This window comes from Lepidochelys kempii, chromosome 3 (assembly GCF_965140265.1).
Source record: "Lepidochelys kempii isolate rLepKem1 chromosome 3, rLepKem1.hap2, whole genome shotgun sequence".
Classification (NCBI taxonomy): Eukaryota; Metazoa; Chordata; order Testudines; family Cheloniidae; genus Lepidochelys; species Lepidochelys kempii.
The window spans coordinates 114430850-114703322 of NC_133258.1; the positions used below are offsets into that span (position 1 = coordinate 114430850).

General features: G+C 42.5%; 4 protein-coding genes and 1 long non-coding RNA gene across 12 annotated transcripts; 2 read left to right on the forward strand and 3 right to left on the reverse strand.

The window, feature by feature from the left end:
- Positions 1-12670: 12670 nt before the first annotated feature.
- Positions 12671-14167, reverse strand: LOC140909120 (uncharacterized). The gene is made up of 2 exons (XR_012158089.1): positions 13903-14167; positions 12671-12810 (listed from the first exon to the last, which is right to left on the reverse strand). It is a non-coding gene; the product is annotated as an uncharacterized lncRNA (long non-coding RNA).
- Positions 13027-145910, forward strand: AKAP12 (A-kinase anchoring protein 12). The gene is made up of 4 exons (XM_073337656.1): positions 13027-13503; positions 90309-90426; positions 129890-136265; positions 142058-145910. Exons 1-3 carry the CDS (start codon positions 13135-13137, stop codon positions 136255-136257), a joined length of 6855 nt encoding a protein of 2284 aa, XP_073193757.1. The 5' UTR covers positions 13027-13134; the 3' UTR covers positions 136258-136265; positions 142058-145910.
- A 15783-nt stretch (positions 145911-161693) lies between these two features.
- On the reverse strand, positions 161694-171699 carry ZBTB2 (zinc finger and BTB domain containing 2). The gene is made up of 3 exons (XM_073337657.1): positions 171481-171699; positions 166794-166976; positions 161694-164645 (listed from the first exon to the last, which is right to left on the reverse strand). Exons 2-3 carry the CDS (start codon positions 166964-166966, stop codon positions 163283-163285), a joined length of 1536 nt encoding a protein of 511 aa, XP_073193758.1. The 5' UTR covers positions 166967-166976; positions 171481-171699; the 3' UTR covers positions 161694-163282.
- A 15569-nt stretch (positions 171700-187268) lies between these two features.
- On the reverse strand, positions 187269-239031 carry RMND1 (required for meiotic nuclear division 1 homolog). Of its 8 annotated transcripts, none has more exons than XM_073337659.1 (12): positions 238893-239031; positions 225595-226103; positions 215272-215380; positions 209514-209589; positions 208349-208388; positions 199301-199401; positions 197938-198044; positions 197332-197396; positions 196214-196290; positions 194927-195047; positions 187842-187958; positions 187269-187488 (listed from the first exon to the last, which is right to left on the reverse strand). In XM_073337659.1, exons 1-12 carry the CDS (start codon positions 239014-239016, stop codon positions 187456-187458), a joined length of 1479 nt encoding a protein of 492 aa, XP_073193760.1. In that variant the 5' UTR covers positions 239017-239031; the 3' UTR covers positions 187269-187455. The 8 variants fall into 8 exon arrangements, with proteins under 8 accessions (XP_073193760.1, XP_073193763.1, XP_073193762.1 ...); XM_073337662.1 differs by lacking the exon at positions 238893-239031 and adding an exon at positions 238768-238884; XM_073337661.1 differs by lacking the exon at positions 238893-239031 and adding an exon at positions 238761-238884.
- On the forward strand, positions 239020-254761 carry ARMT1 (acidic residue methyltransferase 1). Its single transcript, XM_073337667.1, has 5 exons — positions 239020-239096; positions 244445-244550; positions 245336-245577; positions 247191-247356; positions 249074-254761. Exons 1-5 carry the CDS (start codon positions 239056-239058, stop codon positions 249839-249841), a joined length of 1323 nt encoding a protein of 440 aa, XP_073193768.1. The 5' UTR covers positions 239020-239055; the 3' UTR covers positions 249842-254761.
- The last annotated feature ends 17712 nt before the right edge of the window (positions 254762-272473 follow it).

The window sequence follows — 272473 nt, forward strand, 5'->3', positions numbered from 1 at the left end:
ATGTCATCTGAAAACTCGCATAGCGTAGAGATGTTTACAAGATGGCACATCAGTTATTCAAATGTACAGCCTCTACCAAAGGAAACTTCCATTCAGGCCTGAAATTCAGCTAATACTTCTCTTTAAATTGCACACTTATAGTCAGAATGATTTATTCAGTAATATGTCTCTTCTCTTGAACACTTCAGAAGCTGAAATGAATTAAATTTTGTTTTTTAAAACCTCTGAAATTTGTCTGCGGTAGTTAGATACAATGAACTAATGGATGATTTTCTCACATCTTGTTCTCCAATTTTATTCCTTTCCAATCATATCCTTCACATGGTCTTGGAGAGTGTTGGCTACAATCAGATCTTTTATTTTTCTTCACTTTCTTCCATTTACGCATTTAAATTCTGCTTCTCAGCATTTTTTCTTCGATTGACAGACACCTTATCAACTTCCTAGGTGCATGTTTGTTTCTCACAGCACTGGGTGATTTCTTACCACAACTGGCAATGTCTGCATGCACCCAAAGCTAACGGATAGTTGGTTATGACAGCAGATGATCTCTATAGTCTGAATCCACATCCATGGTCTGCTCCATTGCAACTTCACCTTTCTAGGGGGCACTTATATGTTATAACTACATCAGACTTTTCTGCCAAAAATATTCCAGTGTCAATACCACCAGTGCAGGTTCACTGTGTATACCATCAGTGTAGATAGGGCTTCAGGCAGCTGCAGGAGCTTTAAGCACAGTGACCCTGATTCTCAAACGTATTTAGGCTTCTCACTTCCACTGATTTCAATGGGCGTTGAGAGCCTAAATACCTTTAAGGATCTGGGCCAGTGTCACCTAACCTTGCTCATAAACAGCCTAGATGACCTGGTGCTTCAAATGCAGTCAGTGGTTTGTCTTGTTTACAATAGTGCTATCACCATTGCTACTACTGGTGGAGTTGCACAGGTGAAACTCTTAGGAAAAAAAAGCTTGTGTGGATACGTCCCTGTCTGCAATACCCTAACTTTTAAACCAGGTTAAGAAAAATATCATGCTATAGAAGAGTTTATATCTACACTATAAGCTCTAAAAATTTGTTTTCAGTTGTGTGGCAGAGCTACGTGAACCCTTCCATGGGAGTCTTCTGACACATGGGTAATTTGAACATAATAGAGCTTACAGTGTGGATTGTACTTTAATTATTATTTCTCTGATCTTCTGTATTATAGTATTTGATACCCCTGCCTTTATTTATCTTTTTGACCATTTATTATACACCTCTACTCCAATTCCTGTATATCACTCAAAAATTTCATTATTCACAAAACTGAACATCTGCTTCCTCACCTAAAAGACTTTTATTAAGTAATTATGTTGTGTATAGTTTATTTCTCTCTGTTGGCACCTAAAGTGAGACTGCTCCACTTAAAATCTGCTTTGCCATATATATCAACACAGATATGAGGAGATTAGCGTTATTCAAGACAGAGAAGCCATATGTTGGAACAAAAATGCAAAGATCCAAGGCCTTTAAGAAAATCAAATAATGTGGAAAACGTATATGTCTACTTATGGCAAGATCCTCAGCTCCATTTAAGATATTTTAAATATTCAAGTAGCAAGGGGTGAGAAATAAATTAGGTAATTTGTAAGTAAACCTTGAATTATTTTATTTGGTTTAAACGACCTCACTAAGGGATTATAGCTGAAATAAGAAAGGCAGAAAGACTGGGGTTTTAGCCTTATTTTTATTCACAAAATTGTTTTTGTCCAGGGTGATGGAAGCTTTGGAGTGTTGTCTCACAGAGTGTCCTTTAGTAAAGAGAGTCATGGAAGAGCTTGCCAAGGGGATAGTACTTTCTGTTTTGTTAGGGCAGGGCAGACAGAACATAGAGTCCATTACATTTAGGATAAATTGTCCCATCTGAAATGTGGGGACAGACAGTAGTGTTTAGAGAAGGCAGGTCAAAGGTAGAGACATATAAGGATTTGAGCATCATGTGGTGTTATCTGGTTTTATGGAAAAGGAGCACAATCTGATCCACATTAAGGAGACTCCTCTTCCATACAATGGCCCAGTCCTGAAACTCTTACATGTATGAGTAAGAATTACTTCCTTGAATGATGACTGAAGGATCTGTTATGTCATGGCTTGTTATGTGAGCCGTCCGCAACATCGTCCATGGAAAAAGGTCATTACTAAGAGAAACAATCGGGAAAATTTACTGTTATTAATTTCAATGCAAAATAAATTGCATACAAATAATCTATGTTAAAAATTGTTGTTTAGATTGCAAAATCAGGAATTAAAAAGTTAGAAAATGCCATATTTACAATAGCCCATGCAATGTGAAAGCAACTCTTTCACTTCCAATTTCCCTGACAAGGTCTTGTGTAATGTCCCACCAATTAGAATGTAGCAGGTTAATGCATATAAAGCATCTCCCTTTAAAATATGCTGCTGACCTCTGGGGCCTGATCCTGCATCACTGAAATGAATGGGAGCTTTGTTATTGACTTCAGTGGTGCAGGAACTCCCAATGGACTGAGGGAGACCCTGCTGACATCGTGATGGGCCATCGTGGCAATCAGGCTGGAGAGCTCTCTGACAGCTGTAAAGAGCAGCAGAGGATGGAGAGAAAGCAGCAGCAGGTGGGGGAATAGCGTCTTCCAGCTCCTCCACCCCCAGTGGAGTTTGAGGACAGAGTGTGACCAACAGAAGCAGGCAGGGAAACAAGGTCTGCCAGCTCCACCGTCACTGGTGTCACAGCTGTTTGGGAGTAGGTAAGTGTTGTATTAATTGGATATTGATATGTTCTTAGACTTAATGAACTAACAGGTCTTTCTCCCCCGTCTAGCTTCTATGATCCTAAATTTGAACAGGAAGGTCTGATTTTCCATTACATTGCACCTACAGGAGTCATCACCTGCACAATTTGGATGTATGGCAGTGCCAGATTAGAATGGTGGTGTTTTACGCCCACCTTGCACCTTTACACCTTGTGTAAACAGCTGCACAAGGCATAGTGCAAGGGAGAACTTAGAGAATGAGATTCCCTGGTAAGAGGGGGAAGCAAAAAGTACCTTGGAAAACAGTGATTAAATCACAGAAGAAGGTAGTCTGTGCATTTTGTTAATAATAATTAAGGGCCCAATTCTGCCCCCACCCACGTACTCACATTTATTAGTACCTTCCTACAAGAACAGTGCCACTTATTTCAGAATTTTGTTTCAGACTTGTGCACTAAAGAACTCAGATTAGGCCCAGTCTACACTATTAATATCCATCATGTTGTGCAGTATCTACTTAGAATATCTTAGTGCCTGACAGTTAAAACAAGGATTCAGCATCTCTCTTATCAAAGGCTCTGGGTTCTTTGCAGTATATTAGAACTAAGTTATGTCACACATAGGCACCAACAACTCCTGGCGCCGGTTCTCGACCCCCTTCACCCCCAGCCCTGCCCCGACTCCACCCTGCCCCATTGGACTCCTTTCCCAAATCTCCGCCCCGGCCCCGCCTCTTCCCTGCCTCCTCCCCTGAGCGCACCCGTTCCTGCTTCTCCCCCCTCCCTCCCACAGCTTGTTATGTCATGAAACAACTGATTTGCAGCAGCAAGCGCTGGGAGGAGAAGCAGGGATGTGGCACACTCAGGGGAGGAGGCGGAGGTGAGGTGAGCTGGGGCGGGGCAGGGAGCTTGGCTGCCCACCAATTTTTCCCCGTGGGTGCTCCAGGGCTGGAGCACCCATGGAGTCAGCACCTATGATGTCACAGGGATTCAAGCATTCAATGGTTCAGACACCCTTCTCCAACCCCTCTCCCTGCCTAATGTTCCTGTGTGGTTTATTTTGATGCATGTTGTGTGTGCATTTGGGGAGTGAGTTGTGAGTCCCAGGGTTGGATGTGTGCTGACAAACATCTAGAAGGGGCTGCCCTCCTGTTTCTCCTTGCTGATTTGTCATTGGAAGCCATCTCCTGTCCTGTCAGCATGTTTCACTGGAAAGTGGCCTTTAAAGTTCAGCAGCACACTTCCCTCTATCATTGGCAGTGCACCTGATGCCATCAGCCTGCCCCATCAGACAGAGAATTGACACTCTTCTCCTCTCTAACTCCCACAACAGCTTCCTTGATCTGCAGTCTTGGAAGAAGAGAGGTTGATGGTAAAAGATTGTATGAGTCCAAACTGTTTCAGCAACAAAAGCTGCTACATCTAAATTACAACACCTATATCTACCATGGGAAGTGATTCTGGCCCCTGACATCACTGTTAGGATGACTGAAGGGCATACCCACCTAAAATCAGGAAGAAGAGGTTAGTTTGAAGGGGAAAAATGATTACAGTAAATTAAAACATGGAATCAAATAATTGTTGTTGTGGGGGGAAAAGACCGTGGTTTCACTCCAAATGATTTCTGAGGCAATAGTTATAGGATCAAAAGAGAGAGCAATTTGTATGTCAGCAAGGCATACAATCATGAATTTTGGAAGAAGGCTATAAAAGAAGGCTGACTGTGAATAGGGAAGTGGCGAGAAAGAAGAAAACGAGATGTTGGCTCAAAAACACTTTTAAGACCCGGATTCTGCAATCAGAACTGTAAAGGCAGACCATCAGTGACACACGGGCAGGGCTTTATCAACTTCAGTGAGGTTCTCCGTGGGTGCAGGGCTTCCAATTGCATGATCAGGGCCTTTATTCATAAAGCAGATACTGCAGTGCTCACTTTATTTCACAACAAACGTTCATCAAAGTGTGCATTTCTCATTCAGAACCATAGGGGTCAAATCTGAAATTTTAAAATGCAGTCCTTTTTTTCAGTTATCAAAGCATAAAAATATGACAGCTATTTTCTTAAACCATGCAAACCATCATTTGCTCATGCTCAGATAATTTTAAAAAATGAATGGATTTTCTCCACATTTTCTAAATTCGTCTTTGGAGTAAGAACACGCCTGACAAATTACAGCTGAAAAAGTAATTTTTTTAAAGTTTATATGTGATAGAGTAGAGGAAGTTAGAACAAAATGGCTCTCTTAGATATAACAATATTATAATAGGTTTCAGAGAGGTAGCCATGTTAGTCTGTATCAGTAAAAACAACGAGGAGTCCTTGTGGCACCTTAGAAACTAACACATTTATTGGTGCATAAGCTTTCATGGGATATAAGCCACTTCATCAGATGTATGGAGTGGAAAATACAGTAAGCAGGTATAAATATACAGCACATAAAAAGTTGGGAGTTGCCTTACCAAGTGGGGGGTCAGTGCTAATGAGGCCAATTCAGTTAGGGTGGATGAGGCCCATTCCCAACGGTTGACAAGAAGGGGTGAACATCAACAGAGGGAAAATTACTTTTTGTAGTGCTAATGAGGCCAATTCAATCAAGGTCGATGTGGCCCATTCCCAGCAGTTGACAAGAAGGTGTGAGTATCAACAAAGGGAAAATTATTTTTTGTAGTGACCCAGCCACTTGCATTCTTTATTCAGGCCTAATTTGATGGTGTCAAGTTTGCAAATTAATTCCAGTTCTGCAGTTTCTCATTGAAGTTTGTTTTTGAAGTCTTTTTGTTGAAGAATGATGACTTTTAAGTCTGTTATAGAGTGTCCAGGGAGATTGATTTCAGAGTAGCAGCCGTGTTAGTCTGTATCCGCAAAAAGAAAAGGAGTACTTGTGGCACCTTAGAGACTAACCAATTTATTTGAGCATAAGCTTTCGTGAGCTACAGCTCACTTCATCTTATGCTCAAATAAATTTGTTAGTCTCTAAGGTGCCACAAGTACTCCTTTAATTTTTTCAGGGAGATTGAAGTACTCTCCTACTGGTTTTTGAATGTTACAATTCTTAGTGTCTGATTTTTGTCCATTTATTCTTTTGCATAGAGACTGTCTGGTTTGGCCAATGTACATGGGAGAGGAGCATTGCTGGCACATGACAGTGTGACTGATGTGGTTGAGTCCTATGATGATTGTGACTGTGCCCCCCATAAGGCTTTATGGAAATATGCTTATGAATGTATATATATGAATTAACTGGAATATGTTTTATGCTACATAGGCCATGTAACATATCTCTGTAGAGGTTAGGATCTACTGAATCTATTAATCCTATTTGTATGCATGTATCATTTTTTGTATTCGAAGTTATGAATATTGGCTGTATACTTGTCTGATTCTACGTAGGTTTTAGTGAAGCAGTTGGTCAGCTTCCTGAGAAAAGACTATTCTCAATAAGTGCCCAGTCAAGAAGCCCTTAAGCCAACAAAGAACTTGGAGACACAATCCACATCTGAGCTTTCCCAGGAATGTGGCTTGTCTGGTAAGGAACTCAGTCATGCATGGACATGTGACTTGCCCAGGTGACTCCAAAACTCCATTTTTTAGCTGGACTTTGCATAGGAGAGAGGAGGGGGTCTTCACCCACAAGAGAAAGTCTATTTAAATCCCTGGGAGACCCCTCCATTTTGTCCTCAGCTGGCTGAAGAGAGAGCCTCTCCACCCCCAAGGATACCTGAAAGAAACCGGAACAAAGGACAGTAACTACAGGGAGTGTGAGTGATTTCTGGACCCAGACTAGAAGGAGACTAGTCTGTAAAAGGAAGCTTACTGGGTGAGGATTTTATCTGTATTCAGTTTTATTACTGTACTAGGCTTAGACTTGCGGGTTTTATTTTATTTTGTTTGGTAATTCACTTTGTTCTGTCTGTTACTACTTGGAACAACTTAAATAATACTTTCTGTATTTAATAAAATCACTTTTTACTTATTAATTAACCTAGAATATGTATTAATACTTGGGAGGGGGGCAAACAGCTGTGCATATCTCTCTATCAGTGTTATAGAGGGTGAACAATTTATGAGTTTATGCTTTATACAGGGTAAAACTGATTTATTTAGGGTTCGGACCCCATTGGGAGTTGGGCATCTGAGTGTTAAAGACAGGAACACTTCTGTAAGCTGCTTTCAGTCAAGTCTGCAGCTTTGGGGCAAGTGGTTCAGACCCTGGGTCTGTGTTGGAGCAGACTGGTGTGTCTGGCTCAGCAAGACAAGGTGCTGGAGTTCCAGGCTGGCAGGGCAGGAAAGCAGGGGCAGAAGTAGTCTTGACACATCAGGTGGCAGCCCAAGGAGGTTTCTGTGATCCAACCCATCACAATGGTGTCCCTTGAATAGATATGCAGACAGATTTGGCAATGGGGTTTGTTACAGAGGTTGGTTGCTGGGTTAGTGTATCTGTTGTGTGGCGTGTAGTTGCTGGTGAATATTTGCTTCAGGTTGGGGAGCTGTCTGTAAGCAAGGACTGCAACAAACCCCGTAGCCAACTCTGTCCGCATATCTATTCATAGGACTCAACCACATCAGCCACACCATCAAGGGCTCGTTCACCTGCACATCTACCAATGTGACATATGCCATCATGTGCCAGCAATGCCCCTCTGCCATGTACATTGAATTGGCCTCGTTAGCACTGACCCCCCACTTGGTAAGGTAACTCCCATGTTTTCATGTGCTGTATATTTATACCTGCTTACTGTATTTTCCACTCCATGCATCTGATGAAGTGGCTTATATCCCATGAAAGCTTATGCCCAAATAATAGGTGCCACAAGGACTCCTAGTTTTTTTTAATATATAATAATTCTTGTTGTACTAAATGTTGGTCTCCTGCCATTCTGTATAGTATTTCAAATACAGAAAGATGACAGGATAGGATAAAGAGCTTGAGAATGTATATGTTACATCTCCCATTTGTTCCGTCTGTTAACATGCACAGGTTCCCCCTCTACCCTGGGGGAACCCCACCTCCATCCACACACTGAAGGAAGTGCTGGGAGCAGGATTACAGGAGCCATCCTGTCAAGGACTGCCACAAAGTTCAGGTGGAAGTACAGCATCTTGGGAACTTCAGTGAGTTTTGGGGACTGGACTCCCAGTAACTACCTTGGGAACAAACCTTGAAGGAAACTCCGAGAGTGCTAGGTGGCTTGTTTCTTGCACATAGGAGCATTAAACCCATTAATTTTAATTCTGAAATGCTTTGGGATATGAGTTTAAATCCAAATCCCACACCAAGACTTGGACTCATCATCCCCAGTGCTGACACTTCTGGAGGGTTAGTGGGAGAAGGGTGGACCCTTCACAGTTATAGTATAGTACAGTAAGGGCTTGTTTCTTCTCTAGAAGATGGTCACATCACAGACTGTAGCTCTCTCAGTCTTTTTCACTCTGACTGGCACTGGAGGGTTTTGTATGGAGACAAACTTTTTCAGATGTTGGCCCCTTTAAAACTGGCCAACAGAATGTCGTCTCTTGAAGAGCTGAGGGTTCCAGTACAGTTGAGGCAGGTGGATCAGGGTGTGTCGGGGGGCGGGCTGTGGATCCCTGATCCCACCTTCCCCCAGGGGAAACCAGGCAGGCGGGGCAAGGCTTGGAGCAAATTTACAGTGAAAGGAACCAGAACAAAGGCAAAGTGTTAAAGAGAATCCTCAGAGGAGGAAAGACCAAGGAGACGATAGAAAAAGTGACCAAGAGACGGACGGAGAAAGGAAGGCAGGGAAGACAGGTGAAGTGAAAATGTAGATATTATTGCTAGACAAATCCTGTCCACTCTTCTCTAAATTATTAGTGTTTATATAATATAAAGTTGTGACCTTGATCATTGCTAAGTTCTGGTCCCTGCTCTGCCACTCACTCCTTGTGTAACTTTGAGGGGGATTAGCCTCCTTATAGTTCAGTTTCACCACCAGTAGAAATGGAAATAGCACCTGTCTGGCTCACAGAGTAGTTGTTAAGGCTGTTTGTAAAGTACTTTGAACTCTTCAAAGTAAAAGCACTGTAAGTTTTCACGGTATTATTATTATTGCTATTGCATCTGAATCCTTATGCAAACAAAAATTAGTATTTTTATTTACTAATCATGCATATTTTATTCTTAATCAACGGTAAATAGATAAACGAAAACTAACAGACCGGTTACTCATGTTTTAAAAATGGTATTTAGTATTAAGAGCAGTATTATAGTAATCAAATGTTACATATTTAATAGTTATTTTGAGTATGTCTGACTTCTAATGAAAAAGCTGTCTTTTTAGCCATTTTGTCTCATCCAATTGTCAAGATAGCAGATTCCTTTTTGTTAATTATTCTTTAGCATTATATTTAAGACATTTTTAAAGTAATAATTTAACAATTAGAATATATTACACTTGAGTTTCTCTTAACATCAAGGTTCATGTTGCCCATTTCTTGTTGCTGTGTACAAGTTAAAGACTCCTTGCATGACCCTTCCTGAAAATAGTAAAATAAATCATTGCTCTCAGATGAAACAGGTACTAATGTCTAAGGTTATATTGAAGGGCATGTAGTGGCTACTGTGTTTCCTTACACAGTCACTGCAGTGCTAGTGTTTAATTATGCAGTAAAGCACTTTGACGTACCTTGAATATGAAAGGCAACTCTGTAAAACCAAATTCTGTTCTGTTGAATCCAGATCAGATGAAGAGATTTTTTTTACTTTCCCTTCAGAACTTGTGAACACAGTTGAGATTAGTTTAATAAAATGTCCCCTTCCTCCTGCATTGTAAAACTAGGGCATATCATTCTGATGGGCTATTTAATCTGAGAAAAGTACTTAAAACAAAAGGAAAAATATATAGGTGCCCTGCCCTCCTCTCCCCAAAAAGCCTCTCATATTCTTGGGAAAATGACAATCCACTGTTACAGTGACACAGTCACTGTGGTGCTAATAATTAGGAACAAAGTGCTGTTAAAAAAATTAGAAGTAAATTTTAGGAGGTGTGGCCGATTTTTATGTCCTCTTACATGGCACATTTCACCACCAATGTTATTTCCCCTTGACAGTTGCTATTATATATGATAAATGATCCAATACTAATCTCCTGTTGGCCAGAAAAAAAAGGAGAATTAAAAAAAATACTTAATGGAATCAGTTGACGGCTCAGCAGCACAATGGACTCCTGCTACCATATACAAATGTGGAAATAAATGTTGGTATGAAGTGGAGAGATTTTAGTTTGAAAACAGGAGATGCTGATCCCTTTGTGATGATGTAAGACAATTATTTTATTCCATTAAACTCAAATGAAAAGACTGATGTAGATTTTAATCATTAACTAATGGGTGTTGATGCAGTAAAGTGACAGTTGCTCCAATTGCCATTAGAGATCCTGTACATAGTGGTTAAAAAAAAAGGACTGACTAATGGGCATATTAATTCAGAGACCAGCTTACTCATAAAAATAGCTTTAAAAATGTATGCCTTGTTTTTATGACTAAGCTAGGATTTAGCTGAAAGAAGATTGTTTTTAACTTTTTACACTGAATAACTTTATACTTTATTCAGTTTATCATTTGTGTGAGTTGGGCTGTAAACTCTTTAGGGGAGGGACCTTGTCTCATATGTTAAAACAGGGCATATACTTACTGTGTTCTATAAATAACATTAATAGTGAGTTTATCCAGCAGGCTATTTGGCAGATTCCATCTCGTATATTTTAATATAAGTATTCTTTCTCCTTTGATATTGATACTTTTTGAAAATACTGAAAGAAGGCATGCTTAAGTATTTAATATGCTGGTCTAGCTGCTGTTGCATGGGAAAGAAAGTTGTGTTTGTTTAGTATCAGGATGGAAAATCCCATGCTCCTTGTTTTGTTCACTGCTGCAATTTAACCTGGCATGAATTAATACAAGAGAACCTGTTCTGCACTGAAAAAAAAAATCTGTTTATATTTGTTCTGAAGTTGTATCTAAAGGTTTGGGACCTTGCTTTGTTGGATTTGTTACTAGCTTTCAAAGAAGCAGCAGTTTGTCAACATGATATCAGGAGAAATTTTACTGTTTTTTTAAAAAGCTGTGCTTTACCTTTCAGAAGCTCAGCAGAGGCAAGCAGAAAAAAATTGTCTTATTCAGTAGTTCTCAAACTTTTGTACTGGCAACCCCTTTCACATAGCAAGCCTCTGAGTGCGACCCCTCTTATAAATTAAAAACACTTTTTAATAAATTTAACACCATTATAAATGCTGGATGCAAAGCAGGGTTTGGGGTGGAGGCTGACAGCTTGTGACCCTCCATGTAATAACTTTGCGACCCCCTGAGGGATCCCGACCCCCATTTTGAGAACCACTGTCTTATTTCACTGAAAAATCTTAAAACCATGGTCTCAAAAAGATAAGCAAATCATGGCTATCTTTAAATGGAGTCCCTTTTCATTTACACTGCTTTATTCTGCGCAAAGCATGATCCGGCAAGCTGACCCACATGGGTAGATCTCTGCAAACACAGGGAGTCCCTCTGGCTTCAGTGGGGCTCCACATGGCTATAAAGGGCCTGTGCAGATCAGCATGCAGGATCAGAGGTTAACCTACTGTATACTCCCCCATTTGATAGCCTATGTTTAAGTTTATGTATTGAAACTCTCAAATGAGGATGTATAGAGTAGGTTAATTACTATCCAATAACTGTTAACTCACTTTGACACTTTAAAATCAGCAGAAGTTTGGAACTCCTGACCAAGCATGTAGCTTTTTAAAAATAACTGCTATAGCGCTGTCTCCTTAGATAATAAGAAACTGAATAATCCCCACTGCAGCCACTGGTTTCTATTGCTGTTATTCTACCACAGTTCCCCCACCCCTTCATTTTTCTAATGTGAAGGGCTTGGTTCAAACTAAAAGCAGCTTTCCCATGGTAGAGGGATCCACTGCCAATTAGATGCAAAGATCATGACTATGTGTCTTACTGAAAACATTATGAATGTGGGATTCCTTCCTTCCTTCAATGTCTGCAGCTTATTTCAAACCATGAGAATAAAGTTTTCCAAAACTACCTCGATGAAAGGTTTGTCTCCTTTGAACTTTACTCTCCAATTACCTGGAATTTATATTACTGTAACTCCTAGAAGCCCCAGGCATGGACCAGGACCCTATTGTGCTAGGGTCATCTCTACAAATTCCAACTGACACTTACTTACATGGTGTTTTTTCCCCCAAAGAGCTACCAAAATGGGTCACTGAACATTGTAGTAAGATCACTTCACTTTACCCACTGCTGAAATGAGGTGGAACACAGCAACCATTCTGTGCTAACAGCACAATGCTCCAGCATTGTACGTGGAGAAGTACTTTTTAAATTGAAAATGCAGCAGAAATTCAGAAAAATGTGTGTAGCTCACGAAAGCTCATGCTTAAATAAATTGTTTAGTCTCTAAGGTGCCACAAGTACTCCTTTTCTTTTTGCGAATACAGACTAACACCGCTGTTACTCTGAAACCTATATATATATAATTACTCTAATTGGAATTCAGTCAACACATCTCAAGTGTCAGTTCCTACATTATGAAAAGTACTAGGGGATCTTTTACATCTGCAAGTGAACAAGGTCTCCCTTTGAAGTCCCATCTGAAAGACAGCCTTACCAGCATCATATCAGTAGTGTCTGCTGAGCTAACAGTGCTACCACTGTGCAATTAATCTTCCAGCACCTACATTTTCTTTGGTAGTCTCTCAGCTATTTAATGAGCAGGCCTGATGCAGCATAGTTCAAGGGGCTCTTAGATTGTAAGCCCTTTGGGGCAGGAACCATGTCTTCATATGTGATTGCACACATCCTAGCTCAGCTGGGGCCCTGCTCCTGGATGGGTACATTGCAACACAAACATAAAAAAACAAATCATCTGCTAGGATCACAATTTATTAATGTCTCAGTGGGCTTGACTGCATCAAGCTGGTCCTGATCTTCTTGCACCATAAATTCAGTGCCCCGCTAGCTTATGCCTCCAAGAGAGCAGCCGCCTTTTCTTTGCCTTGTCCTTGCTGGAGGGAAGATAAGAAAGGCTTAGTCAGAGACTGGGGCGGGAAGGGGGAGCTCTATGCTTGTTTAGCTGAGAGCCGAAGGTCAGGCACAGTCCCCAGCCCCTTTCCTTCTGCTCTGGGGGATGGAATTAAGGCCCAGTACCGCAGTGCCATGGGGGAGGGGGGGATCTTGCATCCCCCACCTTCGCCGCTCACTGAAGAGATGGCCTAGGAGCCCTGGCTAACCTCGGCGCTGGGGAGCAGGGGCTCGGCCACGGCTGGGTCTTGTCCTCCTTATCAGCCAGAGTGGATGCTGCAAGGCGTGTCCGGGGCTCTGCTCATGTGATGGAGCCAGCGGGAGAGACGGGCGGGGGGACAAGGGAGGAGGTGATTTTTTTTAAAGGAGTTGGCAGGAAGCTGGGCTGGCTCCTTCATTCGCAGGCTGGAGTCACCCTGAGCAGGAGCGGCCGGAGCCCGCCGGGGACTGGCCGGGCGGACATCCCCATTGTTACCGGTGCTGAGCGGGCTCCCGCGGGGGCGAGCGGACAGAAGCGGGGCGCCGGGAGCGCCGCAGCCGCACGCACCGACATGGGCGCGGGCAGCTCGGCGGAGCAGCCGAGTCCGCAGGACGCGCCCACTGCAGCAGTGGAGTCCGAGCCCGCCAGTCCGGAGGCGGCGGCGGCGCCGCTTGAAGAGCCCGAGGACCCCGCCAAGGTACCAGCCTCGTCCCCTGCAAGGCGGCGCAGGGCTGAGCCCTCTGGGGGGGGGAAGGGAGAGGAGGAGGAGGCATTTCCCCCTTAGACCCACCCGCCGGGGCAAACTTCCCGCCCGCGGCTGAACACCTGCCTCCAGCACCTGCCCCTCCCGCGTGTCGGGGCGGCCAAGTGTAGTGCGCGGCGCGGCGCTTTGCCCGCAGCGCTCTTGGGCGGGGAACTGCGCAAGCGGTGGCCTCGGCCGCCGTCCTTAAACTTCCCCCGCCCCCCGGCGGACAGCCCCGCGCCTGCTGCGGGCCGCCAAGGGGGCCAGGGGCGGGAGTCCCCCTCCTCCCCGAGTCGGCTGGTAAACTCGGGCGGGGCCCTCTCCTGCACTGCCCCTGGCAAGCGCCTCGCTCACCTTCGGACGCTAGCTACATCCCATTGCATCTGCTGGCTCCGCTCAGCCCGCGGGGCAGCCTCTCGCGGGGAGGGGTTACCACAGACCCACCCTTCTTCAGCCCCTGCGTATGTGTGTGCTTGGGGGGAGACCCCACCCAGTACCCGGGGCTAGAGCCGCCTGACGGCGGTGCGCTCCTGCAGTCAGCTCGACGTGGTACCCCGTGCTCGTGCTGCTGCTCTCTGCAGTCTCCTCTCCTCCCCACAGAGGATGCAGGTGGGAGGCGCCTCTGGTCTGGGCGAAAGAAAACCAGTACATCTATGGCTTTTCCAGGCTCTCCTGCTTTGACAAGTTGCTCAAACTCGACAGCAGCTCTCCCTGCCTCCCCTATGTTATGACAGCATCGGTGCTGAGTAAACACCCCGTTGGGGATTCTCATATGGTGTCATACATGTGTGCAACATGTACAATTTTTAAACGAAAAACAAAGTTGGCCATAGTAGTTAGTCCCTAGGGGTAGTTTCCATAATCCTTAATGTATTCCCACAGGCAAAATGTAGTAATTAGCTAAGGGCGAACCAGCACAGATGAGAATTTAAGTGTCTTAATAGATGTGTTGGAGAACTGCAAGAAATTATTTTAATGTGTTTGCTGTTTACAATAAATTTTGAACGACTACATTTTCCCTGTGCTGGAACACTCTCTTGGTTGAAAGGATGTTGGGGGCAAGAGGGAAATTATGTGCATCAAGGATGTTTTCATAACATTAGCTTAGTTTTTAGATTGTTCCATATAACAGAGGGGAAACAGTACATATTTATGCAGAAGTTATCCAACTTTTCCCGTTCTTCAGAACTGGGGTCTTTAAAGTATGAGCATTCAAAAATTCTTTTAATCTAATGTGTGGGTGTGAAAGCTTGAGAACTGGTTGTGGCTTGGTTTCCTTGACCTTGCGATTCTGATTTTAACTTTCAGCTACAATTTTCCATAGTTCCTGGCCTCCAGGAGATCTTGTTTGCATGTTTTGACAGATTCACTAGTGCACATTAGTCTTTAATAGCTTTAAAATCAATGTTAGTTTGTAAGATATTGTGGTATTTAGCAACAGTAGTTTGGTATTCAGAAGCCAAAAATTTGCAGGCAAGATGATTGTTGTGAATCTTTTTGGTTGACATTAATGGCAGAAATCACTAAATATTTCTGAAATATCTGACAAAGGTGATTGAAGACAACATTACTTTACTCTGGAGAGGAAAAAAATCCTGAGAAGGTCAAGACAGTATCTTTTCAAATTATGTGAAAAATATGTTTCACAGTCAAGATAATGTTAATATCTAAGAAGGGACATAAAATTCATAATCATATAAATCCAATTATCAGAATAAAGACGGGATAAAATAATTTTAGGTAATCTAGGTAATGCCCTTTTTGTGGAGGGCCCAGGGCTACCGAAAAGTAACTTTACATATATTTTTAAAAATTGTTTTTATCCTTTTTTCTCCTTAAGAAAAAATTCTTTCTAATTAAAAGAATTAATCTTGTCGTCATCTAGAAAAAGCTGTGAAAAAGGAATCTTCCTTTATACTTTTAACTGTTTTTATTAATAATAGTTTTGTTTTATTGATAATAGTTTCATCTCTGTAAAATACTATTTTTTCAAAATTTAATTTGGGTATAATTTAACAGCTTTGTCTTGCTTTGTTTTCCATAGCCTGATGGAAGATTTTTTTTCATGAGGTTTATCTTTGTTCCCTTTTGTAACCTCACTCCACTAAAAATCTCACCTACAACATCTTGTTCTGTGCTTGTTACAATATAATAGTGTACACTTTTGTACAATATACAGAATACTACAGCAAAGTAGTATATAAATGCATAGAGCATTTTTTTCATATTCATTCCATTCAACCCTTTCAAACTGGGAAATTACCAGACTATTATGCTTGTATTTCCTTTTGGTTACAACCTCTTTTACTGTTTAAAAATTCATAACTACTAGAGAGCTAATTTGTTTACTGAAGAGCTGCTAATGTGACAACTTTAAAGGAACGATCTTTTTGAGTGTTTTTATTGAAACACATCAACTGAAGTTTTGCAAACTTTTAAAACTAATCCAAATTGAGTGAGACTTGGCAGGTCAATTACAGGGCAAAGCACTTGGACAGTCAACTCTGAGATCCTGGTTAGGGCACAATATTATTTCAAAATCTGACAGAGGTTTTATTTTAGTTCTTCCAACACTTAAAATGACCCAGAACATTAAGTCATACTTTGTCAGAATTTAGTCTGGTCCTGTACTAGATAAACATTTATCTTGCTCATTTCTAGAGAGTGCCACATTCATATTCTGGGTTGGGTGTATTGTTGCAGGCACCACAGGATATCAGTTTTCACAATATGCTAATATAATAATCTTCAGCAGTGCAATTCAGCCAGAACATGAGTACAAAACCATTATATTGTTTTCAAATGTTAGAATTATAATTGAAGAATTAATAATTAATGCAAATATAATCACTCAGGTCTTCAGTAAGATTTTTGTCCCGTCAAGTAAGTAGTAACATGATAGTGGATGCATTCATCAGCCAATAGATATTTATTTTGTGTCTTATCACATCCATGGTTTGCATATATTTGTTGATGAATGTAGGAATCTATGGGGACAATTTTGAAGTATTTTAAATGTAACTATAAAATATTAATCTGCCAAAGTCAATAGTTCCATTGTTACTGTGTTTATTTGATACAGTACATCTGCAGGATAGTATAGAGTTATAGTTGCAAAATGTTTGACAGCATAGACAATCAAAAACAAAACCTTTTATTGTCTGTAGCATCCAAAATTTTGCAACTATGACTACATACTAGCCTGTAGATGTATCAAATAAACATGCTACACTATGTGTATGAGGAAAGAGTTTTTAAAATTCCCAAAGACTTCCTTCCCTTTTTCCCTCCTCCTTTCCTTCCCCTCCACCTCCTTAGCAGTAGCGGGTTTTTAAAAAGAATCTGCTGCCAGTGGTATTGCTCATCTTAGTTTTTTGGCAGTAGTATGTTTTCTTGCTGTTTATTCTTTGAATCCCACTACTACTGCCAAGTGGCATAATGTGATCATCAACAGTGAGTTCTCTTTTGAAGTCCAACTATTATCCATTGTTCTGTTTTATAATTTCACTTACAGAACCACGTGCCCATGACTTATGCCTCGTTTAGATCACTAAATCACAATTAGGCAAAGTTAACGTCTTGTGTTAGTTTTGCCATTGACTTTAATAGGTTCAGAATTTTACCCTATGACACACTGGTACTGACAATCTTGTGATTGCCTTGGTTCCCCCACCCATATATTGCCTAGAATATGTCTACACTAAAATATGTATATTTAAAGGATACACCTAAAGGATATATATATATATTTAAAGGTGTATCCTTAACTCACATTAGCCATCTTGCATTAATATATTGGGGAAGACCTGTTAACTCAGCTTTTAACTCATGTTAGCAGTGCAAGTAAAAGCCTATAGAGGAAATCTGAGGTTGAACTCAAACTGCTCATCTGAGTTGAAAGCTGAGTTGCCACGTCTTCACTGCTATTTTAAACTATTAGCTAAACTGAGTTAAGAACACACCTGTCGTTGAAGTATTGATGTACCCCTAGTGTAGACAAGGTCAAAGTGAACCTTTGCACCTCACATTTAACAAAACTCTTGCTCTGTTGGACCAAGTTGGGAGGTGAATTCTAAAGTCAAAGACTTTCCACCATGAAAGATCAGCCTCTGGAACACTCATATCTAGGTGCTATTGGCAAGAATACCTTTGCTAGTTTCATGGTACATCTACACTATGGAGACTATACTGGTGTAGCTATGCTTGCATAATTGCTTAGTGTAGATGCAGCCTGCACTGACAAAAGTTTTTTTGTTGTTGGTGTAAGAACACCACCTCCACAAATGAAGTTAGCTGCTGGAGAGACAATATCTTTTATTGGACCACCTTCTGTTGGTGAAAACTTGTCTCTTGCACCAAGAGAAGTTAGTCCAATAAAAGATAGTATCTCACCCACCTTGTCTTTCTCATATTCTGGTACCAACACTGTAAACTGTGAAGCATTCTTCCACTGACATACTACATCTATACTGGAGGTTAGGTCAGCATAGTTGCATCACTCAGGGCTGTGATTTATTTACACCCCTGACCAATGTAGCTGTGTTGACCTAACTCTTAAGTCTAGACCAAACCTCAGTTGTGGCAGAGGTACAGAGCAATGTTTGTTAGAGTACTTGTGTAATGTGCTCTGTATGGTCAATCCCACTAACAAAATGAGCCATTTCACTTTTCACCAGTGGTCTTTATATGTAGTGCCTTGCAGAGTGCATTACTTAATCCAATTATCTGTTAGATGTGGGAGGGGGAGACACTCAAAGAGATTTTAAATTTCACACATTATAGTATTTGTTTTGATACCACTTCAAAATTAAAATTTAGAACTTACCATTTAAAATGTAACTATTGTTAAATAAATGCTTAATTAAAAATACCCAACTGTATGAACGTGTCATAGTGATTTGGCTGACTGTGGCTGTATAGTCCAAATGTACATTGGCTAGGAGAATTACATGGTTTTCAGGACCTTCATCAGCTAACCAGACAGTAGCATTCATGCAAACTGCTGTATAAATACCAATGAAGTAAAACCAATAGGATTATCTTTGGTTATTAGGAATCCTATTAAACAGATCAGTATAATATCAGAAGGTTTGAGTGAAGCCTGTTATAAATCTATTACATATATTGGCTTCTGTATTTGAACTGTGTTTTCTGACAATTTATGTAGTAAAGAGATAGAATGCATGTGAAAATATAGGTCTTGTTTAAAATTTAGTCTAGTAATCTCAACTAATCTTGGTGATATGGAGTGTAAAGAATGGGGATTGCAACAGTTTCCTTGGGCCTAAAAGGGTCACTGTGTTGCTCTTGAAATTCAAGCTACACTCTCTTTATATCTTCCATGTGAGTGCACAGTAATTTCTCTGCAAGGCAATTAAACTGTGTTTGAAAGAAAAGTGTATTTTCGTTTCTCTTCATTTTCTTAGTTATCAAACATCTACAGAATTTTTTTTTGATGAAGTAGGATTCTTTGTGGTATAGACTTATAAAACTATTGATTTATGTGAGGCACTCAAGTGGGAGAGGCCAAAAAGAGTAAGAATAGAATTATGTAAACAATTCTTCAGCCTGTTGAGTAGTAATGGAACTTTTTGGAAATTTTAAACTAAGAATATATTATCTGAAGATAAGATAATCATACCTATGTATATTTTCTATCTACAGAGTATATCTTATTTTTATGAACAGTATATTTTGATTCTTTCAAGAAGAAAGAAGGACAAAACTTAAGTGAACTTCATGGGGTGTTCTATTCCCTTCACTTCTGAAAAGTATGAAAATAAAGTTACTGAAAAGACTGGAAACTTAAGATGCTGTATGTACTGGAAAAGTATGCAAGTTTAACTATAAATAGATTTAAAAACTGATCTAGTTAAACTGATGCAAGCTCCTAACGTAGACTCACTTAAATGGTTTTAACCTTTGCTTATATCAATTTAGCTTAAGTGTGTCTGTGTTAGATTAGTTTTTTTAAAATTGATTTAGTTAAACAGGTGCACTTTTCTACTAAGGGCAAGCCCTAAAGGACCAGATCCTCAACAGATGTAAATCATTATGGTTTCACTGAAGTCAATGGAACTACACTGATTTATACCATCTGAGGAGATAGCTTATACGGGTCTGTTACCCAGAAGATACACAAAACTCCCCATTGATTCGGAGATTAAATTATTTTAAAAAAGGAATTTTAACACTACAGTGGCCTTAGAAAAAAAGTTGTACTCGTCTACTATTGCTCTGTATGCCACTGGTGTAAGTGAAGTGAAATTGTTTTGTATGTGAGATAAAGTCCTTAATCAAAACTTGTTGTTCTTGATTTTGCAGTGAAATAATGATTCTGTGTTTGACATTTAAATTATTGTGATGTCACTAACAGAGTTATGACTTATGAATGGATGTATTTTTATGCCAGAAATTGAAAGTTATTTTCCTCCACAGTGAACATTTCTTCTCGGCCTCTTCCCCGAGCATTGCAACACATAACTCTTAGTCTTCTAGAAAATCACTGGAACAACAATGGAATCTACAAAGCCTTAGTTAGGCACTTAGGCTCCCTATCCAATGCAGGGGAGAGAGCGAAGCACCTAAAATGCAATTTTGCAAAAGCCAGCACGCTAGCCACAGAAAACAGCAGGTGCAGGGGTTGGTGGTAGTGCCCACCTTATAACTTTCAGCTCAGTGATTAGAGCACTCACCTGGGACCACTTTCAATTCCCCCCTCTGCTGAAGGGGGAAAAAGAATTTGAAGGGGGTCTCCCACCTCTCAGGAGTTCTAATCACTGAGTTTTGTGATATTCTGATGCATTTCTCTTTCAGTCTCTCCTGTTGAAGCTCTTCCTGTTTGGATAAATAATTAAAGAGTGATTGGAGCAGGGGAACTGGATTCTGGGTCTCCCATTTCCCAGGTCATTGCCTTAATCACTGGGCTATAGAGTCATTCTCACTGCCTGAGCTACTGACTCTTTAATATTTATACATAGTAGACAGAGTGGTTTTTGGAGTGATATTTTTTCTATTTTGGAGAAAAGATGTGCTTGTCAAAGGCTCAGCATCCTGACCCTTCAAGGTTCTGGACCTCTGCCCCTTCAGCTAAGTTGTAAGAAATCCCGTAAACATTCCTGAGCTCCAGAGAGGTCCTCCAGCAAAATTCCTAGTGGTGAAAAACAAGGAAAATAATTATTAAGTAACAAAAATAAGGCCAGGTCCTCTCCTCCCCTAGGTCTTTGCTCTACATCATAAAAAAAAACAACCCCAAAACAAACAAAAACAAGCGGGAGCACAAATCTAACTTTAAAAAATTCTTTTTCAGTTTGTCTTTTAAGGTTCTGATCTGAAAAGTGATTAAGGAAAAATGGTATTATAGGTTCCATATTTATAGTCATCACTGATTCTGGAACAGGACCAGTCAGTTAACAAGGAAAGAGATTTGTTTCTGTAACCTCCAGCCCTGTAAACTCTACCTATCAACACCATTCCTTTGGCATCATTGCATTTGTGCTGGGCTTTCCATCAGCACACATTGGTAATGTACCCTCATCAGATGCCCTTACCCACTTGATAGGTAAGGAGGCTTATATCTCCAGCAGTCACTCCCTAAGGCTGTGTTTTTTAATTTCACAATATTGCTTTCTCATTTTGAGCCCTTGTTTTCTGGGTATATTATAGTAGTTGACTTCCTCATCCACCCTACCAAAAATAAATAAATAAATAAATAAATAAAATGAAGGCAAGAAAAAGTGACAGCCAATAGAGAAAAGAACAAAAAGAATACTGACTTGTACATAGTAAATAATTTGCCATTGCTGTTACAACTATGAAAATAACATGCACAAACCCCCTCCCATTTGGGCACCCGTAGCCACCTCCAAGGAAAGACATGGAAGAGAAAAGAGAGTGTCTGCTCTAGGAATTCCTCTTTTAGGGACCCTCAAGTATAATCTAAGCAGCCTTTGCTCTGAGTGATAGTTCTCAGCTTGAAGATCACTTTCTAAATCCCGCACAAATTGCCCTGTCCCTAATAATCTTTCTCTCTCTGTCTACTCATAAAAGGGAGATATAACCTTCATAGTTCCAAGTTCCTTCATTGGCTTTGCATTGATGTAAATAATAGGTCCTCCTTATGTGCGGGAAGAAACAGAATCTAGTTTACTACCCCTTGGCTATGTTGGCTAACCTGGAATTGTGGGTGGAGTTATGATACTGTGTCATTGCTATTTTTCCCCCCACTATGTCTTCTGTGCTAGGTAATAACTGTTTCTGCTGGTATTTTATAGAGATGTGTGAAACCAAAGCAATTTGAACAAGAGCTCTTCTCCCTCTGAAGGTGTTTGACAGAGGACTCCCCTTCACCCAGTGAAAGAATCCAGAGGCTGTGTTAAGAGGCCTCTGTCTTTACCAAGCCTATACACCGAGAATTACCATATATACTCATTCATTAGGCCGCTTGTTTGTAAGCCGACCCACCCAGATGGATAGGTTAAAATAGCAAAACCTGTATGACCCTTTCATATATTTCAGGGGTTAGCAAACTTTGGCTCCTGGCCCATTAGGGTAAGCTGCTAGCGGTCTGGACATTTTGTTTACCTGGAGCGTTCACAGGCATGGAGCCCCTCAGCTCCCAGTGGACGTGGTTTGCTGTTCAATAATTCCATAGAGTTTAAAATAATCAAATTTTGGTGTAGACCCGTTTATAAGCTGATCCCCGCTCTTTGATGCTTCACTTTTTTACCAAAAATATTCGGCTTATGAACAAGTATATACAGTAATCTTTTTTCTACCCTTCATTCTCACTACCTCTCTTGAGGCCTTCAAACCTACAATTCTTGCCCAGCACCCATCAGTGGATCTAAGAATGTCGTGTCCCCCTTTGGAAGGATGGGCTTTAAAGCGATATCTATATTAAGGAAGCTTTGCAAAAAAATTCCTTCCCATCCTAACACTGGTTCAACTTCACTACTATTAGCAACACTGGAAGCCCTAGTATGGATGGACCAGCAGCTGCTAAAATTATTTTCAGCAATGTGTCATCTAAAACTACTTGGAGCAAGTCAAATGGACATGATACTTAAAATGCTGGTGATTTATTCTAGGGCTCCCAATGTTCTTAACACTGGTGGGTTGAACTAATGCTAGCAATAGTGGAAGTTTTTTCAAGGCTTACCTAATAGATCCTTGTTTAAACTATATTTTTCTTGGACAGGGATTTTTCTGTTTGTTTTGAATATCTTTCTTTGAGAAGATGACACCTGAATTTACATCTAAAAACTCTCGTCGGAGCCAGGATATGGGACCATGTGGTGTCTTTACATATAGTAAATGGACACAGTGTAGTTACTTGTAAGCTGTATTTTGCTGAAATGAAGATGGGTGCTCATTGTAAACTTTAGTACATATGCACTTCTTGAATCAGAACGAAAGAGCCTTCTGTTCTATGTGGAGAATCACTGTTATTAGACAAAAGACCAGGATAATTTTCTTGAATCTGTGCTGAAAGTGTGGCTAGAGATTCCCAGCCATTTGTGTAGCTGTGCCTGATAAACAGACTTTCCATGATGGGGAGGAATGCAAGGAATGCTTAAGTGCTCTTGGATGTAGGTCATGGTTTAATAAAGCTTTGCTTTAGTGAATAAAAGTTCCTCAAAAAGTTCTTGTGATCCTTGAAGCCTGCTATTATCTCTAATCTATGAGACTAAACTATAAATCTAATTGGGGATTGAATAAACTTTATCAACCTCTAGGGATTTTTACCATGAAACAGGAAAATCTGTAATAGGTTACTCTGGTTTTATTCTGCTTTTGCTAAATAATAAATTAAGAGGAATGGTAATTCACTTCTTTCTATTATTTACAAAATAAAAGGATTGAGAACTCTTAGCCAGTATAGAAATGATTAATTTCTTTTGGTGTCTTTTTAAAAATAAAGTTACTACTATGCAAAAAAATAAATCTAGCATGTTCTATAGAATGGTACTCAACTGGGGAAAAAAGACACACTCTGTGTGTGTGTGTGTGTGTGTGAAAATACAGGACTGAAAAAAACTGAGTACATTGGATATGCAAGATCAGTTTGTCATCTCCATTGGAATTGCTATACAATCTTATATTTCCCAGAAGAAAGAAGCAATAATTAGGCCCCGGTTACAAATTACTAGTATCGAATTTACTTTTTAATTTCAACACTTTTTTATTATTTTTGTCTGATCTCTTCAGGAGATCTTCAGGAGTTTTAAGAAGATACTCAACAGAAGCATTCTCAAATGTTTGTAATGCTTATAACAGCGTAGCAAAGCTACTCCAAAAATATTTCACTTTTAATGTTTTCAATTAGTGATGTCTTGTCAGTGGAAGTTAACCAGTGTGGTTTTTATCTATTCTGGGGGATAAAGGGAGGCATGGAGGAAGTCAGGAAATCAGAAATGCAAGAACAAGATCTAATGATCTATAAAAGCAGTTTGTCACCACCTTTGCAGTCTTAATTTTTAGAGCTAAGCTGCTGAGCAAAACCTACTATATCCCTTCAGACTTTCACTATTTATAATCTTTACCATATTTACTGCAGCCAAAGACAATAGGACTACTGTGGAGTTAAATGCTGAAATTGATTTTACTCCCCAAACTCTTTCCAGATTCTGCTGTGAATACTAGTTGTATTGTAACTGTATCTGAACTCTAATAAAGAGCTGGGTCAGGTCAAATGGCATTTGCATGATCAGAGTTGAAAATTCTTCTTCAACCAAATATTAATGTCATCCATTAGTTTGGATTGTTTGGGGACTTTTTGTTTTTGTTTTGTAATGCTCATGAAGCATAGCAGCTTTGTGGTTGGATGTGATGAAGACACATTCCCTTCCTTAAATCAATGCAAGCGACCATGTCTCTGAATCTCTAATCACTATCTTTTCTGGTAATCAAGCTCATTGGGGTAGGGTTTTAAATTAACATTCCACTTTGTTGTACTAAAGTGCAACAAAATCTGGCAATAAAAGTGTGTGTTGCTTTGGGGAGGGGAAAGGATGGAGAACTTTGGAAGATATCCCGTTTTCTTTTAAAGTAAACTGTTAAACTTTATAAAACTTGACTCTTAGGGCTTGTCTACACTTACATTTTATAGCACTCTAACTTGCTAGCTCAGGGGGGTGAAAATCACCCTCCTGAGCGCAGCAAGTCTGAGGGCTTTAAAGCGCTAGTGTAAACAGGCTCTGAGCAGTAGGAGCCATACTCCCAGCTCTGGGTGCTAATCCCCTCGTGGAGGTGGATTACCAGGAGTGCTGGGAGAGCTCTCTCCCAGCCCTCACCACACTCGCACTTCAAAGTGCTGCCATGGGAGCGCTTTGAAGTTTCCAGTGTAGCCATGCCCTTAGAAAACCTATATCTTAAGCCTAAATTAACCTGCTCTGCACTGTATTTAACTGGTGGTATAAGGTAAATGTTGTATGTAATGAGATAGTTCTTTCCTTGAATGCCAGAAAATGGCTTTTCTTTTTCAGAAGCATTTGTAGGATTTCTAATGCTTGTAGTATGTAAATTCTTTCCATTTTTAAGGGGGCTGGAAGAGATCATCAGGTCTTGAAGGTTTTCGAATTTTGACAGGTACTACAGAATGATCAAACCACCTTGAGATTCAGGTTCCCATCTTGTCAGTGGCGAATGGCTTAAGCAGCTTTATTACCAATAGAGAGATTAACTACAATGCAATTGCTTTCTTTGTTCAAGTCCGTTTCAGTTCCTTTCAATCCCTGATGAAGAGTCAGCCTGTAAAGCTACAGGAGTTGTTCCCTTGCTTTTTGCCAGTCAGCCTCTGACTAAACACAAATGTTCATTATGACCAAAGCCATGGTGGCAAAAAGATGAGATTAAATGTTGCTCTCAATACTTCTGCATTTAATGCACATATATTGAAAATTAGGAGACATAATCAGGTATTAGAGAATAATAGGTGATTTGAACTACCTGAATGTAAACTGGTCAAATATCATAATGGTGCAAAGTTTAGAGAAGCAATTTCCCAACACCTTAAACAATTGTTTCTTGGAAGAGTTAGTGCTAGAGCAAACAAGAAGAGAGGTTATTCATTACTTAAGTAATATTCAGGAGTTGGCTCAAGGAGTAACAACAGTTGAGCCACTAAATAATAACAGCTGGCCAAACCCTTAGCTGAGCCTGAGTTCCTCTCTTTTTTGTAAAAAGAAAAGGAGTACTTGTGGCACCTTAGAGACTAACCAATTTATTTGAGCATGAGCTTTCGTGAGCTACAGCTCACTGTAACTCACGAAAGCTCATGCTCAAATAAATTGGTTAGTCTCTAAGGTGCCACAAGTACTCCTTTTCTTTTTGCGAATACAGACTAACACGGCTGTTACTCTGAAACCTCTCTTTTTTGTGTGTGTGGAGGGGAGGGGGACTGAGGAAGGATGTAATCATTCTTGGCTACTGCTGCCACCTGAGTATTCAATATCTAACAAGAACTCTAAAATGTGGATATGCTTTGCAGTGAGTGACATATACCATCCCAGTCTCTTGTTTCGGCATTTTACACAGAGCTCAAACTCCAGACAGGACAGACAAAATGGATGCTTTTACTGCTCATCAAAATAACTTTTGGCCTATGGAAACCTGTTGTGGTAAGAACCAGGTGACCATTAATTCTACACTTACTACTTCCATTGGCAGGTGTTAATTCTGTACTGCTTACAACCCTTATTACTAAACAAGGCCTTATATCCTTTGTTTCCATTAGGAAGAGAAATGGATGAGACGAATAAGGTATTTATTAGATGCAAATCTTGTTTATTTACAAAGAATGTACACAAAATCATGTATCACAGAACTACAGTAGAAACAAACAGTAGGCAGTTTCCTTGCTCAGAAATCCAAATGTGCCCCAAAAGAGCTCTGTCCCTCTGCTCTCTCTTTGGGATGCTCTGCTGCCTCTCTCATTGTCTTTTGGGCTCATACACACGTCTGCAGCAAATCAATCCACTCATCCCAATGTTTGCAACTAGTCCCAGGAAAATCTCTCAGGCAGCTCTTTTATAGAATAAATTAATTACATCCATGTTTACAGGCTGACAATTTCTTATTGGTTAAACTTGTGCACTTATAAAAAAAAAGTAATTTAGTTAGCAGATGCATATTTTATCTTGTCAGTTTCTTGATCAATCAAGATATTTTGGAATCCAGGAATGAGTTATTTTGTGTCTCAAGGAAATTAATAGATATACACAGTCTATGTTATTCTAGTCTAATTTATGTACATATTATGGCAAAAAAAATGTTAAAAGAATGTTAAAGTTTCAAAGTCTAACACAAGCAACAGAAGCCACTAATTTAATTTAAATTATCTGAGCTGTGAGTTGGGAGTTCTGGGTAAATTGTATATTGGCATTTCAAATGTTCACAGCTAAGTTTTAAAGTCAATGGCTGTTAAGCTGATTGAATCGGTGATATTTAGATCACTAATATTTTAATTGTAAGAGCTAGAAACATAGTTATTAGAAACCAAAGAGAGCCTGGACTTTGAGAACTTATGAAAAGCTGTCTAATTGCATTAAAACTGAAGAATTGGTATATTTATCATGCCAGTAGACTTAGATTTTTCCAGCCAAACATAACAAAAAATTTGAGTGACCTTGTCCTTACATTAGCACCGACAGATTATCAGTCATACTATTAAAAAAGTATGATGCAAGGCTAGTGTATTTCTTACTCCCCATTATGATTCCTTTTATAATAACCATCCTTCTAACAGCACCTCTTCTGAAGACTGACTGTCTGACTCCCACAGATGGTGTTATGTTTAGTATGCAGTTAAATGGCTGCGGTCAGATAAAGGTTTCGATTAAATGATGGAACTATTTTCATAAGAGCTGGAAATGAATACAGACTAAAGTGCTGTTGATTAGTGCCAATGAAGGTCACCTGTCCCATTTGTTCTAATGTTGGGATTAGTTTCAAAACAGTTCTGATAGCCGAGACTTACTTTTATAAGCATTTTAAAAAATTTACTGGCAACTACTGTTAATTAATTTTTTGTTGCCTAAATAAAGACATTAATTGGTATACAATTTGTTATATGCATGAACAGTGAAATTGTCCCACTACTGATTATATATGTGACAAAGAATTTTACACTGTTGTGCAAATCTGGTTATTAAAGCCGTACTAGGCACATCTCTATTTGCAAGTTAATAGTTCCTGAGACTAATTACAGTTCAAGGAACTGATATTGCACACTAGTTCACTAATTGTTTAATTTGAATATAGCACTCAATAACATTTGTTGCTTTTAAGAACTAAAAGTTACATAAGTTGGTCAACATGTTCTCTTCACTTCTCCGAACCCCTTTGAAATAAAGCTGTTGTCATGAAATCCTTTATCTGTTACAGGCAAATAGGTTCTAGGTACCAAGAACATAAGTGTACTTTCGGATGCTTTAGTTTGATGTTGTACTTTGTGTGCTCTAGCTAATCTGTATAGTAACTCTGTGAATCATCACTTAATAAAGGCCCATGATCAACTGTGTATTTAATTGCTTTTGAATATATGAAATAGAAAGATAATTTTTAGAGCTGAGTGAATTGCGTTTTCTTCTACTATTTCACATACTGTCCTAATTTATTCTCAATATGAACAAATATAGCTATTTTGTAGGGGAAATGTAACGGATAGTTGATAAATTATTGTTCAGTCTACACAGGCATTAAACTAAAAGAGGTACGGTGAGGAGTGGGAGAAGGAAAGCCTCTGGCTCATGGGATTGGCAATGACCTCTCAACTTTTAGTTTTTCCAATTAACCTGAGTCTGCAGTAGTTTCTAAAGCACGCTTGGGTTTTTTCCCCGTGTAGGGTATTACTGCTCAAGGGCAAGTTGAGCTTCTTATCTCTTCCCCAGTCTATCAGTGGTGTGTGAACCCCAGCATTGTGGAGACTAGCCCGCTGGCCTCACCCATTCCACCCAAGGCCCCGCCCCCTGCATGCCAGAGCCCCGAAACCCCACCCCCAAAAGGAGAAGCCCCCCTCTCCCTCCATGACCAGAGGAGCCCTGGCCCTTCCACCTGCCCACTCCAGCCACATGGGCCAAGGCACCACCCCCCCACACCAACCGCCAGCCCCCGAGCGCCAGGCTGAGCCACCAGGCCCCCCGAGCACTGGGCTAGCCCTAGCATCAGGCCAAGCTGCTGACCACCCCCCCTCCAGGTGAGTTGCCATCCCCCCCCCACCAGTGGCCCCCCAAGTGCCAGGCTGGCCCCAGGCCGAGCCACTAACCCCTCCCCCTCCCGAGCACAGGGCTGGCCCTAGCATCAGGCCAAGCCTCTGCCCCCACCACTGATGGTCTCCCCAGCCGAGCCGCCAACCCCCCGAGTGCCGGGCTGGCCCCAGTGCTGAGCCAAGCCTCCGCCGCCCCGGCCAAGCTGCTGGCCTCTACCGCCAGTGGGATGGGTGGTTAGCCCTACTTAGCTTTGCAACCTTAACCTTCTTTTAATGTGTGTAATGTAGTGCTTTTATAGGTCATCAGAGTATTATATAACTTTAAATCCTAACTGTACCCATGTAACATGGGTGAATAAAAATTATTCCTATTTTACACATGTGGGGTGAATCGACACTCAGAAAAGAGCATTGTCCAGTACAGTGGATTGGAAATCAAAGACCAGTATTCTGTTCTAGGTTCTGCCACTGATTTGCTGTGTAATCTTAGGCAAGTGGATGAATCACTGCCTCAGTTTCCCCATCTCTAAAATAGGATAATAATGTTGACCGATCTTGGTAAAGTGCTTTGAGATTTATGGAAGAAAAGGGCTGCATAGATAGTAAGTATTGTTAGTATGCAAATCCCATAACAAGTCCTTGCCAGATCTGGAAGTAGAATTTACAAGTTTCTATCTACCAATCTCTTGCTCAAACTACTATACTTGCTGCTTACCAGATTTCTGTTGAAAAAGATGATTAAGTTGCAACATTATTCTGACCCTGTGGTTTTGGAAATTAATTTATTACTACTGCTGAAAATCAAGTCTACTGATCAGAGGCTGCTGCTAACAATCAACTGTTTTTGAATTTTTCTGTAGACTGCAGTGAATTTTTACATTAAAAGGCAAAACTCTTGAATTGTAGTCTTGCAATGATCTTCTCCTTCCCTTCCCATCCTTCTCCTAAACCCACAAATGACTCATAATTAAGGCCCTGAGAAAATCACAGATTTTAGAAGCAGGCATCCCTGCTTCCATCTCCCTGCTGAGGGCACAATTGCTCTTGTGGGGGACAGGTAGAGGGCCATTCCCATACTGGAGAGGCAAGGGACAAGGAGGTGGTGGCTTGTCCTATTTTGCGGAGGGGGAGGGGCAACACTTCTGAAGGGGTGTGTCTGACCACATGGTGGACCACTGATCTAGTGCAGCCCAGGAAGGAAAACAGGGGCTTGTTCGGCTCTCAGCTCCAGCCCATGTCTCTGCTGCAGCTTCTTTTCCTGCGAGCCTGAAAAGGGCAGCACTGACAATGCAGCCATTAGGAGCCCTGTTCCAGCCTGCCCTACTCCACAGCAACCACTGGGAGGTCAGGGGGAGACACTGCAACGGGAGCTGATGAGGAGCTGAGAATGGGATCCACCCCCTGCCCCTCTCCCGACTCCTCACACACCTCCTCCTGATCCAAGACGCAGCAGCACCGGTTACTGTGCTGGCTGCGGTGCAAGGATGGATCCCAGTCTCAGCCCCTGTGGTATCTCCCCTGGGCTTGCAGGGGGCCACTGTTGAGCCAGCTGGGCCAAGGCTTCTATTTACCATGTTGTCAGCACTGCCCTCTCCCTGCTGGCTGGACAGGAAGGAGTAGCAATGGCCTGGGCTGGAGCTGAACACAGAGTGAGCTGTGACCTGATCCCTGCCCTACGCTGGCCAGCACCATGTGGTGAGATACTGCCATCGCCACCCACTTCCCCCTGGTACTCCCTGGAAAAGGACTGGCAACCACCGCCCTGACCCACTGTAGGATGAGACTGGCCTGCTAACCCCCAACCAGCAGCTGTGCCTTTAGTGGGGAGGCAGAAGTGGGAATGCCACTGTTGGAAAAATCATGGTCTGGGGCTATTTTCACAATTTCCATACAGTCCATGAAATTGTGATTTATACAGGGCCTTATAATACAGATGATTTTTTTTTCTTTTTAAAGAGCACTTTGAGCTCTCACCCTCTTTTTTTTTTTTTGTTTTGCTTTATTTTAAATGGCACTTAGAAGTCAGTGAAAAATGGAGTTAATGCCAATCCTCCATGATTGCTAGATTGTCTGGTGGAAATAATGTAGAGTTAAAGAATATATTGTAGTTCTTTCAGGAATGACACCACTTGGTTTCATATTGTCCTAACACACTTGGTTGTTGAATCATGTTCATGGTAATACTTCCCTTTCTTTCAGGTTTTTCTTAATAAGAAACTGATACACATGGGGAAATATTGTCTCCTGAAAGGCATGCATGCAACACCATGCATAGTGTACTGAATAACCAATGGGAAAACTATTAATGCTGATTGGAGAAGCAACCTAATGTTTTTGGTCAATCTGTATGGAAATTGAAACTGTGATGCAACTGTCCTCTTACCTTTTCTACTAATGACCTCAGAAAATAATATGAGTCAGTATTGTGATCTATTTAGTTGAGGCAGGCAGTAAAAAACAAACTGAAAGTAATGCATGTAAATACAGAATATGTAATATTCTGTATGAAACAGTACACACGCTGCAAGCTTGCGAAAAGTTTGCTTAGTCATACATTATGAAGTGTTCAAGTATTCAGCTTTTTGGAAAGTTTGAAGATTGGTTACAGATTATGCTATAGCCTCATACAATTCTGTTTGCTAAGGAAAAATAAAATTTCCAAAAAGGAGAAGAAATGTATTCAAATCAGTAAGACGATAGAAAAAGCCCAGCACATTCATTTCTCACTAAAGGGGAAGTAATTTGACAGTTTAAAAAAAAACCCAAAACAAAATAGCTTTGAAACCATTGGTGAGTGAGTTCTATTTTAATTAAACAGTTACTTTCATTTGCCCTATAAAACTGTTTTGAAAAATTCATTATCTAAAGATACCACTCCTGGGTCTCTGCTACCAAGCATGAGAGTGACAGAACTCATTAAGCACTTAGAAGTTGATCCAAAAGCCCACTGAAGTAAATGGGAGATTTTCCATTTATTTGGGTGTGCTCTAAATCAGGACCTTAAAGTTATTTTGGCCCCAAAGGGCAATGGTAGCAAGGTGGAGCTGTGAGCCAGGCAGTCTGGTCTGCTGGTGGTCATGTGCCACCTGCTTATCTTAACTGCTGCTCTGGGAACTTGTTAGTATGTCCCTTGTTGGCATCGGAGCCCTGTCTTTACCAGCTGCTGCTGTAGTTCTCCCTATAGAATTACAGAACTGTGAATTCTGTGTCTCTTGTGTTTTGCCATTGTACTGTGGTGCCTTATTTTGTTCTTTGCTGCAGAGCCAGTAACTTTGGCACTTCAGCAACAGTTTAATAGCAACTGTGAGTTGGTGCTTTGGTTCTGTTGCTTTGTATCCATGTCAGCACTTTGGCATTTGTTGTGGTTATAGGACTATACTAGATATTATGTTGCACTCCATGGGTAGTGCTATGTTTTAAGTGCCTCAGGTGCTGTGTCTTTTGTGCTCTAGCACTTCAGTTCAGTGCACCACCTCACTGTCTGGAGTTTTGATTATTTTTGTTTTTTCTTCTGGGTTTTTTTTTTTTTTTAGTTTTTTTCTGTTCCCCTTGTCATTCCTTCCTCAGAAGCAGGGAAGATCACTCACCAACTTCAAACCCTGTTGATAAACAGCCCAGTGTTTGTTGTCTCATTTGCTTCAGAGTAAATCACAATATTGTGAGATCCCAGATAAGTTTGCAGCTGTTTCCCACTCAGAATACTCCAATGAGTCTCCCGTAAGTCTGGTGCAAGGCTGGCCCAAAGAGTAAACTTCTTGAAGCTGGAGTCAGCCAATACTGCAAGTTGACTGTGGCAACACTGCTGTTGCCTACGTAAACCCATCTTTTTTCCCCATACTGTGCCATCTTTGGAACAGATGGCTCTGTCAACACTCTTGGAGCCCTGACACTCGAAGCTGGTGGTTCTGAGCTCTGGAATATTGGCCGCAGAGGCCAAGACACGGAGTATGAAGAGGGAGCCAGTAGGTCTCTGACACACCACTGTCATAGCCCTGAAATCCAAGTGCCTTTATTACAAAGCCACCTGATTTCTCCCTCTTTCATTTATGGCTTTGAGACGGTGATTCCCCGTACCAGTACATACATCCAAATTAGATATTCAATTAGGATGAGTATTTCACACTCATGGAACTTGTTCTCTCTGTGTGCAAAACTGATCGGGTCTGCTGGGAGCCTGGATGGGGGAGCTTTGCATTGCATTGAGAGGAGGAAGTGTGAGGAGAAAGGTTTGGTGAACATTGGACAGGCTGGCTGGGATCTATGTGAGCTTCCTGATTGTAGACTATCTAGCCAGCCCAACAGTTACAGAGCAGGGAATATGTAATAAACAGGTCTCCACCATGTAATTCTGTTTCTCCCATGCTTCCTGAATAGCCCTGCTGCCCTAGCCTGACTTAATGTCAGGGGTTGGCTGGGAACTGTGAAGAGAGGAGTTAGAAGGAGAGAGTTAGCATATGCTGTGCCGTAGGGCCAGGGAGACAGCATCAGAGAATGGAAATATGTCAAATTCTGTCTCATCCATTAGCTTCTCTTGGCATATGTAAAATTTGGTATGGCAATAAGACATGGCATTATGATATAATGGGGGAATAACTTTTGATCTATATAATTTTTAAATTCCAAAAATGGCTTACTTTTGAAATGTGGGACTATTGTAATAGCATTTGTACTTGGCACTCGTAGGGACTCTGCTTATATAGCAATAATGAGGCTAAGTTTCAAAACTGGATGATTTGTTTCATATGCTCTAGAAATGTTTTATCAAGAAAATATCTGAGAAAACTCAATTGCCCCTATTGTGAGAAATAGGAAGCCTTGGTTTAATCATTAAATATAGTGGCAGAGGGGATTTTGATCCTGTTTGAAGAGCCTGATCCAATATCCACTGAATTCAGTGGAAGATCTGTTGACTTAAATGTAAGTTAGATCAGGCCCTAAGTGAACAGCTCAGTGCAATCTTAACTACTGAATTTCCACTGATGTCTCCATACACACACACACACGCGCACACACACACAGACACAAATTGGGCAGTTTTCAAAATATTTTTGTTTTACTCTTCTTTTTTCTAACCCATTTTTCTGTCATTAAAAACTATTTACGCAATCCTGAAGAAACCACTATTTAAGATAGGAGGACTGAATAAATGTTTCCAGATGATTTAACCTTTATCTAGAAAAGGCTACTGTTGGAAGGATTTCCTTGTCATGACTGGAAAAATAATTTAAATTTATTAAATTAAAATTGATCTTATGGGATGTTAAATATGATCGTGTCAACTACATATATTATATTATACATTAGTTTTTAAGAGAGGTATGATTTGACACTTTTTTCTTGGTATTTTTGTGTGCAGTTGTTGCTCTGCGTAGGTTGGTAAACAACCACCACCCTGAGTTCTTAGCAATAAAGTCGATGATTTAGGCACCAATCCTGAAAATACACACGTGTTTAACTTTACACAGGTAAATAGTATCATTGAACTCTATGGAGCTACTCCTGTGCGTAAAGTTAAGAGCCAGCATATATGTTTGCAAGGTCAGGACTTTAAACTATAATCATGCATAGTGTCCAATTAGGAAATCTCTCAGATTACTGATTCTTAGCAAAAATAGGTTCCTGGTTTCTGGTCACTATGGGGGCAAGATTTTCAAACAAATTTAGATGCCTAACCATTTTTGAAAATCCCACTAGGTGCCTATTTGCATTTTTAGATGCCTAAATACCTTTAAAAAAAAGATGGGAGAGGATGAGATCCATGAATTCTAAAAACCTGAAGGACGGGGGGGGGTTGTCGATTTTCAGTCATAGATAGGAAGAGGAAAACATGCTTCCCTGCTTTTTCAACTCCCAGTTCATTTCTCAGCTTTGAACTAGTCCAAATAAAGAAAATATTCTTCCTGCACCTACTAGCTAAACTGAAACTGAAGTAATTAAGGCAAAAGCTTTTCTGTACAATGGAAACTGAAAGTACTTACATTTGAAACTGAAAATTAGTCACTTAATACAGTAAATGACATTGTGACATATTTATAAACCTTGAGTTGACCTCAGAAGTTAAATGTCTTCCTCCTATTTTGCATATAATTAAAAAAGCAACACCCCTTCAATTCATTAATTTGAGGAAGAAGCATTTTTAATTTATTTAGATTACTTTAACAGATTATGTATAATCTCAGGTTTTAACATAGGTTGTCATGATTTCATATTTAATTTTAAACAGGGTTATTTTTAAAAAGGAAAATGTATTTAAATAAAAAAAATCGGATTTATTTATTTTGTATTTTAGTTACTGATTTTTATGCACGATGGCTTGAAGAGCAGCTGAAATTTCTCTCTTTTGTTGAATGGCCACATGGAAACTAACTAAATATAATACCCTCTTGTCTGTAAGGTTTTTCTTTGTAAAAATGTCTAGGTTTCATTTTGTCAATATCATTATGAGTAATGTTGCCCTTGTCAGGATGAGAATTGTGATAGCATTAGCAAAGTTGAGTCTTCAAGGATTTTGGAGAAACTCCTGAATATATTTGTCTTGCTAAATCAAGTTAAAATCCATTGGCTAAGGGCTTGAGTCAGCCACTTTTTAAAAATACATATAATTTGAATTGTTACATCAAACTTAAATTGCAATGGTATTTACTTCTACATAAACATTCCTAGCTTTCCTGCAGTGACAGTGCTGCATATTTCTTTAGCTAGCCTCTCTCTTTATAGTTTGGATGATCATGTAGTATTTTTTAGCTGATCTGAGTAAAGGTGCATGATTACAGTGGTCTTAGTAAGCAGTTCCGATGAGGCTGAGGCAATGCAGTTCCACTGTGTCTACCTCTTCAGCACACCCTTGCAGTTATTCAGTGTAACTCCCTATTGTGTATAGTTTGTCCAGCATTACACAAAGAAAAAGGATAGTTTAACAAAATTGGGAGTGGCTGATTTTCAGTTACAAAATATGATGAACTGTCCAGGAGTCTTCAATTGAATATTTGTTGTTTGTTTTCCATTTTTTAAAAAATATATCTATATCTATCTATCTTTTTGGTTAGGGTCTCAGAAATTTTTCTAATAAAGATTTTCCCCCTAAATTTTATATATGTGCCAGAGGCTCATTTTTATGTAAAAATATTACATAACCATTTTCCTTTTTTTATTTTAAACAACATTTTAAGAATTTTTAAAAAGCAGAAGACATCCTTTCTTTGCTCCTCCCAGCCTCCCCCAAACACAAAATTTTATTCATAGTGTCATTTTTAATGCCTGTTCCTTTGGAAAAGTTAGAAAGAGGGAAGGACAGGGCTGGACACTGGGTGGATCTGTGGGAGTTTCAGTGACACCCACTTAGATTTTTTTAAAAACTTGCCTTGATTGTACACAGACTATAAAGTAACAAACTCTGAAAATAAAGAAGAAAATGGATCCTCCTTTTTGTAGTGGCAACTACTTCTGCAGCTGTTTAAAGGGGAGTTGGTTCCAAACATTTGAGACTCAGCGAGGACTGTTGTTTGCAGATTAAGCTGTAAAATATGGTTATTAATCTGTGACTTCAGGGAATTTGTCAGTATCCAGTTATATGCATATTGTGGCAAATTGCCAGTACGATTATGATGGGTCCCACGCTTCCACTTCTTGGGAGGGGGGGGTTTCAGGGTGCAGTTTCCTGCCCCTGAACTAGGGTATCTACTGTCCCACTAATAATCCAGAGAAGGGTAGTGCAGAGGGAGAAACCCAGGCCCACCCTCTACTCTGGGTCCCAGCTCAGGGGCTGTAGGGATAGTGGTAAACCATTTGAACTAGTGCTTCCTTCCCCTGGGCTACTTCCCTCTCCTGCTCTTCAGCTTGTGGGGCTTCCTGCCCTCTCTCTCCACACAAGCCGGGTGTCTCTTTACCTAGGGTCTTGGTCTTCTAGCCAGCCACAGCACTTCTCCAAACTCTCCTCTACTTCAACTCCTTCAAACTGCTGTCTGCTCCAACTCATTTTCTTGGCTGATTGAAGCAGGGATTTTTTATCAGGTGACTAGCTTCAGGTGCTCTAATTGGCTTCAGGTGCTTTTAATTAATCTATAGAAACCTTTCTTCCCTCTACAGGGAATAAGGCTTCTCCTCATCCTGGGACTTACATCTCTCTCCTATATCACTCTCCTGCTGCCTTCCTGCCATGCTGTATTACAATATGCAGAGGCGACAGTGCTTATTCATCAAACTCCCATGTACGTTTATATACAAAAGTGAGAATGGAATGTCCTCTTGCACTTGTAAAATAAAATTTATTTTCAGACAAGCACACACATGGGAGAAAGGGTGCAGTGGGGAAAAGGAGCAGAAACGTCTTTTGGGTGCCTGTTTGTTTTTGTTCTGTTTTCTGTATTAATTATATCTTTCTTGGTATTTATTTCAGAATTGTTCTAGGTGTGGGTGGGGGAAGCCATTTAAGTTAAGTCTGAAGTTTAACTCAGTGGGTAGGAGACCAAACTGACAGCCATTGGTAGAGGCAGGATTAGAATTCAAGTCTTCCTGGTTTGCATAAGTGACCTTGGTTGAGTCAGTTCACCCCTCTGTGCCTCTGTTTCCCCCACTTCTAAAATAGCCAATGATTAGGGCTCTACCAAATTCACAGTCCATTTTGATCAATTTCTCAGTCATAGGATTTTTAAAATAATAAATTTCATGATTTTTAGCTATTTAAATCTGAAATTTCATGGTGTAATTGTAGGGGTCCTGACCCAAAAGGGATTTGTGTGGGGGGGGGGGTGAGGGGGGTTGCATGGTTATTGTAGGGGGCATTGTGGTAATGCTGCCCTTATTTCTGCGCTGCAGCTGGCCATGACACTGCCTTCAGAGCTGGGTAGCTGTAGAGCCCAGCTGCTGGCTGGGAGCCCAGCTCTGAAGGCAGAGCCACTTCCAGCAGCAGCACAGAAGTAAGGATGGCATGGTATGGTATTGCCCCTCTTACTTCTGTGCTGCTGCCGGCAGAGCTGAGCCCTCAGTCAGCAGCCGTCGCTCTCCAGCCGCCCAGCTCTGAAGGCAGCTCACAGGTAAGGGTAGCAATACTGCAAGCCCCCTAAAATAACCTCATGACCCCCCCTGCAACTCCCTTTTGGATCAAGACCCACAATTTGAGAAAAGCTGGCCTCCCCTGTGAAATTTGTATAGTATAAGGTAAAAGCACACAAGAGACCAGTTTTCATGGGGCGAGATCAGATTTCACAGTTTGACATGTTTTTCATCACCGTGAATTTGGTAGGGCCCTACCAACGATACATCTTCAGGAGCTGTGACTGTATATTTCCATTTGAGGGAAATGCAGTAGATTTGTTAATTAATGTGTATCCCCAATAAAATCAGTCAAGACTGTAAATACATATTTTATTCACAAAAAGAAAAGGAGTACTTGTGACAATTTAGAGACTAACAAATTTATTTGAGCATAAGCTTTCGTGAGCTACAGCTCACTTCATCGGGCACCTTAGAGACTAACAAATTTATTTGAGCATAAGCTTTCATGAGCTACTGCTCACTTCATCAGATGTGATGAAGTGAGCTGTAGCTCACAGAAGCTTATGCTCAAATAAATTTGTTAGTCTCTAAGGTGCCACAAGTCCTCCTTTTCTTTTTGCGAATACAGACTAACACGGCTGCTACTCTGAAACCTGTCATAGTTTATTCAGTTTTTTTCTGAAATCACATATGAAGATGTGTGCGGGTGGGTGGGTGGGTGACATTCAGTAATTTAAAAATAATGCCCTACATTTTCCACAGGGCCTCCTTTCTTTACCAAATCTATGCAAGGCTTTTTGGTAGCACTTCAACATTTTATATTCCGTGTTTATTGCAGAAACACCCTCTACATTCAGAACATGGAGTGGTAGTTGAGCCTGGACAATACATGCTCAGATTAAAATTTAGTTAATAGTATTTTGATTTAATATTAAAATGCACATTTACAAATCAGGCCTTAATTTTTTATCTTCACTTAGTAAAATGGCAGGTACATTCCAAGTACAGTATTCACCAGATAGCCAGCATTCTATCATTTTTGTATTAATCAGAATGTTCTGTTTTAATTAAAATTTTGAGTGGGAAGGAGAAGTTCATGCTCAGCAGCAGCTCTGAAGATAATGCCCTGACAACTGTCAGTCTTCCCCAGGGTGATATATCCATTTGAATGATTGATTTTGAAGTTTGATGCTTCATGCTATCCATGCTAAATAGAAGTGAAGAGATTAAGAGTGTGTCTACACTTTGAGCTGCGGTGTAATTCCCAATTTGAGGAGACATACTGGTTCTAGCCAATGTTCCCTCTTAATTTTTGACGGGCCGTGTGCGCAAAAAATTTCTTCTGTGCAAATTGTTGTGCGCATGGTGTTTTGCCATGTACACGGGGTTTAGGATCTGTGGGCACGTGCACACGCGCACAGCTTAGAGGGAACAGCGGCGCTAGCTCTGATTGAGCTAGAGCACTAAAAATAGAATGTAGCTGTGACAGCGCAACTGGCGCAAGGGGCCAGGTGTCCTGAGTACATGCTCATGGTCTTGGACAGTACTTGGAAGGCGAGCCCCTCACACCAGTCACACGGCTGCAGCTATACTCTATTTTTAGTGCTCTAGGTTAATCAGAGCTAGCACAGGTATGTCTCCGCAGGCTGGGAATCTTAGCCAGGGGAGGTCGCACAGGTGCGTCTGATCTCTTCCCCCAGAATGGCTGTGCAGGGGAAGAAGTCCTATCCCGCCCCAGCCCAGCCTGGCCTACCCACTGGGAGCCTCCAGTGCTCCCAGCAGCATGCGGGAGGTCAGACCCAACTCCGGAAACCTCCCCCAGCTGCAGTAAGCTCCACTGCTCCTGCCTTCAGAACCCAGCTCTGCAGAAAGTGAAGACGTGAGGGTGGCAATCCAGCACCCCTTTACAACAGCTTTAGGACACACATACCCATTCCCTTTGGGATCAGGACCCCCATGGTTACAACATCTTGAAATTTCAGATGGAAATCGTGAAATTGACTAATTTTAAGACCATGTGGCCATGGAATTGACCAAAGTGAACCCTGAATTTGGTAGGGCCCTAGTAATGGGAAGCCATCAGAGGTGTTTGTCTGCTTTCCGTCCTATATGCAGGTCAACTCATACCTGAATTAATCCTCCCCTTGAAAGTCATATAAAAAGTAACACCATAACAAACAGACAATACTCATAAAATATTACAGGCAGCTTCCAATTCCTTCACAATGACCACAGTGAGAACTATGATGAAAGGTGCTATAACAGGTCTATAAAAATATACCAGATAACAATTTGCCTGAGGCTAATACAAAAATATGGTAAAGATCACTAGTAATGTCCAGGGGGACTGTCTGAAGAGGGAAACCCACTCTCCTGACCCCATCCTAGCTATTGGGAAGGTTGTAGGACTGGAGGGAAGGAAGGAAATGTGCTAGGCTTTCAAGTAGGGTGCTTTCCCTGGATCCTGCTTGGAGGATCTGAACAGCACTAATAAAATTGTTTTATTGTCAATTTTACTCTACTGCTGCTTGAGAAAACTATAGTTAGCCAGGCAACACTCTAGCCTCAGTTTTCCATGTTCAAAAAGATTAACACTACAGTTCTTCACATAAAGGCAATAAATGCTCTGTGTGTGAGAGAGAGAGAGGGTTTTCTTTTATGCTCTACGTTATAGAAATGCATATTATTACTCTAACAACTTCAGGTGGGGCATGTAACTATAAATATGCCTGAAAAAAAGCAAATATTAAGAGTGGAGCGGTATTTAGGGTATATAAAATGGACGAATGAGATGAAATGGAAAATTCATGCTAAGTATCTGGAAAAACTTTTAGTAAGGAGATCTGGTACCCTGTTTAATAATATTTTATGGGATCTCTGATGACACTGATGGAGAAGTATAAAATGATAGGTAAGATTGCTACAAACAGCAAAATCTGAGTGGAAAGCTTTCTACAATTACACTGGCACAGATGATTCACAACACCCTATTTTGCATTTTATCATGTGATCTGCTGTCAGCTACACCAGCATGAAATCTTTACCCCTTCGTTCATTTTCAAATGTCTAGTAGCAGCTATGGGTGAGTTACAAATAAAAAAATCAAGGGTGTGTGGTTGTGGTGAGTGCTTTTTTCAGTGTGATATCTGAAATGTGGCTGCATCCCTGATTTTTATGGTGGTTGTGGCTTGTGCTTTAGTTTAATTGCTCCATTGATATGTTTTCAGTTAAAATCTATAGAACTCCACACAAATCTCTTTTTTATTAATTTTTTTGTTTGGAAAATTGTTTACCTATTCCTCTATTTAAAACAAAACAAATAAGTCCTCCTTATTTCTCTCTGAATTTCTATCTAAACCTATAAGGTGGGTGAGGTAATATATTTTATTGGCTCAACTTCTGTTGGTGAAAGAGACAAACTTTTGCATTTACACAGGGCTCTTCTTCAGGTCTAAACAGATATCAGCTTTGCAGGTTTCAAGTGGAAGTAAAACATTTTGGATGAAACAGTTAGGTACTGTGATAGTTTTTTGGCAGTCCTTAGGCAGAAAGTTCTCTGGCTTATACAATACTTTCTGTATCTTTCCTTGCCCCTCCCATTTTCACTGATGCAATGCACGTCCCTAGTGAGCTAACCTTCACACTTTAGATCAGAGGTGGGCAAACTACGGCCCGAGGGCCACATCCGGCCTGTGGGACCCTCCTGCCCTAAAGTATTATGAGTTTAATACATTTATAGAAATTCAGAGGTTGAACAAAATAAAGCGGTTTGGGAGCAGGCTGAGATTTTAGGCCCATTAAATAACAGGTAAGCAATTGTTAAAGTGGCAATGGCAATTTTATTTTCAAAGAACAAACTTATTCCCAAAATATATAAAACTTCAGCTCTTAGTAAAAGCACATCTTCATATGTGTGACTCAAAGTTATAAATTGAAAACCCACATAGTAGATATTTATTTGTAATATTAAAAAATTGTGTTTTATGGTATAGACATTACTTTGGAGATGTATAGACTTCGTTTTCATACCCCTTGCTATTTCCAAGTTAATGGATCTGTGGTGGGAAAGAAAGGAAGTGTGTGTGAGGACCACAAAATTGCAGACCAGTCAAACAGTGTTATTTAAGTCAGAATCTCACATTTAGATGGAAATCTATATAAGAAAAAACAAATTGAAGCAGTAAAAATTGAATTCTCATCACATAGTAAATGCAGGTACTTACTGTCAAATGGACATTTGGTCCTGACTGAGACCAAAACTTGACACCCTTTTTTCCCTCCACTCCAACAACAAAACTTTTTATTACACTTCTTCTCTCCACATTCCCATCTAAAAACAAACAAATCCTGGAAACTATCCACATTGTAAAACAAGGGGCACAACAGTCTGTACATCCTAGCTGGTGATCATAAGACTTGTAAATTTTAATAAATTCTAGTACTCTCGCCCCTGCTGACATACAGGGAAGCAAAATAGTGAAGCAATATGAGTATATACTCCATGTCCATGATCGAATGGTATCCTGGATTAGCCCAGCTACTCACCTGGGTGCACGTCCCAATTTAGGAACTCAATAGGTGTTTCCCCACCACAGAGTTAGTATGGGTGAGTGTGAAGGAATTCACCCATCACGGGTATGCCTCCTCATGGCCATGTGCGACATACTGGCTCTCTCACCATATGGCACCCCCCTGGCAAGAGTCACTGTGTTGCTGTAGTCTCTCTTCCTATAACTTGGCCCTCTGGCCAGTTCACAATTTATTCCACTCCTTCTGGGGTTCTCTCACATTGGCAGTCATATTTCATGAGACAACTATAGTTACAGAGCAATGTACACGCACAAGAGGGAAAACATTTCTGGAAAGGAAATAGATTTAACTTTTTCTGTTTCAAATGCTTTACATGTTTATATGTTTAAATGTTTATAAGTAGGCAGTGTATTTTAGAATGTGTATGTGTGTTTTTTATATATTATGGGTAGGGCTGCTAGCACCGCCTGCTATTAAGTTTTCCAATACTTGCCATATAAGACTCTGTTGTCAGTTGCTTATAATTATACCTTAATAAGATACTATAGCAAAGGAAAGGCCATGGGGAAATTAATACGTCTGTCATCAAAGGAGGGTTTGAATAGAGTGCAGTAAATAAGGCTTGGGGCCACACCACGAACAATGAGAATAAAACAAAATATTGAATAGCTGCTTATTAAGTGAGCACTGTCCATCCCATACACTGATTGAGGAAGGAGTTTTATGGAAAAAATAGTACCTAATCATATAGTTAAATTCTGTATCATAATGCATATGCACAAAAGGGCTGAATTATTAATGTATTCATTAATGATCTGGAAAAGAGAGTGAACAGTGAAGTGACAAAATTTGCAGATTATACAAAATTATTCAAGATAGTTAAGTCCAAAGCTGACTGCTAAGAGTTATAGGGGGATCTCACAAAAGTGGGTGATTGGACAACAAAATAGCAGATGAAACACTGATATGTGCAAAGTAATGCAAATTTGAAAAAATAATCCCAGTTACACATATGTAATGATGGGTTCTAAATTAGCTATTACTAAGACTGCAGTTCTTTCAAGGAGGTTGCAGAAGTTACAGATTCTGTGACTTTCCGTGACTTCCGCAGCTGGCTCCAGGGACCGCGTGAGCAGCAACCGGTGCAGCTGATCTTGGGGACCACCCAAACAATGGTCCTCGGAGCAGCCCCAGGGAGTGTCTGAGCAGTGGTCCCAGTGCCTGCCCCGGGGCCAGATGCACTGGACGCTGCTCAGGAGGCCCCATATAGCTGGCTCCGGGGACCACGGGAATAGCAGCCAGTGTGGCTGGCTCCGGGGAGTGCCCAAGCAGTGGTCCTGGGGTGTCCTGGGGACCGCCCGAGCAGCAGCGGTCCCGGGGTAGCTGGAGAGCGGTCCCCAGGCACAGTAGCCGAGGGACAGTCAACCTCCAACACTAGAGGAAGCCCCCCGTGATGTTCCCATGGTGTTATCCGGACTGTTGATCTGCTAGGTCACTCCAATCCTTGACTCTGGGAGCCAGCCTTACCTTGCTGTGCTCTGAGAACCCCCCACTGCTGGGCTGTTCACGCACAGCCTCTGGCATGTAAACTGCTCCTTGGATTGTGCAACCAAATGACACTAGCCAATATCTCTGGTCCCAGACACAACTCTAGGAACTTCTGTCTTGCAGTGTCCAGTTGTGCCTGCTAGACGCTGCAAGCTTATATGAGTGTGTCAATTTAATAAAGAAATTGATATATACCAGACTTCTTGTCCCAAGAACCCCTGACATGCTTCAAACCAAATACACTGCTTTAGGTAGAATAAACAGATTTATTAACTACATTTATCATGTTCTTTCTTCCCTGTTTGCTTTGCGCCCCCCCATCTCATAGTAGTCACTAACTGACAAAGGGAAGAGGGGTGACTCACTGGAGAGTCCAACAGATTCTTTTGTTGCTGCCTAGGTCAGTGTCCTTTGTTTCTGTCAGGCTGGGCTGGGTTTGTCCCATACATTCCCTGATGAGGCGTGAACTGCCCTTCTACTCTTGGGGAGTTTTTGCCTGGTTTTGTTTTAAGCCATGAGGACACATTTTCAGCCTCATAACTATATACATGAAATTACAACCTATAACATCACTATAACAACAATGCTCAGTGCATCGTGAGCTTTTCAAAGACTCCCAACATGACTTTGCATTAGATACCACACAACCATATTATAAGGATAAACATGGGGGTGCTGGGTGTTCCCCCGAGGTACAGAACATCACACACCCCCAGCAGGGGTCTCCTGGAGCAGCAGGGGCCCAGAAGTAGTAGTAAAAATCATGGTCAGGTCACAGGCTGTGAACTTTTATTTATTGCCCCTGACCTGTCCATGACTTTTATTAAAAATACCCGTGACTAAATCTTAGCCTTAGCCATTACTACTCAAGAAAGAGATCTTGGAGTCATTGTGGATTGTTCTCTGAAAACTTCAGCTCAATCAAAAAAGCTAACAGGGTAGAATATTAGGAACTATTAGGTAAGGGATAGCTAATAAGACAGAAAACAGCATAATGCCACTATTTAAGTCCCTGGTACGCTCACACCTTTAGTACTGTGTTCAGTCCTGGTTGTCCCTTCTCAAAAAGATTCAGAGAAGGGCAACAAAGCTGGTGAGGATATGGAATGGCTGTTCAACTTGGAAAAGAAACTACTAAGGGCGGGGTATGATAGAGATCTATAAAATCATGATTGGTATGGAAAAAGTGAATAGAGAAGTGTTATTTACCCTTTCTCACAATACAAAAACCAGAGGGCACCCAATGAAATTAACAGGCAACAGGTTTAAGGCCTTGTCTACACTATACAGTTTTGTTGGCAAAAGACAGCTTTTGCCAACAAAACAGTGAAGTGTACACTCTACAAAGTTACTTTTGGCAGCAAAACTCTGCTGTTTTGCTGACAAAATAAAACTACCACTCTGAGAGGCATAAAGTTTGTGGAGAAGTTAAAGCGACAAAGCATCAGTGTAGACACTGCCGGTCATTATGTTGACATCATTGGCCTCCCCCAGTATCCCACCATGCCCACTGTGACCAGGGCCGGATTAACCTTTTGTGGGCCTGGCGCCAAACATATTTGTGGGCCCTCATGTGGGCAATGGAGCATGGTGCGGGGGGAGGAGGGGGAGAGGGTCGGTTCCCAGAGCAAGGGGCTGGCCAAGGGCATGGCATGGCAGGGGTGGCCCCGCTCCACCCACCCAGTGAGAGGGCACTATTTACCAACTGGCAGTTGCCAGACACATAGTGGCCTACCTGGCCCTGTGCTTCCAGCATGCCCCTTCCCCTCGGGGGGCAGGCCATGCCATGCCGCATCTCCCTCTCCCCCGTCCAACACTGGAATACTGCCCCCCCCGACCCGCTATGCCCAGTGTCCCCCCCACACCCTGCCACAAATGCACAGCGCCCTGCACACCACCACCCCTGTTCAACACTCCCCTGTCCACAGCCCCACCACAACTGCCCAGCACCCCCCACAGAACCCCACTCCTTAGTCCCCCAACATACAGAGATCTATCTTGCCCCCTCACAGCTTAGGACCCTTCTCCCCACCCCCAGAGACCTACTCCCCCACGCCCTGCCCCCCAGACGCACTCACCAGCCCTCTGGGAGGTGACTGTGTCTGCCAGGCTGAGCTGCCAGTGCAGCCAGGGCTGGTCCTGGTGCAAGGAATCGCTCAGGCCCCTCTGGAGTGGCTGTTGATGGTCAGAATAATCCTGCCTGCACTGTCGTGGAAGGCTGTTGTAGTTCACTGGAACCCTCCCTCCACCCCCAGCCCTGCCTCCCCCCTGTGCAGGGCTGGCATCTCCGCAGCCCCCCCCCAACATTTCTCCACACCGCACCCCACTTTTTGGACAAAAGTGGGCATTTGTCCTGTTTGCTCTTGCCAACTGATCAAGTCAGCAAGAGCAAACAGAACAAATGCCCACTTTTGCCAAAAAAGTCAAGACGGCTGGGACAGGGTTTAAAAAAGGGACTGTCCCGGCCAAAACAGGACAGACGTATGGTCACCCTACACAGAGCTGCTGAGGATGCCGCTCCCAGTAGGAGGCTGTGGGAGAACACTAATGTCAAATTGGCAGGCAGGCAGAGCGGGCTGTTGTTGGGACGAGGGACGGGGAGAGAGTGCTGTACAGAGCTAGGGGCTGATAGTGGGGGAGTGTCCCCGTCCCCCAGGGTTGGTTGCTCAGGCTGCTGTCCAAACTTACACAGCATGCCAACACATTCTCCCACAACTCACACACTTCACCAACACTCCCTCTGTCCCCCTCCCCCACACGCTCCCTCTCTCCCCCTTACACTTCAGTTGAAAAGCAGCTGGCAGTCTAGTAGGATGCCCATGGAACAATGGGATTGAGAAACCTGCCTCATGTGAAGCTGTGCCTGCCCCATAAGCCATTGAAAACCCTCCCCAAAGCACCCTGCGGCCAGTTGCACAGTGGGATAGATACCCATAGTGCACTGCTGTGTGTCAATGCAAGAGCTAATAGTGTGGATGTGCTCTGCCGACACATGCAACAGTGGTTTAATTAAAGTGGTTTAATTAAAGTGGGTGTAACTTTTGTTGATAAAACTCTGTAGTGTAGACATGGCCTAATACAAACAAAAGGAAGTACTTTTTCACACACTGTACAGTTAACCTATGGAAATCATTGCTGTGATAGCCAAAAGTGTAACTGGGTTCAAAAAAGAACTAGATAAATTCAAGGAGAATAGGTTTATCAATGGTTATCATCCAAGATGGACAGGGATGCAACTCCAGACCTGCAGTGACCTTAAACCTCTGATTGCCAGAAGTTGGGAGGGGGAAACAGGGTGGATTTCTTTAACTGCCTGGTTCTGTATACTCCCCCTGAAGCTCTGGTACTCCAATGATTTTATCTATACTGGGAATGCTCCACCATGGGGCTGCAGGGGCTGAATAGGACTGCCTCTGTCATTGGTACTCCTTGCATAAACCACTGTGGTGCTGAGTACCAGGAACTGAGAACAGGATGCTGTTGTTTAGGGGACCCCTGTCTTTTTGGTTGCAGAAGTTTAATAAATATTTTAAACTTGCTTGGCTTTGCCTTGCCAGCTGAACCTTTACACTCTTCTCCCCCCTCCCCCAAATTGACACTTTTGAAGGTTTGTTTGGGGTTTTTTTTGGAAATTGTAAGTTATGAGCAGATGACACATTTAAGTTGCTTACAATATTAAACTGCAATTTTTATTTTTATATTTAAGTTTTGAGTAACATTTTTTATAGGTGAGGTAATTTTCTTGATCTGGGATCTCATAATTGTATTTTATCAACATTTTCTTTTTCTGCTGTTTTTACTTTTTTATTTATTTGTATTTTAGCTGGTTGAGACTTTAGTAAGCTTAGTGTTATACTAAATTTTTTTTGACAGACAGGTTTAGCTGTTGTTTTAATTTCTCTTTTAAATTTAGTACAAAATTGTGTGTGTGTGTGTCTAGGTTACAGTTTTACTAGTACATTTGGAAGCAGTTAGGCCATATAGAAATTTTTATTTTTTCTAGTGATTTTAACTAAATTGTTTATAGTTAATTTAAATTACATTGGTTTTGTACCTGCAGCAACCAGCACATTTGATTATTTACAGACACATTTATTGGAAATGGCCCATTTCCTTCAGAATGACTGTAAAGGCTTTTTGGGGGGGGGGGGGGAAGCATAGTGGTGATAGTTGTTACAGCCTAACCTCCTCTTTGCATAATTTATTTGATTACTAAGGATTTTACTAGGCATGACTGCATTGAGTTATACTGTTATAATGGATTTCAGAGTAGCAGCTCACAAAAGCTTATGCTCAAATAAATTTAGCTGTAGCTCACGAAAGCTTATGCTAAAAAAAAAAGCTTATGCTCAGGCTGCTACTCTGCAACCTGTTTTCTTCCTGACCTTTTAGGATTTTTTTTCAATTTAGTTTGGTGTTTGTTTCCTATATTTGTGATTTACTTTTTATGATTTTTGCATTTATTTCTTAAGGTGGCACATTTTGTTTGTAAAGTTTTAGCCACCAGAAATAATTCTTGTAAAAGGACTGCTTTGATCTGGTCTTTCTTTGCCCTAGGATTAAAAAAAACCTAGACACTATTTTTTTCCAGGGCTGCCAGAGGGTCCTGTATTTTGAGCATTTTAGTGGCACTCAACAGACCTTTGCTGTGCTCTGCCAATAATTTATTTATTGATGACATTTAATGGAACTCTGCCATGCTTAGCCACAAATTTTATTATTATTATTTAATACCACTTTCTGGAGGTCATTTTTCACTTGATCCCAGTTTCCCTCTAATACTTCTCTGGGGAGTCCATAGGGTCCACCCTTAGATTATGCCCATTTCTCCAGCATGGTACTAACTCTCTTTTATATAAATCTTTAAACCCTTCCAGTGCCGTTTCTCTTACTTATAGGTAGTGACCCTCCCACAAAGGGATGTGTACTTACCCTACTCTCAACAAGGAGATCAGCATCATGGGGTTTTCTTCACACAAAGGGGTGTGTGTGTACTTATCCTACTCTCGACAAGGAGGTCAGCGTCATGGGGTTTTCTCCAAAATCTTTTCCACTCAGCTTATTCAGAACACCTCATCCAGTTCTGGGAGAACACTTTAGCTAGTTCTCTGGAATTCAAGAAATCAGTTCAAATCCATACTCATCGCTGAGGTTTCTTTATTGGCATACAATCTAACTACACTTGAGTTGATTAAGCTCAAATATAGGGGGGTGGGTACAGGGTATACCACACATCCGAAGTTATACAGCAAACATCTTCCTTATATACATTTACATATTACATGGTATTTGCTATACATTGCATCACACATATTGGGATTGGATTGGTCATTTTGTAGGAACCAATCCCTGTACAATATGCTCTTATCACGCTGCAGCTGCAGTGCTGTTGCACTGGTGAAGCGGTGTAGCTTTAGTACTTCAGTGAAAAGAAAAGGAGTACTTGTGGCACCTTAGAGACTAACAAATTTATTTGAGCATAAGTGAAGACACTACTAAGTTGACAGGAGAGCTTCTCCCGTTGCCCTAGTTAATCTACCTCTGCAAGAGGTGGTAGCTGGTAGCTATGTCGACGAGAAGCCTTCTTGTCAACATAATAGCACTGTCTCCACGGGGGTGGTGGCGGGGTTCGGTATAACTGCATCGCTGAGGGGTGTGGATTTTTGTCATTCAATTGCCAGTGTAGACATAGCCTTAGTGATGGCCAATTAATGCTGGAGGGAGTTGTCACCCTTCCCTGCTTAACTTGTGATGTAATGCAAGGCTCAATTGTATACCATTGCCCAATCACAGAACAGTCCAGGGAAAACCATCAAAGACAACTGCAAACAATTAAAACCACTTGGAGGTAAAAAAGGAACATTACAACCTGTGAATAGAGACAAAGACAGAGTTTGGATTGAGGAGTTTGTCACTGAGGGACAATAAGTATCTTAATTAGGTAGAGCTGAAAACCCCCTAGTTTCTGACTTTAAGATCGTTCTCTCTCTCTCTCTCTCTCTTTTTCAGCTCTAACCTAATTATATATACACCTCTACCATGATATAGATATAACCCGGTCCTCGGTAGTCAAAAAATCTCACTGCGTTATAGGTAAGACCACGTTATATCGACCTTGCTTTGGCCCCCCTGTTCCTTGTTCCCCGACCGCCCCCTCCAGAGACCCCCATCCCTAATCACCCCCAAGACACCACCCCCCGCCTTAACCCCCCTGCTCCCTGTCCCCTGACTGCTCTGGCCCCTATCCACACCCCTCGTCCCCTGTCAGGCACTCAGCGGTAGCGGCGGGAAGTAGAACAACGCGGCCCCAGCCTGCTCCACTCCGCCACCTCCCAGCCGTGGCACTCTGCTTCCCGCTGCTACCGGTGAGTGCGGGAAGGTTGGGGAAAGGACGCCCTCCGTACTCACCTGTGGCAGGAAGCAGAGCGACACGGCCCCAGCCCACTCTGCTTTCCTTGCCCCGGCCCCAGACATGTCGCTGGGGGAGTGGGGTTGGGGAAAGGTCCCGCACTCACCTGTGGTGGGAAGCGGAGCACCATGGCTGGGAGCTGGTGGAGTGGAGTGGGCTGGGGCCGGGCTGCTCCGCTTCCACCGCTGCTGGTGAGTGCAGGGGGAGGGAGGGATCCCTTCCCCCAAGCCCCCTCCCCTGAGCGACATGGCTGGGGCCGGGGCGAGGGAAGCAGAGCGGGCTGCTCCCAGCCCCCTGCTAATTCTCCGGGCCACTCTGGGACTGTGGGGACCCCAAAAGGGCCCCCCCCAACTCCTGCCTCCCAGACCAGCTATCTAAGTCACCTAAAGTTGACATGCTTAGTTGGATTCCTCTGATATTTTGTGTGCCTCAGGATGGGTGCAGTTTAGGTCTAGTGACCCAAATTTGGGGTAATTTGAACTAAGGTGTGCAGAGATAAAAGCCCAGAAAAATATAGCTAATTTTCAAAAGGTTTCTAGGTGAGTGTTTGGGGTTTTTTGTCTTTGTTTTTTGTGCAGAGCTAGGGATCGTACTATTGATGTAATGCAGGTCAAAATGGTCTTAATCTGTTGAGTTTTACCCAGTGTAGTGCATGGCACCCACTAAATCTTTGGAGGACCCAGCTTGAGAATGGTATTTTTAAAATGTACATTTGTACAGTCACATGCATCAAAAGAGGAAAATGGCTAAAGCGTTTCTATTTCCTCCTCCCACTTTGTATGTTTTAAAGCCTGACTCTTGTAAATGCTGTAAAATCTGCATTGTTACTTGGATTGCTTTGATATTGATAGTGGGGGCTGTCGAGTTGCCGGGGGATTCCCCATCACCTCCTGCAGCTGGAGAGCTGATAGGGAATTCCCCTGCCATACCCCACAGCTCCCAGCCACCGTGGGAGATGGGGGTGCCCTGCAGCTCCCAGTGGCTGCGAGCTGAAGTCATGGAGGTCTGTGTAAGTCACGGATTCCGTGACTTCTGCAACCTTTGTGACCAAATTGTAGCCGTAATGATTGGATGACCCCACACATCATTGAGACTAATGGCTGTGACCTCATTCTTCAATTAACATAGCTAAGGATAAGTTAATCACAAGACCCCACCTAAAACAAAAGGAGTTTTGGAGTGAGCCTTGGTCTACACTACAAACTTATGTCGGTATAATGACACACCTGAGCAACACAGTTATACTGACCACACTCCTGGTGTAGATAGAGCTATGTCAATGGGAGGGCTTCTACTGTCGGTTTAGCTACTGCCTCTCGGAGAAGTGGAGTGTTTTCACTAACCGCCACAGCAGCTCAGCTGAACTGGTGCAGCTGCGCCACTGCAGTGCTGTAAGTGTAGACAAGCCCTTAGTGGCTGGTGGTTGCTATAATTTGAATCATGGGTGGCAGTTTTATTTTGGGGAGAATGTAATCAAAGTATTTTGGTAATAAGATTAGGCATGTGAATGCTTCTTGGGAGCAGAAGGTATTAGGGGCAGAGGAATAGGGAGAGGGGTCTGGGGCTGCAGCAAGAGTTATGGAGAGACGGGGAAATGGGGATGCATGGTAGGGGTGGGGAGAAAGGTTTGGGTGCAGGCAAAAGAGGAGTGAGGGTTGGAGGAATGGAGGGATTGGAGAAAGGGAAGGGGGACGTAGGAGTGAGTGGCCTTCCCATGTGTGTGCCCACATCTGGGAGGCTCTTGCCTCTCTGTAGACATCTGAGCCCCTCTCACTGTGTCCTCTGTGTGTGTATGTGTGCCAAGATCTAAGGGTCCTGTGCCCTACAGGGGTTAGGCCCTAATCTACAGGGGTTAGACCCCCCCCTCCTTACCCCGGCTTCTTCATGTGAGCTGGGTTTAGGGACTTGCGCTTTTGGGAAGGTCTGAGGTCCTTCCCTATCTCCCCCCAAACCAGGATCTGGGGAAGTCCCACCCTTAGGTGGAGAGCTGAGAACAGGCCTAGTTCATGCATAGCACTGGCTCTAAAGCACATAGGAGGGGGATGGAAACACCCACTGAGGTGAATGGAGCTGTTCGCATGTCTCAGAGCTATTGTTCTGGGTTTTATTCATTCCCAGGAGGTGATCTCATTCAGCTGAGAAACATCACATTGAGCTCAACAGACCACTTCACACCTTTCAGAGCCACCTAAGGTGCAGATGGATGTGCAGAGGTGCCCTTTTCCTCCACCGCCCCTCTGTCCTTCCATTCTAAATGTGCTAAAATCCACATACTTTTATGGATTTTCTTGACATGTGCTATACCTGTGAGAGTACAGAATACTGTTTTGACAGTGAATGTGCCGTGTTATTGTAACCGTGTTGGTTCCAGGATATTATAGAGATAAGGTGGGTGAGGTATTATCTTTTATTGGAACAACTTCTGTTGGTGAAAGAGACAAGCTTTTGAGCTTGCACAGAAGAGCTCAAAAGCTTGTCTCTCTCACCAGTAGAAGCTGTTCCAATAAAAGATATTACCTCACCCACCTTGTCTCTCTTCAAGCAGTGAAAGCTGGATAGGAAGCCAATCTTAGGGAATGTTTACTCTACGAAATTAGGTCAAATTTATAGAAGTCGGTTTTGTAGAAAGTGTTTTTATATAGTCAATTGTGTGTGTCCCCACACAAATGCTCTAAGTGCATGTAGTCGGTGGAGTGTGTCAACAGTACCGAGGCAACCGTCGACTTCCGGAGCTTTATACAGTGGGTAGCTATCCCACAGTTCCTGCAGTCTCCGCCACCCATTTGAATTCTGGGTAGAAATCCCAGTGCGTGATCGGGCTAAAACATTGTCGCGGGTGGTTCTGGGTACATATCATCAGGCCCCCCTTCCCTCCCTCCTTCCGTGAAAGCAAGGGCAGACAATCGTTTTGTGCCTTTTTTCTTGAGTTACCTGTGCAGACGCCATACCACGGCAAGCATGGAGCCCGCTCAATGAACTGTCACCATATGTCTCCTGGGTGCTGGCAGACAAGGTACACAGCAGCAGTTTATTGCCTTTTGGCAGCAGACAGTGCAGTATGACTGGTAGCCATCGTCAGCGTAGTCCTGGGTGCTCTTTTAACTGACCTCAATGAGGTCAGGGGCACCTGGAAAAACATGGGAGTGACTCAGCCAGGTCATTTCCCTTTTAAGTTTAGTCTCCTAGCGATTGAGTCCTACCAGCAGTGCACTGTCTTTTAATCAGCAACCAGCAGAAGATGATGGCCAGCAGTCATACTGCGCTGTCTTCTGCCGAGCACCCAGGAGATGACGATGGCTAGCAGTCGTACTGCACAGTCTGCTGCCAGCGAGATGTATAAAGATAGATGAAGTGGCTCAAAACAGGAAATAGACCAGATTTGTTTTGTATTCATTTTCTCCTCCCTCCCTCCCTCCGTGAAGTCAACGGCCTGCTAAACCCAGTTTTGAGTTCTATCCTTGAGGGGGCCATTCAGTTTCTCGCAAAGCCACCCCCTTTGTTGATTTTAATTCCCTGTAAGCCAACCCTGTAAGCTATGTCGTCAGTCGCCCCTCCCTCCATCAGGGTAATGGCAGACAATCGTTCCGCGCCTTTTTTCTGTGCAGACGCCATACCACGGTAAGCATGGAGCCCGCTCAGATCACTTTGGGAATTAGGAGCACATTAAACACCACACACATTATCCAGCAGTATATGCAGCACCAGAACCTGGCAAAGCGATACTGGGCGAGTAGGTGACGTCAGCGCGGTGATGAGAGTGATGAGGACATGGACACAGACTTCTCTCAAAGCATGGGCCCTGGCCATGTGGGCATCATGGTGCTAATGGGGCAGGTTCATGTGGTGGAACGCCAATTCTGGGCTCGGAAAACAAGCACAGACTGGTGGGACCGCATAGTGTTGCAGGTCTGGGACGATTCCCAGTGGCTGCGAAACTTTTGCATGTGTAAGGGCACTTCCATAGAACTTTGTAAAGACTTGCTTTCCCCTGCCCTGAGGCACAAGAATACCAAGATGAGAGCAGCCCTCACAGTTGAGAAGCAAGTGGCAATAGCACTGTGGAAGCTTGCAATGCCAGATAGCTACCAGCCAGTCGGGAATCAATTTGGAGTGGGCAAATCTCCTGTGGGGGCTGCTGTGATGCAAGTAGCCAACGCAATCAAAGATCTGCTGATATCAAGGGTAGTGACCCTAGGAAATGTGCAGGTCATAGTGGATGGCTTTGCTGCAATGGGATTCCCTAACTGTGGTGGGGCCATAGACAGAACCCATATCCCTATCTTGGCACCGGAGTACCAAGCCGGCAAGTATATAAACCGCAAGGGGTACTTTTCAATAGTGCTGCAAGCACTGGTGGATCACAAGGGACGTTTCACCAACTTCAACGTGGGATGGCCAGGAAAGGTACATGACACTCGCATCTTCAGGAACTCTGGTCTGTTTCAAAAGCTGCAGGAAGGGACTTTATTCCCAGACCAGAAAATAACTGTTGGGGATGTTGAAATGCCTATAGTTATCCTTGGGGACCCAGCCTATCCCTTAATGCCATGGCTCATGAAGCCATACACAGGCAGCCTGGACAATAGTCAGAAGCTGTTCAACTACAGGCTGAACAAGTGCAGAATGGTGGTAGAATGTGCATTTGGACGTTTAAAAGCGCGCTGGCGCAGTTTACTGACTCGGTTAGACCTCAGCGAAACCAATATTCCCACTATTATAACTGCTTGCTGTGCGCTCCACAACATCTGTTAGAGTAAGGGGGAGACGTTTATGGTGGAGTGGGAGGTTGAGGCAAATCGCCTGGCTGCTGGTTACGCACAGCCAGACACCAGGGTGGTTAGAAGAGCACAGGAGGGCACGGTGCGCATCACAGAAGCTTTGAAAACCAGTTTCATGACTGTCCAGGCTACGGTGTGAAAGTTCTGTTTGTTTCTCCTTGATGAAACCCCCCGCCCCTTGGTTCACTCTACTTCCCTGTAAGCTAACCACCCTCTCCTCCTCCCTTTGATCACTGCTTGCAGAGGCAATAAAGTCATTGTTGCTTCACATTCATGCATTCTTTATTAATTCGTCACACAAATAGGGGGATAACTACCAAGGTAGCCCAGGAGGGGTGGTGGAGGAGGGAAGGACAAGGCCACACAGCACTTTAAAAGTTTAAAACTTTAAAACTTATTGAATGAGGGGGAAAGGAGTCCAGGAGAGCTGGTTGTATTTTAAAGAATCCTTATTGTGGTTACAGGGACAAACCATCCCGATGTGTAGAAAGAATAGCAAATATGGCAGGCGACCAGCTTGGCTTAACAGTGAAATCCTTGCTGATCCTAAACACAAAAAAGAGGCTTCCAAGAAGTGGAAGATTGGACAAATGCCCAGGGATGAGTATATAAATATTGCTCGGGCATGTAGGAATGAAATCAGGAAGGTTAAATCACACCTGGAGTTGCAGCTAGTGAGGGATGTTAAGAGTAACAAGAAGGGTTTCTTCAGGAATGTTGGCAACAAGAAAAAAGCCAAGGAAAGTGTGGGCCCCTTACTGGATGATGGAGGCAACCTAGTGACAGAGGATGTGGAAAAAGCTAATGTACTCAATGCTTTTTTTGCCTCTGTCTTCACGAACAAGGTCAGCTCCCAGACTACTGCACTGGACACACAGCATGGGGAGGAGGTGGCCAGCCCTCTGTGAAGGAAGAAGTGATTCGGGGCTATTTAGAAAAACTGGACATGCACAAGTCCATGGGGCCGGATGTGTTGCATCCGAGAGTGCTAAAGGAATTGGCGGCTGTGATTGCAGAGCCATTGGCATTATCTTTGAAAACTCATGGCGATCCGGGGAAGTCCCGGACGACTGGAAAAAGGCTAATGTAGTGCCAATCTTTAAAAAAGGGAAGCAGAAGGATCCTGGGAAATACAGGCCAGTCAGCCTCACCTCAGTCCCCGGAAAAATCATGGAGCAGGTCCTCAAGGAATCAATTCTGAAGCACTTAGATGAGAGGGAAGTGATCAGGAAGAGTCAGCATGGATTCACCAAGGGAAAGTCATGCCTGACTAACCTAATTGCCTTCTATGATGAGATAACTAGTTCTGTGGATGAAGGGAAAGCAGTGGACGTGTTATTCCTCGACTTTAGCAAAGCTTTTGACACGGTCTCCCACAGTATTCTTGTCAGCAAGTTAAAGAAGTATGGGCTGGATGGATGCACTACAAGGTGGGTAGAAAGTTGGCTAAATTGTCGGGCTCAACGGGTAGTGATCAATGGATCCATGTCTAGTTGGCAGCCGGTATCTAGTGGAGTGCCCCAAGGGTCGGTCCTGGGGCCGGTTTTGTTCAATATCTTCATTAATGATCTGGAGGATGATGTGGATTGCACCCTCAGCAAGTTTGTGGATGACACTAAACTGGGAGGAGTGGTAGATATGCTGGAGGGTAGGGATAGGATACAGAGGGACCTAGACAAATTGGAGGATTGGGCAAAAGATATCTGATGAGGTTCAACAAGGACAAGTGCAGAGTCCTGCACTTAGGACAGAAGAATCCAATGCACCGCTACAGACTAGGGACCGAATGACTAGGCAGCAGCTCTGCAGAGAAGGACCTAGGGGTGACAGTGGACGAGAAGCTGGATATGAGTCAACAGTGTGCCCTTGTTGCCAAGAAGGCCAATGGCATTTTGGGGTGTATAAGTAGGGGCATTGCCAGCAGATTGAGGGACGTGATCGTTCCCATCTATTCGACATTGGTGAGGCCTCATCGATAGCTCAGTGGTTTGAGCATTGGCCTGCTAAACCCAGGGTTGTGAGTTCAATCCTTGAGGGGGTCATTTATGGATCTGGGGCAAAAATTGGGGATTGGTCCTGCTTTGAGCAGGGGGTTGGACTAGATGATCTCCTGAGGTCCCTTCCAACCCTGATATGATTCTATGGAGTACTGTGTCCAGTTTTGGGCTCCACACTACAAGAAGGATGTGGAGAAATTGGAAAGAGTCCAGCAAAGGGCAACAAAAATGATTAGGGGTCTGGAACACATGACTTATGAGGAGAGGCTGAGGGAATTGGGATTGTTTAGTCTACGGAAGAGAAGAATGAGGGGGGATTTGATAGCTGCTTTTAACTACCTGAAAGGTAGATCCAAAGAGGATGGATCTAGACTATTCTCAGTGATAGCAGATGACAGGACAAGGGGTAATGGTTTCAAGTTGCAGTGGGGGAGATTTAGGTTGGATATTAGGAAAAACTTTTTCACTAGGAGGGTGGTGAAACACTGGAATGCGTTACCTAGGGAGGTGGTGGAATCCCCTTCCTTAGAAGTTTTTAAGGTCAGGCTTGACAAAGCCCTGGCTGGGATGATTTAGTTGGGATTGGTCCTGCTCTGGGCAGGGTGTTGGACTAGATGACCTCCAGAGGTCCCTTCCAACTCTGATATTCTATGATTCTATGAATGCCAGCGTTCTGTTGCTTGTGCAAGCCTCTGGGGTGGAGTGGCTGGGTGGCCGGAGGCCCCCCCACCGCATTCTTGGGCATCTGCGTGAGGAGGCTATGGAACTTGCGGAGGAGGGCGGTTGGTTGCACAGGGGCTGTAGCAGTGGTCTGTGCTCCTGCTGCCTTTCCTGTAGCTCAACCATACGCTGGAGCATATTAGTTTGATCCTCCAGCAGCCTCAGCATTGAATCCTGCCTCCTCTCATCACGCTGCCGCCACCTTTCAGCTTCAGCTCTCTCTTCAGCCCGCCACTTACTCTCTTCAGCCCGCCACCTCTCCTCCCGGTCATTTTGTGCTTTCCTGCACTCTAACATTGTCTGCCTCCATGCATTCGTCTGTGCTCTGTCAGTGTGGGAGGACAGCATGAGCTCAGAGAAAATTTCATCATGAGTGTGTTTTTTTTGCCTTCTAATCTTTGCTCGCCTCTGGGAAGGAGAAGATCCTGTGATCCTTGAAACACATGCAGCTGGTGGAGAAAAAAAAGGGACAGTGGTATTTAAAAAGATACATTTTATAGAACAATGGTACGCTCTTTCACGGTAAACCTTGATGTTAACATTACATACATAGCACATATGCTTTCATTCCATGGTCGCATTTTGCCTCCCCCCAGCGCGTGGCTAGCCCCTCCACCCTCCCCGTGGTGGCTAACAGCAGGGAACATTTCTGTTCAGCCACAGGCAAACAGCCCAGCAGGAATGGGCACCTCTGAATGTCCCCTTAAGAAAAGCACCCTGTTTCAACCAGGTGACCATGAATGATATCACTCTCCTGAGGATAATACAGAGAGATAAAGAACGGATGTTGTTTGAACGCCAGCAAACGTACACTGCAATGCTTTCTTCTACAATGATTCCCGAGTACGTGCTACTGGCCTGGAGTGGTAAAGTGTCCTACCATCGTGGATGGAATAAGGCTGCCCTCCCCAGAAACCTTTTGCAAAGGCTTTGGGAGTACATCCAGGATAGCTGCAAATGCCAGGGCAAATTAATCATTAAACATGCTTGCTTTTAAACCATGTATAGTACTTTAAAAGGTACACTCACCGGAGGTCCCTTCTCTGCCTGCCGGGTCCAGGAAGCAGCCTTGGGTGGGTTCAGGGGGTACTGGCTCCAGGTCCAGGGTGAGAAACAGTTCCTGGCTGTCGGGAAAACTGGTTTCTCCGCTTGCTTGCTGTGAGCTATCTACAACCTCATCATCATCATCTTCCTTGTCCCCAAAACCTGCTTCCATGTTGCCTCCATCTCCACTGAAGGATTCAAACAACACGGCTGGGGTAGTGGTGCCTAAACCCCCTAAAATGGCATGCAGCTCATCATGGAAGCGGCATGTTTTGGGCTCTGATCCGGAGCAGCCGTTCGCCTCTCTGGTTTTCTGGTAGGCTTGCCTCAGCTCCTTAAGTTTCACGCGGCAGTGCTTTGGCTCCCTGTTATGGCCTCTGTCCTTCATGCCCTGGGAGATTTTGACAAATGGTTTGGCATTTCAAAAACCGGAACGTAGTTCTGATAGCACGGATTCCTCTCCCCATACAGCGATCAGATCCCGTACCTCCCGTTCGGTCCATGCTGGAGCTCTTTTGCGATTCTGGGACTCCATCATGGTCACCTGTGCTGATGAGCTCTGCATGATCACCTGCAGCTTGCCACGCTGGCCAAACAGGAAATTGAAATTCAAAAGTTCATGGGCCTTTTACTGTCTACCTGGCCAGTGCATCTGAGTTGAGAGTGCTGTCCAGAGCAGTCACAATGGAGCACTCTGGGATAGCTCACGGAGGCCAATACCATCTAATTGTGTCCACAGTACCCCAAATTTGACCCAGCAAGGCCGATTTCAGCGCTAATCCCCTTGTCAGGGGTGGAGTAAGGAAATCGATTTTAAGAGCCCTTTAAATCGAAAAAAAAAGGGCTTCATCGTGTGGATGGGTGCAGGGTTAAATCGATTTAACGCTGCTAAATTAGACCTCAACTCCTAGTGTAGACCAGAGCTTAGAAATACAAAGGAAGACATGTCAGAGTGTGATGGTAAAGCCTGGATTTGTTAGTAAAGAAAAGAAAAGAGAAGTCAATGATAATGCCAGAGTTGCTAAGCTGTGTGACAGGGAGTTGCCAATGATGATTGAGAACAGGAAAGAGGAGAGGGTTTAAGAATCAAAATAGGATTTCAAATTTTGTAGGTGTTTGTCTTACATGTGTTTGGTCTTTAACTGGATTCTAATAAGTGTTCATATTCAAGCATTTTGTTCATCTCCTTCATTAAAGTTAAGAACGTACCACTGATCACTAGAAGGAACCATTAGCTTTTGTTATTGTTCACTTGTATAACGGAGCTCATATTGCCATTCTGAAAGTTGCTTTATTTGACAATAGCTGCAGTTATCAAGCACTCCTTGACAATGAGAGCTATGTCAATAAAGATGGAGGTCTTTCTGATACAGCTGAATGTACATCCCAAGGCTGGGATTATTCTTTAGGTGTCATGTTCAGTCAAATTCCATTAGGCATTACTTACACATAAGTATTTTCATAAATCTTCAAATTGGGCTGTATTTTTGGAAGACAAATATTTGTACAAATCCATCAATAAAAAAAAATCTGCATCTGTTTCCAAATATGCTATAAAATATTGCTGAATTCTAGAAATACCATAGCCTTGCTGTGCATTCTTTTGGATGTTGTTAATACCGGAGACAACTGACAAAATTAACATTTGAGCTTTATGCATGAGCCTTATATTGAATAGTGTCTGTAGCTTGTTTAAAGACCTACACAAACTGATGGAACTGACTGCAAAGATAAAACAATAAAACTGACTGCACACAAAATACTTTCAAATGCAAAAAGTAAACAGTGAAAAAAGAGAAATAAGTTATAATCACTTTAATTTATAGTAATCTTAAGTTCCCATTGTACCAACAGTAGGAAACAAATGTCTAAACAAAAGTGTGAATCTTTTTTTCAGATGAGGGCATCCTATTTTAATATTAGAGGAGTTACCAATCATGTAGCAATGATAAGATATTTGGCATTATGATATAAGTCATCATTTTATCAATTAATTGCTGCTATCAAGCATACAAAGTGTAAATAGGGTGTATAAAAGAACAGTTTAACAAGGTTCTATTATTGGAGTTGAATTTTTAATTATTTTTTTTTAATAATCCCACCATTTTGAGCATTATACACTGCTGTTTTATTTTTGTTCTTCATATAAGTCGGAGATACTGAAGTCGCTTGGTATCTCTTTATATATCTCTCTTGCTGACATCATCTTCTCTTGATACTGACTGTTTTTTTAGTGCCAAGGCTGGAATAGCATAGTATTATTTCACTGATCATCTTGGCATCCTCGCTGTTGCTTCATATGCAACAAAGCAGTTGAAGTTAAACGTGCAAGCCACGGTGAGGCATTTAATCAATCAGAAAAGCAATTTTCTGCACATACTCTACAAAACATAGTGATTATTATTGGACAACAGGCAATAATAGGTAAAGTTCCTTCCATCCCTTCCTCCCTTACTTTTAGGTTTTGAAAATGAAGGTATACTGCTGTTGCCATGAAAATCAGACAACAGTGCTAAATGCTGCCAAAGGTCTGGAAGAAGACTTAGCTGAAGAATGACCACTGACTGATTCTTGGTCCAGTTAATATCTCTCTCTCTCATCTAGCTATTCAGCAGTAACTATTCTATGCCACCTGTTCCGGGCTTTGTCCCTGTGTAGACAAGCCCTTAGTAACACTAAGAAGTTGTGCAAGCATTGACACTTATCACGGAGGAACTGAAGATGTTTGTGGTTTGTTTTAAATGTGTTCAGTGAGATTATTTTGATGAGACACTTGAAAACGTGGTGCTTAAAAAGAGTTAAAATACTAATGGTAAGAGAGAAGTTGTAGATGGCTTTCTATAAACATTATATGTTTGTGCTAAAATAATCTTCAGGATGTAAGGTTCACTTGCAGCTATTTGTTCTCTGCTCTGTTAGATTGATGTTGTCCTTTTGCCTCAATTCAACTTGTGTCATGACCTACCTACCTGATTTAGAGTACTGTCAGTTTTCATCTACATAAAATGAAATCTGTTTTCAGTAACCTCAAAAACAGCTAGCTGAAATAATTTGCCCAGTTGAAAGATCAAACAAAACTGTATTGGAAATCACTGAGGATGCTAAAAGGTGTTTTAAAACAAAGGATTATCTAATGAAATTTGCCCTTAATACAAATGTCACTGTCCTTTAGAAAAAGTTTGGGAATTTGGTCACTTGCTTTGATCTGACAGCTGAGAAGTTTTTATTACCCTTTCTTCTAAGTGGGGCTGCCAAAAGGCAGTGGAATAGCCAGATGCCTGTGATGTTGCAGCTATCCTCAGGATTGCTAATTAACAGTCCTTGAGCCCTGGCAGGAGAGTACCCAGGAAAGAAGAACACTGGGAAGTTGGAATTGTTCAGATGGGAGATGGATGGTCCATGGAGGTGATGATCCTTTTAGGTGCTCCTGTACTACAGTGATGAGATTGATAGTGTGGAGATCCGCATACCACATTAGAAAGCCTTGCTGTAAGGAAGGATTCACTATGAAGTATATTTCATATACCACATCACCCCCTTTATTGGAGAGTCTCCTACCACAATGTTTCTCAACTTCTTTGATACCAGGGACCGGCTTGCTGCCTTACTAAACTGTGTCAGGGATATCTCAGGGACTGGCGCCAGTCTCCGGACCGAACATTGAGAAATTCAGTAGCAGGAACCAGTGGAACAGGTGAGCTAGCAGATCAGGATGTCTAAGGACATGGCTACACTAGAAACTTCAAAGCGCTACTGTGGGACCACTCTCACAGCAGTGTTTTGAAGTGTGAGTGTGATCGCACGCGAGTGCTGGGAGAGAGCTCTCCAACACTCTTAGTGATCCATCTCCGTGAGAGGCTTAGTTCCGAGCACTGGAAGTGTGGCTCCCAGCACTCAGAGCCTGTCCACACTAGCACTTTAAAGCACTCAGGGGGGTGATCAGACTGACTTCCTTGTCTCTCTATTTCTTTCTTGTCCACTACACATAAAAATAACATTTTGGTACATTTCCCCAAATGATGGGTCTTACTGATACCAGTCCACAGCTTTACCAGAAGGCTGATGTCAGCTTCTGGCCAACTGGCAGTATGGGAGGAGGATTTCTTAGTCATAGAATTTAAGGCCAGAAGGGACCATCAGATCAGCTAGTCTGATCTCCTGTACATCACAAGCCTCCACCAGCACCTGCACACTAAACCCAACAACCAAAATTAGACAAAAGTATTACAGCCCACAGGAGACTAGTCTATTATATGCTACAGGCAGAGAATAAGAGGGACCGAGGTGTACCAATACCCAATGACCCCATAATAGCAGGGAAATGATTAAGTGAGCAGATAATCCTGGCAAGCTACCTGCACCCACACACTGCAGAGGAAGGCGAAAAATCCCCAGGGTCACTGCCTGTCTGACCTGGGGAAAAATTCCTTCCTGACCCCACATAGGTAAGATATGTGCATGTAGACTGTTTGTTTAGTTATGCTTTGATTCCTACTGTTGAGAATAAACAATTGAATATCTTGTTTTGAAAAGGCTATTTCATGGTGGGGAGTTCCTATTAAGCGCTTATAGGGCAGGGCCCCCATTGCTATAGTATCTGAGTGCCTCACCATCCTTAATGTATTTATCCTCACAAATCCCCTGTGAAGTAGAATCCCCCTTACATTTACAGGGAATTGAGGCACAGAGAGGCTAAGTGACTTGCCACACAGGAAGTCTGTGGTAAGCAGGGACCTGAAACCAGGACACCCAAGCCCTAGGCTAGTACCCTAACCGCTGGACCTTCCTTTCTCTTTCTTCCTATGTCATTGTGTTCACACTGGTCACAGATCCCAAATGGGAAATCATGCAGGGAAGCCAAACCCAGTCAAGTTTGCTGAGGAATCACAGTTGGTACACAGGTGAGCTGTCACCCTGGAGACCCAGTCTAAAGAGTGGGAGAATGACAGGATTCCACCCCAGAGAGGGCTTGTCACCAAGAGGAGGGGTTGCACTCAGAGGGGTCAAAGGTGCAGATAACCATGAACTGTGACCAGAAAAATCACAGCTTGACTTTCAGATCCAAGGCTGAGTTTGTCAAGGTTGACAGTTTAAAAAAACAAAACACATTTTCCCCTTATAAACTGAGTAAATTTGACCTGCAGGTCACTGAGACACAATAAATGTGGAACTCCACAATGCTACTTTACCAGATCATTTTTCATAATAGAAACACACTTCAGGGTGTTTCTTCCTTGCCTCGAACTTATTTAGAGCATCAAACTAACTACTAAGAACAACATAAAACTGGCAAACAAGCCTGGTGTACATTAGAAAACTGAACTGGTTTTGGAGGTTTATTTTGCAATTGGGCCTGCTAAGCTACTATTGAAATTGTTTAAGTGGTAATATATAGAATGAGTTTCAGAATGAGTGACTGACTTGGTTGCATTATCAAAAATCACTTTGATGAATGCCACATAATCAATGGGTATGGAATAAGTTGCACTCACGCACTGTGACAATGCCTATAGTGAGTGTCAGAGGAGTTAACTCAGTTGCACTCAGTGCTCCAGGCTCAGGGTAATTCTAGTGCCTGATGTTAGCAGAAAAACAGTAGAATCATTGGAATGATCTTATCTGAGGAAAGATGTGAGGCCTACCAATACTTCCTGCTGTCTTCAGAGATCACAGGAATGGTCTATTGTAGGGTGACCACCTGTCCCTAATTGGGCGTGACAGCCCTGAAATGTACATTTCAAGTCCTAGTCCCAGGCTGAATGACTCTGGGACATAATTTGTCCTGGATTCCCTGCAGCACCACTCTGCACCTGCCCAAGGCTCTGGGGCAGCACTAGCCTCTTCCCGGTGGATGGGGCTGAGGCGGGCCTTAGCTCTCCTCACCACGAGGCCCCGTCCCCTACTCCTCTTCCCCCTGAGGTCCCGCCCCTGGGCAGGCCAGAAATTTTTGTTTTGAAATTTCCTTTGGAAAAAAAAAAATTCCAAGCAGCTGTGCTGGAGAGGTGTCCATGAGCTGTGCTGGAACAGCCACATAAAGGGAAACTCTTTTATATGTGGCCGCCAGAAGGAAATGGCAGTAGTGAAATATAGGTGAGGCACAAGATACCCCACTACTGGAAACAATGGCTTTAAAACACTGAGCTTCGTGGGGCCCAGACCAAAGAATGGGGAACTATTTCAACTGTATCTTTGAAAAATTACAGTTTCTGAGTAGTAACTTGATTATCCTACCTGTGCTTTAAGACCAGCTCTGCTAGACAGTAAATATTTGGGAGCTATGTCTTTTCCAAAGAGGTTACAGCTGAGATGTCAGAATGTCTTACCATTTGAGTGCCTTGACAAATAACAGCTGTGACAGACTTATATCTGCTGTTTAAACAGCTGTGTTCTGGTGACAAAGCTGAATCAGTCTGAAAAAATGAGCATGCCTCCCATTACTGAATGGTAAAACCAAGCTTACTCAAGCACCAGAGGAAAATCCCTAGACTGTCTCTCTAAGGGCCCAAATACTTAAAAGATTAAACACAACTCAAGTTTGAGGCTATTTGGTGTGAATGGTGTGAGCAGGCTTTAAAAGGGGAGAAGTGCAAGACTGTCTGACTTTCATTTATAGGACTGAGTCTTCTGTTTAGCCAAGTGATAAATTTAAGAATCTTCTTGTGTAGTGATTTTTCTTAAGTAATCCACATTCTAACAGCAGAAACAGGCCTGCACCTCTGCCCAGGCAAAATGTTTTGGGGACTCTGCTATTTTGGGTGCTTCAAGATGATAAAATTCCTTTGCCACAAAGATCTCTCCCAGGGTTTGTTTGATCTTATAATTCTTATGCTGTATTTTAAAATTACAAATTTTGATATTGGGAATAGATAGTGATGAGTGGTCCCTTAAAAGGCAAATGAGGGCTAATTAGTAGGGCCCTTCCAAATTCACGGCCATGAAAAATGCATCACGGACCGTGAAATCTGGTCTCTCCCAGTGTGTGCTTTTACCTATACTATACAGATTTCACGGAGGAGACCAGCATTTCTCAAATTGGGAGTCCAGGCAGCAGCACAGAAGTAAGGGCAGCGATAGCATACCATGCCATCCTTGCAGCTCTGCCTTCAGAGCTGGGCTCCCAGCCAGCAGCCGCCGCTTTCTATGTGCCCAGCTGTGAAGGCAGCACCGCCACCAGCAGCTGCACAAAAGTAAATGGTAGCAGTACCACAACTCCCTCCTTCAATAACCTTGTGACCCCCTCTGCAACTCCTTTTTCGGTCAGGACCCCTACAGTTACAACACTGTGAAATTTCAGGTTTAAAAAGCTGAAATCATGAAATTTATATTTTTTTCCATTTAAAGTGTAAGATCTAATGTAGATCAGACAGAGGCATTTTTACCACCATAACATCTAAATCATAGTGGTAAAGGCAGTGTTGCCAACTCTCATGATTTGGTCATGAGTTCTATGATAATTGTTTTCCTTAAAGCCTCAGCTCCTGGAGTCAAGTGGATATGTGATGATTTCAGCCTTCATCCTTAAAGAAAAAGTAAGTTTCTAGCCCTCATGGCTCTGGACAAAGCTTCAAAATTTGACCCCAGTGATCCCTCCAGGCTCAAAAAAGCAGAAGGGAAACAAAAAGAACAGCAAATCTATTATTTTTATACAATCTCATAATTTTAAAGCCAATCATGATTTTTGGGGCCTCTGACTCATGATTTTTCAGCATTTGGGGTTGGCAGTACTATAAAGGTAACTGCACCCAGCCAACACTAGAGCTCGCACCATTACAGAAAAATGTTTGAGATCTGGCTGAATTTTTTCTATTAAAAAGTTAGTAAAAAATGACCTTTTCTCAAAAATTTCAAGAAAAAAATCAGTTTTCAATATTTTCAGAGCATTTTTTTATTTTATTAAATAAAAACACATTTTCAAGTTTTGTTTTTTCAATTACATAAAAGTGTTATCAATTTTTTTATTTCTCCCCCACGCAGCCAACTCTAAATCTTAACCATTTTTTTTTAAAGGAAGACAAGAGTTCTGTTGGCAGAAATATTAATACTAGCAATAAATTGTGGAGAAGAGGGAGATAGGAGAAGAAACATAGACTCCTGCCTTATGTGTGCACTTAAAAAGAGTCAGAAGCTTCATCAAAAGTACTATCAAGATGCTGGATTGGATTTTTACTTTTTTAGGCACTGATACTGCAAATTCTTACACACCTTAGGACTGCTCATTGAAATTAATGAGACTACTCATGGTAATAGAGTTAAGTACCTGCATATCTATTTGAAGGATCATTGCCTTATTTTAGCTCCACCAAGAATCTCTACTGCCTTGAGCACCTTTTGTGAATTATTTTATGCCAAGCCAGGCCGACTGCTAAGAGCACATAAAGTTTGGAAATGATCTAACTTAATTTTTTTAAATGTTGCTATTTAAGGAGGGTTTTTTTTTAATGTGACATTGTATGATAGAACTGCAAATTGAATAGCTCATCAACATGTGAGCTTTAAAAATCAAATTGTGGGGTGAAAATCGCAGTACATTCCTGTTACTTTGGTCAGTTGTTCAGACAGCTGGATCTGGCTATTTTAGCAATCTAATGTAGAATCAGTGTAGAAGGATTAAAAGAATGAGGCAAAATTAACTCTGGTGCTTTTGGGTCTGGTATGAGGAATCCTTGGAATGGGTCTAGGTCTGGACTGAGGAATGTTGGGAATGATGGTGATTAGTAATGGAGAAGGATGTGGTTGCATCCTGCTTCCCCACTGAGAATAATTAAGCTTGCTCTGTCACCCAATTCTAGGCAAAGAACCTTTTATTCAATCCTGTACTGTGACATATATACATTTTTTATTTCTGTGTGCGGTTTGTGAAAAAATGTAGTAAAGTCTAACGATTTGCATTACACATATTAGAAAATAGTGTGCTGATTGTAGTTGGCCGCATCAGGAACTTCAAGGGTTTGTGTGATATCCCGTGTGCATTTTAAGATTCTTAACTTGACATCTGTGCTTCACTTCACTTTCTGTAGTGGGGTGTAAGGAAAGGATTAAAAAAAACCTTGTTGCACATGGTGTATTATGGTGACATGGTAGAAGCAAAAACATTACATCAGTGAAAATCCTTTGTGTTGAGAATGAATAAATTGAAGGACCAATGAACTGAATAACCGGTTCTCTTTAGTTTCTTATATATGTGAGACACCACGTTCATGAACTGTTTCGTAATCCCAGAAGAGCCATGAATGGGTGCCTCAGAAACCTGACAGATGTAATAACAACTGCATGTGTTTGTCTCTGTACCTGCAGATATATGCAGAACTGAACTAATGAGATTCCCTCCAGTCCCCTTGTTCTTACCCTTACTTTTGTTTGGGAGGTTCTCACTCATCTCCCAAAACTTTGCCTTCATTTATGTCTAAACTAGATAACAATTCCCAGTGGAATTAGAAACACTGCTGACTAAATTAGACATAACTGGACGAAATTGCAGCTCAGATCCCCTCAGAGAAATGAGGCAGTTAATGTGACTGAAAATTGAAATTAGTTTCTCTGAAGTACTAATGCAGTGGGACAGATGGCACTGACCCACAAAGTAAGGACTGTGAGAGAATACATTCATAAAAGACCCTGGGCAACTTTCCCTGAAAAGAGGATCTGCTTTACAAAGTGCATGTGTCATTTTATGTCCTTCTTTTTGTCTTTGCTATAGTTATTAGAAAAATACCTATATTCTCACAAGACTCTTCCCCCCCCCCCGTTTGTGTGTGTGCTTTTGTTTTAATTATTTTTTACAGAAGGAATTTTTTCTTTCTTTTTTCTTTTGTTAAGCAAAGCATTTTATTTGAAAATCTTAAAATTCAGCTCTCCTGGTAGACAAGAAAATTAGTTAAGAATGATACATGTGACAACACTCTGAGTCAAAAAGGAGGGGTTGGGGAGAGAGAGATCTGACAAAGAGAGAGTAAGAGGATAAATATTGCACTTGAAGATGAGAGGAAAAGTAGGGGTACATTTAAAATCCAATCAACTTTAAAAATACCAAGTCCGTCCTGTACTGAGATTTCTTGTCAATTTCTAGTTGCTAGAATGATGCTCTGATTCTAAAGGCTTTGAATAGCGGAGATGTTAAGAATGAGAATTTCGCCTCAAGCAAAAGTTACTAATAATCTTTCATTTATTCAGTTCTTCTCATACTGGAGGATCTCAAAGTACTTTACAGATTTAAACTGATATATGCCGAGATCATTCAATGGCCAAAATTCAAAAGCATCTTTGGGGTGAACCATTGCAGCTCTTTATTAGTGTATGGTTACATTACCCAGCAGTTTAGGATGGAAATGGAAAAATATTTCCATTTGAAACTTCAGACTTTAAATTCAGGAAGTAAAATGTAATTACCAGAATATGATTTTGGTTGAAACATTGAATTAACACCATTACTCTTGCAGAGATTGCTGTGGATCATGAACAACCACATGAGGTCACCTCAGTTTTTTATTTTATCCAAAAGACAGCACTTTCAGCATCAGTTTTCCCTGTTATCACACAGTAATATTGGTTCTTCTTCGAGTGATTGTGCATGTCCATTCCAATAGGTATCTGCGCGCGCCATGTGCATGATCCTCGGAAGTTTTTACCCTAGTGGTACCTGTCGGGTCAGCTGTGGAGTCCCCTGGAATTGCACCTTTGTGGCAGTGAAAATAGGTCCCTGCTGCCTGCTCAGTTCCTTCTTACCGCCAGTGATGGTTGTTGGAGCAACTGGTCTCTTGCTTTAGCAAGTGCTTCCTAGTGGTTTTTCCTGTATATAGCTATTACCCTTCATCCTAGTTAGTCAGTTAGTTAGTTCATTAGTACGTTTAAGTTGGGGGTCCCCCCCAATATTTTTCCCTGTCCCTGGGGCATGCCGCAGCCCCAGGGGTTCAAGCCATGCAATAGTGTGGTAAGCCTATGCCCAGAAGGGATCTGCACCCTGCTTGTCTGAAGTGTCTGGGAGAGGGTCATTTGTAAGACCAGTGCACCATCTGCAGAGGCTTCAAGCCCAGAACTAAGAGGGAGAGAGACTATCGCCTCAAGTTCCTCTTGATGGAGCCCGCTGTCCAGCTCCAACTGGCTCAAGAGCCGGCACGTGGCAGCCTCAGAGCACAGCGCACTGGCCTTGGTGCGGGACATCTTGGCACTGAGGAAGGGCCCGCATGAGGCGGATCAGTGCCGTTCCCCTGCGCAGAAGGCCGGCTTGTCAGTGCAGCACCGATCACAATCCCCAGTGCCGCATAAGAAGAAGAAGGTGGAATGGGGCCGCTCCCCTGCCAAGAAGAGCAAACAGGACTCCAGCTGGTGCGTCCCATGTTGGGACACCGTGGTCTGTCAGTCCCAGCACCGTTGACTCCAGTCTTGAAGGGGGCATCCATCAAGTCCAGTGTCGGTGGACTCTCCATCCGGGAAGTGTTGGAGGAGAACTTGGACCTCCCCTCCACACCAGACACTTTTGAGGCTGCGCGGGACTTAATTGTGATGTCAGCACAGTCCCTGGCCTCCTATTCCCGTGCACTGGCTCAGGTGCAGGCGGCACAAGAACTGGCTGCTACACCACTTCAGGCACTGTCTGCGGCACCGATAGCGGCACCTCCTATCCAGCACCGGGGCAAGCCCACCATGATGCGGCACCATTCCCCATTGCTGCGGTACCACTCCCCGGCACCGTCGCCATCTGCACCTCTCTGGTCGGGCTCGGATTATTCATCAGAGTCAGAGGCGGAGTCGTACGTGTCCTGACACAGCCTGTACCGGCACCATAAGGTGGAGGACCACTCGACCGGTACAATCGCCCTTTTGGACACCTTCAGCCTACCACCAGAGGTAAGGGCATGGCTCCAAGGCAGCATTGGTGGTCTCTGTTGACCGTGCCCCTCCTTCTGTGACATCCGTTGCCCCTGATCAGTCCAGGGTTCCCGAGGACCAGTCTTGATTTGATAGATCTCTATCATATCCCCCACTTAGTTATCTCTTTTCCAAGCTGAAAAGTCCCAGTTTTCTTAATGACAGGTTTCAGAGTAACAGTCGTGTTAGTCTGTATTCGCAAAAAGAAAAGGAGTACGTGTGGCACCTTAGAGACCAACCAATTTATTTGAGCATAAGCTTTCGTGAGCTACAGCTCACTTCATCGGATGGAATGCAATCAGATCCGATGAAGTGAGCTGTAGCTCACAAAAGCTTATGCTCAAATAAATTGGTTAGTCTCTAAGGTGCCACAAGTCTTATTAATCTCTCCTAATATGGCAGCTGTTCCATACCCCTAATAATTTTTGTTGCCCTTTTCTGAACCTTTTCCAATTCTAATCTTTCTTTTTTGAGATGGGACGGTCACATCTGCACGCAGTATTCAAGATGTGAGCGTACCATGGATTTATATAGAGACAATATGGTATTTTCTGCCTTATTATCTATCCCTTTCTTAATTATTCCCAACATTCTGTTCGCTTTTTTGACAGCCGCTGCACATTGAGTGGATGTTTTCAGAGAACTATCCACAGTGACTCCAAGATCTCTCTTGAGTGGTAACAGCTAATTTAGACCCCATAATTTTATATGTATAGTTGGGATTATGTTTTCCAATATGCATTACTTTGCATTTATCAACATTGAATTTCATCTGCCAATTTGTTGCCCAGTGACCCAGTTTTGGGAGATCCTTTTGTAGTTTTTCCCAGTCTTCTTGGGACTTAACTATCTTGAGTAGTTTTGGATCATCTGCAATTTTTGCCACCTCACTGTTTACCCCTTTCCCCAGATCATGTATGAATATGTTGAATAGAACTGCTCCCAATCAATGTTCCCTCTAATTTTTGACAGGCCGTGTGCGCAAAAAATTTCTTTTGTGGAAATTGTCGTGCTTCTGTGCAAATTTTTGTGTGCGTGGGGTTTTGCCGTGTGTGCGAGGTTTAGGGTCTGTGTGCGCGCGCATATGCACACAGCTTAGAGGGAACAGTGGTCCCAATACAGACCCCTGAGGGACACCACCATTTACGTCTCTCCATTCTGAAAACTTGACCATTTATTCCTACCCCTTGTTTCCTATCTTTTAACCAGTTACCAATCCATGAGAGGACCTTCCCTCTTATCCCCTGACAGATTACTTTGCTTAGGAGCCTTTGGTGAGGGACCTTGTCAAAGGCTTTCTGAAAATCTAAGTACACTGTAGCCCCTGGAATGTTTTTGACATTTTTGACTTTTTATCACCATCTGGGGCAGAATTAGTATTTTTTAAAATCTTGAAAATTCTCATGAGATGGGAAAATCATTTCCTGCCCAGCTCTCTTCCTCTCCCCAAGGAGAAATTGTATGTGGGTTTTATTTCTATTTTTGAAAATATATCTACACTGTGCTATGTGTTTATATTAGCAAAAGCAAGATAAAGGAGTGTGCCTTGCACTTGCTACAAATGATTTGTGGTGGTTCTTAATTTTTGCGGGAGTTTGTTCCGTGGTGTTGGACTGAGTCCCAAGAGCGCTCTGTTTTCTACACAGGCAAGCTTTACTCTTGCTGTGGAGAGTTCCATTGTGCCAGAGCTGCTGACTGTGGACCTTGTCATGGAGTTTGAGGTGATCTTTTAGATATCCTGGGCCCAAACCATTGAGTGCCTTGAAGATGAGTACTTGGTACCTTGAATTTGGTATGGTGTTCTGTGGTAAGCCAGTATGGGGAGCGGATGACAGTTTTGATGTGCTCTGCTAGTTTGTGTTGCTGAGGAGACCAGCTGCAGCATCATGTATGAGTTTTTCATTAGGATTGATGTGGTTTCATGACCAGTCTCTGCTTTGAAATTTTTAGGATGAAGTCTTTCTAGGCATTCAGATAACCTGGTGATAGGTATGATAAAAAAGCCTAAATATGACAGAATTTTACAGCTGGAACACTTTTCTTACAACTTTGAATAATTTTAGTACTTAATAAGGTTAAAAGTTTAGTGTCTCCTCTTGGAAATGTTTACAAAGGATGTAATGTTTCTTCGTATCCCTCTGAAATTTCAGAATGAGTAACAGAGAAGTGACTTGTCAAAATTTACATAAGAAGTTTGTGGTAGAGCTGGGAGCAGAACCTAGATCTCTGAAATGGTACATCCATTGCATTGGCAAGTTGCCTCTAAGCAAGAGATATGAACCAGACCAACTGTAAAGAAGAGAGTAATGTTTAGCTATCTTTGTAAAGTGTTTTGAGAACTACAGATGAAAAATTACTAGGTAAGTACAAAAAGAAAAGGAGTACTTGTGGCACCTTAGAGACTAACAAATTTATTTGAGCATAAGCTTTCGTAAGCTACAGCTCACTTCATCGGTTGTATCCGATGAAGTGAGCTGTAGCTCACGAAAGCTTATGCTCAAATAAATTTGTTAGTCTCTAAGGTGCCACAAGTACTCCTTTTCTTTTTGCGAATACAGAGTAACACGGCTGTTACTCTGAAACCTGTCATTAGGTAAGTACAGAGCATTATTGCTATGCACATTTTTCATCTGGAGTAACTCAGGTACAAAGGCTCTGAAATTAAATATGCATTTCTTCATACTGACAGTATGTTCGTTTATTACATGGGCAGTGTAAAATTTATTATGCTGTTAACTAATAATTTTCTTAAGTGGGTTGGGTGTTGTAAATTACTATAGGTGGCAACAATGTTTTCATTTAGCAATCTTACCTTGGTTTTCAATTAAAGCTCTTTGGTTTTGGAATTGTGGAAATAATTGCATTACTTCTAGTAATCAGACATATCAGAGAAGTGGGAAGGGGAAATTCTTCGGTATTTCCTAAAGTGGGAAAACAAGATGAATTAAAAGCATATTTATCAAAAGCATATCTGAGTGTGACTTCAGTTGATGGAAGGAAAAATATCTTCTTCATAATAGAACTGTTTCTAAATATATGGCAGTTGAACATAGTTGATAGCTCATTCGAATGTAATGTAATCCTTTCACATTATAGGAGTATTAACAATGTGTGCCTGCCAATAACTTAGTTTTCAGCATTTTGGCTTTAGTAAATGACAGTAGTGTTAATTTGTTTTCCCAGCCCCCTCTCCAAACAGTCACAAACCAGAATGTGAGTGTTGTATGTAGTGTATCTTTAACTGATAGTAGTCTAGTTGTGTGAGTCAGGTAAAGAGAAAAATGCTTTCCCTTGTTTGGTGTGTTAATTAAAACCTTTAAAAAAATTACTTTAGTTCCACAAAAACAGACATGCCAAGATTTAGATTAACATCTTTGTAAAAGGTGTGTGTGTGGTTTGTGGTGGTCGTGGCTATGTTTTATTTTATTTTATTTTGCTGAATCATGGGAGGATAGCCTGTACGCAGAGAGCAGGCTAGTAGATCCATTCAGCTGATTGGTAATCGTAGGTTAGAGCAGTGGTTCTTGGGCTCAGGACCTGTTTGTTAACTTTGATCTGTTGCAACCCAGCAAATAGCTTCCATGCAAAAAACATCTACCGTACTAAATATTCTTAACTATAATATATAATACAGACTTTAACATAATAAATACACGGGGCATGTCAAGGCTGATTCCCTACTCTGGCACTTTGAGTGCAGAAGATGGGGGCCCGCAAGGATTCTAAAAAAAATTAATACTGGCCACTCCAGGCTGGTATTAAACTCCCAAGGTCACAGCTTCTCTCTCACCTTGGATGGGTAGATGCTGCCACCACCCAGGTGCAAAAAAACAACAACTGCTTTTTGAGAACCCAGGAAGAAACACGTGGGAATTCCTTCCTGTAGGGTACCCTCAAGCCCTTTCACCCCCCTTCCTGGAAATAGCTGAGGAAAAAAAACAAAGGAAATCAGCTGTTGCCACCAGCTAATTAAATACCATATCCACAAACCTCTTCAAACCTCTTAGGGACACAAAAATCCAATCCCATTCTTAAAAAAGTTAAATTTTATTAAACCCAAAAAATAAAGGAAATACATTTGGAACTTGGGCTTTTTGCTAGATCTTAAAAGAAACAATTAACAAAAATTAAGCATCAAGATAGCTCTCTTGAGGTTCAGTTTAAAGGTTACAAGCGAAACAAAAGCATCTCGGGTTAGCACAGAGGCGTCCACAAGCCATAAGAAACAAAAGAAATAACCCTAATTGCATCTTTCTAGAAATTTACTTACATATCTGAGGCTTCAGACAAGTAGGTTTGAGGTATGAATTGATGATCTGTGATCATATCTGGCTTAAAGCTGCTTACAGCATTGCTGCTCTGTGTCTCTGCTCTTTCCCGGAGAACCACAACACCGAGACAAAGGGAAGTTTTTTCCCAATTTTAAAAAGTTCTAGCCCTCCCATTGGCTCTTTTGGTCAGATGCCCACTTCTTTTCCTTTACCTGGGAGACTTGGTTAAGCCTTTACAGGTAAAGCAAGCAGAGAACAGCCACTAAGAGGGATTTTATAGCTAGCTGGCTGGCTGGGTGTCCATAAAAGGGAGCTACTCCCCTTCTGTCTTCATTTATCACGGGGTGTACTATAGCAGAGGCTCCTATCCAGCCATTGTTACTTACAGGGTTGCAGCATCACTCCGGTGTGGCCCGGCTTTCCTAACGGGGGGGCCAGCCTAACCTGATCTGTGTAAGTGACATTGCGACCTGGTGCATGGGGTCTCAACACCACTTCACTCTGCCTCTGTCATGATGACATGGAGACCAGCTAGGCCAAACAATGAGCAATGCTGCAACCCCAGGAATCAGATTGCAACACCCAGGGAGCCAAGCCCAGCGAGCCCTGCAGGAGCGGCTGCCGCAGAGCGGGCTCTGCAACACCAGCCCTTTCTCCCCTCCACCACTAGGCCCCCCACTCCACTGCAGGTAGGACCTGATCTCCTCCTCCCTCCCTGGGCCTACCACACAACACTTTGACACTTTGGGGCAACCCAATTTTGGGTCGCAATGCATGGGTTGATAAACTATGGGTTAGAAGTTGGCAGCTCAGATCTTTACTTGTGATGACAGTAGTTTGCAGATGACACTAAACTGGCAGGAGAGGTAGATACGCTGAGAGTAGGGATAGGATACAAAGGGACCTAGACGAATTAGAGGATTGGGCCAAAAGAAATCTGATGAGGTGCAACAAGGACAAGTGCAGAGTCTTGCACTTAGGACGGAAGAATCCCACGCACTGCTACAGACAAGGGACCAAGTGGCTAGACAGCAGTTCTGCAGAAAAGGACCTAGGGGTTACAGTGGATGAGAAGCTGTATATGAGTCAACAGTGTGCCCTTGTTGCCAAGAAGACTAACAGTATTTTGGGCTCTGTAAGTAGGAGCATTGCCAGCAGATCAAGGGACGTGATCATTCTCCTTTATTCGGCATTGGAGGCCTCATCTGGAGTACTGTGTCCAATTTTGGGCCTCACACTACAAGAAAGATGTGGAAAAATTGGAAGGAATCCAGCGGAGGGCAATAAAAATGATTAGGGGGCTGGAGCACATGATTTATGAGGAGAGGCTGAGGGAACTGGGATTATTTAGTCTGCAGAAGAGAAGAGTGAGGGGGGATTTGATAGCTGCTTTCAACTACCTGAAAGTGGGTTCCAAAGAGGATGGATCTAGACTGTTCTCAATAGTAGCAGATGACAGAACAAGGAGTAATGGTCTCAAGTTGCAGTGGGGGAGGTTTAGGTTGGATATTAGGAAAAACCTTTTCACTAGGAGCGTGGTGAAGCACTGGAATGGGTTACCTAGGGAGGTGGTGGAATCTCCTTCCTTAGAGGCTTTTAAGGTCAGGGTTGACAAGGCCCTGGCTGGGATGATTTAGTTGGGAATTGGTCCTGCTATGATGCAAGCTTCGTAGGGACAGCAGAAGAGCAGTCTAAGAAAGTGCACTATTTTTTTAAAAAATGGATGAATCAGTGTACTATTCAAATGAACCTTAAACTTTCACTGCAAATTAAATTGTACTTTTGTTTTTTTGCCATGTTTTCTTTTTTAGTATGCCATGAGTGATTGTCTGAGAAGAATGTAGAACAGTGTATAACGCTATCCTCTTCCAGGATTTTTGAAAATCCTTTTGCAGTGAGTTTTGTCTTTATATTAGTAAGCTGTTTGCTACAGTAAAATGACATCCACTGCAGGAACTGGATCAACTCAATTTAGTTAACTAAAAATCTTACTCTGTCAGACTTTCTGGTTTAAATGAGGGCAGAAGTGGATGGGGTTGAATTCTGTCTGAAGTAACTCAGGTTTGCTTCAGAGAACACTGCACACACTCGGAAGCTTTTGAGTGGAGATGTGCTTGATGAGGCTTAAGTTTGTGAGGGAAAGGAGTTGTATTGAGGCCCAAGTTTTTTGGTGAAGGGTTAGCTGCTGGTTTTGTTCTACATGTAATTTGTGGCAAAGGTACCTATGACATATGATAGGTGCTTTTGTATATATTTGTAGGAATGCAAATAAATAAATATTCCATAATACCTTTACAGGTGTCCTTCATGTAGGTGTCAAGAAATCTCCTCTTCTGAAAAAAATTCTTCTTTAATTTAATAGTTCAAAATAAACACTTACTAAGGCCAACTCTTGTAATTTTTTTGATCAGCGTATACCCTGGCTTATAGTTCATTCTGCTATAAACAGTGCTTGGATTGAAATTTTGCATTCCTTGGCCAGCCTTTGGAGGACTTGGAATGTGAGGACACAGCTACAGCTCAAATTTCAACCTCTAGCTGCGATATCTCATTTCCAGACAAAATGCTGCAGGAAAAAGAGGTCAGTGAGGACCTGTTATTTCTAATTCCAGCACAAAAAACATACTTTCCCTTGCACTTCCAATGTATAACCACAATGCATAATTTTAAGTCATCTAAATCACATTCAAATGCACAGCCATGTCTCCAACCTCATACATTTTTATCTACAAATAAACAAATGGTAGATTTTGAGTGCATGTGTGTCTATAGAGAATATATCTTAATTTAGCTGTGGTTGGAGTTAAGGTTGTGTGTTTGAGTGAGAAAATAAGTGGAAAAGGAAACAGAGTTTGTGGTGGAGGTGAGGAGTCTGCAATATTTAAGTGTTATAATACATGAATTATTATTGCCTTGTGGTTTCCTTGAAATGTAGAGATGGTGGTGATTGAATTTGACTTTAAGCAACCTCAACTCTGAGGGCTTGCAAATAAATGCATGTGCGCATGGGTGTAACTTTATGCATGAGTAGTCCTATTGTAGCCAATGAGTCAACTCATTTATGTAAAGTTAAACATGTATATTTGTTTGATAATTAGGTCCTTGGTTACCAATTTTATTTATTTGTTATTTAATTTCAATTCTGAATGAATGATCTGTATAAATGATATTTAGCAGAACAAATTTAAATTTATTCAAGCAAGCTTGGTACAAAGATAAATTTATGAAAACCCACCTTTTAAAAGTGTGTAATGTCCTTTGGTAGATTTTCACTGGCGAATCTCAAAGTACTTTACAAACATTAAGTCAATACTCTATCTTTATTACTGCCTGTAGTATGTTACAATGGAATTTAAAAGCTTAAATTAATTCTGTGTAGATTTGCAAAATGAACATATCAAAGTCTGCAGTTCCTCTTACTCAGGAGTACTACTAATTCTAAGTTTCAGAGTAACAGCCGTGTTAGTCTGTATTCGCAAAAAGAAAAGGAGTACTTGTGGCACCTTAGAGACTAACCAATTTATTTGAGCATAAGCTTTCGTGAGCTACAGCTCACTTCATCGGATGCATACAGTGGAAACTGCAGAAGACATTATATACACAGAGACCATGAAACAATACCTCCTCCCACCCCACTCTCCTGCTGGTAATAGCCCATCTAAAGTGACCACGCTCTCTACAATGTGTATGATAATCAAGGTGGGCCATTTCCAGCACAAATCCAGGTTTTCTCCCCCTCTCCCCCCCTTTTTCAAAAACCACACACACAAACTCACTCTCCTGCTGGTAATAGCTTATCCAAAGTGACCACTCTCCCTACAATGTGCATGATAATCAAGGTGGGCCATTTCCAGCACAAATCCAGGTTTTCTCACACCCCCCACCCCCACACACAAACTCACTCTCCTGCTGGTAATAGCTCATCCAAACTGACCACTCTCCTTACAATGTGTATGATAATCAAGGTGGGCCATTTCCAGCATAAATCCAAGTTTAACCAGAACGTCGGGGGGGGGGGGGGGGTAGGAAAAAAACAAGGGGAAATAGGCTACCTTGCATAATGACTTAACCACTCCCAGTCTCTATTTAAGCCTAAATTAATAGTATCCAATTTGCAAATGAATTCCAATTCAGCAGTTTCTCGCTGGAGTCTGGATTTGAAGTTTTTTGTTTTAAGATAGAGACCTTCATGTCTGTAATTGCGTGACCAGAGAGATTGAAGTGTTCTCTGACTGGTTTATGAATGTTATAATTCTTAACATCTGATTTGTGTCCATTTATTCTTTTACGTAGAGACTGTCCAGTTTGACCAATGTACATGGCAGAGGGGCATTGGTGGCACATGATGGCATATATCACGTTGGTGGATGTGCAGGTGAACGAGCCTCTGATAGTGTGGCTGATGTGATTCAGCCCTATGACGGTGTCCCCTGACTAGATATGTGGACACAGTTGGCAACGGGCTTTGTTGCAAGGATAGGTTCCTGGGTTAGTGGTTCTGTTGTGTGGTATGTGGTTGTTGGTGAGTATTTGCTTCAGGTTGGGGGGCTGTCTGTAGGCAAGGACTGGCCTGTCTCCCAAGATTTGTGAGAGTGTTGGGTCATCCTTCAGGATAGGTTGTAGATCCTTAATAATGCGTTGGAGGGGTTTTAGTTGGGGGCTGAAGGTGAGGGCTAAAGTGGCGTTCTGTTATTTTCTTTGTTAGGCCTGTCCTGTAGTAGGTGACTTCTGGGAACTCTTCTGGCTCTATCAATCTGTTTCTTCACTTCCGCAGGTGGATATTGTAGTTGTAAGAATGCTTGATAGAGATCTTGTAGGTGTTTGTCTCTGTCTGAGGGGTTGGAGCAAATGCGGTTGTATCGCAGAGGAGGTATTGTTTCATGGTCTCTGTGTATATAATGTCTTCTGCAGTTTCCACAGTATGCATCCGATGAAGTGAGCTGTAGCTCACGAAAGCTTATGCTCAAATAAATTGGTTAGCCTCTAAGGTGCCACAAGTACTCCTTTTCTTTTTACTAATTCTAAGGTTTCAGAGTAGCAGCCGTGTTAGTCTGTATCCGCAGAAAGAAAAGGAGGACTTGTGGCACCTTAGAGACTAACAAATTTATTTGAGCATAAGCTTTCATGAGGTACAGCTCACTTCGAAAGCTTATGGTCAAATAAATTTGTTAGTCTCTAAGGTGCCACAAGTCCTCCTTTTCTTTTTACTAATTCTAAGGGGCCCTGTGTTTTACATTTGCAAACAAGAAAATGTGAGAAGTAGGAATATAATCTGAGTGTTGAACCCTTGCCCATTTCCCCTCTTCTATTTAATATCTGGTCTCAGCAGGTAATGAAAACTGTGAAGCCAAATTATTCCATCTGTGGTATTACCATTATGCTACATTGGTATCAGATTTCATAAATCTTGTAGCTGTGAAGGGCAGTTTTGAGGACCCTAGGAACACCACCAGGTGGAATCAATTCGATTTAATTAAGGGCTTTTCAACAGACTACCATGAACCCTAATACACTTTTTTTTAGTGAGGAAGCCTGGAGAGTGTGGAGTTTTGTCAGAGACAAGGTGGGTGAAGTAATATCTTTTATTGGACCAACTTCTGTTGGTGAAAGAGACAAGCTTTTGAGCGACACAGAGCTCTTAGCTCAGAATCTTGTCTCTTTCACCAGCAGAAGTTGATCCAATAAAAGATATAATTTCACGCACCTGGTCTCTCTCATATCCTCAGACCAACACAGCTACAACAACACTGCAAACAACGGTGGAGCTTTCTCAGACAGAGGTTTGGCAAATAAGTGGGTCATTGAAATAAGAGGCAGACTTAACACCTTTGCCAAGTGCTTTGTATGCTGATTTGAGATTCCATTGCAACAGGATATTTGTTAATCCAAAGAAATAAACCTCTCAATTCAAAAGCTTGTTTTAACTGGTTTGGGAAGGATTTTTATAATCCAAAGTGCTGTTCCTTTCTCCACCCAGTTTGGTGCTTCACACATCCAGAGATGTGTGAAAGCTCATGCTCAAATAAATTGGTTAGTCTCTAAGGTGCCACAAGTACTCCTTTTCTTTTTGCGAATACAGACTAACACGGCTGTTCCTCTGAAACCAGAGATTATTTTGTTCTTTATTTTGTTTGAAAGGTGGCATTTAGCAAAGGACCCTTCATTTAATTAGCAGGTCTTCAATGTAGATGTCTCATGAGTGTGACTAGGTATTGAAGGAAATTATATGTGACTAGGAGTACTTGTGGCACCTTAGAGACTAACCAATTTATTTGAACATAAGCTTTCGTGAGCTACAGCTCACTTCTGTGCACTACAGCACACAGCTGTAGCTCACGAAAGCTCATGCTCAAATAAATGTGTTAGTCTCTAAGGTGCCACAAGTCCTCCTGTTCTTTCTGCGGATACAGACTAACACGGCTGCTACTCTGAAACATGGGAATATGTGACTAGGGGAATTTTAAACTTCTTTGGGTCTTGTCTATACTACAAACTGACAAAACAGGGGAGGCGTACACACTACAAAGCTACTTTTGGCAGCAAAACTCTGCTGTTACCTCACCCATTTTGTCTCTCTAATATCCTGGGATCTACGCGGCTACAACAACACTGCAAACAACTTTTAAAACAGGAGCAGTTTCCAGTCTCTAACCACATCTCAAAGCTCCATTTCTAAGGCCTTGTCTACACTACAAAGTTTTGTTGGCAAAAGTTATGCTCCCAAAGCAGCCTGCTCTGCCTGCCTGCTTATAGTTCTCTGATTCCCTCTGAGTTCTCCCACAGCCTCCTCAGCTGCCGGGAGCCACATCCTGAGCAGCTCTGTGAGCTCCCCATGCTGAGGAACGTCAAAGCAGCACAGCAGTACTCCTCTGCCCCCACACACACACACCTCCCTGCAGCACCAGTCTGCCTGCCCCTGTATTCCTAGTGCAGGGCGACAGGAGCATTCCATGTTAATGATTTAATCTTTGAGAGGGGAGGGACGGATGCCTGCTGGGCAGCAGAGATCAAAACAGTGAGCAGAGCAGTCAGGGCAGGAGCTGTGGGATACTGGGAGAGGCCAGTTATGTCGAGAAAACAAGCACAGTGTCTACACCAGGGATCGGCAACCTTTGACAAGCGGCCCGTCAGGGAAAGCCCCTGGCGGGCCTGGCTGGGCCAGTTTCTTTACCTGCAGGGTCTGCAGGTTCGGGCGATTGCAGCTCCCTCTTGCCGCAGTTTGCCAAGCCAGGCCAATTGGGGCTGGGCTGCAGGAAGTGCTGTGGGTCAGGCCACATCTTCCCGCAGCCCCCATTTGCCTGGGACAGCGAGCCATGGCCAATGGGAGCTGCGATCTGCCGAACCTGCAGACGCTGCAAGTAAACAAACTGGCCCAGCCCTCCAGGGGCTTTCCCTGACGGGCTGCATGCCAAAGGTTGCCAATCCCTGGTCTACACTGACCCTTTGTCACTTTAATTTTGCAGCAGAAAGGTTTATGCCTCTTGTTGAGGTGGCTTTATTTTATTTATTTTGGGCCAACTCCTGTTGGTGAGAGAGACCTCTTTGGTGTGCTCACCATACGGAAGATGGCAAGGACACTTAGATTATGTCTACTCTAGAGACCTTACAGTGGCAAAGCTGTACCAATGCAGCTGCGCCACTATAAGATCACTCTTGAAGCCACTCTGTGCTGACAGGACGGAGAGCGACATAGCACTGTGCACACTACTGCTTATGCCAGCAAAACATATGTTGTGTTTTTTCACACCCCTGAGCAACATAAATTGATTCCACCTGGTGGTATTCCCAGGCTCCTCAAAACTGCCCTTCACAGCTACAAGATTTTTATGAAGAAGCTCTTCCCTTCCCCTCACCCCAAAGAATCTCCCTTGGCTGAAGGGAACAACTCACAGACAAGGAAGGCCCTGAAAAAAACCAACAGAAGGCTGCCTTGAAGAGAATAGCCTCACTCTCCAAATGATAGACCTAAGGAAGAACCTCAACTAATTGCCTAGGGACATGCAAGGACACTGGCTTCCTGACATTGCTCCGCATCCCAGGAGCCCAGCCCAACCCTTCCATATCCTCGGGACCATCAATCCACAATAGGGATCCAGACAACCGGCAAATCTGCAATAAAAGAGCACCCTGGACAACCAGTTAGCTATAGCAAGACTATGAACTGCCAAATTTTGGGTTCTGATGTAGGCCAGGCCATGGGTAGATCCTCAGCCCCCCCAAAACTCTTTGTGTCGTTATGTACAGTAAAAAGGTGTGCGGTGCAAGTGGGCTCTTGGCAGTGAATATTGATTCCAGTAACCAAGATTCCATAGGCATCTGTTCTAGCACTGCCTTGGCTTCCTGTGCTCGTGCTCTGAATCTGTTGACCTGCAACTAAGGGTATGTCTGCACTGGCAAGTTTCTGTGCCACAAGTTATACCACTTTTATTAAAACGTTGGAAGTAAACCGCTGTTGCATGTCCACACGGTGCTCCTTGTGATGCTGCAGTGCATCCACAGTAGCAGCTCTTGAAATGGCAAAGACAGCAGTGCATCATGGTCGCTATCCCACTGTGCAACTGGCCGCAGGGTGCTTTGGGGAGGGTTTGCAGTGTCTCATGGGGCAGGCACAGCATCACGTGATGCAGGTTTCCTAATCCCATTGTTCCATGGGCATCCTGCTACATTGCCAGCTGCTTTTCAACTGAAGTGGAGGGCGGAAGCGGAGAGAGTGTGTGATAGGGAGTGTGTGTGTGTGTATGGAGGGGGGGAAGAGACAATGTGTACAGCAATCTCTCTCTCTCTCTCTCTCTCGCACAGACACACACACACACACGCGCGCGTGCGCACACACACCCCCTCTGTGTTCAACAGCAGGGGCATTCCACATTAATGGTTTGCTTTGTGTCCCAGAGCAGATCAGAACACCATGCAAAGGCTGTCAGAAATGTTGCTTTGAAAGGGGAGGGGCACATGTCTCCAAGACAGCCAAGTTCAAAACAATGAGCAGAGCGGTCACTTGAGGCATTATGGGACGGCTCCAGAGGCCAATTACAGCGCTGGAGCCTCTGTGCAAATAGCCTCATGACTCTCGTTGAGGTGTTTTTCTGCAGCGCTGCAGCTGAGGAGTTTCTGCGCACAAAGTGGCTTGGCAGTGTGTACACGTCTGCAGTTTGAGTGCAAAAAGCTGCTTTACTGCACAGAAATTTGCCAATGTAGACAAGCCCAGGCTATGCCATTGTTAAGCCCAGGCACATGCTTGGCAGTGAAATGAATATTGTATGAATGTTTCTGTTTGGTGGTGTTAATTGCTAAACATCTCTACACAGAAGAGAGAAAAGGAAAGGAGTACTTGTGGCACCTTAGAGACTAACAAATTTATTTGAGCATAAGCTTTCGTGAGCTAAAGTACTCCTTTTCTTTTTGGGAATACAGACTGACAAGGCTGCTACTCTGAAACCTGACAAAAGAGAGAGTGCTTTGAGAGCCTTAGTCACATTAAGGATTCCTTGCAGGTGGAGTCACTACTACCCCTCCCTATGAAGAGCTGCTGTGCCCCATGCTAGGAAGGCAAATCTCACACTTTCACAGGTGGTGGGGAAGACATGGGAGAAAATAAGCCCTGGAGTCCTGTCCTTAAATCCAGCAAGAGTGGTGTTATATGCATTCCAGCTGCTGTCAGGGAGTACAGAGGAGACAGGCTGAGACAAGCCTCTATTGAGACCACAATGTGCACATTTGACAAGCATTGACCATTTGGAGGAAGTAGGACTCCATCCTCAGGTGCTTCTGCTCATTCAGCACCTGGTCTGCACTCCCCATGCTCATTTGAGGGCACACAAGGAGAGAGTAGGAAAAAATTCCAAAGTTGAGCCATTTCTGCCATTTAGGTATCTGGTAATGAGTGTTCAGTTCATCTAGCAAATGACTGGTGCACTCACACTGTAGTCAGGTCCATGAAACACCCATCTGGCTGGAAGAATTCTTCACTGGCACTGACTGATGTGCTTGAGCAGGAATCGTATGCAAGGACAGATAGATATACTGAAAGCCAGTTAAGGCATAGTCTAATAATCCAGACATTGGCTACAGAAGAGGGGTTAAGCTTCCACCTACACTAATGCCTTTCCTTGAGGCTACAGTTAGAACATGGGGTTCAAATTCTCCCATTTAACAGACCAGACTGCAGGCCAGCAAAGCTGAAGGCTGCATCATGCTTTGGTGACACGCTGAGTCTCATGAGCACTGAGGGACAGAGGTACATCAGGGGCTACCACATTTATCCATATTCACAGAATGGCAGAGATTCTAATGTAGAGGCAGCTCCTAACTTGACAAGCAGAGTCACTTTGGCTCTATAAGCAAGGGTTCATTGGAGGGGGATGTCTCTGCTGAGACACTACCCAGCTAAGCTAACAATCAGATCAGTTCTGCAGAGTCTCACATACAAGCTCCTTCCGGCTACTGTTTGCTCAATGGATGATTATCACAGGGCTTTTAAAACATTTTTCACTAGATAATCTATTCATACCTCTATTGTCTTGGTTCCCATTGGACAGGGTGGGGCTCAGAAAGGTGAGGGAGTAGTCATTTGCCTTTCAATTGCAAATGATTGTCCTCCTCAGGCTTGTACATTAGAATTTAAAAGACTGCATTCTCCTGAACAAAGATTCTTGCACTTCTCGGGAAGGAGCAGAGATAATGAGTATGTTTAGGAGTGGAAATGTCCCATCTTTGGAGTGAGACACATGATACAGTCTTCACAGTCTAAGGTCCTAACTACAATAAGGAAGTTTGCCCTACAGTAATTATGTAAATGTGCAAGTCTGAAGCAGGGCTTTAATCCATTAAACTGCTGTAGGAAAGGACCTTGAGTCTATAATTGGAGTGAAAATGGACACTTCTGAATAAGTGTCTGATTAAAAGTCTTGTTGCCCACATCTCATCACCAGCAGCATCAACACCAGACATACTACTTATGGCCCATGATGGAAGGTTTCCATTTTCACATCCAAAGTTTCTGTGTTGTACTTATGTATAGGCTACAAGCATGACTAGTGTCTCACAGGAGATTAGGGAGAGACCACAAGCACAGAGAAATGCACAAATAGAAAGGGGATCTGTACCAGGAGCAAAAACCAAGCCAGGGAGCATCAGACCCAGATCAGGACAATCCCAGATCAGTCCCAGTCCCTGATCAGGATGATCACCAGCCACCACACTTCCCTGCTGGAGCAGTTATGAGCCCATGGTAAGAACCAACTAGATTAGCACAGTAAGACAGAGTTACCAGGTAAAATCCACCCCACAGGTAGGGGGCAGACTGGGCTCACTCACACATCCAACAGCTGCTGCCACCAACTCAAGTCCCGCAGCCCCTCATGGGCATGGCCTATAGCCCAAGGGAGCCAGGAATCTCCACCTGGGATCTGCCCAGGTCATGGGACTTAGCCCTGCTGTCCCTAGAAATTCCTAACCCCCCAGCCTCCCCGAGAGCTGGGAGCCCACAGGGGAGGGGAGGCATCCTTTATCTTGCCCCCAGACCTGGCCCCATAGCAGCTTCGCATGCGGCACCACAAAAGTGAATCACTCTGAGGTAAAGTGATACCTGCATACCTGCTGGCCCACCTGCAGTAGCAGAAGGCAGAGGGTCTAGGGAGGTTGCCACACTGAATCCCCATCTGGATGGGCACAGGAGGGAGGGTAGGGAAACCAGCAAACAGGAAGTGTTTCTGAGTACATGGCTCTGATCATGGCTCCAAATCTTGTGCCAAATCCCTTGAGATCTTATGGTTCCAAATCCTGTGCTGAATCCTGCAAGATATCAAGCCTACCCCAGAAGTCCTATGGAGGCTAGAAATCCCACAGGACCTGGCCCATCCTGTTTTTGTGCCCTCCCCGATTGTGGGAGCTACCAAAACACACTCCTTGCTTGGCAGAGGGGCTCTCTTTGAGCTTACACAGAGCTCTTCAAGAGACACAATCAGCTGGATATTTAGTCAATTTCTAAAAATGTGTTAAAAGTTTCAGGTACTGTCCTAAATCCCTCTGCCAATTTTTGTGCTTTTAATACATTCATTTAATATTTTGTAAAAAAACCTCTCTTACTGTGGAAGACCCACAAAAACAGGTTAAAATGCCTATATACAAAATACTGTAAAAATTAAAGAAGCTGAAATATGGAGATTTTTTTTCTTGGTGCCATTATAGTAATTTTAGGTGCTATTTATAACAAACAATATTGGGGAAAACATTTCATGTAGAAATATGACTGAGTGACCCTTTTACTTTTATATTCATTCACTTGTAATTTGTTCCTCGACAAAGGTAACATATGTTAATTGTCTTATGCTTAATTAAAAATCAAGCTGTAAATGTAGTTAGAAAGAATATACAGCTTTGGTCATACAGTACTCTATTCCTTGAACTGGTGGATATGCAGTTACATGCCGCTATTATGCATATCATCTGTGGCACCCTGCGTCCAACTCCACTCCCATGACTCCCAGTTCTGACCAACCTTTCTCCTCCTCATATCAGACGAGATATGTTACTGGCAAGTTGCTGGAGAAAGTGTGCGCCAACTTAAGCCTGCCGCTGCACAATGACCTTTTTAAACTACTAGCTGCACGTTTGCCATCACATCGCCCATTATGGTCTCAGCCGCCACGCCAGGACGTTAGGGCGGAAACACTTTGGCGAGAGGAATAGGACATCTGTTATAATCCCCAACCAGTCCCTCGTCGCTGACCCCACAATTTGCTCGCCTGGTTTTGACCTGCCCTGTCGGTCCTGGTCCCTGTTGAAGAGGTTCTGGACCAGGCAAGGTCTCTGTGCAGCCAACCAGTATCGCTGGGTCCTTCGTGACAGCACTTTGTGCAGCTGCGGCGCAACACAGTCGATGGCACACATTGTTGATGAATGCCGGCTGACTAGGCTCAGCGGTGGCCTAGAAGAACTGCATCATGCCACCAAAGATGCCATCGCTTGGCTAGACGACTATGCACGCTCTAAATCAATAAATTCCTTGAAGCAACATAAATATTTTTTTCAGAGCAGTATAGTCTATATACATGACTGGGAACCAAGCTCTTCTGTTCTAATCCTGGATTTGACACAAAGTCCCTCGTGGGACTTCCGTACAGTAGGAAATTGTGCCCCAATCTTGCAAATACGTAAGCACTTGCCTAATTTGACTATGAGTAGTCTCACTGATTTCAGTGGACTGGTTACAGTAGTAAAGTTAAGTACCTTAAACGTGTAGCAACAGTGAAAGTTGTTGTGTAGGCATGGGTATTCTTACTACCACGGCGTCATCTAGACTTTCTCTGAGTGTGATGAGATGAACATATGTGCAATGAATACTCTGCCAGCAGTGGAGCTGCCTGCCCGAGTTGCAGGGTAGTGGCTGAGATTTCCCAAAAAGCGCATTGTAGACTCCATTGACATCTTGCCTTGGGTTAGTTTTCCTCGTTTACTCAACTGCAAAATGGGGATGATAATCACGTACCCATGCATTGTGCAGCAAGCTGGGTCTAAATTCTGTAGTCAAGCACTTTTGTTTCTCTGGTACTTCAGTGCTAAATTCTACTACTAGTTGAAATTTCTGCAACAGCTTCAGGAAATTTAAAAGATGGAAGGTTTAGCTGACTGATTTAAATATGAAACTGAATAATACAAGTATATTGTATGTTATTTTATTTTATTTTACTCTGCCCCAAAATTTCAATGGTCAATATACCTCATGTATTTGAATTGACTAGTCAAATCTCCATTGTTGATGTTTAAGGCTACATTTTAGTCATGGGTATTTTTAGTAAAAGCCACGGACAAGTCATGGGCAGTAAACAAAAATTCATGGCCCATGACCTGTCCATGACTTGTACTATGTACCCCTAATTAAAACATGGGTGTTCTGGGGCAGGGAGGGGGCCCAGGGGCACTGCGGGTACTCTGGGGCAGGAGGCCGGGGGTGCTATGGGCACTTTGTGGGGAGGACCCATGGCACTCATGCAAGGAGACAGGTCTGGTGCTGGGGAAGAGGGGCGGGCAGCAGCGCACAGTCCAGGACCCCCGTTGCTGCTGGGTGGGGGTTGGTGGGGCTGGCAGGTTTCCTACCCAGCTCTGCACCTCCATGGAAGCAATGACACATCCCTTGGCTCCTCGGTGGAAGCGCGGCCAAGGGGCTACACATTCTGGCCGTACCCCAAGTGCCAGCTCCGCAGATCCCATTGGCCAGGAACTGCGGCCAATGGGATCTGAGGAGGCGGTGCCTGTGGGTGGAGGCAGCGCATAGAGCTAGGAGCTGAGGGAGGGCCATGTCACCGCTTCTGGGGAGTCCCCCTGAGGTAAGCGCTTCCCAGAGCCCATGCCCTGAGCCCCCTCCCACATCCAAACTCCTGTGGATGCTAGGGGGGAGTGGGACGAGAGAGGTGGTCAGTGCGACTGGCTGGAGGGGCCACCCGAGCTGGTCAGGCAGCCCTTCGGCCAGCCATACCAGCCGCTGCAGAAGTCCCAGAAAGTCATGGAATCTGTGACAGACTCACAGCCTTTTTGATGTTGTCTTGGAGATGGAGAACAGCTAGTTTTGGCATGTTGGCAAGGATCAGTTGGTGCTCTTTTGATCGTGGAAGGTGTGAGAGTGGTTTTCATTTTGGGTACATAGGGATTGGTTGGGGTGTAGGGTTTTTTGAGAGGGCTTTTTGCACTGGCGAGGAATGCACCACCTCCCTTCTGCTAATGAGGGTCATATGTGACAAAATCTTGAGGGAAGGGCTTGAACTCCTAGATCACCTCCCAAAAGTCCCTTCCCCAACAGCTGACATGGCAATAACATTGTTGACATTTTAAATTATCATTGATCTTCAGAGCTAACCCCCTACCTTCCCTGAACTAATGCTAAAAATCAATCTCTGAGCTCCTGTTTCAGGCTGTCTGTAGACCCAGGAAGATACCACTGCATCAGTCAGATTCAGTTCACATTCAGAAGTTTTTCTTCTCAATCATAAGTGCTAGAATCTTAAATTATTTCTTAAATGCAAAGTTAGATTCTCCTGCACAATTTTGTGGCAAGACTGTCGGTTCTTCAGTAAATCCTATGCAGCAGACTAACAAAATATATGATCCCAGATACCTGCTTCTCTCACAAAGGTGCTTTGGTGATGGAATGATTTATTAAAGTTAATATTAATATCTTTTAAAAAAGAACAGTGCTATGTAAGTGTCTAGTACTTATATTTCCCCAAATCCATATGTATATAAAAAGGAATTTGAATGTGAAACTATTTCTAGAAGAGGTGAATATTTTTTTATTATGTGAAAGAAGAGAAGGAATGATACTATGAGCTTGAAAATTATAATACATTTCATCCTTATCCTTCTCTTTTTTCCCCTCCACCCCACCCCTTGCCAATACAGCTTTTACAGAAGAATGGACAGATATCCAACATTAATGGTATAGTGGAAGAGCAAGTGGAGCTGAACCTCCAGCCAGGGGAGCTAAATGGACAGCAGAGAGAAGCAGTTGTAACAGATGGTAAGTAAAAGTCTACAGTGAATGGACTAGGTTACAGAGCATTGAGGATAGCTTGATGGACTGGGAAGTTGAAATAAGAATCTACTGGCCATTTCCTATGGAGCACTGCGTTCTGGTTTTGTATCACCAGTATTTTTAGGGCACACTGTCATGAGAGCTTTGCCTTCACCTGATAACAAATCCCATTACAAATGGAATCCGTGCAAATTTTCCAAGCATCATGTTTCAAGAGTGTTTTTTCTCCACTTCCACAAAGAGCATTCTAATCAATCCTTGCAGTTGCACTGCCTCTGACTGCCTGTCCCACAGTACCCGGAACAGTTCTTGACTCAGTGGATTGAGGTAAATGGAGCAAAATATTCTGGGAGATTAAGGGGTTCAACTTTCATAACCTGGTAAGAATCACAGCCATTTCTACAACCTACTCTCACAGATCGGACAATCTGGTAAAATGCAAGCTAGCACATCTGAAAGCATGTTTGCTTATTATGTTCATTAGCTGGCTAAGTTGTAGTCGAGGGGGGAGCTACAACATATATATCATATGTGTTCCTATGATTCTTAAGGGGGCTTTTCAGTCTTGTTCAGCCAGCACAATTGAAAAAACACACTTTTTGCCTGTCAAGACAGGCCTGAGAGAGTGCAGGTTCTAATTTCCAACATGGTATTATTTAATAACCCAAAGAGGCTCATAGGACACGGCTGTGTTTCCAAGTGCCCTGAGTTACTGCATTTACTGCATTTTATTAAAGTTGCAATGTTGATTTGCACATGACTGCATTACATTGAGGCCTGATACAACTGTGTCTGAAAGCCTGTACATGTAGGACTGGGCTTTTTCTCACAGGATTTCTGTCAGTTGCCACCTGGTTAGAAAGAAGGATGCAGTGCCAAAATATCTTGGGCTATGTCTACACTGCACTGCAGTGTGGACTACAGCGGTGTGAATTCCAGGGCGCACCAAAGTGCTGGGTGCTAACTGCCCCGTGTGGATGCGCTGGGGCAAACTAAATGGTATCCAGTTTGTGTTAACACAGGCATCATGTAAACAAGCCCTTAGTAGCTCTAAAGAAGTCCTCATATCAGGGCATAGTAGATCAGATTTTTTCCACTCAGCTGGAAGAAGCACTGTCAGTTTGCTTCTCTTGAAGCTAGAAGTTTTTGCTGCCTGGGCATACATGCTCCTTTCATGGGAGGGAAACTCCTGCATGCTTACCCATCAGTTCCATTAATAGCAAGAGGCTTTTCCAAAGTGAGGAGAGGCAAGAGTGTGACAGTCTGTTAGACCCCTTTTGACTCTAGGAATATTCTTCAGGCTGCAGGTAATAGTGGACACTCATCAGATTAATGATGTAGCCACAAAGGAGCTCTCTCTCAGTTAGGGCACCTCATCCCAATCTGTCCTGTTGCACTTCCTTCTGAACACCTGGTTACTGAGGAGTGTAAGCTCTAGAGGCAAGATTTCAGTATACAGTATCTGACTTGTGTCTGCTTGCATCTTGGAGGAAGTCTGCTTTGGGTATTTCAGCCATAAGGGGAAAGACTTTATGGTATGGTATACTCAAGGCCATGTATATTCCTTTAACCATATCTAGGCTTGGCAGAATTTTATTTTTATTTTTTCTAATTTTGATGATAAATATCAACTTTCATTGTTAAGATTTTTCACATTGTTTAACAATTTTTATTTTTAATGTTTGTTTCATTTTTAAACTTTATTTTTACCGTTGCTGGAAATTAAGGCGGGATAAGGTTGGGATTAGGGCTAGGGCAGCACTGAGAAGAGGGCTGGAGACAGCTTCTTGCACAGCCAAGGGGCCTGAGACACCAAGGTGCAAGGTGTGGGGAAGGCTGCGGTCCTGGACCAGCAGAGCAGAGACCACTTGCCAGGACTGCAGAGAGGAGGAAGAGTACTTTTTACAATATTCTTCTCATCCCCAATACACTCCTCCCAGCGATGTATTATCACCTAGGCCAACAAATTTATAATAGCAGCCAGAGGCGCCAACTTCCCCAGGCACCGGTGGGTGCTCGCGCGCCTCCCTGCCACCCCGCCCCCGCCCCAACTCTGCCCCCTCCCTGCCCCAATTGGTCCCCTTCCTCAAATCCCCACCCCAGCCCCACCTCCTCCCCTGAGCACGTGGCGACTCCCCTCTTCCCCCCTCCCTCCCAGCCACGTGAAGCTGTTTTACGCACAAGCACTGGCAGGGAGCAGGGAGAAGCAGGACCTGGCAGCACGCTCAGGGGAGGAGGCGGATTTGGAGCAGAGGTGAGCTGGGGCGGGTGGGGCGGGGAGCTGCCGGTGGGTGCTCTGCGCCCACCAATTTTTCTCCGTGGATGCTCCAGCTCCGGAGCACCCATGGAGTCGGCGTCTATGGACGCCATGATTCTACCAATCATAGCATGTAATGAAACCACCAATGACGGCGCAAATTTGTAAAAAAACTAAAAACAAGTTCATATGGGGGCAGCAATTATTTCAGGGCCTAGGGGCAGCAAAATCATTAATCCGCCACTGTCTCCTCCCACTTTTGCTTGACAAGGGGCTTGTCTACCCCTGGCACTTTACATACAGCTCTGCAACTTTCTGGCTCAGGCGTGTGAAAAAACACAGCCCTGAGCGCTGCAAGTTTCAGCGCTGTAAAGTGCCAGTGGAGACAGTTCACCAGCGCTGGGAGCCGTGCTCCCATGTAGCTGGTGGCTATTCCCCTCGTGGGGGTGGGAGAACTCTCTCCCAGCACTGGTGCTGACTCCACAGCAGCGCTTTAATGTTCCTAGTGAAGGCATACCCTAACATTTACCTGGGCCAGTCTCAATGTAATCTTTAAAACAAACAACCAAACAAAAAAAGGCCTTTGTTTGCTTAACATTTTGCTTTGTTTGCTTAACATGTGCACACATGAAGACTAACCCTGCTGGTAGTGACTTTGACACCCAAAGTGAGCGAGTTGATACTCAGTTGAATTCTCTCCAAAGGGGTCATCCACTTGATCTGGCTAGCCGTTTTCAAATTTCTGTCTCTTCAGCAGGTTGTCATGTCAATCACAGAAGCTCCCGAAGATTACACTCTGAAGTATACTAAACTTTTAGGAACTCTACCTTGTTGCTGTCCCTGGACACCAACTTTCAGGGCACTCGTGCCTCTGATACACCAACATCATAAGGAGATAACAAATGACTTTCTTTACTGTTATAATTAAGGCTATTGATTAATCGCAATTAACTCATGTGATTAACTCTAAAGAATTAATTGTGATTAAAAAAATTAATGGTGATTAATCGCAGTTTTAATTACACTGGTAAAAAATAGAATACTAACTGAAATTTATTAATTATTTTTGGAAGTTTTTCTACATTTTCAAATATATTAATTTAAATTACAACACAATACAAAGTGTACAGTGCTCAATTTATATTATAATTTTAATTACAAATATTTGCACTGTAAAAATAATAAACAAAAGAAACAGTATTTTTCAATTCACCTCATACAAATACCATAATGCAATATCTTTTTGTCGTGAAAGTGCAACTTACAAATGTAGATTTTTTTTATTACATAACTGCACTCAAAAACAAAAGAATGTAAAACAGTGGTAGGCAACCAGCGGCCAGCACGCGGCCCATCAGGGTAATCTGCTGGTGGGCCACGAGACAGTTTGTTTACATTAACCGTCTGCAGGCACGGCCACCCACAACTCCCAGTGGCTGCAGTTTGCCATTCCTGGTCAATCTACATGCAGCCACAGGCCATAATTTGCCCACCACTGATGTAAACTTTAGAGCCTACAAGTGCACTCAGTCCTACTTCTTATTCAGCCAATCACTAAGACAAACAAGTTTGTTTACATTTAGGGGAGATAATAGTGCCAGCTTCTTATTTACAATGTCACCTGAAAGTAAGAACAGGCATTCACACAGAACTTTTGTAGCAGGCATTGCAAGGTATTTACGTGTCAGATATGCTAAACAGTCGTACACCCCTTCATGCTTCGGCTGCCATTCCAGAGGACATGCTTCCATGCGGATGATGCTAGTTAAAAAAATAATGCATAGTTAAATTTTGACTGAGCTCCTTGGGGGAGAATGGTATGTCTCCTGCTCTGTTTTACCAGCATTCTGCCATGTATTTCATATTATAGCAATCTCGGATGATGACCCAGCACCTGTTGTTCGTTTTAAGAACACTTTCACTGCAGATTTGACAAAATGCAAAGAAGGTACCAATTTGAGATTTCTAAAGATAGCTACAGCAGTTGACCCAAGATTTAAGAATCTGAAGTGCCTTCCAAAATCTGAGCGAGACGAGGCATGGAGCATGTTTTCAGAAGTCTTAAAAGAGCAACATCCGATGCAGAAACTACAGAACCCGAACTATTGAAAAAGAAAATCAACCTTCTGCTGGTGGCATCTGACTCAGATGATGAAAGTGAACATGTGTCAGTCTGCACAGCTTTGGATAGTCATCAAGCAGGACCTGTCATCAGCGTGGATGCATGTCCTCCAGAATGGTGGTTGAAGATGAAGCCACATATGAATCTTTAGCACATCTGGCACATAAATATCTTACAACACCGGTTACAAGAGTGCCATGAGAATATCTGTTCTTACTTTCAGGTGACATTGTAAACAAGAAGAGGGCAGCATTATCTCCTGCAAATGTAAATAAAATTGTTTGTCCTAGTGACTGCTGAACAGGAAGTAGGACTGAGTGGACTTGTAGGTTCTAAAGTTTTACATTGTTTATTTAATGCAGTTATTTTTTGTACATAATTCTACATTTGTAAATTCAACTTTCATGATACAGAGATTGCAGTACTTGTATGAGGTGAATTCAAAAATACTATTGCTTTTGTTTTTTACAGCACAAATATTTGTAATCAAAAATAAATATAAAGTGAGTACTGTACACTTTGTATTCTGTGTTGTAATTGAAATCAATATATTTGAAATTGGAGAAAACACCCAAAATACTTAAATAAATGGTATTCTATTACTGTTTAACAGTGTGATTATTCATAATTGATTTTTTTAATTGTGATTAATTTTTTTAAACGCTTGACAGCCCTAGTAATAATCAGTGGGACCACAACTGAAGGTCTTATCATGGCTCTCATTCTGAAGTGGGATTAGTAAAGTTAGTAATCTCGAATCATAAATAGCTTCATTGTCTCTGCCTTGTGCTTTTACAAAGAGCTAATACTTGCTTTCAGTCTCTGAGCATGAGTCTGGGCCCATATATATGTGTTCTGTTACATGTTCTGGGACAAAAGTTCTAAACTCTCTCACCACTTAGCCTTTAGCTGTTGTTCACAGGGTGTCTTTACGTTAGAGGCTAAAATTGGAAAGTTTGTGTGTCTAGGCACAACCCTGGAGGCTTATTCAGTTCTGGGTTTATAGGAGGTACTGTCTTTCTCCTTCTGTCTGCATATAGAAAGAAGGATGTGTATTAAGGCAATACATTTGGAGACAAATAGTCATTGTTCGTAAGTAACCATTTCCTCCGTTCTACATAAAATTTATGAAAGCAAGGATGAATTGTTTAACAGTTTGTAGATTGAAGAGGTCTCAAACCTTGGTGCTGATTATATGTAACCAGACATGCACCAAAGGTCTGTTATGCCATTCTCAGTACCGGGCATGTTACCCTTATTAAAGGTAATCTACATACTTATTTTGGAAATGAAGGGAGTATGTCATGTAGTAGTTGTTGTCCAGGAGAATGGTGAGGTTTGAACCATGCTTAACATACTGTTTGCATTGCAAATTTGCTTTTGCATGGTGTTTGTGGATGGTTTCATGAGTTGCTAGTTACTGTATGTCTCAATGTATTTTGACGGATAATATACATTCATTTATGAGCAATGTTTCTCAAATGCTTATGTGTAAATACAATAGATTCTGAAGGTGACAATAATTAGGATATAGTATCCTGTAGGCCAGGGAATGCTAGGCTTTCATTTTCTGCTTAATGAATTTGATTTGAAGGTTAATAAATTCATTTTGTTTCCGTATCATTGCCAGTATGATTATGACTATCACTGTTCTTAATGTCATGTAACATCAGTTTGTCACATAACATCATGACAAAGAGATAGAAAAGCAACTTTATTTAACAACAAACAGGCAGCCTGGCTGCAATAACTATGTCTGGCAGCACTGGATCAAAACAAATGTAAACAAAAAAACAGTCAATCTACTGTCAGGCACTGTGAAGAGAGGAAATGCGCTGTATTTTGGTTTCTGTTCTCCTAGTCCTAGCTATAGTCTAACTGTAGAATGGGGAGGAAAAAATGAGACAATGTTGAGGCTGTTCTGTGATGTGCCACTGTAAGTGAATCTGCCTGTGTGTATGAGGAGCACCATACTGAGGTACTTGAGGATGGTACATCGTCTGCATGAGTTATCTCACAGAGCTCCTGTAATCTCATGGTCTCCCTACAAATATCTATTGCCTCATCTCTCTGTCATGATTCCCCTTATGGCTCAGAGATCTGTTCCCCTTATGGCTCGGAGATCTTATCTCTGTATCAGCCCTGAAGGCTTATAAGCAGCATTATCCTCTTTGAATTTGTCTCTTCAGCTCCATTTAATATGCTGATCAGTGTTCTCATTTCCTTTTGCAATTCCACTGAGATGTCATCCAAGTTTCTGTGCTGGTTCACCCTTATTTTGCCAAGTGCTCTTCCCCTTTAGATACTGGACTGCTGCTCACTTATCTGGCCTGTGATGGACCAACATTTCTGGGTTCCTTCTCCTAGTACTGGTGGGGTCTGAAAAGGAAAAAGAAAGCAAAAGATTGAAAGAAATATTAATGCGTGTTGCATTGCTTTTTCAGCAGTATACTTCTTTTTCCTTCCAAAGGAGTCTTAACGGTTGCAATTCTCAGTCTCTGAGGATACTCTATACAGCCCCTTTTTTGAAAAATGAAGCAGCAATATCAAAATGCTGTCTCTTAACCAATGTTTTTTGTTTTATTTTAGGTTGCAGAGTAGCAGCCATGTTAGTCTGTATCTGCAAAAAGAACAGGAGGACTTGTGGCACCTTGGAGACTAACACATTTATTTGAGCATTAGCTTTGTGGGCTACAGCCCACTTCATTGGATGCATAGAATGGAACATATAGTAAGAAGATAGATATATACATACAGAGAACATGAAAAAGTGGAGTAAGAGGCTAATTAATTAAGATGAGCTATTATCAGCAGGAGAAAAAGGTTTTTTTCCCTCATCTTAATTAATTAGCCTCTTACTCCACTTTTTCATGTTCTCTGTATGTATGTATATATCTTCTCACTATATGTTCCATTCAATGCATCCGATGAAGTGGGCTGTAGCCCACGAAAGCTTGTGCTCAAATAAATTTGTTAGTCTCTAAGGTCCCACAAGTCCTCCTGTTTTATTTTAGAAGTTTAGAATGGGCTGTGGGTCAGTGCAAATAGTCTGTGATAAGCTTACTTCTTGAAGGTATCAAGACCCACATAAACACCCAATAGAGGCCATCTGAAAAATGTTTCTTCTAAAGCTGTGTCTATGCTGCACACCTCTTGTGGCGTTGTGTAGGGTATGTGTAGCTACATGCCTTATTGAAAAGTAGGCTGCATCCTCACTGTTGTGTGTAGCTACGCATCCAGTGGCGGATTTAGAGTTAGTGGGGCCCTGTGCTCAACTTCATTTTTGGGGCCCCCCCTGGGGTCAAGAAAAAGAACATTCTTCTTTCCCCATCCCTGCTTTTCATTCTTTTTTCTCTTCATGCTCCTCCTATATTATAAGTAATAGGAAGTAAATGAAAATAAAGTGAAGCACCTTGATTGTTTCTGTAGTCTAACTTTTTTTTCACAGACCACTTGAATATTGCTAAGGGTCTCTTAATGATCTTTCCAAACATTGTTTGCACCATTAGCTAAGAATTGTAAAGTGCTTTGGATAAGAGCGCTTTATAAAAAAAACGTTAAAAAAACATTGGGGTGTGGGGTCTGGCCAGGAGTTAGGATGCGGGAGGAGACTCAGGGTTGGGGTCTGGGAGGACGTTAGGGTGCAGGAGTGGGTTGGGGGTTGGGGTGCAGGGTCTGGCCAGCAGGGGTCCTGGCAGCCAGCAGGAGCCCGGGGTGCTGGGCTGCCCAGCCCTGGGGCCGCCTGTAGTTGGGGGGCTCTGTGCCAGGGCAATGTGTGTTTCATTGTAAATCTGCCTCTGTACGCATCAGTGAAAGGCTCTGGTAGGTGGGAGGAAGAAGGTAAAGACTCCTGCAACAGGGAGCTTCTGGAGCCTTTCCTTGCCATAGGGAAGGACTCCTGCAGTCGGAAGTTGCTGGTTCTGGCAGGTCTCTGTTGCAAGAGTCTTTCCCTGCAGTGGAGAAAGACTCTGAAAGCTTCAAGTGGCAGGGAAATTCTCCAGCACCTGGGAGGCAGTGGACCACTAAACTGATAAAAATACCAACATAGGGCAGGGAGGCACTGCTTGGGCATGTAGAGAGTGCATACCCTCAGGGTTCAAGAGTGTCTTTACTCCCCTAAGCAGTGCCTCACTGTCTAAACTGCTATTTATACCTGTGCTAAGGGAGCCTAGCCATGTATGTATGCTACATACCACTGAAAGGAGCGTGCAGTGTAGACGTACACCAAGGGTTTCAGTGAGGGAAGGGAAGGCTCCAACAATTTAAATGGTGGTACATGCTGATTTCTCCTGGATGATGACCCAGGAGAACCTTGTTTGGATAGGTGCAGGGAGCTTAAATGGAGGTGAGGGAAAAGCAGTATTACACCTTTAATTTAATTGTAAAATTAAGGCTGGCTGATAAAGAGATAGTGGGAGTTGACTTTTGAAATCTGGGGGAATATTAGGGCTCAGATTATTATCAATGGCAGATTTCCAGCCCTGAATGTGTTGACTTGCAGTAGGTGCTATGGACAGATCCAAGCTTTCCCCCCTCTAACTGTCAAGTGAGCCATCACAATAAATATCACTCACTTTCATATGTGCAATAGAATGCAGTATGACAGTTTTTATGCCTGCTAAATAAGTGCTTTAGTCTGAGTGTCCAGCAGTAGTGGGTGGACAAATTAAAAGACAGAAATAGCAGTTTGATGCCTAACTCCTATGGAAAGCTTGATAGGAGTTAGGCATCTAATTGCCATTTCTGTCTTTCTTCCTCCCGCTCCCCCCTCCCCCACCATAATTTACAAGCTGCGGTCTGATGCTGATGTTGCTCAGTACAATAAATATCTGGCATTGCAATTTCCACTACCGTGTCTCTTTTTGTTTTTTGCTAACACACACCACACAACTGGAAGAAAAGATTTTTTTGTTAAAGATTCTGTACCCTGACCCTTGAATTAAAGTTCTCTGAATCCATTAGGTAGCCCTGCAGCAAAATCATGAAAGACAAAACTGGAATTTCTTTATATTTTTAAAGTGAAAAACAAGAAAAAAGATCTGCCAACATACAAACAAACAAGGCTTTGTACAGCAAAGAAAGGGAAAAGTTGGCACAAACACAAAGGGTTATAGGGCAGGGATGAATTTCTATTGTGGGTCTGCATCTGTGGCCTCTTCACTGTTAAAAAAGAGTAGGAGTACTTGTGGCACCTTAGAGACTAACCAATTTATTTGAGCATAAGCTCAAATAAAAAAGAGTGTATTTTTTAACCTTGGGGGTAATTAACCCATGTGAGTTATCCCAATGAAGACCAGACACTTTAGTTTTTCCAAGGATTGAGGTCAACCCCAGGTGTGAGGGCACAGTGCTGAACTTGCCTAGTTTACCTCACAGCCTTGTCTTCGCTATGTTTTTACCTCAGGATAGCTCTCATGCATTAGTTGCCCCAAGATAAAAAATACATATTTTTTAGCAGCAAAGACGAGGCCTGTGACAGCTACCTGAGGTTCTGTCCTTTTTTTGTTATATATTTTGGCAACACTTGCACAGTGTTCTGACTCTGAATGCAGAAGTCTCCAAGTGGTGTTTAGTCTGGGAAAAACTGTATCACCACTGCAAAAAAAAAAAAAAAAGTTTTAGTTTTAAGATAAACCTTTTAATTGACCTGACAAGATTTTGTTCATGGATGCTCAGTCATGACAAATTCATAGTTAACCCCATGTTTTTTAAAAAACAAACAAACATGCAGCACAATGGCATGTATTTAATATCAGTAATTGATTTTCTTTGGAATATGTATCATGCTGTGGAAGAAGGCTTATTCCAAATATTTAATAGGAATAAGTTAAACTTCAGAGTTTGGTACAAGACAGTAGTAACCACAAACTGCAAGAAATCCAATGTACACAACCTTATGGCAGGCACATCTGTGGACTCTAGGAGCCCTTCAGAGATGGCTTCATTTGGCTATATATTTTACTTTCCCAGAAATAGTGAGATTATTTTTTCTTTTTTAAAAAGTACAACATATTTAATACTCTGGACCTGTAAAACTTTTGTTTTTTAAATAGTTTTCCTTCCCCAAGCTACAATACTTTAATGTATTTCGGAGTGGGAATGTATAGGGAGAGGTTATGGTATTTTGGACAAGGATAATCTGCACAATTTATTCTATGAAGCTAAAACTATACCCACCTTTAAGCATAATTTGGCACAGAGCCAGGACTTGTTTTTAATGTTCTTTTAAAAGAGCTTGTAACCAAAGAATAATTTACAAAGTTGATGGGTGAGGAAGGCTAGCAAACATGCTGTGTTTTCGTTTGAAAGCTAAGGCCTTTCTGTTCCCTTCCTGTGCAAAGGAATGCAGAGGAAAACAAAGGAATGAAAATGAAAAACCTTTGTAGCTCCGTTAGTACAGTCCCAGTATCTGTGCAATATCTCCCTCTGGTATGCAGAACTAGCAGAGGTGGGAGTGGAGCCTATCCTGTTCCCCAGTGACTGGCATCTTTAGCAGCAACTGGAGTCAGTCTCTGTGTGTTCAGGCTCTGCCTCCAAGGAGGGATATTTGTGTGGGGGTGTTCAGCCTAGTTTACTTCTTTATCCATCTCCCCACCCCCACCCCCATTGATGTTCCACTAACAACAACTGCAATCTGTGTCTATAGCAAGCAAACTTTCTGGATCTATGTCTCTTTACAGGCCATTGAAAGGAGGTTGCAGTATTGCCAACTCCAAGCATTCAAAATTAATGATCTAGGCCCGGGGTGGCCAATCTGAGCCTGAGAAGGAGCCAGAATTTACCAATGTACCTTGCCAAAGAGCCACAGTAATACGTCGGCAGCCCCCAATCAGCTCACACCCCCACCCCCACCCCCCGCTCCCAGTGCCTCCTGCCCACCTGCAGCCTCCCCGCACCTCCCGCTGTTTTGTGGCATGCAGGAGGCTCGGAGGGGGAGGAGTGAGGGCACAGCAGGCTTGGGGAGGGGGCGGGAAGGGGTGGAGTGGGGGCAGGGCCTGTGGCAGAGCCAGGGGTTGAGCAGTGAGCACCTGCCGGCACATTGGAAAGCTGGCGCCTGTAGCTCCAGCCTCGGAGTCGGTGCCTAGACAAGGAGCCGCATATTAACTTCTGAAGAGCCGCATGTGGCTCCGGAGCCCGGATCTAGGCCCCAAAAGTCTTGACATTAGTTTAAAAATCGCAAGATTTTTAATAATCAGTTTGGGTGTTCTTTTTATTTGCCTTCTGGGTTTGGAGCCTTTAGGTTACATTTGAGCCATATTTTCAAGCTTATCTCTACAGCCACAAGGGCTAAAAACATACTTTTTATTTTTAAATGAAAGCTGAGATTCTCAGATAGTCAACATGACTTAAAAAGCTGGGGCTTTATAAAAAGCACTAAAAGCTTTATGAAAAGCACTTCATGGGAGTTGTCAAAAGCTGAGGTGTGGTAGAACCACAACTTTAATGGTAAAATATAGATAGATTATGGCTTGCTCTATATGGCCCTTTCAACAGAATTTAAGAACTGTTCTTAAAAATGGTCTAAGCATATTTGTAGGCAAACAGCACTCCAAGCCTGATTTGTCTAGCCAGTGTTGGTGGGAGGACAGACTGGGTCATCACAAGCTTACTTTAGCCAAGATCCTAGACTAGGCCACCACAGTTGTTCTAACACAACTGGCTCCTACTCACATTGCTTGGCCAAACTGTGCTGGTATCTATCCCCAGGCCTATCACTCTTCTGTCCAGGTCCGTGAATACTAATTTGGTCTCTATCCCTGCAAGTCCATGCAGGCAGATTTCTCCACTAACACAGAGACCCTGCAGCAGGGCAGCTTGCAAAATCAGGGCCTTGGATAGCAGATATTTATAGAACAATAAGGGAAGGACAAACAAATCTTAAGGCATCTAAATAAGAAAATTATAGTGAAGAGATGCAAAAATAATACCTGGAGGAAAAAATGGTCTCCAGTTAAACTGCTCACATGTAATACATTGTACTGATCATATAAAGCACAGGGTTTTGCTTGACACCATTTGCTTTTCTCAATTAAACAGTGTAATAACAAACTCAGACAAAATTGTAGTGTCAAATGTAAAGTAGGACTTGTCCGTATTTCCATATGTTTTAAATTTATCCTGTATAGCAGAGCTCTGAAGAAAGATATACAGAGTGAAATCCTGACCTCACTGAAGTCAATGGCAAAACTCCCGTTGGGTCCGAGATTTCGCCCAATGCATTTTATTTGCTGTATATGATGCCTACATACCTTACTAATTTAAATTTAAATTTTTACATATATAGATAAGCATTAATTTTAGTTGGACAGAATGTTTATAATCCCGTATATCCATGGAGCAAATTGCTCTTTATATTTTAATAAAAAAGATAATATTGGATAAAAAAGGGGTTTTAAAAGGACAGTGTTCTCTTTATAGATTAATGCTAGTACATTAAGAAAAACAATATCTTTTTGAGATCTTGTTACAAAAAAAAAGATACTTAGAATTCTTAAAGGTAGGGTTTAAAATTACCGTATCTTCCGTAAACTAATTATGAGAGATTTAAGTGCTGTGTTTCTGTCCTTTCTTGTAGTGAATGTATGAAAATTTCAGTCTGGTTTTCATTTTGTCAGCTGTCACCAACATAACATGTGCACGCATTTCTATCATAAACGGTATCATTGATAGCCCTGTAAAATAATTATCCCTAAATTTTAAGTGCCTTTACTTTTAAGGGTCAAATTTTCTGCTTCTGTGTGGTCTGGTGCTTGTCTTTCCTTGTTGTTCTGTTGGAATATATATAGAGAGAGCACCATATTTGCTTGCTATTCTATCAAAATTATGTTTAGGGAAAATGTATTTTTAATTTTTTTAACTTTATTCACTACTGGCTAAATGTCCATAACTTATTTTCTGAAGTTGTTCTAAAGGCAAATCTGTGTGCCATGTGCTTGTCTATTCTGGATTATGAAGGGAAAAAAAATGAAGCATCTCTTCCATTTTTCAGCCTCTCGGTTGGCTAAACTTCTCTTGTGTGTATATTTATCTCATTCTTCATAGTTCGAGTCAGTGGAGTTTGTATTGGGCAACTTGGCTACATATGGATATTTTTAGTATGTGTGAAGAATCTGTACAATGAATGGAATATTTCCATGGGTTCCCTGTATCTGAATGGTTCTGGAAGGTGACGTATTGGTTCAGCTCATATTTTTACAATACCATGCAATAATTTTCATCTATCAGTAAAATTATCCATCAGATTTTAAACAACAAAACTTGTTAAAGTAAACTCCTAACACAATATTTTTAGAGGAAACAAGGCACTATGTACATTAAGCCTTTTATGATCAAAACACTTACCATACGTTTACATAAACTATAAATTAATCTTAAAATATAGGGTTCACTTTCTTGTATTTCCAGCAATGGGGTCTCCTCAACAATACAAGTTGTATGAACATGTTACGTTGAAGAAAAGAGACTAAACGTGAAAGCCAGAAGGAATGTCCATAAATTCACCAAGGAAAGAGAAATAAAATACACCCATTAAGACTTGTTTACAATAAACTGCTACTGAAGTAATTAAGGACTTTAAAAAACAATTTTATTTAATTCTTAAATTGGTTTAAAACTAATTATATCATTTAGATCATTCCTGCAAATTTACCTGTACAAGTTAAACCAATGTAAATCAAGTTTAAACTGATATAAGTATCAAGCCACACAACTGAAAAGATTTAACTAAATGGTTTAAAAATCACACTTTTAGTTAAATCAGTACAATTTTGTGTCTAGACAAGACTCTTGGCTGAATGTCCATAACTAATTTTCTGAAGTTGTCCTAAAATGTCTGAAGTTTTCCTAAAGGCATATCTATGTTTCCACATGTGTTTACTGCGATTGTCTGTTTCACGTGGATCTGTGTTGTATTTGGCTCCCTCATTTTATAATCATCGTCATGTCATCGTCCGTAGATGGCAAAAACTCGGTGATTCAGTGAAGCCATTACCTACACTGACAAGATGGATTCTCCTGTCAATGTAAGTAATCCACATCCCTGAGAGGCAGTGGTAGGTTGATGGAAGAATTCTGCTGTTGACCTGCTGCTATCTACACTGGGGGGTTAGGTCGGTATAGCTACATTTCCAGAGGTATGGATTTTTCTCACCCGTGAGAGATGTAGTTGTACCGATGTAAATTACCTAGTGTAGGCGAGGCCACAGGATCATTTATTCCCAAACTAGAGGTTGTCTAGATATAACTATCAGGGAAAAAAAATCACATGACCTAACCAATATAATTATATCAATACAAAAACTGTGTATAGATCAGGCCTTAATCCAAAATAAATGTAATAGATTTTCACCAAAACAACAAAATTGTAAAATAAAACTGATTTAGTAATTTTGGTGACAGTTTGCGTGTAGAGACAAGTCCTTGGGAAACATTTTTCACACATTGTATTCCAGTGGCTTTCCAGACTACTCTACCCCTTTTAGGAGCCTGATTTGCCCCCAGATTTCACCTGACTTAAAAACTACTTGCTTATAAAATCAAATATAAAAATACAAAAGTGTCACAGTACACTATTACTAAAAATTGCTTATGTTTTCATTTTTACCATATGATTATAAAATAAATCAATTGGAATATAAATATTACACTTACATTTCACTATATTGTACTTACTATTTACTATAGAAAAATAGTATTATAAACAAGTCATTGTATGAAATTTTAGTTTGTATTGACTTCACTAGTGCTTTTTATGTAACCTGTTGTAAAACTAAGCAAATATCTAGATGGCTTGATATATCTCCTGGAAGACCTCTGCATACCCCCAGGAGTACATCTACCCCTGGTTGAGAACGACTGTTCTACTTAAACATTCCTTGATTTAAAAATATTTTAAAAATTGTACTCAGGAAGGCCTCAATGCTGTTTGTGTTTATGGTTTTAAAATCCTCTAAAGGCAATGATTTACCACAAATCTTGTTCAATTAATGTAATAGGGGGTCATCTGTATTGTATGCTGATGCTTTGTTTTTATTCTGGATCTTTTGGGGTTTTTTTATCTTGATTGATAGAGTCTCTTCATTGTAAACCCAGACACAGTAACTAATCAGATGAACTCCACAGCTTGTCCCTGATTACTTTTGAGAGAATAGATCAAAGTAGACTATCTCTAAATTGAGTTCTTTGACAGTCAGCCATGTTCTGTTTCCCATGGCTTTACAAACATAAAAACAAATTAAACAAGCTTTTAACCATTTTCATAAGGGCTACTTTACAACTATGTTTTTTTCCATTGTCTGACTACTAGTACATGTTCTATCCTCTTTACTCTACCTCTTCCTCCTTTATAAAAGAGTAATTATCAGCAAATCCCATCAACTGCCTTGCATTCCTTTAATTATTAAATGGATTGTAAAGAATGCAAAGTTGTGTGAGTTTGCCTAGCTCCATGATGAAGCACTAAGTATTTGGGGAGATTAATATTTTGCTCCCAAATACAGCAACTGTCCATTTCACATGGATCTATATTGTATTTGGCTCTTTCATTTTATAACTATCTGCCATAGACGGTAAGAACTGTATGTTTTTTGTTAGAGTTTACTTTAAATGGATAGGTTCATCCTGAGGTTGGGTAATCTCTACACCTCACGTGATGGAGGGAAAAATTACCTTAAACTTTAAAGTATGTCATAAAAATTAAAGGTTTCAGAGTAACAGCTGTGTTAGTCTGTATTCGCAAAAAGAAAAGGAGTACTTGTGGCACCTTAGAGACTAACCAATTTATTTGAGCATGAGCTTTCGTGAGCTACAGCTCACTTCATCGGATGCAGCATCCGATGAAGTGAGCTGTAGCTCACGAAAGCTCATGCTCAAATAAATTGGTTAGTCTCTAAGGTGCCACAAGTACTCTTTTTCTTTTTATAAAAATTAAAACTGAAGTAAGATGTAATGAAATCAGAGATCATATAACTGTTCAGGCACTAGAGCTCATGGTTCTAGAAGCAAAACATTTCTAAAGGCCTGTTTTTTTTTGTAGATACTAAGCACTAGCAACTTGCATTTATTTCATTTGGAGTTGTGGATGCACAGAAACTCTGAAAACCAGGCATTTAAAAGATATGAAATTTATGACACTAGAATGCATGATGAACAACAGACTGGAACTTCCTCTCAGAACCAAAATAGCTATAGGAGACCAAATTGGTCAGCCTTTTCCTTGCTGGAAACTGGCAGCATGAAAATTGTATTTGAGCAGTTTGGCTTATAAATCCTGCAAATTCCCGTATAATTTCTACTCTTCTGCTTGTGCTAGTGGTGTTCCATTATTTGGACCTAATTAGGCTCTTACTGAAGTCAACAGAAATAGGATTGGGCCTACTTGGTAATAAAATTTGTATTACAGGGGAAACAAACATAATCCAAAAATGTCCAGAGAATTGCTCTTTGGAAGGGAGGAAGAGGAGTGGGGTTATGAAAGGTACTGAGAGGAAATAAAAAAACCCTACACAAAGTGAAAACTATTGCTACTAATGGCAGCATCTTAAAAACAGCTGCATAGCCAACTATTAGGAAGCCAGTTTTGCAAGTAAAAAACTACATTTCTGAAATGTTGATCATCAGCATAGCATGCCTGCCCTCTCTCCACTATGTAGAGGGTTCTCTATGTGACCTGAGGCATATGTAAACAGAAGGGGTGGAGGCAGGGCCCTAGCAATACTTTCAAATGTCCCTCAATGTGAAGAACATCACTCATTTTCTTAAAGTTCCCTACATTCCACACAAATTTGATGTCCCCTTGCTTTCATTGTTGCAAATTATTTAAAATGAGAAATAAAGAACCATGAAACGGAGGTTATAGGTAGGAAAGTTCTTTCGAGTAAATGAATGAATCCCACGGGTGTTACAAGGTTCCTGCTGGATTATTTTTTCCTGTCCTTTATTTTTGGACCTTTTTTGCACAGGGAGTTTACATTTAGGTCATGGCATCTTGAGAGGTTTGGGCTCCAGGCTGTATTAATTTTTCTTATTGCCCCATGTATCTTCAGGGTTTTCCATGGCCAGCTGAGAGTTTCTGGAAGGGAGGACATAGAGGGTAGGGTGCAGTTAAGGGTAGAGGGTGTTTGGTGCTGGAGGTTAGAGCTACCGTGGCGACAGAAGGCCTCTGCATGGATGACCCTGGCTTCTCATGGATCACCAGGATCCATATAGATCCCAGGAAAATCATCAGGTTTGGGGGTGCAAAGATTTCTGCAGGTGGGAAGGGGAGTAAGGGCAATGCCCATCTACCCTTCTTGACAGGACAATTTGGGGTAAATTTTACATTTTGTGTAGAGATTTCCAAGTAAAAAGTCTCCTCTGTGCCTTTTAACCACATGAGAGGGGAGAAAACAGCTTCATAGATACTAGATATACAAAACTATTTTTCTAATATACTTAACAGTAAGATACACTTGGCTTTTAAAGAGGACTTGGGTGGACAGGGGGAAAGATCAGGGGTCTGACTGTTTTTGTGTTCAAGATACTTGAGAAAGGTTTTCTAAAATATATTTCTTCTGCTGAGAAAATGGGTAACAGACTTTATAGCAAATCTGTAGTAGATATGTCCTGTCTAGCAGTCTTTTTCCCAGATACCTAGGAAGGCAGGTTGTAGTGAGGAAACCAGCCTGAAAGTGAAGGGAGTGTTTTGGGGTTATTTTTTCCCTTTGCACCATTTTTCTTTAAATTGAGAAGTTATTCTTAAATAACCCAATTCAAAATAGTGTCCACATTTTAACTGCTGCCTTGATATTTGGGCTGGAGAGAGAGGACTAGAGGAAACACAATGTGTAGCAGACTTCTGGAACTCCCTCACACTTTTTTTAAAAAAGGGTTCTCTGACATAAAGATTTAAAAGTAGTAAAATATGGGAACAAAATAGTTAAGGTGTATCTCAGCAGCCTTTATTTAAACAATTCCCAGGTCTCCACATGAGGGGCCGGGCTGCTTGCCAACAACAGGAACTGGAGTGGGCAAGGGGAGGGGTTTTCCTTAAAATGAACCACATGGTCTGCCCACCCGAGTCAGTTGCTTCTAGTCCTAAAGCGAGCAGCTGAGAACCAAAAGGACCACAAAGGGCTGTCTGTCAAGTAAGAGGGACTGCTGCCACAACGCCACTTCAGTTTGCTTTTCCTCACAGGCAGGGGAGGAAGGATTCAGTGCGCTCTTGTTAGCCACAAGAGACTGTTTTGCTGTGTCACTCTTGATTATTATACTGACGCTTCACAGGACAGAAATAAGGGAGCATCATACTCTGAGGAGAAAATTTATTGTCATCAGAGTTGTTTTAAAAATGCTGGGGACCATAACGATTACAGGTAGGAAGAAGTGGTGTTGCTAAACTGTACGTGTTGACTATATTGGTGGTTGGCTTTCTTTGTGTTTGTGGCATCCAGGTCATTTTATGCTGCAGATTTGTTTTACTGCCTACAGGGATGACTCAGAGACTAGGATGTGGCAGAGAGTGTCCTGTGCACACAGGAGTGCTCCTTTAACTTTCACAAACATTGTTTTATTTCTTCAAACTTTCCTGGGGGAGGGGGTGCAGAAGGGGGACTCACTTTAAAGAAGTTGGCTTAAACATTTGATCCGAATAAGAACCGTTGCCAAGTTTAGAGTATGTATGTTGGAATTTCTTGTCACTTTTAATAGGACATGTGATACAGAATTTGTAATACAAGAACAATTAATAAGCTCCTGGGTTTCAGAGAAATAATGACTTTTTATTATGCTGGAGTAGCAGAAAATAAACCAGCTGCTGAATTAAGGGATAAGTAAGTGCAAAAGAAAAACTATGAATCAAGAGATAATGTAATACAAAATTATTATCCTTCAGACTCAAATTAGTTAAATGGAATTGAAACAGATGTATGGAAGGGGATGTAATGTAGACCCTACAAAAACATTAATGCATCTTTGTTGCTTGATAGTGTTTAATTTAAAAAAGTAAAATAAAAATTGGTGTTTGAGAGTAGCTTACAAAAAAGAAACATACATTAATTTCACTATAAATTTGCAAAAAGAAAAGGAGGACTTGTGGCACCTTAAAGACTAACCAATTTATTTGAGCATGAGCTTTCGTGAGCTACAGCTCACTTCATCGAATGCATTCCTGTACGAGTTTTTTCAGGAAGTTGATAGATTTCCACTCCATACAGCTAAATTCAGTGCCTTGCATAATGACAGGTTTCAGAGTAGCAGCCCTGTTAGTCTGTATGAGTACTTCATCGGACGCTGTCGCTCACGAAAGTTTATGCTCAAATAAATTGGTTAGTCTCTAAGGTGCCACAAGTCCTCCTTTTCTTTTTGCGAATACGGACTAACACGGCTGTTACTGTGAAAACTATAAATTTGAGTTCAATCACTAGAGGTTTTCCGTGTGTATGTAGCTTAGTACTTCATAGTAACATTAAGGGTTTCTTAGAAGGGCATTCTAATGTACTTCTTGCAACCTTGAACTCTTAAGGATTTAATGAACTTGTTAAAACTTTGTTTTACATTGAATTTTATTATGAATGACCAGTTTTGTTATATCAGCTGTTTTTCCATACATCATGTAGATTACACAGTTTTGAAAAAGTCTGTTGTGTTTGATGTGTTCCCTCAGGCATTTGTTTTCCAGAAAACATGGATGTTTAGATTTTATATGTTTTATGCAGTCTAGTATTTGTTCCACATTCATACAGTTAAGTGCAGTATAAAGACTTTTAAAAAATAAACTCTTTTAAAAACTCCATAATTTCATTTTTTTTTAACTTCTGGAGATCAAATGATCACCATGCATTTCACTTTGTTAATTAACAAAGTACATTCCTTGTTCAATTGTTTGTCTTTGTGAAATGAAGTGTTTGACTAAAAATAGTGTGAAGAATGGAACTGTTACTCCCTATCCCTTAAACAATTTGTATTTTAAACTAGGAGATCAACATTTTTGTGGGTGTGTCAGGAAAATACTACAAATTGTTTTGACTTTAATGAAAGGTACTACAGTTTAAAAACTCTGGGGATTTTGAAAACACCTCTTCACAGAGTTGTTTGTGCAGATAGTCCCATCTTCCTATGAAAATTAAAGTGATGAGAAGTTTAGCCAGAGTATGAACAAAACAAAATCTTATTACTTCCTGTAGACTTACTTGTTTGCTGTCTCTATGGATTTTACCTTCAGTTGATGATAAACATTTCTTTAGTAATCTGTTCAGCTTCATTTTTCCTATTTTAACTGTTGGAACAATTATTCATTCACCCTCATGGCATTTACTTGAGCTAGTAAATGGACATGACAAATACCTGAGTCCTGGCTTTTCATGTTTGAATTTTTATCAATGGTACAGCATTTCTACTGAGGATAAAACCTCCAAAAGTCTAGCTGTGGGAGAATTTGAGCCTGGGGGAGGATGGTATGTGGTCTGTAACAGCTGGCGGGGGTTGGAGGAAAGAAGGGGGGTTCTGTGGCCCAACCTTTACTTGACGTTGTTGTTTACAATGGGGTTTTCATTAAACTAGATGCTTAATGAGCTTATTGCATGCTGAGTCTATCCTCAAGGGCTCTTTTCTTTTATTGATAGTAATTAAAGGCTAATTTATATATTTATTTTTGAGGAAACCTTTTTATAGGGTCACAAGAATGATGAAAGAAAGAAAAAGATAATGAACTACCAAACTGACTTGGGTAAATTGTAGAATGATTGTATTTGAACTACATTTTGCAAGCATTTGAACTTGCTCATAGGCCCAGTTACCATCTGAATGTAGAGGTCTACACTTTTTTTTTTTATAAGCAGGAATATGAGCTAACATTTGTGTAAATTAATGTAGACCCGTGTGAATCTCTTGTGCAGTTTGCAAGTAATGCTAAAATTTATCCTTCATTAAGATGTCCTGAGAAGGAGAACTTTCAATCTGGTTCTCATTGTGAATTGTCATTATTCATTGTTACATTTCAGAAACATCCTGATTTACATTTATAACAACACTCTAAGTAAATACTATGATATATAACTTTAACTCTTGTTTGTCCTCAATGCATCAGGTTTGTTTGTTTTTTCAAATATCCGAGTAGAAGTGTTACAACTAAATGTCATATTGGGGAAACTAAGAATGTTTTAAAAACAAAACAAAAAAAACCTCTGAACATGACGAGAATAGCCAAGCTTAAAACCCAGATGTCATAATTATTTGTAGCATGTTGGTTTGGTTAACATGCATAGTAGCTGGGCTGACTTGAAAGCAGAATGGTTGTAAGAAATTCATTTAGCGAAGAATCTCTAAATTCACTAACAATTTTTCAGTTACTTACTGTGCTTAAAGAGCATCAGAACAACTTAAATACATGTTTTAGAAATATTTAGATAAAAATACAAATATGTTTAACAATTTAACATTTTTAAATCAAAGTACTGTACCCCATGGCAGGAATTTCATAAATCAGACCTCAATCTGGAGAAAACTTTTACAGCTATATCATAAATGTCTGAAAATAAGGTGTTTATGATGGAAGGCAATAGCATAACATTAGTAATGCTTGTGCTCTCTTTTAAGTTAGGTACATATAAGTTAAAATAAATTTAATTACCTTCATCAGGACCATGCTTGTTTTTTTCCACAGAGAAACAAAATGCATAAAAAATGGTAATTGACTTATGACCCTCCCCACCTTTATTTCCTTTATATAAATAAAAAAGTGTGGGATTACAACTTCAATTGCTTGACTACCAATTTGCTAAACACTACTAGGAGCATCCAAGGTGGAGTCAACTGTGAATTTATATTTAAATCTCTGAAATAAATCACTGGAAAGGTCATGGATTACAAGTATTCATTGTGAAATCCAGTGTGTAAATCTCCTTTAAATGCTAAATACTGCTATCTACAAAGAAACCCCTCCCCACAATTGGGCACAGTAAATCTGTGCTGAAAAATAGGTGAGTGTATAGAATAGTAAAATGGTGAAGGATGTAGTATAGACTTTAAAAGGAGGTATTTGTAATTTGAGGTGTAGATGTAAATATAGCCATTAGAAAGTCATGAAGGAGAGAAAAGACTTGCAAAATACCTTGTCAAGAATCAGAGTAACAGCCCTGTTAGTCTGTATTCGCAAAAAGAAAAGGAGTACTTGTGGCACCTTAGAGACTAAAACCAATTTATTTGAGCATAAGCTTTCTAGCTCACTTCATCGGATGCATCCGATGAAGTGAGCTGTAGCTCACAAAAGCTTATGCTCAAATAAATTGGTTAGTCTTTAAGGTGCCACAGGTACTCCATTTCTTTTTGTCAAGAATCGGCAGTGCTCCAGACTGCAGTACATATAAGCTCTTCAGTTTAAAATTTAATATAACTCTTGAAAAAGTCATGTCTAAAATGTTTCCTTTAAGTTATTTTATCAGTGAGGCTAACTGACCATCTGATTTATTATTAAAAGCGTTATGCCCTCAAATCTGAGGTCCAAAAAAACCAACAACCCTCACACCTGATGTTATAAAATAATGTCTAATTCTAATTTTCCATAATGAAAATTGAAATCCACAGCTTATCTTTTGCTTGCTAGAAAAAGTCAAATTGACTAATATCTCCAAATAGCTATCTATCATAAATAAATATTTGCAAGGTAAACATCTTTTTAAAGAATATTTTTGACACGATAGACCATCAAGAGTTATTGCTTTTACCAACTCTTATAAACTTTGGACTCCTTTCATAATTTTCTTTTCATGCTTTCTATTAATAATAAAAGCCAAACAAGTCCAACAAATACACGTAAATAATAAAAGGCATTAAACTATCAGAAGCAAGGAAATCTGTCCATCCAAATTCATTCTTAAAATTGCCCTGTTGTGTCTGGCTGTTGTGTGAGTATCAGAACAGTGGGTGCTTTTTACATGTCAAATGTGTTGCAACTCTAGACACAATGGAGGCAAAATACTGTTAATATATTTTATGCCTTGGGTTTAAGCCAGAGACTTTCATTTATACTCAAGTAATCACAATATATGACCAAGAGCAGAATTTGGCCCTTAATATTTAAACATTTAATAAACTTAAGACCAAAACCCGCTGTTTGGAGTCTTTCAATGACTAGTGGAGTTTGGAACAGGGGTGTTGGGTGTGTATGACATATATCTGATGGATTTAGAATGTAGGGAATTTATGGAAAAAATCCAGGGCTGTGCTACAAATCTAGAGGGAGAAAACTCAACCAGCTCCAGATGTTGACATGGTTGACTGCGAGAACATGAAATGCAGCAGATTTAACTGTTGCAGCCTGAGATTTTTTTTTCTCTCTTCCAAATACTATAAATGGAATACATTCTCACTCCTAAAGGGAAGGGAGATGGTAGGAGGAGTTAAGAAAAGCTGCCAACAGTATCTGCCAACTTAATAGAAGATAAATGCAAAAAAGGTTATTAATTCTCTATGTTGTTCATTGGATTTTAATGAGATAGGAAATGACTGAAATATGTATGAAAATCTTAATATTGTATCAATACTTTAGCAGCAAAATATAACTGAAAATAAATTCTTATCCTCCGGACTCCTAGCTACCATAAATGTTTGTAAAATCAAGCATTCTTGTCCTTAAAGCCCACATAAAATACTACAGTTTTATTAGACTACAGACTATATAAAATACTTGCAGTTTTATTAGACTACAGACTATACCATTCAATTAAAAACACTTACAAGCGGAACCATTTTGGGAAAGTACTGAGCTGATCCATTGTGTGAGATTACCCATGTTCTTGTCACTCCAGCAGCACATTGTACATGTGTGGCCTGTGGGGTGTTTGAGGTAAAGACAGTTTCAGCCCTCATCCTAAAGATTTTTTTTTTTTTTAAATCAAGTTATTTGAACATACACTTTTTGTACTCATCATTTCCTTCTAACTTTTATTTAATGAAGTATTGAAATGAGGGGTAGGTATGTAATCCAAATGGCCTTGAAAGCTCTATTATAAAATTACTTTAGCACTTTTAAAAAGCTTACTACACAGCCCACAAACTACATATAGTAAGAATTAATATTTCTGAATGTCTGTAGCTTTCATAATAAGTATACAGCTCTATTTTTATCTTCAAAGCATTTTACAGACGTTAACTAATTAATGGATTCTTTGTCTTAGCATGGTATGAACGATAATACTAAAAGATGAGACGTAAAAACACTTTGTAAGTGATTGCCATGCATATAAAGCAGGGGTGGCCAACCTGAGCCTGAGAAGGCGCCAGAATTTACCAATGTACATTGCCAAAGAGCCACAGTAATATGTCAGCAGCCCCGCAGCAGCCGCCCCTCCCCCCCCGCTCCTGTCCACCAGCAGCCCCGCCTATCAGCACCTCCCTCTCCCTCCCCACACTTCTGGATCAAAGGCATGCAGGAGGCTAGGGAGGGGAGGAGCGAGGGCATGGCAGACTCAGGGGAGGGGCGGGAAGGGGTGGAGTGGGGGCAGGGCCTGTGGAAGAGCCAGGGGTTGAGCAATGAGCAGCCACCGCACATTGGAAAATTGGCACCTGTAGCTCCAGCCCCAGAGTTGGTGCCTAGACAAGGAGCCGCATATTAACTTCTGAAGAGCCGCATGTGGCTCCGGAGCCACAGGTTGGCCACCCCCGATATAAAGCAATGCCTTTCGGAACAGCAGTCCTGCATCTGTCAGACTCAGCTCTTGATCTTTAAAACAGAAAAAGTAACTGATTAGTTCACATTCTGGTCCAGTTTCTTGTTAAACTGATTGAAATTAAACTAGGGTTACCATATGTCCGTATTTTCCCAGACATGTCCGGCTTTTTGGTTCTTAAGTCGGAGTCCGGGAGGAATTTTTAAATATCTAAAAGCGTCCAGGATTTTGCCATTATTATTTTTCCCCAAAGAAGAGTTGATCATTCAAGAAAGAAAGTGCCTGCTTTTTCTCCCTGGCTCCCAGCACTTACGCTGCAAAACAGCTGTTTCACATGGCAGGGAGGGAGGGGGGAGGAGGAGGAACGCGTGCACTCGGGGGGGGAGGAGGCGGGGCCAGGGCAGAGATTTGGGGAAGGGGTCAATGGGACAGGGAGGGGATGGAGTTGAGGCAGGGACTTTAGGGAAGGGGGTTGGAATGGGGGCGGGGAAGGGGTAGAGTTGGGGCAGGGCTGGGGGGGGGTGGGGCACGAGCAAATTCTCCCCCCACCACCACCACCCTCCTGGGGGTCTATTTGGGTTTTAAGAATACTAAAAAGGAACCCAAACTGGTAAACTTGTATATATTTTCTACACCTCTAGTTTTTGAAAACTAAAGAACCAATTTAACCCTTTGAGACAATGGTTAATTCTTAGGGATTCAACAGTTAGCAAGGGTTAAGGAGAGCCATTAGGAGGCCTTGTGCCTTGAGGGACAATTTCTAGCTGCTTAGGAGGTTGGTCTAAGTCAAGATTCTTGCCTAGAATGAGTCATCACTGTACTTATTATCTCTGTCCCTGCTGCCCTTCCTGCCTCTAGCACCTCCAGTACCAATGTGCATTCCCAACCTGCCCTCAGTCCTTTACTGATTCATCCTTCGATCTGCAAATCATGAAGGAGAGGCAGGGTTTCAGTCTGAGAAAGAACAAGCATGTTGCTTCAAGCATTGCAGATCGAGAAGGTTGATGAAGAGAGCATGAGGCTTTCTGACCTCTTTGGGTACATCTACACAGGAATAAAAGACCCGTAGCACAGCCGTGGTTGGCCCAGGTCAGCTGAGTTAGGCGTACAGGAATCAGGCTTCTAGGCTAAAAGCTGCTGTATAGATGTTTGGGCTCAGGCTAGCTCAGGCTCTAGCCTTGGAGGGTCCCAGAGCTCAGATGCCAGCCCAAGGCAGTATACATCTACCGAGCAAATTTCTCCACCTTCTCCCCCCAACCCCACAACCTGAGCTCCATGAATTTATTAGTCAGTTGACTAAGGGCCAGCTAGGTTTGCCAGAGGTCTGGTTTTTGACCAGAACACCTGGTCGAAAAGGGACCCTGGCAGCTCCAGTCAGCGCTGCTGGCTGGGCCATTAAAAGTCTGGTTGGCGGCGCAGCGGGGCTAAGGCAGGCTCCCTGCCTGCCCTGACTCTGCGCAGCTTCCTGGAAGCGGTGGGCATGTCCCTGCGGCCCCTAGGCACAGTGGCAATTAGGGAAGCTCCCTGTGCTGCCCCCACCCCAAGCGCCAGCTCTGCAGCTCCCATTGGCTGGAAACAGCGGCCAATGGGAGCTGCAGGAGCGGTGCCTGCAGGTGTGGGCAGTACACACCACACAGAGCCGCCTGGCCGTGCCTCCGCCTAGGTGCTGGACATGCTGGCCGCCTCCGGGAGCAGGGTGGAACAAGGGCAGTTGGGGAGCCTGCCTTACCCCCACTTCACCAGTGACCGGGAGCCACCTGAGGTAAGTGCCGTTCATCCAGAACCCGCACCCCAACCCTCTGCCCTAGGTCTGAACCCCCCTGCCGCACCCTAACTTCCACCCAGAGTCTGCACCGCTTCCCGCACCCCAACCCCCTGAGCCCACTCCAGACCCCTTAGCCCCAGCCCGGAGCCCCCTCCTGCACCCCAAACCCTGCACCCCCAGCCAGAGCCCTCACCTCCTCCCACACTCCAAACACCTTGGCCCCACCCCGAGCCCCCTCTCATGTACCCTGAACCCTTCGGTCCCAGCCCGGAGTCCCCTCTTACACTCCAAACTCTTTGTCCCTGGCCCGAGCCCAGAACCCCCAGCCAGAACCCTCACCCCCCTCCCGCACCCTAACCCCCTGCCCCAGCCCAGTTAAAGTGAGTAAGGTGCGGGAGAGCAAGCGATGGAAGGAGGGGGGGCCTTAGAGAAGGGTCAGGGCAAGGGTGTTCGGTTTTGTGCAATTATAAAGTTGGGAACCCCTAGGGCCAGCTGTGGGTTTTTTATCCCTGTGTAGACACACACTTTGGGCCCTGTCTACACTACAAAATGTTACCAGGATAGAAGAACATGGCTGTGAAGACTTAAGTGAGCTAACGCAATGCTGCATATAACTTAGTGGTCAGCTAACTTAAGTCTTCACAACCATGTTGTTCTGTCCTGGTAACATTTTGTAATGTAGGCACGGCCTTGGAGGGTAAGGAGGCGCTTTTGTAGGTGATTGGAGGAGACAGCTAAGCTATGGAGGCTGAAAGGTCTTATTAGGAAGAAGGAGGAAGAGCAGGAGGGGCTCCTGTGGAAAGGAGGGGAAAGACTGGCTCTCTCTGACTCCGCCCCCCACAATTTTGCAGCTTGCCTCCTGAAAGTGAGGTTTTATAATGGAAACACGTTAGAACTTATAATGATTTCTGTTGTCACAGGTTGGTTTCCCCTCATTTACTAATCATTTTTCAAATATCTGGTACATGCCTCATATTTGAAAAACCCAACCCTTTTCCCTTTGGGAAATTCCACTCATACTTTGTAACAAGCTTCCTATTAAACTGTATAGTTTTGTGGAAATGACTTAATTGTAGTATTCTTTCTAGGGCAAAGAATGAATGAAAGGAGTTTCATAGATTGGGTTTCTTTCTTGTTTCCTCTCCACATGTGAATCGTATGGCTTTAATTTTTAAGATTTAAAAAGCCAGAAAAAAATCAATAAATCACTTATTCATGATATTCATTTTCCATGGGAGGTTAGAGAGAGGTATACCTGTGTCTGGTAAAGTTAGTTGCACTCAGGCATTGCTAAGCCCTTCCTACCTGGGATTGTCAGATAAATATTTTTGCTTGTGGAATGCACTGAAGTCTACAAAAGGCATACATTCTCAAAGGGAGAGTAATCCCAGATTATTTTAGAAGTGTTTTATCCCAATTCCTGCCCTTGCAAATTACACAGTTTGAACTTTTAATGACTTAAAATGCCATGGGGGCAAGGGTGTTACTGGATGTTAGACTCTGAGTTAGATGAGGTTGTTCAGTCCTGTGTTAACAATTTTAGTTGTTCAGTCCTGTGTTAACAAGGAAGATTTTTACTTGTCAGATAAATACAATTACCATTAGAGATGCCAGTTGTTGAATAAGCAGTTGTCATTGGGCTAGTAAATGTGGATGTGAATACTAGGGATCTCGTAGATGTATTTTTAGGTTGGTTTGTTTGTGTTCCAATCATATCCACAGTGCACTTTCTAGGCACAAAGATATGTAGCCTCTTCCAGAGGGACTTAAAAGCTTAAGTCACTTTAGAAAGTGTGACTTAGGAGGCAGTTTTGAAAATTTTACCCTTTGTGCCCTGTGGGAGAATTACTGCATTTATCTAAATGTCTGGTGAAGAGCAATACTTGTCCCGAAGTTGTTGCCATTTGACTTTGATCTATTTTTCTTTGTGTACTCGTAGCATTCCAGTCAGATCTACAGAGCAAAGGAATGTACATTCTCATCCTTTCTCAGTTTTACCTCTTGCACAATATCAGGGGTCTGGTAGAATAATTGATTTCAAGTCTCATTGATTTAAATGGGGCCAGGATTTCACCCTTAATGTCTGCTTGTATACAATATCATTATCTGTCATTTCAGATTCATTGCTCAAGGATCTTCCCCGCACCCCAAAGAAACAAACCAGTGTATTAGCAACAAACAAGCCTAAGTATATTAACTTAAGTCTAATGTAATTTGACAAACCATTAATGACACTTCAAAATTTTTATATACCATGAACTTCAAGAGAGGCAGACCTGTGTGCCTGATAAACTATAGTGATATCTGTAAAAATGTTGCTGTACTGCCATCTGCTGTTCTTTTCAGTAATGTGGTAATTGTCTGTTGTTTCAATTTTGCAGTCTGAGGGAAATGACCTACCAGTCATGAAGCATGCTGGCAACGTTTTTAATGTGGAAATATGTATTTTGATACTTAGCTACTTTAAACAGTGTGGCATTTTTTGTATGCACACATAATTACTTTGCACCTGCTTTGGCAGGGAAGAGCTCAAATGTTAAGGTAGGAAGTAGCTGCTGAAAAATTACCAGCAGTCAGTGTCATTCCTGTTGAAGACACTTTTTCTCAATAAATAAATAAATAAATTAAATAAATGTTCTTGATTTCCTGCAGAGTTGCCTTCCACTCACAGATGGAAGAGCAGATACTTCCAAATATTTGGCATCTTTTCCATAGCTGCAGAGAATTCCAGCCATTTTCCTTTAAAATGTCATGAATAATCAAACTGGGCAAATATAATCTCAGGTTTGATGGATACTAACTGTCACGCTGTCTGGAGTTGGCTGACAACCCTGAGTGTCTACCTCAGGGCTGACTGTCAGAAAACAGGGCAGACACCCTAAGCTGGTCTAATGTTCTATAATTAGACTTCACCAAGCCAGTAACAAATGTGAACTCCTGGATCATTCTGGGTTGCTCACAGTCCCGAGAGACCAGTCCCTTACCCCAGATCAGGTGGTACTCTAACTTCTGCTTCTTACAGAAAACAAGCTGACAGTGTCACCACCTGTGGGCTTTTCCGTGGGCTTTTCTTTTGATGACGGAGAGTGAGGAATGCATTTTGAGTCTTTGACCTCTGATCATCACATGCACAGTGACCACTTGCTTTGAAATTAGCTCTTTTCCTTAAAATTCCTCATTTGCATTCCACAAGGCTTTTCTTATTTGATGGGTTATTTAGTTACAGGGGTATCCACAATATAAATGTTTACTACATTATAACAGGATACAGATAAGTGAAAACAATTACATTTAACAATCATTTTGATCTACAGTAGAGCCTCAGAGTTATGAACACCTCGGGAATGGAGGTTGTTCGTAACTCTGAACGAAACGTTATGGTGGTTCTTTCCAAAGTTTACAACTGAACATTGACTTAATACAGCTTTGACACTTTACTATAACGAAGAAAAATGCTGCTTTCCCTTTATTTTTTTAGTAGTTTATGTTTAACAGTACTGTACTACATTTGTATGTATGTATTTATGTATTTATTTTATTTTGTCCCTGCTGCTGCCTGATTGTGCACTTCAGGTTCCAAATGAGGTGTGTGGTTGACTAGTCAGTTCGTAACTCTGGTGTTCGTAACTCTTGAGTTTCTACTGTATACTAATACACAAGTGAATTGGCTTGGGGTTCTGGCATGAGCTGGCGCCTGGTCTGCAGTGTCACACTGACCATTCCTTCAAGACCTTGTGCTTCAGATACTCAGGGCTTGTCTACACTTGCAGCGCTACAGTGGCACAGCTACCACACCCATGGAGTTCTCCCATCAGCGTAGGTACTCCACCTTCCAGAGATGCAGTAGCTATGTCGACGCCCATCGACACATGGCACTGTCTACACCAGGGGTTAGGTGGGTATAAATAGCTACATCACTGAGGACTGTGGATTTTAGTTTTACCACCATAAGTTTGTAGACCAGGGCTCAGTGATGTATCAATTTCAGAAAGAAATAAAAACCATGAAGGAGAAATATCCAAGTCCAATCCAGACTATAAATATTGGACAAAGTCCCAGAATAATGAGGAAGGAGTAATTGTACACACGGATTTGGGAGGTCAATTTCTTTTGGCCAACAGTGTCCATTGGACACACCTATGCCCTAGGTATCCTCCTGTACCCCATTACACACATGCATAAATGGCAGAGTTGACCCAACTGTCTGTCAGTTCCTTACCACTGTAATGACAAGACAGAATTCTTGCAATGTCCACTTACTTTGCACACTTTACGTTTTTCTTAACCTAGTATATAATATTGAGTGTAGCTTTCTCTTTGTATCTGTTTTTATATGTAATTTCTGTTGTTCTAGATTCTGCTCCCCCACCCCTCGCTTACAGGGTTTCACTGGGATTTAATACCTGTCCTTCATGTGATGCTTTGATGCCCATTAATGATGGGCATACCTGGTGCTTGCTTTGTCTTGGAGATATCCTGGGGCAGTGTTCCATCTGTCTTTCTTTCTCTACATAGAGAGAGGGAAGCATATATGAAAATTCATCCTAGATTGATCAATGCAGGCCTCCTCAGGCTCTGAGAGCTACAATCAGTACTCGGATACTGAGGGCTTGTCTACACTGGCAAGTTTTGTCGCCAAAAACTGCGTACGCACTACACTGGGACTTTTGTCATGAAAAACTCCCAGTTTTGGCGACAAAAAACTTCCACCCCACCACTACAAGAGACTTTTGTCTTTTCCCTCTCCCTTTATTGTTGATGAAGAGCAAGTGTGGACACTGCTGACAGTATCCCACAATGCCTGCCGTGATTGCTCTGCTCAGTGTTTTGATCTCTGCTGCCCTGCAGGCATGCGTTTGGGGAACAAAGAGCAAATCATTGGAATGCTCCTGTCTGCCCTAAAAGAGGAACACAGCAGCTGCTGCAGGGGGAGGGGGACAGACTGCTGTGCTGCTTTGACATTCCTCCGCACAGAGAGTTCACAGAGCTACTCAGGATGCTGCTCGCTGCAGCTCAGGGTGCTGTGGGAGAACTCGGAGAGAATCCCAAGGTGCACAGCGATCAGCTCTTCCTTTCCACGACACTGTTTTCAGAGTCCCAGTGAATGTCTTCACTATGGATTGAATGTCTTAGAGATTTGGTCCACAGCTTCCACTGGAGGGGATTGTTTTCAGTGAGGAGTTTAGTCCAGGGTTCTTGGGATGCTGAATGTATTACCTGTCAGGTAAACATCTATCATGTCTGGTAAACACCTGTATTTTTGATGACTCAGTTTAATTTGTTGCTAGGCCAAGCTAGGCAAGAAGTGCAAATAATCGACCAGTCTGTGTAGGTGGCACTCAGCTTTTTTGTGCCCTCAAGAGACAACAGCAAAGGAAACTGGCTCCATCCTCAAAACAACATCATAGCAATTCTCTAGCTGCATCCAAACCAGGACTAGCACCGCCTAGTTGTCATCATTCAAGGTGGAGGGAGGGAAATGGAGGAATGGAGATGGGAGTCTGCCTTTACTGGGAGGGAAAGTGGGTTTAGGTGGTTTTGGTCTAACAGAGGGTTAGGCTCAGCTCTAGGGAGGCATATCTGTTGTGGCCTCTGCTTGTAGTGTAGGTTCTTGGCCTATGGTCCTGTCTATCCCTGTTAGCTCAAATTTGTGTGTTGGGGAGCAAGGTGAAGGAGAGAGATGCAAATAGGTAGTGCAGTGATCATAAGAAAGCAGACTGTCTAAACTCTTTTAAGTATGTGTTTGGGGGGGGGTGTTGTTTTTTTGTCTAGTTTTTTAAGAAAACTAGAATTTGCATTGATTTAACATAAGAACTAAGAATGGCCATACTGGGTCAGACCAATGGACCATCTGTCCCAGTAGTCTGTCTTCTGACAATGGCCAGTGCCAGATGCTTCAGGGGGAGTGAACAGAACAGGGCAATTTATTGAGTGATCCATCCCTTGTCATCCAGTCCCAGCTTCTAGCTGTCAGAGGTTTAGGGACACCCAGAGCATGGTGTTGCATCCCTGACCATCTTGGCTAATAGCCATTGATGGATCTATCTTCCATGAACTTACCTGATTCTTATTTAAACCCTGTTATACTTTTGGCCTTTACAGCATCCTCTGGCAATGAGTTCCACAGGTTGACTGTATGTTATGTGAAGAAGTACTTTTTTATGTTAGTTTTCAAGCTGATGCCTATTAATTTCATTGGGTGCTTATTTTTGTGCCGGGAATTGCTAGGGCTGAGCCTTGGCACCTCTAGGCTTGGCAGGTCATAGCCCCAGTACGTAATTGCTTGAGCCTGGCACCTCTTTCATTACAAATTAAGCACTGGGGTGACCCTTTCGTTTTAGTGAGTATTGCAAAACTTGCATATAAGTATAGGATTCTCTCTTCCTTTGTCAGTGCATGAGAGTTCATGCAGGTATGCAATTCTTGTAAGTGCTAATGAGAACACAAGTGTAATCCCCTCCTCCACTGATGGCATAATAAACCTTTAAGAAAATTACTTCCATTGATCATAGAAAGCATCATCTCAGAATAAAATTTATTGGCTTTCATATCTAGCCCAGTTTGGTGGTGACCAAATGCTGCTGCTGTTTGATAGCCTATGTGAAATGGGTGTGGCGATCTCAGTCTTACTTCTAGAGAATTGACTTCCGTATGATCACAATCACTGTAACATTTGGAGCTATTTGGCTCCTTGGTTGGCAACATCAAAGACAAAGGATTTAATGGATGGAAATGCTAAACAAACCTCTCACTGTGAGAAGTGGTTCCTGCATGTGTGGGTTATAGCACAGTAACAAGGCTAGTTTGCATTGTTATTGGTCATGCTTATTGTGCCTGACCTGTGAATAAATAAAGGACTTTCAGGGATGTCCAGTCATCACCTGACATCAGCACTGAATTCCCAAAACAAGATGTTGGGGAGAAAATGTCTCCTCTGCTCTCAATGTCAGATTTGTTATATAATCCAAAAGTATTCATCTAAATACATAAGATACCTAATATTAACTGAACAACATTCTGACAAATCTGGTAGAATTGCATGATCTTAATAAAGGATATTAAGTCATTTCTATTGCAAGTCACTTTACTCGCAAAGTTAATATATTGGAAGCCGTACAACTTTGAAATCACCAAGCTAGCTGGCAAGGTAAGGTGCTGCATTTCAGATGAGAGTGTAAATTAAGTAGTTTCTGAAGTCTGTGTATATATCAAATAGTTTATTCTGGGGCTGGCTGGAGATTAAAGACATGTGCATTGAGGGACTGGTAGCCATTGATTATCACTTTACTACAGGTTTTTCTGCTCAGGAAATGAGTTTAATGTAATGCAAAACAAAACTGCTGACACAGTTGTGGATGATACAGTTGTTAGATTCTAGATTATGAAGAGAGGGTTTTTTATATTGTGGCTTTAATTTTTTTCAAAATAAAAACAAGTTAGAGTATACTTTCTTTCTTCCCCAATAAAACCAATATATTTGCAGATATTCTACTTCCAGCCTAGCTGACATTTAAATTTGTTAGTCTGAGATTAGCAATAGTGTTCCCCGACTAGGACAATATATTTAATAGTGCAACCTGGCAGAGATAGGGGCAATATTTTAGTAATATTTAGGACCTCTATATCTATATCTATATAATTTTTACAGATCCATATATATATATATATGGTGGATCTGTAGAAATTAATGAGATTGCATACAGTAAATTGATATCTGATTGGTTGAATGTTACAACCACAACATTTATCTGTGAATTTAGTACAGTAGAAATTTAAAATGGGTAATTTAAGGATAATCTGGTTTCTGGTTGGAGGACACTAGATCTGTTCTTTAAGATAGTAAGAAGGAGCAGGTGTGGTAATGGTCTAGTGAAAATCCATTACTGTTGTGGTCCAACTTCCATCAGATAAAATCTTCATCTACTTAGGCCAGTTCTACACGATAAATGTGCATCATAACTACGTTGCTCAGGGGTGTGAAAAATCCACATCCTTGAGCAATGCAGTTATACAGACCTAACCCCCACTGTAGACAGCTACCGCCTCTTGCAGAGGTGGATTAACTCTGCAGATGGGAAAATAGGAGTATCTTCACTGAAGCACTACAGTGGCGCAGCTGCACCGTTGTCAGTGTAGACCTGCCCTTAGAATACTACTACTTAGACTAGAAGAAACAACACCATAAAACAGTCCAAACAACCTCCTCCCCTTCCCATTTAGACAAAAGGCTTGAAAAAGCCATTAACCTCTTGGAAGCTGAGGGTGTGAGTAAGGAGGCCTTCATGGTGGGGAGAGGGGTGTGTTTTTGTTTTTTTAAATGAAAGTTTAGTTGTGAAATGAGCATGGCAACTCCACTGTGACTCCTGTATGCCCCTCACTTAGCCATATCATCATACCAGGGAAGGGAGCGATAGAGTAATGACGCGCTTCCTCCTCCTGCACCTTCTGGTCACTTTCATACAAGCCAGGATAGTAGAGAGGGGAAGGGACAGAAAAATTTTCCCAGGAGCTAGGCAAAAGTGGATTTTCAAATTTTACAAGATCTTTTTTAGCCAAATGCAGATCTGAAATATGATAACGGTCTGGCAGGGATCAGAGACAATAGTCTAATAGAAATACCAGCCCCTTTCACTTCCCAATAGCAGTGTGCTGACTGCCTCGTATCTGATGCGGTGAAACTTCTCCCTTCCATTGTAGTTGAATTTATCATCTACCTCTCATTAATGGAGAGAGTTCTCAGAATAGTAGGTGTCTGGTAAATTTTTCAAACCCTAACAGCTCTTCAGCATGCAGCCTCTGGATCAGGAGTGATCTAACCAATTTTTGTTCCATTTGACACCAGTGCAGCATCATGCTAACCTCAAAAATTACTTTGACTTGGGGATTGATTTTTTTTTTTTTTTTTTGGTCAGCAATGGCAAACTTCTAATAACTTGCCTATCAACAACTTTTTTTTTTTTTTCCCCTGCTGCAGCAGGATTTTGGAGCTGATGATATAGAAGAGGGGAGAGGGAGTAGGCATTGGGATGATATCTGGGAGGAGCTGGAAGAGGTACGTGGTACTGACCATGCATCCAGGGTTTCAAGGCAGTCCGAGCTCTTCTGCTATATCTCCAAGCTTGAGTGATATATGGGACAACCATGAGACTTACCAGTTTTCCTCTTGACTCTGACAGTAGTGACAAGAGCCAGAACTACCCTTCCTACCAAGTCCAACAAACTGAAATTTGCTGTAAAGGTGGAGAAATTAAGCTATCTTCCGAATTTGAGTTTAATTTAGTTTTTAAAGTTGAGGAGGTGATTGGAAAAGATAATGTTTTAAAAGTTGGAAAATAAAAGCAAAATGAGGGGGAGGGTGATTACAGCTCTGAAGGGGAGATTGAGGGTAGGAAAAGAGAAACTTTTGAGTTACTTACAGTCCCAGTGGGTGGGAAGGAAAGCGGAGTCACTACTACCTTCCCTGTCTCCGGTTGAAGCACTGGTCTAATTGCATCTCTCATTTTGCTCCTTGGCATGCTTACAGCTTCAAGGTCATATTAAGTCACTCTGAGTAAGAGAAATGCCTGCTTCCTACGTAGGATATCTGCCTTACCCCACTAGGCTGATTTCTCTGCATTCTTTTCTGAAGCATTATTGCTTGAACTTATTCTCCTAGCAAGAAACCAAGTTTGACCCTTCTAAGTAAAGTTGGGAGTGCTCTAATTTATTCTGTCTGGTGATTTTGATGGATTTTGCGGGTCGGGGTGGAATTTTTGCAATTTATGCCAAAATTTTGAAGCTAGCATCATTTTGTGTACAATGTACACTTGTGTCCAACACCTTGAGTAATCATTTACCCCCGGGCAAAATGCTTACTCAAACACCATGGTTCTGTTTTATACCCACTTTACACTAGTATAAATGACTACACAAGGCCCATTTTTTCTAGTTAATCTCCACAAAATAACTTCTGGAAGTTTTGAGTTTCCAGGGGTCAGGAATCTATTCACATAAACTTACCTTCAGAGAACAAGAATTATAGATAAGTAATTTTCTCAGTTGCAGTTGTTAGTTGTGATGTGATAACTCAGCTCACCTTCTCCAGGGTCAGATTTTGTCATTTAGCATTTATATATCTTTTTTCATTTTATTTCTTTCACATTTATTTTAAGAAATTAATGAATATGGGTGTGGAAACAATGGAAGACTACAAGCAGATAAAACCTCCCTCTCAACATACTATGAAGAAAAAGAATGTCATCTGTATAACTACACTTCTAGGCAGTTAACAGTTTTAGAATTCCAGCTGGAAAAATTCCCAGTAGTCAAATGCTAGAAGCAATGACCTAGGAGTGAGGATTTATTATTATAATTTACCTGTAAATCTTCTCTAAAGGTAAAAAATTTTGTTCGTGTCCTGACACTTTCCCTAATCCCATGCCAAACTGGCTTCAGTTTGGGTCTCCCTAATAGTAGAGCATTATATTTGAGCCACCAGATTAACCATGATTTAACACTTACATATTTGACTTAATTAGTATGTTCTTCTAGGATTATGGGTTCATATGGTGGTTTTTATTTTTCTCTTTAGCCTAGTGCTATAATTACTGTAATACACTAAACTGCAGAGATAATATACCAGGTTTTGGATGTTTTTTCCCCCTGTAGTCTAGGGTTGCCAACCCTCCAGGATTGTCCTGTGTGATTGCGTTTCTTCAAAGCAAAATAGCTGCAAGTTGGTATTGTCCGCATTAGGCAACAGCCAGGTCAGCACAAGGTCTTATGGGATTATATGGAATTTAATAACTGTAACTGTCATAAATCAGTAATTGTGAGTGGAAGACAATGCATTCCTGCATTCATTTCTTCTGTGTGCGTTTTGGAGACACTGAGCTTTTCCTGTTACTTACATTCTCTCTTCTCTCCGACCCCCCACCCCCCAAAAGTTTCATTTTAGTTTTCCTGCTAAGTGCATTTGCCCATTAGGTAGCATTATAATCTTGTGGTCTAAACGTTAGAGTGCATACACTGCATTTAAGTCCACATTTGCTGTATCTCTTGGGTTGTTGCTAACCTACTGGAAATATACTAATAAGGACACAATCGATGGCACATTTTGCCTAAACAACTATAATGTACTATATAAATCAAGAACCCTGGCACTCCACTCAGAAAGACTGCAGCGGCTATTAGAATTCTGATTGTACACTATGTAAGGCATAAACTAAACTGTCTCCACCTAGAGGCCAAATGCTCTTAGCAGGAAAGCTTTAATGAGATTTGCCCCTTTTGACGATCCGTAGGAAAGCAGGAAGGGGGGTCAGAGACTGACATGCACAGAAGCAGGTGTCAGCATGTGGTGCAGAAAGGTGCATTGTAAGCAGAAACTAACCTAAAATGATAGATAAAAATCTTATAATTTATATAAAAAAAGTAAGGCTCTAGAAAATCTCTTGTGAAGGGGAAAAAAATAAATATCTTTATTCTGTATTTTTTTTTAGGGCTAAATTGTGATTGGTTTGTGTGGCAGTGCAGGGGAGTAAGAGGGTGGAAGGCACCACATTCAGTGTGCACTCTACCATACCTGCACAAGGAGGGAGATGGAGTGAGTAGCTTCCTTGGGGCTTGTACTCTTCTGCCCACCCCTCTGCACATGGACCTGAGAGTGGTAGGGAACAGGAAGTTCCTGGGCTATCCTCCACCCAATACTGTAACCAGCACTGCTGCACCAGAGGACATGCATTGCATCAAGTGCATAATATAGACCAGATGGAGTGTACTTGTTCTCTTTTTCCTTCCCTCCCCAGACTACTGTATTTTTTTAAAGCAGATGTCCTCTGCCTTCACTGGGGCACTGCTCTGTCTAATGCAGGCAAAAAGCCACCAGAGCAGCGCCCAGGGTGCAGCTAAGCAGAGATAAAGCTGCTAGGATCTGAGATTAAAACTGGGTTTTTGCCTTCTCGTGCATCATCACCAGCTTTGATTCTGCAAGCCAAACTATACTCTTTTTACACCGCTGCAACCTCACTGATTTTATAAGCTGTTGCACTGGTGAGTAGATAAGATCTAGCCGTCAGAACATTTCAATACTGGCGATGTGTGGAAAAGGAAAGAACCCAATTTGATTTTAAGATCTCAGAGTGAGTTTGCAGGATTGGTGCGTCATTCTTTGCAGGATTGGTGCTTTCATTCTTGATGCTATGTTCTTCTCCATACTGGGAAAGAGGTTGAGCATCTGCTTCAGAAAAAATTACTAATGTCCTGTGTATCTTCTGAGTAGAGGCATTTCTGAAGTGAACAGCTGATATCCACACAAAACCTGAGTACTGAACTTACTTCACTTGCCCAGAAAGAATGAGAGTGAGCCTAGAATGTTCTGAATGAGCCTCTGTCAAGCAACAAGACCAATCCAGACATGATTTTCTTCACTTACCAATGAGAGGGGAAACTAGGTTTATAATAAGAACTACTGATAAATCCTTAATTAGCAGACCTAAGAGGTGCCACCATAATACTGGAATATATATTTTACAAGATCACATTAAAATGTAAATTCATCTCTGTATTAAAAGTTGAAGTATGTATTATCTTTTGAGCGATTTTAATACATAATTAAGTGAATTAAGATTATCGTAAATCTAATTTGTTTCTATCTGATTTTTCCTTTTTTTATATATATACAGTTGGACAAAGAGAACCTGCGAATGTGATTGTAAAAGAAGAGCTAGCTGAAAACATGGAAGCCATGCCACCAGAATCAACTGATAAGGATGGTGTGGAAGATGGACAGAAAGATGTTCAAGAAGCTAATGAACAGTTGCCACCAGAGGAAGAAAAAGTAGAAGAGCTAGAACAGCCCAGTGAATCTCAGTCTAATGATGTCGGATTTAAAAAAGTCTTTAAATTTGTTGGTTTCAAGTTTACTGTTAAAAAAGATAAGACTGAAAAGTCTGAACCTGTTCAGCTACTGACTGTAAAAAAAGAGGAAGAAGAAGTGGCAGCAAATGGAGCTGGAGATCATAAAGAAGTCAAGATAGAAACAGTGGAGGAAGCAACAGAAAGTGAAGTGACGCACCCTGCAGAAAAAATTGAAGAACCAAAAAGTGAGGAAAGGAAAGATGAATCTCTTCCTGAAAAGGTAGCAGAAAGCCCAAGTGAGGAAGCTGAAGGAAACAAAGAGGCAGAAGGAAAAAAAGAACCTAGCAAGTCATCAGAGTCTCCAACAAATGGATTAGTTAATGAAACCGCATCACCACTAAGAAAATTCTTTACTCAGGGTTGGGCTGGGTTTAGGAAAAAGACAAGTTTTAGGAAACCTAAAGAGGATGAGCAGCAGGCTCCTGAGAAAGAAAAGGAAGAGCAAGAAAGGGAAGTGGCAGAGATCACAGTAGAAGCAAGTGAGAAGGAGAAAACTGAGAAAGAAAAGGAAGAGCAAGAAAGGGAAGTGGCAGAGATCCCAGTAGAAGCAAGTGAGAAGGAGAAAACTGAGAAAGAAAAGGAAGAGCAAGAAAGGGAAGTGGCAGAGATCCCAGTAGAAGCAAGTTTGAAGGAGGAAGTTGTTATTCCTTCTGAACAGTCACTTCCACAAGAGACCACTGAAAGTGTAAACAAGGAATCTGAACTGTCCTTTGAAGAAAAAGTAGACCTATCTCCTGAAGAAAAACCAAAACCAGTGAAAGAATGTAAAATATCCTTAGAAGAAAAAGTTGAAATACACTTTGAAGAGAAATCTGAACTACCAGCTCCCATGACCATGGAAATATTTGGTGAAAAATTAGAAAAATCTAAAGGCAGATCTAAAGAAGAATATGAACCTGTAGCTCCAAAGACAGCAGAAGTATTTGGTGAAAAAATTGAGAAATCTGAACCAAAAGCTCCACTGGCAACTGAAATCTTTGATGAAAAGTTAGAGACAGAGGAAGAAGTTCATGTTAGCACTACAGAAGAGAAAGAGGTAAAGATAGAACAGATGCCCTCCTCAGCTTCTGAACAATCAGTTGAAGGAGATGGTGAGCTACAAAAAATTCAACCCACTGAGGAACAAATACAAGCCAAAGAAACAGTATGCATAGTAGTAGACGACCACATCAAGCAAACAGAACCAAGCACTGAAGATGCAGCTGCATGTAAGCCTCTAGACGGCATCACAACTGAGGTTGAACTGTTGTCATCACAAGAAAGAGCCAAAGTGCAAGGCAGCCCCTTAAAGAAACTTTTTACAGGAACTGGCTTAAAGAAGCTTTCTGGAAAGAAACATAAAGGAAAGAGAGAAGAAACTAAGCCAGGGGAACAAGCAGAACAAATTCAACATTTAGCTGATTCCCCAGAAAGTCCAGAAGAACAAAAGGCAGAGAGCTCTGCCTCTTCACCTGAAGAATCAACAGAGCCTCCTTCTGTGGAGAAAGCCACAGATGCAACGCGGGTCACTGAAACTGAAGGAGTAATTTCAGATGTAGAGAGGAAAAGAGAGTGTGTAACTCCTTGGGCATCATTTAAAAAGATGGTGACTCCCAAGAAACGTGTCAGAAGGCCTTCTGAAAGTGACAAAGAAGAAGAAATTGATAAGGCAAAGAGTGCTACCTTGTCTTCTACTGAAAGTGCAGTCTCTGAAAATCAGGAAGAAACTAAAGTAAATGGTGAGGAGCAGAAGCTAGAAAAAAGCATAGAAGAGCCAAAACGAAAGGTTGATACTTCTGTATCATGGGAAGCCTTAATTTGTGTAGGCTCCTCTAAGAAAAGAGCTAGGAAATCGTCCTCTTCTGATGAGGAAGTAGGACAGAGGCTTGCTCAAGAAGGCCAAAAAATAGATGAAGTTGGCCAAAGCAAAGAAACTGCACCAGACATGATCCTAACTAGTTCCCAAGAAAGTGATCAAGGACAAGGAAGTTCCTCACCAGAACAAGCTGGGAGTCCATCTGAAGGAGAGGGTGTTTCAACCTGGGAATCATTTAAAAGGCTAGTCACTCCAAGAAGAAAATCCAAAACCAAAATGGAAGAAAGAACTGAAGAATCTGTGTTAGTTTCCAGCATAGAACATTCTACTTCAGATGGTGAACCTGGAAAAGAAGAAACATGGGTTTCATTAAAAAAATTAATACCTGGTCGTCGGAAGAAAAAGTCAGATGGGAAGCCAGAACAAGCTTGTGTTGAGGAAGCTGGAGAAGAGATGACAGAAACCAATGAAGAAGACTCTGATGTTCCAGCTGTTGTTCCTTTATCTGAGTACGAAGCAGCTGAACAAGAGAAAATTGAGGCCCAACAAGCAACACAAGCTGAGGCAATAAGGGTAGAAAGTTTAGATGAAAAGAGAGCTGAAAAATTAGAAGATACCTTAATTATTGAACAATCTAATGAAGGACTGGTTCATGCAGTTACTGTGACTGTTGTAGAGGGAGAGAGAGCAGTTACCAGTATTGAAGAAAGGTCACCATCTTGGATATCTGCTACTGTGACAGAGTCCATTGAACAGGAAAAAGATGATGAAGAACAAACTGAGCAGATATTTGAAACTGAAGTTGTTGTAGAAAAGACAGTGGTGGTTACTAAAACTTTGCCAGAGTTGAGAAAGGATATTAGTGATGATACTATAGTAAGTGAGCTGGAGTTAACCTCAGAAGCATTGACAGCACTGGAAGAGGCAACAGAAGTTTCCTGTGGTGAAGAAGCCACAGAAGTATCCCTTGCAGAGGAGACGACTGAAATGGTTTCTGCTGTGTCACAGTTAACTGAATCCCCAGATACTACAGAAGAAGTTACACCTGTGCAAGAGCTAGAAGGGACTGAGCAAAATTTAGAAGAATTAAATAAACAAACACAGGACATTCTAGAGGAAGTTGTAGAAAGAGTGAAGCTATCAGATGAAGTACAGATGATTAGTGAAAGAACTGTAACAGTCATTCAGTCAGTGCAGAAAATTGGATCTGAAATGAAAGATGAAGCTAATGAAGTTACAGTCATATGCAAAGAAACTGTGTTGGTTGAACAGTCCTTAAAGAAAGAAGAACCTAAAGAGGCTGACATTCAACATATGGAAAGTGCAGGAAGTGTTCAAGGTAGAAATGAAGCTGACGAAAGTGTTCTACAGGAAGTGTCAGAGATGAGTGAAAAGTGTGCAGTGATGAAGGAACACACAGAAGAAGCTAAAAGTCTGGATAGATTGGCAGATGAAAGTCAGTGGCAAGAAACTGAACAAGCATTTATAGAAAGACATGAAGAAACGTCTGAAGTAGAAAGGATTCTAGAGAAATGTAAATTGAAAGAGGAGGAATTTTACAATGGTGTCACAATAACTACCAATGCAGAACATGAAGTGAAAGCTGAGTATGTTACAGTAGTAAAACAACAAGAAATTTCAACTGAAGGGGCCAAAGTGAATTTAATAGAAATAATTCCAGGTGAAATCACAGATGAAGATGCTCCGGAAGTGGATGGATCTGAAAGTGAAACACATGAAGCAAAGCTTGAGCTGTCCCAGGAATTTAAACAAGTGGTGGACATGGTGCCTAACTTAGAATCAAAATGCATGAAAGTAACTGTAACAGAAGCCCCTTTGCAGAGTGAGGCAGAAGATGCCATGCTCACTTTGGAATCAAAACATTCAGAAGCAACTGCAGCTCAGTCCCCCATACCAAGTGAGGGGACTGACATCCCAGTGCAGAGTGAAAGGGAACATGCCAGGGAGGCCTTAGAACCAAGAAGCACAGAAGCACTTGTAGATGAGGCCCCTGTGCAGAGTGGGGTAACTGAGGCTCCTGTGAAGAAAGAGGTGCAAGATGCTGTGCTTATCTTAGAATCAGAATGCACTGAAGCAGTTGCAGCTGAAGCTCCAGTGCAGAGTGATGTGACTGAGGCTTCTGTGCAAAGTGAGGGGCAAGATGCTATGCTTAGCTTGGAATCAAAGGGCACTGAGGCCACTGTACAGAGGGAGGTGACTGAGGCCACCATGCAGAGTGAGGTGGAAGGAATTGCTACTGAGGGGGTGATGCAGAGTGAGGTAACTGAGGCTCCTGTGAAGAAAGAGATGGAAGATGCTGTGCTTATCTTAGAATCAGAATGCACTGAAACAGTTTCATCTGAGGCTCCAATGCAGAGGGATGTGACTGAGGCCGCTGTGCAGAGTGGGGTGGAAGATGCCGCGCATATTGTAGAAAAAGAATGCACAGAAGCACTGGCAAGTGAGGTGCAAGATGCCGTGCTTCTCTTGGAATCAGAATGCACAGAAACAATTGCTGCTGAGGCCACTGTGCAGAGTGAGGTAACTGAGGAGGCCACAGTGCAGAATGAGGTGGAAGAAATTGCCCCTGCGGCCACAGTGCAGAACGAGGTGCACGATTCCATGCTTACCTTAGAATCAAAATGCACAGAAATCACTGCTCTAGAGACCACCATGAAGAGCGAGGGAACTGAGATTCCTATGCAGAGTGAGATGGAAGATGCCCTGCTTTCCTTAGAATCAAAATGCACAGACGCAATTGTAACTGGGGCTGCCGTGCAGAGTGGGGTAACTGAGGCACCTGTGAAGAGAGAGGTAGAAGATGCTGCGCTTACCTTAGAATCAGAACACACTGAAGCAGTTGCAGCTGAGGCTCCCATGCAGAATGATGTAGAAGATGCCCCATCTAAATTAGAATCAGAATACCCGGGGGCAGTTGTAAATGGGGCCCCTCTACAGAGTCCTAAAGAACTGCCTGTATATGAAATGGGAGATAAAGAGGAGCCCATGGAAGCAAAACAAATACTTCTGCTGCCTGCTACAAGTTCAAATGACAATCAGCGAGAGGAAACCAAGTTTGAGCTAATGATGGAAATTGAAAAAGATTTGTTTGAATCTGGAAAATTGGAACTTGCAAGTGGGGATAAACTTTATTTGACTCCAGTGCAGCAAGAGATTTTAGCTGTGCAGCTGGAAGATACTGGCTCACCCATTCCTAGTGTTGAAAGCTCGGAGGCTCAGAAAGCATCTGTGCCTGTAACAGCTGCAGCAATTGAAGAACAAATCATTGCAGAAACTGTAACATCTATGGAAAGCTCAGCTGAAACTTTGAAGCCTTTAGCAGCAGTGCCTGAAAAACTGTTTTCTGATCTAGTCCAAGATGTTACCATTGCTCATTCAGGATTTGAGGCTGCGGGCGGTAGGAGTGAAGAAACTGCAACAATGTCAGTATCAGAGATGACCGCTGCAATCGTGAATGGAATAACTGAGGCAGCAACAAGCTGTACACAACCTGATTTGGTCAAAAAAGATTACGTGGATGATGCAACACAGTCAGAGTGTAGGGAAGAAGCTGAGAAAAAAATAGTTTCTCAAGATAAAAAAAGCCCATCTCTAACCCACGTAGAATTCGAAAAAGATATTGTTCAGTCTGTCACTGTAGAATCTCAGAGTACAAAAATTGTATTAAAGATCATTCAGACTGCTGTTGACAAACTTGAGAGAACAGAAGAGCCAGCTGCTGTGTGCATGGCATCTGAATCACAGCAGCAGATTGAATCAGCAGATGGAAGTCAAAAAGGTATAAATATATCTGAAGTTCAGGAAAGTGTACAGGCTCATCAGCAGCTTCTTGTAAAAGGTGAAAAGACAATAGAGGGTAAAGAACAAGAGTTCCAGCAACCAAGTACAGTCAAACATACTATTTTAACACAGTCTGCAGAGAAACAAGCTACTCTAGAACAAACTGAAGATGTGCCATTAATTTCTGATTTGTCAAAAGAAGGAGAAATTCAGGATTCAGGAAAGATTATAGCTGTCCCTGAAGGTGTTTCAAGTGAAAGTTTAGGGGCTCAAAAATCAGCGATAGATATGAGTGTTTCAGAAGACTTATCCAAAGAGACAAGAACAGACCAACCAAAGCTAAAGGAAAATGAAGCTGGGCAGACTGTGGCCACCCAAGAGAAATATATGATTCAGCAAACACATATAGAAAGGAAGGAAGACAAACATAGCCAACCAGTGGAAGACATGAAGAGACACACAGAGGAAGATGTAAATAATCAAGAATATGCATCTTGTGGGAGTCCACAATCAAAGTCAGAGCTCACCAAATCTTGAGGCCCAATGTAAGTAGCATTTTCATTACTTATTTTTGGTAGAATTATTCAGAATCTTTTCATTTTTTCATAGTTACTGATTTGATACTGTGTAGTGCCTTGTGTAGTGCCTTTTGCAAACGTCGAAGACCTCCTCAGGATTGCAAACCAGGGACCAGATTTTCAGATTATTTTGCCTAACTTGAGACACCTAGACCCATATTGGTTGAAACTATAGTAAAGAACAGAATTACCAGACACACAGATGACCACAATCTGTTGGGGAAGAGTCAACACCCCTTTTGTAAAGGGAAATCATGTCTCATCAATCTTTATTAGAATTCTTTGGACAAGGGTGATCCAGTGGATACAGTGTACTTGGACTCTCAGAAAGCCTTTGACACGGTGTCACAGGGCGGCACAAGTTTTCTTCCCCTTGTCCCTGCGCTCTGTGCTTGGGCTGGCAAAAGAAAGGGTCTCGGACACCTCTTGCAGGTGCTTCACCCGTGTTTTTATTTACAGGGGCTGTACAGTCCCAATTTCTCCCAACACCGGTCCCCGCTCCGACCCCTCACTGGGTCCCTTGGCCTTTGAGGCTTGTGTCAGCCAGCAGAGACAGAGCCTCAACCCTCCTATCCTGCCTGGCTAGCCTACCCCCTTGAGCTCTTCCCTGGGTTTATATTTCTTCCCAGTCAGCAGCCCAGCGGGTTCCACTTGTCTCAGCAGATTACACTGAGCCCGCCCTCATTAGGGCCTGCAGCTGGGCTCCCGGCTAAGGGACTTGGCCCACGTACCCGGCCACCCTACAGGGAAGCAGGGGGAAGCTGGCTCTTTAGCAGGGCATCCAAAGGTTTTATACCACTGCCCTGCAATACACGGTCTCTCACCAAAGGCTCTTAAGCAGAGTAAGCAGTCATGGGATAAGAGGGAAGGATCTCATGGATCAGTAACCGGTTAAAAGAAAACAAAGGGTAGAAATAAATGGTCAGTTTTCAGAATGGAGGGATCTAAACTGGATCCAGTGCTGTTCAACATATAAATGATCTGGGAAAAGGGATGAACAATGAGGTGGCAAAATTTGCAGAAGGTACAAAATTACTCAAGATAGTTAAATCCAAAGCAGACTGTAAAGAGTTACAAAGGGATCTCACAAAACTGGACAACCAATTGGCAGATGAAATTTAATGTTGATAAATGCAAAGTAATGCATATTGGAAAACAATCCCAACTATACCTACAAAATGATGGGATCTAAATCAGCTGTTAGTACTCAAGAAAGAGATCTTGGAGTCATTGTGGATAGTTCTCTGAAAACATCCACTCAGTGGGGCAGTGGCAGTGAAAAAAGCTAACCAAATCTTAGGAACCATTAGGAAAGGGATAGCTAATAAAGACACACAATATCATTGTGTCATTATATATTTCCATGGTACGCCCACACCTTGAATACTGTGGATAGTTCTGGTCACCACATCTCAAAAAAGTTTATTAGAATTTTAAAAGGTATAGAGAAGGGCAACAAAAATGATGAAAGGTATGGAACAGCTTCTGTATACAGAGAGATTAAAAAGACTGGGTCTTTTCAGTTTGGAAAAGAGATGACTAAGGGGGATATAATAGAGGTCTATACAATCGTGAATGATGTGGACGTGAATAAGGAAGCAGTATTTACTCCTTAATAATAATTAAAAAAACCAACCAGGGTCACCCAATGAAATTAATAGGCAGCAGGTTTAAAACAAAAGGAAGTACTTCTTCACACAATGGACAGTCAACCTGTGGAACTCATTTCCAGGTGATGTTGTGAAGGGCAAAACTATAATGGGGTTCCAAAAAGAAGTAGATTAGTTCATGGAGGATAGGTCCATCAATGGCTATTAGCCAAGATGGTCGGGGCAACCACATGGTCTGGGTGTCCCTTGTCTCGGATTGCCAGAAGCTGGGCGTGAACAACAGGGGATGGATTACTCATTGCTTGCCTGTTCTTTCATTCCCTCTGGGGAACCTGGCATTAGCCATGGTCAGAAGACAGGCAACTGGGCCAGCTGGAGCATCGGTCTGACACAGTATGGCCATTATGTTCCTATCTAGAAATGTAAATAAGGAGCCTTATTTTTCAAGGTTGTTGAGTAATCATGGGTTCCACTGTCAACAAGAGAACCTGCACCTCTGAAAATGAGGCCACTTTTATTCAGCAGAAGCAACAAATCTTTTTGGATGAGATGTAAAGCAGAGGTCTTGAACAGCTGTACTAGTCAACTTCCTGGGTAATTATTCTCCACTTGCCTACTGTATTATCCTTCACCTGCTGTCCCCCATCAGTGCCAACTGAAGCTGTGCACACTCAACACCTTGGAAAATCAGAACGCTTTTATTCAGGTGCAGCACAGCACTGTTTCTCTTCTAAACACAGTGAGAGAGCTATTCCTCCTCTTTCTGCCTTGGGGGAGCCGTGCTCTCCTACTTGGGTAGTACAGTGAGAGTTTGCTCCACTTCTTGTTTCAGTCTTCGCTCATCAGTGAATAGGGGGGAATTCCAGTAATAATCCTGGAGGTAATATGGGACATGCAGCTATATTACTGTCACCTTACAAGCTAAGCAAGTTGATCCGTATCTAGTCAGTACTTGGATGGGAGACTTCCAAGGAAAACCCAGTTGCTGCAGACAATGCTGATAATTCAGTAGTGGCTGTCTTTCCTCTGGCTCAGGACTAAACTGTTGATATGGAATGAGACAGAAAACAGAAGTTCTAAGCGTTTCTATTGCCATTGTCATTTTGCCTCTGAAAATTAGAGGCCAAATCATCAACTGGTGTAAATCAGTGTTAAGCTGTCCTAATTTATGTTAGGATGTGAACTGAGATTTCCAGAAAAATGTAACCAGGGAACTGGCTAATTTCCAAGCTTAAGAGGTAGCCACTTGAGTGTTGGACACCTGGGAGGAGGGCCGGTTTCTAGCCACTGGAAGATGGGTCTGCTTTCAGGACTCTTGAAAGGAAAAACTCACACCTACTCATCCTTTGCTGGGAGTTTCCTCCTTCTCAGCTTATGTTCCTAATGTGACCCTGCTTACCTTGCTACTGGTACCCAGCCGTCCTGTTTGGCTGGAAAGCAGCGGTGCAAAAGCCAGTACAAACTGTGAAGCAAACTGGGATAATGAGGCTGTGATGCCACCACCTTTCTGTTGTATTAGAGTTCTGTGGAAGTGAGAAAAGTATTCTCTTCAGAGCAAGAACAGAGCAAGAACTCCGAGTGAGGTGGGGATTCTTCTAGGAAATGAAAACAAGGGATGAAGTACTGAAAAAGAATCCCTTCAGTGTAGAAAAACTCTAAAAGCTCTACAAACACAGTAGGGAAATACAGCCACCTCTTATATAAAACTCCAGTCAGTGCTGGATAATTATGAGCCACCTGATAATAACAAATCAGTGCAGCCATGTCATTTAAGCTTCTGCGATGTGAGTGTTAAAAATAATTAACATGTCAAAATAGCTTTCAGAATTTAAACAGTATCTTTAACTAGAATAATCCAGCTATACAGACTTGTGTGTTGACTTGCCTTTGATAGCTCAGTGGTTTGAGCATTGGCCTGCTAAACCCAGGGTTGTGAGCTCAATTCTTGAGGGGGCCATGTAGGGATCTGGGGCAAAAATTGGGATTGGTGCTGCTTTGAGCAGGGGGTTGGACTAGATGACCTCCTGAGGTCCCTTCCAACCCTGATATTCTATGATTCTAAGAACTGAAACAAACTGGAGAAGGTGAAAGTTCAAGTTGAGCTGTTTATGCCCAGAAAATTTGCATGGATTCTACAATGGGTTAGCTCATGGTGAAGCATTTGAGTTTCCAGGGTAATTTGGAAGAGGGCCCATTTATCTGTCTTCCCCAAATATGAAGTTAGTTGGACAAAGAGTTACTGAATTATGGTATCTTAAATTGTGTTAATCACTTTTTGCCATTTTCATAAAAAACCATGGAACAGAAGAGAGAGAGATAGTTTAACTGATTTTTCAGGTCTCCTATTTCTGATGTAGAGTACAAGACAAAGTTTTGGTGGCTACATTCCAATTTTAAGTCTTCAGATTTAAATTAGTAATGTCAGAATGATACCTCAATCCAGAAGAGGTTACAATAGGCTGTCAAATGACCGCAGGAGTCTAAGGTCACTTATAATCCAATCACTAGGGTAACTTGAATGTAGAAAAGAGAATGTTTACCAGTACTGAGGTTAATCAGACACACGCTGTTGAAAACAATGAAAATGAAATGAAAATGTAGTGATCATCACCCTTGAAAATTCTTCTAACACTTTTTTTTTTCCAGATTTTAGATTTAGAACATCTGTTTAGGGTGTGCCTCCATGTTCTGCTGCTCCCTCATGTCTCCTGCTACCCTCCCCCTGGATTTCCTTAGGTGCACTATTTCTATGAATCTTAGGAGTTCTGCAGGAGGGGTGTGTGAGTGTGCATGTAATGAGGGTGTTGTGTTGTGTTGTGAGTGGGCTGACCAGGGTGTGGAGCTAAAGGAGGGCTGTGAAGAAGATGGTACAAATGTGGTCAGTGGGGTGTGGGGAGTGTTCACTGGAGAAAATGGGGCAACTGAGAGAATAGTGAAGAAGGTTTTGTGGAGGCAGCAGAATGGGGGGGCATGCAACAAGGGTAGAATGGGGGTCTACGAGGCTTGTCACTGTATTCCTATATCTCCCCCTCAATCTAAAGGCTCTCAGGGCTTTTAAAAGGTGAGCCTGGGAGCTTAAATTCCTAACTCTGTTAGTGGGTAAAAATCATGTACTGAAGAGAGACACTGGATTTATGGCTTTTTACCTATCTGTAACCCACTAACCTCCTCTTTTTGTCCTATGACTGCAGAGGTTAATGGGCCACTCTACCTTGAATGGTCTCTTACACTATGTGCTAACTACTTATGCTAAACAATCTGTTCCACCTTGCATTTGGCTCTGTTGCTCAGTACCTTTCACAGACCTGAAGATGAGCTCTTTGTAAGTTCGAAAGCTTGTCTCTCTCTCATCAACAGAAGTTGGTCCAATAAAAGATATTGCCTCACCCACCTTGTCTCTTTAAAATGGTTAAGGGAGCCCAACTCCTGTGTACTTCCTAAGGCCCCCCAGGAGTCCGGGCACCCTTCATTTTGGGCTTTGGGAGATGCACAGGAAGGGCAAAGGGAAAACTCCCATGCTGTGTTGCCCTATAATCCTTTTGCTTTCTCCATCTGGCTCCCCGTTCCAGCACATCCTAAGATGTTGCTCAGTACAGCCTTGTTCCAGCAGAAAGGTCTGACTTTTGATTCAGTGGAATCCCACTTAAACAATTGCCTGGTATAACAATTATCATTATTCCAAGATAATGATTTAGGGCAGTTGTTCTCAAACTTTTGGACTGGTGACCCCTTTCACACACCAAGCCTCTCAGTGCGATTCCCCTCCCCCCCCATACATTTAAAACACTTTTTAAAAATATTTAACACTATTATAAATGCTGGAGGCGAAGCGGGATTTGGGGATGGAGGCTGACAGCTCACAACCCCTCATGTGAGGAGGTGAAATTTTTCTAGGTGTTCGGATTTTCGAGTGAATTCTCTTTAAGGGGAGGTAATGGTCACAGGTCACCCTTACCGTCAGTTGTGTTTAGCTCAGCATTTTCTTTTTAAACTGGAGGATGTTAACTGGGTTGATGAGGTCTCTCTTCAATACCACTCCTGAAAAACAGCCTCACCACTTAAGGAAATTCTGAGGGAGAGTAGAAATTACTTGAAAGAGAAATTTGTGATTGATAAGGCTTTGTTAATATATTTGTTTTTTTATTTCAGCCATTCTGTTAAATGTGTGTGTTACATTTGGAGAGACCAGAATGTGAAGAAGGAAAGAGCAGAAAGTGGAACCTGCTGATTGGTCTGTAGACCAATGTTTCTGAATTGTGAGATTAGACCATCAATAGCTGATGTCATTCCTTGAGAGCAGCTGACAATCCTGAGGCAATATCAGGAGCTTTAGCCACCCTCTACTCCTGGATGTTAACACTTCCTCTTTTCAAGACTTCTGTATTTTTGTTCGATGAAATGATTGAAAAAAAGTGATGTCTTTGATTTAAATGATTTCCATAACCTATTGGCAATGCCCAGTTTCTATTGTTCCAGATTTCCCCCTTCTAACATGCTTCCAAAACTGGAGTGTAATTCTTGGTGTATTTATATGTATATCATAAACCCAGTTCTGATTTTAATGTATATTTTCTCTATCTTACGTTAAAAATACAAAATGATATACATTTGCATCACTATATGAGACTAAGTGTATGAGACTAAGTGCATGTGACCATGGTGAAGCACTGTGTGTGAGCTACAGCTGGCCACAAATGATCTTCATGAAATTTAGGCAGGTTTTCCACGCAGTGGAAGGGTGTAAGAACTGATATTTAAGGCATTATTCTAGTTGTTGTTACTGCTTCCATAAAAGAACATTCATGATCGAAAGGTACAATTACTATTTGGAAACCTACTGATGGAAATTATTAGGCAGAAGTTAATTTTGCATCACTTCCTCTATAGGAAGTGCACTATAATTTTATTGAAAACATTTAAAGTTCACTTTATTGCAGTTTGATTTTTCTGACAGCACCTGGTGGAAGCTGGAAGTCCTTAAGAGTTACACATTTATCCATTTCAAATTGTTGAGCAACCTTGAAATGGCGATTTCAAGAAATTATTGTGCTTAAATCTCTGAGACAAAGTATTTCAGCTTTATGAAGAAAAGGATTAACTGTTCTTATTTTTGCATTCTAATGTTACCCCTTGTCTCCTGGACCACACAAGTGCCATGAAATGAGACATGTTCTTTTTAAAAAAATATTTTGATAGATACTGGATTATGTCCGCTCCATATTTATGCCCACTTCTTTCAGAACAGTGTGTTTCATTATGCTCATGTACATTTGGCAGATTGTGATTTCTGAAAATGATTTAAATAAAATCTTTGCTTATACTTAGCTCTGTTGGTTTTAATTAAGACTTGGCAAACCTGGAACAAAATATTTCCCAATTTTGTCAGGTATAAAGTTACAAGTATAGATCAGTGCATTCGTAAAACTGGGCAGGCTTGAAATATTAAATAACTGGTAACTGAACAATTATTAAATGTCTAAAGTATTCTGTAATCGACCTTCTAGGCACAGAACAAGCATGGTGGGTCGTCAGTAGTTTTAGATCTGGTTTCTAAAATAAATGTTATACGTTGCACTTTGTGAACTTCACACCATTCTGGTTGAGCAAGATGTTGACCAATAACTTCATTATCCTATCTGTATAGTAATTTATTTTAAAATGAACTGTTTCTATTAGTGTACCAAATGTTCTTGATACAGCAGGTGCCTCCCACTGTCTGGGGCTGCACAGTGTGCAAGCAAAGAAATGTGATGGATTACACTGTTGTGATTGCACCATCTGGTGGTGGTTTTCTGCAACTTGCAGCTTGTTACTCAGAAAAAGTATGTTAGTCGACTAATTCACCTCTGGCAAGCAGATATGGGTTTCTCCTGAAATGTGTATAAAACAACACATCTTGCACAGCATCTACTAACAAAATATGGCCATGTCTACACTTGCAAGCTTACAATGGCACAGCTGTACCAATACAGCTGTGCTGCTATAAGATTGCTCGTGTAGCCGCATTGGGCCTATGAGGGAGAGCTCTCCCGTTGATCTAAAACCAGCTCAACGAGTGGCAGTAGCTATGTTGGCGGGACATAGTGCTGTGTACCCGAGCATTTATGCTGGCAAAACTTCTGTTGCTCAGAGGTCTGGGTTTTTTTCACACCCCTGAGCGTCAAAAGTTTTGCCGACGTAAGTGCCAGGGTAGACATGGCCTTAGTCTTGAGCTGAAAAGTGACCAGATCCTTGTGCTGTAATTGCTAAATGAGAATTCCAAATATCAGGTGGTTGGTTTATGCCAAGTACAGTGGGACTATGCTCAAAGGATTTCATGACAACGTATTGGAGCAGGGAGCTATTGGTCATCAGGAGTTAGTAACACAGAAAGTAATTTCTGCAGAAATATCTAGTTATGTGAAATGTTTATAGCTATCTTCTGGACATTTTAGGGTACATGAGAAAATGGAGGGTTGAATGGATTTTTGTTTAAAAGATTAGTTTTACTTTTCTTCATTTTTACCATCTTTCCCCTCACCCCCTTGCTACTCTCTGTAACAGCACTCAAAAGTGCTTAGCCCAGAACTCTGTTCAAAACAAACAAAAAAACAACACACATTTAATTATCTGCTAAAATTTCTCTGAAAGTCTGTCTTTTTTTTTTTTTTTCTTTTTCCCCTTGAAGGTTTTAACTGTAGTTGAATATCACTTCAATCCCAAAATTGGGAAACTATTCTGAGTTAAGAGCAGGTCTTTAGTAACTTGTAGTACAGGCAGATGATGCTGCAGTAAAAAAATTTAACCTAGGACACCTTAACCCTAAAGAACAACCTAATGCTCAGAACCTTTGAATCCCTTCTTTCAGCTCACTCATATTTTAACAGAAGTTAGTCATACATGTGAGACTCGAGGCTTCATATAAATGTTTCTCCAAGACACTTTGATACTGAACTTAAAATGAATTAGGATCTTCACTCTTTACCTGACATAATGCACATGCGTGCACACACACTGTGTATGTTTAACAGTGAAAGGAGAGGCTGGAATAATTAACAGATGTGACTCTGGGGATGCACAGAAAAAAGCAGTGTCTTTTAGCTGTCTAAAAAAAGTCAATATTCTCCTACAAAGAACATGGCAGGAAGGGCCTTATTTTTGCCCCAATTATAAATGACGCCAATCTGCATTGTCACCAGTGCAACTTGCCAGAGTACTCCCATGAGTGCAGAATATAAAGATTTTTCTTAACTCACAGAAAAATATATAAAAGTTTAAAGTTGAGAAATGTGATATCAAACAATCCAGTCTCTTTCCTCAGTGGCAGCTTTCCCCCTTGTCTTTGGGCATGAATTACAAAAGTAATTCTGACAATAGCTGTCAGTTCCCAGAGGTTATGTTGCTTGCTTTATTTGTGCTTTTTATAACACCATGCAAATGTGAAATCGGTTAAGTTTGTACAAAATTATATACCTATGTATGTTAAGCCATATTGCAATAACTGCAACAGGTAAAACAATAACAATAGCATGACCTGTGTAATCCTGAGTCTAACATTTGTAGTTCCAAAGCTGTTAATAATATGTAAAGTTATTTCTTGTCTAAACATCATTTAAAGAAAGCTAGCTTTTATCAAAATGTAAATTGTCTGTTGGTAGAAGCTGAGAAGCAAGTGCTTAAATCTTGCTTGTTTTTTATATTAATCCTGGGTCTAGCTAAGCAATGCAACAAATGTTAACTGTATAACCAATGTTTCTTCTTGTAACAGACATCTATAAAATATGGCACCATTAAGACCTTCCTAATGATGCAAGGAACATATCTCTACATCCAGATACTACTTTGTTCCAGCGTATTGCTTTGGCCCCTGAAATACTCAGGCTGCAACCTGTAGCTTGTGCTTAAACTCCAAGCTTGCAGCTTCCTCTAATCCAATGTAATGGGTTAAAAAAAATGTTGATTTTCTATTTTCTGTTTTTAAGGTAGATTTTCACTGACTAAATAAAGTACAACCACAAGTTCATTCTAGCGTGTGTACATGTTTTGTAGTTTCAACTTACTTCTTGCAAATGGTTTCCCTGTTTATTGATAAATCTCCAGACAAGAGAATGAGTTTTGCTTCTTGACAACTGCCAGTGTTGATTGACATCTTCTCATTCAGCTTTAGATCTGAATTAAAAAAAAGTAATTACATGATTACACTGAAGCTTCAATTGTGTGATTGTATGTATTAAGTTATTTGAGAGGATTTTCAAGAACAATTTCCAGATTGAATTCGGGATCGGTGACTGTATTCAGTGATCAGGAAAGGCTATGGAATGAATTGTACACTTTCCTTGTGTAGCTACTGAATTCAGGCAAAAGTAAGGCATCAATGTGACTAAAATACCAGCATAATACTGACATTGAATTGCCACAGCAAATATGCAAAGCTCTCTGCACTGGCCCTCTGCTCAGAATTTTCAAACCCTTTCCAATAGCAAAGGAGTAACTCAACTTCTTCCTTCAGAGGATACAAATAAAATATAAATAAAATAAAAATTACATAAAAGATTTAAACCCAAACATTAAAAATTGGGGCTATCAAATTATAGAAGAAAACTTGTTGGGGGAAAAATACTTTGACTCCTGTCTCTCCTTCAGCCTATCCTAGCAGCACTGATTTCAAAAGGAAATTATAATTACATCTGTAGGGAAGGCAGAATTGGGCCCTACATTGCAAGGGCCTCCCTTTTTATAGCACAGCAAGGTTTGCGTCCTCCCAGTAAGTCTTACGTTGACATTAGTTTGTAGCCTCTCCCTCTCAATTCAGTTTTGAAACCCAGAGTAAAACAACATTGCTATTGTGGAGTTTTACAGATTGGTTTGTGTGTTTTTCTTTTAAACTGAGATCATTTAATTTTAAAAAAATCAGTGTTGGCCAGGATGTGGTGGTTACTTGGTTAATAAACTCTGCCTTTGGCCCTGCTATTTCTGCTGGTTGTACATGTCCTTTTGTGGCCCTCATTACCACAGTGTCTGAGCCCCTGGCCAGGAAACAGTTATTACCTTATCAATAGCAAGCATCCTAATTATTAAACGGAAGTGCTCAATAAATGGGATGCTATTAGACTGGCTCCTTGCATCAATTTTTCTCAAAGGCCAATGTTGCCAGTTTCTAGCATAATAGGCCGTGAACAGACACCATGTTACCTTAATAAGATGTTGCTCTTTGATGATGGTGAGTGGAGCTACATCACTTCACACCAGCTGAGAATTTGAGCTAATGCTGTCTTTACCTTAGCTGATATATATACTATAAAACATCAATTCCTACTGCCCATATGAACTAATGTATAAAATAGACTATATAGATTAAAGATGTACTAAGCAAAAAGGCAAAGCTGGATTTAAATATAACCTGAACATAAGGAAAATCCTGCTCCTGTGGCTCTGAAGACTCCTTTGGGAACAGAACCACCACGGTGACACCTCATAGGGTGGGAGCAGGACTTTGGAGTGACAGAAATGGGATGGAATTCAATAGTACAAAGCACACGGTCATGCACTTAGAGTCCAATAATAGTTTCTTTGAGCTCCGGGGGTGTGTCAGTTGGAAGCAGTGGAGGAGGAGAGAAAGACCTTGGTCTGTTGGTCAATCACAGGATGCCAAGCCACCAGTGTGATGCAGCTGCAAAAAGGCAAATGTGCTTCTCGGCTTTATCAGGTGAGGCATTTCCTGCAGAGCTAGAGAAGTATAATGCCATTGTACAAGGCACTGGTGGTGCCAAATTCTGATTTGGAATACTATATACAATTCTGGTCACTTGTGTTAAGAAAAGATGAATTGCAGTAGGAATAGGTACAGAGAAGAGCTGCTGGGATGATCAAGGGAATGGAGGGCCTGTCTTAAGAAAATGGAATAGCTTGTCTTGTTTGGGTAGCAAAAAAGGCTGAGGAGATATGATTTCTCGCTATAAATACATCAGAATAGTAAATGGGTGGGGGGAGGGGGAGAGGTATTAACCTAAAGGCCAATGTTGACACACGAACAAATGGATATAAACTGGCCATGCCTGAAAAGAAGGTCTCTAACCATCAGAGTGAGGGTCTACAGTAGCCTCTACATAGGCGTTGTGGGGATGAACAACCTCGTTTTAAGAAAGAACAGGACAAATTTATAAGTGAAAGTGTATGATCGGTTGCTTTTAATGGAGGGGGTGCAGGGCTCACCAGTACTGGGGCTCACTTCCAGTTTATGCTTTATATTCCTAAAAGCTCATGCTTCAGAGCTTCAACCAGGCTTGTAGGGGTCAGGAAGGAATTCCCCCCCCCACCCAACCATGTATTCTGGAATTATTTTTTGTCTCCGTCTTCTGAAGCATCAGAGATGGCTATGGCTGTAGATGGGATACTGGAGTAGACCAGGGATTTGAGGTGGCACCAAACATTCTCTCTGAGGTGTGTAGCTCTCTGGTTCTTGCTCACATGCTCAGGGTCTAATTGATTCTTTAATGTGGGCATGGGAAGGAATTTCCCTCCAGGTCAGATTGACAGGCCCAAGTCTATGATAGTAAGTGGTGAGCAACTTAACTATAGGCCTCGCTACCTTTATGACCTATAACATTTATAGCAGCTTTCAGCTGAAGATCGCAAAGCCCCAGCTGATACTGGCAAGGAGGCTTCTGCTGTTGGTATTGTTGGAGTGTGCTGGACCTGATTCGCCATCCCACACTTGCACCTGCACCTTGCAGAGTTAGTCCCATCTGTGCAAAGTGAATACAAAACATGAGCAGATCTGTATGATAGTATTTCTTACCCCTATTCCCCAAGTCAAGGCAGTGGAGTATAGCCCACTCCCCACCTCCTCCCAAAGTCTGAAAGGTTGCTTTTAGCTGAGTTGGGCTTTAGACTTCACTACTTTTCAGTCCAGGAGAGCAAGAATCTAGTGATCTGCAGGACAAGATAAACGTACGTTTAGCATTTCATTAATTTTTTGTTTGTATTTTAATCCCTGGAATTAAAGTTATTACTGTCCATGGTTACAGGCACGGTAGAAATTAGCAAAATAACAGCTCTGAACCAGTTTATTAGAGTCGGTGCCATTATGCAGAAAGACACAGAGTACAGAGTATAATATTTATTTGTTGTTTGAATCCCTCTCTCCACCAGCATAGTATTTAGTCTTTAAGTGGATCAGCTTCTGTACCAAATGACTGAAGGATAGCTAATGTGACATCAATTTTTAAAAAGGGCTCCAGAGGTGATCCCAGCAACAACAGGCCAGGAAGCCAGACTTCAGTGCCAGGCAAACTGGTTGAAACTATAGTAAAGAACAAAATTGTCAGACACATCAATTAACATAATTTGCTGGGGAAGAGTTAACATGGTTTTTGTAAAGGGAAATCATGCCTCACCAATCCATTAGAATTATTTCGTGGCGGGGGGGATATAGTATACTTAGATTTTCAGAAAGCCTTGGACAAGGTCCCTCACCAAAGGCTCTTAAGCAAAGTAAGCTGTCATGGAATAAGAGGGAAGGTCCTTTCATGGATTGGTAATTGGTTAAAAGATAAGAAACAAAGAGTAGGAATAAATTTTCAGTTCTCAGAATGGAGAGAGGTAAATAGTGGTGTCCCCCAAAGGTCTGTACTGGGCCCAGTCCTATTCAACGTATTCATAAATGATCTGGAAAAAGGGGTAAACAGTGAAGTGGCAAAACTTGCAGATGATACAAAACTACTCAAGATAGTTAAGTCCCAGGCTGCGAAGAGCTACGAAAGGATCTCTCAAAACTGGGTGACTGGGCAACAAAATGGCAGATGAAATTCAATGTTGATAAATGCAAAGTAATGCACATTGGAAAACATAATCCTAACTATACGTATAAAATGATGGGTCTAAATTAGCTGTTACCACTCAAGAAAGAGATCTTGGAGTCATTGTGGATAGTTCTCTGAAAACATCCACTCAATGTGCAGCGGGAGTTAAAAAAGCGAACAAAATGTTGGGAAGCATTAAGAAAGGGATATATAATAAGACAGAAAATATATTGCCTCTAAATAAATCCATGGTACTCCCACACCTTGAATACTGCGTTCAGATGTGGTCACCCCATCTCAAAAAAGACATTGGAATTAGAAAAGGTTCAGAAAAGGGCAACAAAAATGATTAGGGGTATGGAATGGCTTCCATATGAGGCGACATTAATAAGACTAAGGCTTTTCATCTTGGAAAAGAGACTACTCAGAGGACTATAAAATCATGACGGGTGTGGAGAAAGTAAATAAGGAAGTGTTATTTATTCCTTCTCATAACACATGAACTAGGGGTCACCAAATGAAATTAATAGACAGCAGGTTTAAAACAAACAGAAGGAAGTATTTCTTCTCACAATGCACAGTCACCTGTGGAACTCTGCCAGCCGATGTTGTGAAGGCCAAGACTATAAGAGGGTTCAAAAAAGAACTGGATAAGTTCATGGAGGATAGGTTCATCTATGGCTATTAGCCAGGATGGGCAGGGATGGTGGCCCTAGCCTGTTTGGCAGAAGCTGGGAATTGGGTGACGGGATAGATCACTTGACGATTAGCTGTTCTTCAAGTGATTGCTCATGTGTATTCCACACTAGGTGTGCGTACTCGCCATATGCACCGGTGCCAGAAGTTTTTCCCCTAGCAGTACCTGTAGGGGGGGGGAGCACCCCCCGCAACCCCTGGAGTGGAGCCTGTCTGGCGCGGTATAAGAGGAGCTGTGCGCTCCCCCCACCTTCAGTTCCTTCTTGCCGCCAGTGAAGGTGCGTCAGAACTGCTCTGCTTCAGCTTTGCTGTAGCTTATCCCCAGAACTGTTCATTTGTTCAGCGTTAGTACCTGTAGTTAGTTAGCTGTTTAGTTACTCAGTGAGCCCAGGCCAGGGCATGCCCCGCGACACAGGGTTTAAGTCGTGCGGCTCTTGTAGGTGCTCTATGCCAAGAAGAGACCCATATCAGCAAAAGGTGCACGACTTGCAAGTCATTTAAGCCTTGGACCAAAAGAGAAAGGGACATTAGGCTCCGGGCCATCCTGATGGAGTTGGCGCTGACCCTGACTCCACCACGCTGCTCCGAACCAGTACCCAGCACCGCGGCATCGGTACGCAGCGACCCTCCAGTGCCATCGACCAGTCATAACTGGTCCCCATCCACAGGGCACACCAAGAGGGCCAGAAAGACTCCCTCTTCGCAGCGGCACCAAGGGAAGTCTGGGACAGAGGCTAGGTCCATGTTGGGCAGTCCTCAATCCCCACCAAGCCCCAGGCCTCCGACTCACGTTGAGCGGAGTAGCCCAGCCCCTTTGGAACAGGCCTCTCTGGATGTCCAGATGCTGTCCACGCCTGAAGCCCTCTAGGTGGCCTGGGACGTTATGTCCACGCCAGTGCCCAGAGCGCTGCTGATGTCAGCCCCAACTCCAGAGGCAAGCCACCGCTGGAATCTCCGCAGTCGCCTCTGGCCTGGTACCGGTCTCAAGGGAACATTCCCGATGCCAGTCTCAAGGGAACATTCTCAAGGGAACAATGTCAAGGGAACATTCCCGATGCCAGTCACCTCCCAGAGACTGTTTAGGGCAGAGTCCATGTGGATCACCTCAACGCCGACCAGACTGTCTGGCTGGGTTCCGTCTGACTGGGACTCTCGGCACTGCTCGTCCTCAAGGAGCGAATATTGACGGGACCACGGCAGGTATCGCCAACAGTCCTCATCTCGCATGGGGTACCGCAGTCAGTCATGGTACGGTCGTCGACACCATTCCTGCTTGGACTCCCACTCCAAGTCGCCGCCAAGACATCGCAGCCCCGGGCATCAATCGCTGGTGTCTCGCCATCACGGGTCCGCCCGCCGAGGCCGTTCACGGACCTGCTGTTACCATCAGTGCTGGTCCTCCACGTCAAGATTGCAGTCCTGTGGCCAACGTAGATCCCAGCACTGCTGCTTCTCCCGGTCCAGAGACAGCAGCAAATCTTATGCCAGCCCAGCCTTCATTCATAGCCATCCTTCGATGAGTCAGGCCACCCAACCCAAACAACCACTGCCACAGCAGCTGCAGTTGCACCGAATGTCATGGTTGGCCCAATGGTACCAGTGGGCACCGTGGCCTCTGGCGCAGCCCCCGGTGGGAGCTTGCTCAGTGGCTGGAGCTTCGGAGGCACCATCGGCCTCCCTCTCCAGACCCCTAAGAAAGTAGTCTCTGGGACATTCGTCCTCAGCACTGATACCCAGAGTACTACACCGGCCTCCTCACCCTGCCCGGAGGATGCGATTGCTTCTCCGCCCCCCCCCTACTTCTCCCTGCCCTGCAAGAGGCCTTCAGGGCCCATCAAGAACTCTTAAAAAGGGTGGCAGCAAGCTTCCACCTCCAGGAAGAGGAGATGGAGGAGCCTTCAGACCCTCAGACTCCCTGTTTAACGCGCTGTCCCCATCGGCACTGGTAGGGTGGCCTTGCCCCTCCATGAAGGGGTGGCTAAGATTTCAAATGCCCTGTGGCAAACACCGGCCTCGTTGGCCCCCATCTCTAAGAAGGTGGAACGCAAGTACTTTGTACCTACTAAGAGGCATGAGCACTTGTATACCCACCCAGTGCCCAACTCCCTGGTGGTTGAGTTAGTCAACCACAGGGAACGGCAGCCCCGACCCCAAAGAATAAAGACTCTCAGAGACTGGACTCTTTCGGAAGGAAAATTTATTCGTCTTCGAGCTTCCAGTTATGAGTGGCAAACCATCAGGCTCTCCTGGGCTGGTACGAATTTAATCTGTGGGGCTCCCTGCCCAAGTTTGAGGACTCCCTCCAGGAGCATGGTAGGAAGGAGTTCAAGGCACTAGTGGAGGAAGGGGCAGCGGCCGCTAGAGCGTCCCTGCAGGCAGCCTTCGATGCTGCGGACAAGGCCGCATGATCCATAGCCTCTGCAGTGTCCATGAGACGGGTGTCATGGCTCCTGCTCTCTGGGCTGTCCAGCGAGGCGCAGTCTTCCATGCAGGATCTCCCGTTTGACGGGAAAGCTCTGTTTGCGGCAGAAATAGATACAAGGCTGCATGGCATGAAAGACTCCCATACGACGCTCCAGACTCTGGGCCTCCAAGTCCCAGCTCCGACAAAACCTAAGTTGAAGACTCCTGCCCAGGCTGTCCTTTCGAAGTACGAGGCCATCCATAAGAAGCAGCGGGACTATAAGAGACGCCCTTGGAGGCAATCTCGGCCTGCCCCTCAGCCTGGGTCCTCCAAGGGCAAGCAGGCAGGGAAAAGGCGCTTTTGACGGGATGCTCGGGGGCACCCCACCAGTCTTCATCAGGGATCCACCCCCAATAAAGCTCCCCTTCTCCAACCAGTTGTGTGCTTTCCTCCTGGAATGGTCACAGCTAACTTCAGGCTGATGGGTCTTCAACACCATCTCCTGGGGTTACACCCTCCAGTTTACTTCCTCCCTGCCCAAACTCCCAGCACCCCTGTCCCTCTTGGGGGACCCCTTGCACAAAGCTCTGCTCGAGCAGGAAGTGGGGCGGCTCCTAGGACGAGGAGCGATAGAGGCGGTGCCCGAGGAGTTCATGGGCAAGGGGTATTACTCCCGTTATTTCCTTATCCAGAAGGCCAAAGGGGGGCTCAGGCCCATCCTGGACCTGCGAGGCCTGAACCACTACATGGTGAAACTCAAGTTCCGCATGGTTTCCCTGGCCTCCATCATCCCCTCCCTGGATCCCGGGGACTGGTGGAAGTATGCTGCCCTTGATCTACAGGACGCGTACTTCCACATCCACATATTTGAGGGGCACAGGCACTTCCGCCATTTCATGGTGGGTCAAAATCACTACCAATTCACGGTCCTCCCATTTGGCCTGTCCACTGCCCCCGGGGTGTTTACAAAATGCATGTCAGTGGTAGCAGCCTACCACAGACGGCAGGGGGGTCCAGATATTTCCCTATCTGGATGATTGGCTTGTCCAGGGCACCTCCTGGTCGCAGGTGAGGGATCATGTGGTGCTCCTCCTGTCCACGTGCACCGCCTTGGGCCTGTTGGTAAACAACACCAAGTTCATGTTAGTCCCAGCCCAATGCATAGAGTTTATCGGGGCGCTCCTGGATGCAATGTTGGCCAGGGCCTCTCTCCTGCCAGACAGATTCGAGACCCTGAAAGCCAGGGTTTGCCTGCAGCTCTTGGGTCACATGTTGGCGTGCACATACGTGGTCTGTCACGCCAAACTCAGGATGAGGCCCCTCCAGCTCTGGTTGGCCTCAAAGTTCTCCCAGACCACGGACAGGATGGACAAGGTCCTCACCATGCCAGACTCTGTGATCACCTCCCTATAGTGGTGGTCCACCCCAAACAGTATACCCCAATGGGTCCCGTTCAGGGACAGGGCCCCATCATTGGAGCTGGTGTCCGATGCAGCGGACCTGGGTTGGGGGCCCATGTGGAGAACTTTCAGACCCAAGGCCTGTGGTCAGCTCAAGACCTGACCCTACATATAAACATCAAGGAGCTCAGGGCGGTGCGGCTGGCGTGTATGGCCTTCCGCTCGCACCTGGAGGGCACGGTAGTCAGGATCCTCATGGACAACATGGCCTCGATGTTCTATATCAACAGGCAAGGCGGGGCCCAATCCTCTGCCCTCTGCCACAAAGCCCTCAGGCTGTGGGACTTCTGTATAGCCCATGATATCCACCTGAAGGCTTTCCAGCTACCGGGCGCCCGGAACAAGAGGGCAGATTGCTTGAGCAGGGACTTTTCCTCACAACACAAGTGGTCCCTCCACCTGGAAGTGGCCCACTGGCTCTGGGGAACTCCCCAGGTGGACCTATTTGCAACGCAGCAGAACTGGCAATGCCCCCAGCTCTGCTCCAGGCGGAGCCTGGGGAGGGGGTGCTATCTCCGATGCCTTTATCCTGTCCTGGTCAGGCCGGCTTCTCTACACCTTTCCCCCATTCCCTCTAGTCAGCAGGGTCCTGGAAAAGATACAGACAGACAAGGTCCACATCCTCCTGATTGCCCTAGCATGGCCCAGGCAGCATTGGCACAAGACCCTCACAGGCCTGGCAGTAGCTCCGCTGTGGCCATTGCCGCTCCGCCCAGACCTGCTCTCTCAGGACCAGGGCTGCCTCCTCCACCCCAACCTAGTGGCTCTTTGCCTCATGGCGTGGCTGCTCAGTGGTTAGGTGGAGAGGAAAGGACGTGCTCAGAACAGTTTCAGCGTGTCCTCCTCGAAAGTAAATGGCCCTCCACTCGCTGCGCTTATTTTGCGAAGTGGTCCTGGTTTTCTAGGTGGGCGGTGGTCCAGGGTGTCTTCCCTGTGGCTGGCCTGATCCAGCTTATCCTTGATTACCTCCTCCACCTGAGGGCCCAGGACCTGGTGCCCTCGTCAGTCAAGGTGCACCTGGCAGCCATATCGGCCTTCCATCCGCCAGTGCAAGGGCACAGGTTTAATAGGATCAGTAGAAGAAATAGCCAGAATCTCACATCTTCTTTATGAGAACCAGTTGCTTGTCATGCAGACAGAAGTGAACTGGTTAATTATAATTCAGCCCTTAATTTCAAAAAGGGTAAAAGAATTGGATGAGGAATTGGAGTGACAATCTGACAACCCAATGGAGGTAGATTGGAACTCCATAAAGCTTTACGTAGGCAAACCTTGCTGTCTTTTACTCTGCCCTCAGTAAAAGATCAGAAGAAACCCACTACAGCTAGAAAAAGAATTTAAGTGATTGAGAATAAGTAGAGCCTTAACTCAGAGCCAGAAAGAAGGAACCACGTATACTACTAGTGGTGGCTAGGGTAAAGCACAGAAGTTATTTAACCATATAAAAAATTCCAAGGGAAAGTGAACAAAGATGAAGTAAATAGAGACCAACTTCTGGATCTGCAGATGTTATTGCTTGAATGTGTTTATAGTTGAATTTAGGAATCCTGTACCAACCAGAAAGTTGACAGCTGGAAGAAATTCAACAAGCAGAGACTTTCAACGCCCAAAAGGAACTAATACGAGGTGCAAACCAAAGTGTGTGAGTAAAATTTTCCTTTGCACTTACCTGGGCAGGATTTACATAGTTTCCTATGCTCTTTTATTCTTTCATTTTGACAAATAAGTTACAGAATGTGGTTTTTGTCTTTTACATACAAGGCCTTACTGTGCAGGCTTTAGTCATCTGAGTAATACTAGCTCATGCCAGTAGCCCCACTGACTCCAGGGAGACTACTCCCCTCATGAAGACTTGCATGATCAGGCCTATAGTTAGTTCATGCTTCACAGTGATTGGTGGAATAATGGTAGTTGGGGGGGGGAGGAAATAATTCACCAAGTGTCTATGGAATCTTTTTTCATTGTCAGGATTTCATGTTCGGCTACAATAGGGTCCTCAAAATATTTCCAAAATATGCAGCAGCATAAACAATTTTTTTCACAAAGCAGGTCCACAAGGTGGGAACCCTGCTGGAGTTTTCTGCTTCCTTAGGCAGTAATTTTGCTCACATTTCCAGGGGATTGCACTGATTCAGAAAGATTTTCTCTTCTTGGCATTCTTCCATTTTTATAGCTTAGCCCCCCTTTTCTTTTGCTGGTTTGGTAGTAGAATTCGATTTCACCATCCCAGATTGGATCATTTGGTGCACCTGTGATTGACTGACTGAGACAACGGCTATACAGGGCAAATATTGGTACAAAAAAAACCCCTCCAAACCTTTATCGTCTGGGGAAAGCTAACTTCCTTGTGTAGCCTAAAGGGATCTTAAGGACAGCATAGGTCATAGGATTGTCAATAGGAGGAGAGAATAGAGGTCAAATCCACTTGTGAGTAAGCAAAACTAGGGGAGGCTAAGCTCATGTACCCTATGCATGAAAGGGCCAGAAGGAAAGGGTCCTAACATAGGACAGGGTATGGATTTGGAGGTTCAAGTACAGTCCTTTGTCTTCCATCCATTGGCAAATAATTCAATCATTTAAAATCCCCATAGTAGATCAGATTCAGAAGTGATGTATAGGGGGATATCAAATATACATCAATAAGCCTGTGTGAATCTAACGGATCTTAAGTGTAAATTACACACGGATGGAGCCAGATGGTGTAAATTGCCTGCGGGTTGGCTACACCAGGAAGTTATTCTGCAATAAGGTAGGATGTGATTTTAAAGCACTATAGATATTTTGGAATAATTCTTTGTATGGACATTTTTATTCCAGAATGTTCACACTATGAGCTATTTTGGAATAGCTATGCCAGACAATTCCCCCATGTAGACAAGACCTTAGATTTGTGTCAGATTTATCCCCTATGTCTAACCATAGAGGTGGAATGGTATGGCTTTAAAACAAACTGTTTCCACAGACCTTCCCGGTTCCATGCTGAAGGAAACCCCCACCAAGTAGCACACAGCCTCATCATCAGCTACCAGGGCAGCGTTTAATGTATTTTAGGGCGTGAATTGATTCTTGCTTCAATTAATTGCTTCTGCTTTTATTGAGAAAAAGTGTGGATTAAAAAAGAAAAAAATTCCTGAACAAGATAACTCTTCAAGGATAATAAAATTTTAATCACAGGATACCCAAGATCTCCTAGTGCTAAGAAGATGGACTGGGATCCTGTCACACCATGGATTCCCTGTCCAGTAAGTAGAGGGTCACTTACTATGTACTGTTTCAGAGTAACAGCCGTGTTAGTCTGTATTCGCAAAAAGAAAAGGAGGACTTGTGGCACCTTAGAGACTAACCAATTTATTTGAGCATGAGCTTTCGTGAGCTACAGCTCACTTCATCCGATGAAGTACTTCATCCGATGAAGTGAGCTGTAGCTCATGAAAGCTCATGCTCCAATAAATTGGTTAGTCTCTAAGGTGCCACAAGTACTCCTTTTCTTTTTACTGTGTACTTAGACCCATGCTAGCCCATCTTGTGCTTCTCTTCTCTCTCCCCATGGAGCACAGTTTGTGAACACTTTGTGATTATTAGGTCCTATTTATGCTGTAAAATCAACAGTGTCAAAGGTCTCTGTTACAACATGGGAGTTCCCCAGCGCTTAAGGTAGTTGGGACTGCAACATGGTACTGCCATGTCTCCAAACGTTACAGCCTTGGACATAGCATAGAGTTACAGAGCACTGTTAAGATATGTTTTGGTCCTGTCTAAATTGGAAATTTGAATGGTATATTAGCTGCATCTGGGGAACTTCTATGTTGCAAAAGCCCCTCTGATTCTTATGATTTTTCAGCAGAGGTGAGATGTTAGATGTGAACACAAACTATCTAAAAAATGTTCAAGGCTGTGATCATGTTTGAAAATGGCTTTAAATGCAGAGCTCTAGTGTGACATGGGATAGATGATCTAATAGGTCTCTTCCATCATTAATTTCTGTGACTGGGTCTTGGAGGAGATCCAGGCTGCCTTTCTCAAGAATGCAAAACAAACTAAATTGAGTAAATCTTGGCAACAGGTCTACAGGGGCTGGGGCGTACATAGACTTTGCCTTTGTCTTCTACCAAAGTCCACTAACAGGACACAGACTCTGAATGAGAAAGAGAGGATGGAAATGTAATGAATTGATTCACTGAGAATAAATTTTACCACAGCATATGTTTTTACTGTTAACCAAATATCCAGCAAACTGATACAATGCTAGATCACAATGCTGTAATCTTGTCTCCTGTAAACCTCCTAAACTTTTCACAGCCTCTGCAATATTAAATTAACTCAATTGTTCTCTGAATCCTTCTGTCCTGATCATGATCAGTTCATTCCCGCTTGCTCGTCCGCTCATGCCTATGGTTGATAAAGGAACAGATAAGGAAGCAAATGGATTGTTTGTGGTGAATGGAAAATAATAATGTACGCAAAATAGAAGCTACCAGTTCAAATACAGAAGAATGTCTAAGGAAAACATCCTGTCTCAAAAGAAAGAAACCAAAGAGACTGACTAGTACAATGTGTCTAGTGGTTACATTCAGCCCTTCAAATCTTTTTCATACTCCTTCCCCTGGCTCCCCCTATGCTTCCCTAGATGCTCCTACAAGGATCCTTCATCTCTCTTTTTCTAAAGAATGAAAATACCAGTATCTGCTGTTTTATTCTGATGCTCCTGCCTTTCAAGCTTGGCCAGCACCACACAAGGTGCTATGCCACTTCGGATTGCCCCTTATAGCTAAATGCGTCTAGGGACTGGCCCTGGTATCACTGAATGGTGTGCATCAAGCTTATAAGGCGGAAGGAATACGAGTGGAGAAATTAAGTAGATGAGATTGGGATGTTCATATTTAATTCCGAGTAAAGCATAGGGGAAAGGTACTCAGGGTGGTGGTCTAGAGTCTAGAGAAGAGCAATCTGGGTAGTGACATGAAAGGGGAAAGAGGGATTAACATAATGCCCTTGTGCCTGTTTGGAATTCTTGCTAGCTGCAGCAGGGCCACATTTTGGAACTGTAATGCTTTACTTTGTCTTGCAACAGAGCTGCACTTCAAAGAATTAAGTGACGTGAGTTGGGTGGCTTCCGTCTAGTTCCATAGAAAGCTGTTCACACAACCAGCCTCCCTTGCTGGAGATCTCAGCAAACACCAAAATTTAGCATGGATAGTGAATGACTCAGCTAGAGGTGCTCACTGCTGACCAGGCTAAACACGTTAGTGGGGAAGGATGCCAAAGATTCACTGCCCTTTGCCGGTGCTTTTCCTGTGTATGACTGGGATTTCGTTATCCAGGGTTGACAGTCAGGCACTTCTTACAAGCTTAGCTAGATTAAAAAAACCCCACATAAACATGGACAGACACCCATTGCCTTCGTAGGACAACAGCCCTACTAATATTTGGGCTCATTTTTTATACAAACTGACTGCTTTTATCAATAGCAGTCTTTAATAGATATAGTCCATCACTAAAATTGTGAAATTGTAAGTAATTTTGTTGTCTGGAGTACATTCCTGAGACCCAACTCTTCATACCCAACATCTCCCAATATCTTCTGGCTATGGACAAAAGTATATTGTGATCTGGGAATATCTTTTGATGTTCACAGACCAATAATTAAATTACATAATTCCAGTATCTTTACCAAGGTTAACTCCTTTTTAGCTACAACCTCATGTATTATATTAGAACAGGTGCCTAATGCTTGAACTATTAGTACATAAAGTGTTAGTAAAACTAGCTTTTTCCGATGAAGTCTCTTCCCTTGCACAATTAGAAAGGTTATTGGGAGGCTAGAAGACTATGGCCAAAAAGAGACTTAACAGAAAGGTGATAAAAATAAGCTCTTTACTTGTACTGTACACAATGGTCTTCACTTTCACAAGTGCTAATCATCCACTGCTTCCATTTGCAACTGGAGTTGTGGGTGCTCAGCACTTCTGAAGTCAGGCCATAGGTGTGTTTTATTTTTTAAACTCACACACCAGCCCCACTGGCAAGTTATCATTTTGGCTTGGTCTACACTTAAAATGTAGGTCAACGTAACTACAGTGCTCATAGGACTGAAAAATCCACATCCAAGTGCTGTAGCTATGCCAGCCTAACCCCCTGTGTGCCTGTAGTTAAGTTGACGGGAAGAATGCTTCCATCAACCTAGCTACTGTTGCTTGGGGAGGTGGTGTTCTACAACTGCTGAAAACCCCCTTCCATTGCGGAAGGCTCTGTCTCTGTTACAGGGTTATGCTGGCATAAGTATGGTGCCATGGCTATGCTGCTATAGTTCCTGTACTGTAGACCAGGCCTTTGGAAATGCATTGGAGAAAACTCCTATTGACTTCAATGGAGCCTGGATTCCACCCAACACACTTAAGATTTCCTGCAGCATTGTTTTCTCTAATTTGGTGATCTCTTCAATTTTACCACTTAGGTAGATTTAATAAACCAGTCATAGCCTTCCTTCTATGTAAGAGACTTATATAAAACCTTAAGTTTTATCTTTGTCTAAAAGGGTTAACTCGGATTGGATTTAATATACAAAATGATGAAGAAAAATGTATTTACACTGAAAACCAGTAGTACGTCAACAGAGTTTCATAGTGCATTTATAATAGCTTACAAACTATTTTTCAGCAATGACCCCATGTTTTAGTGACCCTGTAGACTGGAATGTTCCTGATCTGAGGTGAGGAAAAAAACAGACCAAGCAGTAGCTCTAGCGCACTGAGACAAAAAATTCAACGTCACTATCCCATTTCAGAAAATAACATCGGATTTAAAAATAACTGTTATAAAGGGTACACTCACACAAAACGTTCTTCCTCTCTCTGTCTCCTTTTAATGGCCAAGTTTTCCTCCCTCCTTAAAGAAGATAGCTCATCAGAATGGGTTTGAACACCCAAAGACATCTATATACACCACTTATTGGTGTGTAAGGAGATCTAATTTTCCTCCTTTGGGTGCACTTCAGATAGTGACCACCAGAACCAGTGAAGATCAAATTACATAAAAGTCATAATATCAGTTGAAGCCCCAAAATGAGACTTAAAACTGACAGCACTGAAAGTAGAGAATAAACAGTAAGACATAGCGTGACATTATTTTGATATAGTAAAGCAATTCATGGGGACACTCATCCTTGAAGGTTATACTGTGCAGTAAATTCTTAATTTATTTTAGTTCTGTCAGTCTATCACAGCAGTACTAAACTTAAGGTTCAGATGGTACTTTTGCTCTGAATCCACTATTTTTAGGCAGGTGTAATTTTCTTAAATAAGCCATTTGTTCACTTATATGAAAGAATTTTATTAACATCTCATGCTGCATGCTTCCCATAGCTTTTATACTGCTTCAAAAAGAGTCCTATTGAACAGATCACAAGCCAATAATCTTTGATCAGACTCAAAATAAATCACATTCCATTTAATTCAATTTTTATTCAATGAAATGATGTATAAAAACTTACAAATCTGAGAACTTAACTATACACAAAATAGGATGATACTCAATTTAAACAAATACACAGAGCAGAGCTATGGTTTGTGCCCCGCCCCCCCGCACCTCCATTTATGGTGGGGCACTTACTCTGCCTACATAAGCCTTCCTATTGGCCCAATGACTGATCAGTGGGCTTCCTTACTGCTGTCAGTTTTTAGGCTACTGGCAAAAAATCCAGGCATCTATAAAAAATTAAATATAAAAATCAGCAACTTGATTTTAAATACAAAGATGCAGTGCTATCCTGAGCAATAGCTAATGCTATGGTATTTGCCCTCCCAGCGTTTGCATACTTGCCTTGGAGTCTAAAGTGATGGGAATCCCTTAAACAGAATTCACTGGCCAGTACTGCAGCTTCACTTTTAAAACAACCATGATCCATAGCCACCTTTCCCTCTGTCTGCTGCTAGAAGGTGACAATATTAAACAAAGGGCCAAATCTTTTCCACCTTAACTCATGCAATTAGACCCACTGAAGTCTGAGACTACTTGTGTGAATAAGGTGATCAAGTCTCCCCCCTCCTCTCATATCAGGAATGACTTGGATCTATTGTTACAGCACGTGTGAATGCAGCACTGATAACTGCACAGTGCTCACTAGTATGCAATTTCTCTATTTTCTAGTTTCCTCCATGTCTTGGGTGACAGCACTAATTATATTAGTTTCCATTCAAACATGATAATAAAAATGCACACATCCTGGGGCAGTTTAAATTTAATTTAAAAATAAGTGTTGTGTAAAATGGCTAGTCTGTCAAATAACTAAAATGTATGGACCTTTTTGGTTGAACTTGAAAGCAGATGCCCAATTCTTTAGATAGGGTGTGTGCATTAATTTACCTGTATATACCAAACACACACACACACACACTTTCTATATATACATATAAAAAGATTGCCATCACATTATTATTACTGCTACTTTAGTCAAAGTTGACTAAGTAACTAAATTTTCTTGAATGGACATAATGTCAATGATGATACCTGAAATACATACCCCAGGGAATACTTGAGGAAAAACTAAAGACTAAAAACAAAGTTTCCTGGGTTCATGGTGAAAAAATTTAAGCCTTTTTTAGTTATCTTACAGAGTTTGTACATGTAGCTCTAAAAAGCACGCTGCATCATCTGCTATTTCTTCTCAAAAGGAAGACTTGTTACCAGAGAAAATAATTATAATTAAATATATATATATTCTTTGTTTACCAAAATGGTATTTTATTTCTCATTACACACTTCATTGCATCTAAGTATGCATTTAAATAATCTAAAATCTGTTTAAAATCTATTTAAATTTGAGTTTACTAGGACTATTGACAAAGTTAGCTTAATTACCTTTACACACTTTCCTTTGTATTAAAATCAATTATGTTGTGGCTTGAGGCAAAGGACTTTTATTTATTTGTGGGAGGGGCAAGATCCAATTTTTTACCATGCCAGCGTAGTTCTGGTTGCAGGGGGAGTATTAGTTTGATACAAATGAATAACTTTAAAAAATTGATAGGTTTCACCTTCAGTCTAACAACACTGCTTCCTGCTCCTTTTTGATGGAGGTTAACACTGAGTTATCAGTCTCTGTAGCTTCTGTGTCCTCACTACCAAGCAGAATGGATCTATCTTCTTCTAGAGAAAAGACAGAGTTTTGATTTTGGCACGAATGTTTGACCACTTCATTGGGAGTTGAAAATGTTTTGTCACACAAGTTACATTTGTAGGGCTTGTTGGTCTGTACTAACATGTTGTCCATTTGACTGCCTTCCTCAAAAGTACAGAGTTCCAGAGTCTGTTTGTCCACCATAGTATATGTGTCCATGCTCTGATTTAGGCACACATGTCTGGCTGCTTGGTTGGCCCTGCAGAAGCTTTTGTCGCAAGTGCTGCACTTGAAAGGTTTGCCAGTATGTATGTACATATGCTCCCTCCAGTGGCTTTTTTGAATAAATTTGCGTCCACAGATGGAACATTCATATTTCCGTCTTTTAACTTCTCTTTCTTGATCTGCCTGCTCCAAGTTGTCTATGTCTGCAATGTCTGATGGTGGTGGTGTTTCTGCCTGCTGCTGTCCATCAATTATTGGGGAATCTGAGATCTGTTGCAGCTCACTGTCACTAATCATTCCCGCTTCAGGCACTTCCATGGCATCTTTTTCAGCTGCATTATTACAAAGAGACAGGGAAATGCTACTTTCTCCCTGCTGGCTTGATGTGAAGGGTACTCCTGTGTGGATCTGGAGGTGCTCACGCAAACTGCTTCGCAGATTGAACCGACGACCACAGAGGTGGCAGGCATAGTATTTTGGGAAGCTTCCATTCCTTTTCATAATACTTGGCTTGACATGTGCTATTGTGAGTGAAGCAGGCTGTTCATCTGAAGAAGATGCTTCCATGTTGGCTTCCTCCTCTGGAGGAGAACTATTACCAGCAGTGGAAACCAATTCTGGAGACAGTGAAGACTGCAAAGGGTCAGAAGTGGTCATATTTGTCCGGGTCACTTGTGGCAGACTTGAAGCCAACCGTGAGAGCTGTGAGCCCTCAGACACGGGTTCTTGGCTCATCCTGGAAGGCTGTGGCCTTGGTTCTCGCCCAAGTTTGTCAGTTGCTGAGGTAACCTTAGTGGGATGTCTTGTCTGGTGATCTGCAATTTGAATGCCATATAAAGAAGAGGCTAATGGAAAAACTTGATCTGGATGAGAAAAGGTACCCTGACTGGCAAGGCTGGCCTCTTGAATCAGTGGATATGCATGCAGAAACTTTATTCCCTGTTCTAATCGAACTGGGTCAATGAGCTGAGGTGCCATCTTCCCAGTATACATCAAATGCAAGAGATAGCTGAAGATATCTGGTTGTATGTCAGTTGCTTTCAAACGGACACATTCACTAAAAGAAAAATAATTGTTTAGTAAACAATGAGATAAGGAAAAGTCTCTAGAATCTAATCTAGGTCACTCAAGTCTGAATAAAAAATAATTAGTGTTATATGTTTGAAATATAAACATAAAATTTATTACAAAATGTATTTGCTCTTAAAAATGACCTCCTCATTTTAACTGAATTTTAGGAAATACTAGCAGTCATCTGTCATCCTAACACATTAAAGAAAGAAAGCTCCAATCGATAGACTGTAAGGTCATATGTGCAGGAACCAATCCTTGCATTTATGCAGCATCATAGCTAAATATAACACTTCTACAAGTGCCATGCAGAAACATAGGGAGATTTTTGAAACATAGGGAGAATCACATTTGTTGTTGTTAAATTATAAATGTGTGAATGCTAAAAGTCCAAGTGTAAAACAATAACCAATAATCCCCATAGCTCATACCAACCTGCAATTCCAGCAATGATTAGTTTTGCTTGGAAAGACAGGGGGGAGCTTGTCATAAGAGATATGGTTTGTAGATGGGGCAAAAGGCATTAATTTATTTGGCCAGTTGAAAAATGGCAATCTTATTCTCAGTAAACCAATTGCTTTGAAACATAAATATGTTCTGACAGACCCTAAGATAATAATTCTTTTCTGCTGTTATGAATTTGCTGTCCCACACAATATATTCTGCAATTTACAAGGATTCCCTCCGTCGCCCACCCAACCAGTCTTATATTAAAATCTTGCTAATGGCTAAATTTAGGCCATAATCTTAAGAAGCTGTTTTCACATGTATACAGCGCAATATTACAATTGTTTATAGGATTACCTACTGCTGAATCAAGGCAGAGGTTGGGGAGGAGACAGTAGGGGGCATGATAAAGGGGCAACGGATGAGAAGGGGTAGGGCCTGAGGGCAAAGGACGTTGGCATAGAGCTATGCTATCTGGTCTTGGGATGAAGGGCTTTGGAGAAGGGAAGCAAGAGGTTAGGAGTAGGGGGGATGAAGGGACTGGAGGGACAGCGACAGGCAGAGACTCTTATTCATGGTAAACTTTAAATGCTTAATTTTCTAGATAGCAGACATTAACAATTTAATCAGGGGTATAGTCCTGTTTTTTTGGGGGGGGGGTTAAGTGCAGGTACTATGCCACTGCCATCAGGAAGCTTCTGTATAAAATGTGGCATGACCTCACCCATACCGTGAGTGAGGTCAACAGTGCTACAGAATATGGGAACACTGTTCCCACAGGCTCCTGCCCCACTACCTTCAATCTGAATAAGAGGCTTCCCTCTCTCCACAGTCCTCCACTCCCATTTTTTCCTCAGGTATAACTTTCTCCTCTCCAGCTCTTGTTAAAATGTGCAGGGAGGGAGCACCACCTTGATGGGTGTTAGAACTATCTGAGTTGGCTCTCTACCTGTGGACCTTATATATCAGATTCAAAATTTTAGTCCTAGTTCAAAAAATGTTTAAGAGTTAAGGTTGAACTTGTTCACTAGAGTCCAGCTAACACCCAATAACAATACCTGCTTTCCACGAATTCTACCCTTAAAAAAAAAGCCCCTCTGCCCCAATTTTTTTTTTTTACAATGTCTGGAAATAAACAGCTAAGGGATGCAGCTTGTGCTCCACTGCCATGTAATCCTTCATTGTTCACAATCACACCACCAAATCTTAACTTTGTAATGTTTTTGCAATTTTTATGGAGCAAAGATAAAAAACAAACGTCTAACAGATTTTACTCTCCTAGTAATTAATTACTGGCTCTTGGGTATTCTTTTGCAGAGTTGAGGAAATAAAGTTAAGTTTGGGTGGATGACAGTGACCAAGAACTACAGAGAAGTGTAGACAATGCTGGCTACCTTAACCATTCACTTCGAGATATTCTAATGAGTGTTTGTTTTTTGAAGGTGAAGAATTTTTGCTGAAGTATAATATTAGTTTTGGAAGTTAGCTGGACTCCAATGAAACACAATTTCAACCTTACCACTTCTTGAGGACTTTCCTTGTTTGCAAACAAGAATAGATTCCGGGTTCTCTACGAATATTAACAAAAAAATCAAATGATCGCTTTTTTAATGCTTCAGAATGCAGCTAGATTTTTTTAGCCAAGTTAAATGAATAACATTTTAACAGTCAACCTTTCTATAGTTACCTGGTCTGATGGACAAACAACATCTTAAAGTAGTTGGAGAAAGAAGCAAGGACAGATTTGTGTGCCTTGAAGTAGACATCACCAATAGCAACCGTGCAGTCACACAGGAAACCAAACTCCCTCTGAGCATTTAGCTGCTGTAGCAGTATAAGTCCGTGGTTGGCCAGATCCATTTTTTACACTCTGAAAAGCAAATGACATTTATGTAAAAGTATTTACTTAACAGTAGATGTACATGAAGATTCTTTTTCAATATACGTTGTGCTTCTACTGCACCTTTCATGCAAGAGTATCAAGGTGCTTTATAAACAGTGTCTTATAAGTAGGTAAATATCCTCATTTTATAGAGGGTTGACTGATTTGCTCAGGATCACATAACAATACAGTGGTAGAAATAGGGTATTAGAATAGGAGATACCTAAGAGATAAATATACACAATCCAAGAGAAGGGAAAGAGAGACAAAAGAAAGAAGATGAGTAAGAGACGAATGAATTTATTTTTAAGGGGAAATTGTATTGAAGGTTTTTGCTACTAATTTTTTATATAATTATAGTCTGGTCACTTGGTAGACCTTTACCTCCTCAGGATTTCAATCACCTCCATCAATACAATTCAGTGTGGGTAGAGGAGATCACTGACAAACACGTGTAAAAGTAAACACCTACCTGCAGGGCAACTGAAAATTCAAACAGGGCTTGGAAAACCTCACTTTCCCAGAGTGAGTAATAATTTGGAGCCGGCAACAGTAGCCAGGGGTGCTATACTTGCTGACTTTTTCCCCTGAGGGCAAACCTGTGAGCAGAAGCAGCTGAGAGGTTGATGCTGTATTAAGGAAGAGGCTGAACAGCAACAAAGCAGTCCAAGGGTGCCATTACTGATTTTGTTCAGGATTAAGGAGGTGAATGCACAAAACAGTGCAGTAGAGAAGCAGCTCAGGAGTTGTTACTACTTTCTCAAGAGTTGGAGGCAGAGTAGGGAGCGCAGCATCCTCTACGACCTGATATTTTTAACTTTTAGGACAGGGGGCCAAGAAAGCCTTTGAGTGGATGAGTGCGTGTGTGAGTGTAAGTGAGTGCGTGGGTAGGGCAAGGATGATAATGGGAAGAAGAAAATGAGGAGGGATAAAGTACAGAAGAGAGACTTTGGAAAGAAGCGAGAGATGAAAATAGAGTACAAAAGACAGTAGGAAAAGGAGGAATGGGTATAAAGCAGTGGAAGGTGTAGGCAGGAAAACAAACATCCACAACAATTAAGAAAAACATACATGCTCCATAATAGAAAAGAAAGATACAGTGAAGCCAGAAAGGGGGAAGTGTAACAAGACCCCAGGACATACAGAAAGTTGGTTTCCAAAGTTTAATAGAACATTTTAAACAATATTACAACAATGCAAAACTGTATTTTCCCTTTCAATTACAGGAGAGGGATGGTGGTGTAGGTATTTCACCTTAGGTAACAGGTTTAGTTATTGTAGTAGTAGGTATTAGAGGTTTTTCAAACCTGCTGAAGGACCAAGGTATTATTACACTTTGTGACTGCCATTAGGCACCAGGCTGCTTCAATACATTGCACTGACACAGACGTTCATATGAAATTATGAAATATGATCACCCCATAAACAAACTAGGGAAATATAACCTAGATGGAGCTAATATAAGGTGGGTGCATAACTAGTTGGAAAACTGTTCCCTGAGAGTAGTTATCAGTGGTTCATAGTCAAGATGGAAGGGCATATCAAGTGGGGTCCCACAGGGATCAGTTCTAGGTCTGGCTCAATATCTTCATCAAAGATTTAGGTAATGGCATAGAGCAGTGGTTCTCCAACTTTAGCAACCCAAGGACCCCCATTTTGATTTTAAAATGTTCACGGACCCCCAAACCTTCCCCAGCCCCAGGCCCTGTCCCCACTTCACCCCTTCCCCATAAGGCTCCACCCCACCTCTTCCCACACCCACTCAACTCCTTCCCCTCCTCTTTCCACCTCCTCCCCCAAGCATGCCCCCTTCCTGTCCTGTCCCACCCCCAGCGCCATCTGCACCCTGCTGAGTGCAGGAGATTGGACAAGAAGACCTCTCAAGGTCCCTTCCAGTCCTACAATTCTATGTGTAAAGTGAATCATGAGCGGGGAAGAAAGAATGCAGTGTACAAAAGCAGTATTTTGTTACAAAAACTACTGCTTAATAGGAAAAAATTACTTTCCAACATCATAAAGGCCATAAAGCACACAAGTTGGCATTTGATATTTGTGGCTCTGCAAATATTATGATAGATCAAATATTTACTTTTGAGAATTTATCAGCAACAAAAAAGCACATTCACAGTTCAGGTTCCAATCCTGTTAGGTGGGTGCTCCATTCAAGTAGACTCTGACAACATGGAAAATTTTGCAAGATCAAGCCTTCATTTTTATGCAATATTTTTGAGAACATCTCAGGATTTACAAACTAATCAGGGCTGGGTCCAGTTTGTACTTGGATAGAAGACCTTTAGGTGAAATAGGAGGTAGTAACGATCCAGGGGGTGGTAGCACGTATTAAGAGGCATTCTTTATTTACCTTCTACTACCTAAGCTTGTCCTGGATACAGTATTTTTCCTTTTCTAAACTGCAGAGTCAATGTGGCTACTGAACGGCAATTACATTCCATCCCGGAGCTGGCTTAATTACTATCCAGGATGACATGATCTCAGTATGTGCGTACACCTATCCCATTTATTGGTACTCAAAAATGATAAAGTCTTTGGAATCAAAGCACTAAAAACTAATTCCATCTTCACACACACCCTGGTGAAAGGGAAAAGAGTGAGGGAACCGCCTACCTTATTTTGTTTTAGAATATCTACGTAGTTTTCAGCCTAAGAAAATTCATGACTTTATTATATGATCATTAGGTTGAAGTATTAGCTAAATGAGGTTAGTATAATAAATCAGTCTCAATAATACAATTTTGTATTTAAAACAACTTTACCACATGGAAATATCTCTGTGCTTAGTATTATGGAGAAGATCCTATTGCTAAGTTGCTGGCAGCATAGCTTGGATGGGCTACTTTGTTCTGCTGGTGATCATTTCTAAAGATCAGTTTTTGAAGTCATGTAAACTGAGTAACAGATAAAAACCATAATTCACTGAATTGTCCCTTTGCAAACATTTAGAAGAAGTCTGTTATGGAGAACCAAAATATAAAAGTGAAAAATCAGGTCAATTTAATTATGAAGAGAAAATCATGACAAATAACCTTAAAGAAGTTAAAAGAAAAGGAGGACTTGTGGCACCTTACAGACTAACAAATTTATTTGAGCATGAGCTTTCGTGAGCTACAGTCCACTTCATCGGGACGGGGTACCATTGGAAGGGTTGGGAGACTGGAGACTTTCAAAAGGTGCCATGGCGTAGGGCTGGTTTGCTATATCAGCCAGACTACAGTAAACACCTTATTAAAACCTGGCCGCTACCTGAGCCCCAGCGCAGGCCGTGTGCCGAGCCGGGCCCCATGCCTGCCGAGCTGCAAGCGAGCGAGCCCCCGGGCTCACGCTAGCGGGGCGCGGCCTCCAGCGCCAGGTTGGTGCTGGGCGGGTAGGACACCAGCCGCTCCCAGAGCGAAGGCAGCGGGGCTCTGGCTGGCGGCTGCGCCCGCCCTGGACAATTGTCCGCGCCCGCCCGACCCACCCAGCCAGGTTCCTGTCACTGCCGCCCCCCGGACACTGCCGCTTGGGCTTGGGGACAGCGGCTTATTTCAGCCATGGGGGTTGCGCCGCCAGACCCCCTCGGGCAGAGCGGGCCGGGCTGGGCGCGGCCTGGGCCTGCAGGGCTAGGCCCAGTTGCCGTGATCTCAACGGCACACCACAGCACTCCCCTCCCCCAGCCCCGCGGGCAGCGGGCTCTGGCGCGCGGCGGGGGGGTGGAGTCTCGCGGCTGCTCCTTCACCCCCTCAGGAGTCACGCTCGGCCTGTGGCAGCAGGGACTAAGGACGCGCTCTGATTGGTCGCCGAGGCGGAAGGTTGAGTGGCCGCGCGCCGCTCTTACTGGCTGGGCTCCGCCCCCTAGCGCATGCGACGCGCCCTCCACGCGCGCACGGACGGGACGGAGCCGGCGCAAGCAAGACGCAGCGCGAGCGGAGCCGCCGCTGCCGCCAGGGCCGCCCAGCCTGCTGAGGAGAAGCAGACGGAGCCGCCCCCTCCCGCTTCGCGCGGCTCCCTCAGCCCTCGCCCCTCCCCCACGCCGGATGCCGCCGCAGGGGGCCGCTCCGCTTCGGGCGCGAGGGGCGGGGAGAGAGCGCGAGGGCAAGTGGGCCCCAACCGACCGAACCGAGCCCCGCGCGGGCCGGAGGAGGGGAGGGCGTGCGAGAAAGGGATCTGATTCTCCCCCCCTCCCTCCCCGCGCGGCCCCCATTCCCCTGGCCTCGCGCGGCCCGGATGGAGCCGCCCAGTCGGGAGGCGAGGGAACTCCGGCGCCGCCAGGCGCTGCTGCCGCCCCCTGTCCCCCGCCAGCCCGGCCGCCGCCGCCCGCTCCAGCGCCCGAGGCCCCCGCGGCCGGCCCGGGCCCGCTCCCCTCACACACAATAGCGGGGGCCGGGCCCAGCCGCTCCGCCGGAGCCCGCGTTCTCCCGGCTGGCTCGGTGCGGCGGGGATCGGGCACGTGGGAGCGGCCCCGGCCCCCCTGCGGGCCCGGGGGCAGGGCGCTCACCTGGGGGGCTCGGGCCGCTGTGGCGCCTGGTCCCGCTCGGGCCGCCGCCGTCTCCGCGCCCAGCAGCAGCAGCAACAACGGAGTCAGCGCGGCGGCGGCGGCGGCGGCTTTTCCTGTCCGGTTACGTTAGGGTCACATGACCGAGAGCGGAGCACAGAGGCTGCAGCGAGGAGCCCCCGCCGGGGGGGGGGGAGGGGAGGCGGCGAGCGCTGGTGGCGGCAGCAGCAGGAGCCACCCCGCCCCTCCCCTCTCTCTCGCTCTCTCTCTCGCGGTGCCGAGCACAGGCCGCACCGGGCCGGGGCTCCCCGTTCAGCCCCTGCTCCCAGCTACAGCTCCCCCTCCCCCGGCCGAATGGAGCCCCGGAGCCAGCCCTACCGCGCGTTATTGTTGGGGAGCTGCCCCTTTAAAAACCGTGGGGGAGGGGGGCGCAGGAGGTGAAGCCCGAGTGTAGCTTCCCCCAGCCCTAACCACATCCTGCTGCCGAGGGCGCAGCCTGCTCCTGGGGAGGGGGATCCGAGGCCTGGCTCATGTCGGGGCCTGTTTCAGACACAGCAGACCAGAGTGGCCTGGTTGGACTTGGGGTGGAGGAGTGCATAGCCGCCTCCCTGCGGTGCCCACACACCCACTGCATACTCCAAAACTCCCTGGACCTGCCTACTTTGGGTTTTGCTCTTTCTTTCTGCAGTGCTCAGCCAGTGAGAGCACCTCGCACTGCTCAGGAGTGCCCCTCTGCCAGGGTGGCATCTTCAAAATTATACTTGAAACTGGGTGTGGATACTAAACTAAGTTTAAAATGCAGTTTAAAACATCCACTTAAACCTTGTCTACATTATTAAAAATACCCATTGTCAGCACTGGGCAGAACTGATCCAGTGCTGGATGTGGCTTAATGGTAAGGGTAGCCAAGTACTGTCTGGTCAGCACCATTTCTGAATCCATGGTAAAGTCTTGGTCTGGTTCTGGTCATCAGCGACAGGCACCTTTTGTGATCAAACAAGGCTTTAAGATGTATCTAGGTGGTTTTATCTATTGCAAATGGTTGTGCCCTTGCTCAGGTCGCACTAGTTAATGTGGAAGTTGAAATAACATCTGTTGTAAAGGGGATGGTAAAGACCTGGCAAAGCAGAAACTGCAGAATATAGTAGGCTTTACTTTAGTACTGGGTTTTAACGGTACATCTACACAACGGTTAAATACCTGTGGCTAGCCTGTGTCAGCTGACTTTGGCTTGGGGCTGGAGTCCAAGCTTTGGGACCCTGCTAGGGGAAGGGTCCAAAAGCCGGGATTCCAGCCTGAGCCCAAATGTCTACACTGCAGTTTTATAGCTCTATAGCCTGAGCCCTGCAAGCCCAAGTCAGCTGACACAGGCCAGCCTTGGGTGTTTAACTGCTATGTAGACCTACCCTAAGAGGTTAATTTAGGTAAGACAGGTTTTACATTTTGCAGAACTGTGAAATATATAATACCTAAACTCTGCAGTCTAAAATATTAAGTTAAAACATTACTCAAGTATAAATGCAGTTGAAATGTCTTAGTTCTTCATACTCTTTGCCTGTAGTTTTAAAATACTTCTAGTTTTAAAAGTTTAGAAAATCTTTTATAAAAGTTTGCTCTGCAGCTTTCACACTTGTGACTATGCCCATTCCTTGTAGTGGAAGGAAAGGGAGGGGTAGTACTGGAGTGAGACCTCATCTTACAAAGATTTGATATATTGTGCAGAATACTTGTGTATTCTAAAGTAGCATAAATAAATTTGAACAAAATACATTGATGTTTGATGTGATCCTTGGTCTTTGAATTGTTTACCTATTTACAAATTTCAATACTTTGCAATTGGCCATTGACATTAATGTGAATTAAGGGTGGGCTTTCGCCTTTGGAGAGGGCAATGGGAAGTCATCTGATAAATGGAAGCATCCCACCTTCTCAGCGGTCTACATGTATTTTTCTTTGCTGCGCTTCTGTAGTCTCAAAGTCCAGACCTGAACTTTAACACTTGTGTGTGTATGTATATATGTTACAAATAGAGTTGGTCAGTAAATAGATTTTCTGCTGAAAATTTCAGGTTTTTTGACTGAAAAATCAAAAGTTTTAAGGCAGAAAGCAAACACTTTTCACCAAAAATTTCAATTAGTTGAAAAACCTAATTTTCCATCAAAACAATTTGGTGGAAAAATCTTTGACCAGCACTAGCTATAAAACTTTACCCTCTAGGGGGCTTGTCCTGGTATTATTAAAATCAGAGGAAGTTTTTCCATTTGACAGGAGCAGGATATAACACCATGTCAACTGTTTGAATTTGATCCATGTTATGGAGTAAAGAGAATTTTCTGATGGCTGTTAAATAGCATGGTGGGTGAACTTACTTGTCTCAGCCTAGTTCGTAGGGGACAGGTGTTCATGTGGTGCACAAATAACAGAGAATAAACAAACTTTTCACCTGTAGAGCCAGTCATGATTGAGACACAGTGGGCAACTGCAGTTTGCAGGGCTGTCTGTCATCACATTTTACGAGCACTAAATTGATGGAGGGCTTGATCCTACAAGCTTAGACACACATCTTGACAGATTCATTTGCAGGAAGTCCCATTAAAGTCAGTGGGTCTCTGCATGTATGCAGGGGTGCTCTCAGTTTGGGTTCATAGGGAGAATCTAGCCCATAAAAAATTAAATACTTTTAAAATCTGAATTATCAAACAAAATCTTAAATCAGACTTTACAGTTGATAAGTAAAAAAAAAAAAATTTATTTCAGTTGGTTTTGTGCTCACCAAACTCAAAGTTGGTAGTTTATAATGTGTACTAATGTTCTGGTATTGTGAATAAACAGTATCATATCCCTATGTGTGTGGTTGACTGCAACACCTTTGACTTGTTCAATTCCATGTGTGTGTGAATGTGTGATTTAAAGAAGTTTCTACAGCACTTATTTAATTAGTAAATGGGAACATTTCTGATCTACTTGCCAGAATGGTCTGTGCTCCTTTTGACAGTGGTTCATACTTGATTTGACTACTTGAAATATAAATTAACATAGCTGGTAAGCCAAATGTTTTAAGATATGGAGTTTACACAAAACACTGAGAGATGCTACTCTCACTGAGAACAGCAAAACCATAATTTTAAAGTGAAATAATTATAGATAATTCTCTGGGCTACTCAGAACAGGAAAACAAATACATTTCTGGCAAGCTTTCTATTTGATAATTGAAGGATAGGGCTTTGAGTGTCCTATTTAAACCGCTTTATTTTGGTGTAACTCCAGTGTCTTCCGTGGAGTTATTCATTCACATCAGCATAAGAGAAGGATAATCAGTCTCTAAAGTTGGAGGAAAATGTAAATACTTGTATTTAATAGTTAGATTTACATCAACAGTTTATAGACCTGTAAACTTCATAACATTTTCTAAATCAATGGTAATCTGATATCTTGATGTAAAAGGACCCTTGGTCTGATCAAAGCCCATCAGTCAAAGAAAAGATTCCTATTTGAATCTGAGCCACATCATATTTGTAAAAGCAGATTTCTTCCCCTTTGTCACTGAATACTAGATGAATGAAATGGTTTTACTTTCCTTGTACTACTTTTGACAGGCACAATCAAACTGACTAAAATACTGGATTGATCCTGCAAGCCTTACTTATTTGAATACAGGACTTGAGAACAGGAATGACTATTCATGTGACTATGGGCTACAGGCTCCAATCCTATCATAACAGTAGACCTTATTCTGTCCTGCCAAGTGTCCTGCACCCAGATAAAAAATATATTACTCACAAGTACCGCATACTATGATTTAGATCAGTGGACACCAATGATGGTACGGGTGCTGCGAGGATGATGAAGATGCATGTTAATCCCATTGTCAATGCATGCAAGTAAGAATTCAATTTAGCAGTGGGAGAAGCCTGGACTAAACACCCAAACCCCTCAAGTGATTTTTTTATTTTTGGTAAATGTAATAATTAGTACTAACCCTAAACTAAGAGACTACAGCACAGCTCTCAGTGCCAGTCTTGAATCTGCTGTGGGGTGTCTAGAATCAGATGGCCCTATTGACTTTAATCCAGTTCAGGCTGACTGATACTAATGATTGTTTCCAGGGGTGCCTTTAAGAGATGTTTGGTCCCTTTAAAGCTAGAGTAGAGTCCGTGCCCTGAATAACTACTTGCCTTCCTGCTCTTCACAATATTTCTTTTCCACTTAACAGGACAGTTGTATCTCTTTCAACGAAACCCCCTGGCCAGTTAGAAGCAGATGGATTTCTCCTAGGTGATAAGTGGTAGTAGTTCTGTACAGATTATAGCTCATGTATTTCCAGGTAATAATGAAAAGGTGTTGCATCTTTCCTCCTTCCCTTGAGAGTGTTACTGGAATGCACTAGCCTCAGTTGGGTGAACAGCCCATGTGGCTGTTGCGGCCAGAGCGTACATGAGTCTGAGAATACACCAAGTACAGAAGTAGCATAAATCATCTCTCCTATATCCTGTGTCAAGTGTAAAACTGGAAAATTGGAATGCAGGTCTCTATCTCCAGACTCAGCCTCCTTCCCAGTTCAGCTTCATACTTGAGCCCAACTTTAACTGTACTCAACCTCAGAATATGACTCTGTTCTCCTGACTAGAGTATGACATTTTTCAGAGAGCTACTCTATTATATATCAATGTGAATGATTGTATACTTCTTGTAAGAGAGGGCACAAATTAATATATTTAAAAAACAAAATACTACTGCTTTTACTGAGTGCTTCCATACTTGCATAGTTAAAAGCTTATGCAATTATTGAACTCTTCAGTGGAAAAAGTACAAAATCACACCTGCTTAACTGAATAGCATTGATAAGTATTTACAGTATTCCATAGTTTTCCCCCAAATTGTATCATACATTTAAAATTAATGGGATACTGTGTATGTACAAAATCAGTTTGAGTGCTTAACTGGTCAACATCCACTTGAAATCTAGTTAGTATTTAAAAACAGTTGTTTCAGGTATTATATTTGCCAATTTCTATAATTTTACAATCAATTTTTTTCCTACCCAGTTGCTCTTTGAAAGATCCACATAAACAACAGAGGAAACATTGAACATCTCTGGAAGAGAACTATAAAAAGCCTAAAGTAAACTGAAGAAACAAATTTTATTTTCTCTCATCTTTTATAAGCAATTTTCAGTTTCTTATAATAACAGGGTGAGGGGAAGTGACTTTTTAAAATTTGGTGGTGTCACTTCACCTTCTTAATTAGCTCTTGTAGGAGAACTTGCATGATGGAAACTTTCAACTTGTAAAGGTTATGCACTGGGGTTGTGTGCACAGTCTTAATTCTTACAGAAGAAAAGTGTGAAATACAAAAAAAAAAACCAACCAAACAAAAAAACCTCTCACTCCAGAGACCAGCAAAAATTAATTGCTTCCTAAACAATATTCTGGAGATTTCTGGAATAATTTTAGAGTGGTTGCTTATATATAGACGGTGTTTGTGTAGGTTGCACTGTAGGTCAAATAATCCTTATATTTAGCAGGTTTTTCTTCTGTTATGTGTATGTTTTCTTCAGAAGAGATCTTAGCATCCTTGCTGATTGTGTGGAAATCTCGTATTTTAAATTTTTTATAATTGAGTGTCTAGTTTAGTTTGTACTTCTCACATCACAATCTGCCATTCTTTAGTAATGAAGCTTGGGGGCTCCTGTGGTGCTGGGTATAGAAATTGAGGAAAGGGAGGCTGTATTTTCTGGGCTCTCAGTGCTATCCCTGCTGGTCCCCATGCAAGGTAGAGGGGCAGGAGCAACAGCCTGGCTTACAATGCATAGGGGGAGGGGAAAGATACAGGGCCGTGAACGGACAGGAGCAGAGGTGGGACAGAAGATGGGAGAGAGGCAGGAGCCTGGGGGAGAGGAGGGAATAGGAGCACAGAGGTGCTGGGGGAGAAGATTGACAGGAGGGGAGCAGGAGTTGGGGAAGGGAGAAGTGGGGAAAGATAAGGACAGGAGAAGAGGATGGGAGCAGGAAAAGGAAGGGCAGGTAGGATAGGAACAAGAGCTGATGGGGACAGCAGAGGCAGGAATGATCTGTAACCACTAGACACTTCCTTTCAGGGCCTGGAATTTCACCATTCCTGTGCTGTCTAGCAGCTAGCTGTGAAATTAACTGGCAAGGTGTGTCCCCTCCTTTCAAGTGGAAGAGCTATACAGAAGATAAGAGCTTTCTATTACTGTCATTTATTCCCTGAGCTCAAGTGTCAGAGGATGTGTTTATGCATTTAAAAATCCCAATCTTGCTGATGACCCATGTAAGAGTTTAATATGGTTCCATATAATATTTTTCTTCAATTTTTGTTTTTTAACAAAATATTACGCTAAAAAACTACATTAAACATTACAGCTGCAAAATCAAGTACTAAAAAGGTAGTAAATGACATATTTTAAGTTCATGCAACCTTTATTTGGCTGCCTTCTGCATATCCATTTATAAACCTTTAGTTATATGTAATTTGCTGTTTTTCCACAGGACACCTGCCTCATTCAGTGCAAAAGATGGATGATGCTTGGGGGATGAATCAGGGTTGTGTAAGAATAAGACTGTTGTCTCTAGGACCCTCCCTCGTTTGTTGCAGAAACTGGAAGGTGTGTAGTAAAGGAGGCAAAGAAGAGGCAGGATGGTCTCATGGCTGAAGGAGTCGAATGCTGCCCTACAGACCTAGATTCTATCCCTTCCTCTGCCCCAGAGTTCAGGCAAGTCAGCGTGGGGCACGGGTCACTTGCTGGAGGATTCTCTGCACCTAGAAGTCTTTAAACCACGATTTGAGGACTTCAGTAGCTCAGACATAGGTCAGGGGTTTGTTACAGGAGTGGATGGGTGAGATTCTGTGGCCTACATTGTGCAGGAGGTCAGACTAGACTATCATAATGGTCCCTTCTGACCTGAAAAGCCTATGATTTTATGATTCTAAACCAAAATTTTGGCTGATCCTAATTTTTTGGTGACCAAACTTGAGGCATTTGGTTTGAAGAAGTGCTGAATACTCGCAACTGAGGTCAAGGGGAGTTCTGTACATAAAATGTGCTATAAAATGCTAGGTTCTGTGAAAAATCAGGCCCAAGGTTTCTCAAGTTGGGTTTCAGCCACTTTTATTTCACATGCCTTGCATTCATCTCTGTGCCGTCAACCTCTGTGTAAAATGAAGATAATACTCTTCACCTCACAGGGGTTTTGAGAACATAAATTCATGAATGGTCTGTAAAGAAAGTGGATACTATTATGTGAGTACCATAACAAAGTCTATGTGGAAAATCTGTGTTCAGTGCAGCTTGGATGATATGTAAATAATGCATAGGGCCATACAAAGAATGATAATTAAAAAAAAAATGTAATAGCTACCCAGTTAGTATTGTGCATCCTGTGCACTGTGAGGAAAAAATAGCACACGGTCATGTAATAGACCACTATATAATGCATACGTTCACGCAAACGGGCTGCATTAAGATTGCACAAGTAACCTTAATTCTGGCATTTCCTAATTTTTAAATGCTTGACTTTGCAACTTTAATGTTTTCCTAATGTAATACAGTATAATCATAGGACAAATCACTGGAACTATTTAACAGTTAGGAAGAGGTGACCAAACTAGCCGTTGTTTGACACTGTGTGTCCTCCTTGCTTGTTTACATATTTCAGAAAGGTGGTTAAATCCACCAGGTGGAGAATTAGCAATTTAGCTGAAACATTAAAGTATACAGACTTAAAATGCATGAGAGGCTGGTAGGCTAATGGATTATTCCCAAGATGGATAAGAATTGAATTTAGGAATGGGAAAAAACAGGTTGTTGCTAAAAGAATGAGACCATTCAGTTTACAATAAAAACACATACTAAATTTAACTTCTAAAGTTAATAGTTTGTCCCTTACTGGAATCAAATGGTGTCTAGTTAAGTTTATTATTAATATAGGAACAAGTCTAGGCTAGGTTCTTCAGCCATATAGAAAGCAAGATCCCTGCACCAGAGCTGTTCTGGAAAATTTTATAGGCTGCCAGTGGAGCCCTCCAGTTGAGTAATTCATCTCTGTGAATGCTCCTGTGATCATTCAAACCTTTCCCCTATCAAAGGTCTTAGATAACTGTAGCTGAATTGTCCCAAAAGCAAAATCCTCAACTACTGCATATTCATTGTGAGTGGGTGACTTCTGTACTGGTGGAAAGGGGATAGGATAGAAAAACTGCCCGGAAGGCAGGGAGCCAGTGATTTATCTGGAACCATGGGAGGACATTCTTAGTAGGCGGAAGGGTGGATCTAATGTCATGCAGCTTTCCCTGTCCCTTGGACTAGTCTGGCACCTTCCCAGAGAAGCCCACACCCAGGTTAAGAAAAATGGCTTTAGAGGGGTAGCTGTGTTAGTTTGTGTCCACAAAAACTACGAGGTGTCCGGTGGCACCTTAAAGACTAACAGATTTATTTGGGCATGAGCTTTTGTGGGTAAAAAATCCACTTTTTCAGATGCATGGAGTGAAAATTACAGATACAGGCATAAATATGTACACTGGCACATGAAGAGAAGTGAGTTACCTTGCAAGTGGAGAACCAGTGTTGACAAGGCCAATTTAGTCTGGGTGGATAGGGTCCACTCCTAATAATTGATGAGGAGGTGTCAAATTGCAAATGGGTGCTTTTCACAGTAGCTTATCAGTTTGACTCCAGCCTAAATTTAGTCCTGCCCAAAAGCTTTTACTAGTTGATAGTAGTTGGATGGTTTACATTAAAAGAATTAATTTCAATCCAGTTCCCAGAAGACTTGTTTCACACCAGCATATGTATGGTAGCAAGAACTCAAGCGAAGGAATGAGTAAACAAGCATGGGTAAAGATTAAAAATGGGACAGGGATAATTCAGGAAATGAGGACAACTTTAGGTATAAAAATGCTGGTAAAACTGAGTTGATATGGTCCCACTATCTGGAATAGGATTATGCCTGTGGATTCTCAATACAGATTTAGATAGTAGGGCTTTAGGCAGACTAAATTAATGAAAAGACCCCATAAAAAAGGTTCAGGTGAGGCAAGATGAAGGAATCATAGCTGTATTTTGGAGATGGTGATTTGCAGATTGAAGATCCAGAAAGGAAAAGTGAAGGTTACTTATTTGTAACTGGAGTTCTTCAAGATGATTCTGCATATTCACACTTAAGGGATATGGCACAACCTTGTGGTAGAACCCTATTCTAGCAATGTCAACTAGTACCCCTGCTCCTCCCTTCAGCATCCCGTTGTACTGAGGGCAAGGCTAAATATGGAGTGATAGTGCCCTCCCACCTCCGTTTATTCCACCACCATGCCAGACTCAAGAACATGGACTAGAGGAGGAGCGTTGGGAAGTGTGATAATGCAGAGACAGCTTGAAGTTAAGTTACAGGACTTGTGGGAAAGATTGATAAGTAATGCTGAAATTAACTTATAGGAAGGAAGAGTCCTAGAACATAAAAATGGCCCTACTGGGTCAGACCAAAGGTCCATCTAGCTCAGAGGGAATGAACAGAACAGGTAATTATCAAGTGATCCATCCCCTGCCGCTCATTCCCAGCTTCTGGCAAACAGAGGCTAGGGACACAGTCCTAGTTGAATAAAGACTAAAGCACTACCTTCTGTCTCAAGGGAAAAGGAGGAAAGATGTACATCAGACTCTTCCCCCAGTGCAGCAGGAAAGCATCTGCTAGAGATAGATTGTCCAAGCCTGCTCTGGAACATAAACAATGACACTTTCTATTGAACTTCATTGTGAACAGTCCACAGTTGGTCAACCCCATCTGGAAAATATGGTCTGATCAACTGACCTTTCAGGGACCACCTGTGCATCTAGGCACTGTCTCTGCTGAGCCAAATTGCATACCCTGAAGCATGTTCTTCCTGCTTGACCACTAGTGTAGTGAGACTATAATGTTCTGAGGCATGGTGATCAATAACTGAAGACTGTCCCAACCTGGAGTGTAGACCTGGAACATCCATTGCTGCACAAGTCTCATGGTTAGCTGGGAAGTCAGATAGGTAGTGGCTGCCATGTACCCCATGAGATCCACAAGAAGACTCATAGCCTTGGTGTAGGGCAACTTTGCGTCTTTAATAGACATTGTCTCACATTGAGAAATCTCTCCTCTGGCAGAAAAGCTCTCCCTTTTACTGAGTTCAATATGGCACCTATAAAAGGAATCTTTTTGATTGACTTTGGAAGGTTGAGAAAAAAGGCTAGGTCTGAGAAAAGATTGATCATGGAGCACACGTGGCTCAATGGATCCTTGCACACAGCGGCCTGCAGCTGCCAATCAGCCAAATAAGTGTAAACAAAAATAGCCTGATTCCACAGATACATCGCTACCACAGAGATGCATTTTGTAAATACCCTGGGTGCTGGGGAAAGGCCAGAGGGGAGCACCTGGTACTAGAAATGGTGCCCAGCCACCATGAATCAAAGTTACTTTTGATGATTTTAGTAAATTGGGATATGGAAATACACATCCTTTAGATTGTCATGAACCAATCCAGGACCGACGACAAAGGGATTATGGAGGCCAGAGCAGTGTACAGAACCAAAACTTCTGGATGTACTTGTTAAATTCCCTCATGTGTAGCATCAGCCAAAATGCCCACCACCCCAGTCCTTCCTTTTTACCAGAAAGTATCAGGAGTAAAACCCCTGAGGTAAGCAGGAAGCTCTTTGACTGCTCCTATCAGAAGCAACTTCTCCACTTCTGCGAGAATCGCCTCATGAGAAGAGTCCCTGAACAGGACAGGTAAGGGCATTTTGGAGAAAGCCGTCTTTCAAATGGTACAGCATAGCTTTTTCCCATGATCTCTGAGACTTATTGGTTTGATATAATCTGTCTCTATGCGTTGATGAAGTAGGCTAGCCTGTCTTCAAATGCAGAGGCAGAACAGTGCTGGTTGATTGGCTCCTAACTCTTGAAAATCTTGTCAAACCGAGGCTTAATTTTCTGGGGTGAAGGAGCTGACAAGGAAGTGAGCTGGTTGGATTTGGAAACTTGTTTGAAAGGCCTTTTTCTACAATGGCTCTGAGAGACTACAGGCTATTGGTGGTGGTGGCATTTTTGACATGACAAAAAGTAGAAACACTAAAGATTGGGGGTACTCTGCATCTAGTATCAGAAAAAGGGGAGTGAAGGGCCTTCTTTGAGTAGAGGGAATCAATCCCAGAGATTGACAATTTATTAGAAAAACTAAAGGACACAAGATTGATAACTCAGTCTTTTCACTGCAAAAACCCCTCCCCTTCAAAAGGGGGATCCTCCATCTTACTTTCTAATGTCCATAGCTTGAGGAGGAGAATCTAAGCCAGGCATGCCTCTTAAAGGTCACAGCCAACAGCAATGCTCTAGCACAGGGGTGAGCAAACGTTTTGGACCGAGGGCCACATCTGGGTGGGGAAATTGCATGCAGGGCCATGAATGTAGGGTTGGGGTGTGGGGGGGAGTGCGGTGTGTAGGAAGGGGCTCAGGGTAAGGGATTGGGGCAGAGAAGGGGTGTAGGTTGTACAAGGGAGCTCAGGGAAGGGGGTTGGGCTGCAGGAGGGGGTGCACAGTGTGGGAGGGGCTCAGGGCAGTGGTGCAGGGAGGGGTGCAGGAGGGAGCTTGGCAGGGGTGCAGGAAGGGGTGCGGAATGCGCTCAGGGCAGGGGTTGGGGTGCAGCAGGGGTGCAGGGAGGGGGCTCAGGCAGGGAATTGGGGTATGGGGTGCAGGAGGGGCTCAGGGTGCAGGCTCTGGCCTGGTGCTGCTTACCTGGAGCGGCTCTGGGGTGGCAGCAGCATGCACTGGGGCCAGGGCAGGTCCCTGCGGCCCTGGCCCTGGTCCTGGCCCCGGTCCTGGCCCCGCACTGCTCTGGGAAGTGCCCGGCACAACATCCCTGTGGCCCCTGAGGGACGGGGGGGCAGAGGGCTGAGCACGCTGCCCTTGCCTGTGGGTATCTCCCCCGAAGCTCCCATTGGCCGCGGTTCCCCAGTTCCCCGTTCCTGGCCAATGGGAGCTTTGGGGGAGGTACCCATAGGCAAGTGCAGCACACTCCCTGCGGCCCATTGGGTAGGGGGGACATGGTCCTGGCCGCTTTCTGGAGCGGTGCGGGGCCCGGGGCGCAACCAGGATGGCAATCCCGCGGGCCAGATCCAAAGCCCTGAGGGGCCAGATCTGGCTCACGGGCCATAGTTTGTCCACCCCTGCTCTAGCAGCAGAGTCTAAAGCATTGAAGGAGGCCCTGAGGGCATGTTTGGACACAATCTGACCCTCCAATAAGACAGCATTTGCCAACCTTCTGTCATTAGGCAAGTCCTGGAGAAAAAATACTCCCCCCCCCATAGATAGAATTTGTAATAGGCCATGTCTGCCTGATAATTTGCCATCCTGATACCAATGGAGGAAGAGGAGAATGCCTTTCTCCCTAATGAGTCAATTCCCCCCCCCCTTTATTATTTGGATGTGATTGTTCAGACCCTGCCCTGTTGCTGGGTATTGAAATAAGAGAACCCTTCACAGAGTATCTGGTATAATTTGCCTTCTTACTGGCAGATGGACAAGGGGTGGGATTGGACCACACAGATTTGGCTGGCTGTAACAACCCATCTGACATTGGTGAGGCCTCATCTGGAGTACTGTGTCCAGTTTTGGGCCCCACACTACAAGAAGGATGTGGAGAAACTGGAGAGAGTCCATCGAAGTGCAACAAAAATGATTAGGGGACTGGAACACATGAGTTATGAGGAGAGGCTGAGGGAATTGGGATTGTTTAGTCTACGGAAGAGAAGAATGAGGGGGGATTTGATAGCTGCTTTTAACTACCTGAAAGGTGGATCCAAAGAGGATGGATCTAGACTATTCTCAGTGATAGCAGATGACAGGACAAGGAGTAATGGTCTCAAGTTGCAGTGGGGGAGGTTTAGGTTGGATATTAGGAAAAACTTTTTCACTGGAAATACTGAAACACTAGAATGCGTTACCTAGGGAGGTGGTGGAATCCTCTTTGTTAGGATATAGATATTCAGGCCTGTCTGCAAAGGCCTGTACTTTAAGAATTTAGGTGTATTCTTATCACTTGGCTAGTTCTAGAGGTATAAAAGAAAGAATCAAAATCAATGTCTGCTGGTGTAAGGGCCTTCTCTTACTGTGACAGTTTGTGGCCCTGTGCTTAGGCTAAGGCCTTTGGCTAAGCAGCAGAGGCAGCCATAAGCTAGGAAGCGACCGGTCACATACTCACACTCCAAACCAGTCACATTGAAATAAGGTGCTATTGGGCTGTTAGGCACTATCAGGACAGGATTGTATTCCTATCACCTCCAGAGAAAGGGAAGTGCCTAGAAAATGTAAAAGGAAACTTAGTTTGATAGCATCCTGTCTGGCAAGAACTCACTTATCAATAGCTGGGATGTGAAATCCTCACTTCTGTATTGTTTTGTCATTATAGTTCCCACTTTGCTATTGTTTATCTGTATAATCTCTCTGGTTCTGTGATTGTTCCTGTCTGCTGTATAATTAATTTTGCTGGGTGTAAACTAATTAAGGTGGTGGGATATAATTGGTTACAATATGTTAGGATTGGTTAGTTAAATTTCAGGAAAATGATTGGTTAAGGTATAGCAAAGCAGAACTCAATTTTTTCTATATAGTCTGCAGTCAATCTGGAAGTAAGGGGGTGGGGGTGGGCATGCGGGTGGGGGAGATGGGAACAGGGAATGGGGGTAAGGAAATTGGAATCATGTTTGGCTAAGGGCAGGAGTAGGAACAAGGACACAGGTGTAAGGCTCTGTGGTGTCAGAGCTGGGAAGGAGGATACTAAGGAAGGAAACTGGAATCATGCTTGCTGGAAGTTCACCCCAATAAACATCGAATTGTTTGCACCTTTGGACTTTGGGTATTGTTGCTCTCTGTTCATGCGAGAAGGACCAGGGAAGTAAGTGGGTGAAGGAATAAGTCCCGTAACACCCTTCCTTAGAAGTTTTTAAGGTCAGGCTTGACAAAGCCCTTGCTGGGATGATTTAGTTGGGATTGGTCCTGCTCTGGGCAGGGGGTTGGACTAGATGGCCTCCAGAGGTCCCTTCCAACTCTGTTATTCTATGATCCAGAATGGGGAGTGACATTCTACTCTTGACAGCATTGAGGATATCAAATACCATGTGTGAAGTCTCTTCCACCAGTACCAAAGGGAGATTCAAAATGGACACCATGTGATCCATCAAATTGTGGACCTACATAGCATCCTCAGGAGAAGAGGTTGAAGCTACTGCATGTTAGTTTGATGATACATCAGGCTCAAGGTCAGTTTCTAAATCAGCGTTTCTCACATGCGGCCACTTGGGGCTTTTCATGTGACCACAGCCTGCTTGGTGGTGATGGGAGGGAAGGAGAGGAAAGCAAAGCAGTGGCCCCTCCCAGGGATGCCACTTGGGGTTGGGCCCTGTCCTCCTCTGGAGCCACAAATGCTGGAGGAGCAGGCAGGTGGCGGGGCTCGGGCTTCAGATCTGGGGTGCCGGGCGGCAAGCTCCAGCCGTGTGGCTGCAGACTCCATCCCCTGGCGATGGGCTTTGAGCCCTGACCCTGACCCTAGGCTCACCCCCTTCCCCCACCCACAGGCTCTGGCTGTGTGCTCTGACCCCCACTGCAGGGTTTGGGGCTCTACCCATAGGACCACACAATCTAGCCATGTGGCAGTAACCAGACTGACAGAGAGACTGGATCAGGAAATGACAGCAGATCTGAAGGTTTGGACATCATCGGATCCAATGATATGTGGGCTCATCTTCTTCATTACTGAAGCTGGGGGTGATACATGTCTCCACTATGCAACTACAACTCCATCAGAATCATATGGATCTGATAACTCTGATGCACAGGAACCAACACTGCTAACATTGGCTGTCTTGCTTTATCCTCAGTGCCACAGCATCTGAAACCAAAGGCATTGAACTAGGGCTGTCAAAGGCACTGCTTACATCCATCTTCCAGGAACTGGAAGAGACAGTTGGAACTGACCCATGTCCTGCAGCTGCAGGGGTTCTATCAGGATCAGATTGCTGTGAGGCATGAGGTTTGGTACTAGCATGGGTGGCTGAACGGTTCATCGACCTTTCTTCCAGAACTGGGGCAGTGGGATCCAACCACACACCTCTTGGTTCAGCCTTGTATCATTCAGGGGCTTGACTGTGGGAGCCGCAGGAACCAAGTCTGGCCCAGATAGGGGCTGCAGCTTCTTGGATCCCTTTGGGATTGACAGAGACCACGGTGCTGAGGCTGACTCTTTAGACCTTTGAACCAAAGTCTGAATGGATCCAAAGGGTCTAGCCTCAAGGGCTTCCTTAAGCAGAAGTTGTTGCAGACAAATCTCTCTGTGCTGATGGGTTCTTGGGGTGAAGGTCTGACAGATTGAACACCGAGAAGGTGAATGGCCTTCTCCTAGACATTTCAAGCAACAAAAATGTGAAAGGAAGAGAAGCTTTCACCAAAAATGGAAAAGAGGGGGTAGGTATATCCGTATCTTTTCAGTGCTTAAAGGGAGCAGGCAGCAAACACTTCAGTACAGGGGGACAGGGGAGAGGAAGCAGGGGCAGCAGCGAGGACTTTGGTATCCATGGACCAGAACAGGCTGAGTGAGTCACCTCCATGATAACTGAGGCAAAACTGTCACATTGGAGACATTTATTGACACAGCATTTCCTACTCACTGCAGAAACTTCACTTAAAATGCATAAATTCTATAGTGTTATATCAAAAGATCAGTTGTCTAGTAGTGCTGAACCTAACTCATGATTTATTCATTAATTTCACAGTTTATTTGAACAGATGTACATTTATACATAACTATATTTATTTAGTAAGACAATTACAGCATTTTCCAGAAATGTACAGAAAATAAAGAGGTGGGAGTAGGAACTTTTTTTGGTTGTGAATATGGTCCGGTCATACTTTTTTCAGATGTTCTTAGCTTCTGCCATGGTCAGAAAACTACTCTGGCAAGTTCAAACATGACCTGCAGAGTAATGAATACAAGTATTAATAAGGATTTGCATAGTACAAGTTCTTTAATACTACAAAAAAGGTAGAGGGTAAACAAAATAATCTGAAAAGGTGGACTGTAGCTGCAAATCAAAAGAAAAGGCTCAGTGATGATACATGAAATAACCAAAACTGAAGACTTATTCCTACACACAGGCTACATAAGCATAAATTATTCCAGGATATTTCAAATCATGCCATGTAAAATATACAGCTGCTTATGTAACCCTGCAACAATGGGTGACTCCTGCATCATAATATTTTTATTATTTAATTTTCTTCTTCAGAGTGATGATTAAAAGCGTGGCAACTGAACACCAAACTCACCTCTATAGTGATGAGTATGACTATCATCCATTCCAAGCGCAGGGCACGTTTTTCATTCAGGTGATTTCGCATCAGGTCCGTCAGCTCCATGCAGTGCTGAAGTTTCTCATTCATTACCTGCAGCAAAAATATATGCTTTCAGTTGAAGAGTCTGCACTTGCAGAAAGCCTGAGTTAAACAAATTCTATTAAATCATTAAGGAAAGCTAACCAAATGCAGAAATTGTCTAACTTAAACATGACTGTTTGGTTCCCAGGCTGACAGAGATTTTTCCCTATGCAAAAGTGTACAGCACAGCCCCTCCCTTGGCTATATGAGGCAATGCCACCTTGACCCTCTCAGTTCATTCACACCGAATGCCCCGCGACTAGACTGATACAGAAGGGATGGGATGGGGGATTGTGGAATACATGTCTGTATCACATCTCGAGGAACCATTTACAGTAAGTAACCGTTTCTTCTTCAAGTAGATGCAGCTATGTATTCAACTTGTGTGACTCAAGCAGTGCGCACCTCAGGAGTTTATCTAAACCAGTGGTGCCCAATCTTATCACACAGAGTGCCACATAAATCTAAGCACAACCTTGTGTGGCTGAACAGATTTCTACATATTTTAATAAGATTTAAAGGCACCTATATTGATTTATATTTTAAGTTCAGCTTGTTTCGTATGTATTTAGATAGAAACAATGTAGGTACGATATTGTCTATTTAAAAACAAAGAAATCAGTGCATAAAACATGTATCAGATGAATTACAGTAAACAGGAAAAAAAACAGTAATGAATTGGCCATTAGTATATTGTGTTGAAGCAGTCCATGGACCTTATGAAATGCTCTGGTGGACCGTGTAAGGCCATGGGCCATAGGTTGGGAACCCCTGATCTAAACAAAGACTGCAGGACTGCCCAACATTTGCATCTGCTTTGGATGATGTGGTAATGGCAGAATGGTTCGAAAACATATGTATTGATGACCACGTCAGCCTCGCGAATGTCCAATATTGAGACATAGCTTGCGCTCTCGTAGAATGAGCTCGCACCCACTTGATCCTTTTATAGCACCTTTCATCCAAAATCCTCAGAGTCCTTTACAAACACTAATGATTTAAGACTCTCAACATCCCACCATTAGGCAGGTATAACTTCCTTTAGCTCCCCACCATCCCCAATACTATCAGGTCCATCATAGCCAGAAACTTTTAAACAGATTAATAGGTCAAAGATTAAGTAAGCAATAGGCAATGTCTGTGACACATCTTTGGGTTAGTCTACCTGCTGATGCAGTTCAGGGCAGTGCTGAGAACAGTGAAATGAGTGATTTACTGGAGCGAAGTGAGATGTTGCCTTCCAAAACAATTCTGGAGGAAGGGGACTTCTGTAACTTGAGTTTCCCTATCACCGACAATGTATGAATCTAGCCTATTCAGTATTCACACAGTGAAACCTGTCTTGACTTTGTCACTGTCTTTTTACTTAAGCAGCTGTGTAATACAGTTTTGGGTTAAGAAAAGATACCCAGCTCTTCTTCACAGGACTCGTAACACCCTTCTTACCCTGTGGTGTCCATTAAAACTCCTTTTATGTCACAACCAATGCTGTTGGGGGAAAAAAGGTTCCTCAAATGGAAGGTACTTTATATATCCCAAGAATTCAGAGACTTCTAATATTAAAAGACTCTGATTTAATTTTCTGTTGCATCTCATTCAAGGTTTTTTTTTCCTTCTGTGACAGTCAGTGATTGGGATTAAGAGCCTGTAACTTCCACTGAGATCAACAGTCGCTGACCTCTGGTTCAGGCCATTAAATAGGTAACTTACCCTAAGACCTTGTCTGCAATACAGAGTTTCGTCAACAAAACAGTGGAGGTGCACAAACTACAATGCTCCTTCTGCCAACAAAACACTCCTGCTTAGCCAACAAAATAAAACTACCTCAACGAGAGGTGTAGAGCTTTTTGTGCCAAAGTTCTATCAACAAAGTGTCAGTGTAGACACTGCGCTTGGTTATGTTGCTGTAAATAGCCTCCAAGAAGTGTCCCACAATGCCCATCCTGACTACTCTGGTCAGCGGTTCAAACTCCGCTGCCCTGCATCCAGGTACACAGGCATCTGTCACTCCCCCTTTAAAGGCACAGGAATTTTTGAAATGTTTGCTCGGCATGGACAGCTCGCATCGCATCTTCCCAGCTGACCATTGCAGCTCCAAGCAGCAAAGGCTCTCCTGTTTGGAGCACACCTGAGTTGTTGGATCTGCTGGCACTATGGGGAGAGGAGGCTGTGCAGTCCCAGCTCCGCTCCAGCTGTAGGAACTTCAATACTTATGGTCAGATTTCTCAGGGCATGTTGAATATGGGATACGAACAGGACAAGCATCAGTGCCGTTCGAAGATAAAGGAACTGAGAGAGGTGTACCAGAAGACAAGGAAGTCAAACCATCATGCTGGTGCTACACCGAAGACCTGCTGCTTCTATAAGGGGCTGGACGCCATCCTCGTTGGCGACCCCACCTCAACCACCAAGAGCCCCGTGGATACTTCGGCGGGGGGAGACAGCAGACGACCAGAAGGACAAAGTTGTGGATGAGGAGGTTAAACTGGAAGATGATGTGGAACACATGGCAGAGTCATCCAGTGGCAAGTCAGGACCTCTTTTCCACTCCGAAGGGGTCTAGCCAGTCTCAGTAGTTTGTCTCTGGCTCACATTATGCAGGAGACGAGAGCCCTGGTAAATGACCTATTTGACTTGATGCTGCTTGGTTATATGGAGTAGAGCTGTCCTTTGCTTTGTACATTCTAAAAGTGGGTGAAGGGATAGAAATGTAAAGACTAGCTGGGTTTGCATGTGCTTCCCATTCCCCTATGCAGCTAAGTGGTGTGGCGGAACAGTGTGTTAATGCATACCAAGATTTCACAGGAATCCTCCAGAGAGATCTCTAGGAAACACTCCTGGAGGTACTCGCTAATCCTCTGCCGAAGGTTCCTTGGCAGAGCTGCTTTGTTCCTCCCCACAATTATAGGAAACCTTCCTGCGCCAATTGGCAATCACTTGTGTAGGGATCAAAGCGGCACACAGGTAAGCAGCATAGGGACCAAGTCTGAAGTCGCACGCGTGCAGGAGTTGCACCCCTGTTACCCGCAGGAGGCCAAAAAACAAGAACGCAGGGCATGGAGAGAGACTTTAAAAGAAAATTATAAAACAAGACAGAAAAGAGAGCCAGGAGTGAACTCTAATGGGCCAGGAGGGGATGATGAAAGTGATGGAGGAGCAAACGAAGATGTTGAAGTCCCTAATCATGCTACAAGCAGAATTCATGCATGCTCGATACCCCTGCAGTCAATACAGAACTTCTTTCCATGCCCTCCCAAACTCCTCCCACATATTCCTTGCAACTTCCTAGACCATGTCGGTACCTTGTTCACTCCACCCCTTTGGACAGCTTCCAAAATGATAGCTGGGTTAACACACAGCTACAAGAGGCTACACTGCCCTTCATTGTTATCTCCTTTCCCACTAAGCCTTTTGTGTGTGTTGTTAATTGGTATTTAATAAAAACATACTCTCTGAAAGATAACCAATCTTTATTTGTCTCTTACACACAGTGGCTGCTGCTGGAATTAAGACACAGCTGCAACTTGATCATTTGCTGATTACAAATCACTATCAGGAATCATCAAAATGTTCATGAAAGATGGCAAGTTAGCAAAGCACGGCAGACAGTTGTATACAAGGACACATTACTGGTGCTCATTATCAAAACAGTGCCTCAAAGCCTCCTTGATTCAAATAGGCCCCCCGTTAGTGCCTCTAATAGTGCCTCTAATAGCCTTGGTAGCTGGCTGCTCAAGATCAGCCACAAGGCGATCCACCTTCGCACTCCACCTCGGGGAAAACTTTTCACCCTGAGCCTTACAAATATTATGGAGCACACAGCAGGTTGCTATGACCCTGGGAATATTTTCCTCACTGAGGTCTAACTTGCCATAAAGATAGCACCAGCATGCTTTTAATCTACCAAAGGCACATTGTATGGTCATTCTGCACCTGCTCAGCCTATTGTTGAAGTGCTCCTTGCTGATGTCCAGGTTTCCAGGGTAAGGCTTTGTGAGCCATGAGAGTAAGGGGTACGCTGCATCTCCCAGGATCACTATGGGCATTCCAACATTCCCCACTGGAATCTTCTGGTCTGGAAATAAAGTCCCTGCTTCCAGCTTTCTGTACAGGACAGTGTTTCTGAAGATGCGTGCGTCATGCACCTTCTCGGATCACCCCACACTGATGTCAGTGAAATGCCCACGGTGATCCACAAGCCCCTGCAATATCACAGAGAAGTACCCCTTCTATTGATGTACTGCATCACAAGATAGTCCAGGGCCAAAATTGAGATCTGTATGCCATCTATTGTTCCGCTGCAGCTAGGGAATCCCATTGCCGCAAAGTAACCACTCTTTCACGCACATTGCCAAATCACAGTCCTTTGTAGCAGGATGTGATTAATGGCCCCGCATGCTTGCGTTACTGCCACCTTAACAGTGGACTTACCGACTTCAAACTGATTCGCGACCATCTGGTAGCAGTCTGGCGTTACCAGCTTCCACACGGCAATTGCCGCGCCCTTCTCCACCAAGAGGGCAGCTCTCATTTTGGTGTCCTTGTGCCACAGTGCTGGGGCAAGCTCCACGTACAGTTCCAGGTAGGAGGCTTTCCAAATCCGAAAGTTCTGCAGCCACTGCTTGTCACCCCAGACCTGTATAATGATGCGATCTTAACACTCAGTGTTTGTTTCCCGAGCCCAAAAGCAATGGTTCACTGTGTGCAGCTGCTCTGTGAATGCCAAAAGTAGTCTGTTCTTTCCATGGCACGCAGCAGGTCAGGCACCTCTGATTCCTGTTCATGATACACTGAATGACCAGCCGCGATTTGTTCATAACAGTGCCCACAACAGTAGAGAGCAGTGCAGGATCCATCCTTTGAGACAGAGATAGCAGGCACACAGTAAACTGGGGCTGCTGAAAAATGCTGCGAAATGCAATTGGAAACCCATGGAATAATGGGACGGAAAAAAACTGCATCATGAGATGTTGAGCCCACACCCATGATACACTCTGCCTTTCCACAACTCCTAGATGAAGAAGGTGGCAAGTTGCACAGTGGGATAGCGACCCACAGTGCACCAACTATGGACATGCTCTGCCAATAGAAGGAGCATTGTCTGAATATGCACAAGCAATGTAATTATACCGGTTTTCAATCGTCAGCATAACTTGTGTCGACAAAACTCTGTAGTGTAGACAAGGCCTAAGCAGCATGTTCATTTTACTACAGTTCATTTTACCAATTGATTAAGGTGTCACAGGAACCTTCTTTGGTTTAGCTAAAAAGATTGCTTTGCACCTCAGTGGCCTTTTAACTCCTCTGTTTCTTTAAAACACTTTTACTTGATAAAAAAACCCCAAAAGCAGAAGAAAAAATTTTATTTGCTTCTTTACATACGGTTTGGTATTTTAGAACAAAAGAAAAGCTCTTCCTGTTTAAAACTTTATTTAAAGGCTTACAAAAAATACTCTTTACATGTAAGCCTGAATGATAAAAGTTAGCTGTTTGTCATGGCCAAAAATGGGGAAGTATCATGAATCTGTCACAGAAAAAATGCAAATAAAGAAAAACTTATAGAAGAAGATGCAACTTACAGGCCCCTATTATTTTCTACAAAATATCTTTGTGCAGTAAATAATATTGAACTTTTATTAATTAATAGTTTAAAACCATTAAAAAATCCAGGTTACTCTCTCAATCTCTGCTTCACTGGACAGAGTCAAATTTATAAAAACTCATGGAGTAGTCTTGCTCAGCAGAAGACTAACCAGAGTCTGTCATGGGATAAGAGAGAAGGTCCTCTCATGGATTGGTAACTGGTTAAAAGATAGGAAACAAAGGGTAGGAATAAATGGTCAGTTTTCAGAATGGAGAGACGTAAATAGTGGTGTTACCCAGAGGTCTGTACTGGGACCAGTCCTATTCAACATATTCATAAATGATCTGAAAAAGGGGGTGAACTGTGAGGTGGCAAAATTTGCAGATTATACAAAACTACTCAAGATAGTTAAGTCCCAAGCAGACTGAGAAGAGCTACAAAAGAATCTCTCTAATCTGGGTGACTGGGCAACAAAATGGCAGATGAAATTTAATGTTGATAAATGCCATGTAATGCACATTGGAAAACATAATCCCAACTATACATATAAAATGATAAGGTCTAAATGAGCTGTTACCACTCAAGAAAGATCTTGGAATCATTATGGATAGTTCTCTGAAAACATCCAGTCAATGTTAGGCATCATCAAGAAAGGGATAGATAATAAGACAGAAAAATATCATATTGCCTCTATATAAATCCCTGGTACACCCACATCTTGAATACTGTGTGCAGATGTAGTCACCCAATCTCAAAAACGATATATTGGAATTGGAAAATGTTCAGAAAGGGCAACAAAAATGATTAGGGGTATGGAACGGCTTCCGTATGAGGAGTGATTAATAAGACTAGGACTTTTGAGCCTGGAAAAGAGACGATTAAGGGGGGATATGATAGAGATCTATAAAGTCATGACGGGTGTGGAGAAAGTAAATAAGGAAGTGTTATTTACTCCTTCTCATAACACGTGAACTAGGGGTCACCAAATGAAATTAATAGGCAGCAGGTTTAAAACAAACAAAAGGAAGTATTTCTTCACAAAAAGCACAATCAACCTGTGGAACTCTTTGCCAGAGAATGTTGTGAATGCCAAGACTGTAACAGGCTTCAAAAAAGAACTAGATAAATTCATGGAGGATAGGTCCATCAATGGCTATTAGCCAGAATGGGCAGGGATGGTGTCCCTAGCATCCGTTTGCCAGCTAGGAATGGGCAACAGGGGATGGATCACTTGATGATTACCTGTTCTGTTCATTCCCTCTGGGGCATCTGGCATTGGTCACTGTCCGAAGACAGGATACTGGGCTAGATGGACCTTTGGTCTGACCCAATATGGCCGTTCTTATGTAGTTGTTATGGGTGAGGGAGAACCTCCTAAGTGTGAAAAACTTACTTTAACTCTGCGATTAATGCTGAGAAACTGACAGGTTTTGTCATAAAGCTCTTCAAGATTCTCTCTGTCCCAGTAGAAGTCAGGAGTTATCAGCAGGTCTGAACTCAGATTTATACAGTGCCTAAAGAAGGATGGTTATGGTAGTTAAAATTTTTTTTTAGGGAGTTAAAGGTTCAAATATTTATATTGCTATTTCAAAGCAATGATTAAAGTTTATTCAGTTTCCTACCAGTTTCTACAGTGTTTATTTTAAAAACATCAACTGTCACTGTATGAAGTATTTCCCCTTATTCCCTATAGAAAATACAAATCCGAGGACAGGAGATTAATACTAAACAGTAAGAATTGCTTAAATTGGTTGTTCTGAGAATATGGAAAGTCACTAGACCCTCATGAATGAATCACTTTTTGCTATACAGCAATCAGTACAGACAGATGGTTCTGAAATAAACAAACTTATTGTGACAGAATGCTTAGGCCTCAGGTGATGAGCACCAACAACAATAGACTTGAGTGTGAAGCACCTTCCCAGGCCTGTCACAACAGCATCAAAGTTACTTTGTAATATCTCCCACCTCCAGCACAAAACAGATATTGAATGCTGGGACGGTTATCAGGATCACTAACAATAGCTTCCCCCAGCCCACGGGCAACAGGCTCCTCTAGGTGAGGATATGAAATCCAGAGCCTTAGCAGGTAGTGTTCGTATCATAGCTGTGTGTCTTCATAGTCCTTTTTTCCCCTTCCACCTGTTAACTTACTGAATGTAAGTTGTATGGGACATATATAGGAATGTGTATTACAGTCAGACTTACGTGATTTGTGAGAGGGACACAACAAAGGAATCATTTTTATCACAGTAAAACTCCTCATATCTTGACTTAAAAATTGCCAGTTTTGGAGAATCCAACACAACCCCTGCTAAACTGTTCCAATGGCTAATTAGCCATACTGCTCAAAAAGTACACCTTATTTCCAGTCTGAATTTGTCTAGCTTCAACTTCCAGCCACTGGATTGTGTTATACCTTTCTCTGCTAGATTGAAGAGCCCATTATCAAATGTTTGTTCCCCATGTAGATACTTATAAATTGGGTTCAAATGATCCCTTAGCCTTTGCTTCGTTAAACTAAATAGATTGGGCTCCTTGAGATTATCACTATAAGGAATGTTTGCCAATCCTTTAATCATGGGCCACAGAAGTTCTTTCTTTCTGGTGTTGGGACTCTAAGAACCTATTAATATACTTTTTGAAATGATAGGGTGTGAGCCCTTAAAAAAAAGTTTACCGTAAGGCAAAGAGTTCCCCAATTTTCTGCATTACATCAGCATGAGAGAGTTTCACTTTTTTTCTTGATTTTAATATCTGCAGAGAAGTTAGTGATAAATCGTTAGCCAAAGACATTCCATAACTGCTTATTTTATTTAAGCTCGGTTAAAAAAAACCCATGAATCCTACAAACTGAGCATTGTACCAGTTGTTCAAACTATTCCTTCTAATGTGCACTACTGCACATTTATCAATACTGAATTTCATCTGCTACTCTACTGCCCATTTAGCTTGCATTGTTAGGTCGCTCTAGGGATCCTTAGTCTTCTATAGTCTTGATTTACCTAAATAATTTGGTAACCTGCTGTGTCACATACAACTGGTCAACCTTTTTCTAGATCATTGATCAATATATTAAACACCACCACTCCTAACACAGACCCTTGGAACACCCCTTGTTAAAACTTTTGTCAGGCTGAAAATGGACCACTTATTCCCTTTTATACTGTTTAGTCTCTATTCAGTTTCTAACATATGATAGAACTTTCTCTCTTATCCTGTAACTACTGAGCTTTCTTAATTTCTTCTTTTGAGAGGCTTAAAAAAAGTGAATAAATTGTTTTTAAAGAGACTGGCTAAGGCTTTCCACCCCTTTCCCCAGAGAAAGAAGTCACTGAGTTGTGCTTTCAATGCTGTGGTTTCTACATAAGTGATATGGGACATTGCAATCTTGATTTAATTAAAATATCAGGAAAACTCTTTACTTGAGTTATTCACATTTGAGATTTTAATCAAGTTCATGATGATTTAGATTTTGATTTAGATCAGGGATGCTGCACTATTCTCTGACCGAATTTTGAAAAGGTAGATACTTTATTGTACATGCACATGCATGTTCTAGCAAGTGCACCTGTGTGAAAACATTTTTGCATGCAGACAATCACCTCCCTTTAAAAAAGGTTTTAAACATCTTTCCTTATTCCACCCAGTGCAGATGCTCTGAGCTTCTATACCTGCTTTGGCTTTACAGTCAAATCTATTAGCCATTCAAATGCTTTCCCAATATCTCTTTCCTGATAAAATTAATTCTTTACAAAGAATTTAAAAAAAAACAACCCAAGTAAACAGAAATTTCACCTCAGGAATTGACTGGATAGATTCCACAAAATTATCCAAGGATGATTCCCAAATGGCCAGTTTTACTGCAACAAAAAATTAACAAAATAGCACATTACATCTCATGTGTTGTCTCAGATTTCAAGTAACCATAAAATACAGTGCCTATCTGCCAATGTTTCAAGATTCCATTAAACTCTATGTGCGCCAAGCACAAACTGCTGCTATCTTCTAGTTCATCTAATACTAGAAGAGTATTTAGGGCTGGGGAAGGGAAAAGATGTAAACTAAAAAAAAAAAATGTTTCCTCAAGCATGTTGTTTTAAAAGATTTACCTGTGATTGAAGTAGGGCTCCAATTTACAAAACACAAGTTAAAAACTATGAGAGTAATCCTCCCATTTAGCCTCTAGCAACTTATGTGCATACCTCACTTTCATGAATGAGAGTAACCCATGTGAAAACAGCAGGTACCCACATGGAAAACAGACATTCACCATTTGATACATATATAAAGTTTGCTTAAGGTCATCTTCTCCCTCCATCCCTGTTATTGTATATGTCCAAATTTGTGATGGCATTTCACAATCTTAAGTAAAATTGGAAACTACATAAAGTATTAGCTTACCAGAAAGGCAAAGAGCATTTGAAAAGGCAAATTTCTGCAGAATTACTTCATCAATATCCAGGTCAGAATTTAACAAGATTTCTCCTCTGTGGAGCTTTGACTGGCCTCTGTAAAAATAGGATTGAGACATATTCATTGACTAAGTCACCTCTAAAATGAAGAGTCAGGGTAGAATCCTTTACACAAGGAAATTCCTCATGCATCTTTTTAAAATTTAAAAACATGGAGCAGTGTATATGACTGCTCCATCTTACTTCCTTGCATTTTGCTCTCAGTCACGATTAAAGCGAGAGAAAACCCACCAGGAGCCCTTTCTTCAACCTCTACACCAGCAACTCCTCTGCAAAAACCTAATATTAGTATCTTCTACAACAACTGCAACACTACTGAGAAAATTCAGAGAAACAGCAGGACTATGGACTTCTCTTTCCCACTCACTTCTCTTCCCCTCTTGTGCTCTCTCTTTCTACTTCACTGTTCTTGTTTTATCTCTCCTACTCTGTTCTGTCACTCTATTTCCGCTCCTTTCCCTTCTTGAATTGTGATACTCCTCCCCAACAGCTCTCTTCAGTGTGTCAGCAGCAAAGTAGAAGTCATAAGTCCTGCAAGTTTCAAGGTGCCTTGCATAAGTCCCACCTCAGAGTCTGCGAAGCATCCGAAATGTAAAGTACAAATGCTGGTGAAGGAGAAGCTAAAAACAATGGAGCAATTCAATAGTTACAGATTCCATAATTTACAATACATTCAGTTTTCCATTGGCTATGAAACTGACCATCTTATGTAGCAGCATTGTACTACAAATGACTAAATACAATGTATTCTATGAAATAGCAATGATTTGCAATGAAAAATCTTTCTGAACAAGAACTTTAGCTTATCATGATCTCAAGATATGATTTAACAAGCAACCAAGTCAAGAAAGGTCACACATCTTCTTCCATAATATGCCACTTTTACCCCTATTAGAAACTGTTATGTTTTCAGTGTACTTCAATGTAGCTAAGAAGGCAAGGTACTCCTTGTGATGACCATTCTGTATCAGAGCTGTCTCAATATGCACCTTTCCTTTATATCTGCCCTCATGAGGTGTGAGTTTTTCCATTTGAGACTGCTGAAGAGCGCTTACAATTATGAAGCCATGGAGATTACTCTGCTACTTTAGTGAGATCAGTAAATAATCAAGATCACAAGTAATGCTGCAAAGCCATATTTTTCAAGAAAACATTAATGCATACTCCATTAAGACCGATGTATTTAGTGTTTGTAGCCCATATTACTGACCCCTCAAAACACTTATCTTACTCCTTTGGAGGAGAGGTAGGGAAGGAATGTTTTTGGGTAAAGGATGCATAAAAATTCTTACTCTCCTCTCCTGTAGTTAATTTCTTCATTCTCCCAGTGAACCAGTGCAACTTCATAAGGCTGAATTTCATGCCGCTCCAGCACTTGCATTATTTTCTTCATCTAGAAAAAAAGACAATTGCACATTATTAAAATGGTTAGCAAATACTACACAACTGCCCCACATAAGTCTTCAAATATCTAATACATAAAATTAAAGCTGTACGCTGATGCTTATTTAAATAATGTTAAAGGTGTGGTGAAAATACCTTCTTGCATTAGGATAAAGTAACCATTTTAATTTTATTCTACATCCCATTCAGAAAAACTTCCATAGTACAAGACTTTCTGACACTGTACATTTTAGAACAGAAATTCTAAACTAATTTGGCCAAAAGATTGTGCCATCTAGGCACTTATACTATACTCACTGCTAGGGTACCCATGTTTTAAACACTTATCTCTTCAACATAAGGAGAATAGTGGATCTTTCAATGCAAAATTTTAGCTTAATCAATTTCTAATAAAGCAGTTTCCAAAGACAGGTACTTTAAAATCAGTTCGATCCCACACAAGACTATAATTTTCTCTGCGGTGTTAGCTTTCTTAGTTGCTTTCATAATATTTATTGACAATATACATGATGCTATAAGAGTCATTGCCATATGTTTTTATGAAGGGCTGCAATTTCTGAAATATTGCCGTATCATTTTGAATTAAATACTGACGTGTATAAGGCAGCGGTTCCCAAACTTGATCCGCTGCTAGTGCAGGGAAAAGCCCCTGGCGGGCTGGGCTGGTTTGTTTAACTGCTGCCTCCGCATGTTTGGCCGATCGTGGCTCCCAGTGGCTGCGGTTCACTGCTTCTGGCCAATGGGAGCTGCTGGAAGCGGTGCAGGCCGAGGGACGTACTGGCTGCCACTTCCAGCAGCTCCCATTGGCCTGGAGCAGTGAACCGCGGCCACTGGGAGCCACGATCGGCCGAACCTGCGGATGTGGCAGGTAAACAAACCGGACCAGCCCACTAGGGGCTTTCCTTGCACAAGCAGTGGAACAAGTTTGGGAACCACTGGTCTAAGGTTTGCCAAGTATACCAAGAATTACTGCTAAAAAGGTAGAGAAATTCTGATTTGTATTGCTGAGATAAAGTATTTTTCATTTTTATAGCAGTCATAATATCTACGGCTGTGATCTCACAAGATCCTGTAGGCCAAGCAGGATCAGGCCTGATCAGCATTTGTATAGACCTGTGAGGAGAATCCACAGTCCTATAGGACTTTGAATATTAGTGATTCAGTAGGCAGCACACCTTCCCCTTAGAAACTACTGAATACTTGGGCCATGAAACACTCTGCTGCTGAACTTAACAGCCTTTATTTGTTTAGCTAGGAAATCATAGGCTTGTTATTTGCTGAAGCTACTGTCATTTACATGAGAACAAAAATCCAGGTTCTAGCTGAAACAATCATTAAACTTTCATAGCACTATACTCAAAAAGTAGGGCTGCTAGCCTTCAATGGCATTTTGGGATGTATAAGTAGGGGCATAGCGAGCAGATCGAGGGACGTGATCGTCCCCCTCTATTCGACATTGGTGAGGCCTCATCTGGAGTACTGTGTCCAGTTTTGGGCCCCACACTACAAGAAGGATGTGGATAAATTGGAGAGAGTCCAGCGAAGGGCAACAAAAATGATTAGGGGTCTGGAACACATGACTTATGAGGAGAGGCTGAGGGAACTGGGATTGTTTAGTCTGCAGAAGAGAAGAATGAGGGGGGATTTGATAGCTGTTTTCAACTACCTGAGAGGTGGTTCAAGAGAGGATGGTTCTAGACTATTCTCAGTGGTAGAAGAGGACAGGACAAGGAGTAATGGTCTCAAGTTGCAGTGGGGGAGGTTTAGGTTGGATATTAAGAAAAACTTTTTCACTAGGAGGGTGGTGAAACACTGGAATGCGTTACCTAGGGAGGTGGTAGAATCTCCTTCCTTAGAAGTTTTTAAGGTCAGGCTTGACAAAGCCCTGGCTGGGATGATTTAATTGGGGATTGGTCCTGCTTTGAGCAGGGGGTTGAACCAGATGACCTCCTGAGGTCCCTTCCAACCCTGATATTCTATGATTCATTCTCTGGCCATTCCTATTTGGGTAATTCCTGTCTGCCTAGCTAAATGCCACGTGCAGTTTACAAATTAATGCAGTTTTCCTTTTCATTTCCTTCATTGATGCAGTTTTCCTCTTAATTTTCTTCATTTCATTTCCAGCTGTCATGCATCATTGCTGTATGCCAGGGGTTGGCAACCTATGGCACGTGTGCCAAAGATAGCATGCTGCTGTCTGCCGGGTCCCAGCCGCTGGCCCCAATCAGCCCACTGCCGAACCCAGGACGGCAGTGGGCTGAGCGGGGCCAGTGGCCGGGACCCCGGCAGGCAGCAGCGTGCCATTAAAAATCCTGCCCGCCCCAGCCCGCTCTTCTCTGGCCCACCCCCATCACGCGGGGGCAGGGTGAAGAAGCTTGGTCCTGGCAGCTGCTGCTGCAGGGCAGGCAAGCTCCCCCCTCCCCTGCCATGCTGGGTTCCTGCCCCTCCTCCTCTCTCTCCCTGCTGCCGATCAGCTGATCGCCCTTGAGAGGAGGGGAAGAAGCAACAGGGGAGGAGGTGGAGAAGAGGTGGGGACAGGGCCTTTGGGAAGGGGGAGTGGAATCAGGGCATATCCCCTCCAGCCCCCTGCTGTGAGCCGCTCTGGGCAGGGGGTTGGGAGCACCCCCACGACCCTAGCCCACACCCTCTGCCCTGACCCCTACACCCCCCCGTACCCCAGCCCCCTGTCCTGACCCCTGCACCCCCCACACACTCCCAGCCCTCTGCACTGACCCCTGTACCCCGCCACAACCCAAGCCCTGACTCCAGCACCACCCTCACATGCCCCCAGCCCTCTGCCCTGACTCCTGCAACCTCCCCCATGCCCAGCCCACCCATGCCCTGATTTTTGCACCCCCCACATTCCCACCCCCACCCTGAGCACCAAACGGGAGCTCCTGCACCCCCCCTCCCACATTCCCACCTGCACCCCTCACACCAAATGGGAGCTGCCCAAGTAAGCACTCTACACCCAAACCTCCTGCCCCAACCCTGAGCTCCCTCCCTCATTCTAACTCCTGGCCAAACCCTGTGCTCAGTGCACTCCCACCCTCAGCCTGCTCCTTCAGCCCCAGCCCTATGCTCAGTGCACTCCCACTCTCAGCTCAGTGCAGAGAGAGAGGAAGAGAATGGGCTAGAACCAGCGAGAAGGAGGTACCCACTCTATGTGGGCAGGGCTGGAATCCCAGACCGGCAGCGGGCTGAGCGGGGTCCTGGCTGGCAGGGGCCGGGGGACGAAACCCCACACCGGCAGTGGGCTGAGCTGCTGGGGTCCCAGCTGCCAGCCCTGCTCAGCCCGCTGCTGGTCTGGGGTTCTGGCTGCCGGCCCCTTGCCAGCTGGAGTCCCGGCCGCAGGCCCCGCTCAGCCTGCTGCCGGCCTAGGTGAACAGACCCCAGGCTGGCAACGGGCTGAGCGGGCCGGTAGCATAAGATCAGCATTTTAATTTAATTTTAAATTAAATTGAAAGCTTCTTAAACATTTCGAAAACCTTATTTACTTTACATTCGACAATAGTTTAGTTATATAATATATAGACTTATAGAGGGAGACCTTCTAAAAAACGTTAAAACGTATTACTGGCACATGAAACCTTAAATTAAAATGAATAAATGAAGACTCGGCACACCGCTTCTGAAAGGTTGCCGACCCCTGCTCTATGCTGTTGTGTTCCATCCCAGAAGTGGCTACACTTCACTGGCAGATTGCTTGTATCTATTTGGGGTCTGATCCAAAGCCCACTGAAGTCAACAGAAAGATTCCCATTGACTTAAAGGGTATGTCCACATTGCAGCTGGGAGTGAGCTTTCTAGAATGCTAGCACAGCTTCAGTTAGCATGCTAAAAATAGAGCGAACATTGCAGCTCAGGCCAGAGCTTGGGCTCGCAAAGTTTGGCTCAGGCCCATAATGATTTCACACAAGTACTGTAACTACAAACTACTCTGTACATACATGGAAGAAACTTTGTTGGGATCTTTGTTTACCCTCTGGATAAAAGGCATTACATAAATGTAAGACTCTGTAGGCTTGGACACAAAACATTCCAAGTACACTCAGAGAACATTTCCTCTGGATACTTTCAGCACACGACACTCCTGAAAGATTTGTTGCTGTCACTTGTATGTTGGGATCTGCAGATGTATTTTCTTTTGTTTCTTCTGAAGAATAACTGAATAATGCTTCTTATTATTTTTATGGTAGACTCGCACTTCCACCACAAACACTTGATACGCATCAAATACAGAGACAAAAGAATGGTTTGATCATGTTTTCTCTAACTCGTCCTCCCTGCTTCAGGAAGACATAATTTAGTGTGTTCTTTTAGCTACCCTCATAGGTTAGGTGTAAACATGGGACTTAGCTACAATTTGCATTTTCTATGCTGCTCCTTGAATAAGTACAGTTAGGAGGATATTTATTTTTCTTCTGTCAGTCTCACATGATAAAGGTTTCAGATTCTGGATCCAAAGCAAGACTTTGTACACTGTGCTCATTATAACATTTATTCATGACAAGCTAAATTGATATTTCTATTCATCGCCCTTTTAATTTTTGATAACTTTTTGATAAATGTTACTTTGGGGTTGCGCCTGTCATAAAACAGTAACGCCATCTTTACACTGAGATTGAATAGAAAATCTGAGCTAACCTGGCTCACCACCTGTTACAGGCTGGCTGGCCCTTTAAATCAAGCTGGGCTTAGCCTCACTTGTGACCTACCAGTTTACCCTCAACTGACAGTGATAACAACTTAATGATAATTAGTGATCTCAGCTGCAGAGAATTATATGGGACTTCTTAAATAGAGCTGGGAATTCAGCCTAGAGGGAGAGATTGCAGAGGAGGAAGGACAATTCCACAGGAAAAGCCCAGCAAGTTGGGACTAGCTGTGGCTTGTGAGCTGAGCCACAGAGTAAGCAAACTCCTGTGGTGAGCCTCTGGAACAAGGAGCCAGTCCTGGGGCTGGTGTTCTAGAAGAGATCCACAGGAACAGAGTAGGCACCCCTGCGGGAGCCCTGAGATAGGGATCTCCCAGCTACTTGTAGCCCCTAAGTGAAGCTGCCAGTGTCCCTCGGGAAGGGAAGCAGTGGGGGAAATCTGGCTGGGGAGGAACTAAGACAAAAGAGATGTTTTGCAGGGGCTAGGAGTAGGGACCAAGAAACAGAGGACTTCAGTGGAGCCTGAGAGGGGCAGAAGAACTGTAAGTTTGGGTATTTGTTGTGGACTTTCAGTTGGACTTCTTGTTACCTCAGAAGGGGAGTGAACTTCTATAACCTGGCCATTCGGCTAAATCACATAAAAGACCCAGACGGACAAGCCATCAGGAGGAAGTAACCAGAAGAAGGGGTGCCTGAAACTAGGGCCCCAACAATGCTGCAAGAACACACAAGGTGGAGCTATTTCAAGGTGAGGACATGCTATAACATCACGTCCCAAGCTGAATGGGAAAAAAAACTACACTTTTCCCCTCATAAGAATATTTTCCTGTCTCTTTTATGTTTTTAACTCAAATGACTGAAAGAGTGAACTTTAAACTTGGCATGATGGAAATCCTTCTTGAGGAAGAACAATCAAACTAAGTTTGGGGGGGATAGGATAACTTTTAAAGTTAAAAGATTTACTCCTAATCTAAGGGTGTGTTTTTGTTGTTGCACAACAAAGATACTGCATGCACTCTGGAACACATCATTGCTAAAGTGCAGTCATTGTTTTGCAATGGCATTTCTGTAAAGTGCAACAGTATGAGTGTTTAGAGAAACAAAAGGATTTAAACTTGTGGCAGGCAAAGTGATATGAACTGTGTTCTGCACCAAATCAGTTACAGCTCATGCAATCTCCCCAAATCCATAGCTAATGTATATCTATCTTGGGCTCTGGCTACACTAGAGACATTACAGTGGCACAGCTGTACTGATGCAGCTGCGCTGCAGTAAGATTTCTCTTGTAGCCACTGTATGCTGATGGGAGAGACTTCTCCCATCGACATATTTAAACCACCTCCAATGAGTGGTGGTAGCTATGTCAGCGGGAGCAGCTCTCCCATCGACATAGTGATGTGCACACTATCACTTATGCCAGTGAAACTTATGTCACTTGGGATGGGGGAGGTGTGGTTTTTTTTTTTACACCCTGAGTGATATAAGTTTTGCTGATGTAAGTGATCGTGTACACATGGTCTTAGTAATTACTAACTTTATTCTGCTTCACTTGTGCATTTCTTTTGAGCAACGTGTTTTGTCTCCGAGTCATGTGGTGCAGAAATGGGGCAACTATCATTTTCTTTTTATGGTACCCCAGCCATCTACTGCTGCAGTGGACACTAATGTGAAGATCATATTTTTAACCTTTAAAAATGAAGCAGATTCAGCCAACGAATCTTCATGTTGAGTACTGTCTTTAAGTCTGCAACCTTGATTTAACTATTTTCTTGACTTACAAAAACAAACTGCTATTTTAAGTCTGGCTTCTTCAAAAGCTAATGCTTTTGGGTTAAGTTTATAGACCCCAACTCAAGGGAAAACTGAGCAACTGTCTCAACCTCTTCCCTCATTTGCCAGCCTAGTAGTTCTACTAGATCAACTAGCAGTTCAAGTTCCAGATGGCATACAGATCATTAGGTATGCTACCAATTTGATACTGTTTGTTGAGAGACTTAGAACTTAAGATCAAGAGAGAATTTTAGCTTGTACCTGAAATCTCAGAAAGATTCTGTACTAGAATACTGGAATGTGAAAACAGATTCTTTAATCAGAATGTTTATTACCTACTGAAGCTATATAATTTGATTGTGGAGAGCAGTTTAAATGTTGGCTAATCAGGAAACTAAACCACAACAAACAAAAACCAAACCACCCAGTCTTTTAGTACGAAGCTGCATCTGGAGTGAAATCTGTGACAGGTCTTTTGAAGTCTATATGGTCTTCTATTGCTTTCAGCAGAAGATGTTGCAGTGAACTGAAGAGCAACGATCCTTTTTGTCAGATCTTTGAAAATGTAGTGTGCAATCTGGAATAAGTAGAACTAGAATTGATCAGTACCAGTACCTTGATTGCAGATAAAGTAAATAATCCATACCATTATCCTCACTCTTTGACATGAAAGCTTGTCTGTTTATAGTTAAGAATTTTGAGGACATGGACCTTATTTACAATGGCCTTAAAATTGAGGATTTTTTTAAAAACAAAAATCCTCAAACATGCTTTTAATTTGACTGTGGCCAAATGGGAATCTAAACACTGTTTGGGTGGATGCTATATTTGAGCCAAATCATCTTAAAGTAGTTCTAAAAGTGTTTAACTTATGTCTTTACCTTTATTAGAACATCATGGTTTTAACCCTGTTTGGCCCTATCAGTACTGGCCAGTCAAAGTGTGTTAGAATTCTGTTTGGCAAGAGTTTAAATCTATGCCTATCCCAAGCTGTGAACTGTGGGTAGCTGGAGCCCAGAAAGTCTAAAAACATTGATTCACTCAAAGAAGAACATTGATTTTAGTTTTAAGCTTGTGCAATGACTTGTACACCAAAACAAGTTTCTTTCCCCCTTCTACTGGCAGCCCTATTAAAAACACAAATAACACATAGAAATTTAGCAACAGACAGCTTATATATTCGCATCTGAGCAAAGGTTTACAGCAATACCATGCTAGATGCAGTGCTTCTACTTTCTTCAAGGTTTTCTCAGCTTTGAAACCACTACAATAGTCTCTGATTTGGCTAAATATGGCAGTCAGTGAAATGTCTTCTGTTTTATTCAAGTGTATCCACCACTAGTGAAGCAAGTGTTGAGCAGAGGGAACACTGTTCAAAGCCTCAATTGAATGTAACAGCCTAGATGTAAAATCTTCCTTGTAGACTTTTCAAGAGAAATCAAGAGGCAGGTGCTGAATCATTCGTGGAAAATTAAAGACCGTACAAGGGACTAAGCAAAACTTCCAACAACCTCCAAGGACCCTGTGTAATATTTAAGGTGCCCTTCAGTTATACTGGTATAAAGGCACTTCTACTGGTGTAGATTATTCCAGTAGAATAAGGGAAATAAAATACATGAGTAGGTGGCACCTAGTGTAACTGCATTTCATACTAGGGGTTGTGCAAGTATAACTAGTTTGGTTTAACTAAACAAAACAAAAAACCCCAAACCCCTAACCGAGTTACACCAATACAAAAAGTGTGTGCAGACCAGACGTTATATCTGCTTCTCTATTATCCTGACCCTTGTGTAGTTTTAAAAAAAAAAAACTAGTGAAAAGTGAATTAGAAATAGGTATAAAATGCTCCCATTCTGCTCTGTTGATATTTTACATCCACTTTGTACTGGTGTAAATAACTACAAGGTGCACAGCAACAAAGAATCAGTTCCACTGTACCCAATTCCGGCTGCAGGGGAAGCTTCAGTTAGTACATGGCCAGGATATGGGATCTGCAGTGATTGCAAGAGATGAGGGACCTCTGGTCTAAGATGACACATCCAACAGCACAGTGCCCCAAAATATCATCCAGGTGCAGTTCAGTATTGAAAGAGGGAAAAGTATCACATGCTGAATAATCATCTAGAGGTTCCTTGTTGTTACACTGCTATACTGACCTGACTTGACTCCAGTTAATTCATGAGACTTGACTGGCTTTCAGCACTAGGTGGCATGGTCTGCATGGCATCTTAGAGCTTCTACTTTGCTATAACTGGGATATTATTTTCTAACAGTAGCACTGTGGAAGACCTGTCCACCTTATGCAAGCAGGCAGGATATGAAGATTACACAAGAGCAATCCACACTTGTCTGATACAGCCCCAAGTGGCTGCCTTCACTGAGGAGAATAATTTAATTCTGCCCTCACCTCCACAGGTCACCTATGCAAAACCCATCTGCTCAGGCTTTGCAGGAATTTCACCTTAATCAGCTTTGATATTTAAATAATACAGCTTCTTTTTCTACTTACAGTTTTCTCTTCCACATTCCAAAACACAACAGACCCTTCCCTGTGTTAACAGAACATAAGGATGCATTAGGCTTGAGGGTCAGATTACATTGTTTTGTACCTAAAAGTGCTTTAATGCTACAGTCACATTGTCAGGAATTGCCTCTGCACAAAGTGAATCAAGAAAATTTACAATGCTTATTCTTCATATGAGCCCCATAAAAATATGCTGTTAATCATGCTTTAATTTTAATACAAAAAATACCCAAATATAGTTTTAAAGTCAGAATTATTTAATTATTTAACATGTAAGTGGTTGCATCGTGTTTCCTGGATCTCCAGAAGGAAACACTCTCTTGTTTTTGTTTTTTTTTTAACATAATTAAAATAAAATACATGTGAGATATGGCAATTTCCTGCAATAGCCTGGACTCACTTTAATTCAAAGAAGTTTAACTTATTTAAGTTTCAGTATCTTACATGTTCATTGTATTAAAAATAAAAATGTGTAGCATTATTGGGGGATTGTTTGTAATGCCCTAGGGGGGAGACATGATTAACATAAACCGTGGGAAGTTTTATTTGCGTCAAAGGACTATTTGAACCAACAGGCTGGACAAGAATGAATTTTAAAATTGTGGGTTTCCCAGGAAATCTCTAGGGGAAGGTGTATGCAAATGTACCTCTCCAGTTGTGCAACAACTCAGCCTTTTGAAGCTTCACCCTGAGAAGGGGACTTTTGTCTGCTCATTACCTGTTACATGAGGACAAGATCAGAGGCCTAACAATGAGGAACTCAGATTCACGGGGTGCTTGTTCTGCACTAACAGCTGTTATTAACTTGTAACCACAGAAAACCCCTTGGTGGGGATGAGAGGGCTGCCAGTCACCTGCCAGAGCCCCTGTTGGAGTTGGGAGGATCTCTGGTAAACTAATTAGCATGTGTACACATTTATAGCCTCTGAGGAGAAGCAAAGCTTGTCTGCTAAGCCAGTCTGACTTTCACACTGTAGAAAAACATGGGGCTCTACCCAAGTGAGGTGACTGCTTGAGGAGCCTGAAGCCTAGAAAGGGTACCCTTGCCAGACTACGAGAAGAAAATTCAGGTGCAGTTGCCCTGAACTCTGACAAAGTAGCTTGCTACATCCCCATGTATCATATGTGCCAGGCTTGGTTTGCAACTTACCTGAAGAAAAAAATCATACCAAGATCATATTCTTTTGCAGCATTTTCTGTGCCAATCACCAAAACATTTGCTGCATCTAGTTTAAAAATAAGAGGAAGGGAATAACACTTTAGGAGGCACAACAGTTTCAGTATTTTATATTTGTTAAACATTTATAACTAACTCCAGTTTTATCTGGGAACAGTACTTCCAAAATAAAAGTACTACATATTTTTTTAAAAATAGAAATGCTTTCAAGGAGGGAGTATAAGAAGCAATTACAATACATAGAATTGCATGGCTTCTCAAAAATGCACATTCATTCCCGATTTTGATTTTTGCATTCCACTAGCCCAGTTCCCTTAAATTTTTAGTGAAATATAGTACTCATGAAGAATATAGGACACAGGATGGAATTGATGGCAGCGGACAACAAATGAAAAATAGGAATGGGAGTGAGGTCATAGGTGTAAACAAGGGAATCGGACAGGGGATATCAAGCAGAGAACCCTGGAAAGTAAACACTGCTCTATGAAGGAGACCCAGGAGTCAGTAGATACCACCCAGAGGAATTCTGACTGATGTGTGAGGAACAATGGTGTGCCCCACAGTTGCAGACAACCTCCCTGTTGCGCTTGCCAGCCAGGAGACTGAAATCCTCTTTGTCCATACAGCAAAATCCAGGTCTACACTAAGTTTTGCCAGCATAGTTATGTTGGTTAGGAGTGTGAAAAATCATACCCCATAACAGACATAGCCATGCTGCCAAAAGCCCTAGTGTTGATGCAGTTTTACCAGCAAAAAGAGCGTTTTTGCTGCTATGGTTTATTTCATTTGGGGAATTGGGATAAGCTGTGAGGGGTTGCTGGTGTAACTATACCAGCAAACCCTTTTTAGTGCAGACAAGGCTTAAGATAGCAGTCAAATGTGCATCAACCCCAATGTGACCAAATCACTTCTAGGGCTGGGGTGAAGTGTTAAATTCAGGGTCTGTGCCCATTCAGTCCTTTGCCTTATTGCAAACTTACTTGGCAAACAAGTATCTATTAAGGCTACTTGAGGTGGTGACTGTGATGTGGATTCATTTCCAGTGGAAACTGAATTGACACCGGCCACTTAAAAGCCATGACTTTTATCCACTAAGGCAGTACAGAATTGGGAAAGTTGATGAAGTGAACTGTAGCTCACAAAGGCTTATGCTCAAATAAATTGGTTAGTCTCTAAGGTGCCACAAGTACTCCTTTTCTTTTTGTTGTAGTGGTTGATCAAATGATCAAAAGTCTCAAATGCTATGCAAAACTATTACAATATCATCAGTGTTCTCTGATGGAAGAGAGCACTTGTCAGCATATCCCTTCATTTTCCCATGTTAAAATATCACAGCCCAGTTATTTCATCTGTATTTGTTATACTTTCCATCATGGTTAAAATACATTTGACATAGAATGAATTACATAACATGTAATATCATGGTATAAAGTGGGCACAAATCCCATTACATTTAATGGGAGTTTTGTCCACTTATAGCATGCCAGAATTGTGTCCACTGTGGTTACCAGAGAACTGCATGAACAGAATGAGAGAGAAAAGTTGAAGAATCATTTAGTAATAAATTACTAATTAGGCAGGCATTTCAAAAGTTTATACCTAATTAGGATAAGCCACAACTTCCCATCTCCATATCCCACCAAATACTACTTTTCCTCATGTCTGTGGCCTTCTAGGAAAATCTGTGGTACTCTGTTACTTACCACCTTAGAAATACTATAGTGACAATCAGCATGGATTTGTCAAGAACAAATCATGTCAAACCAACCTAATAGCTTTCTTTGAAAGGGTAACAAGCTTTGAGAATGGGGGGAAACAGTAGGTGTGGTATATCTTGACTTTAGTAAGACTTTTGATATGGTCTTGCATGACCCTCTCATAAACAAACAAAGAAAATACAACCTAGACGAAGCTACTATAAGGTGGGTGCATAACTGGTTGCAAAACTGTTCCCAGAGTAGTTATCAGTGGTACACAGTCAAGCTGGAAGGGCATATTGAGTGGGGTCCCACAGGGATCGTCCTGGGTCTGGTTCTGTTCCATGTCTTTGTCAACTATTTCAATAATGGCATAGACAATATGCTTATAAAGTTTGCAGATGATACCAAGCTAGGTGGGGTTGTAAGTGCATTGAAGGGCAGGATTAAAATTCAAAATGATTTGGAAAAACTGAATAGTCTGAAGTAAATAGGCTGAAATTTTTAATAAGAACAAATGCAAAGTACTCCACTTAAGAAGGATCAATCAATTGCACATACAAAATGGGAAATGACTGCCTTGGAAGGAGTACTGCAGAAAGAGATCTGGAGGTCACAGTGGATCACAAGCTAAACAGGAGTCAACAGTGTAACACTATTGCAAAACATCATTCTGGGATATATTAGCAGGAGTGTTGTAAGCAAGACACAAACAGTAATTTTTCCACTCTACTCCAGCTGAGGTCTTATCAGCACAGAGTATTGTGTCCAGTTCTGGGAGTCACATTTCAGGAAAGGTGTGACAAATTGGAGAAAGTCCAGAGGAGAACAACAAAAATGATTAAAGGTCTCGAAAACATGACTGATGAGGAAAGACTGACAAAACTGGTTTTGTTTGATCTGGAGAAGAGAAGACTGAGGGGAGACACCATAAGTTTTCCAGTACATAAAAGGTTGGTACAAGGAGGAGGGAGAAAAATTTTTCTCCTTAACCTGTGAGGACAGGACAAGAAGCAATATGCTTAAATTGCAGCATGGGAGGTCTAGGTTGGACATTAGGAAAAAATTCCTGTCAGGGTACTTAAGTACTGGAACAAATTGCCGAGGGAGATTGTGGAATCTCCTTAGTCATTGGAGGTTTTTAAAAGCAGGTTAGACAAACACTTGTCAGGGGTGATCTAGACAATACTTAGTCCTGCCTTGAGTGCAGACGACTGGATTAGAAGTCCCTTCCAAACCTATGATTCTATAGCTGCCAAATGAAACAACAATGCAACCAGTGCACTTTAGTAGGCAGGGATTAGGGACATAATTCCCAAGTTTGTTACTTTGTGCTTATATATGCTCAACATTTTACTCTCCAGTGTACAGGATTGAGCGAGTTGTTATCCAACCATTGCCATGTCAGCATGCCATCTGACACTACATTCAGCATGAGGATATGACTACCCACAAAACATCCTAGCTGCTAGCACAATCACATTTTGAAAAGAACAAGTGTTTTAAATCTCCCTCCAACCCAGTAGAAAACTTGCATCTATGAGAGAAGAGAAGTCAGAGCAAGCAGTGAGGAAATAGAGATGGCAGCTACAATTGGGGGGATGGCACCACCACCACCAATAATAATTATCTTATGGTAAAGGCCCCAACTGGGTTAGGACCCCCATTGTGCTGTATAAAACAGAAAAGACAAAATTACTGCCTCGAAGTAAAAAGCCAGTGCTCATATGGAAGCATTGCCTCCCTTGTTCTAATACACATAGACCTGTTGTACAGTGTTTCATTCTTCCACATTAATCTTTCCAAGCAAAATATGTCCAAAAGTATTTTGTGTTTGAAGCCAAAGGGCTAGATTCTGTTCTCGTTTACAGTAGTGTAAGTTGTCTCTGCATCCTCATCTGTAATACGAGTTAATATCACTTTCTTTCATTACTGGGGTTTGGCCAGGCTTAATTCATTAACGTTTGTGAAACACCCTGATACTATGCTGAGCACTGCTGAAATGCCTATTAACAGTATCTTTCATCCCTCTTACCTTCACATACATTGTTAGTTTAACTAATGTACTCTCCACTTCTTCCAAGATAGTAAACTGTTCAAGAGCCAACATTTGTGGAAGCCCACTTGTGGTCTTCCAGACCAACAACGATTCCAAGAATTATTCTCTGGTTAGTACCCTTCAGCTAATTCAGCATTCATCACACAATATTCATATCCAAGCCACAGCTTCCCAGATTTTTCTGAGAAATCTCAGGTTGAATCATTGCCAAATATTTTGTTGAAGGCTTGCCGTAGTGGACTCTTCAACAGTTACACCAGTGATTAAATTTGGCCCACTATATCCACTGTATTTTCTTGATCAGAAAGGTATCCTTTCACTTTGGTGTGTAATTTTTGTTTTAAAGGGTAAATATTCAGCAAGCTTCTCTCTCCTCCTCCTAATGGCCAGCTTGCAGTATTCAGGGGACACATCTTAAATTCATAATACAGATCAGGGCTGGAGAAGTTTATCAGACATGCAAGGGACAATAAAGATCAGGAAAAGAGCATCAATGATTAGGGAAAGTGCCCTGATGAGAAGTCCAGCCAGCTGCAAGGAAAGGGGAGATTGTTGGAATTCTAACCAGGCTGCTCTCCCAGGATCTTGTTCTGGGCTTTTAAGATCACCCTCACACTAGAATGCCCAATAAATATGAAACCTCTAAACTTTCTGGCTGCAGGAAAGAAACCGCATCCCCTCCCTCCCTCCTTTCCACCCCAAAGACCCCTGCAGTGGATGGGTGGGTTGAGGATATCACCACTGCTCTATTCAGCTTCCCACAAAAGATGTCTTCACTATTCTATTCCCATCCCAAGCTTCCTCCCCAATAAAAAGCAACAATGCCTCTTAGCTTTTCCAAGCAAGAGCAGAGTGAAAGATGTGTTTTTACTTTTATCTGCAGGGCTCTGATTAACAGCTGTGAAACTGCCAAGACTGGTCAGCTTTCATTTTGCTGCAGATTGGTAAAGTTATGAGCAACTATAGAGGAATTAGAACTGTCTGGAGACTAAAGATGACAATCTGCATGTAAACTACTGCTGTGCTATATTCATAACTATAATATCTAGAAACTTTCAGATGAAAGCTTAATTCTGCCGAATTTGATGGCAAAGGACTACTTACTAGAAAAAGCTTCGTATTTCCCAGTAACAAGTAGGCTGCAGAACAGATGGTATATTACTGCATTCTAGTTTAGACCTTTTGTAGTCAATATATAGGTTACAACTTATTGGTTATGTTATCATCTTAAGTTACCAGCTACCTTCTTATATTAGCACTTACTATACGTGACAGCTGGTCAAAAAATGTTCAGACTAAAAAATTTTGTAGTTGGAAAGGAGGGTTTTTGTCAAAAGATTTGAGAAATTTTTATTTGACAATTTATTTTTTTCCGACATTTTTCAAAATGAAGAATTTTGGTTATCAAAAATCCCACCATTTTTTATTTTGTTTAAAAGTTGTGAGACAACAGCTAGAATCTGTTGCGGAGGAAAAGGACGTCTGGTCCTTCTTACACTCCATGCTGCCGCTGCAACCCTCACCAGGAAAAGTGGCATAAAGGAAGAAAAAATACGAAAAACTTCATTTTTGTTTTGAAATGTTGATTAGAAACAGAACAACCTTCCATTTGAAACTTCTTGCAAAAATAGAAATTCTTTTATCAAACTTTCAAAATGATTTTTTTCGGGGCAATTTATTTTTGGTGGGGAGGAGGGATCCTATTTTCCAACCAGCTCTGTCATTTCTGGAAAATCATAAGTTATTTGCAAGTGCGGAGAATGTTGCTCTGCCAAAGGTTTGTTTTGTCTTCAGTTTTTGTTTTCTTAAGAAAATTGTGAGAAGGCAATTTTGTTCGAAGGTATCAAAATATTCCGATACTATGTCAAAGTACATATGAGAGTGTAGAAAATTACTACTACTTTTCTATATAACTCACCCATATTTTGTTCCCAAAATAAGATAAAGCTGCTCAAAATAGGTTTTAAAAATCTACCTCTAGGCAAACTTGTTATTTCAACATATCCATATGAAGTCAGGTCATGACACAGATTACCAAGATGATATTCATCTGCTGTTGCGAAGGCTGTGCACTGCATCAGATCCTGTGCCAAAGGAATACAAGCTTGGGTTAAAAAAATGCTGAAGTGACATGTTTACAGGATATATGTCTGGCTCTGTGGCCAAGTTTGTTATATGATTTGACATTCATTTAATTATTAGTTTCTCTATGGTGGTCATCACCATAATATCAGAGCACCACACAAACACTAATGAATTTATCCTGTCCCTAAGAGATAGTGGAGTATAATTATCCCTATTTTACAGATAGGGGACTGGAGCAACAGATAAAGTGATGTGCCTTAAGTCGCCTTATGACAAAGCCAGGAACGGAACTCAGGTCTCCTGAATGCCAGTCCAGTGCCTTAACAGAAAGACCATCCTTCCACTCTTACTGCTACTTAATTTTGTACATGACTTAGGACTTGCTCCCAAGTGAAAACAATGGCAAGGCTCCCATTGAGGATCAGGCCCTTAAGAAACTAAGGTAATAGGGCCAGTTCCCGCCCACCCCATGTCTCCTGAGCAAGGGCTAGTCACAACGGCAGGCCCAATATTCTTGTGAGTGCAGAGCCTACTCCCCATTTGCAATCCCTGGGATGTAAACTACCTCAAAAAGGGCTGGAGTGCAGAATGGGCCATAGCCCTTCCGTGCTTTGCACCAATCAATAGAAATGGACAACTGTAGGGGATACATTTCACGCTGCAGAGAGCTAGCACGGTATTCATGAAAGAACAGTGTGCTCTCCACTGCTCCTAATGCAGAACAGCAGATAACTGCCATAATCTTTCAATATTCAAAGAACATATGTTAAATACCTAAAACACCACACTGAAACAAACTGTAGGCACAATGTAATCGATGAAAAAAGTGTATTGTCACACAGTTGCAAATGAGACACACTGGCAATCTGCAGCTGATTATAATACTACTGGAAAAGGCTTTTTACTTCTGGGGGTGCATTTCATGTTGTATGCGAGAGTCACTCCTGATACTTATCAAACCCCATGTAACTTGATGAGAACCTACTTTCTCACAGAGATGCCTATACCCAGTTATGTGAATCAGTGCCCATACAGCAAAACTTTGTTTCCTTTTAATGTAAGCCTTTTTCTTATCCCTGCCCTAATCTTATTATCTCATCAATTCAATGATTGTTACAATTCTACGTTTAACACAGCCTAGAAAAATTCTACTTCATCACTCATCTGGGGTAAGGAGTTTAATTTGAGAAGCAAATAAAATATTCATGTTTAAGATCACCCTTATATTAAGAATGAGTGAATGGTTTTGTATCTGGTAAATGTTCATGACCATTTTGGAAGGCTAACTTAACAAGGGAAGGTATTTGTTGCCAGTTCACTTGCTAGAATTGTTTAAATAAAGTTCTGGTTTTAAGAGTATTTCTTGTACAACTATACACTCTCACGCTGATAAAATCCATGTCTTTACCCTAAGTTTCTAGAAAGCTTAGGTTATTGGAATTGCAAAAATGGTCCCTCATGGTCCCAAACATTTGGGCCCAAGGTTACAGAGAGAGCAGCAGCTCTATCCCTCAGTTCCTTCCAGCTAGCTGTACACAGTCAGAAACCCTCAACCTTCCTCTAGTTCAGTGGTGGGCAAACTTTTTGGCCTGAGGACCACTTTGGAGTTCTGAAACTATATGGAGGGCTGGGTAGGGAAGGCTGTGCCTCCCCAAACAGCCTAGCCCCTGCCCCCTATCTGCCCCCTGACTGTCCCCCCGAACCCTTGACCCATCCAATCCCCCCCTGCTCTTTGTCCCCTGACTGTCCCCTCCCACCCCCAGGACCCCACCACCAATCCACACCCCTGCCCCCTGACAGGCCCCACACCTATCCAACTGTCCCCTAACTGGCCCCACACTTATCCAACTGTCCCCTAACTGGCCCTTACCCAACCCCCCTGCTCCCTACCCCCTTACCATGCCGCTCAGAGCACCAGGACTGGCAGCCATACTGCCCGGCTGGAGCCAGTCGTGCTGCCCAGCAGGAGCTCACAGCCCCACCACCCAGAGTGCTGGCGGCACGGCGAGCTGAGGCTGCGGGGAAAGGGGGATAGCCTACCCGGCTGTGAGTTCAAGGGCCGGGCAGGATGGTCCCATGGGCCGGATGTGACCCATGGGCCGTAGTTTGCCCATCTCTGCTCTAGTTGCTTTCCATCTTACGCAGTTCTTTGTCACTTGTTTTAGACTAGAAGCCCCATAACATGGTTTTCAGTTTTTCAATTTAAATTTGTTGTTTTACTCTCTTAGTGCTATGGATGCCTCCAGTTGGCACTGAAGGATGGCTGGTAAGGTAACCAGCTTGACATGTGCCCTCTTTGTGTAATGCAGAGAGGTCAATGCATGCACAATGGCTCATCTTCCTCAAAGACTCACTTGCTGGAAACGTGTTCTCCTGTACTACCTTTACCTCGTCCTCCCTGATTGTGCAGGCTCTCTGAGAAGCTCAGACTGAGCACCAGGACCCTCTTCGTTGGCAAAAGCCAAGCAGAGGTGTGGATCCATTAAGACCTTGGACTGAAGGGGAAGAAGGAATCAGTCAGTCTAAAGCACCAGGGTGAATGAACTGCTGTTCATCATATTATCCCTATGGAACTAGCAGAATGGTTTGGACAGCCTTGAATATCAACACCTAGAAAAAGGCCCTGTAACAAAGCTGGGGACTCTGGTTCTTAAATGTAGTTCTCCAGTTTCCATTGAAGACCGCATCCTCTGCCCCACTAGCTGAAAGATTTGAATCTTTAAAACAGGAAACCTGGAAGAAGAACCTATTCCTTAGCATCCCTATAGGGATTCAGTCTTCATGGGCTCTTAGGAATGTAAGAACCACCTCACCTACTGTGTCTGCACTTAAAATTCAAGTTCTTACTAGCCTGCATAGCTACCACTTTAGACAGCTGAACAGGAGGTTGTTTCATACTTTGTGGCCACAGCAGCTAGACAGAATAGTGATACCACTAATCACTGAGGACTTGTTTGGTCAATCCAAGGACTTGCAAGTAACCCATCCACTCATCCTAGTTTCTTCCACAAAAGCTGACAGACTACCACAGACAAATCTGCACTGCCATGGCTGGGATATTTCTACCAGCACCCCGCAGCAAGTATTCGGTAGTCGCTGAAGAAATACTAAAATCCTCTCCTGATGACAGAGTATAAGGAAACTGAATCTCCTTGATAAGAAGGCTTATTCCTCATCTATTCTGTGAATGAGGATGACTGTCTAACTCTTTTGGCCAGACTACTTCCAGATGAGACTACTTCCAAAAGAACAAGCTGAAATCCCTCATGGATCACCTGCCAGAAGACCTAAAGAGGGAACCTAAAGCCATCATTCCAAAAGGCAGGATGTAGTCAAACACTCTCTAAAGGCTACTTATGATTCAGATACAGCAGCATGCTCTTTTACAACTGCAGTGATAATCATATAGCCTGCATGTTTGAAGAGTTCTGGGTTTATTCAAGATATGCAAAGGAAGAGTAGATTGTGCTTTTCAAGGACCAGAGGTGGTGATGGTGGGTAGAGAAAAGCATTTTCAGGAGTTTGCAGTCACAGCACAGTCTCCACTGGTGAAAGGTACACATTCAAAATTGGTCAATTTGAAGTTCATAGTTTAGGAGTATTCTTGGATTCCTCATTGATGCTAAACTGTTCCACAGAAGCATTCATGAGTAATGCTTTCTATCACCTCCAGTAGGCTAAGAGATTCTGTCCCACCTTGGCAGATGATGGCCTGACCTCATTTATACAAGCCTTAGTCACTTCTCAGCTGGAGTACAACAATGTAATATACCTGCGCATAAAACCTTCAGCACTCAGGAAACCCCAACTAGTACAGAATGTTACAGTATCTCTCTTCAACCACACAGGCTGTGAGCACACAAAAGTTGTCCCCTGCTCTCTACACTGATTTCCCATAGAACTGAATCATATTCAAGGTGCTCCATGGCGTGGGGGCCAGGATATCTAAGACTGCCTAAAGCTCTGGGATGAAGACCATGGTTGACAACCACATTCCTCTGGCACACTCTACTCTATTGAACTCTCTACAATAAGGGTAAAGCTCATCTGTGCAGGAGACAGAACTTTCTCAGGGGACAGTCTGAGACCGTGGAATGAACTCCCACAGGAACTAAGGACCATTACAAACATTACCACTTTCTGTTACAAGTGCAAGACACATTTCCTTTGCATTGCCTTCTCTAAGGAACATATAGCAACATGTGTATAAATTTTTTTTTTAAAACAGTTTTAAAAAAACCCTACACTATATATGCTCCTCCCTCTGGGGAGATTGAGAGAACAAACAACACAAGATAGAGGTATAGTCACACTGTTCAATACACTACTGAAAGGCACTCAGATACCACGGTGTAAGGGCCTATGCAGAATAAAAGTTAGTGAGGAAAACAAATGACACCTTGGAAAAATACCTCAAAGATTTTCCATTTCAGGGTGGATAAAAACAGAGTTAAGAACTCCACAAAAAACAGATTTTTTTTTCATTTAAATAGGTTTATATTTAAAAAGAAATGTATGGGAAATTAAATTTGAAATTATGATAACCTATATTAAGGCCTAAACTTATCTTAATTTATTGAAATAATATAAATAAAAATATTCAAGCAGTACATGTTTGCTGCCAAAGTTTTAAAGAAAGTCAACCTACTGGCTAAGCACCTGGAACCAGACTTTGCTGAAGTGCTAAACCAGCTTTTAACAAGAGTAGCCTCTTCTGCAGGTAAAAAGAAAATATTTTCTTCCTTTCAGTTTATTTATCTGGTCAGTTCAACGACTAGCTCATTCTAAGTTGAGAAACTCATTGGGAGTTAAGATCAGTAAAGCTCATTTTCCTCTTCCAAACTATGACGGTGTAAGGATGAGATCTGCTAGTTCTAAAACCTTGCAAGACACGGTGATCAGAAAAGGTTCAATCCCTAGCCATGGATACTTTGTTTAATAAATCAGTTTTAAATGCAAAACATCTTTTGATAAATTTTTCTTCTGTGTCCAGCACATTTAAGGTAGATTTATTTAACTAATGAACAGCAATCTTAAAATGCTGCTGTTGTGTATTTTAATTGATTTCCAGTTTTCAACCAAAGGCAGCTTGACATGAATCACAAGAATAAAAAAAAAAATCTAGTGAATCAAAAATGATTGACACATTTCTTAACATAATTAAGAATCTGAATAAATGTATGTTAAGCTATGTAACTGCCTAAATGTGTGTAGGTATAATTTATCTCCATGGTTAGCAAAAAGAAATACCAAATTTAGTGTAAAAAAAAAAACAAAAACAATCCACTATATTATGTTGCAAATCAACATGTTTCAATGATTAACTAACCAATGAGAATCAAACTTTTAGAAAAATAACTAAAGAACAGAAACGCAAAACAAGATTAAAATCAATTATTTAAATCAAGGTTTCCTGCTTGCCTATTTAAATCAATTGATTGAGCTGAATCAATTCACTCTGCTCCATTCATTGGGACTACATCAGTCATCTTGCAGAAGTCATAAGAATGGCCATACTGAGTCAGATCAAAGGTCCATCCAGCCCAGTATCCTGTCTGCCGACAGTGGCCAATGCCAGGTTCACTCCCTCTGGGGCACCTAACAGGTAACGATCTAGTGATCTCTCTCCTGCCATCAATCTCCACCCTCTGACAAATAGAAGCTAGGGACACCATTCCTTACCCATCCTGGCTAATAGCTATTAATGGACTTAACCTCCATGAATTTATCTAGTTCTCTTTTAAACCCTGTTATAGTCCTAGCCTTCATAACCTCCTCAGGCAAGGAGTTCCACAGGTTGACTGTGCACTGAGTGAAGAACTTCCTTTTATTTGTTTTAAACCTGCTGCCCATTAATTTCATTTTGTGGCCCCTAGTTCTTATATTATGGGAACAAGTAAATAACTTTTCCTTATTCACTTTCTCCACCCCACTCATGATTTTATAGACCTCTATCATATCCCCCCTTAGTCTTCTCTTTTCCAAGCTGAAAAGTCCTAGTCTTTTCAATCTCTCCTCAAATGGGACCCATTCCAAACCCCTAATCATTTTAGTTGCCCTTTTCTGAACCTTTTCTAATGCCAGTATCTTTTTTGAGATGAGGGGACCACATCTATACACAGTATTCAAGATGTGAGCATACCATGGATTTATATAAGAGCAATAAGATACTCTCCGTCTTATTCTCTATCCCATTTTTAATGATTCCTAACATCCTGTTAGGTTTTTTAGACTGCTGCTGTACACTGTATGAATGTCTTCAGAGAACTATCCATGATGACTCCAAGATCTCTTTCCTGATTAGTTGTAGCTAAATTAGCCCCCATCATATTGTATGTATAGTTGGGGTTATTTTTTCCAATGTGCATTACTTTACATTTATCCACATTAAATTTCATTTGCCATTTTGTTGCCCAATCATTTAGTTTTGTGAGATTTTTTTTGAAGTTTTTCACAGTCTGCTTTGGTCTTAACTATCTTGAGCAGTTTAGAATCATCTGCAAACTTTGCCACCTCACTGTTTACCCCTTTCTCCAGATCATTTATGAATAAGTTGAATACGATTGGTCCTAGGACCAACCCTTGGGGAACACCTCTAGTTACCCCTCTCCATTCTGAAAATTTACCATTTATTCCTACCTTTTGTTCCCTGTCTTTTAATGTGTTCTCAATCCATGAAAGGATCTTCCCTCTTATTCCACGAAACTTAATTTATGTAAGAGCCTTTGGTAAGAGACCTTGTCAAAGCCTTTCTGGAAATCTAAGTTCACTATGTCCACTGGATCCCCCTTGTCCACATGTTTGTTGACCCCTTTAAAGAACTCTAATAGATTAGTAAGACATGATTTTCCTTCACGGAAACCATGTTGACTTTTGCACAACAATTTATGTTCTTCTATGGGTCTGACAATTTTATTCTTTACTATTGTTTCAACTAATTTGCCCGGTACTGATGTTAAACTTACCAGTCTGTAACTGCCAGGATCACCTCTAGAGCCCTTTTTAAATATTGGCGTTACATTAGCTATCTTCCAGTCATTGGGTACAGTAGCTGATTTAAAGAGCAGGTTATAAACCATAGTTAATAGTTCCGCAATTTCACACTTGAGTTCTTTGAGAACTCTCTGAATGCCATCTGGTCCCGGTGACTTGTTACTGTTGAGTTTCTCAATTAATTCCAAAACCTCCTCTAATGACACTTCGATCTGTGACAATTCCTCAGATTCGTCACCTACAAAAGACGGCTCAGGTTTGGGAATCTCCCTAACATCCTCAGCCGTGAAGACTGAAGCAAAGAATTAATTTAGTTTCTCCGCAATGACTTTGTCGTCTTAAGTGCTCCTTTTGTATCTCTATTGTCCAGGGGCCCCACTGCTTGTTTAGCAGGCTTCCTGCTTCTGAAGTACTTAAAAAACATTTTGTTATTACCTTTTGAGTTTTTTGCTAGCTGTTCTTCAAACTCCTTTTTGGCTTTTCTTATTACATTTTTACACTTAATTTGGCAGTGTGTTTGCTCCTTTCTATTTACCCCACTAGGATTTGACTTCCACTTTTTAAAAGATGCCTTTTTATCTCTCACTGCTTTCTTTTACATGGTTGTTAAGCCATGCTGGTTCTTTTTTAGTGCTTTTACTGTGGTTTTTTAATTTGGGGTATACATTTAAGTTGGGCCTCTATTATGGTGTCTTTGAAGTGTCCATGCAGCTTCCAGGGATTCTACTCTAGTCACTGTACCTTTTAATTTCTGTTTAACTAACCTCCTCATTTTTGCATAGTTCCCCTTTCTGAAATTAAATGCCACAGTGTTGGGCTGCTGAGGTGTTCTTCCCACCACAGGAATGTTAAATGTTATTATATTTTGGTCACTATTTCCAAGCGGTCCTGTTAGTTACTTCTTGGACCAGATCCTGAACTCCACTCAGGACTAGATCAAGAATTGCCTTTCCCCTTGTGGGTTCCTGTAAGTGACTGCTTCTTGGAGCAGCTGGTAAAGTATCGAGAAATTTTGTCTCTGCATTTCGTCCTGAGGTGACATTTACCCAGTCAATATGGGGATAACTGAATCATAGAATATCAGGGTTGGAAGGGACCCCAGAAGGTCATCTAGTCCAACCCCCAGAAATCCCCCACTATTATTGAGTTCTTTATTTTGATAACCTCTCTAATCCCCCTTAGCATTTCATAGTCACCATCACTGTCCTGGTCGGGTGATTGATAATATTTCCCTACTGTGTTATTCTTATTAGAGCATGGAATTACTATCCATAGAGATTCAGACACGCCTTTTAGAGACTTTTTGTACAATGTAAGGAAAGTTTTTTTTAATGTCAACATATATTCTTGTTGCAGCGTGTTCTGTGTCAGCTTTTTGCTGGGTTACAAAATGTCAGCATTCCAGTAGGTGGAGCTGTACGTTAAGAAAAAGCACAGAAGTCATTTCTGAAATAACAAATGTTTTTATTAGGCCTGAGTTTGTGTGACCTCTGGCATAATGTTTTGAAATATGAAAGCTTCCTCTGAAAGAAGTACTATTTCAGTACTTCAGACAGTTTGCTCTGCCTTTTGACAATGGAAAAATCACAGCTGCACCTCATATTTTTACATGCATATTCTGCTTATGGAAGTGTCAAAAAATTAAGCAATTTGTTAGTTTTGTATAGTGCTTTTCACAAGCCTCAAAAGATATGCCCAGAGTTTGTGGGACTCAAGTCAGCCGAACTGTGTTAGGGAACCCTAAGCTTGAGCATCTATATTGTACTTTAACCCTACATTAAGACTTTTCTAACCTGTGCTTGAACTTAGGGCTCTGGCGTCCACATGGCAATGTGCAGACCCGAAAAAGTAACCATATTCCAGGCTCAAGCATGGGCTTACACTGTAGGGTAGACATATGCTTCAGCCTCAGCTCAATGATAACCCCCTCTTGGTCATCATTTAGCAAAATGTTAAGTATGGTCTAGTATTCGCTGCGAAATGGGTAGCAAAGATATCTATAGACTATTGACAGTTGTTGTTAAATGGATTTCTTGATTGATTTGTTCCGATTGAATCCCACAAACATACACTACACTGGCATACTACTCATCTTTACCCCAATGCCAGATGGTTTCTTAAGAGCATACAAGTTTTTCCTTTTGAATGATTCAGTCCTCCTGCTCTGTTGATGCAGTTTCTATCCTCTGCCATCATTTGGGAGTTATTTAACCAACAGGTCTGCAGAGCTTTGTGACAAACACTACCTTCATTTATAAATGTCAGACCAAATCTTCCTCACCCAACTTATTCAAGTAGTTCTACTGATTTCAATGGAACTTCCCACATGAATCAGGGAAGCAAGATTTGTCCTGTCATTGATTATATCACAAACACTAAGTGCAATGATGTGCTTATTCTCAGACCCAGAAACTAGCTATACAAAATGTATAGCTGTCCTTCTCCAACCCCTAGGGAAATGTATATGCAACAACTATGCACTAATTCAGGACTGATTATAGGAAAATATTGTGAGCTTCCAATGAAAGGAACATTTTTGCATAATTTATTTCTCTTTAGCTTGACGTGTAACTATCCCTTTAAAGATAAGAATAGCAAAATCAGACTCAAAAAAGAAAAAATGTTATACTTCTGTTGTCTAGCTAAACAAACTTCCTAAGTATTTTTGCTTATTTCTTCCCTGAACTGAAATTTTTTTAAACCGATTTGGAAATTTATTCTGTATACCTTCATATTACTTTCTTAACAGCAGAAAAATGGAGAAGAATAAAAGCCTTTTAAATGGTGACAGTTAATCACTGAGGCAGAAAGAGAAGAGTGTTCAAGGATTAAATGATTCTGAAGAGCAGATTTTCTCTTTCAACACCTCCAGAGAGGGACACAAGCTAAATCCATTAAAAAAAACTTTTATAGCTTATTCTGTTCTAATAATATGGTTTTCTTCTCACCATTTGTGCAGTCTGCTTGCTGCATCTGCTTCATTTTAGACAATAACATTCTTATTTCTAGTGAATTTCACTTTGTTTTTCTTCTATCAGCATAGTCCTACTGTTCGTGTTCACAATCACGTATGTGAATGTTTAAATCCTCCTCCTTCCACCAAAAAAAGAGTTCACTTAATTTTATGAAAAGTGTTTGTTAAAAAAATTGGAACCTAAACTAAATTGACAGTGTTCCTTTAACATTCCACATAACAGACAACATAAGTTTTATACTTTACCTCAGTTTCTGACACTAGTGGCTGGTTAGCTCTGGATGGCTGTTTGGTCCTAGGTGCCTTCGGTGGTCTCTTAGTTGGCAGAATACTTTGTTTTGGCAGTATTTTACTAGTTGATACAACTGAGTAAGGTCTTGTTGGTATTTTCATAAACTTTCTAGCACTACGTAGTCCATGCTTGTAGTTCACGGTCCTTAGAGTATCAAAATGGTCCCTGAATGGAGGATAAACTTCTCCGATCTGGTAATTCACAATTTTTGCTTCTGACATTTGCCAATTCTTGAGTCGCACACACAGATTTGTCAAGCAACAGGTAGCAGTTTCAGGAGTGCACAAGTTCAAGTCTTTGTTTGGTGCTAGAATTCTGAATGATGCCCTGACAACATCATTGCTTAGTTTCAACACTGGATGCCTAAGTTTATGACGGCCTTGGCATTCACATATTTTCATTAAAACATGGGAACATCTAGCCAGGAATCCCAACAGTTTTACTGTCATCGCTTCTCTCTGAACTGCATAAAAAAAAAAATTTAAAAGATCAACTCTTGGAAAGAAATCACATTATGTTCAGTTGTATTTAAAGAGAAGAGTCTATCAATACTCCTCTTGCATTCTACATAAAAAAATATTGATGGTTCTGAATACTGTTCCCTAACATTTGATATTCTTCCTGAATGAGGTCAAAATGCATTTCTTGCCCAGCATCCTCAAAAGACAGGGAAAGATAATGCAGTGGTTCTTATGCTAGCTGATAGGCAGGCACTTTCAGTTAGATTCTCACACCCTTACTCACACCAAGTAGCATCTTATTATGGAGTAAGCCCCATTAGCTTCAACTCATGGATTAAGATGCTCACATTGACTAGGACATCAAACTATACAGACCTTATAGTCTGAATACTGATCTCTAACATTTATATTAGTTAGTGAACACTTCTTAAAGAAAGTCACCTACAATACATGCATGTTGTCTGACAATACCAATTACCATGCCTCACAAACAGCCCAACACAGATACAAGTGTTGTGGTTATTAATCTATCATACAGAATCCCATAAGAAACTGATACCAATTAGGTCAGTAAGGCCTCGATCCTGCAAGTTATTGCAGAAGAACTGCTTGAATTCCACCCCAATGATTTTGACAGGAGTTTGACATTGTCCAGTAACTAGCACTAACCAAAATAAAATCAGTTATGCTACAATGAGAGAGTTCCTGAAGATTTTGGACCACATTATGTGTGCCAATATAAATAAGCTGCCAGAGTTGTTCCAAAGGTGGTAAATTTAACATGCTACTAACACCTCATGAAGCACATTCCATTTATAAACAGTTACGCAACTCTAAGTCTTTCCCCACCTGCTTTTCATTATGTGGAACATTTGCCTGAAAACACAGGAGCTGTTTTCAGGCAAATAACCCTTGTAATAAGAGGCAGACAGAAACACAGCAAGTGTTTTCTTATGGAAAAAATTGCCTTTTTGGAGAACATTTTTTTGGAAAAACCTCCTGCATAGAGGCATCTTCAGGGGGTCTTTAGGCTTCTTATTAGGAGAAGGTATGCTTTTCCCTCATAGGGACATAATGCACAATGAAATTAAAACTGCACTTGCTTAGGGGTTTTTGTTTTGTTTTTTGGAATGTGCTAAGTTTTTCAAGGATGGGAGCATTCCTAATGAAATATGCAAATTAAAATTACAGTATACCCAACAAGAACCCAATTCCCAATCCTCCAACATGTATTCGAAATAATACTTCAAATTGTCATGTTCTTGTGGATGAAGAATAATGTACAAAAACACACATTGTAACAAGACCTCAATTCTGAATGGAGCATCTAGATACTAACATAATACAAATAATAATTAAACAAACAAAAACATGACTACAAAGTTAAATCCATCCGGAGGGGCAGGTAGGGTAACTCCACTAACTTAATTAATCATACCAAGAATGATTTTTTACTCAATAGTTTTAAATAAAAAACTTGCCATGACCCAGTTTAAGATTCACCAAAAAGGTCAGAGCTGATGTCAAATTTATAACAGCAAATAAAATGTAATATAAAATCATGTTCTCATTCCTCCTTTAAGAAATAATCAGCATAGTTAGTGCACTACATCTTACATAACAACTAACTGGGATAAATGTCCATCGGTTGTTTTCTGATGTCTCTACAGATTCCAGAATGCTGCTGGCACTATGTAAGTAATAAATACAAACAATAAGTAGGTTTCAGAGTAGCAGCCATGTTAGTCTGTATCCGCAAAGAGAGAAGGAGGACTTGTGGTACCTTAGAGACTAACAAATTTATTTGAGCATAAGCTTTCATGAGCTACAGCTCACTTCATCAGATGCATTCAGTGGAAAATACAGTGGGGAGATTTATATACACAGAGAACATGAAACAATGGGTGTTATACCATACACACTGTAAGGAGAGTAATCAGATAAGGTGAGCTATTACCAGCAGGAGAGCGGGGGGCGAGGGGAGAGGGAACGGACCTTTTGTAGTGATAATCAAGGTGGGCCATTTCCAGCAGTTGACAAGAACGTCTGAGGAACAGCGGGTGGGGGAGGGGGGAGGGTAGTGGGGGGAATAAACATGGGGAAATAGTTTTACTTTGTGTGATGACCCATCCACTCCCAGTCTTTATTCAAGCCTAAGTTAATTGTATCCAGTTTGCAAATTAATTCCAATTCAGCAGTCTCTCCTTGGGAGTCTGGTTTATTCCCCCCAACTGTTCCTCAGATGTTCTTGTCAACTGCTGGAAATGGCCCACCTTGATTATCACTACAAAAGGTGTCTCCCCCCCGCCCCAATGGTAATAGCTCTCCTTACCTGATCACTCTCATTAGTGTGTACGGTAACACCCACTGTTTCAAGTTCTCTGTGTATATAAATCTCCCCACTGTATTTTCCACTGAACACATCCAATTAAGTGAGCTGTAGGTCACGAAAGCTTATGCTCAAATAAATTTGTTAGTCTCAAATTGTTAGCCACAAGTCCTCCTTTTCTTTTTGCAAATAATAAGTAGTTAGTCAATCGCATTTTCAGCTGGAAATGCAACAGGAGGAGACCATGTGGTATGTAGGATTATCAAAATCTGTGAATGGATCATGGGTTCCAGTTTCTTCCACACAAGCCCTTTAAATACTATGTACTAATCATAACCCATTCTTGCACCAGCGTTCTGCATTTAGGCCTTATCTCCACTAAGCATTTTCAGAAACTCTTCCACCATTTGTCTATGACCACTGCTGCTCTACTAGTACTCACAATGGTGGGAACGTTAATGTAGACTGGATGCAGGGCAGCAGAGGTTAAAATGCACTTGTGTTCTTCCATTACCAGCACTGCTGAAGTTGCAGTGACCACTTGTGCAAGAATTTCTAAAAATATTAAGTGTATGCACAGCCTGTAGCCCAGTCCTGTAAAAACATATACAAGTTCAATAGGACTACTCCCAAAGTTAAACATGTTTTTCGATATTTGCAGACTTGTCGGATGAGGGGCTTTACACATTCAGAAGAAGAGAATCAGTGGACCAGTTGTGTGTAGTTTAATTGTACTATAGGCAGGAAGGATATAATTAGGGGCAGAGACCTATATGAACTGAGTGGGAGAGAAGAAGTTTCAAATCAGTTCTTAGGTTCTGACTAATGGAAGAAGACACAGTAATCACTTCCTCCCCAAAGGACAGAGCTCTTGTCTCAAGACAGAGAGACTCAGCGTATACCTACCCAAGTACTGCAGTGCAGACTCTTGCTACAGCAACAGAAAGGGTTTTTCTGTCTACAAAGGCAATCCACCTCTCCAAGAAGCAACAGCTAGGCTGATGGAAGAATTCTTCCACTGATCTACCCGTATCCACAGTGGGGGTTAGGTTGACTCTTCCACACCATAGAGGACTTGAAATTTTTCACAGCCCTGAGCAACGTAGGTAGCTCAACCTACATTTGAGGTGCAGACCACGCCTCACTGATCCAACTTGATTCCTGAGGCCCTGTCTACACTAGCAAGTTTCTGCGCTGTAACTCCCAAGGTGTACACACGGCCAAACCACTTAGTACACAGGAACCGCGCAGTTGTAGTGCTTTGGAAAAACCACCCCAACAAGAGGCATAGAGCTTTCTGTGCCGAGGCTACAGCGCCGCGGTGTCAGCGTAGACACCGTGGTCGATTACAGTGCTGTGATTGGCCTCCGGGAGGTGGCCCACAATGCCTGTTCTCACCTCTATGGTCATCAGTTTGAACTCTACTGCCCTGCCCTCAGGTGACCAACCGTCATCCCCACCCCGTAAATTCCTTTGGAATTTTGAAAGTCCCCTTCCTGTTTGCTCAGTGACACGTGCAGGGGTCTCAGTGCATCTTTCCAGGTGGCCTAAGGTGACGAGATGTCCCGATTTTCTAGGGACAGTCCTGGTATTTGGGGCTTTTTCTTATATAAGTGCCTATTACACCCCCACCCCTTGTCCTGATTTTTCACACTTTCTATCTGGTCACCTTAAGGTGGCCATGCCTGCTCTACACACCAGGCAATCCCCCATTTGGAGAAATGCTGAGCTGCGGGAGCTCATCAACATTTGGGAAAGAGGAGGCCGTCCAGTCACAGCTGTGCTCCAGCTGTAGGAATTATGATACCTACGGACAAATTTCACGATGCAGGACAGAAAGGGGCCATGACCGGGACACACTGCAGTGCAGGCTCAAAGTGAAGGAGCTGCGGAATGCCTACCACAAGGCATGGGAGACAAACAGCTGCTCTGGTGCTGCGCCCACGAGCTGCGGGGTCTACAAAGAGCTGGATGCAATACTCAGCTGTGACCCCACCTTCACTATGAAAACCATATGAAGACCACCGTGGATACTTCGGTGGCTCACGTGCCAGTTGAGAGTGAACTGAGCCAGGAGGAGGAAATCTTGGACAAGGATGGGGTGGCAGAGGATAACTCAGAGGCTAGCTAGTCACAGCTGTTGGATGTTGGCAAAGCACAAACAGGAGAGGCAGCCCTCGGTAAGTGGATTTGATTTTGGGAATTGCTGAAGCAAGGAGTTGGGGGCAGGAGGTTTGCAGAAAGCAGGTTTGTCTCCCACCACATGCCTAGTCTGAGTGGCGGAACAGGATGTTGATTGATTCCTTCACTTCATGGGAATCTCCCTCAGAGATCTCCAGGAAACTCTTGTGGAGATACTGGGCAATCTGCTGCCGCAGGTTCTTCAGCAGAGCTGCTTTGTTTCTTGCCCCATTAATGGTAACTTTCCTGCTCCACTATGTCACGGGGAGGGTGGGAAGAGGAGGTACCATTGCTGCACACAGGCGAGCCGCATAGGGGCCAGGGTGGAAGCAGCAGTCTTGGAGAAGACCCTCCCTCGATTCCTTGCTCACCCTCAGCAGCAAAAAGAAAAGGAGTACTTGTGGCACCTTAGAGACTAACCAATTTATTTGAGCATAAGCTTTCGTGAGCTACAGCTCACTTCATCAGATGCATATCGTGGAAACTGCAGCAGACTTTATATATACACAGAGAATATGAAACAATACCTCCTCCCACCCCACTGTCCTGCTGGTAATAGCTTATCTAAAGTGATCATCAGGTGGGCCATTTCCAGCACAAATCCAGGTTTTCTCACCCTCCACCCCCCCACACAAATTCACTCTCCTGCTGGTGATAGCCCATCCAAAGTGACAACTCTTTACACAATGTGCATGACAATCAAGTTGGGCTATTTCCTGCACAAATCCAGGTTTTCTCACATCCCCCCCACCCCCATACACACACAAACTCACTTTCCTGCTGGTAATAGCTCATCCAAACTGACCACTCTTCAAGTTTAAATCCAAGTTAAACCAGAACATCTGGGGGGGGGGTAGGAAAAAACAAGAGGAAACAGGCTACCTTGCATAATGACTTAGCCACTCCCAGTCTCTATTTAAGCCTAAATTAATAGTATCCAATTTGCAAATGAATTCCAATTCAGCAGTTTCTCGCTGGAGTCTGGATTTGAAGTTTTTTTGTTTTAAGATAGCGACCATCATGTCTGTGATTGCGTGACCAGAGAGATTGAAGTGTTCTCCGACTGGTTTATGAATGTTATAATTCTTGACATCTGATTTGTGTCCATTTATTCTTTTACGTAGAGACTGTCCAGTTTGACCAATGTACATGGCAGAGGGGCATTGCTGGCACATGATGGCATATATCACATTGGTGGATGTGCAGGTGAACGAGCCTCTGATAGTGTGACTGATGTTATTAGGCCCTGTGATGGTGTCCCCTGAATAGATATGTGGGCACAATTGGCAACGGGCTTTGTTGCAAGGATAAGTTCCTGGGTTAGTGGTTCTGTTGTGTGGTATGTGGTTGTTGGTGAGTATTTGCTTCAGGTTGCGGGGCTGTTTGTAAGCAAGGACTGGCCTGTCTCCCAAGATTTGTGAGAGTGTTGGGTCATCCTTTAGGATAGGTTGTAGATCCTTAATAATGCGTTGGAGGGGTTTTAGTTGGGGGCTGAAGGTGACGGCTAGTGGCGTTCTGTTATTTTCTTTGTTAGGCCTGTCCTGTAGTAGGTGACTTCTGGGAACTCTTCTGGCTCTATCAATCTGTTTCTTTACTTCTGCAGGTGGGTATTGTAGTTGTAAGAAAGCTTGACAGAGATCTTGTAGGTGTTTGTCTCTGTCTGAGGGGTTGGAGCAAATGCGGTTGTATCGCAGAGCTTGGCTGTAGACGATGAATCGTGTGGTGTGGTCAGGGTGAAAGCTGGAGGCATGCAGGTAGGAATAGCGGTCAGTAGGTTTCCGGTATAGGGTGGTGTTTGTGTGACCATTGTTTATTAGCACTGTAGTGTCCAGGAAGTGGATCTCTTGTGTGGACTGGACCAGGCTGAGGTTGGTGGTGGGATGGAAATTGTTGAAATCATGGTGGATATCTTTCATAATTATCACATCCTGTAGAAAGTGTGGGGACAAGAATGATTATCAGGCCCCCCCATAGTGCTGGCTCTCCCCAAGAGCCACGTGCCCAGTGTACAGCAGGGTCCGGGAAGAGTGATTTACCCTGCCCCTGCAGCTACTCACCATTTTGGGGGTCTTGTGGCTCATGTGTGCTTGCCTGGCATCAGCCAGTTAGTGACAGGTGTGAGAGTACTGGCTGTGTTTTAAATCACTGAATCAGTATTGTCTGTGTTGCATTGTACTCCAAAGGAGAAGGTTGGGTATGATCCCTGGCCATACACAAATCTTTAGCCAGCCCCGGGTCCCTCTTCTTCCTCCTCCTCTTGGGACCTTCCCTTCCCCTATCCCCCTCACTACTTTTTTTATTTGACTCTCTCCTACAGTTGTTGTCTTTTAATAAAAGAATTGCGTTGGCTTGAAAGCAATCTTTATTCTATTAACTGAAAGCAAAATGAGCCCTGCAAAGCAACACACAATTATGTTAAACCCGCATATTGCATCATGTGCACCAATACCTCTTAGCATTACAAGCACCGCACTCCCGAGCATAGCAACGAATATTAGTGGTGCTTAGCTTCAAGTTGCTGCCTCAAGGCATCCCTGATCCTTATGGTTCCGTGCTGTGTCCTGCTAATAGCCCTGGTCTCTGTCTGTTCAAACTCAGCCTCCAGGCACTGAGCTTCAGCGGTCCAGCTCTGAGTGAAGCTTTCACCCTTCCACTCACAAATATTATGGAGTGTACAGCACAAAGCTAATAAGCATAGGAATATTGAATAAGGTCCAGCTTCCCATAGAGGCAGCGCCAGCGGGCCTTTAAACTGCCAAAAGCACACTCAACAGTCATTCTGCACTTGTACAGCCTGTTGTTGAACTGCTCCTTGCTGCTGTCAAGTTGCCCAGTGTATGACTTCATAAGTCCTGACATTAAGGGGTAGGCAGGATCTCCCAGGATCACAATGGGCATTTCGACTTCCCCTCTGGTGATCTTCTGGTCCGGGAAGAAAGTCCCTGTTTACAGTTTCCTGAACAGGCCAGAGTCCTGAAAGATGCATGTGTCATGCACCTTTCTGGACCAGCCTGCATCATTTGTAAAATGCCCATGGTGATTCATAAGTGCCTGGAGAACCACTGAGAAATACCCCTTGTGATTAATGTACTTGGTGGCTAGGTGGTCTGGTGACAGAATCGGAATATGCATGCCATGTATTGCCCCTCCGCAGTTAGGGAAGCCCATTTGTGCAAAACCAGCTACAATGTCACGCACATTGCCCAGAATCACGGTCTTTCGGAGCAGGATGCAATTAATGGCCCTGTACACTTCCATCAACATGAGTCCAATGGTAGACTTTCCCACTCCAAACTGATTAGTGACCGATCAGTAGCAGTCTGGAATAGCCAGCTTCCATAGTGCAATCGCCACGCGCTTCTCCAATGGCAGGGTAGCTCCCATTCTTGTGTCCTTGCGGTGCAGGGCTGGGGTGAGTTCATCTCACAGTCCCATGAATGTGGCTTTCCTCATACAAAATTTCTGAAGCCATGGTGGATAAAAATCAATGATATTAAAAAAAAAAATCAGATTTTTCATTTAAATCGGATATTTTTTATAAAATGCTTTTTGAGGAAAAGAGTTTTAATTAAGATACATTATAGCTCAAAGATATCTCATCATAATATAGAATAGAGATTATAAATTCTAATTCTATAGTATGAGACAATATATTCAAGTAATGTTTAAAAAAGTCTTGTAAATGTGTTCCAATAGTTCATGGATTAAGGACCCAAATCTTATGGGGTTCCAGGAGCTTCTGTATAGATTATTTAGGTTAATCTATCTACCCAATGGGACTCGGTATCTTCTAGACTGAGCATCAGAGATGCTTAGTTTTGCAGTTCTCCAATGGTAGATTTGTCTCCAGAGATAACATGCTTGTTAACAGCAAAAATGTTATAAATAAAATATATAGAGGTGAGAAATAACAGACCTCAACCTTACTGTCCCTCTGCAAATTTGTGTACACAGAGTCACTCTCTTACCTCTCTCTAAAAGTGCAAAGTTTCAAAAAGTTCAATGAATAGAAGATTGTTGAGGACGGAATAGATCTGGACAAGGAGAAGAAGTCTGGAGATAAATGTGAGAAGGGAGGGACAGGCAGCAGAAACAAAAGTGAAACTGTTTGAGCAGCATATTCCAGAAGTCTTGAGGTCTTTCTGAGTTTAGCCATCATTGATTTGAGATCTACCATACTATTCTCTCACTAGAAGGGAAAATCTATAATAGCAGCAGGCCGTAAAAGAGACCCAGCTTGGGAATATTTTAATGAAGTTCCTCTACCTGTGGGTAAGACAGGCATGTGTGCAAAATGCAAACAGTGCAACAAAGAAATGCAAGGCCTGGGTTGCCTGATAGAAACATCATCATGAGAAGTGTTTCTTCTCAGGAGGAAGCTGCACTGAAGATGATGAAAGGAACATGTCTGAACTAGCAGGATCTTCAGGTTGGTAAACTTTTTTATTTCATACTTTTCTTAAGGACTGCCTATCTTCCTTCTAGACTATTCTTAAATTCTCATGTTTGAGTAAAAAATATAGTTGTTACTCTCTGGTACTATCATTTTAGGTGCAGTTGTGATAAAAAATAAATAGCTGAAATAGACAGATCTTCCTTTTACAATTTCACCTTTAAAGCAGTACTGAGTATCAGTGAATGCAATGAGTAATACTAAATGAGCAGTATAGTAATAACAAACAAAATAAGTCAATGCAATTATTTAATTAGGAGAATCCATCCTCAACATACAGGATTCTGAAGACTATCCACCTTCAAGATCACCATAATTTTCTATAGTTTCAGAGTTATCTGCTAATGATAGTGTTTCAGTCACATAAGGTATGTCACATAGCCACAGTATATCACCTGTAGCAAAAACTAAAAAACAACTCCATCATCATTCAGAAACCACCATAGACAAGTTTGTGATAAGAACCAGCAGATTACAAAAAGTAGTAATTGATTAAAAGATTGCCCGGTTTGTTTATGCAAAAAAACTCCCCTTTCCATATGATTGAGAACCCACACTTCATTAACATGGTTCAGTCATTAAGACCAGGATACAATCCACCCAACAGAGCAGATATTGCAGGCAAATTGCTGGGTAAAGTGTATGAAAGAGAAATTGAGCGGTGTGCAAAAGGTCTAGAGGGTGAAATTATTAACCTAAGTCTTGGGTGGAGCAATGTCCACAATGATCCTGTTGTATGTGCTTCTGTGACAACAGAAGAAGGGAGTGTCTTCCTTACAGAAACAATTGATACATCAGGAAATGCACACACAGCAGAATACTTACAAGTAGTAGCAGCAGTAAAAGCTATAACAAACTGAAAAAAAAATTCAAATGTCTAGTAAGCAGCTTGGTCACAGACAATGCTGCAAATGTATCCAAGATGAGAAGAAATAATTTAGGAGTGTGTGAAAAGAGTCCCAAGCTAACATATAGTTGCAGTGCTCATTTGATCCACTTCTTAGCCAGACTTCAGTGTTCCAGAAATAAAGGATAATGTTGTGGAAATTGCAAAATACTTCTGTAACAACCACTTTGCAGCAGCTGCTCTGAAAAAAGTGGGAGGAACCAAGCTAACTCTCCCACAAGACGTGCAATGGAACTCAGTAGTGGACTGTTTTGAGCACTATATCAAGAAGTGGCCTAATCTTAGGACAGTTTGTGAACAAAATAGTGAAAAAAATAGATTGCACTGTCAGAGCCAAAGTTCTCAACATTGGACTTAAGAGAAATGTTGAACACATGCAGAGTACCCCAAAGCACATTTCTGTAGCCTTGAACAAAATGCAGGGAAATAGCTGTTTTATTGCTGACGCTGTTGAAATCTCGAAGGAATTGAGTGAGATCTTAAAAAGAGAAATATACAATGACAGAGTTAAATTACAAGCATTAAAAAAAAGAAATGGGACAAGCACCATCTCCAGCTCATTTTCTTGCAAATATTCCTAATACTCGTCAAACCTTAACTGCTGAAGAAGAGGAGTTGGCTATGACATGGACATCCAGCAATCATCCCTCCATAATGCCAACTATAATAAGTGTGAACCATTCAAGAAATATATGTTTGCTGATGATGTTTTAAAGAAAGTCACACCAGTGAACTGGTTGGAAGTCACTTAAATACTTGGATTCAGAGACTGCTGAAGTGATAATCTCACTTTTACCAGCAGTTGCTTCCTCTGCTGGTGTAGAAAGAATATTTTCTTCCTTTGGACCAATTCATTCCAAATTGAGAAACTGTTTGGGACCTTTCCCAGATTATGAACAAAGAGGAAAATGAAGGTGAAGACGACTGAATTAGCTGCAGAAGCCAATATTTTAAGTTTCTCATGTTGACCTGGCTGCCATAGTTGATTTAATTTTTTTAAAATATTTCATTTAACTATTTTAAACAATTTTAACAAAAACAAACCTGATTTTAAAAAACTTGAATGTTTAACTAAATTCAAAAATTCATATGCTTGTTTTGTTAAAACATTATGTTTGCTGTTGAAGGAAAAAAATCCAGAATACATAACGTTGTTTTAGTTAAATAAAACAATTTAAATGTCTGCTGATGTACTCCTCCTAATACAGCATAGCAAGAAACTCCTCCAAATATTAATGATTAACCTGTTGAATTGGAGATAGCTCACCTCCCAATAACTTCATAAATATATGCTTTAATTACTTTTGGTAAATGAATTAACCAATCATTCATTTTCTGATATAGCTGTAAAACTAACCTGAAAAGTTTTCAAAATAATTCACTTTAAAAATGTATAGTGTGCACCTTCTAACAATGAAACCTACATTTATCGGAGTTGTGAAGAATATGTATTAAGGTTATCAACAAGAATGCACTTTTATGTAGAAAACCATGATTGAATTGAGTCTTCCACTAATTTGATTTAAATCACATCCACCAACCGTAGCCACTATTTGTCATCCCAGACATACATCACGATGTGATCGCACCACTCAGTGCTCGTTTCCTGAGCCCAAAAGCAGCATTTCACTATGGTCAGCACCTCCATGAATGCCACAAGTAATTTTGTGTCGTAGCTACTATGCGTAGCGAGATCAATGTCACACTCCTCTTGCCTTTATAGTTTAAGGAATAACTCCACTGTCACTTGTGACGTGTTGGTCAGAGCGAGCAGCATACTAGTCAACAGTTCGGGATCCACTCCTGCAGCCTGAAGAGGCAGGGTGCGCAGTACAGAAACCATTGAAAGATGGCGCCAAATACAGACAGAAGCACAGCAATTGCTGGGATGCAAAGCAATGCATCACAGGACATTGGGACAGGACCCAGGATGCCCTGCAACCCCCTTCACCTTCCCACAAGTCTTAGCAGCAGAAGAGAAAGAGGTGCTCTGTGGGATAGCTGCCCAGAGTGCACCGCTCCAAATACCGCTGCAAGTGCCGCAAGTATGAACACGCTATTGCACTGGCAGCTGACAGTGAGACCACACAACAGCGGTTTCCCTTCAGCACTCTCTGATGGCACTGTAACTCTGCCAGTGTAGACATGCCCTGAATTGCAGCTTGGGGCGCTGGTGGTTGTATCTGAGCACTGCTGTGATGTAGGAGCAGCTGCAGAATCCTGACCTACCTCAGGGTCCTGAAACGGGAAGAGCCCTGTTGGGCAGGGCACCTGGAAAGGTTGTACTAAGAGACCCCCTCCCCCTCCATACATCAGTCAGGAGCTGGGGCCTCTGCTTCCGACCAGCCTGCTGAACTGGCACAGGCCAGGGCAGCCAAGGCCTAGAACAGAAACGCATGTGGTTTCGCCCACTCCCTCCAGACATCAGTTTCGCCATCTATAAAATGGGGCGATGACACCGACTCCTCGGTAGGCCGCCCTGGGAGCTGCCGGGGAGGCGCGCGGCTGCGGGCGGCAGCAGGGCAGCAGCCGGGAGCCCGAGCCGGGGGGAGGCCGGCGCCGCCTCCAGCCTCCCCTTCATAAGGCCCAGCCCTCGGCGCTCAGAGCCCCGACCCAGCGCCTCCCCCCAGGCGGCCGTTGGCAGCCAGCGGGGGCCGATTCTCAGCGGCAGCCGTTCCGGGGGCCCGCGGACCCCTCGCGCGCACGGGGGGGGCTCGCGCCCCGACACACTCGGAAGGCCTGACAGCCGCGCGCGGCTCTGTTCACAAGGGGTGGGGGTCGCACCCTACCAGTGACCTGAGCTTCCGGGGGTGGGGGGAGGGGCGGCTCCTTTCCTGTCGCGCGGGGAATGGCAGCGCCCAACTGCCTGTCCCCGTACCCGGCTCCCGACCTTCAATCCCCGCCACACCGCGCGCTCTTACCATGTAACCACGCCCCCTCGGCCACCAATTGCGCTCCCGTGCGGCCCCGCCCCGCGCGTTTGTTCCTCCTCCCTGCGGCGCTAATGCTGCGTATTGAGGACGCAACAAGGCGTGCTTGCGTCATTTCCGGAGCGGTGCCGCAGTACTACTCTGCGGGGGGAAGATGGCGGGGGTACCGGCTTCGTTGGCGGGCAGCTTCAAGGGGTCCGTCACGGCTCGGCGGGGGTTCGCAAGCGGGGTAGCGCTGAAGCGGGGCGAGTCGCGGCGCATCTCAGCCCATCCAGGCGCCGCTCTGGCACCAGCTTCCCTGAGAGCGCCCGACACCGGGGCGCTGGCACCGGGCTCTCGTGGGGCGAACCTGTCCGGGGGGGGGGCTGCGTCTAGCAGCGACCTCCGCAGGGCGCCGCGGCTGGAGAGGGCGGCGGAACGTCGAGCCCTGCCCCGGCTCCTGACTCCCCGCCGGTCACGGCTCGGCAGCGTGCGCGGGCGGCCGCTGGGCCGGTGCGCTAACGGGGCTCCCTGACTCGGGGGCGGCCAAGGCGCGGAGGGGTGGGTAGCCCGAGAGCCGGCTGTGGAGCTCCGCTGTCGCCTGAGCTCCGCTTCTGTGCGCGGGGACGCAGCGCGGTCAGACAGCGTCGCTCCCTGTGCGGTGCCGACCAGGCTGTCATGGGCCCTTCTTACCCCCGCTCAGCTGGGGCGGCTGTCCTGGGTGATTCGCCTTTATCGCTGGTCTCCCTTCTACACAAGCCCTGCGGGCATCCTTGTCAACCCGCACTCCCTGCATCCTCGGGGGCACCGCAAACGCTGTTTTGGTAGTAAGGCAGAGAGGTACAGACGTGCCACTGGAAGTGAAACTGCTCCTCTGGCCAGACCTTCAGCTCTCGCTCCCCAGTCGGTGCAGTTGTGCTGGGGGCTTCAGCGCCGGTATATCTGCATGTATTCTGTACCCATGGAGGTGTTCCTCCAGCTGGATGAAGATGGGTTTTAGTCTCTATATAAAAATTGTAGGTATCTATTAAAATTGTAGTTTAAGGTTATTAATGACAGGTTTCAGAGTAACAGCTGGGTTAGTCTGTATTTGCAAAAAGAAAAGGAGTACTTGTGGCACTGGTTAGTCTCTAAAGTTATTAATGTAGTTTTTGTGACCAGTAACTCAGTGTTAATGTAAATTGATGCACTGTGGTAGATACCAGCCACCTTTGTCAGCCTGTCATCTCTCTGTATTATTACTGACATTTAGTAAATGGAGGTGACTAGTAATGACTAAAATTGACTTAAAATATTGCTTGAATTCCTATTTTTCTCTAAAGGTAGGTGGCTTATTGAGGTGAAATTTCACACAGGATTAATTCTTATGCCCTTTGTGGTTTTCCCTGGTAGCTTTTGTTTGGTTTGGTTTTAAACAGGAAGTCTCTGAAATTGGGTTCTGGCAAAAAATTTTTTTTGAGAGTTTTACCTTTTTGTTATTGACCAATATCTCTTCAAAACATTGTCTGTCTACAAAAAAAATTGGTAGAGAGGTGTGTATTCTGAGTAGAGCTGGTGTAATGAGAGGTTTTAAAAAAAGATTGGATTTAGGGTTATACACTGCATATGGTGGCCTAATGGTTCATTGGAATCCGGGACATATGAAATCTTCCCCACCAGGAGCTACACTTTCTCTGCTGCTGTAGAATAAAATCTGACAGAAGAGACTTATGCAGTACAACAAAGACCATACATGACAACCTTAATTTTGTCCTTTCATGACAGAAGGCTGGGCAGTCTTCCTTTAGCAATCCTTCTGCATCTATCCCTTTACCTTATACCTGATATCCATAACTAATAGTATTGGGGGAAGAAGTGAAGGAGGAGAAATCTGGCAAAGGGGTATGTGCAGAAACAAAACAGGGGAAACAGAGTTGAGGTTGCAGTGCATGGTCTGTGTTTGATATTTGTGGTGATGATGAAGTGTGAGTGGAGGAACAGAGTCTATGTACTTTAACATACCATAACTTCTCCCTGATATTGTGAGTTTGGATCAGGTATGCTGTGGGGTTAGCAGTCCTGATTGCTTCACAGTGAATTTTTTGTGTGTATTAAAGTAATCATATGTATAGGATTGTATATCACCTTATCAGTGTACATACATTGTAGCACTAGCTTGACAGTATTATATTATCATCTGAAAAGGTGACGCAAGTGATGCCTGTCAACTTGCGTCCTTGATGAATCTTCTTTACCAGAGTTGGAAAAACACTTCATGAGATGAGGACCAGAGCTATGGGAAAATGGCAGTGTTATTGTGTAGCAACTCTTAAGGTTTTGAAATTTGTTTTTGTTCCATATTGGAACAACACCACCAAAAATATTCCTTTTGAATTTGTTTAGAAAAACAGACTGGTAAAGGGGAGTGTGCCTGCATGTCAGGTTGCTTTACAACAGGGGTCGGCAACCTTTCAGAAGTGGTGTGCCGAGTCTTCATTTATTCACTTTTTAAATTAAGGTTTTGTGTGCCAGTAAAACATTTTAACATTTTTAGAGGGTCTCTCTCTATAAGTGTATATATTATATAATAATAAGTATAAGTATATATATTATATAACTAAACTATTGTCGTATGTAAACAAGGTTTTCAAAATGTTCAAGAACCTTCATTTAAAATTAAATTAAAATGCTGATCTTACGCTGCTGGCCTGCTCAGCCTGTTGCTGGCCTGGGGTTCCATTCACCTAGGCCGGCAGCGGGTTGAGCAGGGCCTGCAGCCAGGACCCCGGCTGGTAAGGGGCAGGCAGCCAGAACCCCGGACTGGCAGTGGGCTGAGTGCCACTCGGCCTGCTGTTGGTCTGGGGTTCCGTCCACCGGCTCCTGCCAGCCAGGGTCCCGGCTGCCGGCCCCACTCAGCCCGCTGCCGGTCTGGAGTCCCGGCCCTGTCCACGTAGAGTAGGTACCTACCTTCTCCCTGGTTCTAGCCATTCTCTTCCTCTCTCTGCACTGAGATGAGGGTGGGTGTGTGCTGAGAACAGGGCTGGGGGAGAAGGAGCAGGCTGGGGGTTAGGGTGCAGGCTCTGGCCAGGAGCTAGAATGTGGGAGGGGGGCTCAGGGTTGGGGCAGGAGGTTTGGGTGTGGAGCGCTTACCTGGGCAGCTCCCATTTGGTGCGAGGGATGCAGGTGGGAATGTGGGGGTGTGTGTGCAGGAGCTCCCATTTGGTGCGAGGGGTGGGAGTGGGGATGTGGGGGGTGCAAGAGTCAGGGCATGGGGTGTGGGTGTGTGTGGGGGGGCTGCAGGGGTCAGGGCAGAGGGCTGGGGGTGCTCCCAGCCCACTGCCCTGAGCAGCTCAGGGCAGGGGGCTGGAGGGGATATGCCCTGATTCCACCCCCTTCCCCAAGGTCCCCGGAGCGTGCTGCAGTTCCGTTTTTCCCTCTCCCCCTCTGTAGCAAGGGAGGGAGAGAAGGAGGGGCAGGAACCCAGCATGCTCGGGGAAGAGGCTGGGGGAGGGGGAAGCTTGCCTGCCCTGCAACGGGAGGGTGGGGAGCGGAAAAGAGTGGGCTGGGCCGGGCAGGATTTTTAGTGGCACGCTGCTGTCTGCCCGGGTCCAGCAAACAGCAACGTGCCATTAAAAATTGGGCTCGCATGCTGTTTTTGGCACACGTGCCATAGGTTTCCAATCCGTACTCTACAACTTGGTAGTTAGGACACTGGTCTGGAATGTGGGAGACTCAGGTTCAAGTCCCTGCTCTGCCTGATTCAGAGCCAAGGCTTTTCATCCCTCATCCTGGACCCCAAAACCTTCCCAACAAAAGTTTAGTGAAAACAATATGTCTTCCTGAAACGTTTTAATTTTGACAAAACATAGTTTGCTGAATTGAAATTTAAATGAAAATGTTCTGACTAGTTATAGTGAGCGCTTTAATGCATGTCATTTTCTTTTACTTATTGCCAGAGATGAAAGTAAGCCGGTACGGTGTACCAGTAAGAGCCGGTGTGCTGTATCAGGACCGGCTTTCAGAGAGGGCAATTTAAAGCCCTGGGATGGCCGCGGCGGAGATTTAAAGGGCCCTGGAGCTCCAGCCGCTGCTATCGTCCCGGGCCCTTTAAATCCCGGCCTGAGCCCTGCTGCCTGAGCCCTGGGGTAGTGGCGGCGGGGCTCTGGCGGGGATTTAAAGGGCCCTGGCGCTCCAGCCGCTGCTACTTCCCTGGGGCTCCTTAAATCCCCATCTGAGCCCTGCTGCCCGAGCCCTGGGGTAGCGGCAGTGGCGGGGATTTAAAGGGCCCCGGAGCTCCAGCCGCCGCCACCGTCCCGGGGTCCTTTAAATCCCCACCAGAGCCTCGCCGCCGCTACCCCAGGGCTCAGGCAGCAGGGCTCAGGCCGGGATTTAAAGGGCCCTGGAGCTCCAGCCACCGATACTGCCCTGGGGCCCTTTTAATCCCCACCTGAGCCCTGCTGCCGAAGCCCTGGGGTAGCAGTGGCGGGGTTCCGGAAGGGATTTAAAGGGCTGGAGCAGTAGCGGCGGCTGAAGCCCTGGGGTCCTTTAAATCTGTGATGGAGCCCAGCCACCGCTACCCCAGAGCTCGGGCAGCAGGGCTCAGGCGGGGATTTAAAGGGCCCCGGGGCAGTAGCGGCAGCTGGAGCTCCGGGGCCCTTTAAATCCCCGCCAGAGCCCTGCTGCCACTATCCCAGGGCTCAGGCGGGGATTTAAAGGGCTCAGGGCTCCGGCAGCTGCTACCACAGTGGAGCCCCAGGCCCTTTAAAGCTCTGCCAGAGCCCCAGGGTAGCGGTGGCAGCTGGGAGCCCCAGGGCTCCTCAGTGATTTAAAGGGCAGAGGGCTCCACTGCGGTAGTGGCAGCTGGAGCCCTGGGCCCTTTAAATTGCCTCCGGGGCTCCCAGCTGCCTCTGCAGCTGGTAGCTTGGGGGTGATTTAAAGGGCCCCGGGCTCCCAGCCGCCACTACTGCAGCTGGAGCCCTGCCCTTTAAATCAAGATTTAAAGGGCCCAGGGATTTAAGGCCCTGCCTCTTCCGGTTGAGGCCACGCCCCCTGCTCAGGACTCCGACTACCGGTAAGTCCTCTAACTTACTTTCACCCCTGCTTATTGCCCTTCTTCAAATCTGGTATTGATTCATCCAGGTAAATTATTTTAGGAACTGGGTAAGTGTAAGGTTACTTTGCTTTTATTAGCCGGGGTCAATAAGATACAAGGTTAAAACAGTGTATGTTTCTTCTGATGAGTCATTTGGGCACTTGGGCCTACCTCCTTTGATTTCAACATCTGATAACTGAGCATTCTCCATGAAAGGGTGTTTTACACTGGAATTCACTGGTCTGCCAGGGCCAAAGTATTTCTTTAGTCCATTAGGATATGGTGAAATGAAAAATAATTTTTCACATTTGCTAACTCCTCCCTCTAACTTCAAAAGCAGCTAGCAAAACAGAAATTACTGCATTTTATATGCTATCCTTAAATGTGATAGATTGCACTTGAAAATAAAGTAATGAATAAATAGGGAAAAGATATTAAATCTGTTCGTGTTAGTTGAGTAATTAATGTAATGCTTTGATTCTTTTCTTGTTAGATCTTTTGCATATTTTACAATTAAGGACAGGCTGCCTCAAATCCTAACTAGGGTTATTGATACTTTGCACCGACATAAAAATGAATTCTTTGAAGAACATGGAGAGGTAAGAGTACTGTTGTTTCATACTATTTTTCTCATTCTGAAACTTATTAGAGATCTTTTCTCTGTTTTATTTTTATTCCTGTTTTCCTCGTGTTGTCTTCTCTCATAATTTTTCTCATGTCGTCCCTCTTTTCTCTCAACCCCTGACTTGTCTTTTTCCTCTGCTTTCCTGGTTATTTATGTTATGTCTCACTTTTATTAATTTTTTTTTTCTTTTCTTTCTGGCTCCTGAAACTTCCTCAGTTTTCTCTGTTCTTTGGCTACATGGTGTTTTGTGGCATATCCATCTTAGCCCTTGTGGGGATGGCAAGGTTTCAGGCTGCTGTTCTCATAGATTTGTAGACTTTAATGTCGGAAGAGAGAATCATGATCATCTAGTCTAATCTCCTGAAATTGCAATCCACAGAACCTCATCTGCCTACTACTGTAACAGACCCCTAACAGTTCTCCCCAGGGAACCAGGCATTTTGTTGAACAGAATGGATTATGAGCAAAAGGTCCTGCCTCAACACAGAATCAGATAACTTTCATGGCATAAGGGGATTCTTCTAGCTTGGAAGGTTTGAAACTGCAGTAAATGTCAGATGTAGAACAAAAGCTTCACTGAGCGTCATTTAGACTTTTGTCTTTGTTCAAGTGCAAGATCCTGAGAGTCTGATATTTTTGTTCGATTTTTAAGATTCAAAACTTAAATTTTACTGCAAAAGAAAATATCTACCATAGAGTATGTGGCTATCCAGGAACGTATTTTTGGACTAGGGACACTTATTTTCCATTTTATTTCAGAAAGGCATTGAGGCAGAGAAGAATACTATATCTATCCTCTCTAAGTTAAGGAATGAGCTGCAAACAGACAAACCATTGGTTCCCTTGGATGATAAACTCCCTGATGTTCCACTGTGGAATCAATACCTAGAATATCAACAAAATTTATTAGATGGAAATGAACAACCAAGCTGGTTTCAGTCCCCTTGGTTATATGTGGAGTGTTACATGTATCGCCGCATTCATGAAGCACTAGTTCATAAGTAAGTATATACTCTAACATGAAATGTTACCCTGTGTATAGTTCTTCTGATTTTGTGCATCTGAGAGGGGGAAGAAAGGGAGTAAGCTTAAAATGAAGCAATTGGTTTAAAATGCAGACCTTTCTTACAAATGTAGAGCAGTAGTCTTTTTCGATTTTCTACTAACTCCACTGCTAGAAGACTTAGCAACAATTTCCCTGGTTAAGGTACTAATGAGGCTTTGCTTCCTTTGCAACATAGCATAATTCAAACTCTGATATCCTTCCCTTAATTAAGTAATATACAAGGTTGAGCTAACGTTTTCTGTGTGCCCCCTCTAAAAAAGGTTAAACTGGCTGGTGTTTTTCATTTGAAAACAAAGGGCCAATCCCAGCTCTCATTTGAAGTTAATGGCAAAACTCCCATTAATTTCAACAGGAGTAGTAGCAGGCACTAAAAGATGAAAATGTGGTGACAGTAGGGTTAGTTGTAATTATACATACTAATATACTTCTTACCACTGATATTTTTGGGTAAAATTTTCAAAAGAGCCTAATTGATACTTAAACACTTCCAAAAATTGTACGTTTTTGTGTCGATAAATATTGAGTGATTTATGTAAGCCACAATGTTAAGAATTCAGTTCTCCAAAAAAGCTTCACCCCACACACGAAACAAATAATGAAAAGATCATAGTGTGAAAGAAGGCTTCTAAAATTTTCATTAGTTCTGTGTCGCACAAAGATCTTTGTAAACTAAATGAGTAAATTGTTTTTAGTTTCCAAATTGGGGTGGTGGAAAATAACATTTTTCCAAACCAGAAAATGTCAGTTTCTGTGTCAGTTGCACTTTTGGGAATCCATTCATTGTATTTCCTGTTATTTTGGAATTGTGTTCTCTAAATCTCCCTCTACACCAAAAGTGAAGAATTCTTTTGTAATCTTAGAGAGTCAACAACATGAAGGGCTTTTTTGTTCAGCAATTCAAAATACTAGAGGATCTTTGACTAAAACTTTTATTTGTGTGGTGTATTGAGTCATTTGTTAAAAAAAATTGTATTTATCTTTTCCAGTACATTATAAATGTAAAGTTTTTTTTTTTTTTAAAGTTTAACAGAAGAATTATCATGCTAATTTTTAGAATGGCCCAGATGAAAATTTCCACAAGACGAATCCCTTCCTTTCAAAAAAGGGTTTAGGTATGTCCATATGAAAAGTTGCCACACAACCATAAATACAAATGTACTGAAAAAAAACTGGATCAAGTATTTAACCTCAGTTGGCTTGTCACCCTTCATCAATTTGTCTCTCATAGATTGAAAACCCTCAAGGGCAGCCAAAGTGCATATACAGTGCCCCATATAATGGGAGGAGAAGGGGCCCATCGTGATTGAGACATTTGGCCACAACCATAATATATATGGTTATTAAAATAAATGAGACCAAATACCAGGCAAAGTAAGTATTACTGGAGCCATGTAGGAGTCTGGCATGCCACATTACTGTGAAAGTTCAGATTAGGACCCCGAGTTTAACATTCATCTAAATAAAGTTGTGTTTAACACTTTTGCTGCTGCTGCTGTGAGAGAAAATGGAAATCATATTAATAATTGTATCTTTTCCCTTCTATTTTAGTCCTCCTATTGATGACTATGATGTATTTAAAGAAGCAAAGGTTCAGAGCTTCTTTGAATCCCAACAAGCTATTATTGCCTTATGCACTTACTTGCAGGAACTTCTTAAAAACATTGAGGACCTAGATGAAAAACAACTTCAGGAAGAATTTTTTAAGCTGCTGCAGGTAAACTTGGCATTTCTTATTCACAGTTCCTGCCTGTGGCAAGTTACAAAATTTGAGTTCTGCAAAACTTAAACTTTAAACTTAAAAAAAATTCTGTGGCCTTGTGTTTGCAATTACACCTCTACCCCGATATAAAGCTACCCGATATAACACTAGTTCGGATATAACATGGTAAAGCTGCGCTCTGGTGGATCAGCTTGTCTGGCTCTGATATGCTGCTCTGAGCGGTGTGTTAAGGGTGCTGGGCCGGGGCCAAGGGGTTGGATAAGGGCCGGAGGGTCTCGGGTGGTGGTCAGGAGACAGGGAGCGGGGGGGTTGGTGGTTCAGAGGTTCTGGGGGCAGTCGGGCATGGGGAATGGGGGTGTTGAATAGGGCGTGGGAGTCCCGGAGGGCCTGTAAGCGTGCAGGAGTGTGGATAGGGCTCGAGGCAGTCAGGGGACAGGGAGCAGGGGGGTTGGGTGGGGTCTTGGGAAGGGTGGTTAGGGGCTGGGGGGTCTCTGGAGGGGGCAGTCAGGGGACAAGGAGCAGGGGGGCTTAGATGGGGTGGGGTCTTGGGAAGTGTGGTTGGGGTGGGGCATCTCTGGAGGGAGTAGTCAGGACAAGGAGCAGGGCGGGTTGGATGGGTCGGGGTTCTGAGGGGTCAGTTGGGACGGGAAGTGACTATTAATAACAGAAATGCTCGAGGCCAAAGCAAGTTCGATATAATGCAGTAAGATATATATATACACACTTTTTTTTTTTTTTTTTTGGCTCCTGAGGACAGTGTTCTGTCAGGGTAGAGGTGTATCCTATCATATGTTGACTGATGCAGTTTATTGCTGAGTCTGCAAACATTTCTTGTGCCTCTGCTGCTAATTAAAGATCTGAGCAGCAGAGTGAAACTAACAAGACTGTGGTTAGATATTAGGGTTTTTGAATAAGACCAATGAGTAGCCATGTAATTGACAAGAATCATGTCAATTCCATGCTGCTGGTGGTCTATTACATGTTCCAAGCCCTGCTTATTCTTTTTCATGTAAATCCAGTGTTGCCATCCCTGAGCATTCAAAAGTCATGAGATTTGCTTTAAATCACGATTTAAAAGAATTGTTTTGGTGTTATCGTTTACAACTTCAAGCTTTTCTCTGTAACCATTAGGGATAGAAACTTATTTATTTAACTGAAAGTTGAAGTTCTCACAATCTCCTTGCCCTAGGAGCTGAAGCTTTAGGAAAACACCAGTTACCATGAGGCTTAATAAAATCATAAGTTGGCAACACTGCATACCTAGCTGTTTGTTGAGACTTCATAAAAGAGCACATTTTCATAGTCTTGCAATATAGACCAACTTATCAAACTCCAGGTAATCAAAACTCACTTATCCTCCCATTATTAGTCCTATGTGTACTCCTGCCAAGGCTTTTTGGAGTTGTGTATATAATATAAATTTCTTTAGCTCTGTCAGTGTGTTTATACCAAACCTAATCTGTCACGAGTCCAGGATAAAGATGGGAAAGAGGCTTGTATTTCCTCCTTCCAACTCATTTTTTGTGTCTCTTTGGAAGGGAAGAGTATTGTTTTGGTTTCTCTCCCAGAAATCATTCTGAACTCTTTATGTACCAAATGTTGAGCTTTAATAGGGAGTATGTATGTGGAGTCAGGTCCCACTGTCTCTAGAACAATACAAAAGACTATAGAATAATGAGATTTTAGCAAAATGGACTTTTTTTCTCTTCAGGTTTCATTGTGGGGGAATAAGTGCGACCTCTCCATTTCAGCTGGTGAAGACAACTCTCAGAAAGCCAGTCCTGTAAAATCACTGGACAACTTGAAAACTTCCATCTTAGTGGATGATATGGAAAGCATTTGGTCACTGCTTATTAACAGCAAGAAAAGAAGAACTTCAAAAGAAGTTACTAGAGTTGACATAGTCCTGGATAATGCTGGATATGAACTTATTACTGATCTAGTACTGGCTGATTTTCTGTTATCATCAAAGTTAGTTTCTGAAATCCATTTCCATGGAAAGTGTATTCCATGGTATGTATCAGATACTACAAAGCAAGATTTTAATTGGACTATTAAACAGCTGCTGTCAGCTAATAATAGGTGGATGTCTAGGTGTGGGATAAACTGGGAGGGCAGTATTAAAAAAGGAGTTTTGGTTTACCATGATCACATGTTTTGGACTCTGCCACATGAATTTTGTAGTATGGCTCAGGTTGCTACTGACTTGTACACTGAGCTGCAGAAGTCACATTTAATTATTTTTAAAGGTGATCTGAACTACAGGAAACTAACTGGAGATAGAAAATGGGAGTTTACTGTTCCATTTCATCAAGCCTTAAACAAATTTCATCCTGCACCCCTTTGCAGCTTGAGAACACTAAAATCTGATGTTCAGGTTGGTCTGAAACCTGGACAGGGTGAGCAGTTTGTGAATTCTGAACCTGACTGGATGATATGTGGGAAATATGGAGTAGTTCAGTTTGATGCATCTTTGTGATTCAGCTGTGAGGTTGATAGTTTACCTAGGGATAGGTTTAATTTGCACAGAGAGCTGTGCTTTTGCTGTTAAATATTGGGCTCTTCGTTTACTTGTTTCCTATTTCTGGCAAGTGGCTTGTTACAACTGATTTACAAAATATAAAGATGTTGTGCAACAGTTTGCAAACTTTCCTTTTAACACTCAAGTTTTTAAATTGTAGATATTTTATGACCTAAAATGTCAACAGATGTTGGAGATGAACATGACTTCAGTTGTCCCTAAGAATACTTTATCTTTCAGTAAGTAAAGAGAATTAATGCTCAGTGGAAGTTACAATTTACTTTAGGAACTGGATCCACCTTGGCATGCGTTTACTGTTCCAGTACTGTTTGGCATTTTCAAGCGCCATATGTTGCATGGTACTTAGATTCATGCATTCAAAAAAAATTAACTTCTGGGTTTTCTGCATCACTGCAGCAGAGGTCTTATTTTAAAGCTGTTTGATTTGTCTCTTACAAAGAGTATTTTACATAATTTGACAACGTTTGCTCATCTGTGTGGTCAATATGTGCAAATAGTTTTTTAATAGTTTTTTTTTTTGCCATTCTGAAAGCTAAGTAGGTGTAGTCAGTAGTGGGTTAAGGAAGAATCATTTAGGGTGAGACCATGGTCCTGTAAAGAAGATTTGGATACCCAACTGAGTCAAAGCAGTAAGACACAGGTAAGTAGTACCAGCTAGCTGTCTGCCAAGTGGGGTAGTGTGTCATGTCGTTGTTGCCCCCTCCTCCCCCAACAAGGTCAGACTCTGAAATTTGGGAGTAAGAGTCCATCTTTAAAGATGTGTGAAGAATTTGAGACTGCAACAAGCCAGGGGTGTGATTTTTCTCTCCTCCCCCCCGCAAGCATGTGAACACCTACTCAATCTTGCTATCCCAGCTAAGCTGTGCCTTTGCTGCTACCCTGTGTGACTGCAACTACACTGCTGTTTATACTTGCACTAGTATGAGAATGTGTAAGTGAGCAGGGAAACCACACCCCTACCTCATTTGATGCAGCCTGAATATGGTTGTGAGGGAGCAGATATCTTGGTAAACTCATTCAGGATTTATGCTTAATCCTTCTTTGTAGTATAGATGGCACAGGTAGCAATATGTACAGTTAAAGTTGCCTCACTTGCCGTTAATGATGCAACCCTATTTTAGCTGCTTATAACACTGCCAGATCTGTTTCAGCTGAAATTTCTGTGGTGGGTGTCTGCCTCCTGCTGAAATTTTTTTTAAGTTTCAGCAAAAAGGGTTCAGCTGTTCGCAGAACAAGGTTAGGGGAAAAAATATTGAGCATTCTCAATCCAGCAGCCCTGGGCTGGAGAAGGATTTTCCTGAGAGTTCCTCCTTCCAGCAACCAAATGTTGGGAGCAGAAACTGAAGGCAGTGGTATTTTCTTTCCTATGCTACCAGAGTCCATGCAATGAGGTGGTGGCAGTGGTCTGATTGTAAGACGGAGGGGTGAGAAGCTAGGCCTAGGGAAGGGGTAGGGCAGGTGGTCTCAGATGAGCCGCATGTAGCGAGGGAGCTGCATGTATTGGGGGGAAATACTGGAACAAGGACAGACTGGAAGGGCAAGGGAAGAAGGGTCTGGTGCGGGGGAGGAGAAGTACTCCCTGGGGTTTAACCATTATTGCACGCTCCCTTCAAAGCATGGACTAAATCCCAAATTCCTGTGCTGTCAGCAAATAGCAGTGCAACCTGTGCCTCATCTCCCTCTAATAGAGAGTGCATATACAGGGTGACAACCTACCACTGCTGTGAATTACTATTAGCTCAAGCAGCAGATATTTGTGAAGTGGGTCTAAAGGTTCCTGCTCTGCTGATGACTGCTTTGGTCTCACTGTGAGCCATATGTTGGAATTTTTTTCCCCATTTTTTTTTTTTAAATTAGGAAATTACAAACACAACCTCTATGGAAAGAACATTAAGGTTTAAAAATGAAGCACTCAACAACTAGGAAATACCGGAATACTAGGAAGAATTGTCCCGTGGTTAGGGTGCTTGCTTGGGACTTTGGGTGTACAATTTAAGATGCAGAGGGGCTGACTCTTTTCAGAAAACTTAGTATTTTATAGAACTTTATATATTCAGAGCACAGCTCCCATTGACCTCAGTTGCAGCCGTGAGTGTTTAGCACTTCTTCAGTCAGACCCCTGGGTATCCTATTGGCCACCTGGAAAATGAGGAACACAGTGACCGCCTGTAAAAAGTTTGGTTTAAGTGTCTTGCCCAGCATCACCCAGGAACTCTATAGTAGAGGCTGTGAGAGACTCCAGTTCTCCAAGGTGGCATTCCATCCTGCCTAAACCATGAAAACAGCCTGCCTCTCCCTGCATTCCCCTGCCTCATTCACTACACACCTTCCAACTTCTGCAACAAATGAAGCAGGGATTCAACAGCTAAGAGCATCATTAGCAACACAACCACAATTCATTCTCGGGACACATCCTGTACACTAAAGGGCATGGTGGAAATAATAGTATGAGATAATGTAATTAAAGACTCCATCATATTTCACACACTGAAGTAGGCCACATTAAGATTGCATAGGCAACCTTAATTCTGGCACTTCCTAATTTGAAGGCTTGACTTTCCACCTTAACCATCATTTAAGGGAGTTTTTATATGTAATACTGAATACACAGTAAAACCCTACTGAATTGCTATTGGGCTTGCAGACTAACTATCCTCACCTAAAAAAACTAACAGTGTTGTATCCCATACAAATGTCATAGTAGTCTCTACCTATTACAATAAGATACTTCCTCAGAAAAATGTGCTTAGTTGTCAGGAGCAAAGTATATTATGAAGTATTTTCCTGAATGTTTGTCACTTCTTTGTAATAGTAACTTTCAGGATGCCTATGTCATTAGGGGGAGCCCACTAATTCTTTTTATTAATGTAGGAACAAAATAGAATAAGGATATACTTTTAATACCTCTGTTTAGGGAAATGCTTCCTGCACACTTACATTTAATCTATGTAATTATTCTAACATTGGTTGCATATTACAATGACCTAACAGCCCAGGGGATTTCTAAACTAATTTCTTGGGCTTTTCCTTGTATGCCATTTGAATTTCCTTAACAAAAGGGCATTTATAATCACCTCTAAGATGATCACTAGGTTATTGGCATTTCCATCCACCTTCTGAGTAAGTAGCTCTATCTCATAGTTCTTGAATTTTGAACTACAGTGGTGGCTCTTAGCTATAAACCTACAAACGCCAGGAAAATCATTTGTTGCACACACAGTTTGCAGCCTTTGGAAATCAGCAAGTCAACATTAATGTATAGAAAGTTATAAACTTATTTCCAAAAGACAAATCAGGTATTATAAAAATATGCAATATATTATAAACTTGAAACTCAAGTATGGGTTTTTTCAGTGAGAATGATTTATGCTGAACTGTAATTTCCCTTCCATCAGAATAGGTATTGTTTTGTCAAACCTTAAAAAGAATCTTCAGACAGACAACACCTAACCTTTGAACAAGAATCTTGCAATACATTTCTGTTTGTTTTGAAATGTTAGTCTTCCACTTAATTATGAATATTTTTGAATGGAAAAGCAGACCTTTTATATAAGCACAGGTTTAAAGGTTTCCGCAGTTCTATCTTTTCAACTTATATTGGTTGTTTATAGGCTTTTGTACTAAAACTTAATGAAAGAAAAGGTAGAATTAGGGTGTGGTCAGTCTCAAATTTACCTTCAAGATTTCCTCCACCAAATCCTCTCCCAGCTTAAAGGTTCCATATTTCTCTTATTTTAAGAATTGTTCCACATAAAATGTAGGGCATGTAAATTTATGGGCAGTCCGTTTGCACCCCACTGTGGTGCTGTAGATGTGCCCCATCTTAATTTCCCCTGTTTGGGTGGCAATAGGTTTCCATTTTAAAAGCCCAAGGCAAGGAGAAGCCAACACAAAAAAACAAAATGGCATGTCCCTTTTTAAATAAGTCTTGTGGGCAGCAGCAATTACAACAAATAAGTCCTTGCCTCCAGACCCTGGTTGAGAGCTCCCACCTTAAAGTCCATAACACCAAGTCTCTGAGCCCTGGTCTACACTACCAGCTTATGTTGGTATAACTGTCATTCCACACCCCTGAGCAACTTAGCTCTACTGATCTAATCCCCAGTGTTGATAGTGCTATGTTGACAGGAGGTCTTCTCCCTTTGGCATAGCCACCACCCCTTGGGGAGGTGGAGTACCTACGCCGATGGGAGAAGCTGTCCCATTGACATAGGTAGCATCTTCATTACATGCTATAGCTGCACTGGTGCAGCTACAGCACTGTAAATGTAGACAAGCCTTGAGTGTCATAGGGCTGATCCTCTGGAGCCTGAGAGAAACCATCATCCACTGCAGCATGCACACATTCTTCACTTCCTCTTCCTTTTTATATAGCCCTGCCATAGGGCAGGGCTTCCTTGATTACACCCTAGGCTGTTCCAAATGTTGGCTCCAGCCTGTCACTTAAAGGGGTAGTACACTCCCTCACAGGGCATAACCAAAAAAGAGAGAAGGGTTCCTAAAATATATATATCAAACCAATTGGTGTCCGCCCAACAGCTTCTAATGTTAATTCATCTTGAAAATTAAAATGTTTAAGGATGTGGTTCAGTAGCCCTGAACCTCCTCCAACTGCATATGTGCTAATGACTCTCTCTTCCAAAATATAATACCACATGCCAAATTGCTGCTGTTTTCTTAGCAACAGTGTTTCCAAAACCCAAAGGAATTCCAAGAACTTAAAAGAAGAGAAAAACAACTTAATATTTTCCGACTAAGCATAATTGAAGAATCTCCCCAATAATTCTCTTAAAATGTACTAGTCTATTGCTGTCATCCTGAAGTCTCTTAAGGGTTTCAGAGTAACAGCCGTGTTAGTCTGTATTCGCAAAAAGAAAAGGAGTACTTGTGGCACCTTAGAGACTAACCAATTTATTTGAGCATAAGCTTTCAAGTGAGCTACAGCTCACTTGAAAGCTTATGCTCAAATAAATTGGTTAGTCTCTAAGGTGCCACAAGTACTCCTTTTCTCTTATGGGTGTATATATGGTTGGAGTTGAAACAGTTCCTTGCAAGTTCAGACAACTTCCATTTATGCTTAAACCACTTAACTCCTTGCTCCCTGATAAGTTGGAATCCTTCAGACAACAGAGAGAGAACTGATACTAGTCAGCTCTGTGTTCTTGGGGAACCAGGGCACAGTATCCAGCCTCTCTGACTCATGAAGGACACCCTCCCTCCCCACCTTGGCTTGAACCAAAACCGATCAGAGAAAAGACTTGCAGAGAGCAGTGAAGGGTGGTGGGAGAGACACCTAGACTCCTCCTGACAAGGGTGACGAGATTAAGGCAACTCCTCTAGCCCCATCTGTATTGAAGATGGGACAGGGAGATATCTCTATTAGCATACAGAATGGAGAATAGAGATTCCAAAGCAAGAACCGCACTGAACTCTGGGACCAGAAAAGCAGGGAAGCACTCCGTCATGGGGGATCTCTGCTCCAGATGTTAATGAACCTATGCCTGCAGCCACCTAGCTCAGCAGTTATCAGACCAATTATAGTAATAAATCCTTGATTGATATCCAAATCCTGAAGCAGCCTAATTGCATTGTGAGCTCCCTGGAAGAACACCACCCATAGCCAAGAGGGATCAGCTCCTATTATCTAGCCTAAAGAAAACCCTTGAGTCATCAGTTTACCCGTAAACAAATCGAGTATTCTCCCTTGAACCATTGTTGTTTCCCTACAAAAACCCCTACTTATGCTCCAGTAAGTGTTCTGATACATGGATCCAAACATGCATCAGTTCCACTGGGATTTCATCTTCTCCTGACTGATTGTGCTGGGGGCTCTGCCTGTCTTCAGCACTCCAGACCCTCAGCTACCACCATCACTTGGGAACCCCGACCAGTTCAAGCTTCATGGAGCAGTGAGATCTTTCCTGCTCTCTCTCTCTCTCTCGCCTACCTCAGGTATTAACCTTTAATGATGTTGGTTTAGGATCTCCTTGTGTAATTATTACTATTATTTAATAACTTTTATGGTTAAGCGGGTTGCCTCTCTCTCTCTCTGAACTTTACTCTTTTGTGTTTTTTAGCTTCCCCGTTTACTCTGCAGCAACGCTTCTTTTACCTAAGCTAAAGATCCCTGCAGCGCCCAAAAATACTGTGGGGTTTGCTCAACAAGTGGGTTACTACAAGTGCAATTGTGACGTGAAAGTGGGGATAGGGACGTGCTGAACCTGTGACATACAACGGTGGCAGCTTGGAAGTGCTGGTCAACCTAGACTACTGAGTCCAGGGGCATATAGGGGTGGCAGCTTGAAAGTGCTGCTTGACCCAGTCTGCTGAGTTCAGGAGCACATAAGGGTGGCAGCCTGGAAGTGACATTTGAGCCAGCCCGCTCAAGCTTACTCTATTCCAGTGTGGTACCTTTGGCGCATAAGGGTGGCAGCTTGAAAATGCTGCTTGACCCAGCCCACTGAGTCCAGGGACGTATAAGGGGTCAGCTTGAAAGTGCTGATTGACCTGGTCTGCTCAGACTTGCTCTCTGTGTGTGTGTGTGTGTGTGTACGTACATGTGTCCAGCTGGTTCTGGGGCTGAAGGAACCTAGTCCTGGGGAACTAGGTCCTGCAGGATAGCTCTATTGGGAGGGGACTTGCAAAAGGGAGGAGTAGAGCTCCATATGAAAACACAAGTGACACAAGCAGTACATTAACAGAATTACACAGCCCTCTCCCCCCCCACCGCCAGAAGAGTAACCCTAATAAATGAGCATACCCCAAAGTAACGGGAAAATCTGGTAACAGAACCTTCACTCTAGTTTTCTATTAAGATTATTACTATAAAATGTACCAACTTACAAAAACCAAATTGAATTTCAAATACTAATTCCATTACAATAGAACTTTATTTACATAGCGTATCTGCGGGTTGAAGAACTTTTCTGTCTGCTGAATTTCTCACTTGCTCTCAAACTATAAAACAAAGGCTTAGGATGATGCTCACCTGACTGAAGAAGCTAAACTCAAAATTGCTTAAACTGAGTAGCAATTAAGAGTACATAATAAAATATTAATACAAATAGCACAACTTAAGATTTGGTCAGAATACCCACACAAAAACAATGTTGATACGGTATTTTAGGGATAATGCCCTTTTCATCTTTAAAGTACGCACAACTGTTAATTTAAGCAATTTGGTTTTCTATTATCAGAGAAAATATTTTTCAATATTTTGTTTTTCTGGAATTGGGACTTTTCATATGCTCTCAAGACATCTGGTTCACACTGGCAACTTAATTGGTTTTCTAATCAGAAAAAAATTCTTAAACTGTGAGTCTGGAAGTTATTCTTGGGTCCAATTTCTTTTCCCTCTTTAGATATCAGATTATTTGTGATAACCATGTTACATCGTGTATGGTGTAGAGAACATTTGTACAAAAAATATTGTTGAAGAATTTTTGGATCAAAACATTAAAAGTTGAGCTAGCCAAATTGTAGATTGAATTAATAAAAAATGATTTTTAAAAATCTTTATTAGGAATATAAAAATTGTGAAACCACATCACGGGTCTGTCTAGCCCAGCGGTTCTTAAACGTTTGTATTAGTGACCCCTTTCACATAGCAAGCCTCTGAGTGTGACCCCCACCCCCAATAATTAAAAACACTTAAATTTTTTTAAACAATATTAATTATTTAAGGGAGGGTCAACAAGCATGTGGACAAAGGAGAGCCAGTGGATAGAGTGTATTTCGATTTTCAGAAAGCTTTTGACAACGTCCCTCACCAAAGGCTCTTAAGCAAAATAAGCAGTCATGGGATAAGAGGGAAGGCTCTCTCACGGATTGGTAACTGGTTAAAAGATAGGAAACAAAGGGTAGGAATAAATGGTCAGTTTTCAGAATGGAGAGAAGTAAACAGTGGTGTCCCCCAGGGATCTGTACTGAACCCAGTCCTATTTAACATATTCATAAACAATCTGGAAAAAGGGGAAACAGTGAGATGGCAAACAGTGAGATGATACAAAACTACTCAAGATAGTTATGTCCCCGGCAGATGGTGAAGAGCTACAAAAGGATCTCACAAAATTGGGTGACTGGGCAACAAAATGGCAGATGAAATTTAATGTTGATAAATGCAAAGTAATGCACATTGGAAAACATAATCCTAGCTATACATATATAATGATGGGGTCTAAATTAGCTGTTACCACTCAAGAAAGAGATCTTGGGGTCATTGTGGATAGTTCTCTGAAATCATCCACTCAATGTGCAGTGGCAGTCAAAAAAGTGAACAGAATGTTGGGAATCATCAAGAAAGGGATAGATAATAAGACAGAAAATATCCTATTGCCTCTGTATAAATCTATGGTATGCCCACACCTTGAATACTGTGTGCAGATGTGGTCGCCCCATCTCAAAAAAGATATATTGGAATTGGAAAAGGTTCAGAAAAGGGCAACAAAAATGATTAGAGGTATGGAATGGCTTCCGTATGAGGAGACAATAAGACTGAGACTTTTCAGCTTGGAAAGAGGCGACTAAGGGGGGTTATGATAGACGTCTATAAAATCATGAGTTGTATAGAGAAAGTAATAAGGAAGTGTTATTTACTCCTTCTCATAATACAAGAACAAGGGGCCACCAAATGAAATTAATAGGTAGCAGGTTTAAAACAAACACAAGAAAGTATTTTTTCATGCAACACACTGTCAACCTCTGGAACTCCTTGCCTCAGGGTGTTGTGAAGGCCAATACTATAACGGGGTTCAAAAGGGAGCTAGATAGATTCATGGAAGATAGGTCCGTCAATGGCTATTAGCCAGGATGGGCAGGAATGGTGTCCCTAGCCTCTGTTTGCCAGAAGCTGGGATTGGGTGATAGGGCGTGGATCACTTGATGATTACCTGCTGTTCATTCCTTTTGGGGAACCGGGCATTGGCCACTGTCAGAGGACAGGATATTGGGCTTGATGGACCTTTGGTCTGACCCAGTATGGCCGTTCTTATGTTCTTATTATAAATGCTGGAGGTGAAGCGGGGTTTGGGGTGGAGGCTGACAGCTAATGACCCTCCATGTAATAACTTTGCAATCCCCTGACTGTTCCCAACTGCCAATTTTAGAACCCCTGGTCTAGCCCAATATTTTGGCAAATAGTACAGTAGAACCTTAGAGTTATGAACACCTCAGGAATAGAGGTTGTTCGTAACTCTGAAATGTTTGTAACTGAACAAAATGTTATGGTGGTTCTTTCAAAAGTTTACAACTGAACATTGACTTAATACAGCTTTGAAACTTTACTATGCAGAAGGAAAATGCTGCTTTTAACCATCTTAATTTAAATGAAACAAGCATAGAAACAGTTTCATTATCTTGTCAAATCTTTTGTAAACTTTCCCTTTTTTTAGTAGTTTACATTTAACACTGTACTATACATACTTTTTTTTTTGTGTCTCTGCTGCTGCCTGACTGCATACTTCCCGTTCCAAATGAGGTGTTTTCATAACTCTGGTGTTCATAACTCCAAGGCTCAACTGTAGCTAGTACAAGATGTTTTACAGAAAAGGGTAAAAGCTTCCATAATGTGATTAAAGTGATTATAAGTGGTAGCAAATAGATCAAAGTTGTTTACCTAGCAAATAAACAAAAATGCACACTAAGCCTAATATAATAGATAGGGTTTGAATTAAGCAGTGTCTCACCCTGTCTCACCCTGTTAAATAGTATAAACAGTCCATCAAGGTTTTCTACACAGACAGGCTTCCTTCTTTCCTGCCCGGGACCAGCACTTCCCCCAGTTCAGTCTTTGTTCCTCAGATGTTCTCTTGTGTGGGGAGTGAGGCCAGTCATGATGTCATTCCCCCCTTTATATCTTTTTCCAACTTGCTGGAAAAATCTTTTGCTGTGACCTGGATCACACAGTTCCCATTGTGTAGTGCTATCTCTGAGAGGTTCCTATTGTACCCAGTTCCTGGGGTAATCCTTGTGAGTGTGTGTATTTCCTCAATGGGCCATCAACATTGTTTGGCCTGTTCATTGTTGTACCTGAAAGTCTGCTTGTGGGTGTTTCAACCTCACAATACGTTACGGTAGCACATACATAGCAAAACTTCATAACTTTATATACAATGATAGCACATACAACTTAACAGGATAATAATGGTCAACAGATTAAGACTTTTAGAATGATACGTTACAAAGCATACCTTGTACAAAACATATAATTATATCACCATGGTGAATATGGGGTGCAGAGTGTTTCTTTGGGGCACAGTGTTTCACAGCCATGTCTTCCTATGTGCTTCTTACAGTGCCTAACTCAATGGGGCCCCAATTCTGATTGGATCCTCTAGGTGTTACCATAAATAATTATCCATTTGTTTTGACATCTACTTGAGCAATCCAGTGCCTCATCTTTATTACCCACTGTCGTGATTCAGAGTTGAGCTTCAATGATGATCTTTGTCCCATTCTCTTGGTGGGCACTCTTTTCAAGTGACAGACCTGTTCATCTCCCAGAGTGGAACTCCACAGTCCCCTAACTTTGGACTGGTTCACAAGGCTACAACATGCCCTGCTCCCACTATACTTCCCCAGTTATATATGGTGCTTGCTGACTTATACCCCTCATGCGACACCTTTTGCTATGCTTTTGTTTATCGAGGTGGAACCCTGAATTTCTACCTCTCTCAGACCGGATCCAAGGGCAGCAGTCCTCTGTTTCAACCACACTAATACAGAGGTCCACTTGTACTTGGCACCTGCAATATACTTCCCTTCAAGAACCTATGATTAGCAGTTGATTAAAGAGACTCAGAAGAGTTCCTTCCAAACATATGTACTGTCTACTCACCCAAAGGTTCCGTTATGGTGCAGGTTGGGCAGCTTCCACCAATCATATCTGTGATCTATGGGTAAGGCTAAGATTTTGTCACAGATATTTTTAGTAAAAGTCACGGACAAATCATGGGCATTAAAGAAAAATTCATGGAAGCCATGGCTTTTACTAAAAATATCTGTGACAAAATAGGGTTCTGAAGTTCCCCACGCAGCCCACAGTGGGGGCGGGGGCAGCTGCAGGGTGGCTGGGATCTCTGGGGGTCTCCACCGCGGGTTGGGTGTCAGAGCTCCAGGGTCCCCGGCCACCTGCAGCAGCTGGGAGTGGCGGGAGCCCACTTCCCCACCACCACCTGCAGCAGCTGGGGGCAGCGGGGTACCCCTGCCTCCCATAGCTCTGGGATTCCCTCACCACCTGCAGCGGCCGGCAGCTGCAGGGTTCCCCCACAGCTCAGGGCTTCCTGCAGCAGCTGGGAGCTGCTGGGTTCCCTTGCCACCCACAGCATCTGGGAGCTGTGGGATTCCCCCGCCATGGCCGGGAGCTCTGTGGCTCTGCAGGCAGCGGGGAACCCTGCAGCTCCTGACCATCAGAGGCTGAAGACACGGAGGTCTCTGGAAGTCATGGATTCCATGACTTCCATGACTTCTGTGACTAAATTATAGCCTTCATAGAATCATAGAATATCAGGGTTGGAAGGGACCTCAGGAGGTCATCTATTCCAACCCCCTGCTCAAAGCAGGACCAATCCCCAATTAAATCATCCCAGCCAGAGCTTTGTCAAGCCTGACCTTAAAAACTTCTAAGGAAGGAGATACTACCACCTCCCTAGGTAACGCATTTCAGTGTTTCACCACCCTCCAAGTGAAAAAGTTTTTCCTAATATCCAACCTAAACCTCCACCACTGCAACTTGAGACCATTACTCCTTGTCCTGTCATCTTCTACCACTGAGAATAGTCTAGAACCATCCTCTTTGGAACCACCTCTCAGGTAGTTGAAAGCAGCTATCAAATCCCCCCTCATTCTTCTCTTCTGCAGACTAAACAATCCCAGTTCCCTCAACCTCTCCTCATAAGTCATGTGTTCCAGACCCCTAATCATTTTTGTTGCCCTTCGCTGGACTCTTTCCAATTTATCCACATCCTTCTTGTAGTGTGGGGCCCAAAACTGGACACAGTACTCCAGATGAGGCCGCACCAATGTCGAATAGAGGGGAACGATCACGTCCCTCGATCTGCTGGCTATGCCCCTACTTATACATCCCAAAACGCCATTGGCCTTCTTGACAACAAGGGCACACTGTTGACTCATATCCAGCTTCTCGTCCACTGTCACCCCTAGGTTCTTTTCTGCAGAACTGCTGCCTAGCCATTCGGTCACTAGTCTGTAGCGGTGCATTGGATTCTTCCGTCCTAAGTGCAGGACCCTGCACTTATCCTTGTTGAACCTCATCAGATTTCTTTTGGCCCAATCCTCTAATTTGTCTAGGTCCCTCTCTATCCTATCCCTACCTGCCACCGTATCTACCACTCCTCCTAGTTTAGTATCATCCGCAAATTTGCTGAGAGTGCAATCCACACCATCCTTCAGATCATTTATGAAGATATTGAACAAAACCAGCCCCAGGACCGACCCTTGGGGCACTCCACTTGATACCGGCTGCCAACTAGACATGGAGCCATTGATCACTACCCGTTGAGCCCGACAATCTAGCCAGCTTTCTACCCACCTTATAGTGCCTTCATCCAGCCCATACTTCTTTAACTTGCTGACAAGAATACTGTGGGAGACCGTGTCGAAAGCTTTGCTAAAGTCAAGAAACAATACATCCACTGCTTTCCCTTCATCCACAGAACCAGTAATCTCATCATAAAAGGCGATTAGATTAGTCAGGCATGACCTTCCCTTGGTGAATCCATGCTGACTGTTCCTGATCACTTTCCTCTCATGTAAGTGCTTCAGGATTTATTCTTTGAGGACCTGCTCCATGATTTTTCCGGGGACTGAGGTGAGGCTGACTGGTCTGTAGTTTCCAGGATCCTCCTTCTTCCCTTTTTTAAAGATTGGCACTACATTAGCCTTTTTCCAGTCATCCGGGACTTCCCCCGTTCGCCACGAGTTTTCAAAGATAATGGCCAATGGCTCTGCAATCACAGCCGCCAATTCCTTTAGCACTCTTGGATGCAACTTGTCCGGCCCCATGGACTTGTGCACGTCCAGCTTTTCTAAATAGTCCCTAACCACCTCTTTCTCCACAGAGGGCTGGCCACCTACTCCCCATGCTGTGTTGCCCAGCGCAGCAGTCTGGGAGCTGACCTTGTTCGTGAAGACAGAGGCAAAGAAAGCATTGAGTACATTAGCTTTTTCCACATCCTCTGTCACTAGGTTGCCTCTCTCATTCAGTAAGGGGCCCACACTTTCCTTGGCTTTCTTCTTGTTGCCAACATACCTGAAGAAACCCTTCTTGTTACTCTTAACATCTCTTGCTAGCTGCAGCTCCAGGTGCGATTTGGCCCTCCTGATTTCATTCCTACATGCCCGAGCAATATTTTTATATTCTTCCCTGGTCATCTGTCCAATCTTCCACTTCTTGTAAGCTTCTTTTTTATGTTTAAGATCCGCAAGGATTTCACCGTTAAGCCAAGCTGGTCTCCTGCCATATTTACTATTCTTTCGACACATCGGGATGGTTTGTCCCTGTAACCTCAATAGGGATTCCTTGCAATACAGCCAGCTCTCCTGGACTCCTTTCCCCCTCATGTTATTCCCCCAGGGGATCCTACCCATCAGTTCCCTGAGGGAGTCGAAGTCTGCTTTCCTGAAGCCCAGGGTCCGTATTCTGCTATTTACCTTTCTTCCCTGTGTCAGGATCCTGAACTCGACCACCTCATGGTCACTGCCTCCCAGATTCCCATCCACTTTTTCTTCCCCTACTAATTCTTCCCGGTTTGTGAGCAGCAGGTCAAGAAAAGCTCCCCCCCTAGTTGGCTCCTCCAGCACTTGCACCAGGAAATTGTCCCCTACATTTTCCAAAAACTTCCTGGATTGTCTATACACCGCTGTATTGCTCTCCCAGCAGATATCAAGATGATTAAAGTCTCCCATGAGAACCAGGGCGTGCGATCTAGTAGCTTCTGCAAGTTGCCAGAAGAAAGCCTCATCCACCTCATCCCCCTGGTCCAGTGGTCTATAGCAGACTCCCACCACTACATCACTCTTGTTGCTCACACTTCTAAACTTAATCCAGAGACACTCAGGTTTTTCTGCACTTTCATACCGGAGCTCTCAGCAGTCATACTGCTCCCTTACATACAGTGCTACTCTCCCACCTTTTCTGCCCTGCCTGTCCTTCCTGAACAGTTTATAACCATCCATGACAGTACTCCAGTCATGTGAGTTATCCCACCAAGTCTCTGTTATTCCAATCACGTCATAATTCCTTGACATCACTAAGACCTCCAGTTCACCCTGCTTGTTTCCAAGGCTTTGTGCATTTGTATATAGGCACTTGAGATAACCTGCTGATCACCCCTCATTCTCAGTATGAGGTAGGAGCCCTCCCCTCACAGACGTTCCTGCCTGTGCTTCCTCTCGGTATCCTGCTTGCCCACCTATCTCAGGGCTTTGGTCTCCTTCCCCCGGTGAACCTAGTTTAAAGCCCTCCTCACTAGGTTAGCCAGCCTGCTCGCAAAGATGCTCTTCCCTCTCTTCGTTAGGTGGAGCCCGTCTCTGCCCAGCACTCCTCCTTCATGGAACACCATCCCGTGGTCAAAGAATCCAAAGCCTTCTCTCCGACACCACCTGCGTAGCCATTCGTTGACTTCCACGATTCGATGGTGCCTACCCCGGCCTTTTCCTTCCCCGGGGAGGATGGACAAGAACACCACTTGCGCCTCAAACTCCTTTATCCTTCTTCCCAGAGCCACGTAGTCCGCAGTGATCCGCTCAAGGTCATTCTTGGCAGTATCATTGGTGCCCACATGGAGACGCAGGAAGGGGTAGCGATCTGAGGGCTTGATGAGTCTCGGCAGTCTCTCCGTCACATCGCGAATCTCAGCCCCTGGCAAGCAGCAGACTTCTCTGTTTTCCCAGTCAGGGCGGCAGATAGATGACTCAGTCCCCCTGAGGAGATAGTCCCCGACCACCCGCCTCCTTCTCTTGGGAGTGGTGGTCGTGGAACCCCCAACCTCAGGACAGCGCATCTCATGCCTTCCAACCAGCGGAGTCTCCTCCTGCTTTCTCCCCCCAGATGTATCATCTGGTCCACTCTCTGCAATGGTACCTGTGGAGAGAACATGAAAACGGTTACTTACCTGTGTCTGTGTTGCTAGTACCTGGACATTCCTTATCTTAAGACAATTCACACCACCTCACTGAAGCTATTGGGAATGACAGCTGCCTTCCACAAATGATGGAATAATTAAATGCCTCTCTATTTAGTTATAGCTGAAACAATGGAAAACCACGGCTCAAGAATTAGACTGCATAGAAGCCTGGACAGTTGCTGGGCCATGTGGCCAAAGTGGTTTCCTGGTGGAGTCCCATTACAATATGCTGGGATGGGGGTTTCATTTGATTACAGTTGTGTGTCTGTGATCAGAAGCAGCTAAGAAAGTACACAGAGAAGGCAGTAAGGAAGCCCTAGAGACAGCTAGAATAAAACATACAGCATGATCTTGAGAAAAAACTGAGAGTGCTTATAGGAAGAGTGCTGGCTGGAAAGAGGCTTGGAACTGTGAGCAAAGAAATTGTCTCCTGCTGTTTGATTCCTACTGTGTTCAGGGAAACATGCTTTGTAAATAAACAGGATTGCAGCAAATAAATACCTGACTCCATCTATTTCTCCTCCTAATGGAACAACCCCCAAGACATCTAGTTTTTGTTTTGTTTGTTTACTGTTTCCTCTTTAAATTTCATAGTCATCTTAATTTACGTATATTTTACCTACTATGGTGTCTTCTTGCTATTGGCTTTACTCAGGCTGGATTTCCACTTTTTGAAAGACATCCTTTTAGTCTGAATAAACTTTTGTGCCTTGCCCTTTAACCTCATTGTGTTTCTTCTTCCTGTCTTATTTAGGTATTAGCATAACTTCAACACCTCAGTTAAACTAAAGTATAAGTAGCCTCTATGCTGATTCCAAGGATTTTAACTTAACTTTTGTCTTTATGTTCTTCCTAAGTAGCTTTCTCCTTTAAAATATCTATATAGATATAGATATCCCTTTCAGTGTGTTACTATGGTCTAAATCAAAAATAAACTTTTTCTGTTTCAAAACCAGCTTTTCAAACAAGCAACCATCTTGATAGGTGTTGATTTTTTTTTCTCTCAACTGCCTTCATTTGACTTTTGCCCAACTAATATTCGGGTAGTTGTAATTACCATTAATAGAATTTGAGGCCTTCATTTTCTTTCAACTTTGTGCACTCGTCAATGTTCTGAACTGGAAACCAGTATAATAATCCCAATGTTATGTTTTGTATTCTAATTATATAGGATTTCTCTCCATATATATTCTATTACATGATCTAGTGAAACCCTTTTTTAAAAATTTCATTAGAAACTATCAAATCTCTTAAGTGCTACTTTCTAGTCTCTACAAACTAGTCTGGATTTTGAGTATGATTCTTGAACCACAATGTATTACAGTATTCATTCAATGTCATCCCATCATATTTTAGAACATGCTTTAAATGCAATATAAATGTAGTATTTATTGCATCAGCTAGACTCCTGTCTTTCCTTGTTGTTTCTTGATAGTGTTCCAATACAAGATGTTAAACATTAGATTCAATCCATAGTTACTCTGCTCCAAAAAGCAGGTCTGAAAGTATCCTAGTGAAAGCTATTGTTTAAATGTTTGGATACTATTCTGGATTATAGTTATTAAATATCTCCATGCTGATTGGTAAACTAGATAATTTTATTGAAATATGAGAAACATTTTGTAAAATCTTTCCAAGGCATATAAATTTTTCCAGACAATTGAGACATAGCTAGCTAAAAGTTGCAAAACCAAGCTTTGATGCCAAATGAGAGAGGAATGATCTGTAAAATAGGCTGCTAGTACACAAAATTTTGTCTGCCCTTGTTCTGTCCAACTCTCATGAAAAATAAAATAATTGATATGAGCCCCTTTAAACCAACAAACACATTTTCTTAGGTGTTTCATAAAAACAGAGTGGAAAGTCCTTTCAAGCTATATGCAGAATTACTCCACATCAATACTTGGATAAGTTACCTCCCAAGAGAACCAGGGTGCTGATGGTGTGGTGTTGGTGACTCATTAAGTGGCGCTCTTCCTTCTAAGTCAGTACTGAGCAAATGTTCCATTGTGATCATTGAATTGGTCCTGCTTTGAGCAAGGGGTTGGACTAGATGACCTCTTGAGGTTCCTTCCAACCCTGATATTATATGATTCTATGATTCTATGAATCATAGAATATTAGGATTCGAAGAGACCTCAGGAGGTCATCTAATCCAATCCCCTGCTCAAAGGGGATGATAGGAATTAATAAAATGCTTAAATTGCAAGTCTTTCAATCGGGACTGAAAGCTTGTGATCAGTGAAAAATTTAAGATTTTTCTTGCAATAGGGTTGTTAAACCTGTTGCTTTAGGTAATTACATTGTCTGCTCTAAATTATTCCTGCAGATTTGAGTGGATGGTATTTTATTTCCTGTCCTAAATGGCTGTATACTATTGTACACTCTTATGCGGCTGCCATGTTCCATTCAGGTGGCTGTATTTCTATTGCTGGTGAAATTATTCCTCTATACATTGTAAAGCACTTTGGTTTTTTTAATAAAAGGCATTATGTAAACCTGTTTAGTATTTTATTGAAAATACCACTAAACAGCAGTCCTTCAGCTGAATGAATGCTTCCTTGATATTTTATGAAAGGAGTCCTAAGGAGGAGTCATCAGGTAGAACAATGGTAGCGATGTCATGAGGTCCTGAGGGTGTTGGATTGAAAATATAGAAAAATGGCAGGTCTGTAGAGCTGTGACATGGATTCAGTATTATCTCCTTTTTCCCTTGCAGAAAAATATTTTTAAAAATAAAAATCTAGAATTTTGTAGAAATGCTCGTTTCTATTTGGTACCCACTTGGATATTGTTTTTATTAATGAAGAAAATCTGGACAGAGAAAATGCACTTCTTAAGGAATGGTTGGGGTTTGGGGCATTCCAAGGATTAGAGGCCTAGAATGTTCCCCTAAAATAGCAGCCTTGAGTGAGTGTACTACTCAATTAGTAAAAACAGTTAACCATTGTTTGTAGTGGAACTGATTTTTTTTTAATTATGCAAAAATAAAGGTAGTATGTCACATTTGAGAGAAATCTTCACTGAACTTCATTCCCAGTCCAGTCTGTAAACAAGTATTATATTTAGGAATTATGACAGTTTGCTGTTTGTCACAGCTACACAACAGTGGACTGATTTGTTTTCTTTCTTTTTTAAATATGAGGTTTTTAGTTTCAGAGTAGCAGCTGTGTTAGTGTGTATCCGCAAAAAGAAAAGGAGGACTTGTGTTACCTTAGAGACTGCAGCCAAGCTCTACAATACAACCGCATTTGCTCCAACCCCTCAGAGAGAGACAAACACCTACGAGATCTCTATCAAGTGTTCTTACAACTACAATACCCACCTGCTGAAGTGAAGAAACAGATTGACAGAGCCACAAGAGTACCCAGAACTTACCTACTACAGGACAGGCCCAACAAAAAAAATAACAGAACGCCACTAGCCATCACCTTCAGCCCCCAACTAAAACCTCTCCAACGCATCATCAAGGGCCTACAACCTATCCTGAAGGACGACCCATCACTTTCACAGATCTTGGGAGACAGGCCAGTCCTTGCTTACAGACAGCCCCCCAACCTGAAGCAAATACGCACCAGCAACCACACACCACACAACAGAACCACTAATCCAGGATCCTATCCTTGCAACAAAGCCCATTGCCAACTGTGTCCACATATCTATTCAGGAGACACCATCACAGGGCCTCATCACATCAGCCACACTATCAGAGGCTTGTTCACCTGCACATCTACCAGTGTGATATATGCCATCATGTGCCAGCAATGCCCCTCTGCCATGTACATTGGCCAAACTGGACAGTCTCTACATAAAAGAATAAATGGACACAAATCAGACATCCAGAATTATAACATTCAAAAACCAGTCGGAGAACACTTCAATCTCTTTCATCACTCAATTACAGACCTAAAAGTTACAATTCTTCAACAAAAAGACTTCAAAAACAGACTCTAACAAGAGACTGCTGAATTGGAATTAATTTGCAAACTGGATACAGTTAACTTAGGCTTGAATAAAGACTGGGAGTGGATGGGTCATTACACAAAGTAAAACTATTCCCCCCTCCCTGCCCCACACCACTGTTCCTCAGATGTTCTTGTCAACTGCTGGAAATGGCCCACCTTGATTATCACTACAAAAGGTTCCCCCTCCCACCCTCCGCTCTCCTGCTGGTAATAACTCATTTTACCTGATGACTCTCGTTACAGTATGTATGGTAACACCCATTGTTTCATGTTCTCTGTGTATATAAATCTCAACACTGTATTTTCCACTGTATGCATCCGATGAAGTGAGCTGTAGCTCATGAAAGCTTATGCTCAAATAAATTTGTTAGTCTCTAAGGTGCCACAAGTCCTCCTTTTTTTTTGAGGTTTTTAGTGTTCACTTTTTTGGATTATCTACCATCATGCATGTTGTTTGTTATGAGGGCAAGAGAAAGACTGAGATGTTCAGTCTGAGATATTTACATATTAAGCACAAATGTATTTCTGTAAAACATGATAGTTTAAGGGATGGTGTCTGACTTGAAGAGCTTTTCTCTGTGGTTGGTCCCAACCCATGGCACATCCTAAGTCCACTCCCAACCAAACCGTTCAACCGTATCTATTTGGGTTGCACTAACATTTTTGTAAGGTAGCAGGAAATGGCTTACTGGTGTAAACATCAAGCTGAAAACACTTGAGCTGAAATCCTGACACTATTGAATATACACTCAATTTTTAATAATTATAAATATTAATATGTATGAAAAATAAAATGTTCAGAAATTATGTTAAATTATTACAGCAAAATATATTCAAAGTATTTAAAATTTTTAAATCTGGTGATTTTATATTCAGAAGCTCATTTCTAAACTTCTGTCTCAGTATTTTTAAGCTTTTACTCTTTGTTTTGTAAATAACTCTAACAACCTCGTTTGGCCTTGTGATAGAAAAAGGCTCCTACTTTTATTTTTCATTTCATAAAAATAGGTTTGAATCATAACTCATGACTGGACACTGTTAAAATTTGGAAGGAGGGAAACAAAATCAGAATTTGGATTCAGGTCTAAATTCATAGTTGGTTCCCTATCACTGAAGAAAGAGATGATCTCACATCCCATGATCTGAGCATCCCAAACCTGCAATGTGTCATATTTTCAAAAAGAATGTTCGATGTATAAAATCCAAGAGGAATTAGATGTTGCAAGAGGTGTAGTCCCCTCCCAAAGCTGGAAAAACTCAGGGTTTGGATTTTGTTTGTTTGTTTGGCTGTGTGTAACAAAAACAAAACTCACTGAATCTTAAATTTAAAATGAAGCTAAAAACAAACTTTTAATGTTTTTTAATATCATATGCTTTCCACCCCACTTCTTTTCTTCCTTTGGTATCTACTTATTTTAGACCCAGATAGTGCAAACACCTATATGTTGATTTCAATTAAAGTTAAGCACACTTTTGCAGGATCTAGGTCTTCATATTCTACAGCACTCATCACTATAGTTTCTGATGAAGTGGCTTTTAGCCCACAAAAGCTTATGCCCAAATAAATTTGTTAGTCTCTAAGGTGCCACAAGGACTCCTCGTTGTTTTTGCCGATACAGACTAATATGGCTACCACTCTGAAACCTATAGTTTCTAAGTGCTTCCTATGTAAATTAAATTGACAAGGGAGCATCCTTAATGAACATCACAAACTCTTTTGCCCTAGAGGCTTTATTTCAGATAGATCCATTGTTTGTTTGTTTTTCCTTTTGTATTGTATTCCCTACTTTTCCTTCTATGCCTCACTGTTTTTCTTCAGTCTTTTTCAGTGTTTGTGTTGCCTTTCATCTCCTTTTCCATATTTTTTTCATTTTTTAAAAATGTCTCTTTTCTCAACCTCTTTGATATGGTTTCTTCTTACATGCCTTTTATCTCTGTCTAATTTTAACCTTCAGTGTTTTCTGTCTCTCTCGCTCTCACTCTCTGTCACAATCTCTCATCATTCTCTCTCCATTATCACTCCATTCCCCTCTCCCATGCCCTCTTTCTCTCCAAATGCAGGCAGTGGATGTGAGTAGGGAGATAGAGTGAATCTGTGGGTCACCTTCAGTTAGGGGTGAGTTGACTGCTCTAGGACTTGAGTATTCAAGAACTGGATTTGACAGTTTGAGCCCCTCTCCTTTTTTAAATGGTACTAAGGGAGTCTTCAACTATATTTGTCAGGTGCATTAGCACCGTGTTATGGCCAAAAAGATTTGTTTGTCACTTCTGTGCAGTGGAAGGAACAGTTACTCACTGAGAAGCTCCTTCCTTGGCCTTTGGAATAAAAACAGAATTTTGGCAGATTCCACTTCTCCCTTGCCATCTCCTTTTGTGAGAACAGCAGGGCAAACTCAGGTATTCAGGAGAGTTAGGAGAGAACTCAGGTTATTGATACCCTGGCTTGGGTGAGTGCTAAACTCAAGAGTCCACAGAAGGCTGTCATTTTGTTCATTTAGTGAAAGGAACATAGGAATTACCATATTGGATCAAAGTAGTTATCCCTGTTGTCTAGTATCCTGTCTCTATCAGTGGCCATTACCATGTACTTCAGAGGAAGGTTCAAGACACCCTGAATTAGGCAGTAAGGTAATGCTCACAGAGAATTTTTTTCCCCTTAATCTTACTAAATAGAGGCTGTTTTATACCTGAAACATGTCTCCTAAAGGGCACTTCTTCTTGGTAGCATGAATATCATCTAGTTCCTTCCCATGTTCAAGACTGTAAAACCATTTTGGTGTAGTCTTCAGAAAGGGTAGACATCCCTATACCTGAGTAACGTTTTCTAATTTCAAGTAGGATCGACTGGGACAGCTTCCTCCAGAGCAGCGGCAAATGGTGTCCCATTGTCAGCTGGCCCAAAAACAAGGGGCTAGCTATAGCTTGAATCCTGCAGCCATATAGTTTGACTGTAATTTCCTCATATCTCATATACTAACCATGTTTGGGCTTGGTTAGTGCGTGAATGAGAAAGTTCCAAAGAAAATCTTGGCTGCTTCAGGAAGTGGTATGGGTCATTCAAGACTAAACAACGAACAGCCTGGGATTACGGAGCACTGTGTTTTTGGTGTTAATGTTGCTTGCAAGAGATGCACACAAGAACTCTTGACCAAGTGATTCATGGCCAAGTGATTTTATATTAGCACTTTTCACAAAGGTGAAGTCCAGATGTCCTAGCCAAATTCAAAATTGCATCACGAGATTCTGCAGCCTAAATTCACTCTGCAGTTCCCGTAGGAGAAATTATACTTAACTTTCCTTGCTAAAATTGCCTACTGTGGCTGATGTAAGACAACTATCATGTTTCACCCCAGATATTGCTGAATTTTGATGGTGGTGAAACTTATGTATACATTTAGCCAATTACTTTAGAATTCTTGAGGGTAAAAAGCACCTTAAAAAGTTGTCCTCTGCGTGGTAAT

What these genes read in the sequence shown, in the direction of transcription:
- AKAP12 (XM_073337656.1), top strand. Translation starts at nt 13,135, where the DNA reads ATGGAGCCAGCGGGAGAGACGGGCGGGGGGACAAGGGAGGAGGTGATT. An exon ending in AGCCCGAGGACCCCGCCAAG is followed by an intron (nt 13,504 to 90,308) that starts GTACCAGCCTCG and finishes TTGCCAATACAG; the next exon opens with CTTTTACAGAAGAATGGACA. An exon ending in AGAAGCAGTTGTAACAGATG is followed by an intron (nt 90,427 to 129,889) that starts GTAAGTAAAAGT and finishes ATATATATACAG; the next exon opens with TTGGACAAAGAGAACCTGCG.
- ZBTB2 (XM_073337657.1), bottom strand. Translation starts at nt 166,966, where the DNA reads ATGGATCTGGCCAACCACGGACTTATACTGCTACAGCAGCTAAATGCT. An exon ending in TTGTTTGTCCATCAGACCAG is followed by an intron (nt 164,646 to 166,793) that starts GTAACTATAGAA and finishes TTTTTCTTTTAG; the next exon opens with TGAATGTGTCCGTTTGAAAG.
- RMND1 (XM_073337659.1), bottom strand. Translation starts at nt 239,016, where the DNA reads ATGACGCAAGCACGCCTTGTTGCGTCCTCAATACGCAGCATTAGCGCC. An exon ending in GGAATGTGGAAGAGAAAACT is followed by an intron (nt 199,402 to 208,348) that starts GTAAGTAGAAAA and finishes CTTTTTTTCTAG; the next exon opens with ATGAAGAAAATAATGCAAGT. An exon ending in CTATCCAGTCAATTCCTGAG is followed by an intron (nt 196,291 to 197,331) that starts GTGAAATTTCTG and finishes ACTTCTCTGCAG; the next exon opens with ATATTAAAATCAAGAAAAAA.
- ARMT1 (XM_073337667.1), top strand. Translation starts at nt 239,056, where the DNA reads ATGGCGGGGGTACCGGCTTCGTTGGCGGGCAGCTTCAAGGG. An exon ending in TTGGCGGGCAGCTTCAAGGG is followed by an intron (nt 239,097 to 244,444) that starts GTCCGTCACGGC and finishes TTTTCTTGTTAG; the next exon opens with ATCTTTTGCATATTTTACAA. An exon ending in TCTTTGAAGAACATGGAGAG is followed by an intron (nt 244,551 to 245,335) that starts GTAAGAGTACTG and finishes ATTTTATTTCAG; the next exon opens with AAAGGCATTGAGGCAGAGAA.